This window comes from Monodelphis domestica, chromosome 3 (genome assembly GCF_027887165.1).
Source record: "Monodelphis domestica isolate mMonDom1 chromosome 3, mMonDom1.pri, whole genome shotgun sequence".
Lineage (NCBI taxonomy): Eukaryota > Metazoa > Chordata > Mammalia > Didelphimorphia > Didelphidae > Monodelphis > Monodelphis domestica.
The window spans coordinates 511,778,574-512,066,931 of NC_077229.1; the positions used below are offsets into that span (position 1 = coordinate 511,778,574).

At 39.5% G+C, this 288,358-nt stretch overlaps 3 protein-coding genes across 19 annotated transcripts; 1 reads left to right on the forward strand and 2 right to left on the reverse strand.

Annotated features, from left to right (window-relative positions):
* The first annotated feature begins 12,270 nt into the window (after nt 1-12,270).
* On the forward strand, nt 12,271-78,802 carry MIER3 (MIER family member 3). Of its 10 annotated transcripts, none has more exons than XM_056824888.1 (13): nt 47,270-47,363; nt 49,914-49,938; nt 53,041-53,186; nt 60,478-60,612; nt 62,286-62,406; nt 63,313-63,398; nt 63,599-63,671; nt 67,045-67,196; nt 68,114-68,195; nt 70,188-70,282; nt 74,660-74,787; nt 75,128-75,270; nt 75,365-78,802. In XM_056824888.1, exons 3-13 carry the CDS (start codon nt 53,088-53,090, stop codon nt 75,820-75,822), a joined length of 1,572 nt encoding a protein of 523 aa, XP_056680866.1. In that variant the 5' UTR covers nt 47,270-47,363; nt 49,914-49,938; nt 53,041-53,087; the 3' UTR covers nt 75,823-78,802. The 10 variants fall into 10 exon arrangements, with proteins under 10 accessions (XP_056680863.1, XP_007486407.1, XP_056680866.1 ...); XM_007486346.3 differs by lacking the exon at nt 47,270-47,363 and adding an exon at nt 47,442-47,844; XM_056824886.1 differs by lacking the exon at nt 47,270-47,363 and adding an exon at nt 47,998-48,118 and having other exon boundaries at nt 70,191-70,282.
* Nucleotides 70,726-109,845, reverse strand: SETD9 (SET domain containing 9). Of its 5 annotated transcripts, none has more exons than XM_007486351.3 (6): nt 109,420-109,771; nt 105,185-105,552; nt 102,784-102,907; nt 100,725-100,840; nt 91,233-91,338; nt 70,726-71,534 (listed from the first exon to the last, which is right to left on the reverse strand). In XM_007486351.3, the coding sequence occupies exons 1-6, from the start codon at nt 109,593-109,595 to the stop codon at nt 71,531-71,533; spliced, it is 894 nt and encodes a 297-aa protein (XP_007486413.3). In that variant the 5' UTR covers nt 109,596-109,771; the 3' UTR covers nt 70,726-71,530. The 5 variants fall into 5 exon arrangements, with proteins under 5 accessions (XP_007486413.3, XP_001381179.4, XP_007486411.3 ...); XM_001381142.5 differs by lacking the exon at nt 70,726-71,534 and adding an exon at nt 86,983-87,346 and having other exon boundaries at nt 109,420-109,845; XM_007486349.3 differs by lacking the exon at nt 70,726-71,534 and adding an exon at nt 86,983-87,346 and having other exon boundaries at nt 91,211-91,338; nt 109,420-109,772.
* A 22,735-nt stretch (nt 109,846-132,580) lies between these two features.
* On the reverse strand, nt 132,581-208,846 carry MAP3K1 (mitogen-activated protein kinase kinase kinase 1). Of its 4 annotated transcripts, XM_056824892.1 has the most exons (21): nt 207,156-208,251; nt 192,945-193,059; nt 168,620-168,770; nt 164,282-164,485; nt 161,051-161,251; nt 160,442-160,558; nt 159,094-159,242; nt 153,968-154,089; nt 153,382-153,463; nt 153,095-153,278; nt 151,302-151,583; nt 149,006-149,127; nt 147,179-147,270; nt 146,695-146,884; nt 145,107-146,367; nt 144,623-144,775; nt 143,394-143,556; nt 139,500-139,631; nt 137,729-137,871; nt 136,656-136,787; nt 132,581-135,373 (listed from the first exon to the last, which is right to left on the reverse strand). In XM_056824892.1, the coding sequence occupies exons 3-21, from the start codon at nt 168,761-168,763 to the stop codon at nt 135,224-135,226; spliced, it is 4,023 nt and encodes a 1,340-aa protein (XP_056680870.1). In that variant the 5' UTR covers nt 168,764-168,770; nt 192,945-193,059; nt 207,156-208,251; the 3' UTR covers nt 132,581-135,223. The 4 variants fall into 4 exon arrangements, with proteins under 4 accessions (XP_056680870.1, XP_001381167.1, XP_007486399.1 ...); XM_001381130.4 differs by lacking the exons at nt 192,945-193,059; nt 207,156-208,251 and adding an exon at nt 208,343-208,846; XM_007486337.3 differs by lacking the exon at nt 192,945-193,059.
* Between the last annotated feature and the right edge of the window lie 79,512 nt (nt 208,847-288,358).

Genomic DNA, 288,358 nt, shown 5'->3' on the forward strand with positions numbered 1-288,358 from the left:
ATCATCAAAGAGCAATCAATATGTTGATTGTGGTGACATGCAAAGTGGAAATAGATGTAAAATTATTAGTAATTACCTTACATTTGTGGTTCAGAGTGCTATAGAAAAAAGCTAGATGTGGTGGGGGCGCTTTTCTTGGAGCACACCACCATTTAAGGACCAGTTGCTGTGTTTTAGTATTGCCCTTATACTGATTGTAGTCTTTAAGGAAATTGAATAACACAGGTTGCTAGAAAACATGTGAATCATTCATGGAGCCAGAGCTTCTGAGGCCTAAAGAGAACCCAACCACTTGGGTTTTGAATATTCAGAACTATTAAAGTGTAAATTACTGAGCCAGCAGTCCTAGAGAAGGAAAAAGTCTCAGAAGCAAAGGGAAAATTCATTCCGCTTGCTGGTTCCCTCACTGGTAAACACATGGCTTGCTCCAAATGATTTGGGAGCGAGAGCCATCACAACAGGCTGGCCTATATAGGATGTGCAAGGAAGTGTTGGGGAGTCCCTTCTTTAAAAGAGAAAATTTCCTGATTCCAGGGATTGGACTTCTCTGGTCAGATTTCTAATGGTCCTTTTTTGCCCCTTACATTGGGCATTGTTCCTCTTATTTGGAGCTCTCTAGTAATTCAGCTTTGGTTTTATTTTTTAGTTCTATCTATGAGACATCAAAATTTAGATCACTGCATTCTTCTTCTTCTTTTTTTTTTTAATCTTTACTTTCTGTCTGAAGGGCAAATGGAGTTAAATGACTTGGCTAGAGTCACACAGCTAGGAAGCATTTGGGACCAGATTTGAAACCCAAGTCCTCTGGAACATTTCATTCTTAAGCTGTTATCTTAAAATGAAAGATGAGGTATGATCACAGATTTAGAGCTGGAAGGAAACCTAGAGGACAATAGCCTCTTTTCTCAAAAATTCTTTCTAAAGATGCCTGGTAACTGCTAGACAGCCTTTCTTTGCCTTTTCAGTTCCAGAAGTCCTTGGTTCTTAGAAATACTATCATCATCATCATAAATCACTGGAGTTGAGTAGAAAGATTGCCAAACTTGGAATCATGGGACTGTGGGTCAAATTTTGTTTCTTCAAATTTACCACCTCAGTGGCTTTTCAAAGGTTATTTAACTCTTCTGGGTCTTTTCTCTTCATCTGTAAAATGTTAGAGTTGGACTAGATGAACTTTAAAATATATTCCAAGTAAGCTCTAGGACCTCCTCATCTTTGTCATCTCATATTCATAAGTACTTAGAATTTTACAAGACACTTTTCTGAAAGCAGCCCTCTTCGGTGAATAGTTAATATTATCATCTTCATTTGATGAGGCTTGGAGAAGCGACTTGCTCAAGGATACATGGCTTGTAAATCGAAGAGCTAAGATTCAAACCTAGATCATGACTTTTCAAGTCTTTAGTTGTGACTTTAGCAGTAACCAAGTGGAAGTCTCCTCTTTTTGCTTGTTGGGAAGGAGGGATTATAGGGCCACTGGCAGAATATTTGACAAATACCCATTATGCTCTTCTAACAAAAGGATGAGGGCCCTGGGCCCTTTTTTTTCCTTTTAAATCCATACTGTCTGTCTTGGAATCAATACTGTGTGTTGATTCCAAGGCAGAAGACTGGTAAGGGCTAGGCAATGGGGGTTAAGGGACTTGCTCAAAGTTGAGCAGCTAGCAAGTGTATGGGTTCAGATTTGAACCTAGGACCTCCCGTCTCTAGGCCTGGCTCTCAATCCCCTAAGCCATCTAACTGCCCCCCACCACTTTCCTCTATATTGTGGAACCGTCTGGTCAGGACACACCAATAAGACCCAATTTGGTTCAGTCCTGTGGGGTTTAGAATCCTTTTCTCATCCTCTTTAGTTTATTAAGCATCCATCTCAGTACCATGGAGAAAAACTACCCAAAGCTTAGGTTTGTGTCCTCAAGACTAGGGTCTCCCAAAATTGGGGATTAGAAAAGTACTCAGTGAATGATAGGAATCAGGCAAGGAAGAGGTATTTATTTCCTATACCCCAAATAAATGCCAAACACAAAACATGCATAAATGCACATAACAGGACCCAAAATAGGATTCAGCAATTTAACTTGGAACTATTGTGATGTTCTCTCTTGAGGCTTCACCCTCATCTGACCATGAAGGAGTTGGCAGTACTGCTGAAGAAGCATTGTTAGAGCTCAACTCTGCTCTACACGGGGCCTCAAAGCCCATGATTCCTGGGCAGCCAGACCAGGGCTTGGGGTCTTCTTTTCATTTTCTCCAATGTAGAAATTCCCCTTGACACCAGTTAGCTCCAACTGAAGTATTCAGGACATCTGGATTTCTGAAGCTCACAAGTTCACCTCTAAGCCCAGACCTGTTTATCTTGAGGTAGATGTTTGTTTATTTATACTCAGGATAGAAACAAAACAGAACAGTCAGCTAGGGCTCTGGAATCCCGTGTCAAGCTCACCCAGGTAGGACATGTATTTTTTTTTAATCTTTACCTTCTGTTTTATTTTAGATACTAAGTAAGCTGTAAGGGCTAGGCATTGGGGATTCAAGGACTTGCCCAGGGTCACGCAGCCAGGAAGTGCCTGAGGCCAGATTTGGGCCCAGATTCCTCATCTCCAGGAGAGGCTGCTATAGCAGAGACACCTAACTGTCCCCGGGGCATGGACTTTTAGCCGCCAGGTACTCCTGGCTGCGGGGTGACTGGGGTGGAAGAAGGAAGAGTTACCTTTTCCTACAGCTCCCGGGAAGTCCACCTGAGGGGGTTCAAGGAAGAGTCTTGCACTGGATTCATCTCCTTTTCAAAGCTCCTCGTCACTAGCTCTTCTTACTTGGCGCCACTGTTTCATCATCCCCAAAGTGCCCAAGTGCTGAGTCATCCATGGCCAGCAGGGTCCAAGCTGTGAGCTAGCCTATGGGGTAGCCTGAATAGAGGCAGGGCCGCTCTGCTCTGCTCCACAGCCCCCTCCCTCCTTAGAGTCGGAAAAGAACAGGGAAGGCTCCTTTGGACTCACTGGTCTTAGAGCCACACAAATACCTGATCTCTTTCTAATCCAAAGAAAGGAGAGAGGGAAAACTTTCCATTTCAATTGTCATGGGGGGGTCACGGCAGGGGTGGGGGGGTGGGGGAGATAGTGGGGGGAGGCCAGAGAATTTCCATATGGTGACTCACCATCTCGCTTTACCTCAGCAATTTCTATTCATTGCTGAACCTCTTCACTTTGAATTATAAACTGATGTTCCCAATCAATTGATTCTTGTTGAAATTCAGACCATTGTGGGGAAAATAGAGCTGCTGTCATCCTTCTATGTTCGCCCGCACTTGGGCGCCAATGAGGTCAGTCCTCAGGGATGTGGCTGAATTAAGCTCTGACGTGTTTGTGCTCCTCCGCGTAAGTGTTCGGGGAAGAAAAAAAAAACTAACGCAGTTCTAGGGAAAGGGCGCTTTATTTTTAGATCTCCAGGCTTAATTGCTGAAGACAAATACCCCCAGTAATCCTCAAAGTGATTTACAAAGTCCTCAGTGCAAGAAAGGAGGAAGAAAACGTGATGGATGCTGCCCAGGGCTTCATTTAAAAGAACCTCGTTCCACACACAACCTTAGCACACCGTGCTCTCTGACGTCCTGTCACCTGAAAATAGAAAGCCTGGAAAATTGTTTGAGTTTATGAAAAGAAAACTAAAACGGCTCTCTCTGAGAAAGGAGCGAAACCCCATTCTGACCGTGAAAATGAGGAAGTTTTTGAAGTCACTTACTGGTATTACCAAAGGTTGCCCAACAGCAGTGCAAACCGCACTTAGTTAGAGAGACTCTTATCTTGCCATCTGCAATGGATAGTGTACCAGGCGGAACAGGACCAGGACCCACCCCCAAATGAAAATGTGAGCCTTTGTCAGACTATTTGGGGGATGAGCGGCACGGCCATTAGTGCTTTTTAACAGCTGGCTTTAGAGGAAGGGCAGTGCAAACGTTGGAAGCCACAGATGTCACAGGTTGTGCTCAATTGTTGGCATTTGTAGAAGATATTTCTGGAAATCCCGTTGCTAAAAACGTATGAGCCTAGAACACTGGGCAAAATCATACAATGGGAGAACAACTTTTTGTAATATTTCAAGATTTCAATATAAACTATTTGAAAGAATGGAGTCAAGAGCAAAGGTGGCCACGGAGCTCCGTGAGGACCGTGCTTCATAAAGTCCCCTTCTGGGCCAATGGAAGGATGCCAACAGGGCTGTTCTAGGCGCCTGATAAAATAGTGCAAAGGGTCTTCTCCATCAGAGCTGCTGTTCTGTATGCAGAGCCAAGATCTCTTTCTCAGCATCTTCTCCAGATTTGGCTTAAAGGGCAGAAGCAGAATGGATCCAATAACTACATAAATGAAAGTAGTCAGGAGATTGATCCTTATCATCTTCAAAAAGAAAACAAATTGCTGTCTATGCATCTTTAAAGAGTTGTGTAATGAAAAGAGCCTAACCTGGAAGCAAAGGCTGCTATTTTCATTCTGGTCCCAATCCAGAGGAGAAGTAAATGTGCCAATGAATGAATTGTTGGCAGAAAACATAGATAGGTTTTCCCCTGAGGCTTACAGCTGTCTTATTGCATTCTGCCTCTACTGTTGCTACTCATGAAAAGATATCTTGATAGGGCTCTTGGGGACCTTAGGGAACTTTGAGGGGGTCATCTTCTTTCAAATAGGACATTATCTAAATCAGTCTAGACAAATGAGATTGTTACCCATTAAGAACTCCCTAGAAAGAAGCCTATCCTCTCATAAACCCAGGAAATTGGTTGCCTGTTTCTGGATCTGGCTTCACAGGTTAAAGTTTATTTACTTCTTCCTAAGTGCCATAGACAGGTAGACAATTGCTGCACCATTGAAATCATAGATATGACCCCCCAAAGTATAATATATGTATAAAATTTATATATTATAAATATAATTATATTTATCTAAATAGAAATATAGTTTATATACATATATTAAATATATGTATATAATATATCTATATCTATATCTGTCGTTTAGATAAAATGTCTCTAGATATCTGGGAGGGGATACCTAGATTATGACCTTATGGTCCAAAAGGCCATCTTTCTCATCGATAGTATTAACTCACTTTTCCATTAAGTATGCATTAACTCAGAAAAACTTTATCTAAACAGATAGATATAATATTAACTAGTGGTATAACATTATATTTAGATCAATAATATTTTTAAAAGTAATAGCTTCAATTTGTATAATCCTGTGTGGTTTATAAAACACTACCTTAAAGCAACTGAATGAGACAGATGGTTCCAGTATTAGATTAAAGGTTAAATGACTTGCCCAAGGTTAGACAGCTAATGAATGTTGGAGTCAGGACTCAAAAATAGCTTTGATCAGAAGCAGATAATTTTCACTACTTGGGCCACCTCTTTTAGCTTTAACTTTTTGCTTACTGAAGGTAAAGTTCAAGTTTATTGGTTATTTCAGACTGTAAGGATCAGTGTTTCCATTGGTGAGATACTTCCTCCATTGCCTTAAGAGATGCTTTTCAAGAGTGGAGCAGATAGACAGACCGACAGACAGAGGTAGAAAAAGAGATAGGCGGATGGATAAATGGATAAATGAATGAATAGATGAATGGATAGATAAATAAATCAATGGAGAGATGATTGGATAGATGGATGAATAAGTAGATGAATGAATAAATGGACAAAAAGGTGAGTAAATAAATGCATGCATGCAAGCATGGATGAATAAACAAATAAATGACACGGTGACATGATAATTGTCAACATATAGCCAGGTTGGCAAGAATCTTCTCTGAACCTAATTAGGCTGAATGACAGATCCATCAAGTTTATACATAAAGGTTTTTCATTGAGTTAAGACCATTCAAAGCTTGTGTTCTGTTGGCACAGTCCTTGAAAACCTATGATCACATCTATGCTACCAGGAGATATTGGAAGAGAACATTGGAAGAGTCACTGACCTGGAGGCAGGAGGACTTGGCTTCAAATTTTGGTTTTAGAAACTAGCTATGTGACTGAGCAATTCACTTAAGTTTGGCTCAGTTTCTTTTTCTGTAAGATGTAAATAATAATAGATAGATAACAGTTCCTCCCAGGATTGTTGTGAGTATCAAATGAAATAATATTGGTAAAGTGCTTTGCAAACCTTAAAGCATTTAGTAAATGTTAAGTTATGTTATTAATAAAAGTATCTTCTAAATAATAATGCCCACCACTTCTATAGCACTTAAAGATTTTCAAGACAAATACATCTTCTTTGATTCTCAAAACAATCCTATGGAGTAGGTATTATTATTATCCCATTTTAGACTTAAGGAAACTGAAAACTGAGGCTGTGGTCACAATTTATATATATATATATATATATATATATATATATATATATATATATCAGAGGCAGGATTCAAACTTTGGGTAATTTCTTTCATTCCTCTGTATGATGCAGTAGACAGAGTGCCAGGGCTTGGAGTTAGGAAGACTTGAATTCAAATTTAGCCTCAGGTATTTATTAGCTGCTGTGTCAAGGCACTTAACTTTGATCAGCCTCAGTTTCCTCAACTGCAAAAGGAGGATGGCAATAGGATCTACATTAAAGGGTTGTGGATCAAATGAGATTATATTTGTGCTTAGCACAGTACCTGGCACCTAGTATGCACTTAATAAATGCTTTCTTCTTTCCCCTTCCCACATTTGGAAAACTAGTAAGTTGCAAAACTTGATCTTTGTGGTCCCTGCTAGCTTAAAAAGCTCTGATTCTATAAGTAGATTCTTTTGTAGAAATAAAAAATGATTTGTCCATAAACCCATTTTAATGTTTAATAAAAATGCCTTGCATTTATTTAAAGCACGTGGGATAGTGGGGTTTGAACTGAATGATCTTTGGAGTTCTTTCCAGTTCTAAATCCTATTATCCTATAAAAGCTTACACTCTATTCCAGGAAACGATGTCTTTCCTCATTCAGCCTAAGATCGCATTAACTTTTTTGGTTGCTACATGCACTAGTGACATACTGAACTTAGTCTGCTCCTTTTCAGAACAGCTGGGGATCTATCTATGCCTCCCCCATCTTATATTGGTGGAGTTGATTTTTTTGTACCCACTTAGTATAAGATTTTACATTTATCCCTATTGAATTTCATGCTGTAACCTGTCAAGATCTTTTTGAATACTGGCTCTATCCTTCCTGGCTTTGTATTGCAAACTCCTTGAGAATAGGAATCCCCATTTCTGCCTTTCTTGCTCAAATACCTAGTACATATAGTAAGCCTGAAAATAAATGATTGTCTCCGTTCTAGCTGTGTGACCCTGGGCAAGTCACTTAACCTCATTTGCCTAGCTCTTACCACTCTTCTGCCTTGGAACAGATTCTTAGTATCAATTCTAAGAGGGAAGCTAAGGGTTTAAAAAATAAATAAAAATAAATATATGCTTGTTAAGTGCCTGGATGATCAATCTGCTACTCATTTTCACTTTGTCATAACCTCAAATTCAGTGGAAGGAAGGCATGAGAAGCTGAGTTCTCAGACTTGCAGCAGGTAGAAAACCTCGGTGAGGTCCAGTTGCAAGGAGGACTAACAGGAGGGGACCTTTAGCTTGAAAGCATCAGGAGCTTGCCCCAGATGGCCATTCCAACATCCAGGCTGTGCACTTGGGAGTTACTTGAGTCAAACTGTTTATCCTTCTAGCAGATCACTGTGTGGTTCTTTAGGCTTTGAGTAAGTTATCTTTTGTTACAGCCCCTTGAGATGCTAATTAACTGGTTAATCATTTTGGAACAGCTTTTCAGCTCCTCTTTACCCTTAAACCTTTAGAGGCTCTGTTCTGGGTAGAATAGTCACAGAAGCTCACCAGCAGAATTTTTTTCTTCTAGGTTGGCCAGAGAACACTATCCCATGGCCAAGTGAAATGAGGCTGGGCCAGATCCAAAACCTGAGCCAGAATTTCCATCTAGGATGTGAATGAAGTGCTCCTTTTATTCAGAGCTTTTATTTAGCACTTAGCATAGTGTCTGGCACATAATAGGCACTTAATACATGCTAGTTGACTTGACTTCTTGCTTTATTGAAATACAAAATTGAATTCCAGTTGCCATTGGTTTTTATAAAGCAGAGCTTTGTTGAAATTTTCTGTTTGATTCTTTCTTTGGTGGTGCCAGGGTAGGGAAATAAAGTACAGGAATTGCAAGAGGCTTAGGGAACATGGAACACTCAATGGAGTTGACCAAATAGATGCACTTTTTTACATGATACCATTTTTCTTTGAACTTCCCAGATGCCCTGGAGAAGAAAAGATTAGATTCTGGCAGATATCAGTTGTGATAGCTTATTGGCTGGCATTCCAGGGGTGCAACAGCTCTGACTTTCCTTAATCAAGTACTTTGATAACTCTGCTTGTAAGCATTCATAGTCAGCTGTGTTTTGGCCCCTGTCTCTTCACAGGACACAGTGGTACCATGGAAATGACAGCATCTTATAAGAACACAAGTTATTCCCCATTTGGCAAATGATCAAAGGATATGAACAAGCAATTTTTAGATAAAGAAATAAAAGCTATCAATAATCACAAGAAAAATGTTCTAAATCACTTCTGATTAGAGAATACAAATTAAATTAGAGATTAGAGAATACAAATTAAAATAATTCTGAGGTACCACCCCATACCTTCAGCCTGGCTAATAAAGGGAAATGATAAATGTTGGAGGGGAGGCAAAATTGGGACCCAACTGTATTGGTGGAGTTGTGAAATGAGGGCATTGGACTTGGTGACCTTTAAGGTTCATCATTCTAGGCTCTAAATTTGTGATCCAATGACTGCAACTACATGTATGGTTAGGTTCCTCATATAGAATCCTCTATAAGTGACGTAAGACCTGTGTTCAAGTTTTGATTGTACCGATCACTAGGAATATAATTCAGGGAAAATTACTTGGTCTCTTAGCCTTGACTTTCTCTTCTATATAATAAGACTGTTGGATTATATAGGCTCAAAGTCAAATTAACTCTATGATTTCATCACTTGCTTCCTTCTCCAGGACCTGACTATATTGTTCACCTCCTCACTTTTTTATAATAATAATTTCTTCTACTCTACCAGCTTTTCCAATTTAACTAAAAACATGTTTGGTCCCCACTAATTTCTAGCCAATCTACTATTGCCCTGTATAATTCTCTTTTACTGAATGAATAAACGAATGAATAAAAGCAGATAACAAGTACTTTTGATGAGTTAAGATAAACCCTGACCGTACAAATAGAAAAAGACAGTTTCTGGTCTTCAAGAGCTCACATTCTAATGGAGAAGTCAAACACATATTGAAGGTTCTAGCACTGAATCAGATGGAAAGGTCTCCGAGTCTTTGGGGGTACATTCGATTATACCACAGTGTATCAGTCTCTGTGTACAATGTTCTCCTGGTTCTGCTCCTCTCACTCTGCATCACTTCCTGGAGGTTGTTCCAGTCTCCATGGAATTCCTCCAGTTCATTATTCCTTTGAGCACAATAGTATTCCATCACCAACAGATACCACAGTTTATTTAGCCATTCCCCAATTGAAGAGCATCCCCTCATTTTCCAATTTTTGGTCAAGGTGATAATGATGGTTTAAGTTGACTGGCACCCCCTATCACTTGTCTCATTCTCAAGGCTTCTTGCTGTTGTAGCTGGGCTGGTTTGACAGCCCTTGGACTGGCAGTTGATGGGGTTGGTTGGTCTTTCTCCCCAGGAATTGCTTCCTCAGATGATGGCTATGAGGGCTGATCTGGAAGCAGAACCTGGTGAATGTTGTTACTTTTTGGGCTGCTGTTCCTATCTCCTTGTTGATGGCAATTGGTCAGCAGTTGTTGCTGGCCCTAATGAAGAAGGTGGGTCTCCCTTTATAATTATTGCTTCCCTCGGTGATTGCTGCAAGGGGATGGGGAAAATGTCTAGTGCTTTGGGAGGACCTATTATTCCCAAGTTCACTCGGCTCAGGGTTCTGGACTGTTTCCAGTAGTGGAGATGTTGGTCAAGATGGTGGTGGAGGTTTGACTTACCTGGTACATGCTACCTCTTGTCTCTTCCTCAGGGTGCCTTGCTGCTTCAGTTAGACTGACTTGTCTTCTCCAGAACAGATAAACTTCTTTTAAGATTTAGAAAAGAGGCAAGAACTCAAAGTATTGACCAATCATGCCTTCAGAAGACAGAAAATGAACTGGGCTACGTGCTTCCTGACAGGGTATGTGCAGAATAAGACATACGTTTCTAAATATGGCAAATGGATGGATTTGTTTTGCTTGACAATATTTATTCATTGTTATAAGAGTTGTCTTTGAATCACAAATACCTAGGACAATGCCTGGCATGTTGTTGTTTTTGTTGTTATTCAGTTGATTTCATTGGTCTCAAACTGTAATCCCATTTGAGGATTTTTAGGCTAAGAAAATGGAATGGTTTGCCATTCTCTGTTCTTCTCTGACTCATTTTACAGATGACAAAACTGAGGCAAACAAGTTAAATGGCTTGCCCAAGGTCATACATTCTGAGGCCAAATTTGAACTCTGGGAGAAATGAGAAAGAGTGGTCATATAAATCAGGGTCACAACAAAAGTTATTACACCACCTCAGGGTGGTGTCCTCTTGGGGTATTAGCCTGCTCAGTCTAGGGGAACTAGTGGGAGATGGATTAGTGTTTCATTCCTGCAGACAGGTCAGTTCAGGAGACAGGCAGAGAGATCCAGAGGGAATGACAGGCATCTCTCTCTCCCTTGTAAGTAATCAGTCAGTCAGTCAATCAACATTTATTAAGCTCTGAATGTTTGCCAAACACTGAGGATACAAAGAATGGTAAAAAGACAATCTCTATTTTCAAGGAGTTCACAGATTAAATGAAGGAAATGAGAGGCAAACCACTATGTACAATTAATACATATACAGCACAAAGCAGGGGAATTCTCAGAGAGAAAATGCTTTTTTGTTTAAAATTTTATTTTTATTGTCATCCAAAACACAATTCCACATTGGTCACTATTGTAAGAACAAACTTATACATGACCAAAAATATACTGATGTGAAAGACGACTCTGACAGTCCTTGCTATGGAGGTGGATAGCATTCCCCAGTGTAAGTCCCAGATCATTGTATTGCTGAGAGAAGCCAAATTTTCACACATACTCATCATCCAATATGGCTGTTATTGTGTACAGTGTTCTCAGAGGGAAGGTCCTTTTCAATTATTATCTCATCTGATCTTCATGACAACCCTGGGACGGAGATGCTATTATTATCACCATTTTACTATGAGGAAACTGAGGCAAACAGAGGTTAAGTGATTTACCCAGGGTCAAACAACTAGAGAGCTGAAAGCTACCTTAAAGATTCACTCTACTATCATTATGTTATGCAGATAAGAAAGCAGACTTAGAAAAATGAGGTGAAATTGTTTCAAATTACACAAAATTAGGACTTGGGCTAGAAGTCTGACTCCTATTAGTAAAATGCTTTTCCACTACACTGACTATCCTCCTTTTGCTATATTCTTTTTTATTGATAAACAAAACAATGTTTTTAACCCAAGAACTCTTTTCAGTGATTTTGGGGAAGTCGCAAAAGTCCCTTCCCCCCCCCCCTTTTTCTTCTAATATTTAACTTGTGTCTTACAATTGGTCCTACAGTAGAAGAGTGGCAATTGAGATCAGGTGACTTGCCCAGGGTCACACAGTTAGGAAGTATCTGAGGTAAAATTTGAACTTAGGACCTCTTATTTCCAGGCTTGGTTCTCTATCCACTGAGTCATCTAGCTGCCACCCTATACTTAATTATATAATTGTATCTATCCATTGAGTCACCTAGCTGCCTCTAACTCCTTTTTTAAAACAGAGGGGACCTTCTTGGTTATCTGGAAGTAAGTTCTAGAGATGTTTACAAATGAAGAATCAGATGATGGGTTTATTACCAAATTTTGCAAGTAATATAAAATATCTTCATCAGTTCTTTGGGTCCTCTCTGAAGTTCTTTTTTTCAGGATTTCAATAATTTTATTGTATGGGTATGGGAGGAGAAAAACCTTCATTCAGTCACATAATGGTTATTAAATATCTCTTGTGCTCCAGGCACTATGCTAAGTGCTAAGAAGGGTCCTGGAGGAAGCCAGGAGTCAAAAATAAAGAGGGAGAATTCCTTGATTCCTTAATGTGAGGCTAGTTCTTCCTTAAAAGGCATTGAGACCACCCTCGAGTTCTGATTGGCTCAGAAGGACCAATCAGCGAGGCTGTTGATATCACTTCCTGGTCTCCTGGGTATAAAGAGCACCACTGATGCTTGAAGGTGCATCAGGATGTGTGTTTTGGGGGAATGAAACTCCATCAGCCAAATCAGCTCCTTGGGGCGTCCTTGAGCATCCTTCTCCTGTGTGGCTAAGTAAATCTTTTTTAAACTGTCGAATGACCTACAAATATCTCATTTTGTTTCAACTTTGAACCTTTTAACTACTAGGAGCTTAGAACAGTGGGGGAAACCGTGTATACCTTAGCTTTTTTTCTTGTTATTATCTCTAACGAAGCGTGTTGGGAAAGGACTGCTGAGCCTAGGGTACATAGGCTGAGGTAAAGGGCAGAAGCAGAGCCAGAAGCAGGTGAATCGGGACTGCTCAGCCTGAGGCACTGCAGATATTCAGAACCTCAGATTCAGAGCTGACAGAAGGTCGTCTATTTTCTCTCTCTCTTTAATTCTTACAAACAGGATTTCATGAGCATCCTGATCTTTCCAAGCTTTTGCCTTCGAACCCTAGCAAGGAATAGTTTTCAATTTTGCCTTCCTCTCTAAAAAACTCTCCCATTCAGTCTCCAAAAGGTCAGGATCCCTCTCCCACGCTTTGTAGCATCTTCCACTCGCGATGGACCAGTATGGGAAATCCCCAGTTCGGAAGGCAGCTATGAGGTACTCACTGATCACAGCTGCTAATATGGTTGTTTCTGAGGTTTGGATGTTTTCAAACCCAAACAAGGCATTAGCTTCCTGCTGCTTTATGAGCAGTCTTTAAGATTGCACTTCTGGTAATTAAGATCCGCATGCATACCTGATAGATCTGTTACCACCCCTGAGGCTGCATGGGGACTTGAGATATTTGTTGTGCTTCACATATAAGGGTGCTGTATATTTTTGAAGTGGTAAATTATTGGCTTCAACTATTGTGTATTTGGAGAGCTTTCCATACCAGGCAGGTTACTTGGTAAATTTTGTAATGTACTGGGTATTGCTTGATGTTCAAAAGCATTTGAAAATTAAATTAAGATAGCTCGTGATTTCATTGAATTTTTTGTTCTGTGCTGTTTTCTTTTAAAATGTGTTTAATATCTCTCTTTTACACCATGCAATATAGCTTTAATCTCTTCTCTAATCAGTCATCACCTGTCACAATGAACTTAAAAAAAAATGGTTCAGGAAAACTGATCTGATTAACTAAGCTGAACAGACTATATGTGCAATGTTCTACACCTACCTGTAGTTCCCCACTGCAAAAAATGGAGGGAGGTACATTTTTCTCATCTTTCTGCCAGAGTGAAACTTACTCATTATAATTACACAGTATTATTTCCTCTTTTTGGCTCTGTTCTTTTACATTGTGGTGGCTAGTATGCATATAATTTTCTTGGTTCTGCTTATTTCCCTCTTCATCTGTTCATATAAGTTTTCCCATGCATTTCTGGATTTTTCTGTCATCATTTCCAGGACAGACAGAGAGAAGAGAGTTAAATTTTCACTATGAGCATTTCTACCTTGGAAATTGGCAAAAGCTACAAATCAGCACTTCATTTTATTGTTTTGTTGATTTCTAGACCTAGAACAATAATGGAGATGATACTAATGAAGATTAACCTTTTATGCCCATATGTTCTCTGAGGTTTTGCTTGCAGATGAAAGCTTTTTATGTAGCATTTTTTGTTTGTTCATATTTATAATCTACTTTCTAACTTAAAACAATATAAAGTCAGGTTTTGTGAACTTCTGAAGAGAGGATCTGGCTTAGTCCTGTTGTTGCTTTCTCGGAACATTGTGTTGTTCCAGGATCTCAGGGGTAACTCAGAGTTGGGAACTATAAGCTTCAGGACTCCCCAAATGGTCTGTCTGATCTAGTTCAAAGTCTCATTGTTGCCTCTCTGGTGTGGGCTCTGCAAGTTCCAGATCTGAGCTTGTGTCTGAGAAACAATAGACTGTTGCTAGACTCAACCATTGTCAGCCCCCTGGGAGGTTCTGCTGGTTCAGTTATAAAATTGCCATCTCCCTTTTGGTCTGGAATTCCTGCCCTGGTTTTTCCTCTGCAGACTTCAGACAGGGATGGAGGCTGCAACTGATATCCCACAATGTTCCTGGAATCTAGGCAAGCTGAAATTTGCTTCTAAATTTGCTCTTCTCTAGATAAACAGTTTTGAGGCTGAGATTACTGGGAGATAGAGAAGAGGGGCAGGGACACAAGATAACAGATGCAGCTCCATCATCAGTCTGCTGGAATCTGTGACCCAGAATGGGGTAGTGGGTAATGGAGCTGCTAATTCACACCTGTCCCTACAGAGGTGTCCTATTACATATAGACCTTGGAGGTGTTCCTATAAATATATGGGACTCCTAACTCTGGTTCATAACCTCTCTCCTAGCAGGTCCCTTCCTCACTCTCTGCAGATGTCTCCATTTCTCTATACTGACTTGCTCTGAAAAAATAATTCAATATGACTTTTTCTTGGATTTCTCCATCAGATACATCTTTTTGGAGAAATTGGTTGGGAGCTGGGGAGGGAAAAGGGGGATGTTGGGGGAACTCCTCACTCTACTGCTGCTACTTTGCCATGTTGGTCCCCCAGTTTAGATGAAATTTAAAAGTGTGTGGTGGATGTATTTTTTTCTCTTCCAAGCACTTATAAACAGGGTTTTATGAGCATTCTTTTTTTTTTTGGGGGGGGGGAGGAATCTGCTTTGCTTTTATTTTATTTATTGAATCATAAATCTCAATTTAATTTAGTTAAAAATTTTATTTTAAAATATTTTTCTATGTTTACATGATTCATTTTCTTTCCCTCCATTCTTTCCTCCCCCCTCCCAGAACCAACAAGGAATTCCACTAGGTTGAACAAATGTTGTCACTTGATACCTATTTTCATATTATTCATTTTGGCTATAGAGCGGTTTTTTTTAAGGCCTAAACCATACATGTGATAAGTGATGTCATATGTTTTGCTTTTGCATTTCCACTCCCATAGTTCTTTCTCTCCATGTGGATCCTGTTGTTTTACACTAGTCCCTCAGGAGTGTCCTGGCTTGTTGCCTTGCTACTAGTAGCAAAGTCCATTACATTGGCTTGTTCCACAATGTTTCCCTTTCTGTGTACAATGTTCTTCTGGTTCTGCTCCTTTCACTCTGCATCAGTTCATTGAGGTTCTCCCAGTTCATATAGAAATCCTACAGATCATCATTTCTTGTAGCACAGATACCACAATTTGCTCAGCCATTCCCCAATGGAAGGGCATCCCCTCATTTTCCAGTTTTTTGCCACCACAAAGAGCGCAGCTATGAATATTCTTGTACAAGTCTTTTTCCTTATTATCTCTTTGGGGTACAAACCCAGTAGTGGTAATGCTGGGTCAAAGGCTATGCATTCTTTTAAAGCCCTTTGTGCATAATTCCAAATTGCCTTCCAGAATGGCTGGATTAATTCACAACTCCACCAGCAATGCATTAATGTCCCAATTTTGCCACAACAGCTTCAACATTTATTATTTTCCTTTGCTGTCATATTAGCCAATCTGCTAGGAGTGAGGTGATACCTCAGAGTTTTGATTTGTATTTCTCTAATTGTGAGAGATTTAGAACACTTTTTCACATGCTGATTGATAGTTTTGATTTCTTTATCTGAAAGCCGCTTATTTCATGCTCCTTGCCCACTTATCAATTGGGGAATGGCTTGATTTTTTTTTTGTACAATTAATTTAGCTCCTTATAAATTTGAGAAATTAGAACTTTGTCAGAAATTTCTATTACAAAGATTTTTTTCCCAATTTTTTGCTTCCCTTCTAATTTTGGTTGCATTGGTTTTGTTTGTACAAAACCGTTTTAATTTAAAATGTAATAAAATTATTCATTTTACATCTTCTAGTATTCTTTATCTCTTGCTTGGTCTTAAATTCCTTCCTCTCCCATAGATCTGACAGGTCTACTATTCTATGTTCACCTAATTTATTTATTTCACTCTTTATATTTAAGTCATTTACCCATTCTGAATTTATCTTTGTGTAGGGTATGAGATGTTGATCTAAACCTAATTTCTCCAATACTGTTTTCCAATTTTCCTAGCAGTTTTTGCCAAATAGTGGGTTCTTTTTCCAAAAGCTGGGATCTTTGGATTTATTGTACACTATCTTGCTACGGTAATTAACCCCAAGTCTATTCCATTGATCCTCCCTTCTGTCTCTTAGCCAGTACCATATTATTTTGATGATCCCTGCTTTATAGTATAATTTGAGATATATTTCTGCTGGGCCTCCATCCTTCACATTTTTTTCCATTAGTTCCCTTGATATTCTTGATCTTTTGTTCTTCCAGATGAACTTTGTTATAATTTTTTCTAATTCTATAAAAAAGATTTTTAGTGGTTTGATGGGTATAGCAACGAATAAGTAAATTAATTTAGGTAGGAATGTCATTTTTATTTTATTAGCTTGTCTTACTCATGAGCAATTAATGTTTTTCCAATTGTTTAGATCTAGTTTTAATTGTGTGAAAAGTGTTTTATAGTTGTGTTAATATAATTTCTGTTTGTCTTGGCATATAGATCCCTAAATACTTTATGTCATCTAGAATGATTTTAAATAGAGTTTCTCTTTCTAACTCCTGCTGCTGAATTTTGTTGGAAATATGTAGAAATGCTGATGACTTATGTGGGTTTATCTTGTATCCTGCAACTTTGCTAAAGTTGTTGATTATTTCCGCTAGCTTTTTAGTTGATTCTCTAGGATTCTTTAAGTAGACCATCATGTCATCTGCAAAGAGTGATAACTTGGTCTCCTCGTTGCCTACTTTAATCTCTTCAATTTCTTTTTCTTCTCTAATTGCTACGGCTAGTGTTTCTAGTATAATATTAAATAATAGAGGTGATAATGGGCATCCTTGTTTCACTCCTGATCTTATTGGGAAGGCTTCTAATTTGCCCCCATTGCAGATGATGTTTGCTGATGGTTTTAGATAGATACTGTTTATTATTTTGAGGAATGGCCGTTCTGTTCCTATACTTATTAGTGCTTTCAATAGGAATGAGTGTTGTCTATTGTCAAAGGCTTTTTCTGCATCTATTGAAATAATTATGTGATTTCTATTAGTTTGGCTGTTGATATGGTCAGTTATGTGGATGGTTTGCATTCCTGTATAAATCCCACTTGTGATAACTTGCTGGAGTCTTTTAGCTATTTAACGAGCATTCTGATCTTTCTAAGCTTCTACTTCCAACTTTTTTATTGAGATCTGGTTGTTAAACATTTACCAGCATACTCCTAATCATTTCACATAACATGGTAATAATCCAATGTATTTAATTATCATGATTTGTTGATTATTTTCAAATTGATGAGGATAAGATATGAGAAAGAAAGAGAATTAACATGGCTTAGTAATAGATTAGATATGGAAGGTGAAAGACCAAAGAATCAAAGATATCAACAAGCCTTTAAAAATAGGAGACTGAGTGAATGGTGGTGATAATGACCTAAACAATAAAGTCAAGAGGAGAAAGCAGATTTTAAGAGGAAAATAATGAGCTTGGGTAGGAATAAAAATGGGTTTAGAAGTATCACTGGGGCATTCAAATAGAGATTAGAAGATCAATCACATTACTCATGACATTCTCACATTATAAATGAAGCCAAAAGACAAAAGGAAGCTGTAGTCATAAATGGGAGGATTTTCCTTGGAAAGGTAAATAAAGGTGTTGGCAGAATTGATCTGGTCATGAATCTAAAGGCAACAAGTAAACACTCAATGCCTGAAACATTTGGATTTCTTATATTGAAATGGTGATGACAAGCATTTGCGCAAAGATCAGAACTGATGTGGCAACATCGATTGCAGGGGAAAAGAAGAAGAGTATGGGCATATAAAGAAATTTTATGAAGTCAAAACCATAAATCAACCCTGGCTTTAGCAATTTATCAATAATGCTGTCACTTCAATGCAAAAATGGGCCTAGGGGAGAATAGAGAAAAAACATGGTGGAAAATATCATTCAGAAGTTAGTTAAGAGAAAGAACATAGATTTCTGGACTATGTAGAATCTTTGCACCTATCATGAACACTTCTTCAAGAAGAGAGTTGATAGATGCTAAATGTAGTAAGCGCCAACTATTATTGCAAAAAAAAAAATTGCTTATATTTTAACAAAAGGCAGAAAATAACTATTTACTTATATGGAAGTCATTTTCTAGTTATCTATCTATTTACATCCAGAACACTGACTTGTTAGAGAAAACATTAAAACAAATACCAAATTAGAAGGAAGAATAAAAATGAGAATATAGGGCAAACAATTGAAGCAACTGACAACCTTACCTGTTTTTTAGAGCTGTTGATGCAGTAAAATGGAAAATAATTAAAAGAAGATACTGAGAAAGAACATCACTTCTCAGGCTCCTTGTTGTCTGCCACATATACAAATTAAGTCAGGAATGTGGTCCAGGAGCATTATATAATGACCTTGTCCTCCTGGATTAACTTCCGTGCTTGCCCAAGATTCCTTCTCATGGCCATGGCACATCCCAACCTCTCTGAGGGCAGGGACAGAATCTGACACATAGAAAATGCTTAGTAAATCTATTTTGACAACTTTGACTTGACTTGACTCTGTGGGACAGTGAAAAATCTGCTTCCTCAGAGTTAGAGTCCTTTATGGTTTGTTGAAAAATAGCCCCAGAAATGATCCGAGTGAGGTGCAAAAGTCAGCAGGAATTATAGGGGACTTTCTAACTCTAAGCTAGATAGGCATTTGGGACCGAGATGGTAGTCCTACTAGGAAGAAGTGAGTTCAAAGAAACATTAAGTTTAGAAGGACTCTTATTAGCTGGCTCTCTGCTCTTCGTTCAAAAAGAGTATGGCTTGGGGAGCTGAAAGCCATCACTCATTTACGGGAGAAAGACAGAGGCAGAGAAAGATGGATTGAAAGAATGAGGAAGGGCAAGGAATGGCAGACACTAAGATATGGTGGCAGTAGAGAGGATGCCACACAGCACAAAGCCCAGAAGGAAGAAGGTGTATTAAGAGTCGCCCAATGGTCTCTCCCAATGACGTCTTTCTGAAATGAGAGCTACAAGTTGCCCTTCTGAGTCTATCCCCCTGGCCACATATGTTCCTGCCCTCTATGAATATTTCCTAGGTGTATTCAGTCGTCCCTCTGATGATATATGTATATGTGAAAGAGTATGCCCCACGTTTATGGGCTATCAGTGATAACTTTCTTCTGGGAAGCCCACGTGCTGTACTAAGAATATTAAAGCAACGAAAATCAATTGCCACCAAGATAAGATGCAAAGAACCTAGAACTCTCCTAGGTCAACAAAGACTCAAGATCCAGGCTTGCCAAGAAGAGAGATAGGGCAGCCAAGCACAATAGTGATTTGGAATACAAACTCATTTTTAATATCTAACAGAGTGTGCTAGTGGAATATTATTAGGCTTGTAAAAATAGCAATAAGTAAAGGAAGGTTCAAAACAAGATTAAAGAAAGATTGGCTGCCAACTGCGAGACCCAAATGAGCCAGATCATCCTGAGGGCATTTTAGGGATAATGATAGCTTATGTTTACACTGCTCTTGGAGGTTTGCAAAATACTTCACATGCAATGCCTCCTTTGACCCTGGGAGATAGGTGCTAATATTATTGCACAAATATTACATTTTATAGATGGGAAGTCTACTCAAAGAGGTCAAATGACTCAGGAAGCCACGTCTTCCAAATTCCAAGTCCACATCTCTGGAAAGAGAAAAATGGAGACATAAAGAATGGGAAAAGTCTGACAAGATGACTATTACAACTTTTTTTCTACACTAATGAGCGGACCATAGTTGTTTTCCAATCTAAATTGCCCTCAAAGAGATGCATGAAGGAATGGAAATGGCACTGAAGAAAATGAAGATCAGAAAAGGAGTTGGGCTAGACTAAGGATCCATAAAAGAAATGAATGCAAGAGATACCCTAATTTGAAGGGTTTCTCCCATTATTCTGTAAGTTTCTTCAGAGCAAGAACTGTTTTTTGTCTTCCTTTGTATCTTTGGGTGCTAGGTACAGTACCTGGTACATGGTAACTACTAAATATTTGTTCAACTGACTGACTATTAAAAAAATCCTTACTTACCTTCTGTGTTAGAAGTGGTACAAATATTGTTTCCAAGGCAAAAAAAAAAGGCAGTAAGGGCTAGGCAATTGGGATTAAGTGACTCACCCAGAATCACATAGCTAGGAAATATCTGAGGCCAAGTTTGAACTCAGGACCTCCCGTCTCCAGACCTGACCCCTACCCACTGAGCCACCTAGCTGCCTCCTACTATTAAAGGAACGAATTTCAAAATATCCGAAAAATGTTTTTTAAATTTTTGAAAAAAATGAAGGGCTGTCTAATTTTCCCCTGAAGGAAACTGAGAAACGATCAGTTACGAGGGATTCCTTTCCCATCTCTACAAAATGTTTATGAGAAGAATCTACACCTGACAAGAATAACTAGCCATGATCCCAAGGAACTGAGGATGATGGATGCTGCCCACTCCCTGACAGAGAGGAGATGAATTGAAGATGCAGAATGAGAAATATATTTTTTGGACATGACATGTGAGAATTTGTTTCGCTTAACTCTTCATATTTATTACCAAGATGCTTTTTTCTTTCTTTTTCATTTGGGGAGGCAGTGGAAGGGAGAGTAAAGAAATAGTAAACAGTCTCATAGATTATACCAGGGCTTTGCATGAAGACTTTTGAAGCACTCTGTATTCAACAGGAGATTGCATCTTTACAATGACATGATTGGCTAAAAGGCATAGAAAACATAAGAACCTATTATTATTGTTTTCTAGCTACACAGAAGCATTTGACTCAATAGAGCTAAACCCAATTCTTTCCAAAAACTGTGTCTCTTACGTACATGTCGAAACCATACGAGAGTCCTTGAAAGATGTAACGACAGATAATTTTGTTCAATGACCTTCTGCTGTGTTCGTATGAATGAATAAACAGTCAAAAGAATCTGTGCCCTCTTCACAGCTGTGGCCACCATGGGCTCTATTGGCAATAGAGGTGAAGTATGGCAGAGGGAACCCAGAGGCTTGTCCCTGCTCTCACCACACCTGCATACTTCCTAGGGACTCCAGGTAGGCAAGAATGGAGTAGGAGCTTAAGCCTCTTCCACGTTCCCAAGCATCCTAGAGACCAGAACAGAAAGGACTCAGCCTGATGCTTCTGGGAAAGAAAATGAAAGAGTCTGACAGAACCAGGGTCCAAAATGTTCTGAATTGGCTAGAATAGGGCTGGATCTAGTCACATGAAATGCTATAGAAATCAATAAGATGTCTTATACTTGGATTTTTAAAATTTCAGTGCTAAATAGGGGAGGCATGGCCACCTGGTAGGTTGTCTGAAAAGATCCGGGCATTTTAGTGGACTTCAAGCTCCATATGTATGAATTGAATGCCTGACATTGCACCCCCCCAAAGTATAAGCACTCTTAGACTACATGCCAGGTGCTCAACTAAGCGCTGGAGGCAGAAAGACAACAATGAAACAGTTCCTGCCCTCAATGACCTTACATTCTATGGGAGTTAAAGATGGGGGAAGGAGAATGATGGGGAAGGAGAATGAGTCAGAAGGAAAGATGGTGATGGGATTAGGGGTTGGGTGTAAATAGAAAAAGTAACTCTAAAATATATACCAAGTAACCTCCAAGGAAAGAGTAGCGGCGTGGATGGGGTATAAGCAAGAGGGAAACAGGATATAGGTCAAACTTGAAGGGAGCTTCACTTTCCAGAAGGAAACTGGACTCAGGGAAGGAGTGCATTCCAGGAATGGGGGACAGCTTGGTAGATGTGAAGCTGGGAACTGGGATGCCATGGCTACGGAAGAGCAAGCACAATGATTTGTCTGTAAGGTGTAAAAGAAGAAAAATGTGCAGGAAGTCTAGAAATAAGCAATTGGTCTGGAGGCAGACTGTGAAGAGTTTGTAATTTATCCTAGAAGAAAGAGGAAGCCAACAGAGTGTCCTGTGCAGGGAAATGGCATTAGGAGACTTGCACTTTAGGAAGCAAACCAATTTGGCAACTATGTCTAGGACAGGCTAGAGAAGGGAAAGATGAGGCAGGAAGACCAAACAGGAAGCTTTGCCATAAGTTCAGGCAAGAGATGATGAAGGAGGCAGCTAGGTGGCACAGTGGATAGGGAGCCGGACCTGGAATTCAGATCGAGTCTCAAAAGTTTCCTAGCTGTGTGATGATGAGCAAGTCACACAATTTTATTTGCATCGCCTTTACCACTCTTCTGCCTTGGAAATATGTGTGTTGATTCTAAGACAGAAGGTAAGGATTAAAAAAAAAAGAGTGATGAGGACATGAATCAGGTTTATGTCACAGGTGAGTGAAGAGAGAGGACCAGATTTAAGATATTTTCTGGAAGCAGAATCTCCAAGAATTGGTATTTGATTTGAGGTTAGAGTTAAGGAAAAGCAGAAAGTCAAGGATGATGCTAATACTTCAGAGCTGGCGAACTGGAAGGAAAGTGCTGTCCTTATTGGAAAGAGGAGGAAAAGATAATAGCTGTTTTGAAAACACGGAATTTGAGAGATGTCTCGTAGGTTCTTAGGGATGCAGGGCTGGAGTTCAGGAGAGAGGCTGTGGTTGGGTATAGAGATCTGAAAGCCAACGGTGGGAAGATGATAGTGGAAGCTAGGGGAGTTGATGAGATCACTGAGAAAATGAAAAATGAGAAAGGGAGGTCCTAGGTGAGAGCCCTGGGTTACACCCATGTGTAGGGGGTAGGGTAAGGAAGATAATCCTGCGAGAAAACAGAAAAGGGACAGCTCCACCGTCCTCTATCTTTATCAGACCACAGCTGGAGCACTGTGTTTAGTTCTGGAATCACATTTTATTTTATTTATTTTATTTTTATTGTCATGCAAAGCACACTTCCATGTTGGTCATTGCTATAAAAGCAAATTAATACATCGCCCAAACCTCAAACTAAAAGCATAAATACATTATTGTGAAAGATGACTCCAACAGTTCTCTCTCTGGAGGTGGATAGCATGGAATCACATTTTAGGAAGAGCATTAGGAAGATCAGCTAGAGGTTTTCTGAAGAAAGGTAGCAGAATAGAAGGTCCGCAAAGGTCCATATTAGGATCTATGGAAAGAACTGGGAGCCAGCTAGGTGGCTCAGCAGATAAACAGGTCTGGAGATGTGAGGTCCTCGGTTCAAATGTGGCCTCAGATACTTCCTAACTGTGTGACCCTGGGCAAGTCACTTAACCCTAACTACCTAGCCCTTTCCACTCTTCTGCCTTGGAATAATATTTATATTGATTTTAAGATAGAACAACAGGGTTTGTGAAAGAAATTTATCGTGTGTCACTCTTCTCTTTCTCCCAGTTTTTTCTCTTGTCACATGCAAGAATGATTAGTCTTGTTCTGACTGACCCCAGTGGGCACATTAAGAACTACTGGGGGAAATTGCAAAGAAGCAAATTTATGCTTTTTTTTAACTCTTACTTTCTTACTTAGTGGTGTTTCTAAGAGAAAAGTGGCAAGTGCTAGCCCAGGCAGTGGGTGGATTTTGGGTACCCCTAACCCCATCTCTTGGGATTTTATTTGTCCCACAAGGAGCTTGCCAAGTGAGAGACGACGTGCAAACAATATGTAGAAAACAAGCTCTCTACAGGATAGTGGGTAAATTGAGGCAATCTCAGAGGGAAGGCAATAGCTTCAAGCAGGCCTGGGAAAGGCTTCTTGCAGAAGGTAGGATTTCAGCTGGGACTTGAAGGGACTTAGATGACAAAGATGAGGAGGGGGAGCATTCCAGGCATGAAGGACAAGGGAAGTTCACAAACTACGTCAACGTGTTCTGTGCACGAAACAGCAAGGAGGCTGTTTTTCCCCCCTAGCTCTTACTGTTAATCAGCCTTGGAAAAAATATGTGCAACAATTCTACGGATTTTTAAAAAGAAGAAGAAGAAAGTGCCATGTATAAGAAATATTTTGAAAGCAGAATTGCCAGAACTCAGCAACTGATTGAATGGGAAAGAGGACACAGGAGGGATGTAAATAAAAATTTGCTAATCATTATAACAGAATGGTCTGCCAGGTAGTAAGTTCCTTTTCAATGGAGAACTTCAAGCAACTGGATATTACTCATATGTTAGAGAGGGAATTCTCTTTCAAAGTATTATAGATTTAGAATTGAAAGGTAGCTCAGCTTCAAAATCATCTCATCCAATTCTTCTATTTTACCTGGGTTACTTGAGACCTACAGAGATGATTTGACTCACCCAACATTACACAGAGTGTAATAGCTGGTTGGCATTTATGTAGAAAAGAGACCGTAATGAATAGAGAGCTGACGTCAAAACCAGGAAGATCTAGGTTCAAATCCTGCTCCTGACTCATGTTGGTTGTGTGATCCTGGTTGTTGTTGCTGAGACGTTTTTCAATCATGGCTCACTCTTTGTCATCCCATTTGGAGTTTTCTTGGCAAAGATACATTCTTCAGATGAGGAAACTAAGACAAGCAGGGATAAGTGATTTGTCAGGGATCACAAAGCTAGTAGGTGTTTGAGTCTCCATTTGAACTCAGGAAGAGGAGTCTTCCTGACTCCAGGGCCAGCACCACCTGGCTGTGATCCTGGACAAGCCTCTGTGATCTAGGTACTACTTGTTCTAAGACTATAAGTTTCAGATAAGGTGCTGACCTGAATCTGTAAAAGAAGGTTTCCCTACTGGGGAAGGAATCACAAAATCACGTTGACTGGATCCACTAAAAATGGATGTAACATCATCTCAACACTTTAATGAAGCAAGACGATCCTTTCAAACTTCTTTAAGTAAGTCATTATTCCTCTAACTACTGAGGCTTTTAATACATCTCTAAAACTTTGATCTCAGCTGAGCATCTTGCTTCATATTTCACCAAAGAAATGGGGGTCATTCACCAAGAACTCCTTATTTCCTCCACATGTTGCATCACTAAATTGGCTTCTGCCACCATTTCCTCCTTTACCCGTTTCCCATAAGAAGTGTCCTTTCTCTTTGCCAAGGCAGACCCTGCTACATATAGGAGTGATCCCATGCCACTGTATCTTTTCCAGCAGATTGTTCCTGCTCTCATCTACACTCTCTCACTAATCTTCAATCTCCCTAACTACTAGCTGCTTTCCTGCTGACTACACACTCATGTGTCCTCCATCCTGAAAAAACCCTCACTTGAATGGTCCATCCCTGCCAGCTATTGTCCTGTATCTTTTGGTCTCTTGTGGATAAACTCCTTAAGAAAGCCAACCACGATCAGTGACTCTACTCCCTTTACTCACACTCTCTTCTTAACTCTGCGATTGCCTTCTGATCTCATTCAATGGAAACTGCTCTCCAAAGCTACCAGTATTCCCTTGACTGCTCAATCCAAGGGCCCTTTCTCATTCATCATCTTTATTATTATTATATTTTTATATTTTTTTGCAGCCTTTAATGCAATTGTTGATCTTCCTCTGGTCCTTGATCTTCTCATTTTTCTGGGTCTCCTCCATGCCTGGACATGATTTTTGGTGACAGCATTGTCTCTTCCTTCTCCTCCTACCTGTCTGACTGCTTTTTCGCAGTTGTTGCTAGATCTTCTTTTAGGTCACTCCTGCTAGTTGGGAGTGCCATCCAAGGCTCTCTTGTCCTCTTCTCTCTCATTTGGTGGCCTCATCAACTCATATGGATTTAAAAATGGACAGACAGGTTCAGAGAGACTCTATTACAAAAATGAATAAAATGGAAATAGGTTTTGAGTGATAATATATATATATATACAAGTCAGTGAAATTGCTTGTCAACTCTGGGAGGGGGGAGGGAAACAGGGAGGAAGACAAGAATCATATGACCATGGAAAATTTTAAGGAAGGAAGGAAGGAAGGAAGGAAGGAAGGAAGGAAGGAAGGAAGGAAGGAAGAAGGAAGGAAGGAAGGAAGGAAGGAAGGAAGGAAGGAAGGAAGGAAGGAAGGAAGGAAGGAAGGAAGGAAGGAAGGAAGGAAGGAAGGAAGGAAGGAAGAAGGAAGGAAGGAAGGAAGGAAGGAAGGAAGAAAGGAAGGAAGGAAGGAAAGAGAGAGAGAGAAAGAAAGAAAGGAAGGAAGGAAGAAAGAAAGAAGGAAAGAAGGAAGGAAGGAAAGAAAGAAAGAAGGAAAGAAAGAAAGAAAGAAAGAAAGAAAGAAAGGAAGGAAGGAAGGAAGGAAGGAAGGAAGGAAGGAAGGAAGGAAGGAAGGAAGGAAAGAAAGAAAGAAAGAAAGAAAGAAAGAAAGAAAGAAAGAAAGAAAGAAAGAAAGAAAGAAAGAAAGAAAGAAAGAAAGAGAGAGAGAGAGAGAGAGAGAGAGAGAGAGAGAGAGAGAGAGAGAGAGAGTGAGAGAAAATGGAAATGGAAGTGCAGGAGGTTGCAGTTAGGAGACTGGCCTTCAGAGTAAAGATGTCAGAGATGAAGTGATTTTGGGATGATGATGGTTAGGGGTCAGAGGTGTGCCTGGTGTCAGGGTGTAGCCGTATCTGAAATAGTTTGTTCTTTCGATGCTCACTAATATTCCCAAGCTGATTGCTTTCCCGGCCCCTCCGATGCATTATTGGATGACAATTAAAAGAGACTATTCTTCTTGCTTGTGTGCTATTTTAAAAAAGTTTCTGAATTCCTGGATAATAATCCCACTTTACTTGACTTCAGAATTTCCTGGAAAACTGAGTCATCCCATTATTTAAACCATCTGTGGAAGGCACTGACTTCTCTTAGTAACCTGCTCCAGAAGTAGTCATTGTCATATTTTTCTTTTCATTTATCCCACGTCTCTCTCTGTACATTAAGAACTCGGTTCTGATTATCTTTGATCAGGAAACAGATAGTCAATATCCTCCAGATCACATTCATTCTGCTCATTCGGTGTGGTAGAATAGAGGACCTGCCAGAAGGATCTCCAGAAGACTTACTAGAGTAAAACAGAAGTCATGCTAAAACCAGATGGAACATAATTTAATTTTTCCTCGATAGTAAATATTTTCCTTAGCTTCCTGCTAGTGGAATATAAATTCCTTGCATCCAAAGCACCTAGCCCTGTTCCATGAACCTTGTAGGTCCTTAATAAATGCTCATGAATTTTCATTAATGTCAATTATCTTGGTATAGAATTGTAGCCTTAGAAAGTATGGGGGGTTGGGGGGCAGCTGGGTGGCTCAGTAGATAGTGAGTCAGACCTGGAATCAGGAGGACTTGGGTCCAAATATGGCAAGTCACTTCACCCCAGGACCAACACCTAATATCAATTCTAAGGTAGAAGGTAAGGGTTTAAAAAACTAACCAAACATTTTTTTTTAAAAGAAAGAATGGGGGATTAGAGCAAGTCGAACTGTAACAGATTCTAAAATTGTCCCTGTTATCAGTTTTTATCTGTTTTTCTTATTTTTAATAAAAGCAACAGCATTGCAGTGGATAAAGTGACTTTAGATCTAGGCTGTCGGAGGTGCAATGGATAAAGCTCTGGGCCTGGAACTTGAGTTCAAATCCTGCATCAGGTACTTACTAGCTGAGTGATATTGGAGAAGTTCCTTAAGCTCTGTCTGCCTCAATTTCTTTGACTGTAAAATGAGGATAATAATAGCCCTTGTTTTCCAGGATTACTGTGAGGATCAAATGATACAATATTTATAAAACACTTAGTTCAGCACCTACTCTATAAATGCTGCTCTTAATATCTGGGACAATTCAGGTTCAAGACTTACCTCTGGCAAACGCTGTCTCTTTTTTCTTCAGGGCATTCTGCAGTTCTCCAAGTTCTAAAAGAAACTTGACTCTTTTTTCCCTTAAATAACCCTTCCTGTCTCAGTAACAACCCTAAAACAGAAAGGTAAGGGCTGGGCGATTGGGGTTAAGTGACTTGCCCAGGGTCACACATTTAGACCGTGTCTGAGCACAGACTGGAATCCAGGACCTCTAGTCTCCAGGCCTAGTCACCATCCACTGAGCTGCGTTGCGGCTTCTAGGTGTTGACTTGTTTTGGTAGTAGAAATTTGCTCCTTGGGGAATTCCTTTTATCAGTGAAATAACTCCAGGCCCAACTAAAGATCTAGAATGACAAAAGAAAATCTAGTAATGGGAACTTCCTTGTTTTGGGTTCTGGTTAAAGGGAAGATTACTATATGCACTCCCATATTTATGGAAGCTGTCAATCACTCTTTGGCCTTTTTTTTAGGAGAAGTAACTTTTTTTCCTTGCTTATTTCTTCCCAGATCCCATTTTCCATCTTATAAAAGATTCTTTGTATCTATTCCTCTTTCTTCAAAGCTTCCATAACTCTCTCTCTCCCTCTCTCTCTCCTCTCTCTACCCCCCCTCTCTGTCTCCCTCCCTCCCTTCCCCCTCTCTGTGTGTCTCCCTCTATGTGTCTGTCTGTCTCTCTTTGTCCCTCTCTCTTTGTCCCTCTCTCTCTCTCTCTCTCTCTCTCCCTCCCTCTCTCTCTCTCTCTCTCTCCCTCTGTCTCTCTCTTTGTCCCTCTCTCTCTCTCTCTCCCTCTCTCTCTCTCTCTCCCTCCCTCTCTCTCTCTCTCTCTCCCTCTGTCTCTCTCTTTGTCCCTCTCTCTCTCTCTCTCCCTCTCTCTCTCTCTCTCCTCTCTCTCTCTCTCTCTCTCCTCTCTCTCTCTCTCCCTCCCTCCCTCTCTCTCTCTCTCTCTCTCTCTCCCTCTGTCTCTCTCTTTGTCCCTCTCTCTCTCTCTCTCCCTCTCTCTCTCTCCCTCCCTCCCTCCCTCTTTCCCTCCCTCCCTCTCACCTCTCTCTCTCTCTCTCTCTCTCTCTCTCTCTCTCTCTCTCTCTCTCTCTCTCTCTCTCTCTCTCCTCTGTCTCTCTCTCTCTCTCTCCCTCCCTCCCTCCCTCTCCCTCTCTCTCTCTTCTCTCTCTCTCTCCTCTCTCCTCTCCCTCCCTCTCTCTCTCTCTCTCTCTCTCTCTCTCTCTCTCGTCTCTCTCTCTCTCTCCCTCCCTCTCTCTCTCTCTCTCTCCCTCTGTCTCTCTCTTTGTCCCTCTCTCTCTCTCTCTCTCTCCTCTCTCTCTCTCTCTCCCTCCCTCTCTCTCTCTCTCTCCCTCTGTCTCTCTCTCTCTCCCTCTCTCTCTCTCCCTCTCTCTCTCTCTCTCTCCCTCTCTCTCTCCCTCTGTCTCTCTCTCTCTATCTCTCTCTCTGTCTCTGTCTCTCTCCCTCTGTCTCTCTCTGTCTCTGTCTCTATCTCTCTCTCCCTCTGTCTCTCTCTCTGTCTCTCTCTCTCTGTCTCTGTCTCTGTCTCTGTCTCTCTCTCTCTCTCTCTCTCTCTATCTCTCTCTCTCTGTCTCTCTGTCTCTCTCTCTGTCTGTCTCTGTCTCTGTCTCTCTCTCTCGTTAAAACTCTTACCTTCCATCTTAGAATCAATACTCTGTATTGGTTCCAAGGCAAAGAGTGGTAAGGGCTGGACTCTGAGGATGAAGTGATTTGCCCAGGAAGCACATCATTCTCTTTTAAAACTATGGAATTGGGGGCAGCTGGGTAGCCCAGTGCCTTGAGAGCCAGGCCTAGAGAGGGGAGGTCCTGGGTTCAAATCTGGCCTCAGCCACTTCCCAGCTGGGTGACCCTGGGCAAGTCACTTGACCCCCATGGCCTAGCCCTTAGCACTCTTCTGCCTTGGAGCCAATATGCAGTATTGATCCCAAGATGGAAGGTCAGGGTTTAAAAATAAACAAGCAAACAAATAAATAAAAATATGGACCCCAGGATTGTGGCGGGTACATTGATAAAATGTACACTGAGATGCTTAATGCATCGCAAGTGTGGGGAATCGAAAGCTGACATTGCGCACATTGTACTGATGCCATGTCTGGCTGGTGCTCCCCTAGAATCTCAGGCCACACCTGCTATCTGCCAGATGCTGAGGACCCAGAGACAAAACCCACCCGCGGGTCCATACCTGCAGCCTACGGGGGGAGGAGGGGCCGCTGGGGGGTCAGGTGGCCAGTTCTGAGGCCGGCCTGGCATGGTATCAAGCGTTAGAAGTCTGAGTGGCAGCAACCACAAGTAATAAAATAAGGACAATCCCTGCCCCCGCCCGGGAGCTTCCATTCTAATGGGTGAAGGGAAGTGAAGGGGTGGGGGGGGGGGGCTGGCCATGAAAGTCCGGAGAGCGAGAAACCCTGCTGACCAGTAAGAGGCCCTCCTCACAGGAGAGTCAGAGAGGCACCAGCCAGTCCCAGGCAGAGGTGGAGGGCAGGCGTGAATTCCAGGCACGAAGTGGGCTTCTGGGAGGCAAAGGCTTCTGGGAAAGGCAGAGGGAGTCAGGCATGTCATCTGGAGCATGCACACGTCCATGGAAGCCGATGTAAACATGTAAAAAGAATGAATTAAACTCAATTTTTCAAATCACACAAAAAAAGAAATAAAAATAAATTTGGTAAAAGCGGTGGCGGGAGGCCACCGAGCAGCCAGGAGAATCGAGAAAGGCCTCCCGTTGAAGCCATTACTCAAGCTGAGCTTTGCTGGACTCCCTAAAGGGACTCTAACGGTGAATGTGAGGGAGAACAAGCCAAGGTCCAAGAGCGCGGATGATGGATTCTCTTCCGCGAGGAGCGTCCAGAAGGCCAGTTTGGCCACCTCGCTGGGTACCTGAAAGGGAAGAATGTCCATTAAGCCTAGAAATATGGCCAGAGTCTGGTGGTGGCGGAGTATAAATGCCAAATGAAGGAGCCTCTATTTGATCCTGGGGTTTGTGTTAGGTTCTCCTTTCCCAAGAACACAGCTGAGACCTTGACTCGGATTTCCCGTTCCTTCCATCTGCCGTGCTATCTTGAATGCTAATCCTTTCTTTCAAAGGGCTCTCTATCACTCTATGGAAAGAGCACCAAACCTGGAATCCAAATCTGGCCTCAGATATTTCCTAGCTGTATTACCCTGGGCAAGTCACTTAGTCCCTATTGCCTAGCTCTTACTGCTCCTCTGCCTTGGAAAAGAGGCTTAATATTGATTTTGACAGAAGGGAAAGAAAGAAAAGAAAGGAGAGGAGAGGAGAAGAGAGAAGAGGTCTGAGGAGTGAGCAGAGAAAAGAAGACACATAGACACCTATACACCCCCCCCCCCCATGTAATTAGAATTCTCTACCCAGGGCCTCTTTTCCCCAGTTTCCCATCTTTGTTCTCACAGCAGTTCCTTATGTCTTGGAGATAAAGTTTTGTGTAGCTCCGCCCCTGCTCTTTTCCCTGTATCTCAGCTGGATGTTGGGTGAGGGCCAGGCAGGAGAATTTTTCTCACATGTCTTTACTCAGGTTTTTACTTTTGTTCTTGCATTTTTTCTACTTCAAGTGATTATTAATAAATCTTATAAAATATAATACTTGGAGTTATGGGATATTAATTTTAATCTGACAACACCAATATATGAAAGGAGAAATGACAAGATTTGGCCACAGACCACCAATATGGTATAAATGAGAATCCAAGGATGGCATCAAGTTACATACTTAGGTCTTTGGGAAGATGGTGACACACTTAATTAGCAGGAATAGGAGAATTGAGAAGAGTTGGGCTAAAGACAAGGAGCTCTGCTTCAAGCATGTGCTGTTTGAAATGGCTTCAGAACATTCCGTTTGACATATTCAGAAGGCACTTGATGATGTGGGGCTGTAGCTTAAGGGAGAAAGTAGGACTAGATAGAAAGATCTGATAATTATTTGCATAGAGACGATCATTTACTCCAAAGGAATGAATGATATAGCATAGCAGGAAAAGGGAAGAGGGCCCATGACAGAGATCCTTAGTGGATAGCCACAGTGAACAGGTGTAAACTGGAAAAATAATGACACAGAACACTCTATGGTCTCCCTTCCTCCATCCCTTATTTTCCCTGACTTGTTCAAAACTCAGCTCAAATTCTGTCTTCAGCAAGAGACCTTTCCTAAATCCCCTCTTCTAATCCCCACTTTGGTAGTGCCTTCCCCTTTGAAATGATCTTCTATCTACTTTGTGGTCATTTTCATGTTTGTTTCTTCCATTGGCAAGCTCCCTGAGGGCAAGGACCATGTTTGCCTTTCTTTGCATATCCCTAGCATTGGGCTTGTTGTGTGATTTGCCCTCATTCATGGAGAGTTGCATGTTGTATCATTTATCATTTCTGTCAATGATATGGCCAGAGAGATTGAGAAGAAGCAATCAGACAGGTAGAAGGAGAACCTGGAGAGGGCATTAAAAAAAAAGAGAATGTCAAGGAAAAGAGCGTTACCAACAGAATCAAAGCTGAAGAGAAGTCAAGAAGCATAGGGTTTTAGAAAAGGTCATTAGATTTGGCAATTAAGACATCCTTGGTAACTTTGGAGAGAACGGTGTCAGTTGAATAATGAGGTCAGAAACCTGCTTACAGAGAATTAAGAGGGTGAGAGGAAAGGAAATTGAGGCACCAATAATAGATAGCTTTCTCAAGGTATTTAGCCACCAAAAAAAGAGGAGAGATATAGGATTAGAGCTAGCAGGCATGGGTGAATGGAGCAAGGGAAGATTTTAAAGATGGAAGAGTTGTGGGTATGTCTGTAGGCAACAAGAAGCAGCCAGGAGAGATTGAAGACTATGAGAGAGTAGAATTAATAAAAGTATCATTATATATATATATATAATATAATATATATATAATATATAATATAAAAGAAGTAATAAAAGAATCAATCTGCTGGATAAGGGAGGATGTGATGAGATCACTTGGGTAGTTAAAAGGGTTTGCTTTGAGAAAGAGTATGGCTACCTCTTACTTGAGATAGGGGTGAAAGAGGATAGTGGTAGAAGGGGAAAAAAAGAAAAGTCGTGATGAATAGCCTTCACTCAGCGAAATATAAGGCAAGATTCTAAACTGAGAGGGTGGGACCCTTTGATCCAGCCATAGCACTGCTGGGTTTGTACCCCAAAGAGATAATAAGGAAAAAGACTTGTACAAGAATATTCATAGCTGTGCTCTTTGTGGTGGCCAAAAATTGGAAAACGAGGGGATGCCCTTCAATTGGGGAAAGGCTGAACAAATTGTAGTATATGATGGTGATGGAATACTATTGTGCTAAAAGGAATAACAAAGTGGAGGAATTCCATGGGGACTAGAACAACCTCCAGGAAGTAATGCAGAGTGAAAGGAGCAGAACCAGGAAAACATTGTACACAGAGACTGAGACACTGTGGTACAGCCGAATGTAATGGATTTCTCTAGTAGTGGCAATGCAGTGATCCAAAACTCTTTGGAGGGACTTATGAGAAAGAATGCTATCTACAGTCAGAGTGGGAATAGAAACACAGAAGAAAAACAACTGCTTGATTACGTGGGTCAATGCGGATATGATTGGGGATGCAGACTCTAACTGATCACACTAGTGCAAATATTAATGGTATAGAAATGGGTCTTGATCAATATCACATGTAAAACCCAGTGGAATTGAGCATCGGCTATGGGAAGGGGGTTGAGGAAGGGCAAGGAAAGATCACAAATCTTGTAACCATGGAAAAATATTTGAAATTAATTAAATAAATTTTTCCAAAAAAATAAAATATAATAAATTGGGGGTTGGGGGGATGGAGTCAGTGCCATGGGGGTTTTGATGAGCAATAAAAAGCTGCTGTAGTCAGTGGGATAGTGACTCAATTAGGGAGAATACAAAAGAATTACCCTGCTGCCTTAAGGGGCCACTTGAGATTATATAATATAAATTTATTGTAGATTCCATCATAATGGTGGGTTGTTTTCATGATTTTTCTCTAGTGTTATTTAACAGCACATGAATAGGAACAGAGGCAGGAGCAAGCCAGGGCTAACACTTAGCAGGAAAGATTCAGTAATGGAATAAGGAAGTGAGAGACTCAAGAAGACAAGGATAGTGTAGAGCTGAACTGGTTCACCAAGGGGTCAAGATGAGGGAATGGAGAGATTCTAGCCAGTTCAGTTCCTGGAAAAAAATCAAGGGTTAGGAATATTGAAGGATAAAGAATGGAGTTAACAAATTTTAAGGCAGAGAGCAAGGTGAAATAACCAAAGGTTATGATCAGATAGAAGTATGAATATTGAAGTAGAACACTTGTAGGTGATAGAAAATCAAGGGTATGGCCATCCTTTGTGTATAGTTGAGGTGGGCTGAAGAAGTAGATCATGGTCAGTGAGTAAAATGAGGAACCAAGAAGTTAAGAATTTGGTCAGTGCCAATTCTTTCTTAGACTTTGAGCAAGGTAGAGGAGTTTCATTCTTCCCCTCCATCCTAGAAGCGATGGGAGCGAGGATGCTTGAGACATTCTCAAAGTGTATGATAGGTCTCCTAGTATAATAGCAGGAGTAGAGGGAAGAGAAAGGTGGAAAATTAGGCACTCTATTCATTGAAAACCTAAGGAGAGTATCTTGGAGGTAGGTAGCTACCAGCTAAAAGAATCTCAATAAGATTATAAATTAACTGAATGAACCTTAGAGGAAAGGTCATTGAGTGATGGCAGCAGAGGAAGAGTTTGGAAGTGGCAATGGGGAGCAAGACAACCAGTATGGAGTTGGATCAGGCCAGACAGTATTCTGGGAATATTAGTAATATGGCGGATCTAGCCAAGGACCTTCTTCCTAAGCATTGTCATGAAAAGACAGAGAAGAAGGATATTCAGAAGTGAATCAGCAATGTCACATACTGGAGAAAGGTCAGGTCCAAAAAAGATGAAAAATGAGAAAAGGCCATTTAATTTGATAATTAATGATTAAAACTTAATTAAAATTTTTTCATTTTAAAAATATTTTTCCATGTTTCCATGATTCATTTTCTTTCCCTCCCCTCCTCCTTCCCCCCACCCAGAGCTAACAAGCAATTCCACTGGGTCGTACAAATACCCATTTCCATATTATTCATTTTGGCAATAGAGCAGTTCACTTGAATAAAATAAGAAGCTGGGTTACAGAAGTTTACTAGCATGTTGAAAGGAAAGGAAGTGGAAGCCCCAAACCTCACTTAACTTTCTCAAGAAAAGGAGAAATATAAAAGGATGGTGAAGTCAAATGAAGTTGGTTGCATAAAGTTGAGAGTTTATTCTCTCGTTAGCTCCTTAAGTCATTTTTCCTAAAACTCCTTATTTCTCGGCACTATTTTTTGGTATGATTTTTTTTTACTAAATGTAAAAACGTGAAGAGTGTTCAATTTCATAAGAAGGTGATTATGATCTAGAGAAGTCGGAATAGGGGACTAGGTGGATCTGTGCTACAGTGTGAATAATGTTTATGTAAATGTAAATGGGGGGGTTGCCAGAAATTCCTCTTGGGGTACAGGGGTGTTTGGTGGATATCCGACTGGGGTTACTGGAAGGGTAAAAGGGCCTGTTTAGCTCTTGAGGAGGGACCTTTCATCTAGAATATTTGTGTAAGGGGAGAATGCCCAGGAGTGTTTGAGTTATGACAACAAAACAATCCTGGTGGAAGACCAAGGACAAACATAATGTGTCAGGAAAGATTACAGGGTGGTTCTAGAGAGAACCCATGAGAAAGCAAGGATGAAAGAGGAGTTAAGAGAAGAGATAGCAGAGTGACCAAGAGAATAAAAAATGTAAGATCTGAAACGATTCTTTGGAAAGAAATGGTCAAGGAAAGGAGAGAAGGGATGGGTAAGGTTAATCTGCCTATGGGAGTAAGGGTGAAAGTGGGGAGGGAGGCTGGAATCCAGAGTTGGGCCTGAAAAGGGAGAATCTCCTTCCCCAGCAGTTAAGCTGTAGCATTATTTTGACGACTAGAAATACACGTCTAACATAGATGTCACACAGAACATTTTTGCTAAGGCAGGAGTCACACCCTTTTTCAGAGACACATACACTACCACTCAGTTTATTAGTCAATTGAATTCAACACAAGTTTATTAACACTGGAAAAACAATGACAAAAACAAAAGTCTCTGCCCTCAAGGTGCTTATATTCTTTTTTGCTTTTACTTTCTGTCTTAGAATTAATACTGTATATTGGTTTCAAGGCAGAAGAGCAGTAAGGGCTATGCAATGGGGGTTAAGTGACTTGCTAGGAAGTGTTAGAGGTCAGATTTGAACCCAGGACTTTGCCATCTCTACATCTAGCTCCCAATCCTGAGCCACTTAGTTGCCCCCACAGTGCTTAGATTCTGAAAGGGGGATGTGTCAGATACAAAGAAGATAAGAAAGATAATATATCCAAATATACAAGGTCATTTGAGGAAGTTGAAAGCAATAAGAACAGGAAAAACTTCCATTCCAGGAGGTGGTTCTTAGGTTATCACTAACCTATGGCCATGGGGAGAAGGAAGTGTATTCCTGGCCCTGGGATGGAAGGAATATAGATTGGAAATTGGATGCTGAGTTTGGATGACAAGCATGCTGTATTTTCCATAATACAGAGTTCACGGAGAGAAATGTGAAATAGAAAGTAGGTGACATCTAGGTGGTGAAAAGGTCTTATTTGCCAGCAGGAGAAAGGATTATTTTATCCTACTGGCAATAGGGAGCCACAGGCTGAGAAAGAGTGAGAACACGGGTTTGAATAGAATGGGGATTTCATTCTTTTCTACTGTTTCTGTTTCTCTGTTATCTGGCTGTTGTAACCATAAACATGTTCAGCTGAAAATAGGGATAGTTTTGAAACTCCCAGGAGTAAAGGATTCCATTTGGTTTTCCTTAAGGTATGAGAATCAGGAATGAGGATGCAGTCTTCCAAGTGCCAAGGCAGCGCCATTTTACACAAGATTATAATAATGTTTTCTATTCCAGTTCTGCCTAGTTCCACTATTTCTCCAGTGCCTGTTATACTTCCGAATGCCCATTCACTGTGCCTATGGTGAGCAAATCTCATGTGTGTGGGGGATCCTCCTCCAACCTTCTTCTCATTACCCAAGTCATGAGATCATTGTTCTGCTCTCATCATTCAACATAGCATTTGCTTCTTGGATATCTGCTCTCCTGACCTCCAAGACAGGTTTTCATCTTTAGCACATGGTTGAGTCTTCCTCCTATTTGACAACCTGGCTTCATGGTTCCTTAATCTCCCTCACCCTGATGACCTTGGCCCCAAGTCGATGTCATTGTGGCACACAAGTGCTCCATATCTACTCTGGGATGCTAAATTTTGACCACAACCTCCTTACTACCACTTCTCCCGTTTCTACTGAACCTATTTTTGTCTTCACTATGATCTCTCCTTATTCTTCTAGTCCACCAGCCCTTTTCTGGATGTCCTTGCCTTCCTACCTAAATTAGATCCAGAAGTATGACTAGGAATAAGGAAGATAGGCAGTTACCATAGGCATACTACAAAGGCAGAAATCCTTAATATCACTTTTTATAAATGAATCATTTTAATGCCAGAAAATTCTCTCTATGACAAGTAAAGTTTGTTTGTTTTGTAATCTGTATATGCACTTCCTTACTATAGGGATTTTCAAGTGCATGAAAGGAAATTCCCTCTATTGATTCCTATCACTTACTCCTGTGTAACTTTGAGAGTTGTTTGAAGGCACTTAGAGGTTCACTGACTTGCCAGTGTTCACATAGCATGAATGTAGGAGAAACAGGATTTGAATCCAGGAGTTACCACTCCAAAGTCAGTTCCCATCCATTTTACCACATTGTCTCTTTGTAGGTACATATTTATTTTGTGATAGATCAAGATGCATGTGTAATAGAGTAAAGGTAGAACCTTCTAGAAGGTGGTTATACACAAAGAGAGCAATTTTCAAGCCTTTACCCTGACCTCCTAGTCTCCATGGTCAGTTATTTCAATGATGGTCCTACTCATTCTCTAGAACAGTGATGGCGAACCTTTCAGAAACCTTAGAGACTGAATGCCCAAACTGCAACCCTCACACAGCATGTGAGCCCCCACCGCTTACCCCAGACAGGGGAGAGAAGAAGTACTCCCATTGGGCTGCTAGGCAGAGGGGTGGGTGAAGTGCAAAAATATCTTCAGGCACGCATGGAAAGGGGGAAAGGATAAGGTCCTACTGGTACACTCTAGCACACATGCCATTTGGCTTGCTAGTACAGCTCTAGAATGTATTCCCCTCAACTGTCTGCAATGTTATCCATGCCAATCTCTAAACTTGGGTCACCCCATTCCCTTCTTTTACGCTTGGAGATCTGAGTCATTCTAAATCAAAGGATTGCAAATAGACATATGAAAGATAACTCCAAATCACTAATACTGGAAAAAATGCAAATTCAAACAACACCGAGGTTTCACCTCATTTCTAGAAAAGATGGAAATAGTCAGTATTGAAGAGGCTGTGAGAAAACAGTCAATACACTTTTGTTGTAATTATAAATGAGTCTACATCTGGAAAGTGATTTATTTGCTTTGGAAGGGAATTATTAATAACAACAATAATAGCTAGCATTTATAGAACTCCTTAAGGTTTTCAAAGTGTTTTATCAAAATCTCATTTTATCCCCACAGTCATGGGACATAGGTGATAAATGATCGCCCCAAAAGTTTCTAAAATCGCCCCTTGATTCCCATGGTAAGATATACCTCAGGGAGACAAAAGACAAAAGAAAAAAAAGGTGCCAAAAAGCACTTTTTCTGGTCTCAAAGAATGAGAAACAAAGTAAATATCCATCAATTAAGAAAGAACTAAACAAACTGTGATACATGAATGTAATGGAATATGACTGTACCATGGGAAGTGATGGATGCAAAGAATTCAGAGAAGCAGGGAAAGAGGTATCTGTACTCAGTAAAGTAAGCAGAACTGAGAAAACTACACACTACAAATGGAATAGGAAATATGATTAAGTATTGATAAGATAAGAACTTTAGGAAAGTGTCTCTGAAGCTGCAGACAAAACAGCCTACTATGAGCAACGTGAATGGGAAGAATGAGAACAGCAGCTACAAGAATGAAATTGAGTACTCTGCAATGATAAGACTAGCTTTGAGTAGAAGATGTAAAAAGGCAAATTTTGGTTTAGGTTAAAACTTCCCAACAAGAACCTTCCAAAACCTTCACTGGGAATCTTCACGCACAGGCTGGAGAACCGCTTCCTGAGGATGTGGCATATGGATGGGTCTCTAGTCCGGGGATGGGTTGGTCTAGATCGTCTGAGGTTCTGATTCTGCCCTGCCCAAACTAAAACTCAGAAAAATGAAAACGAAACCCATCATCCCCCCCCCTCCCCTCAAAACTGACTTCTCCTGATTGGGTGCCCTGGCTAGAAGTCTCTGTTATCTTTGACTCTTTCCTCTCTGGCTGCTTTCACACCTATTAGTCAATTTGTCTTATCATTTTTTCCTCCATATTAATCCTTTTCTTTTCATACCGAATGCTGCTACTTTTGTTCAGATCCCTATTTTATCTAGTTTGGACCAGCTCCTATCTCTTGCTTATTCAATCCTTCTTGCTTACCAAATACATTTTCCTAAAGCAAAGTTTAAATCCTATTATTCTTCTACTGAAAAGCTTTAATTGATTTCCCCCAAAACATAGTAAATAAAGCACAGACTCCTTATTCTGGCATTCAGAGTCCTTGATGATTTGAGCAGATGGCCCAGAACTATATTGCTGGCATTGTGCTTCACTAGTACTCTGTACTCCCCAATTACCTAGTTTTTGTTAGGGAGTATTAATAAAGCACCTACTAAGTGCCGGGTACTATGTCGGGAATACAAAGAAAAGCAAAAGATGGTTCCTGCTCTTAGTGAGTCTAATGGGGAAAATAAGATGAAAACAGCTCTGTACAGACAAACTACGCAGAATAAATTAGAGATAATTAATAGAGGACAGGCGCTCGCATTAAGAGGCATAAGGAGGGCTTCTTGTCCAAGGTGAGGTTTTAGCTGGGACTTGAAGGGAGCTAGAGAAGCCAGCAGGAAGAGATGAGGAGAGGCAGCTGGTGAGAATGCTCCAACGAGGGAAATGGAGTGTTTAAGACTAGAAAAGTAAGAGGGCCTCTGCGTGATTTCCCAATATAGGAGCACAGGTTCATAAATCATATATTTCCAACTTCAAGGGACTCTTTTATTTAGCAGATAAAGAATTTCAGCCCCAGAAATACTCAATAAATCGCCTAAAATCACACGGGGTGTATGTAGCCGAGGATTGGAATAGAGAGCACAAATTCGGTGCTACTGAACCATTAAAGTCGTCTGTTTGAGTGTTCTTTCCGTGTATCTTTCATGACGACAGAGACAGTAGTTTTTCTCGTCTTTATTACCCCTCCAATTTGCATAGTGCTTTGGGCACATTAAGTGCCCAGTGAATGTTTGTTGAAAGAACTGCGGATTATATGTGATGAATTTTCTCCTTTGTCTCAGAATCATAGTCTCAGAGTTGTGGTTTACTATTGCATTATTATCTTTTCCTTAAAATCTGTTCTCCTTATTCTCTTAATAATATCACCACTGAGCCAGCCACTGATGTGAATCTCAGAATCCTCTCTGCTTCCTTCCTTTCCCTTACCCCCCCTTGTCCCACGAGTTGCCCCTTCTAGCCTGTTCTACTTCTGGATTATCTCCTGACTCTGTCCCTTCTTTCCATTCCCACTGCAATCTCAATACCTCTGTCCTAGAGCCCGGAAATACCCTCCACACCATTCTGATGCTAGACTTTTCAGTTTGCTGGGTTCATAGATCATTTTCATGACAGAATTCAATGTAATTGAGCTTAATAGCTGTTAAATGCCTTCTCTGGGTAAGAAACTGGGCTAGAGTTTTGGAGATACAGATAACAAAAACCCTATCCTCAAAGAGTTTATATTCTACTGTAAGGATACAGCAGACATGCAGATAAGTAAGACGAGAGAACTGAAGAAATAAAAAGCATTAACAATGGGGGAGGGCAAAGAAATTGTGATTTATAAATGAAATGGAATACCATTGTTCCATAAGACATGATAAAAGATATGACTTTAGAGAAACCGAGGAAGACATATAAATGGAACCTAGAGTGAACTGAACCAAAAGAACAATTTACACAGTAACAATAATAATGCAGAGACAAGGTTTAAGAACTCTGATCAATGCATTGACCTATGGCTTTACCAAGATGAAACATGCTAATCCTATCCTGGCAGAAATGATGTATGTAGGATGCAAAGTAAGACATAAAAATAGAGTAGATGGACAGCTAGGTGATTCAGTGGATAGAGAGCCAAGCTTAGAGATGGAAGTTCCTGGGTTCAATTCTGGCTTCAGACATTTCGCAGCTGAGTGACCCTGGGCAAATCGTTTAACTCTAATTGCTTTTACTACTCTTCTGCCTTGGAACCAATACTTAATATTGGTTCTAAGATGGAAAGTGTCAGACAGACAGACAGATAGATAGACAGACAGACAGACAGACAGACAGACAGACAGATAGATAGAAGATAGATAGATAGATAGATAAACAGACAGACAGACAGATAGATAGATAGATAGATAGACAGACAGACAGACAGACAGATAGATAGATAGAAGATAGATAAATAGATAGATAGATAGATAGATAGATAAACAGACAGACAGACAGATAGATAGATAGACAGACAGACAGACAGACAGATAGATAGAAGATAGATAGATAGATAGATAGATAGATAGATAGATAGACAGACAGACAGACAAGGCCACTTTTGGAATTTGTTTTGACTGTGCATGTGCATTTGCATTAAAAGGGTTTTGTTTTTACTCCCCCTCCCATGGAAAAAAGGTAGAAGGGAAAGAAAATAGATTTTTGTTTATTGAAAATTTAAATTTAAATAAAAAATGTTTGGGGAGGATTGGGTAGGCTTAGCAGAGGAGAAACCATCTGAGCTGAGTTTCCATGGAAGGACAAGGATTATAAGAAGTGGAGATAAGGAAGGAGTACAGTACAGAAATAGGAGACAGCCTATACAAATGATTGGAAGTAAAAGAAAGAATATCAAGTTGAGGGAATAATTGGTAGTCCAGTTTTACTGAAAAGTATGTGCATAAAGAGAAATAGTGTGAGATAAGATAAGGACCTTAAACATTAGACTCAAGAGTTTATATTTTGCCTCAGGATTAATTTGGACTTAAAGCTTTTGAGCAAGATAGTGACATGGTCTGATCTATACCTTTCAAAAAAGTAGGAGGGATGACCAGTTTGAGAGGAGAAAGACTGAAAGCATTAAAACCAATTAGGAGGCTGTTACAATAATTTAAGTAAGAGAGGATGAACTAAGGTTGGTAAATTTTAATGAAGAAAGGGGGACAGATGTGAGAGGTGTCAGAGAGGTAAAATCAACAAGACTGGGAAATGAATGAATGTGGTGATTATAGGAAAATGAAAAGTCAAGAATGACTCAAAGATTTTGGGTAAAGCACTTGATAAAAAAAGAGCAGTTTGGAAGATTATGAAGAAATTTGATAAGATGTGTTTTTGTTGTTGTTGTTTTAACCTATTGATTCTCTGGGATTCTTTAAGTAGACCATCATATCATCTGCAAAGAGTGATCATTTAGTCTCCTCATTGCCCATTTTAATCCCTTCAATTTCTTTTTTTTCTCTAATTGCTCCCTCTAGCATTTCTAGAACAATGTTAAATAATAGATTTTTAAAAAACATATTGAGCTTAAAATGCTGTCAGGATATCCAAGTGGTGATAGTCACAGAGAAACTGATGATGTGGGAGTGGCATTCAGAAGAGAGATGAAGGTTTCATTTATAGGCATTACAGTTATTTTACAGAAAGGATCATTGAACCCACAGAGGAAGGAGATCACCACAGGACTGTACAAAGTGAGAAGAAAAGAAGGTCTACAACAGAGCTCTGAGGGATATTCATGCTGAAATATGGATAATAAAACAACAAAGGAGACTGAACAGGAATGACCCTAGCAGGAGAATCAAGAGAGACCAGTGATGTGGAAGCCAAAAGAGGAGTTTCCAGAAGAGCTAGTCAACAGGTTCAAAAACTGTAGAGCGTCAAAGAGGATAAGGACTGAGGAAAAAACCATTGGTTTTACTAGTTAAGAGATTTTTAGTAACTTTTGAGAATAATTTCAGAAAAGTATTTTGGGTGATGAGAAAGAAGAGAAAGTGAGTAAGTACATCAGGGGTTAGTTACAATGACTCTCCAGGAAAATCCAGCAGCATAAGAGTAAATCCCAGAAGACAAGTGTTGAGGGTGAGTCATGGTTGAAGATTGTCAAGGTGACAATGATGACAGGACAAAGCGATTCAAGGGGGGAAGACAATATATGGTTAAATTGGGCTAGCAAAGGATTGAGTCTGAAAAATGTAAAATGAAGCCAGAGCAGGAACTGGAGAGGAATGGAGGGTCTTGATCAAGATGGAAATTAGAGTCAAAAGGAGTAAGGTAAAAATAGATTTGGCAGGATGGGAAATGATGATCAGAAAAGAGAATCTCAGAGTCTAAAATTATAGGGGGAGACACAGTTATGGGCAGATGGTAAAATTTAAGGCATGATCACTCCTTTGAGTGACTGATAGAACAGAGATGTAGGCCATAAGAATTGAGGCTGATGATCATCGACATGTATGTTGAAGTAGAACTGTTTTGCATGGATATATATGTATAACGAGTATGCTATTTCTTGTCTTGTCAATGTGGGGTGGGGTGGAGGAAAGGAGAGAATGTGGAGCTAAAAATTAAAAGTTAATTTAAATTTTAAAGTGTATGGTCAAGTCCTCCAGTATGAGAGATGGAGGATAGAGGTGAAGAGGAAGGCTACTTTTAACCTGAAACTCTGACAAAGGAAGAAAAGTGTCCTGAAGACCAGTATATTACAAGGATGTGGACTTGGTGATAAAAATGGTGGGAGTGATCCTCAAAGGAAAAGAGATTGCTAGGTGAAGGTAGAAATCTGTAAGTAGCATCAAGGAAAAGAAGCACAACTACTTCTCTTGACCTAGTGTGTCAGCTTTCCTGGGAGAAAGAGCACACAGTAGTATTGGAGAGTGTAACTAGGGTTGGTGTGGTTTGTTTTTGTTTTTGTTTTTTTTTTTCCAGAGGGATTCAGGTTTCCATTAGCACCAAAAGATAGAAGGAATGTGAGGTGAAGAGCTCTAGGATAAATGGCAGTTTGTTTACAACAGCCGAAATTCCAAAGGGCACAATGGAATGAAAGGGAGGCCAAAGGAAGAATTTTGGAGGGCTGGAGCTGAGTTGGATAGGAATGAGAGTGCATCTGGGAGATGGGAGTGCAGATTTTTCACATCAGCAACGCATGTATTCTTCATATGAGGAAAATGAGACCTTCAGAGCTTAAGTCGATGGTCAGAAGACTAGTAAATAGCAGATTTAGAATTTACACCAAATATTTCTAAGTTCAGCTTTCTTTTCTCATAAATACTCCTGAATAAATTTAACTATCCCTTTCTATGAGGTGTATATTCTTTATTATAACTGATGTTCTATAGTGATTTTCTTTTCCATTGAGAAGTTCGTAATTTATCAGCAGCAATGTTCTTTTTGAAGCCATTTAGGAGGACTATTAGACTTTCTATCTCCACCTGACTCCAAGGAATCTTGCTCCTACGAAGAGATGTAAAACTCTTCTTTCTCCTTCTAGACTTTACTAAGTTTAATCAGAAAAGGAACCTGCCATGTAAGACTAGGTAGTAAAATGTCCCCGTCTTCAGTGATCCCATCTAAACTGCTTACGGCCATGTTGTCCTGATAAGTCACCTAATCTCTCAGGCCCTATTTCTCATCTATAAAATGAGAGGACTAAACAAGGCGACCTCAAAGACTCTTCTCAATCTCACTTATGATTCTGTGTTCGCTTCAGTGAACAAGAATTCAAAAATTATCTTTCTCTCCTCTTTAAACCAACTAATTTTGTTACCTTCCTGTGAACCTTTATGCAAAGTCCAGCAAATATATATCATTACATATAATATGGGGAACAAGGTAAGCAGTCAAAATCATAAATGTGTGTATGAATCCTTTTTACAACTAGTAAAAAGAATGAGCAGAGCTATACCAAGACATCTATTTTTATATTTAACCTTTCTAAGGCTTATCTGTAAAATGGGGCTAATAGTGCCTGCCTCATAGTTTTGTTGTAAAGATCCAATGATATCTTGTATGTAAAGCCTTTTCCAAACCTAACAGTGCTTTGCCAAGGTCAGCTGTTATTGATATAACCAAGATTTCATGTATTTCTCAAGCATGGCTAAGGTGAAGTAAATCTTGAGCATATTCAGATTCTGAGTTGACAAAGTTTTAGTAGGAAGGAAGGAACCATTTTTTTTTTTACCAGTGAAAATTACGTGCCAGATTGTGGAGGACATTTTCTTAACTCCCAACTCTGGAGCTGCAAAACTGTGATCCTGCTTTGAGCCTCAGGGTTCCCTCTGTGTTCATGCTTCCTGGTGCACTTTTAATGGCACTGTCCACGGTTTGTGCCCTCGGCCACATTTTCTAAAGCTAATCTCTTGCACTTAATTTCAAACTTTTTTTTTACTCTGAAAAGTCTGAATGCCTCATTGAGGATTGTACATGTAGTATGTGCCAAGCCTGGAGTTTCAAAGTTCAGCTGTTTTTGAGTTATTTGACTGGACAAAAGGTCGCAAGATATCTTTCACAGCAGGGAAAGTGTATTTTTCCACATGTTTATGGTGTTTTGAAATGGTTGGAGTAATTTTCCCTAAAATTTCCATAAATAAATAACTTTTATCCATGGTATGAGTTGTAAAGACTTCTAGCCACAGTGTTAACAGAGAGAATAGTGGAAAGTCAGAAGATCTGAATGAGTCCAGGCTCTGACATTTACTAGCTCTATGACTTTGGGCAAGTCACATGGCCTCCAAGTGTCAGTTTCCTTATTTGAATAAAAGAGTGCAACATATTGCATGAGGTAGTTGGGAGAAAAACATTTTGTAAATCTTAGAGTGCCAGAGAAGCCTGGGTTATAATTCCCAGCCCTGGGGCAAAACTTTTGTCCTTGTCAGAGACATCTTCAAGGCATATTCTGGGGTGAGAGGGTCCCCTTTGTGAGCCTGCTCGTGCTCTGGAGTTGTGCCTATAAATTTCACCTCTGAACTAATATAAAGTTTTCACCTCCATAGATTTACTTAGTGAGTATACTCTGAGTTTTGACATCTAGATGCTTGATCATTTTTCAAAAGTATTTAATGTAGGAGCGCTTCCTTAGTGCCAGGGAGTTGGTCTCTTGACTTCCCAGGTCTCCTCTCTTTAGGCTTCCAGAGCTGATCCTGTTTCACTCTTTCCTGACCACATGCCTCCTTTGTTGTATCCAGTCTGAGAATAATACTTTGTTTTCCCAATTCCCTTTTCAGTTTGATTTTGTCTACCAAAGTACAACTTTGGGCAAGTCCCTTAACTTTCCTAAACCTCAGTTTCCCCACAGTAAAAGCAAAAGGTTGTGCTAGAGCCTTTGAGGTTTGTTCCAGCTCTATATCCTTTGACACCACGGTGCTTTGGAGGCAGGATCTTCACCTTGCCAGAACGACTATTCCCAGGAGGAGAAGGGTGCTTGATAGAGGAGCAGGGAAATAAGTCTGTCTCACATAGACTTTGCCTACTTAGTATCTTTCCATTTGCTGCCTGATTCATCCACCATGGCTAGGGCTAGATTCTCCCCACAAAGGTCAGGCAGATTTCCATGGTATATAAGGAAGACTAGGCAGTTTTCTGGATCAACAGGTCATTGTTGCTTCTCTCTTCTCTTCCCCTTCTGTACAGGTTAAGATTTAAAACTACCAGGAAAATGTCACATTTGGACCACTGAGCCTCCCTCTGGGTTCCTACATATAGTTTCCTGCCCTTCTCAATAGGTCTTTTTAGTTCCTCTTGATTTTGACTTATACCCCACAGTTCTGGTTCCTGGCTATTACACTCACCCTCTTGTTGCTTCATTAAAAACAAAACAAAAGAAAAAAAAACTGATGTCCAGTTTTAACCAAATGACCAACTTCTCCCTCTCTCTTTTCCTGAAATTATGCCAGTATCATTTTCCCCAAACTTGCATAGTGGCATAGATCTGGTATTAGCATCCTTTCTCCAGTCACTCTGTTCATTCCCTTCCTTGGCAGTGCCCAGTGTCTGTCCTCTCTTTCCCCACCTGTCGGGCATCAGTTCGTGTCCACCCTGCCCTGCAACACCCAGTGGCCAGCACTTCTAGGACTCTTCAGTCCCCTGCCAGTCCCAACCAAAGGTACTTGCATCCAGCCCGGGTCTGTCTGTTCCTCCGTCCTTGCACCCTCGGGAGCCCTTGCTTTTCACCTCCCTCCATCCCGGCTTTGGGGTTTGGGGCATCCGTCAGTCTGAACCACCTCCCCGCCTAGGCTGGGTGTGGGGAGTCTGCCCCTTGGCGGTCCTCTCCCTCCGCCCCCAAGGCCGCGCAGTCTCAAGTCTCCTCCCCTGGAGCTGGAACTGTCCCGCCTGCTCAGAGCCCCGCGACCCCCGACACAGCCTGGAGGGGACCTGGTTGGTCGCCCCAGCTGCTCCCTGAACTGTCCCCGGCGCGGCCCTTCCAGCGCCCCGGGGGCTGCGGTGGTCTGGGCGTGCGTGTGAGCGCCCCGCGCTTCGACCCTCGGCTCCTGCGGCCCCGGGACCTCCCGGGACCTTCCGCCCGGGTACTCGAGTCCCCCCCAACGAGGCTGCGGGAACTTTGCCGAAGCCCGACACCCAGGCGGGTGAGTTGGGGGCGGGGAGCGGCCAGGGCCGGGGCAGGGCGGCTGGGGTCTCCGCGGGACGGGAGGGGGCGGCTGGGGCGGGGTGGGTGTGATCGGTCGGGCTGGGGGTGTCGCCCTGTCCCGCTCCCTGCCCTATGGGGGCCGAGCCGCCTCCGCCGCCGGGCGGGTGCGCCGGGCCGACCGCGGCGGCGGCGGCTGCGATTGGCTCAGCGGCCCCATCCGGGGACTGGGCGCAGCGCTGCTCGTTCGCCCTAAAGGTACCAATATGGCGGAGGTGAGCAGGGAAACCGGGCAGGAGCGGCGGGGCTGGACCGGGCGCCCGCCGGGCTCGGGAAGCTGCCAGGCCGGCCCAGGGGACCCCAGCCGCCTTCCGCGGCCCCCCCTTGGGCTGGTCAGGCGGCTCCGGGGCCCTTCGGGAGGCGGCCGGGCCGGTGGCGGGGCTGGCTGGGGGGGCGGGAGCGGGCTCGGGCTCCTCCGGGACTAGGCCGCGGCGACGGCGGCGGCAGCAGCCGCTCCGGCTCGGCGCCGGCCCCAGCCCGGCCGGGGGATGGAGAAAGGGACCGAGGTGCCCGGCCGGGGCCAAGCTTGGCCCAGGGATGGCCGCAGCGCCCGGCCTCGGGGATCCCTCCCGCTGGGGGTGACGCGGAGAACTGGCGGTACCCGTTCCCTGCTCGGGGCTGAAGATAGGTGGGTGGAAACCGGCCGAGCCTCCTCGGACTCCCCCCTCCCCCCCCAACCTCCCGGGCCGAATTGCAAAGCGGGCAGCAGGCTGCGCCAAAGCCACTGTTCCGGGGCTAGGGAGGCGGAGGGAGCCGCGGTTGCCCCCTCACCCCGCTGAGAGGGCGAGAGAGTGAGCGGGCGCGGGGGTGGGGGGGGTCTTCTGGCCCCGAGCTGGGGCTACGCAGCCCGGAGGTTTAGGACGGCACTTTCCTCGGAGCGGCGGGATGCGCCCCTTCATCTACGGGAACGCTGCAGGCGGAGCTGGGGGAGCCTCGGGTCGGAGGGCGCCCCAAGGGAGCAGGTCAGGACCCTCCCCATCTTGTCCCGCACCACGAACTGCTCCCCGGCCCACTTTGAAGCGTTTGGACGCTGGGCTAGTGTGGGGGGGCACCGCTCGGGTTCCCCCGGGATGATGGCCCGAGGCTAGGGGACGGAGCTGTCCTTGCGCGGAGTTGGCGCTGGAGAGGGTAGTTCCCTCCCTCACCCCCCGCCCGGGTCCGGAGCTCTTTCTTAGGTCCGGGAGGGGAAGAGGACTTGTGCGGGGATGGAGCAGGGGGAGCCGAGCGGGACGAGCGGACGGAGGGAGGGGCTGGTGGCGAGAAAGGGGGAGCTTGCAGGCTGGGGAGGGGTCGGGGTGGGAGCCGCGCACCCGCATGGGCAGCCCGAGGGAAGAAGCATCCCTGGGTCGGAGCTGGGGTAGAGAGCGGGAGCAGCTGCATCCCGGGATCCGGGACGAAGGCGTCCGCGCTTTGGGAGACTGTGAGGCTGCGCCCCGGGCCCGGCCTCCCGCGCCCGCCCGGGGGCCGGCCGGAGGGAGCCAGCAGCGGGGCCCGGCCGGGAGGGCAGAAGAGGTGTGGCGTTGTTACAATGGGGGGGTCGGGAGGATCCCGCGGCGGCGGGGTTGGAGGGAGGCGTCGATACCCAGGAGGGGACCGCGGGGAGCAGCAGCACCGCCACCAGCTCCTTGCGCCGGTTTCGCTTCTCCGAAGCTTGGTAACTTCCTGAGCGAAAAGGGCGGCTGGAAGTTGCCGGTTCGCGCCGGGCTCCTTTCCCCCACCCCCACCCCCAGGCCCACGGCGGGTCTGGGGCGCTGGGGACTTGGGGAGGAAGAGGAGGAGGCCAGGGAGTGGGGGTGGGGGAGCGGGCCGGGACGGTGGGGCCGGGCTGCGGCTGCAGCTGCGGCTCCAGCTCCGGTGCGGGCTGCGGCCGACGCCGGGCTGCATTGGGCCCCGCCTCCCCCTGCCCTGGAGCCCGCCGCGCGCCGCTCCTCTTGGGGCTGGCCGCCGTCAGCCCCCTGGCCGGTCCGCCCTAACCCCACATCTCTTTATTTCTTCTTGTCTCCTCTCCAGGCTTCCTTTGGAAGTTCGAGCCCAGGTTTGTCCCGTTTCCTTCCCCCTTCCGTGGTCCCGGCGGGCGGCGAGTGGTAACGGGGCTTGGAGAAGCTCTGGCCCGAGGCATTCCCCCCAACTGCAAACTCTAGATGCTCTCATCGGCCCTTCCGTTTTGTTTTGTGTCCTATGAGTTAATTATTCGAGGAACCAAACAGTCGTAGTCTTTTTCTTATGACTTTTTTTTTAACGGGACCAGTTGGGAAAATTCACCTTTAGTTCCACAGAAGTTAAGCGTATAGGTAACAAAAATGAATGTTTGCTTTTTAAATAGTATGTGTCTTGACTCTTAGCCAACAAATTTGGGGCAGGCCTAGTAAACATTCCTTTAGAAAGTTTGCTTGGAGTAGTAGTGTTCAGACTAGTGAAATCAGATTTTGCTTTGTGATTTTTAAAAAGATTGACTCAAAACTTAAATTTTGACAATTATTTCTTCTGGCTGGATTGTAGATGGCATAACACCGTCTGTCCCACTCCCCAAACCCCCCTTCATTTATTTTGATACTCACACAAATCGACATTTTTTGCCGGTTTTTTGTTGGAAACCTAGGTTGACTGTTCTGATTATCATCTAGAAAATGAAAAAGTTAGATTAGATGATCTCAGAATTCCCTTTCAGCTCTGTCTATGAATCTGATAATACAGGAAAAAATCTCATAAAAGAAATACCAGGGAATCAAAAAGGTGACACTTTAAAGTGATGTCAGTAGAATCAGAAACTATTGACATTTAATTGAGTACCAACCATCCTTTATCTAAACAGATATCTTTAAGTAACATTAAGTAATTTATTGCCAAATTACTTAATATTTGAGGTTAGTGGTGGAATAGATATTACACTTAAGTAAGCCAGTTTTAGTATGGTACAAGGGAATTTAAAGATAATAGTCAACTAGAATCTATTCTGGAAAATGTTTTTTAAAACTTAATCCAGCAGAGGGTAATTCTTAATTACTAAATCTTTTAGCATAAAGTGATAAAAAACAAAGCAACTCCAATTGGTATACATCCCATTTACTTGGAATTCTCACAATTCTAGATTAACTCTAAAAATTCAAAGAAAAGACATTTAACCAAAGATACCTCTTCATGAAGGTAGAAATGTTATTTATTAGTGAGCAGAATGCTTCAAGTTGACAAATTTTACTAAGTGGGTTTATAAGAATATTACAATTGTGAACAACAACATCTGAGTCTGTGCTTTATGCTTTTCTTGGTGATAATTTGTGTTTAGGAAAAGAAAGAAAAATTAAGACCAATTTCATGGTGCTGATTCCCCCTTCACCCAGATGATGATATTGCTTTTTTGCTTTAGGTTTTTTTTTAATTTAGCTATCTGCTATTGGGTAAATATACCTGGGTGAAAAGAAAAATGAAATTGATGATAAGACATTGTCTTCGTAGCTAAATAGAATACATCTTATTTTAAATCAATCAACTCCTATATATTGCAGGCACATTTTACCAGGTTATTGGTCTATCAGAGAACTTTAGGATCAGTGTCATATAATTTTGCAGTTGAAAGTGACATATAGAATCTATGCTCTGAAATTACTATGGAATAGGGTTGGAAGGACACAATGTAATTAAACCTTAGAGCTCTTAGAATATGGGAGAAGTTCCCAGGAGTTACTTAAAAATACAAAATTTAGTGGCATGTATTTTGATTTTGAGCCATTCAAATTCATACTTCTCTCAGGAAAAACAAAACTAATTACTTCATGATTCCCCAAAGCTTTAATGTTCTCATAGGTATAGCCATCTCATCAAGCATTTTAAAAAATGTTATCATTACAGAAATATACTTAAAAGAATTACATTCTCTAACAGTTGTTTTAACTTTTTGAAATGTTGGTTGAGGTTTTATGAAGTCAGAAGAAACAGTGAAATGATTCTGGGATTTTTAAATGGTGAAAAAGAATTATTCTAGTTGTATGAAATACCAGTGTGAAACAAATGGAGGGAAATTTTTAAAAAAAATTAATAACTGTGCTTTGAGGATTTTAGGTCACCAATTTTTTAAAACTTGTTGAGGAATTCTATTACTTCTGTTTAATTTTGATGTAAGAAGTATGAACAAATGGTGCAAGCTGTGAAAAAAGTTTTAATAATACACCTTTCCTCCAAATAATCCTTGAGAACTTTTAATTCTTTATCATTTAATTTTAACATATAATACAAAATAAGATTTATAACAACAGTTTTATTTTACTATAACAATGAGGCTTTACTCAAATGAAGAAGTGACAGTTTTCAAAGACCAAATTGTATTAGCAACAACTGTTTTAAAGAAAATATACACAGATAGTGTATCCTATAACAAGGTTTTAAGAAATTGTTTTGTTTTATGTTTGAGAAATGTTTTCTGCTTGTATGAACTAAATTATCTTTAAAACAGTGGATTTTAATGATGCTTATTGCTTCATCTATTAAACTCCTATTTTAAGTACAAAGAACTGTGGGAAGACAGAATTTTGCTCTTGTGAAATTTATAATCTCTATGCTGAACAGATTAAATATCTCTTTTGCCTGTAATCTTTGCTCTGATTTTTGCTTTTATGTGTTCAGACTTTTAAGTAAGTTTGACTTTATTTTCATTTATTCAGACTTTTAAGTAAATTTGATGTCATTTAAAAAAAAATCACCTATTGGGGCTTCCGAGATGCTACCCTAGACTGTCTATAAGGAGCCCTTAGAAGGCCTTAGTCCAACCTTCTCAAGGCACAGACGAGGAAACCAAGTTCCAAAAAGTTTAACTGACTTGTTTGAGGCCACACAAATGGTAAAGATCAGTGTCAGATGCAGGATTTGAACCTCTGTGTCCTCTGATGAATGTTGTTTCAGGCACATGTACCACCTTGCCTATGTCTAAACCAGCTTCTTTAAAGAAGCCCAAGAAGGCGTGTGCCATTTCTCTAGGGAGTGAGGTTAAAGTAACATTAAAGGGATCGTGTGCTAGTATGTGCTCAGTGCTTTCTTCTATTCTATAGGCTAATGAAACACATAGATCTATGGTTTAGAGAACGCATTTTTTACTTTGTAAGTGTTTTATGGTCATGTCAAGTGACTTGGATCATTTTTATTATAGTTGGGTCTTTGTCTTCTGAGGATCATGATTTTGACCCTACTGCTGAAATGTTGGTGCATGACTATGATGACGAAAGAACTCTTGAAGAAGAAGAAATGATGGACGAGGGCAAAAATTTCAGTTCTGAAATTGAAGATTTAGAAAAGGTAAGAAAGATTATTTTGTGGTACAATTCAACATAAAGAAGGTTAAAAATGTTAACGAAGCTCATGTGGAGAGATATAAAGAATTTTTCCCAGTCATATCAGACATTGTTTAATAATCTTATATTCTACTATAATATTTTACATTTTTAGAGCAGAGTTGACAATTCCTACACTGTTAATTTTTTCCTCACACTACCTCTGTGAGGTAAGTATGGTGACTTATTATATAGCTATTTTACAGCTGAGGAAACCCAAGTCACAGTTCCGTAGTGACTTGATTAAGATCTTAAGTTAGTTATTTGCAGGTCGAATTAGAATGTAGGTCTCCCAGTCTAGTATTCATTCTAGAAGATCATGCTACCTTACTGAGCTCTAGTCCTGATTTTTTGCCAGATGACACACTGTATTTCACTTTTAAATATTTGATCAGCACAATAATCCCAAAAATCATGTTTTAAAAAACAGACATAGTAAAGTGTCCTGTTTTTCATTTTTTTCAAAATCAGTATAATGTTTGCCATAAGAGCAACTTTTAAAAATATCAATGAAATGGTTGGATAGGGGAATTATTTCCCCAGGGTGCTAGCTCCTGGGAGGCTTATCCACATTACTGAAATTTTTTTTATCAAATATTACAAATGAATAAGAGGTTCCATAAAGAACTGAATGTTATGTCATGTATCAATTTCACCTATGTCTAAATTAATAAGAGAAAAATGTGTAAATGGATAGGGAATACATTCATTTTCTGGAAGGTAATTTTACCTTGGTTTAAGAGGATCCATATGCCAAGGGTATTTTCTTTTTGAAAATTCTTTTTCACTTCAGTTCTTTATTTAATTCATCTTAGTATATTTGAGGGTTTCTGTGCATATACATGTATGTATATATGAATGAGGGCAAGGAGGAGAGAAGGTAGGACTATTGTTTTCCCCTTTGTAAATAGCTAGTAGGCATGACACTTGAGCCTGTTTTGGTATTTCATTGTCAGGCTTAAATGTCTAATATTATTCAAACTTGGTTGCTACATTGAGCACATAAAGCTCCACCTACCTAAAACTAGCCTCTTTCGTGGTATATTTGCCCCTCATATCAGAGTGAAGGTTATTCTCTTAGTCACATCCCTTACTAATAGCACTGATCGTACTCAGGATTTATGTAGCACCCTTCTCCTAGAATTCAAAGGACTTCGTGTGTTTTCATCATTTATCTTCCAGATAGCCCTCTGGCCTGAGGAGGCAGGATTATTACCCTCTAGAAATTCAGAGGCCTCTGTCCGTCTGAGGTCAGCTCTGGGCAGGGCAGAGAACCTCAGGTTCTGTCTCCTGTCCCACTGCACAGATGTAGTTCGGTGTGTTTAGTTCCTATATTTTATTGACAAATCTGAAGTTTGAGCAGATGTTTGAAGATACATACTCATTACTCATTTCCCATGAAAGCAAAGTAAGCTGGAAATTTGGGGTTATAACTATTAAGAAATGCTCTGATAGGAGAAGAAGGAAATTCTCTTTTGTTTATTCCCTACTGGAAAGCTGGGTAGAATGCGACACAGTATTTGGTGATGGAGTTGATGAGAGCAAATACTCAACTACCTGTTGAACTTCTTTACTGCAAATCAGCTTTGGACCTTGGTCAGGCTAGCTGCTCACTGTGTTTCAAAAGTATTTAGGTGCTTCTAGAAGTGTTGGTGAGCCACGGGATTAAGTAGCTCTGGCCCATGGCAGCAGAGCCATAGCATAAAGTTGAGAATCAGGTGGCCAGGGTCGCAATTGAAGTCTCACACAGTTAGAAATCAGCATGCTCTGCTTGACCTAAGGAGCAGCAGTCGGAGGGGCAAGGGGGAAAATATAAGTGTCTTTCACATGGTATCGGGCAATAACCTCCCAAATTTGACAGTCTGACCCGTAATATGTTGATTTCTGTCTTAGATATACTTATATACCGTTGAGGACAATCCATTCCTCCCAGACAGAAAATAATGGAGGCAAATTTCTTATATTTAAGTTTCAAGTCTTGAAATAGTGTGAAATCATTGAAATTTTATCAGAACTCTTTTCTGTGACTGAGTGTTTTTTCACAATGGCTCATTCTCGTTTTTCAGTGTTGTGTTACATAGATTTATAATCATGCTCTTCCTGCAGCTTTTCTTTAGAAGATTACAGTGGAGTTGGGGGTTTTTTTGGTCCAAAAATTTACATGTATAAATTGATATTAAATCTTGGAATGCTTAAGATAGGAAGTTAATACCCTAAATGTCAAAGCTCACCATTTTTTAAAACCAGGTCAACGATCCTCCTGTAGATTACACGAGGTAGTGGATAAAGCATTAAACTTGGAATCGGGAAGCTTGAAGTTTAAATCACATCTCTGTCCATGAGCGAAGACATCATTGATGTCTTCTGTCTGGGATGTCTTATTTGTTCTGTGCTTATGTAGGGAGTTTCCACACTGTTAGTTTAGGTTCCTAGGTGGGAAGGCAGTCTTATTTCTGCAGGGTCCACTTCAACAACTGGTTTGACCTATGTTTTAATGAACCTTTTACAAAGTTAAAGGAAAAAGTATTCATTTAAAGAGTTAAAGGAGAAAACCATTTTGAATAACAGAGTTCCCAGTATGTGCTAGATCGGGGATCCAAAGCAGTATAGGACATAATCTCTTAGCTTACAGTGTTAACTGTTCTATTTCCATTTAGCCATTCACAGAGCAGAACATGATGCCACCTCCATGATTTTCATTTTATTTGGAAATTCCCACTAATAAGTTATCTACTCTGCGCTGATATGCACTGATATGTACCGTGAGGTTCGTAGATCAAAAAACCCCAAACTCCAAGCCCATGGAGATATTTATCTTTCTGTGCCCAGTTGATTTTGGTCTCTCCCTGCTGGAGATTGGGGATAGCAGAAAGCAGATAGAGAGCTTTATTGGTTGGAGCTAAGGCAGACACACAGTGCCAGATCAGTAGGACTTTCTCAAACTTGGATATTTTCAAAGGATATTTGATTATGAAGAATTAGTGGGTTTTTATCAATAATTTTAAATAAAGATAAACAGACTAGATAATTCAAGAATCTGTCATTTCACTGGTATGGATACTTCCTTCATTAATTCGGATTGAAACCCCTCTATAATTAAATAGATGGTCTTTTAGGGTTGATTTGGATTAAAAAAACATCTCCCTGCTGCCTGTCTACTGGAAAAGTTTTAAATTTAGCTGGACTAGTCCTTTGACAATAGATAATTAGCAGGCCTTTGGTTAATGCCTCCCCCTCACTCTCCCAACCCCCAGCCCCTGGACCTTCTAGAACTTCATTAGGCACTTCCAAGCCACCATGAGCCATTGCAGTAGGACTTTCATGGGAGAAATAGAATAGTAGAGGTAGAGGCATAAAAATGATAAGAAAGCACTGTTTATACTTTGTTCAGTAGCTTTATACACGTGACATTCTTATAAGTTTGTTTTTATATTTTAGCATCAACAGTTTTATAACAGTGACATGTTTAATACATTTTTGACTATTCATGACCAATTCATTACTATTTGTCACTCTTTTTGAGTTCAGCATCATTTTAAGTGTCTTCTGTAGATAACAAGAAGCAGAAAAGTGTTATCAGGAACATTAATAGTCGAACCTCTTTATGGCTCTTGTAAAGGTTTGGTCAGAGAGGAGTTAAACCAACTAAACGCATACGTATTGCTTCAATGTTGTTCCTGTCATTTGAATACTCTTTCATTTTAAAGCATGAATTTAAAATGTTCTTAATTCTGCCATTAAAGTCTTTACGGGAGGTTTTCATTTTTAAAAATCTATATAATTGTTGAATTCAGCAGACAGATTCATTGAAGAAAAATTCTTCAAGCCTTTTTAAGATCAGTGAAAACCAGTAAATTACATAATTAGGAAATGGAACATTTAAAATTAAATTGGAGTTAATAAAATGCCTTAAAAAAAGGCATGTGAGGCCCTGGAATAGAAAACTTTATTAAAAATCTTTGGTTCTGCTACTGATTCACTGTGGATAAACTCATTTAGTTTTAAGTACCAAACTGCTTCAGCTCTAGACTGGTAAAATTTCTGTATTGAGTAACTGCCCAATAGATTAAAACAACTTTTCTCTCTCTGACTCTGTAGTGCTTAGCGGGTTTTTTAAGAATACCAGATTGTGCTGCATTTTAACCGTACCCACTCTAGATGCCTTTGATATGTCTGCTAGTCAGAAATCAGAATCCTTTCAATCTGTATCATGATTAGTTCTCAAAATGGACAGTATTCTTTAGATCATACGTACAAAAATACATAAGCCAATAAACACACTTTTCAGAATCACATATAGATTCTGACGCACAAAGACATGTATATTATTAAATCAGGTGGGTGAAATTTGTTTGGAATTTAGTCATAAATGTTGCCATCAATTACACACAAGTTAGTTAAAAGAGAATCTTAGTTTGAGGACTGGAAGGGACCCGAGAAGTAATCTAGTCCACCTTCCTCAATCTGCAGATGAGAGAACGAAGGGTCACTGAGGAAGTAACTTACCCAAGGTCACTCAGGCATAAACAGCAGCAACAAGATTAAGAGCCAAGTCCTCTGACTCTAAAATGAGAGCTTTTCCACTGTACTTTTCCTAACCCCTGGACGATGCATCTCTTTCTATGTTTGAGTTAAAATAGTAACTAAGGAAACAGAGCAAATACAAGTTCGGTTTGATGTGCCTTTAAAACTATTTAATGAAGAAACAACTGTCTACAATTAGGTAATAGTTTCAAAATGATTTCTAGTTGCAATAAAATAGGACAGCTTCAAAATAATTTAGATGAGTGTGGCTCAGTGCCTGAAGGATAGCAGCGACTGAGAGTGACATTGTCAGAATCAACGCTGATTTTTGTGACTTCAGACAAGTGACTTCCCTTTGCTGTACGTCAGTGCCATCTTGTTTCAAGGATGATAGTAAATTTATTTCAGTTCACATATTTGCTAAGCAACTCTCAGCATAGGACTCTGTGCTAGACACTCAAGATACAAAGAAGAGAAAGGACTGTTTTAAAAAAACTCACAGTCTAGTAGGGAAGAGCGATCCAAAGAGCTGATACTAATCAGGGGACAGTGAATGCAGAGAGAGAGAGAGCTATGGGGAGGGGTGAGTCATTGCCTTTGGGGGTTCTCTTGGGAGCTTTCATGAGGGAAAGGTGGCATGTAAGTTGGGCCTTGGGACAGATGGGGCAGATGCACAAGAAGCCGTGCACAGGATGGAGTGGAGGAACAGTGAGGTTGAGGCCAGCACTTTACATTATGAACCTGGGAAGGAGAATGGTGTGATGCGAGTCTGGGAAATAGTTTGTGTACGGACAATGGGGGCCTTTGAATGGAAGGACAGGCCTATGTTTTAGTGTAGAGACATTGAGAAGCCACTTGTTGGATTTTGAGCCAAGAGGTCCATCTGTGATCAGACCCTTGTAGTAGTAAGATTATTTTGGAAGGGATGTGAGGTGGGGGAGGGTCCTTCACGGGCAAAGGAAGCATGTAGAATTATGGTAGAATTGTTTAGTTACAAGTCATGAGCCTGAAGATACTTGCAGGGCTAGAATTGACAGGACTTAGAAATGGATTCTATATAGGGCTTAGGGAGAGAAGAGGGATTATGGCTGAGGAGAAGGGCGGACCAAAAGGGATGGGCAGGAAGAAATTGATGACGTGGGAGAAGCCAGTGTGCAGAGTCCAGAGGGACGGGAGGCACTGCGTATTCCACGAGACTAGAGTTTGTAAGAGCTATGCACAGGATTCAGAAATGGACCCAAAGAAGCTCAGCAGATTGAATAGTCACCAGGGGCTTTTACTAACCGTGAATATTCCCAAAACCCTTGACATTCAATCCAGCATGACCACATCTAGTTCTGAACTCGAGCCTTTGTACCATGCCTATTAATGCCGCTTAAGAGAGATGTTTGCTTGCTGACTTTTCCACTGGAATCTCGATTGGTAGAAAAGATGTGGCTCTCTGGGGGCCCAGGGCTGAGCATCGCTTCTCGAGGGCCTCCAGCCTGCACCTGTCCATCTCTACCGTTTATAACAGAATGTATATACCAGCCCACAGCTCGGCTTCACGTCTTTTGCTCTCATGGTGGTAGGTTAGTGTCTGGCCCTGACTGAGGCCCCACAGCGACACGGATCAGTGTTCTCATCAGGCTTCCCAAGAGCGTCATTCTTCAAGTCTGGCCAACGAGGTTATTAGTGTCCCATCTTCCTTCCAGAGGCCATACATGAGAAGATGTCTTGGACAGTGTTCTCTGTCACAGACTTCTCTCCATAAGCACGTCTTTCCTCAAATAGTTGCACAAACGTCTGCAGCATCTCCTCCTCTCCAATCCATTCTTTCCCTGTTTCCATTTAAGGTTATGAGTCTGACTGGGAGGATGATGGGGCTTTCGGCAGAACTATGGAAGTTAGGAGAGGGAAGATATTTGGAGGAAGGTAGTAATAAGTTAAGTTTTGAACACGTTGAGTTTAAGGAATGATGATGCATACAAGTGGAGAGTCTAGTTGGAAATGGGGGCCAGAAACCCCGGAGAGACGTTAGGACTGATGTGCAAGTACGGGAGAGGACCACGAACGGAGTATTGAAAGACTCTTACACTACTGTGACAGGAGAGAATACGCAAAGAGGACAAACAGAGAGGTAGGAGGAGTATTAGGAAGAGAGACTCAAGGTGGAGGGTCGAGTCAGCTTCAGTAGGTGATCGGAGAGAACTCTGCATCAGACAACTGTAGTTTCACATCAGTAACATGAAAATGTTTTCGTTCATATAATAGCCGAGCAAGATTTGTTAGTAAACTTTCAGCAGCATTTTTCAGCTGGACATTTTCTAATCAGAGAAATTCATATAATGCCAGTGACAATTAGGAGAAAATCTGAAGCGCTCTAAGCCAGTGGCACCTTAAGCAACTGTTCAATGGGAACTAACAAGAGTCATCTTTGAAGTGAAATATAAAATGACAGGCCTCCATACCAAAAACCACTAGTTGAGGAATTTCTTTTATTGCATTCTTCTCTGCAATAGTATATTGAACTCGTCAACTAAAACCACTGTAGCTTTATTGAAATTATAATACTTTCACCTCAACTGTAGTGAATGATTTTGTTCTTTTGATGCCCTCTAAATCACATAGTTTGTTTCTGTGATTTTTATCATGTGCTAAATAAATAGTAAAGATATTTTGTTCATTTGTGATTCAGTAGTGGACTGTCTTTGCAGAATCCATATGTGTTGTTTTTATTTTTGCTTTACAAGGAGGGAAATATGCCTTTGGAAGATTTGCTGGCATTCTATGGCTATGAATCGGCAATTCCAGGAATAGCAGGTTCCAGTGCAAATAGCTCCCCAAGTGAACTTGCAGATGAACTACCAGATATGACACTGGACAAGGTACGCTGACACTAGGTCTAGGTAGCATCATTTAAATTTCTTTAAAAATTGATGATCTTTGTCTCTTGGCTGTTTTTCATTTATATGGATATGATCCGTTCAGCTTCATTTGACTAGGTACTGTGTTAAGACACTGAAGCTACAAACAAAAGTAAAATGGCCCTTGTCCTCAAGGAACTTACATTCTAGTGTTGCTTATTATATAGTTGTTCATCTTAAATAAGAATGCATGTTCCTTGAGGGCAACGACTATTTCACTTTTGTCTTTGTATCCCTTAGCACCTGGCACAATACCTGCAACATAGTTGGTACTTCCTACTTGTTGATCGATGAATTTTTTTTTGGGTCACAAATAATTTATAGACAGTAATTATTTATACAATTCAACTTGAGCTTGTGAATTCACTCATGGCTTGGGCTTCATTATGATAGGTACAATGTAGCTAAGCTTAGATACATCTGTAATTGATGGTCTTAAAGAAACCCAAGTATGGTGATAACCGAAATGAACATGCCCTCTGGGAATACAACTTTTAACCCAGGTGAAGGGGTTTGGGCAAGTTAAAGATCCAGCGCATTCAGCTTTGGATCAGTGACATTCTTGCCCCAAAGTAGGAGATGTTGGTGTTCGCTCAGATTCAAGTGCCTCTTAGTGTTTCCAACAGGACACAGCCCCCCCCCCCCCCATAATAGCCACTGGCCTAAAATGTTCTTGATTTAGTTGCTTAGAAATAGGGGAGATGCTGCCTAGATTACCTTAGTGCACAAAGGACATTCTAAAGAGAGGCAGAAATAGCATCCCTCTTCTCAGTGTATCAAAATACAAGAACTGTCATCTGTATACAGAGGAAGAAAGAGGAAAAAGAATTCACACCCCAAGTTTCCTGGGTTATTTTTACCTCATTAATGAAGCTTTTAGTAATATTTATCATTTGAATTTGTCCTGTCCATTAATAAGGCTATTACTTCATAATTCTGTGTTTTTAAAGGTACAGATTACTTGTGTTGTGTTTATAAAGAAGTTAAAGTCTTAAATGGTACCATTGAAGTATTGAATTAAATACAGTTAAAGGTAATTGATAGGAACTCATCAGGTTTTTAATATCCAAAGGGGATTACAGTTGGGCCTCAGATATATGGGGTTGGCTAGCTATTTTCTGTAGTCTGATAAATCTTCAAACTACAGTATAAGGTAGAAGTCATGTCATGTGAAGATAAGGAATAAGGGCAACTCTTTTATTTCATGGGTTTTTAAAACATCTACATAGGAGGACCCCCCCCCCGCCCCCCCTTTTCAGTTCATAATCTTTTGGTGATTTTTGGCAATTTTCATTTCCTGTTTGTGTGTTAGGTATTGTTTCTAATGGAAGTCCATCTTAAAAATCAGTTTACTGCTTCAGGCTTACTTTCTGCATTTTCACCGATTCAGCAGAGTAAGAATACTGCCGTTCAGTTTTCATATAGTAAGTTGGTGAAATATTCAGGCTTCAGTTGAGATCATAGGTACAGTTCTAGGACCAAGACTGCAGGAGAATTTGTAATCCTCTTTTTTCAAAGCCTAGTTAGTTTCAAGCAATTCTTAATTTGTACAGAAGATGATGTTTTAAGAGGTGATTTTGAAAATTCTAATGACATTTGCTCCCTTCTAACTCTAGTCTGCCTTTTTCATGTAGGAGGAAATAGCAAAAGACCTCTTGTCTGGTGATGATGAAGAAACGCAGTCTTCTGCTGATGATCTAACACCATCAGTGACTTCACACGAAGCTACGGATTTCTTCCCTCGGCCTTTAAGATGTAGGAAAATGAATAATTATTGGTTAATTATAACTTTATTGCTGTAGGTTAATGATATTTTCTTGGGTTTCATAGCTTTACATTCAGAATATTCTTAAATGACTACTCAAATTCCATCCAAATGCTAGTGGTATAATTCAAATCTTTTATTTTTTTGTCATGGCATAGGAAAAATATGATGCCTTTTAAAATAAATAAATTAACCTAGTCTCGCTGTATTAGCTTTATGTTTCTGTCCTCAGACTCATCTGTTGCTATGGTAACTAGTCTTAGTTCAACCATGAAATTTCACAGAAGTTTTTTGTTGGTGCAGAAAAGCCCTCTTGCTACGTTGATTTTGAAAACCCTTCGATGTTCAAAAAGATATTTTTATTATTGTTGGCATTACAAGTTGGAGAAAATCAAAGCTCAAAAGCATTGACTAAGCCTTAGAATGGAAATGGCGCCAATATCCCTTATGTCTTTCCTCAGATAGAGTGTAAAATTATCTGGCTTGCCTTATATCAAAGTGTAAAAAATTAACTTGAGTTATCCAGCTGTTTTTGTAAAGAGTTAGAGATAACATTATTCTGAGGGGCATAACGGTGTTTCTAATAGTAGGTGTCTTCGTTTCTGGGTTATAATAAGCAGAATTTAGAGTGCTCTAAATTTTAAATAAATATCATTATGCAGGCTTAATTTTAATTTTACAAAAATATATACATAGTTGCACAGCATTAGGTTTCTATTGTTATAAGAACATAATGCTTTTTCTTGGCATGTTTAATGTCCTGTGTTAGTTAATATATAAAGGCATACTTTTAATTTACTAGAGTCAGAACATTTTGTGCTTTTGTGTTATTGTCCATGAGCTCCTTCTAAACTGATGAATTAACTTTCTTTCTCGTTTTTCTGGTATATGTAAAGCTAACACAACTTACGATGGTGATAAAGAATCAGAGGGTGAAGATGTTGAAGCAGATGCTGGTAATTCATCTGAAGATTTAAGGAAGGTAAATGGAATGACCAGTAATCCCCTCAGACCACTTATTCTAGAGTGCTTTTTTTAGCTAGTTTCTTTAAAAAAATAGAAATTTCTCTTTTTTGAACTGTGTGAAATTGTATTTCTTAAGTTAGTGATATTTATTTGGTAGTGAATATTTATTTTTAGCATAACACTAATCTCTTTTTTTCCTCCTCCCCTGTCTTTTAGGAAATAATGGTGGGTTTACAATATCAAGCCGAAATTCCACCCTATCTTGGAAAGTACATCGGTCATGAGAAGGGTAAGGCTCTGCATTTTGAAGGGGTTTTCTTGATTCACCCCTCTGAAGCTTTCTAGAGAGAAAGCGGCCCAAGTGCCACAGAAGTAGAACAAGCGATGCTAGGTAATCCGGTCAGTGGTATGTGGCTGTGTCGAGGTAGTTACAGAATGGCACGGGGGGGGGCGGGACATCAGGGACCATCCTGTCTGACCTTGCTGCCAGGAATTCCCTCTACGCGATTTCCCCCAATGCTCTCAGGACCTCTTGGGACCGTCCCGTTTCACTCTTGGAAATTTCTCATTCTTGAGAAGCTTTTCTTTGAACCAAGACTAGATTTGTCTGGACATTATGGAAAGTGTCCACCACATGGACCTCACGAAACCCTCAAAACCTGATTACCCCATAGAGTGTTGCCTTTCTGCCCGGGTGGAGCCACAAACGTCATTAGTACCACAGAAGTTCTCCACAGTCGCTCTCTGTTAGAAAATGGCCGGTTCGAATCATCTTCAGGTCATGAGAATGTTGTGGCTGTGGCCTTTCCATTGGATTCTGAGTCCTTGTGAAGGAAGAGACCCTTGCAAAGGAAAGAACGGGCAAATCTACTTGCTGCCCCATAATGGAGCCGGGAGCGGGTCCAGAGCAGGACGTTCAGCATAGTCCAGGGTTTCAAGGCCAGGCCAGGCCAGAATCACTGGAAGGAATAGAGAACATTTTGCCGGGGGAAGAGAAGACTTTGGGAAATGGCGAGTGAAGCAAAGAGGAATTGAATCACTGCTTTCAATATCTGAAAAGTTGTCCTGTAGAAGAAGACTTAGACTTCCTTTCTTTGACCACAAGAGGTAGAACTAAGCACTGAAAATGCAAACGTTTTCTTAGAGGCAGATTTCCATTTAAAAGTAAGAAAAATCTTCCTAACCCGGAGAATTATTCAAAAATGTTTCCCAGCTGAGAGTGAGTGTGGCAGGAGAGATTCCTTTTTAGGCATGGGTTAGCTTCCATGGCCTTTGTTGCTTCTCGTCCTGAGGGGCTTTACTTCTCATGGGGGTGGTCAGATCTTCCATTTAGACTTGCCAACAGCAGTTGAGTGCTTTTTGCTGACTGCCATCCTGCTGCTCAAGCATAAATGCTATAGCTGTTCCTTTTTCCTTTCTCTTGGAAGCCCAGTAGAGCTACTCCCAGACCAGTGCTAGTGCTGATCAATATGGAAGTTTTAACCTCGGTTTTTCTGGCCTGGGTGGGTTGATCTCTGCTTGGGCAGCATGGTAGCCCTCCCTCCCATCAGGGAAATTCGCCAAATTATTATACATGACCCAGTTCATTTTAGCCCTCGCATAGTTCAGAACATTTGGCAGAGGCCGTTTTCATCTTTGGAAGCCCACCATCTAGCATAGCACCTGCTAGGTACCCATCAGAATATGTACAGACTGCAGACTTGTTTTAAAAGTGGCAATACAAAGGGCCAGCTAGAGGGCTCAGTGGATTGAGAGCCAGGTCTAGAGATGGGAGGTCCTGGGTTCAAATCTGGCCTCAGACACTTCCCAGCTGTGTGACCCTGGGCAAGTCACTTCACCCCCATGGCCTAGTCTTTACTACTTTTCTGCCTTGGAGCCAATACACAGTATTGACTCTAAGGTGGAAGGTGAGAGTTTTTTTAAAAAGTGGCAACACAATAAGGGATGAATGATTTTAATTTTGGAGTAAGATCATGGGAAATAAAGATATATTTCTGTATCTTATTTAGTGCTATTTCCATGAGCTTGATTTGTTTTTCCCCTTTGAACTCGGGAAATCAAAAATAACACACCACTGAGCACAGGAGTCCGGAGGATAGAGAAGGAGGAGGAAAATCTTCCTTTTTCACCCTCGCTTCCAGACCCTGCCTGCTAGCCAGGATTACATTTAGATCAGTGGAGCATGACTGTCTTAGAGTCAGGATCTTCATCATCAGCCACTGGTGACGTGCTTTTCTTCTCCTGCTCCAACGTGGTTGAGGAAAGCTGCCTTGACAGAAGCTGCAGGGTGGCTTTTGTGTCAGACTCTAGCTGTTCTCGAGGGTCACAGGAGACTGACTTTCTGTCCAAAAGTCAGAAGTGACATTCCCCCAGCTTTCTTTGATTTCCTTGTTTTACCTTCATTCTCCGGGAGGCTGGACTTGCACGGAAAGCCATGCAGTTCATTCTACAAGCTGCATGTGAAAATCCGTCAACCTACTTTACTACCTGCTCACTTTGAAGTACTCTTAAGGGCGGTGATGATATCCTTTACGGCTGTGGTCTGACAGTTGTGTCAGGTCATTGCACTGGCTTTTCTTAGGGAGCTCTAACAAGAGTGAGACTTCAGCACATCTGAATTTCAACGAAGTTTTTAAGACTGGGGAAAACCTCAGGGAAGGAGAAATCTACTTTCCTTGAGTATTTAAACCCTGGTAGATTTATTAGCATCTGTGGGGTCTCTCATTTTCCCAGTGATTTCACAAGACACAAATTTCTAGGGAATTCAGCTGAGAATTTTCAATTTATTTGTATTCTATTATTGTATATTATAAGGGTTCCTATTGAGATTTTCATGAAGTCTGAGAGGTATTCCCCTCACTCTTGTAAGAAGATGAGAAACCTTTTGTGGTGTGTGAACATTGATTTGCCTGAGGAAATGAAGGTTCATGTTTTGGAACATTTTGCCGTATTAAGTAAAGTATTCCAGTTGCCTAACTGATCTGGGCCAATCCTCCCCCCCTTCGATTTAGGACCCTGGATATGGGGAGGCAGACTTTTACACATTAAAGACAAATAAGGCCAGTTAATGAAAAGGAAACACTAGGTCATCTGATTTCTAATTGGAGGAAAGATTGGGGACTTTCAACGTTGTGAGGGGAAATTCAGAAAAAGGTATCCCACTCTCCCCCTGTGTCTCTGAACAGAAACAATAACTGCTTTCAGAAAAGATGTGGGTTGTTTGAGGTGTAAAGTTTTAAGGAGACTCCTTATAGCAGTCTGAGTCTGGGCTGTGTTTCTGCTTAGGTTATAGACCTCTTAAGGAATAGATAGTCCAGCTTCTCCGTTAGGCAGGGCTAGGGTCAGACAGTGAAATGGTTTCTCCCACTCTCCATTGTTGAAAAAGGTTTCTTCACAAGACAGAAGTTAGCCGAGTCCCATGAAATAGACAGGGACTCGGCCTAGCGCCAGGCGTCTTCCTGGCGTTTCTCCTACCTCGCCCTCAGAACTCTCCAGAGTAGCCATTGGCAGGCCTCGCCTGATGGTGGAGAAAGCCTTTCCAGTGTGAGAGGAACTAGGTGACAGCCACCTCTGGTTCCATTTCCTATAAAGTAAGCTAAGGAGTAGTTTGTTTGCCTGTTTCCTCAGTGAATTCATTCTTTACAAACCCACTTTCTTTACAGTGTATGAAAATGAAGATCAATTACTGTGGACTCCTGATGTGGTTCTGGAGAGCAAAGTGAAAGAGTACCTTGTGGAGACCTCTTTAAGGACTGGAAATGAAAAACCAGTGGACAAGCCTTCTGAGGGCGCGCACACGAGGGATAACGAGCAGGCACGTATTTGGCGCTTTTCTGTTGGAATGCATCATGTCCCCCTAGGAAAGCAGCTGCTTTTGAGTAGTGCCTGTGCCCTGACCTGTGCATGATAGAGCCTTGGTTTCTCTCGGATTGGCCTTCTCCGAGAAAATGCTGTCTGCACGTTCAACATGCGATAGCTTTAAATAACTAGGAAGCTCCCAGAGTGCGCTTCCGGCTTCTTCCTTTCAAGCCGCGTTCGCAGCCCTCCCCACCGCGTCTTTTTATTTCGTTGTCACCAGCTAGAGGCAACACAAAGAGAAACCTTTACTCAGATTCACATATAAATTCCAAGCAATAAACTGGAAAGTTCTCACAACTGGCATGTTTCACATTTTAAGTAAATAGTTGGTGTTCCGTGAGACCTCAGCTGGTTGTGTCTTTGGCAGCCATGCTGCTATTTAGTGCTGCTTGTTATTTCTTCCTCGATCTGGAATATAAATAAATATGGGGAGCTACAGTTTTCGCCTTCCCTCGGGATGCAGAGGCTGGCACCATTAGCGCTCCTACTTAGACCTGGCCTTCATCCTTGGGGGAGGGAGGGATCTCTGAAGGAGTCCGTCACCATCAGAGCCACTGAGAGGAGCAGCCGTGATGCTCTCCCTGAAAAGGGCGGGAAGGAGATTGGTTGCATTTGGAAGAGCAAGAGTCCAGCTAACTCCACTTGCTTTCTCAGTTGCCTAAATTTGTCTGTAAAGCCGACATAGAGATGAAAGGACGGGGCAGAATTTGACAGAATAACTGCTGTAAAGAGATAGAAAGTTCAAGCTCATTTTCTTCAGTCTAATTTCCTTTGAAGTTAGTTTGAGCAAATGCTCAAATTTTTCTTAATTGCAGAGTTAAATAGAAATTTCATGTGATTGACATTCAGGTTTTTTTTTCCTCACTGGTTTAGGCACTATATGAACTTCTCAAATGCAATCACAACGTAAAGGAAGCCATTGAAAGATACTGCAGCAATGGAAAAGCATCACAAGGTAAAAAAAAGCCCTGAGAAAGAGATGATGGGAGGAGCAGAGACCCTTCCTAAGAGTTCATCGCTTATTCTTGGTCTCCCTAAACAATGTAGCTTAGATCCACTGAAAATTGTTTAATGGTTGATTCTCATCATTGATTTTTTCCTTTTAATTTTCATCTGTTCTTCATTTTTATTCACATCAGAAATTTTCAAAATAAAATTTTAATGTCACTCTCACTGCTATTTCCTTGAAGAATTAGTTATAGAGTAAATCAGACATCAGAAACGAGTTTTCAAAAGTAACATTTTTTTCTGCCAGATTATGAACGCCAAAAAGCTAAAGCATGGCACTGTCATAAGGGCACTGGTTTCTAGTTTTGTTTTCTATGCCCCTTAGGAAGGCTTTACGTTGTATCTTTGAGAATCATTGCTTCCCTATTTGCTTCCATTTTACAAATGGAATGCATGTGCCTTAGGTGCTATGGAAACATGCAATCACAGTAATGCTAAGCAACATGTCACGTGGAGGGAAGATAGGAAAACCAGAAATGGTATGCTGGAACGAGCAGTTAGAGATGGTCCACTGAACTAGTTCAGCTGCCACAAGCTGCCTTTAAAAGAGCATCCAGTGATTTTTGACCCAGAAGCTAGTCTGTTGCTAGTTTAAATTCCTGCTCGTGTTCCGAGCCCAAGCGGAGCAGCACGTGCTGGCCCAGGGGTGGAAGCGAAACCCAAGGGAGCCAGGACGGACCTTTGGCCAGCGCCTTCCACAGAACAGTGTACTTAAGTAGGCACCTCACAAGTGCGGGTGTGCATCGAGTGGTGGGGTCCTTGCCACGCACTCACCGGAATTCAAGGGGCCAACGTGGGACAGTGGATAGGAAAGCGAGTCTGTTCTGTCTCGGACGGAACGGAGCATGTAACTTGGTCCGCATTCATCAAGAACCTTCAGCGTGCAGGCAAGGCGAGCCCCAGAGCCGGCCCTGCGCTGAAGAAGCTCAGTGTGAAACGGCCTCCGTGTGCCCCACTCGTGTTTTTTATTGCCATAAGGAGTCCCTGGAAAGCAGAACTTGGCTTAATGGGCATTTCTGCACGGTTGTTTATTGGTCTTCCTAATCTGTCACATCGGTGTGTGTGTGCGCGTGTGTGTGTGTGTGTGTGTGTGTGTGTGTGTGTGCGCGCGTGTGTGCGCACGTGCCTCTGTTGGGTGAGCTTTATGGGAGCGGCAGTCATCGCTCAGACCTCGTTCTTTCCTGCTTTGCTGTTTGCTTGTAGGTCTTGGCGCCGTGCACTTAGAAGGTGCTTAATAAGTGTTTATTGGCGGAAAAGATGACAAACCTGTGTGAAGGCGTACGTGCCCCGTCCCGTGGGGGGTCTCGATTCTGCGACGGCTTCTCTGTTTCAGCCCTTTCGTGGCCTCATACTGTCAAATTGGTGGCCACCCTGCATGCTATTGGGACTTTTGTTGAGTTCTGGTAAATGTGCTTCAGGAGCGCTAGCCCTCGAAGAGTGCCTCCCTCGTGGGCGATGTCCATCCCCTAGGTCGGCTCTCGAGTGCCATATGGTAGCCAGCCTCGACAAAAATGGCCCAGAACCCTCAGCAGAATCTTGCCGTCCGTATCAAACTAACAAGGCAGTCTGTTCCTCTTCCCTCCTCGCACACACTGGAGTTCCTGGAAGGGGTGTTTTTGATTGAAGTCTGTAATGCAGTGAGTTATAGAAAGAATGAAAGCAAAATTTGGCAAAATAATTTGGTTTACCGATTCTGTCCTTCCTTCAACTAACATTTCATAAGGAAATCATGGCACGTGTGTATGCCCAGAATTTAACATTAGCATATTTTATGACTTTGTTAGCAGTAAAGATCCTAAATTAAACTATGCTAAAAGATAGGATTTCTCTTTTGGGAACTTAGATTTTGTAACTTTTTATAGTAAAATCGTTTTGAGAGTCAATAATTCACATAAAATAATTTGTTACAAAAATTTTTTTTTTCTGCTTTGCTCTCCAGAAGAGATGACAGCATGGACAGAAGAAGAATGCAGAAATTTTGAGCACGCTCTTCTGATTTATGGGAAAGATTTTCATCTTATACAAAAGAATAAGGTAAATATGCAAATGGGACCACAGAGGGAGTTTAGTAATATACAATCTATGCAAGCAAGTCATTTATCAAGACAGTGCCAAGAACAGATAAAAGCATCAACTGATGATTGTTTCCTTATCATTCACATTCTGATTTTTCTTTAAACACCCCCAGAACTCACGTGTAGGTGTCACAACCTATCCACCCTTCATGCCATCAAAAGCATGGGTCTTGTTTTCACATAGCTTTCCATGTATGCATTTATAGTAACATATAAGCTTTAATATTCAGTAACTTGTTCTGTATTTCCAGGAGGGATGCCTGATTTTTAGTCTTTATTTCTGTAATCACCCAAGGACTTTTGGCCATGTACAAGTCTCAAATGATCTTCAACAATGAGCCCTTTATTTCCTGAAAGACTGATAATTAAACTTTCCTGAGTTTGGAGCTTTAAATTTTTTGTTTTAATTTTTATTTCAAAATTCTCTTCCTCTACTACCTCCCCCACCCACTAAGAAGTCAAGAAATAAGTTATCTTTTATACAAATGAAACCCTGTCAAACACATTTCTCCATTAGCCCTGTTCTGGGGGGGAACCAGAAAACTAAAGAAAAGGGGGGCGGTATGCTTCATTCTGCATGCATAATTCTTTAGTTCTCCCTCTGGATGTGGATAGCATTTTATATCACGGGTCCTTTGGAGTTTGGGTGGATCATTGTATTGATCAGAGTTCCTAAGTCTTTGTCAGTTGGTTTCAATGTAGGTTGTTCTCCTGCTAACTTCACTGCATTAGTTCATGCAAGTCTGCCCAGGTCTTTCTGAAGCCATCCCTTTCATCATTTCCTATAACACCATAATGTCCTGTGACATTCATATATTCTAACTTGTTCATTCATTCACCACTTGATGGGCACTGCCTCACATTCCACTTCTTTGCCACCACAAAAACAACTGCTATCAATACTTTTATATTTATTATCCTAGTCATTTGTGAAGAAAATGCCACATAAAGCAAAATCTAATTTACATTTGTCTTCCCCTCATAGTTAGTAGAATTACAGAAAAGACACTTGCTGCTAACCAGGTTGTAAAGGATTTAGTTGAACTGGATCTCTGTGTGCTTTCTGTAGGGAGGGCAGGCTTCTCAAATGCTTCGATGGGCAGATCAATGTATAGTTTTGTACTTGGTTGTTGGCTTGAAGAGTCTAATGCTGGATTTCTAGTAACATGGCTGTATGAAAAACTGTACCAAAGCCAGCTTCCCTGCATCATCTGAAAATAACAAAAGAATAAAACACAGGAGGAAAGAAGGAAGAATCCATCCAGGAAAGTTGTGACTGAAAAACCTGTAGAGAGACTGGAAAAATAGAAAGATCAGATCATCTATCAATACGTGTGTATAAGTGTAGATAGCTATATCTACATAGATATTGATACAAATAGAGAGAGACCCAATCTTGAGCACTGGAAATTGATGGTAAGCGGGGTCCAGAATAGGATGAACTCCCTTTGGGAAATTGTATCCCTCTCTTCAATTACTTTAATCTTCTCTGAAACAGGCCCATCTTTTAACACTAATATTGTTCCAGTGCTATTTAATGGCTAGTTGTGGAATACCATGGCTTTTGAAGAACTGAAGGTCAGGACTATCCAAAGGGCAGTGCATTACAAATGAAGAGTTGCGCAAAAGAAAGGACATATAAAGGAAATTATCAGAGAAATGGACAACCAGGGGGAAAATTAGTTGGTCACATAATAAGATTGAGGAATAAATAATAGATAACCTGAATGCCCCATTGATATCCACCTAATTCGAGAGAAAAGGTTGGATAATCGTTGGATGCATACCTTAAATCACATGTAGAGGAGATTTTGGACAAGGGTCCCATAGAATGGGCATGCCTGGATAGTTTGCAGTCTGCATTGTCGGAGAGAGTACCCCCATCTATGAGGTCTCAGATCTATTAACAAATAGGAAATCACCACAAAATTGACCAGGAATATCAGAGTATGTCAGGATCCATAAAACATCAAAGAAGAGAAACCAGATTTGTTTCAATCCATTTAATCTGTAGCCTCTTCAAACAAAGGAAATCTAAGAAGGACAAGTCAGTAAAAATAAAAAGAAAAGAGTTAGAAGTTAAATTAATGCTTATGTGCTTCTGGAATACAGACCCTTTCCCTTCCCATTCTCTGTATCCTCAAAGCTTAGCAATTGGCTGGCACAGAGCAGGTGCTTAACATTTGTTAAGCAAATGCTTGTTCCCTTGACTTTTTATGATTTACAGAAGGTTCTGATGTCCAAAGTGTAGAGGAAGGCTAAAACAGAAAGAATTATAGACCAATACCACAAATTAATATTGACAGTAAAATTTTAGCCAAAGGATTATAGCAGTGTGCCAAAAAAATTGTTATAATCAAGTTGGATTTATTTTAGGATTGAAAGGATGGTTCAACATGAGGAAATACTTAAAAGGCTGACATGGTGCAATGGAAAGAATGCTGGATTTGGAGGCAGAGGACCTGGGTTTGAATCCCAGCTCTGCTACTCATTGTGTTATGTAGGACAAATCCTTAAAACTATGGACTTCAGTTTTCCTAATCTATCAAATGAGAGTGCTGGGCCAAATGACTTCTAAGATCTCTTGTAGTTCTAACTCTGTAATCCTATGATTCAAATTAGCCTAATGGATCATATAAATAAAACCCACATAACGGTGCCAGTGGATTTAGAAAAAGCTTTCACCAAAATCCAGCACTCATTTATGGTTTTTTTTTTTTTGGAAACCTCTAAAAAGCATAAACATGAAAGTGCCTTTCATATACCAAAATCATTTACCTAAAGCCAAGAGCTAGCATTATTTGTAATGAAGAAACACTGGAAGCTTTCCCAGTAGGTTTATGGCAAAAGCAAGAATGTTCTTTTCTCCACTGTCATTTGAAGTAGTATTAGAAATGCTACCTTAACAAGATAAGATAAAGGAATAAACAGCAAGGAAAAGGAAATATTCTTTTCAGACAGTATGATGCCTTACTTGTGAAACAAACTAAAGAAATTGTCAAAACAACTAACAAATGATTAATAGCCCCCATACAATAGGATAAGAAATAAATCCACAAAAATCAATATCTTTTTGTAAAATACTAACAAAACCCAGAATCCCATTAAAAATAAATACAAAATGCATTGAACATCTGGAAATTAGGCTAGTCAAACATCTAGGACATATATAAGTGAACTACTTTAAAAATAAAGGAATCCCTAAATAATTGGAAACCATATTTAGTGTTCATGGCTAGGTTCTACCAACAAAATAAAAAATTATATCTAAATTAGTCCATGGACGTCATGTTATTCTAAGTGGATAGTTTCTAGAAATTAATAAAATTACAATAATGAGATCAGTAAATGAAAAGTTAAAGTCATGGTTGTGTGGAGGGAAGACAAGCATTAGTATTACCAAGTCTCAGACGATAGAATAGTAATTATCAAAACTATGCTACCGGTTAAAAAATAGAAAAGATGATCTTTGGAATCTTTGAGATAAGAAAGGCCTAGAAAGAGATTACATACAGTAGCCCAATGTATCATGAACCCAAGGGCACAAATTGTTTGGGGAGTCCAGGACAAGAAGTATTAGGACAGATAGCAGGATCAGATGGTCCCTTTTGCCATAGACCATAATAAACTCTATGTGATGTGATTTAAATCTAAAATTTTAAACTTAAGTTTTTTAAAAAGTTAGAAGAACGTGGAAGAAGATACCTGTCAGTGCTGGATTGAGGATAAACTCACAAGCACACACGTGAGGGGGTCATTGCGAAAGAGAACAGACAGGTTTGATTTTCCATGAGTGGAATCCACGTGGGCCGAGTGTGAGAGCTAGTGCAGGTCTGGTATCCGGAGCGTTTGGAGGATCGACGCGAATGCAACAGGCAGGAGGAAAAGCCATTTTCAAGGGAGGCATATAGACTGTGCGCAGCTGCGCAGGCCCCTCGCGGGCCTCTGGAGAGCCTGGCCTTGGGCCGAGCAGGGCAGGGCCAGTCCCCGACCTCGGGCTGCTCTGCAGCATCCTCAGCCTGCACGTGCCACCGAACGGACTAAGCGGGGCTCGGGAAGGGCCCCTGGGAGTGGCCTGTGTGCTGGACGTCCGGGTCTGCGGTCTCTCCAACGGGAGCGTGGCCAGAGCCCAGCCTGCTCCCAGGAGCCCCGCAGGGGAGTGCCTGGGCCGTGGAGGGCACACCGAGGCAGTGTCCGGGCGAGCCCAAGGGAAGCCGCAGCAGAGCTGCCCGAAGGCAGAACGCGCCGCTGCGTCACCGGTCGGGGGCCGTCCGTCAGGCGCGGCCTGTGGGGCAGCTTCCGCCCAGGGAGACTGACGCTTCCTCGCCCTCCTTAGGTGAGGACCAGGAGCGTGGCCGAGTGTGTGGCCTTCTACTACATGTGGAAGAAGTCGGAGCGCTACGATTACTTCGCTCAGCAAACGAGGTTTGGGAAGAAAAGATACAACCATCACCCCGGAGTCACGTAAGTAGAGCGCGCGGGGTGTGCTGGTGCACCCCCCCCCTACAAGTGTGTGCTGCCCCCCCCCCCCCGCTGTGAGCGCACACTGCGCCCCCCCCCAGCCACGAGTGTGTGCTGGGCCCCCATGAGTGCACGCTGGCCTCCCCCCCCCACGAGTGTGTGCTGGCCCCCCCCTGCTGTGAGCACGCGCTGCTCCCCCCCCCCCCCCCCCCCCCCCCCCCCCCGTGAGCATGCGCTGGGCCCCCTGCCATGAGCGTGCGCTGCCCCCCTCCCCCCCTCCCCCTGCGCCCTCTCCTCTTGCGCTTCCTTCCCCGGGTCACCGCGGCGTGCCTGTGCTTTCCAGGGACTACATGGACCGCTTGGTAGATGAGACGGAAGCCCTGGGCGGAGCCGTCAACTCTTCAGCCTTAACGTCGAGCCGCACCGACCCTCTTCCCGACCAGCCGCTGAGCATCCTCAACTCCTTCACTGCCAGCGACCTGACAGGTAAGGCCGGCCCGCACGGCCCGCGAGAGCGCCCTGGGGGAGCCCCTGTGGGAGCCGGACGAGCCGCCATCACCTCTTTGCGCTTCTCTTTCAGCCCTGACCAACAGCGTCGCCACCGTCTGCAACTCCAGCGACGTGAACTGCCTGGACGACGGCTTCCCTCCGCTGGGCGCGCTGCCGCGGGGACAAGTGAACCACGTGCCTGGGGTGACGGAAGAGCTGCTCACCCTGCCCAGCAACGGCGAGAGTGATTGTTTTAATTTATTCGAGACGGGATTTTACCACTCGGAGCTCAACCCCATGAACCTGTGCGGCGACGAGTCCGAGAGGCCGGCCAAGAGGTTAAAAATGGGCCTCGCGGTGCCCGACGCCTTCATCAACGACGTGTCCGTCAACAACCTGGGCGTGGACTTTGAGAGCCACACGCACCACCTCACCAGTGCCAAAATGGCCGTCTCGGTGGCCGACTTCAGCAGCCTGTCTGCGAGCGAGACCAACGGCTTCATGGGCTCCCACGCGCTCCACCCACACACCGCCCTGCACTCGGAGTGATCCGCCGGCGGCCTGCGCAGCAGCCAGCTTGGCGGGGCCGTCAGGTTTGCGTAGTCTTTCACTGGAAGTTTGAACCTCTTTCACTATGACATCAGTGATGTCTTTGTATGTACAGAACTATATCTTGATTTGTCAAGAGTAATTTCATTTTTCAATCCATAAATGTGGAAATGAACTAGGATGTTCGGCAGAGTTTGGGACTAAGATTGAACTCTGTGGCGCAGCTTTAAGCTCTGCTTTTCTCTCCTGTTTTCTCCCTTTCCCTGTTTCGTTGTGTGTTTTCTTTTGAAGCCTGTAGACGGGGCCGCCCCCGCGCCAGCGCGCGTTCTGAGCGGGGGCGGCTTCCCCACAGTCCATCCCTTTGCCGTCACGGGTGTCGCGAGTTACGATGTTTACAGGTGCCAGCCCGGACCCTGCGCGATGTAGCATGGGGGGTCGTTCCCTTTCTTCAGTAAACGCAGGGGCGGGCGTCCCTCCTTTAACTGCACACGCACGCCGGGATGGCTGGGGTGGGGGCTTCTCTCCTGGGGCCCGACTAGAGCACTTCGGTGTACAGAGCGGCGAGGCCATCCGTGCGGAAGGAGCCCTGCGGAGACGGTGACGTTGCAGGCCCGACTGCCTGCCCGCAGGCACAGGCCAGAGTGGGGAGCTCCACGACGACTTGTCGGGCGGCCTTTTGTCCGAGCCCCAGACGTGGACGGGTCGGGCGGCTTTGTGTCCCAGAGCCTGGGAGGGTCCTCGCGCGTTGTCGGGGGGGCCGCAATTCTGAATGTTGCATCAGGGGGGACTGTCTAGATTTTACCCATAATGCAGTAGAACCTTGAACCCCTCGCTCACATCGGGTATGCGGCCACCTGAATGTTCGGGAATGGCCCGCGGCCGGTGTCGCGTAGAGTCCGGACGCCCGTTTGCCTTTTCCACCTGCACGCCCCCGAGGCGCCTGGCCGGGCGAGGGGGGGCTCCGGGTAGGGCTCCTCCCCTTTTCTCCTCGCACTGTCTTAGTTACATCGGCTGGAGACCTTGAAAGTGTGGCCGTGCCAGGGAGGTGGGCAGGGGTGTGCTGAGCCAGGAGGAGGGGGGGCATCCCAACATCGGGAATCTGCCTGGAGCAGCCGGCCCTGCGCTCCGACAGCTCCGGGAGTGCCGTGGGCTTTGTGCCGCAGCGCGTTGACCACAACCGTAGCCTTAGTGTAGCCCAGCCCCCACTTCCCTCAGCCTCGGCGGGAAACACCTCGCGGCCGCCCGCGCGCGGCTCGACTCCGTTCCTCGTTTGTTTCTTTCGTTAACAATCAACACGTTGTCTGTGATTCCGTCCATGCTGGCCCTCATCTTCCATTGTTATGCATTTGAGTTTTGACTCTGGGTTTACAGCGGCTGGTCTGTACAAAATCACTTGACACAAAGATGACTGAATGCGAATACCAGTTGCACTTAAATGAACATGCCCATTCTCAGTAGCTGATGCAGTCCTCTATTCAGTTTATCTATGCATTGCTGGGATCTCGATGGAGATGGAGACGCTCTGGTTTCTCATCTCAAGTTTGGATTGTCAGCAAGTTGAATGGACACTTTAGTTATTTAATAAAGATTTTTGACCAAAATCCAGAAAATGGTATGAGAGAAAAATGAATTCCGGCTAGTTTGGTAGATTTTTAAATGCCAATCCTGATTTTTAGCCTCTTGGGGAGTGCTAGCTAGCTGGTAACGTTTACTTTTAATTCCTTGTTAAAATGAGGCAATAATTTGCAAGATTTTGTATATACATGTAAATTCTGCATATCTTTTTAGATATCTAATTCAATATTTTCTGACTACTTCTGCCATGTATAGTACCATTTTTGTGCATGCCTGATGTGACATTCATAAATTGTACCACTATGACTTTATCCATGTAAAATAGCTATTTATTGAATTTTCTTTTGAAAGCTGGACTTCTCTATTTTTCTCTCAGTTTAAGCTTCTTAATGGAGAATTTGTTGCTGTTTCTTAAAAGAATTGCGTTTGAGAGTTAGCAGGAAGAAAACGGAGCTGCAATCCTAGGAAGAAATCCTATTGCCTTTATTCTTACTTGTTAAAGCACAATTCTTCTAACAAACTGTGATGAATTCTTTCTTTCCTTTGCCACATTTTTTTTCATATGAACAAACCAAAAATCCATGATGAGCAATTGCAGTGTTGGTAGATCTTTGTGTACCGGGAAATCTGACAAGGACAGCGGATTCATTTAGAAGTGTAACTGGTGCTGTGACGATAGCAATACTTTTCTTTCGTTCGTCATACTTCATCTTGTCCATGCTAGCCTTTTGAATGTTGGGTTTTCCTCTTGTCACGGTCAACTGCTGAATTTACTTGAAGGATGTACAATACTGTTTGCTGAAGAATACAGAAGTGTGTACAATTAGGTCAAAGAATTGTGCAATTGTTTCCTTTTCTTTTTTTAATTTTTAAAATTGAGGGTCATAAATGTGTGAGAACTTCAGATCTAGTAGAGCATAGTGATACTATTTAATTTAACCAAAGTCTAGTAAATATTTCAACTTTGAATGTAAACTAATGAACAAGCCTGACCAACAAGGAGATTGTTTGCCCAGAGTTACAAGCACATTGTCTACAAATGGGAATTGAAAATAATTTATAAAAATATTGACACGGTTACTATGTTTTTTAAAAAGTTCCTAATTTTTCACTAAAAGGAGGAAACTCTTAGCAGTTATATTGTTAAAATATGGTAGGTATTACTATTCCTTTTAGACGACCAGTGATTCCAATTGTCCCAGTTTGAAATAAGTCCCCTGTGAGTATGAGATAAATTAGTGACAATCAGAACAAGTTTTAGTATCAGATGTTCAAGAGGAAGTCGCTATTGTTGCATTGATTTTAATATTTGTACATAAACACTGATTTTTTTGAGCATTATTTTGTATTTGTTGTACTTTAATACCTGGTGTACAGTTCCAGAAATAAAAGTCTGGAAATCTTTTTCCCCTTGGCTCGTCTGTGTGTTTGCAGTGGGTGACTCGTCGGGTAGAGGGGCCAAACATCCCACACAGGCCAGGGTGCCAAGGGAATGCTCTTGGGATTTCCTATCAGCCTCACAAATGCCCATTTCCTTGTTTCTTAAAACGGTTAGAGGGACTTTTTTAAGTGGGGAGAAACAAGCTACGACGTCATTGGTGTGACGCGTTCCCAGAGCGGCTCTTGGAGAAGGACCCGAGTCGTGGAGCTGAACTCGCCTGCCCGTGCTCACGCAGCCAGGCACGGCCAGGACGCCTCGCTGCCACAAGCTTTTTTAATAGTTTTAAAGCACTTTAGACCCCCCGAACGATTGTTTGCGTCTAAAAACGGTGTCCGTGCAAGTGGCACCCAGGACAGACTGTCCAAGAAAACCTTTGGAACAAGCAAGTCCGCTTTTTCGAGAACATTTACGGTTTTACTCATGAAGTAAAACGAAATATTCTTGCAAATGTTCTCTTTTTTTCTCGGTGCTTTTTCTGGTTTGAGTTGTAGGAAGTAGAACCAACGAGCACCTCCTCCGCCTTCCCCGTTCTCTCCGCTGGCTCCTTCCCGACCACCTGCACATCCCATCGCTTGATGCGACCATCCCCAGCCATCAGCCTCCGGCTCTCCTCCCTGTCTCTGCTACCCTTCAGCGGGTCTCCCCGCAGCGCCTCCTCCTTCCTCCCTTCTTCAGCCTCCTCCACCTGCAGTCGGCCTGGCCGCCTTGTCCTTCTCTTCTCGGTCTGTTCTTCGTCCATCGGCAGCCTCGGACCGTGGGCATTGCTCTCCTCCTGGGTGTGTTCTGCCAACATCTTCCCCTTGAGGTCCCTGCCCTGGCGTGTCCCCGGAGCATCTTTCCCAGGCCCTTCCCCTGGGTGCTCCCCCGGGATGCTCCCAGCCATCCCGACCTCGGCATGTCCAAGATGGGTCTCCGTTCCCCCTCGAGCCCGCCTCTCCCCCGTGCCTTCCCCATCCCCCTCTCGCCCAGGCTTAGGAGCTTCCCATCATCCTCTCCTCACACCCCGTACAGCCGCCCATCTCTGTTGGGCAGCCAACAGGAGCTCCGTGTGATGAAAGGGGGACCACCAGGGGAGGCAGGACATCCGCAGAGGCTACGAGGGATAGAAGAACCTTGTAGCGACTGGGGTTGTGGTTGGAGCGTGAAGGAGAGCTGGAGGATGGCCGGAGGAAGGAGATGCCCTTCTCGAGGCCAGGGGCGGGCAAGGGGCGGAGACGGGGGTAACGGAGGACGTTGAGCCACAGAGGACCTCGCTACACTCGGAGCCCCTGGAGTTCTCGTCCTGCGGGTCCCCTCACCCCCTTTTTGTTGTTGCACTTCTTACCATCCCGAGGCTTGATTCTAAGGCAGGAGGTAACGTATTTTTAAAGGATATCTCTAAAATTGGAAGGGGCAACGGGAGTGCAGTGACTCGTCCAGGGTCCCGCAGCTACGAAGTGGCTGAGGCGATTTGAGCCAGGATCTCCTGGCTCTCGACCCACCAGTTAGTTGCCTTCTCTTAACTCACAGCCACCAGCCCGACAGACCCCTCATCACCTCCCATCTAGACTGTTACGATACTCTTCTGGTTGCTTTCTCTACCTCTAATCTCTCTTCCTGCCCAACTGCCAAAGGGATCTTCCTACTGCAAAGGTCTGACTGTCACCTTCATTATTCAGTGGACTCCAGGGGGCTCCATACTGCTTCCAGCACGAAATAGAAAACGTTCTCTTTGACACTGAAGACCCTTCAGAGGCAGCTGGTAGCCCAGTGGATAGGAGGCTGGGCTCGGAGTCAGGAAGATCTGGGTTCAGATTTTGTCCTTTGTAAAAAAAAGGGATTGGAGGCAGCTGGGTGGCTCAGTGGATGGAGAGTCAGGCCTAGACAGTAGAGGTCCTGGGTTCAAATCTAGCCGCAGACACTTCCTAGCTGTGTGACCCTGGGCAAATCACAACCCCCATTGCCTAGCCCTTACTGCTCTTCTGCCTTGGAACCAATACATAGTATTGATTTTAAGGTGGAGGGTGAGGGTTTTTATAAAAAAAATTTTAATGGGGTTCATAATAGCACCTACCTCCCAGGGTTATAGTGATGGTCAAATGAAATAATATTTACAAAGGACTTAGCACAGTGCCTGGCACGTAGTAAGTAATTAATAAATGCTGCTACTTCTCCCTTTTTCTTCCTTCCTTCCTTCCTTCCTTCCTTCCTTCCTTCCTTCCTTCCTTCCTTCCTTCCTTCCTTCCTTCCTTCCTTCCTTCCTTCCTTCCTTCCTTCCTTCCTTCCTTCCTTCCTTCCTTCCTTCCTTCCTTCCTTCCTTTCTTCCTTCCTTCCTTCCTTCCCTCCCTCCCTCTCTTTCTTCCATAGTTCCTTTCTACTCTTCAAATCTTTATACTTGACTTCCCTTCATGTACACTAGGATCCAACCTCGTTGGCCTGCTTGCTGTTCCTGACACATACTACTCGATTGACAAATTCCTTGCCATTTTTTCACTTGGGGGGTAGGGGGTGGGCAGTGCAGCAAGGTGACTCAGTAGATAGAAAGCCAGACCTGGGGACAGGTCACTTGACTAGCTCTCACTGGTTTCTGTCTTGGAACCAATACTTGGCACCAATTCTAAGAGAAAAGGTGAGGATTTTGAAAAGAAAAGAAAAAAACTTTTTTTTTCAATCAATCAGCAAAAATGCCTTCTCTCCCTCTATACACTTCACTACTACTAACCACAACTACTAACTACTAACTACTAACTACTAACCACTACTACTAACCACTACTACTAACCACTACTACTAACTACTAACTAACTAACTACTACTAACCAGTCTCTACTGGGAATAAAAGAAAAGCAAAACCCTTATTACAAGTGTGTATAATCAAGCAAAACATTTCCATATTGGTCATTCCAAAAAATAAAACATTATAGAACTCTTGAGTGTGTCACCTCTCTATTTCATTGAGTCTTCTACAACTGTGGTTGGTCAGTGCACTGGCTAGAGCTCCTCAGCCTTTCAAAATTGTCTCCATCATATTGTTGCCATTGTATATCCTGGTTCTGCTCTCTTTACTCTGCATCAGTTCAAACAAGTCTTCCCAGGTTTCTCTGAAACCATCCCCTTCATCCCTTCTTACAGCACAATAGAATTCCATCACATTTATATACCGTGGCACGTTCAGACTCGGGTACCATCCCAGTTTCCAAGTATCTGCTATCCCCAAAAGAGCTGTAAATATTTTCATACAGCCTCAGACTTTGTCTTACTTGGGATTAATCCGTTGCTTTATCTATCTTCCCTTTACTTCTCCTTTCTTCCTTCTTCTCTTTCCATTCAAATTCCCTGTTGAGTGAAACATTTCTGTGCCTAATTGTGAGTGAATTCTTCCCTCGTTTGATCAGTGTCGATTCAAGTGAGGTCCATGTTTGCCTCTCAACCTTTGCACCTTCCTTGTTTGTAAGGCTTCAACTTGTGCACCTCAATTATTAGATCATTTCCCCCAGTCTTCCTTGCCCTCCTCAGTGCATGCTCCTCTTTCCTTGCTTTTCCGTTCTTCTTTGAAGACTATCAAGAGAGTAGAGAGCCATGCTCAGTCTTTCTAAGTTGCTTTCCTGTAGGACTTCTTCCTGCTACTCTGCTCTCTTGGATGTGCCAACTCTGCCCTTTTAATAGTTGTCACCCATTGCTAGAACGCTTCCTCTCCCTGCCACTGCCTCCTTCAAGACTCAGCTCAAATCTTGCTTTCTCCAGGAAGCTTTTGTAGGCTCTTTCTTGCCTCAGAGCTAGTGCCTTCCCTCTGAAACGGTCTTGACTTACAAAGTATATATCTTGTACGTACATTTACATTGTCTCCTTTTTTTCCTCATTAGAATGTGAGGTTTCTGGGGATACGGACCATATTTTAGCTTTTCTTTGTATTAGCAGAACTTGAAACAATTCCCAAGACGGTAAAATGCTTGTTGAATCAAAATCCAAAGCCCAACATTCCCAAGTTCATAGATCTGGAGCTAGAAGAGACTTTGAGATCATCCATCCCTACCCCTTTATTTTTCTAATGAGGAAAGTGATGCCCAGAAAATTTGTGACTTGACTAAGGTCACACAGGCAAACCAGGACCAGGATTCCTAGCCAGCACTATATTTCTCTCTATATATTAACCTTATACATTAAACCTCATATGCCATTTTTCTGCCCATTCCCATACTTTCATAAATTATTCTTTTTTAAAAAAATCCTTACCTTCTCTCTTCATATAATTTTAAGAAGCGCAACAAAAACTAGGCAATGAGGTTAAGTGACTTACCCAGGGTCACACAGCTAGGATGTGTCTGAGGTCACATTTGAACCCAGGTCCTCCTGATTCTGTACACTGTGCTCCCTAGGTGTCCCTCATATATTCTTATAGGCTTTTTTTTTTTGGTGGTGGTTGTTGACTTGGCTTTTCAGTCCTATCTAGCACGGATCCCTGGGGAACCCGATCGTATATCTTTCTCAACTCTGAGAAGGACCTACCCTTTAGGACTCCATTTGTGACAAAAGTCTTCTGTCTCCAATCTCATGGTAACTGAATTTTGAGAATAGCCTTTGGTGTACAATTTTGCTAATGACTTTCTGCCTATCTAAATGGATTATTTTTCCTGATTCTCCTTTAACCCACAGAGTCCTCTGGGAAAAACTAACAAATTAGTCAGGCATGTTTCCCCCTCCTAGAAACAACGCTCTCATTCCCTCCGTGGCTTACATGTCAAGCGATCCTGCCCATTATTGATTCCCCCAGCCTGCCTGGCGAGAGGGGGAAGATGCCACCGTGGATCCCCAGCATCCCCTCGGGAGTCCGTTTCTGTGAATGGAGGCTACGTACAGCAGCTGCGGAGAGAAGGACCAACAACAACCACCACAGGCTGGGCGTCTGGGCGAAAGCTTCGCTCTGCATTCTTGTTCCCACGCAGTCTCCAGGGGGATTTGCTTCTTTGGTACACCAGCATCTCTTATGGACCAGAAGTAGAGCAAGCCGTAGCTGGCATCATTTGAGCTCGTATTGACTCGCCGTAAAGGAGTTTGGACAGAATCTGGTCCGATTCCATCACTTGGTAGAGAAACTGAGGCTCGAGGAGTGGCTGCTTTGCCCGTGACCGTGGAACTCTTTAGCAAGAGCAGAGCAGGCTTCCCCCACTGGACAGACTATGTTAGTTATGCTTCAACATGTCTGATGAAAAGTTCAACATAGATATGGCCATCTCCTTTCCTAATTTAATTCAGCAAATAGTTATTAAATTTAGCCTATTCTGTATTAGACACTTTCTTAGGTCTTGAGGATACATATATGTATATATTGTATATGTAATACATCCCATATATTACACATGTATATATTATGTATATAGAATGTCTATATTTTATACATTTTATATGTATATATTTGTGTGTATATTCTATATATGTATATATTTTATCTATATATCATGTACTTTGTATGTTATATATGCTTATAACATACATATATATTCTTACTTTTAAAGAGTTTGCGCTCTGGGGGCAGCTGGGTGGCTCAGTGGATAGAGATCAGACACTTCGAGTTGTGGGACCCTGAGCGAGTTACTTAACCCCCAACTGCCCCGTCTTTCCTGCTCTTGTGCCTTGGAACCAATACTTAGTATCCATTCTAAAGCAGAAGGTAACAGTTAAAAAATAAAGTTTACATTCTACTTGGAGAATAATACAACACGTTAAAAGTGAGTTTAAGAATTTGGAGACAAAGCACTCTGTTTAGTTTGTATTTTTTCCTCAATGACATCAAGAAGCCACGCTTACCATTTCTTTTCTGACATTTTGCGACCCAGATTCCCTCCCTGCTTCCCGCCTCCCTCTTCTGCCGTAGGTAATGCAGGTGTTGTCATGCAGTGCGCATTTCCATATCCATCACGTGGTGAAAGGAGGCTCCTAGTGCACGTGCAAGAAAAAACTCACGAAGGAAGTAAAGCGGCAGTTGGTCGGCTCCAATGATAAAGCACTTTAAAGGCATCAGGAAATGTAACACACAAGAAGTGGCATTTGAAGCTAGCCTCGAAGGAAAATACACACTCCATGACGTCACAAGAATGAGGAAGCGTGGCACGAGCACAAAGACCGCTGAAGATAGTGTCACTTTAGGGAAATGCAAGGACAACTGTGGTGGCATTTGAGAAAGCCAGCAAAGGGGAGAGAGAGGGAGAGGTGAAATAAAGCTGATAAAAAGTGGGCTGTAAAAAGGCTTTTAAAGTACTATTGGAGTTTTTTTTCTATTTTATCCAATAGGCAATGGAAAATTGCCAAAGGTTTAGGAGCAGAGGAGTGCCGCGATTAGGTCCATGCTTGAAAAGGATGATTTTGGTAGATAAATAGAGAATGAATTAGAGCAAATAGGAATCGAAGATGAAGAGAAAAATTAGAAGACTATTCCGGTAGCCCAAGTGAATTGCCAGGAAGAAACTAGGGTGCTGACAGTACGAGAGGAGAGAAAGGAACAATTGAAGTAGTAAATATTTATTACATTTATACAGAACCTATTCTGTGCTGAGCTTTGGGCTAAGCAAGCTCTTTACACTTGTCTCATTTGAGCTCCACTACAACCCTGTGAGGTAGGGGGTGGTGTTATTCCCATTGTAAACCTTAAAATTCCTTAGACTTATAAATGTATGAAATTTCCGAAATTTCCAACATTTATAAGTCTAAGGAATTTTAAGGTTTACACCATCTCACAGTTGGGAAACTGAGGCAGACAAAGGTTAAGCGACACATAAAGCTGCTAGAGTCCAGAGTCCATTTATTTTACAATTATGTGCCTTATCAAGAAGACAGTAGAGAAGACAATATTATTTAGAGCTCTCGGACCCTCAGGGAGATTGAGGAAAGGCAGGATTTCTCTGAAAAATTAGAGATGATGTAGGGGAAGCATTATGTTATCGTTTTAATATTTATTTTCAGTTCCAAATGCTCTCCCTCCAACCTGTCTTCCTCCCATTGAGACATAAAGCATTCTGTAAACCTTCAAACACTAATACTGTCATTTTCTGCTCCCTTTAAATAAGAAGTCAATAGTCCAGGACTTTGCAGTAACTCTTCTTGGCTTCTAGGCATCAAGACAAGAAGGCTCAGGCAATAGAGCACCAACCACGCCTGGAATTGGAATCTAGCCTCAGATTCCTACTAGCTGGATGACTCTGGGCAAGTCACTTAACCTTGATTTGCCTTAGTTCCTCAACTGTTAAATAGGGATAACAGCACCTCCTTCTTCTTCCAGACCTGTTGCAAGGGTCAGATGGGAAAATATTTGCCAAGCATTTAGCATGGTGCCTGGCACAAAGTAGTTGTTTAATAAATAATTCCCTTCTCCTAGGCTCCTACGAGCTGTGCAATTAGAATCTGTTACCCTAAAAACTACGATCCCCAGCAAAACTACGATTCCCAGCACTCCACTCACTTCCTGTCCTTATGTGCTGACATAGATAGGATATAAATTCAGTGGAGTTCCGTGTCTCTCTCTTTACTTCCTGTTGCAGCTTTGGTGGAGCGGGGATTTTTGAGTAGGTAGAAAAACTTAGTCACAGGGTTCTGTTTTGTCAGATAATAAACTTTATAAGATAATACTTGAAGTATTGGACATCAATTTAAATCTTACAGAGCCAAGTGAGAAGAAATCTTTCAATTTCACACTCTATGTGTATAGCTAGAACTTGCTCTCCAGGACTCTAAATCCCAGCGTCTCATGTTCCTTCTTACATTATGTGCTAACATAGGGAGGATATAAGTTTTGTGTAGCCCCACCTCTCACTTTTTCCCCTGATTGCAACTGGGAAAGCAGGTTTTACTCAGGCTTTTACTTTTGTCCTTTTTCTTCTACTTCAAGTGATTATTAATAAATAAAATATGATACTTGGAGCTATTGGATATTAATTTAAATTTTACACATGTGACTCAATGGCAGGCAAAGCAATTCCATTCCCAATCCCATCTTCCCCTAAAAGGGAAGACAAACTTCCTGATAAGACTGGATCAAGTCAAAGCTACCAAAATGGTGAACAATATCATTCCAGGCACCAAATAAGGTCTATCAAGTCTCTGCCTGGTAATGCTTAAAAATTAGAATTCCATCATGTAGAAACCAAGTAAACAAAAGAGACTATGAAAGGATCTATTTAGAAAGCTGATTTTAATTTAATAAGTTATCGTGCATTTAGGTGAAAAGCAATTTAACTCGAAAGAGCATGACAAATTTAAAAAGTCACTGGAGCAAACAGCTTCTATCACTGCATCAAAATATAAAAGCAATATTTAGATGAACACGAAAATCCCCAGTCTAATGAGATCTCAAAGGGCAGATCTCCACCACACGCAACCCGCAGAAATTCACTGAGAAAAGCTCTCTTGAGCCAGATGAATAGTTAAATAGAAAAACCAATTCCATCAAGTTAGTTGACGATCGTGTAGTAGTTGGAAAAAAGCTCTTCTCCTTGCTGGATGTCCCTGAGTGCCACGAGAACCACACATCGCAACAGGCTGTGAGAAACCAAGGTGGAGAGCCGAGATGTGATTAAGTATCTGATCAATGTGGTACATCAGTTAAAAGTAGCCTAGCTTTGCATCTTTCAATACAAATGTAGCTGAGATAAACATGTTCCTTCCTTCTGATTCCCTGTTAACATTTAATTTTTAAATTTAATTTTATAATCAACTCAGAAGAGAGCAGAAGCTTTTCCCCCCTTTTTCACTGATACATAATAGAGCAACAAGACAAACATCAATCTGAAGAACATCATTGGCCTCCCAGAATCCTTTGCTTTTCTCAGGACTTAGCACAGAACCACTTTTTTTTTGAACCCTTATTTTCTCTTAGAATCAATACAAGGTATTGGCTCAAAGGCCAGGGTTAGGCAACTGGGGCTAGCTGTGTGACCATGGTTAAGTCCCTTAATCCTGTTGGCCTCAGTTTCCTCATCTGTAAAATGAATTGGAGAAGGAAACAGAAAACCACTCCAATATCTCTGCCAAGAAAACCCCAAATGGAAATGGTGTCATGAAGAGTCAGACATGACTGAAATAACTGGCCAACAAAAGCATGTATCAAGAACTTAATAAATGCCTGCTCAGTGATAGGCAAAGGAAAAATGTCAATCTCACAGCTTGCATATATTTTGTTTTTTTACTCCTGTATTCGTTTTGCGAAGTTATTTTAAGATTGGTTGGAGAGGATTCTCAGAGTGGTTTGAGCTACCCTGCTTCTACTCCGCCATCTTGGCTCAAGAACTGGACGTCTCCATATATTTTGTATATAGCAGAATGGCAAGGGACCTATGAGGCAATCTAGTCCAATAGCCTCATTTTACAGATGAGGAAACTGAGATCCAAGGAGGTTGGGCAACTCATCCAAAGTCAAACAGCTACTAAATAAATAACAGTCACAATTGGAACCCAGCTCCTTGGACCCCAGAGCTAGAGCTCTCTCCACTACACCACGCTACCTCCCCAACCAACAAGTTAGAAAACACAGTCAGTAACCTCAGAACCCACCAGGTAGCAGCTCCCTCCACTCTGTGGAGAGCTTCACAAGTCTTTCTGGTAATCTAAGATCTCCTCTGAGAAGGCTGGATTTCGTCTTTTGGCCCCCAAAACTAATTTTAAGGAACATAAGTTTTCACAATTGTGAATTGTTCTCTGGATGTTATATTTTAAATGTCTTTATTGGTATGTTCTCCAACGTGTGCATGTGTTCTCTTCCTTCACAAAGGCCCCCAGTTAAAAGACCAACCATTTAAAGCTCACTTCAATAAAGACAAAAGCTATTTTTGGACACAATTCAAGCACCTATTCTATACCAACACTGTGCGTAGAGTTGGGATAACTCAAGTTCAAATCCAGCCTTAGACATTTACTTAGCTGGGTATCCCTGGGCTTCTGCCTCAGTTTCCTCAACTGTAAAATAGGGACATTAACAGTACCTATCTCCCAGGGTAATTGTGAAGATGAAATGAGATAAAACTTTGCAAATTAAATGAAATGAATTAATTAAAAATAAAAATTAAATGAGAAAAATTTTTAATTAAATGAGATAAAATAAAATTAAATGATATAAGTTTGTAAATTAAGTAAGAAAATTAATTAAAAATAAAAATTAAATTATATTTAAAAGTTTAAATTAAATGATATAAATTAAAAATAAAATTAATTAATATAAAAATTATAAATTAAATGGGAAAATTAATTGAAAATAAAAATGAAATGATAAAAAAATTAAATTAAATGGTAAAATTAATTAAAAATTAAAATTAAATAATAAAACATTTTAAATTAAATGAGATAAAATTTATGAATTGAATTAGTACACTGCCTGGTATATAATAGGTACTATAGAAATGCATTTCCAAACCCTTCCTTCCCAAAGCCAGTTCTAAGGAAATTGATTCTCTGTAGACATGCTCACTCTATCGGCCTTCAAAATGTTACTTCTGTAGACTCAGCATGGTTGGAAAATGGTTGCTTGATTTCAAGATAGAGCATGTCTTCTGGTTTTCATTCTTTCCTCTATACTGCATTTTTAATAGCTACTTAAATGGGCAAAAAGAAACTCTTCATAATTAGTGTTAAGTCGGTCCCTTTCCTCAATTCAGAGTTCCCAAGTGTGGGTTTATGAACCCAAGGGAAACGGGGAGCAAGATACTTTAAATTGATTACAGTAAAACCTCATTTGAAGAAGTTGAAGGGTGAGAGAATTAGAGAATACTTGGAAAGAAATGTCTTTTTTTTTTTAAAGGATGTCTATTTTATCAACGAGTACCAACCAAAGGGCAAAAATGAAGTTAATTTAAAAATTACAATTCCCAAAGGCCTACGTTGTGTAATAATGCACCATAAGAACCCCAATTTATGTGAAATTCTTTTATTCAAAAGAATCACATCTTTCATAAATTAGACCTTAGAAATTCTTTTATTCAAAAAGAAGCTCTTCTTTGTTTGACACAGAAATTACTGTGAATTTCCAAACAGGGGCAGCTGACCTGAAAGAAGTATCCCCATCTGAGTGGCACAAATTTTTTTTGGCTCGCTGCTTATGCATTTTATCTTACCCCCCCCAAAAATGGATCTGAGGTCGAAATCTACACACTAGACACATAAATATACTCAGAACCACCATTCTGATTTGCAGCCTTTTCTAACCCTCCAGCACTTCATTAGATGCTCATTTTGCCTCTCCGGTGGTGCTCCTTCACCATGCCCACTTTTCAACATGTTTTGGAGGCTACAATAGAAGGGACGGAGAAACTCTGGCCACAGAGATGATTGTTTTCGGGGAGCGTTTTTCATTTCAAACAGTCGTATGTTTTACACAACAACTGGGGAAACAATAGGGGACAGCATAATTATCTGTAACCATTATCTACCTGCCTTCACAGGAATTTGTATTTAGACAAATAAGGCCAGTCTATGTCATCTGGGTCATGTCTGACTCTTCATGACTCCACCTGGGGTTTTATGGGCAACGATCCTGGAGTGGTTTTCCATTTCCTTCTCCAGCTTTACAGATGAGAAAACTGAGGCAAACAGAGTTAAGTGACTCGCCCTGGGTCACCCAGCTGGTAAGGTCTTTCTGCCTCCAAGCCCAGAATTCTATCCACTGAACCCTGGAGGGTTAAGTAATGACCTAATTCTGACCCCCGTTATCATCTGATGCTAATGTGTTCCAGAAGATGAAAGTCTTCTTCTTGCTCCGGCTCTACTAGTCTATCTTGGGCCAAAAGCTCCACGTCTTTCCCAAAGTATGCCCTACAGAATCCTGGTGTTTGATTCAGTAGGGAGAATGAAATGGTCAGAACCTGTGATTTCTCTGGCACAGGGAACTCCCTGGGGAAAAAACCCCTGACCAATGCAGGCTGGCACTTTCTCTGCAATTTATTATCTTAAGAGAGCTGCCCAGAACAGAGACGTTAAGTAGCTGGCCCTGTATGGACCAGAAGCAGGTCTTGAATCCATGCTTTCCTGTCTCCCAGTTCTCTATTACGAGAAAAAGGCCATCTCCTTTTCTGTTCAGTTGAAAGAAAATTCCAAGGTAAAATGTCAGAGTTAGCATTGTGTTCTGCTAAAAACACTATGAACTCTTGTATGAATTATCGTGCAACAATTTGGGGAGTATGAGAATAGGTTTAATTTCCTCTGTTTATTCAAAGTTCCCTCCAACTTCCCCCAGTAGTTAATCCCCATGTTTATCTCTCCTTTCCTACCTTCCCACACCAAGCCAGCATTTGTGGATTTTATTTCAGACCCTGAGAAAGTTGGGGGGCCAAATTAATTTGGGAAATGCTGGGCTACACAGCTTTTTTTTTTCCTCTCAGAAAAATGGCTAACATGAGGCAAGAGATAGATACAAACCACTCTTCTGAGAGATGCTGACCTTCGTGTGTCACGGCTGAACATGATGTTTGGAAGATACTGCTTCAATTCCATGGGGAAAAGTTCAGGCACATCGAATTCCTGATAACACACATTAGCTGCCTTGTCTAGAGAGAAAGGGGTCAGGGGAGGGGGAGGGATGGGGGGGTAGGGAAGAGACAGAGAGAAAAAGAGGGGGGAGAGAGAAAGAGAGGAGTAGAGACAGAGAGAGGGAGGGAGACAGAGAGGGAAAGGGAGAGACAGAGAGAGACGGAAACAGGAAGGAAGAGAGAATGAGAGACAATCAGAGAGACGGAGGGGAGAGATAGAAAGGGAAAGAGAAAGACAGAGACAGAGAAACAGAGAGAGGAGGGAGGTGGGAGGGAGGGAGGGAAGAAGAGCAGGAGAGAGACAGAGACAGATAAAAACAGAAATATAGAGACAGACACAGAGAGGGGGGAAGAGAGAGATGGGGAGGAAGGAAAAGAGGGAGGGAGATACATAGACAGAGTCAGACAGAGACAAAGAGAGGGAGAGGGAAAGGGGAAGGAAGGAAAAGAGAAAGAAAGAGGCCAAGAGAGGGAAAGGGAGGAGAAAAAGATAAGAAAGGGAGGGAGAGAGGGGAAAAAGAGAAGGAGAAAGAAAGGAAGGTAGGGGAAGAGAGAGGGAAAGAGAAAGAACAAGAGGAGAGGGATGAAGGGAGAGAGAGAAAGAGAGGGAAACAGGAGGGGTAAAGAAAGAGAAGGAAAGGGGGAAAGAGAGGTAAAAAAGAGAGGAAGGGGAAGAAGGAGAGGGGGAGGAGAAAGATTTTGTGAGTTGGTAATTTTTTTTTCCTGAACTTAACCAAATAAGATGAGCATTTCCTCATACAAAGCACAAAGCAAGAAGGGGATTGCCAACAAACCCATAAGGCAGTACCATGCTTCTCCCTCCAAGGTTACAAGAAATTCAGCAGGTTATTTTCAACCTGGCATACTTGCCTGTGTTGTCTACTGAACCTGAATGAGGCTTTTAAAAAAACCTAACAAAGAGATCGAGCATTTCTTATAACCACTGTAGTATTTTGTATAGTAAAAATCATCTCATAAATAAATGGCTAAACCAATTTGGCCTCTTCTTTCCCCGTGGTCTGAAGGTCCCGGAGAGGGTAAATTACTAGATCAAAGCCACATGGGAAGCTAACGCCCAGTTTAACAAGGCTGCCGAGATCTAATTCTAGTGTGACATGTTCAATATACCATGTAAAGTCAGGAAAAAAATAACCAGCAGATTATTCTGAAGAAAGGGGAAATGTCAAAACATCCTGGTCAATAAGGACAAGGGGGGGGGGGGGGCGTTCACTTCCCAATAATAAAACCAAAATGATAAAAATAGGGTTTCTGGGTAGGTGACCTTAATATGACTGCTGAAAAGAGCACCCAAATGTCACACTCTTAACAGAGTCATCAGTGCATTTACTAGTCTAACCACATAACAATCCTGCCTTAAAGGAAAAGCTGCTACATGGTTTTCCCACTCGCAGGACTTGCCTCCTGCATGGCTGCAAAAGCTTCCTGTCAGAGCAACTGGCCCATTTTACGCCTGTGGTCCTAAGCAAGACTCTTTCCGCTATTTTCAAATTCTTGAAACAAAAATTAGCTGCAAGAGTTCTGTGCATGAGGATGCTTATGGACAGGGGCCAACCTGGCAGTTGAGAACCAAGGAAAGCTTCCTATTTCCAGCCTTGTGTTTTAAAATTCCACTACTTCATCACCTCAACAAATGGTGATTAAGTACCTACCGAGACACTAGGGATGCAAAGGGGAAATAACACAGGGACCTGCCTTCAAAGAGCTGACAATCCAAGAGGGAGGGGATGAACATGACCACAGAACAGGAGCTGGAAGGAACCTTTGAAATCTTCTTGCCTAATCCCCATTTCTTCATTGCTGACACGGGGAACTATGGATATGTACCATTAAAAAAAATCATCATAAGCTCATCTAAGTGGACTGAGAGCCAGGCCTAGGGCACAAAGTCCTGGGTTTAAATCTGGCCTCAGACATGGGTTAGCTGTGTGACCCTGGCCCCAATGCCTAGCCCTTACATTCTGCCTTAGAACCAATACACAGTACTGACTCTAAGACAGATAGTAAGAATTTGAAAGAAAAAAAAAGGAGAGAGGAGAGAAAGAAACGAAGAAAGACAAAGGAGAAAGAGAGAAAGGGAGAAAGGGAGAAAGAGAGAAAGGAAGAAAGAAAGAAAGAAAGAAAGGAAGGAAGGAAGGAAGGAAGGAAGGAAGGAAGAAAGGAAGGATGGAAGGAAGGAAGGAAGGAAGGAAGGAAGGAAGGAAGGAAGGAAGGAAGGAAGGAAGGAGGAAGGAAGGAAGGAAGGAAGAAAGAAAGGAAGAAAGAAAGGAAGAAAGAAAGAAAGAAAGAAAGAAAGAAAGAAAGAAAGAAAGAAAGAAAGAAAGAAAGAAAGAAAGAAAGAAAGAAAGAAAGAAAGAAAGAAAGAAAGAAAGAAAGAAAGAAAGAAAGAAAGAAAGAAAGAAAGAAAGAAAGAAAGAAAGAAAGAAAGAAAGAAAGAAAGAAAGAAAGAAAGAAAGAAAGAAAGAAAGAAAGAAAGAAAGAAAGAAAGAAAGAAAGAAAGAAAGAAAGAAAGAAAGAAAGAAAGAAAGAAAGAAAGAAAGAAAGAAAGAAAGAAAGAAAGAAAGAAAGAAAGGAAGGAAGGAAGGAAGGAAGGAAGAAAGAAAGAAAGAAAGAAAGAGAGAGAGAGAGAGAGAGAGAGAGAGAGGGAGGGAGGGAGGGAGGAAGGAAGGAAGGAAGGGAGGGAGGGAGGGAGGGAGGGAGGAAAGTAGGGAGGGAGGGAAGGAGGAAGGGAGGGAGGAAAGAAGGGAGGGAGGAAGGAAGGAAGGAAGGAAGGAAGGAAGGAAGGAAGGAAGGAAGGAAGGAAGGAAGGAAGGAAGGAAGGAAGGAAGGAAGGAAGGAAGGAAGGAAGGAAGGAAAGAAGGAACTTTTTTGATATATTGTCTTGTTTTCTGAAAAATTCTCCCCTCTTTTTTTTATATCTGGAAAATGTAGGTGATATAAAAACAAAATTAAACAAATCCTGCCTTAGACAGTTACTAGCTATGTGACCGTGTACACGTCATTTGACCTTTCTTGGACTCAGTTTCCTTATCTGTAAAATGCTGATAGTAGCATGTCAATGGGAGAGTGATATTTGTAAGGCATCTTTGCGTACCTTAAAGTAGGAGATGGGATAGGATAGGTGAGAGCCAAGTAGCAGAGAGCTAGTGAGTTTCTCTCTATAAACGTCTCCTAATAGATCTAGAAAATGCAGCAGATTCAATCTTGATGAAGTCCAGAAAAGGTCACAGGGAGCCCTTTGTCCAGTTCAGCTCAGCAGAGGGAGAGGGACAGAGCAGTCTGTGGATGGGCACGGGGTTGCTCAGGAACCTGCACACCAAGGAGCCTGGCAGCACTCCGTTAGAGGCCACGTGCCAGGAGAAGAGGACTTTTGCCAGAGTAACCACAGACTCACTAGAGCATTGGTATAAAGACAGTGCCAACTGCCAGCTACCTAGACCCAGGACAGAGTGAGGAGGGCACCCCTACATGGCAATGGTGCTCCTGCATAGGGAAGCCCAGAGCTGAGTACGGAGAAAGGAGGACATTTAGAGGCAGACAGCAGCCGGGGCAACAATGGTGGGACCCTAAGTAACAAGGTCTGGAATCCAAGAACAAAGAGGAGTCCACTCTTCTGCTGCTTTGGACCAACAGAACTTTCCACCCAGCCAGGGAGGACTGAGTCCATCAGTATCTCTTCTTCTCAGATCCAAACCTAGGTCAGGAACGTGCAGAGTTCAGACCAGGGAGTAGCAGTCAAACTGCTGCCTTGAATCAGACTATTTTGGGAGTACTGAAATTTTGCAGGTTCCCAGCCTGTGCTTGAGAGATCCTGGAATAACACAGCACTCAGAACCCCAAGAAAGCAGCAACAGAACCATCCCAGAACATCCCTCCGGAAGTATTGAAGCCCAGCCCTAACATCAAGTCCAAAGTCAGGAAGTAGGCTGGAAAAAGGAAAAAGAAGACCATCATATGGAGCTATCATGGTGGCAGAGGACCCCCAAGACACAAATATAGAAGAAGAAACTGTTCCCCAAACATTTATAAACACGGCTTCAGAGAAAAACCAAAGCTTGGGCACAAATTTAGCTAGAATTCCTGAGTTTAAAAATATTTTTATAAATGGTATGAGCGTGCTTGAGATAAAAATTGAAAAAGAAATTAAAGTTATGGAAGAAAGAATTAGAAAGGGAATTAACAGCTTGACTCATGAAGCACGAAATCTTGTCCAGTAAGAAACTCTAAATATCTGAATGAACTTAATAGAAACCAATGTTACCTCTATGAGGTAACAAGAAATGCTAAAGCAAAGTCAGAAGACTGAAAAAAAAATTGGAAGAAAATGTAAGCTATTTATTTCGTAGCAAAAATAACTGACCTAGAAAACAGGTCAAGATAGAAAAATTAAGTCATTGGTCTATGTAAAAGCCATAATTTCTGCCTGCTTCAGTTTCTTCATCTATAAAATGAGAATAATAATAGCATCTACCTTACAGGGCGGTCATGAGGAGCAAATGAGATAACCATCGTAGCACAATGCCTGATACCTAGTAGGTGCTATATAGTAGTAGTGGTAGTCTCTCGGTGACCGAGAATGATAATTGTCTTTGTGCATTATCATCTATTGATGTACCCTCATGTGGCTTTGAAGCTATATAAATGTTAATTATTGTTATTGTGTACAGGAAATAGCAAGTAGGCAAGTTTAGAACGTCAGTTCTCTCAGAAGGAGAAATGGAAAATCAGACTGGAAAAGTAGGTTCAAGATAGACTACAAAGATTCTAAGTGACAAACAGGTGTTTGTATTTTGAGAGTGAGGGATGACCTGGGCAGACTTGTCTGCCAGCTGTGCAGAAGCTATATCAGAGATCAAAAAGACAGGGAAATTAGTGCCAGGTAAGAGGCGGTGTGGTCCGATAGTAGAAGGAGCAACCCCGTGCCCATCCACAGACTGCTCTGTCCCTCTCCCTCTGCTGAGCTGAACTGGACAAAGGGCTCCCTGTGACCTTTTCTGGACTTCATCAAAATTGAATCTGCTGCGTTTTCTAGATCTATTAGGAGACGTTTATAGAGAGAAACTCACTAGCTCTCTGCTACTTGGCTCTCACCTATCCTGTCCCATCTCCTACTTTAAGGTACGCAAAGATACTTTACAAATATCACTCTCCCATTGACATGCTACTATCAGCATTTTACAGATAAGGAAACTGAGTCCAAGAAAGGTCAAATGACGTGTACACGGTCACATAGCTAGTAACTGTCTAAGGCAGGATTTGAATTTAGGTCTGATTCCAAATCCAGTGTTCTATCCACTGAGCCACCCAGCTGCCAAATAATAGCCAGCATTCACAAGGTGTTTTGTTCCCAAAGCACTTGATCAATAGCAGCTCACTTTATCCTCACCACATAAATAAAAATTAATCTTGGCGGCTTTCTACTAAATTTATAGCCCTGCTTCCAGCTTGCCAGAGATGGCTTACACAGATAAGTGCCAGAACCGCTCGCCAGGAGAGAGCTTCTTCCACAAGGCCAAAAAATGGCCAAGAGAGAGTGAGCTGCCCCGCTTTACTTGCTGACTTTTTCAGCTTAGTCTAAATCTTTCCCCTGAGATTTTCTGGTTGGCCAGAGTTTCACTTCAGTCCCTTCACATGACAACCCTTGACTGCCATTGGCCAGGAATCTCGCCTGCCACTGCCACAATGGTGTACACAAACCATGTAAGTGAATGGAGAAAAGGGGATTGAGATGAGAGATGCTGTGAAGGTAAAATTAAAACAACTTGAAAACTTATTGAATGAGGAAAGAGGGAGCAGGGGAGGGAAATAAGGGAGAGGGAGAACTGGATACTATAAAATTGGGAGATCAGAAAAATGGCAGAGCCCTTGACAAAAATAGGGGACTTAGGAAGAGGTGTGGATTTAGAAAGAGCGATGTTAAATTTTGAGTGTGTTAAGTTTGAGATGTCTATGGGATATGCAGGTAGAAATAAGCCTAAGATACTTGATGTTGGGACGGGAGCTCAGGAGAGAGTGGAAGGCTGTTTATATTGTCATCTGCACAAATGAGATCTCCAAGGAGAAAAGAGGCTTTGTATCAGATCCCTGGGATGAAGTCCCACATAGTTACCAGGATCTTGATGATAACCTAGTAAAGTCAAGGAGGTCAAAAGAATGAGAAAAGGGGATTCGATTTGGCAATTAAGAAACCACCAGTTCTTTGGAGAGAGCTGCCAAATGATGAGATTGGAAACCACATTGTAGAGGGTTTAGAAAAGAATTAGAGGAGATAGAAGGTGGCCCTTGAGTGTAGAAAACCTTCTCAAGGAGCTTAACCAAGAAGAGAGAGAGATAAGATGGTGGATAAGGAGCCAAAGGACAATGGAAATTTCAAAAGGGGAAGAGCAAAAGCTCAAACACTGGAGAGGACACAATGAGAACAGGAGGCTTACTCAGGAGTATGAATGATCAGAGCTAAGAGGTAACACGGGGTTACCTCTGAACTAGGGTGGTTGCAATGGGAGCAGAAAAGAGAGAGAAAAATTGCAACATCTGAATTAACAGAACTTGGAAATGTACCAAATATAGAGGATAAAGAGAGAGAGAAATCAAGAAAGATGCAGAAACCTGTGACTGAGAGCTCATAGTGGCATCGATTATGGTAGTGATGCTGGAGAAAAGAACAGACTGAGGGGGGAACAGATAATAGAGAAAATAAAGAGATGAATGATAAAGATAAAGCAGATATATAGAGAAATGACAGATCGAGGAAAAGAGATATTGCTAGAGATAGATGATTGGTAGATAATTGCTAGAGATAGATAATAGATTAAACAAATAGAAATAGATGGTAGAGATAAAAGAGAGATAGATGATTGATCAAGAAAAAGATATAGGTAAATATAGATGACAGAGATACAGAGAAAGACATAGATACTGACAGTAAGCAATAGCAGTAGGAAGAGATTAATGATTAGTTAATAGACAATAGCTAGATAAAGGACAGACAAAAGAGATAGAAAGGAATAAAAATAAAAAAGTGAGATGGAGACAGGTAGATATAGGAGATATTGATAAATGATAGATTAGAGACCTACAAAGAGAGAGATGAGCGTGAGAGGAAGAGTTAGATATTGATAGAAAGAGATAGATCATACTTCCAGGCTTTGTCTACTTAGACCCACTCTATATAATCCCTGATGATGAGAGCATTCAGAGGGGACCCATGTTATCTCTTCTTATAACGTTATCAGTTTACCCTTGTTTAGTTCCTTATTCATTCATGTTTACCTTTTTATACATCTTTTTATTCCTGTGTTTGTACTTCAACTTTCTGTAGTTCTCCTTTTCATGAAGAATATTTGGAAGTCCTCTATTTAATTAAAGATACATTTCTTCCCCTGAAACATTACACTTAGTTTTGCTGGGAAAGTGATTCTTGGCTGTAGCCTTTGGCTTCTGAATATTGTATTCCAAGTTCTTTGTTGCTTTATAGAGGTGGCTGCTAAATCAGTGTGATCTTAACTGACTCCTCAGGATTTGAATTTCTTCTTTCTAGCTGCCTGCAGTATTTTTCCTTTGACCTAGAAACACTGGATTATGGCTATGATATTCCTAGGAGCATTCCTACGTCTGTGCATTTAAAAAAAATAGTTGATGATAAAGGAGTGGACGGCATAGAGTAGAATTCTGTCACGCTTTTCCCAAAAGAATTTGGCCACAGAATACTTTCAGTTAATGAAAAATATGGACAGAACCCCAAAACATTGGGACAGAAGTATGCGATACCCATGAACTCTGGGCTGTTGGAGAAGATGCTGGACATTGTCATAAGAAGGGAAATAAGCCTATTTTTCATTAAAAATGTTTAAAGAACGGTAGGTTGAGTCTGCTCCTCTCATTTCAGAGGACTCCTGAGAGTCACTAGTTTGCCCAAAGTGACTTTGGACTGGACTAGCCTGGGGAGGAGAAGGCAGGGCTAGACAGATGTTCATTTAGAGCAGCTCCAGGGGAGCTTGTAGGCTGACCCAAGCCTTCAAAAAAAGCCCACTGTCCTTAGATTCCAGTAAGAAACGGGAGAGCTAACAGTCTGGTCAGACTTATATCTCCAGAGTATTGAGTCTGGCTCTTGGCGCCATATTTAAAGGGGAACCTTAATAAAGCTCAAGGTCTAGGAACTAGTCTAATTCCTGCATTTTACAGGCTGATGGTTGATGATGATGAAGATGATACCTGCCATTTAGACAGCATTTTAAGGTTGGCAAAGCGCTTTAACAAGTATTATCTCATTTGATCCACACAACAAACTTGGAATGTAGGTCCTATCATGATCCTCATGTTATAGATGAGGAAACTGAGGCTGACAAAGGTCAACTGACTTGCCCAGGCTACAGATAGTATCTGAGTGAACTCTGGTCTTGCTGGCTTCTACCTGGTACCATGGCAGCGATGCCCAGGGAAATTCAAATTCAGGGACTCAAGCACAAGCAACAAAGCAACATTTGAGTCCAGATCCTCTAACTCCAGAGCTAGTGCTGATACCACTAGACCTTGCTGGATCCTACAGAAGGGCAACCAGGATGCTCAAGAAGACCTCAAAGATCATGTTGAATAAAGATCAAAGGAAGCAACTAGAGATTTTGTTGTTCAGTCCTTTTCCAGTCACGTTCCACTCTTTGGGACCCATTTGGGGATTTTCTTGGCAAAGAACCTGGAGTAGTTTCCATATGCTTTTTTCAGATGAGGAAACTGAGGCAAGCAGGGTGAAGTGACTGACTTAGGGTCACACGGCTAGTAATGCTTCGACTATAAAATCCACCTGGATGGTGGATGCATGATTGCTGTCCTCAAGTAGCTGATGGGCTTTTAGATTTTCTTGGTTTCACTGCAAAGGCAGGAACAAGAGGCAGAGACAAACTTGGGTCTCATCTAGGAAATCAGAACTGTCTCAAGGTGGTACAGCCTGCCCCCCTCACTCACAAGAGATCCTCTTCTTCCAACTCTTACCTTTGATCTTAAAATTCCAAGGCAGAAGAGCGGCAGAGGCTGGCAATAGGGATGAGGGACTCACCCAGGCTCACAGAGCCAGGAAGTATCTAAGGCAGATCTGAACCCAAAGTCTTCCTGACTCCAGACCTGGCTCGGCATCCACTGAGCCGCCCACATCTCCCAAGAGTTTTCCAAGAAGGGCTAGACTAAGACCCCTTTGGTTCGCAGAAGGCGACCTGCTCCCTCTGCAAGCCAAACTCCGGGGCTTTGAGATCCCTCCTAATTCTAAGACTTTGTCAAGCTTCAAGAGCACTTGAGAAGGTGCAAGAAAAACATACGCCGCCATGGCAAAGGCATTCCGCCATTCTCCAGAAACCCAGCACAAGTCAGACACGCCCCCAAAGTGCATGCCGGCTTACCATTGGAGCAATTGTTCACATACTGCCCCACGGCCAGGGGGTTTTGGACCTCCGAGGTCAGCCATGTGCAGTCACTCATTTTAAAAGGGCCCAGTTGGTCCCTCCCATTGCATGACCTAAAACAGGGAAACATATGAAGTCAAAGACTGGTCTCCTCTAACTTGAAGAAACAGAATGTGAAAAGGTGTTATTAAGCATTATTAAATTAATATTATTAAACATTCAAAACAGAATTCTAATTAAAATATGTTCTACCACTCAAAAAATCAGACTCCACGCCCCAATGCCAATCACTAAATATTACTAATCTAGTCCTTTTTCTTTTCTTTTTTAAACCCTTACCTTCTTTCTTAGAGTCAATACTGTGTATTGGTTCCAAGGCAGAAGAGAGGTAAGGGCTAGGCAATGGGGGTCAAGTGACTTGCCCAGGGTCACACAGCTGGGAAGTGTCTGAGGCCAGATTTGAACCTAAGACCTCCCATCTCTACGCCTGGCTCTCCATTCACTGAGCCACCTGGCTGCCCCCTACTAATCTATTTCTTAAGGCAGGTGATATAGAGAAGCTCTTTACCTGAATTTTTTTTTAAACCCAACTTTCTGTCTTAGTGACAACTCTAACACAGAAAGGCAAGGACTAGGGGGAAATGAGGTTAAGTGATTTGCCCAGGGTCACATAGCTAGGAAGTGTCTGAGGACACATTTGGGATTTCTTGTCTCAAGGTCTCTCTATCCATTGAGCCACCTTCCTGCCCCTTTATCTGGATTTTTAATTCAAGTATAATGTGTAGGGGAAAGAGAATTAAATGTGGGGCCAGAAGATATGTGTTCAAATCCTGGATCTATTATTTATTAGCTAGGTCATCTTGCATTGGGAATTTAACCTTTTTTTCAAACTCCGTTTTTTTTTTGCAATAAAAATGAGCTTTTACTAGATGATTCCTAAGGTCCTTTACAGTTCAAAATCGATGTCAGGAAACAAGTATTTATTTGCATTTATTTTGTGCCAGGAATCCCTACAGTCAAGGAACTCACATTCTAATTGGGGAGACTACCAGTGAACAATGTTCAAAACAAAACATTTTCCATGTGCATAGAAGATGTGGAAAGAATAAATGGGAAGTAGTCTAAGTAGTTGTCGTATTTAGTAGTTCAACTGTGGTATTGTACAAGCATTAAGAAAAGTATTATTTGGTTTATATCTAAGTGAACAGTAACTGGAGAGAATGGAGGAAAAAAATGTGCCTGACTTAGAAGTTTAATTTATTCCATTGAATAGGTGCCTGCATGAATGTTAACATTTTAATATTTTTTAATCACTGCTTAACTTGTGACTAATTGCTTCAAATACTGGTCAATACATCCTACGAAGGGAAAAAAATTTGACAGGAACTCAGCATCTGCTCTTACTTTTTAAAAAAGTATTAGTGGCAAGACATCCTGTTTTCCTTCATATGTTCCACTTAATAAAAACCAAAAATAGTGGAATCCCACACCCCAAATAAATGACTGCCTAAAATACAATCTAAGTAGTAATAGGAGAAACTGAGGAAGGGGCTTTTGAAGAAGGTAGGATTCGAGATGAGTTCTGAAGGAAGCTGGGGAGGGAAAGAATATGATCCTCGTAACCAAATAAAAATGTTCTAGATTGATGAAATAAAATTAAAATTAAAAAAAAAAACCTGGGAAGATTTCTATGCAAACTGATGCAAAGAGAAGTGAGCAAAACTAGGACAACATTAAACATGGCAACAGCAATATTGCATGACAATCCATTGTGAAAGACAGCTATTCTGTTCTATACAATGATCCAAGGCAATTCCAAAGACCTAAGAAAAAAACATAAAAATAGATCAACTCTAGTATTATTTTTATTACTTCCTGTTATGTTATATTATTCTATTTAAATAGAAAGTGCTGGAGCAGATTTGATGGAATGGGACTGTGAGTCTGCCTTGGCGAGGAGGACTACCTCTATCTATGGCATGTGACAAAAGGAAAGAAATGTCTGGATTTCTGCTGTGAAATCTAAATGTTTTCTTGTTTCTTGTTGTCAACTTACCTGTACACAACTTTTGATATTCCTTTATCATTTCCATCAATAAGCATCCCATCTAGGCATCTAAAAATGAATGGATTTCCAATGGACTGGAAGAAAATTGGCTCATGCTGCTGATACACCGTACCTATTAACACAAGACAGGAACACGGACATATTACATCCACAAACATCTGGGCAGCTTTGTTTTGAGGGAAAACTCAAGGCTCTTCCTTTTCCCTAATATATTCTGGCCTTTTATAAGAGACTTGAAAGAGCTCAGAATGCCTGGTGGGTAAGAATCTAATTTTTGTTGGTAGATTTCACTCTAACTCTCTACCTCTTAAATAAAAAAAAAACATACAGAAACTGCTAGAACATTAAACTTTGCTCTCTCTGACTTCTCAATCGACTTTTGGGAGATGTTAAACTGTCTCATCACACAGATTCAATTCAATAACACAAAACAATTATCTTGGCAACTGACAATTTAAGGTTCATTATTATTATTATTATTAAAAGGTGAGCATTTAGTTTGTATTATGAAACCTTTGAGAAATGAGTTTTGTTCATTTGAAGTAAAAAAGGAAAGCGCTGTTTACTCATGTCTGACTCTTCCTGACCCCATTTGGGGTTTTCCTGGCAAAGACACTGGAGTGGTTCTCCATTTCTTTTTCCAGCTCATTTTACAGATGGGGAAACTGAGGGTAAAGTGACTTGGTCAGGGTTACAAAGCTAGTCTGTGTCTGGGATCACATTTGAACCCAGGTTTTCCTGACTCCAGGCCTGGTGCTCTATCCACTATGCTACTTAGCTGCTTCAAGGGAAGCAGGATGGTGCATCTAAAAAAATAAAAAGAGGAAGAGGAGGAGGAGGAAGAAGAGAAGGAGACAGAGACACAGCAGCAGCAGCCTTACTTCTGGAGTCAGCAGTAGATGTAAGTTCAATTCTACCTCTGACAATTGCTAACTAAAATCATAAGCCAGTCACTAAGAACCCTCTAAGCCTTGGTTTTGTCGTCTTCTCAAAAATGCAGAGAAAACCTGTAGTATAGACTTTAAAGCTTCTGTGAGAATGAAAAGAGATGTTTATAGAACTTTACAAACTTCAAAAACCCTATGTCAGAGGGCAGCTGGGTGGCACAGTGGATAGAGAGCCAAGCCTAGAGACAAGAGGTCCTGAGTTCAAATATGACCTCAGATACTTCCTAGCTATGGGATGTTGGGCAGAACATTAAACCCCAGTTGCTTAGCCCTTACCACTCTTCTGCCTTGGAAACCAGTATTTAGCATTGATTCGAAGAGAGAGAAGGTAAGGTTTGTTTGTTTTTTTAAAGGACTATATAGCAGGCATTATTTTTAATAAAGCAATTTAAACAAAAATCACAATGGAGATTTTCTGACCATTCTAACTCTGGGAAAGTTTATTATTTGCAAAAACACTCAAGAAAAAAAAATTTAATAATCAAAAAGGCTGAAAATACTGTAAGTCTTTTCTGAAGAATGTATTCTGTAATCACTAATCACTGTAGTGTGGAAACTCCTTCCAGTGATGAAGATAATTTGTAATTTCGAGTCTCAAGAGACTAGTTCGGGGTAATTGTTTGGAGGAATTGAGCTACTTGCCCTGGGTCACCTCTAATAGGTGAGAAGGTCTCCCTGGCTTAAAGGTTAGCCCTCTATTCTCTCTAGCCACCGTTTTTCATTGAAATCTATAACGATAAAAAATAAAATGCTTCATTTCCCAAATACAAAAAGAATTGAAAAGTTCTCTGAACTGACTCATGAGGTACTATCTCTGTTTTCTATATTGTTATCTACACCCTCGCGTTAAAGTCGGTACATTTCTGTGGCTTTTTCTCCTGTTTGCCAAATACTTACATAAATGTGTCAGTGTAAAAATCAGAACGCTCTCTGAGTTTATGCACAATTTAGGTGCAATAAAAATATTTATTATAATAAACACACCAAAATATTATCTCAGATATTAACTCAGCTGATAACCTACGGACAACAGAGGGACAGGCGCTTGCCACTTTACTGGATCTATTTGCATTTCATTCAATCAATAAGCATTTATCAAACACCTACTATGTATCAAGAATGTCTTGGTAGGGCTAGTGGCTGGGTGGATAAAGTGCCTCCATGTCTTCAGTCCTGGTCTCAGACACTTCCTAGCTGTGTGACCCTGAGGAAGTCATTGAACCCCCATTGCCAGCCCTTCCTGCTCTTCTGCAATCACATTTTTATAAATAAAATAATTTGACCATAGATCTAGGGCTGGAAGGGAACTCAGAGACCTGCAATATTTTTTTGTAATCATAAGATACTCTTGAGTCCATTGGATTTGAAGCTGGAAGAGAGCGATAATTAGTATCGGTTTAAAAGAAAAGAATGTGTTAGTAAACAAGTGAATATGTCAGTACCAGGATACATAGACACAACTGTTCCTTTTGGCACAAATCCTCTGGTAACAAAAACACCTTTTCCAGCAGAAATCAATGAACTAGTTTCTCGGGAAATACTGAAGCCCAGTGTATTAAAGAGAACTTCTCCAGGCTGGCAGAGCTTTTGTTGCTGAATTCTGTTTACAGGCTTTTCCGTCCTTGGATGATGAGAAACCAGCGAGTGCTGATACTCCGATTTAATGGCTTCTGGAAGCAAGACAAGGATGTCCGTTTGTCTACTGAAATCATTTATGAACAGAGCCCGAAAGACTTTGAGTATTGCTCCTAAGACATCTTCATCTGGAATAATTTTGTCTTTGGAGTTGTCTGGAACGTATCTCAAGGTCCTGAAAATGGGAAAAAGTCATCATTCACTATTCTCTGCCAGAAACCAAAGGAAAATGCTACCTTTAGAAAAGCCTGGTGGATCTCCACTGGGAAATGGATGGCGATGCTCAAGCCTGCGAAGGGCAGAATGTCCAGCACTGCTTAGACTAGCCTGAAGTTGCCCTCACTCTGCAGTTCATCTGAGCAGCATCCCCTGGTCTGAAAAGGAGCTTTCATGCTTTCAGTCTGGGATCCTCATCTCCCAGGACGTCTTTCTGCAAACGTGTTGTAAGTGTCCCACAGAGGAGAGAAGTCACATTTGTGAATAAAATCATGCAATCAGAGATCTAGGGCTGGAAGGAAACTCAGGGACCTACAATATCTCCTTGTCACAATAAGATGACCCTGAGTGCACTGGATTTGAAGCTCTAAGAGAGCTTAGGGATCTGGTTATACAGATTAGGCAGTTTGGCAAAGGACCGTTCGGCATCTATCTCCTGAGGACCAGCTTAGCTGAGGATGGAGATGCTCATGACCAGAAAGTTGGTCCCAGAGTCAGGAATTTTTCCACCACAAACTGGGAAGTCTTGAACCTTTCACATTGGGTATTAGTAGAGTGAGAACCCAATGGAATCACGGATTCTTTCAAAGCACTGAAAGAGGCCAGTTAAGTTATTTCAGTTCATTCTTCCTCAGTTCTATCTGCTTGACTTTGGGGAGATTAAATTAGTTTTTTTAGATTTTTGTCTTTCCTTTTTAAAAGGCACGTAAATAATTTCTGCCTAAAACATCAACTGCATCAATGCCCCAAACTCATTATTCGATTTCTGAAGCAAGTTATCTTTGCAAAACTCTACTGGGGGCATCTGGTTTGTAAAAGCCTAAAGTTAAATATTGTGTACAGGTTACTGGACCATAGACATCTTTAAGGCAGAGGCCCTGCCTTACTAACAGATCTCACAAACTCTGGTTGTTTAATCGACATCAGCTGATTGATTTCATTGTTCAGTTCTGTGGGATTCTTCATGACCCCATTTGGTTTTTTCTTGGCAAAAACACTGGCGTAGTTTTCTATTTCCTTCATTTTACAGATGAGGAAACTGATACAGTTAGGAAATGCCCGAGGTCAGATTTGAACCCAGGAAGATGAGTTTTTCTGACTCCAGGCCAAGTGCTCTAGCTATTGTACCACCTAGCTGCCCAATTTGATTATCCCTCAGTTTGCTTCTTCTTCTTGACTTGAGAAAATTATTTAATAAAATCTATCATAGCATTAACCCAATTCTTTATCATTATTTAGAAATGATTGTACTTCTCCGATTATCTTATCTAATTTGCTTTCATGACTTTATATCTACAGTATAAGAATTATACAATTGCAATGCTGATTTTAGGGGGCTGTGGGTCTGTGACTTTCTTTATAATTCATTAATCTCTCCAGATCTCAGTTTTGTCACGTGTAAAATGGGGGAAAGGGGTTGGAGCAAGTTAACAAGCTTTACAAGTCCACTATAGCTCTAAATCTTATGATTATATTTTAAAGTGTTTTTTTCACAGATCTGAGCTCATGTGTAAATCTTGCCTCCTTTTGTGTTGTCTCCCTCTAGCCTCTACCCCATTAGATAGTAAGTTCTCTGAGTATAGGCATTGTCATTCTTTTTTATTAATTGCATCCCTGTTGCTTAGTAGATGCTTAATAAATGTTTATTGGATTGGATTTTTAAAACAGAGCCTTGATTCTATAAAAATGCCAACTTTATTATTTAAGCTATTATATATTATTTAAGAGAGCAATGTCTTTTTTTGGGGAGGAAATCCTAAAACTATGATCTTGATTTTGATTGTAAGTGGCAGGGGCTAAAAATCCTCAGATTTGGTTTCCTTTTCAATGAAATGCAATTTTCTCTGCCCTACTTGGAAGCTCTTTTGAAGATAGGGAAAGCTGCTGGTGGGGACAAAGAAGGGTTAGAAGATATATAACTAGAGCACAGCCTAGGGGCAGCTAAGTGGCTCAATAATTTGAGAGCCAGGCACAGGGACAAGAAGTCCTGGATTTGAATTTAGCCTCAGACACATCCTAGCGGTGTGACCCTGGCCAAGTCACTTAACCCCTATCCCCTAGCCCTTGCCACTCTTCTGCCTTAGAACCAATCAATACACAGTATTGATTCTAAGACAGAAGGTAAGGGTCTTTAAAAATAAACAAACAAACAAATAAATAAAATGGAAGGTAAGGGTTTTAAAAAAGGCAACAGCAATAAAATACGTCCCCCTCCCAAAAAAGAGACATATTGGTGCCAGAAGAGATTAGCTCTGACTCCAAACCTATTTGCTGTATGATTGACAAGTTACTTAAGCTTAAGCTCTCAATATAAAGTTCCCTTAATAAGTGCACTGCCTGCCTGCCTACCTCACAGGGTTCCTGTCAGCTCAAATGAGATAGCACTTTAATTAACAGCCTCCTTGTTGATTAGCACAGTGCTTGGCACATAGAGGTGCTGTATAAATATTATTTCTTCCATTTGATTAGCAAATTATTCAATAAAATCACAGCACTAATCCCACATTACAAAATGTTAAGGTATTAGTGAGTTGTATTCTCTAATTCACTAATATGTGTATATTAGTGAGTTATATATTATTAACTAGTGACATTGAGGAAATAATTCCAGCTTCCTGAACTTCTCTCCCTCTCCATTTGTAACAGGGACAGTCCTTCCTTAGGTGGTTTTGAGAAAATGCTCTGCAAATCTAGATATAAACTTAGTTTCTTTATGCTATCATTCATTATCTTTCCAAAACAAGACCAAAAGGGATTGGATTACAATCTTCTAACTGGAAGCTCACTCCTGTTAAAACCTTTCCTGTAACCTATCTGGCCGGGGCTAACAGAGGCATGGGGCTAGAAAAACACAGAACTATGATTGAGTTCTAATCCAGATTGCCATTTTATTTGCCAGTCCTCCTGGCAGGTCACTTTAGTGTCCAGGTAGGTGAGGTTCCTCATCTGTAAAATGACCACATTGGTTTTAGAGGTCTCTTTCAACTCCAAATCTTTTTTTTTTTAATAAATTTTCATTTAGAAAAAAAAATTAAAATTTGTGTTTAAAAAATTTTACAACAAAATTTAAAAATAAATTTCATTTTTTAAATCAATCTTTAAAATAAATTTCATTTTTAAACTCTTTAAAATATGTTTTATTTAAAAAATTTTAAATGAAAGTTTAAAATATATCTCTATTTTTAAAATCTTTTAGAATACATTTTAATTTTATTTAATCTTTAAATATATTTTTATTTAATTGATTTTTGCATCAACTTACACTTTCCATTGTCTCCTTCCCCTTTATCTTTCCCAAAAAAGCATTTATACTAAATGAAAAAAAAACAACAACTGGGGGGCAGCTGGGTAGCTCAGTGGATTGAAAGCTAGGCCTAGAGACGGGAAGTCCTGGGTTCAAATGTGACCTCAAGACACTTCCTAGATGTGTGACCCTGCCCAAGTCACTTAACCCCCATTGCCCAGCCCTCACTACCCTTCTGCCCCGGAACCAATACACAGTATTGACTCTAAGGCGGAATATAGGGTTTAAAAACAAACAACCAAAAACCCAGCTCTTAATCTGAGATCTTAAGAGAAAGGACAGTCAGGAAGTGGGGGCTCCGGGAGCCTGCAGGGAGAGCCGGCCCCGTCCCCAGCGCCGGCCCTGCCCATCCTCCCTCTCCCCGGGTTCCTGCTTTCAGAGCAGCTGCAGCCCAGAGCCTCCGGCCCGCTCGGCAGCCCAAGGAGGCCAGAGTAGAGAGCGGAGCCCGGCAGACGCGAGGCAGGCTAGGCTCTGCCACGGGCCAAGGGCAGGGCGCCCTGCCCGGAGGAGCATGGTCCTCACCTCTGATTCTGGCTCAAGTTGAGGGCGATCCAGGGCACGAATCGGTACTTGTAGCGGTGCCACCGCTGCCGCAAGACCCGGAGCAGCGAGTGCCACAACATGGAGCACCCACTGAGTGCCCTCTTGCCTCCGCCTCTCTGACTCCTCCTCCTCCTTTTCCCCCGCCCCAGGACCATCCCAGGCTCCTCCTCTTTCTCCAAAATCTACCCCTTCGCTTCCTCCTCTCTACCGGACTATTCCTGACTCCTCCCGCTCCTCTAGGACAACTCTTGAGTACTCCCCGCCAGTCCCAACCGCGTCCAAACTACCCCTGCCTCCTCTCTTGCCCCAGGACCATCCTCAGATCGTCCTTCCCCTTCTCTAGGACACTCCCCCCAACCCAATCCCAGTCCAACCATCACTGACTCCTTACTTCCTTCTCCTCCCTCCTCCAGGACTATTCCTGCCTCCTCCCCCTTTCCTTGGGACCACCCTCTGCCCCTCCTCCTCCCCTATGAGAACCTAGACTCCCTCCCTCCCAATCCCCTCAACCCTCTCTGGCGTCTCCCTTTACTTAAGGAACATCCTCAAATCCTCCTTTAACACCTCCTCCCTTCATCTACCTCAGCTCCTGATCCTCATCTACCTGGCTCCTCCCCGTCCCCAGAACCATCCTCACTTCCTCCCTCTACTCGCCATCCGCTCCTTACCTGCTGTCCGGTAACTTCTTTTTTACCCCTCCCGTCCTTCTCTTCCCGACTTCGGTTCGTCCTCAGCCAAACCACTTCCGCAACCTTACTTAATGTTGTTCTCCTTCCCACTCTCTTCCGTCCTAGCGAAAAAGCCTGCTAGCTCTTATTATCAACCCCCTCAGCCACGCAGCCGTCCCCCGCTCTGCACAAGGGACATACGTGTACTCGAACAGCCTCCGTCCGCTCCTTTGCCTCCTAAAACTTGCAACATCTTTCAGAGCATCATTTTTCTATTTGTATCTTCTCCAGCAGCTGCCAGAGAGCCTTGCTTGGCATAAAGAGCATGGGATTTGGAGTTTAAAAGATCTGAATTCCGCTCCTAACGCTACTACCTCGTAGAGAAAATGTCTTCCTCCTTCTTTCATGTAGAGCATTTTATAGCACAATGCATATAGTTTATATTTATTTGTGAACACGTTTTTGTATCTCGGCGTAAGCAGGGTTTGTTTTGGTTTGGTTTTACATATAAATTCACTGCCTTTCCTTTACCTCTCTGTATTTCTTCATCTTCTTTTTCATTAAAAAAATTTTTTTTTTGTATTCAGTCCCTCCTCCTCACCACACCATAGAAAGCATTATCCAACAAAATATATAGATTATTTCTTTCGTGTTTCCATTTCTCAACTCATTCCCTGGAGGTGAAACATTCACCAGTTATTTTTCAAATATTAAATCCGTAGCTGTAAATAATGTTTTCTTGGTCCTACTGGCTTCATTTTTTATCTTGTGTTCTTCCCAAGCTTACAAAAAAAATGTATCCACTGCTAGTTTCTTTTTTAAAAAATATTTTATTATCATACAAAACACTTCTATATTGGTCAGTGTAAGAGCACACACACAAAACCAACCACTCTTCATTTCTTACCACAGTAATATTCCATCATAACCGTATACCACAATTTGTTTAGCCATTCCCCAGTTGATGGGCAACCCCTCATTTTCCAGTTTTTTGTCACCACAAAGAGCGCTGCTATTTTTTTTTTGAACTTATAGGTTCTTTTCCTTTTCCCTTCATCTCTTTGCAAAGGTGTTACTCTCTGGGCTTAATTACAAATTAATCTCCAAAATGGTTCAATTAGTTTACCTTTCCACCAACAGTATATTAGTGTCCCCCCATTTCCATATCCCAGACAACATTCATCATTTTAGCCAATCTGATGCCTGTGAGTTGGTGCCTCAGCATTGTTTTGGTTTGCATTTCCCTAATCAGTAGTGACCTGGGTCATTTTTTTCTGTATACTTATTTGATTTTGATTTCTTCATCTAAAAACATTCATATCTTTTGCCTATTTATCAATTAGGGGATAGCTCTTATTTTCATAAATTTGACAATGTTCTCTATATATTTTTGGTATGAGATCTTATCTGAGAGACAATGAAAATCCCCCCCCCCCCATTTTACTGCTTTCTTTCTAATCTCAGCAACATTTATTTTATTTGTGTGAAAACTTTTCAGTTTCATGTACTCAGAATTACCCATTTTACATCTCACAATGCTAGCCATCTCTTGTTTACTCATAATTTCCTTTCCTATCCATAAATCTGATTGGTAATATTTTCCCTTTTCTAATTTGCTCCTTTTATGTCCATATCATGTGTCCATTTTGATCTTCTCTTAGTCACTGTGTAAGATGTCATTTTATACTTAGTTTCTGCCAAACTAACTTCTAGTAGTTCCAGCAATTTTTACCAGATTTCTTCTCCCAATAGCCCGGATCTATATTTTTGTCAAATACAAGATTTCTATAATCTTTTACTACTGTTGTTTTATGACTATTTTGTTCTACTGATCTATCTTTCTATTTCTTAGCCAGAACTGAATAGTTTTGATATTGACTATTTTATAATACAGTTTAAAATCTGGTACTGCTAGACTTTCTTCTGTTATATTCCCCCCCCACACATTCATTCTTTTATTAGATAAGTATTTATTCAGGACCCAGTATGCACAGGAGTTTTGATTTAGAGCTGAAAAGGATCTTAGGAATCTTCTCATACAATTTACTCCTTTCTTCATTTTATAGTCTCAAAGACAGGAAATGACCTGCTCAAATCACTATGGGAGGGACAGCTTAGTGGATAGAGAACCAGCCCTGGAAATTGGAGGTCCTGGGTTCAAATATGATGTCACACTTCCTAGCTGTGTGACTTTAAACAAGTCACTTAACCTCCTTTGCCTAGCCCTTACTGCTCTTCTGCCTTAGAACTAATATCCAGTTTTGATTCTAAGATGAAAGGTAAGAATTTAGAAAATAAAAATCATAACTATAGATAGCAAGTAGCATTTGGGCCTGGAACTCAGCTCTTCCAAAATCCAAGTCCCAGGCTCTTTCTACAAAGCAAGACTGTCTGCCAGCTGCTGGAGGAGATACAAATATAAGCTCTAATTCAACAGATAGCATTTAAATCCATTTCAACCCCCAAGCCATTATGTGTAATATAAGTATTAGAATAGGAAGGGGCCTTAGAGACCATTTGGTACATGCCTCTTCTTTTACAGATGAAGAAAATGAAGCCCAGAAAGGTCAAAGACTTCCACAAGACAGGACAGCTCATTTCTGGCAAAGTCCATCAACCTCTCTAAACTTGTTTTCTCAAGTAAAAAAGAGAGAACTGAACTAAACGATCCCTAACATCCTCCTAAGCAGCTCTAAAATTCCAGGACTTGTCTTTAGACCACTGTTATTTAATAACAGCTGTGACTTTATTGCTAAGATTTCCTGTTTGCACAGTGCAAAGCACTTAACATTAAAATATAATTAAGGGGGGGGGGAGTGCATAATTTCTGAATTGAAACTGTCATAACCTTTCAAAGGAATGCTCCTTGGATTGAGTGAAATGATTAGAAGGGTAAGGATTCTGTGATAAACCCTTGGGCTATCTGTTAAGCTGATCTTCCTTTCTCCCTTATTATCCTTTTCTTCCATCTCTTCTCCTTGGTCCTGAATCTCCTTCCACCATAATAGAAGCGGTAAGAATTTCATTTCCTAGACTGACAGTCTTCAGTCTTTTATTTTGACATAAATAAGTACAAGGAGCCTAGTATATGCCAGAAATTATGCTAAGTACTGTAGGTTATTGAGACAAAAATGAAAACAAATTTCTGACTTCAGGAAACTAACATTCTGCTAGGGAGATATGGAAAGCAAAGGTGTATAGATTTAAAAATTTTAATAAATTTCCCCATGCGTTTTCCAAAGTTATATAATCCAAATAGTCTCCCTCTCTTCTTTCCTCACCCCTCTCAGAGCTGGCACCCAAGCATAGATTAATGCAAGCTAATGAGATGATACAGTGAGCACTAAGTGAAGTGGTGGTGGGGGAAGGAGAATTAGAAAAGAGTTGGGTAAGGAGTTGGCACCTGGGCTCAGCACTGAAGGAAGATTAAGAATTCTGAAAGACAAAGTTGAGAAGGGAATGGAGTCCAATCATGAGGGTCCCCTTGATTGAGTCTAGCAGTTGATATTTCTAAAGCATAAACCTGACCTTGTCAATGAAGAACTTTCTTTTTCTTTTTTTAAATCCTTGCCTTCTGCTTACACATATTAAGTATCTATTCTTTTTTCTCTTCCCCCACCATGGTTACATGACTCTTGTTGTCTCTTTCCCCTCCTCCCTCCCCCTCCTAGAGCTGACAAGCAATTCCACTGTGTTATACATATATTATCACTCAAAACCTATTTCCATATTATTCATTTTTGTAATAGAATAATTAGTACCCCAATTTTGCCACATCCCAGCATTTATTATTTTCCTTTACTATCATATTAGCCAATCTGCTAGGTGTAAAGGGGTTCCTCAGAGTTGCTTTAATTTGCATTTCTCTAATCCAGAGGTATTTAGAACATTTTTTCATATGATTATTGATAGTTTTGATTTCTTCATCTGAAAGCTGCCTATTCATATCCCTTGACCATTTGTCAATTGGGGAATGACTCGGTTTCTTATGAATTTGACTTAGTTCTTCATATAGTTGAGAAATTAGACCTTTATCAGAGAAATTTGTTATAAATTTTTTCCCAGTTTGTTGATTCCCTTCTAATCTTGGTTGCATTGATTTTGTTTGTACAAAACCTTTTAAATTTCCTGTGATCAAAACTACTCATTTTATATCTTGTCATGTTCTCTATCTCTTGTTTGGTCTTAAATTCTTCCCTTCTCACTTTTACAAATGTGTCAGAGTGTAGACTAGACTTCAGAGAGCCTGGCTGGCAACCAGGAAACAAATCCCACCCCACTACTTACTGCTTTTTTATTTTTTGGCAAAACCACTCAGGGCTCTAAGGAAGGTGCCCTTTGTCAAGGAGCAAGATGTACTTTTACTAGTGATTGACAATTCCTTGTTGAAATGGATAACTATGGGAGGGCGAAAAGTAAAGTAGAATAGGAGACAGTGTAGGAGAAATTTATAGTCCTTTCATCTTGAATAGAATAAAGAATACAGAATAAGATTTAGAGCTGGAAGGGACCTCAGAGGTATTAAGTTGGATCTTCCCATTTGGAAAAGGAGAAAAATCAGGCCCAAAGAAAATAAAGGAACACATTCTGGAGAAGCGAGATGGTGGCAGAAGTAAGAGAGAATGTTATCTGCAATGGGATTAGTCCATCTGTGTAGACTCTCTAGGATCTTTAAAATATTCTTCAAACTAAAATTTGCCCTGAGAATTTTTCCTTCTTGTTTGGTCATTCCAGTCTGCCTCTTCATGACCCTATTTGGGATTTTCTTAGCAAAGTTGCTGGAATGGCTTGCCATTTCCTTTTCCAGATGAGAAAACAGAGTCAAACAGGGTTAAGTGATGACAGGTAGTAAATATCTGAGGCAGGATTTTAACTCAGTTCTTCTGGATTCCAGCTCTGGGGCGCCATTCATTGTACCACTTATTGGCCCCTGTGATGACTAGCAACCCCAAACCATCTGCTTATAGAGGCAGAGAAATGCCAGGCTTTCAAAGCTGGGTACTAGAAAAAGACAATTCGAAACTGTAGACTCTGGTCTTTCATCCTAACCAGGTCACTCCCCAAGTACCACAGCCTATGGGTTCTTTGGATAGGTGTGGCATCTGGACTTTGGCATTGGCATAGATGTGATTGACATTCAACTCCAGTATTTATTACATGTGTACTCTGTGTAAAACCATGACCCGGGGTTTGTAGTTCCAGTTCGACTACTTAGGACCCATGTTACCACCGTAGGTGAGTGAGTCCTTTGTGAAGTGAAGGAAGCAGATTTTTATAGTCCCTTTCTGCCTCTCCAAAGTCTATGATCCTAGGATCCAAGAAACTTATCTATTAGGGAAGAAAAAAAATCAGGATTAAAAATGAGAAAAGGCAAAAAAAATTCTGGTTTGACATCAGAGGATCTGTCTTCAAATCCTGGAGGTGTTATGTTATTTCTTTGGCTCAGTTTCCTCATCTGTAAAATAAAGGAGTAATAAAATAAATGAAGATATATATTCTTTAGAGTTCTGAGTTGTTTTTCCAAAAGGGGGGAGGTGGATTTGTCTCCAGGGTTGACTCCAGCTTCTCTGAATTCCATTCTTTGCTCTGACACATCTGCCAAAGTGATTTCCTTAAACTCACATCTGATGACCGCAGCACTCCCCTCATCAATTCCAGTGGCTCCCTCATTATTGTCTCTAAGAAAAAAATGATGAACTCTTCTGTTTGTCTTTTCTAGTTGTTCATGAACTGGCCCCAACCTATTTTTCCAGGCTCATCATACATTATTCTCCTTCTTGGATTCCTCCTTCCAGTCAAACTGGCCGTCCTCTCTGTTCCTCACATAGAACACTCTTTCTATCACCATGCCTTGGCACTACCTTTCAGAACTGGAATTCATCCCCTTACCCTAAGGAATCCCTCTTTTCCTTCAAGAAGCTACTCAGGCATTTTTGTTTAATCCCATCTGACTCTTTGTGACCCCTTTTGGGGTTTTCTTGGCAGAGATACTGGAGTGGTTTGCCATTTTCTTCTCCAACTCATTTTACAGATGAGGAAACTGAGGCAAAAAGGGTTAAGTGACCTGTCCTGGGTCACACAGCTAGATGAAACACAGGAAGATGAATTTTCCTAACACTAAACCCAGCATTCTAACCAATTGACACACATTGTCATCCACCTCAAGCATTACCATTTTTTAAAACTCTTACCTTCTGATTTAGAATCAACACTGTGTATTGGTTCCAAGGCAGAAAGCAGTAAGGGTTAGGCAATGGGGGTTAAGTGACTTGCCCAGGGTCACACAGCTAGGTGTGTGACCTCAAATCTGAGGTCAGATTTGAACCCAAGACCTGCCTGGCTCTCAATTCACGAGCCACCCAGCTGCCCCCAAGCATTGCCATCTTTAAAAATCATATTCCTGTCTATGCCATGCCCCCTGAATTTTTATAGAACTACTTTATACAGAACATAAACTCCTTGAGAACGGGGATTACTTTTATTTTTGTCTTTGTTTCCCCTGTACAGGACCCAGCACATCCCAGATGCTTAGTAAATGCTGATTGATTGATTGACAGATTTCATTTGGAGTCAGGGATGCTGGGTTTGAATCCAGGTTCTTCTCCCTACTATCCTTGTTATCCCAGACAAACCACTGGCTCCCTCTGGATCTCAGTTTCTCTATCTATTAAAAAAGGCCCAGAGGAGGGCAGGAGAGATGGCGGTGGTTGGGTGGGCTAAATAATCTTTAGCTCTTCCAGCCCCAAATCTAGCCACGTGTTGAGATTTAATGTACACCGGTGGGATTGCAGAAACAGTTTACTCTGCTGCCATCTGCTGGACATCCCTTTATTTACACAAGGACCACAAGAAGCACAAGATGAACAAGCGACCCAAAGGAAGTCATCCCGCCCAAACCCAAAGGAAGCAGACCCTAACCTGGAGGCCAGCTGACCAGGAGGCAGGGGCTAGTGGACAAGAGAGCAGCTTGGGGAAAGCAGCGCACCCCAGGCACTCCAGAGCGTTATTGCTCCCGACCATTATCCACGCTCCTCTGGGAGGGATGTGTGTGATGTGGATGCATCAGTGGAGAGGGACTAGCACTTCCTTGCCCAGGAAACAGATACAGACAGGAAAGAAGCCATCATTTGGGGGATGGGTGCAGGAGCACCTGATTCGACCTTGTTAAAAACACTTTGCTTCTCTGTTTTATTTTTATTTATTTTTTAAACCCTTCCCTTCTGTCTTAGAATTAATACTGTGTATTGGATCCAAGGCAGAAGAGTGGTCAGGGCTAGGCAGTAGGGGTCAAGTGACTTGCCCAGGGTCACACAGCTGGGTTATTTTGTCTTTAATAACTAGTCTCTGCTTTGGGAGGATACAAGAAGTAGGGTTGTAGGAATTTTTAAAACAGAAAGTGCCTCTCACGCTCATTATTAAACCTTTTTTCAGGCCAGTGTGACTCTTTGTTGAACATCACTGCCAGGTGGTACCAGGTGAGAAGAGGGCTGAGGGGTAGAAGGCATCCTGACAGCTCCTTACCTGAAAGCTCTGCAGCTGACATCGCCGCCTGCTTGGGCAACCTTCTCCCGGAGGAACCACCTGAAACATTTCACATTTCTTTAATGTTGCCCTTTGGATGATTGCTTCTCATTTCTTTCTCGTAGATGTGGCCCATCAAAGTGAATAGAACCTTGAGAACAATTTCTACAGTGACCAAAATATGCTAAAGACAACTTTGAAAGCATTAGGAACTCTGTGGAGTGTAATCACCGACAGTGATTCCATGATAAAATATGTTTCCCACCTTACTCCTGAGAGAGGTAAGGGCTTCAGAGTGCAGAAATAAGACAAATCTTTTTTGGATCCACCCAATGGGGAAATTTATTTTGCTTGACTGGTACATATTTAGAGCAAGAGTTTAGTTTTTCTTCCATTTGCAGGGAGAGGGTTGGACTGGGAGAGAAAGAAGGCATATTCTTGCTGATCTAAAAAAAAAAAGAACAAGAAATGTAGCTTATCTCCTGATTAGACAAAACAGAATTCTCATCAGTTATAAAGACGGCTGCTCACCCATTACCTGGAAAGAAGGTGGGGATGTTGGGAGTGTCCAATGAGACAATATTTGCAAAGTGTTTGCATAGCGTGTGGTCCATATGAGGCACTTAATAAATGCTGTTCCTTTCTCTTCCCCCCTCTCATGTTGATATATGCATGATCCCTTCAACGGTTTAGTAAACATGGAGATGGTTGTTACCAGTAGGCCAACTAGTCAGTCTGCAGTAAATTCTTTGTGTATGTGTGTTTTGCTTTAACTTAAAAATATTTTGATTTTAACTAAAAAAATCAACTGACACAAACATTTCAATATAAAAAGAGGAACAAAAAAATTCTGTGAACTTTTGAACATGCTGTTTGGTTTTATAAAAAGTTGGGGTTTATATGCAATTTGGGTTCAGTTATACACAATTTGGGTTTATTAAGAGTGGATGTTGAGTTTAATCAGGCAGTAACAAACTACCCTGCTCATCTGTGTCCCCTTCTGACCACCTTCCTCTCCTCTGCATATAAAAACAAAAACAAAAGCAAAACCTTAACTTCCATCTTAGAATCAAAACTGAATATTAGTTCTAAGGCAGAATAATGGGAAGGGCTAGGCAATGGGGGTTAAGTGACTTGCCCAGGGTCACACAGCTAGGAAGTGTCTGAGGCCGCATTTGAACCCAGGACCTATCATCTCTGGGCCTGGCTCTCAATCTCTTCCTCTATGTATTTTTATTTTATTTTTCTTTAAACCCTTAACCTTTTCTCTTAAAATTATGACTGTGAATTGTTTTTCCAAGGCAGAGGAGCAGTAAGCAGTAGGCAATGGGGTCACATAGTTAGGAAGTATCTGAGGCTAGATTTGAACCCAGGACCTTTCATCTCTAGGCCTGGCTCTCAATCCACTGAGCCATCCAGTAGCCCTCCTCAATGTAATGTTTTATTGAAGCTCTTTTCTCCTTTTAAAAATATCTATCGGGACATGAATAGGCAATTTTCAGATAAAGAAATCAAAACTATTAATAAGCACATGAAGAAGTGTTCTACATCTCTTATAATCAGAGAGACGCAAATCAAAACAACTCTGAGGTATCGCCTCACACCTAGCAGATTGGCTAACATGACAGCAAAGGAAAGTAATGAATGCTGGAGGGGATGTGGCAAAGTCGGGCATTAATGCATTGCTGGTGGAGTTGTGAACTGATCCAACCATTCTGGAGGGTAATTTGGAACTATGCCCAAAGGGCGCTAAAAGACTGTCTGCGCTTTGATCCAGCCAAAGCACTGCTGGGTCTGTACCCCAAAGAGATAATAAGGAAAAAGACCTGTACAAGAATATTCATAGCTGCACTCTTTGTGGTGGCCAAAAATTGGAAAATGAGGGGATGCCCTTCAATTGGGAAATGGCTGAACAAATTGTGGTATCTGTTGGTGATGGAATACTATTGTGCTCAAAGGAATAATAAAGTGGAGGAATTCCAGGGAGACTGGAACAACCTCCAGGAAGTGATGCAGAGTGAGAGGAGCAGAACCAGGAGAACACTGTACACAGAGGCTGATACACTGTGGCACAATCAAATGTAATGGTCTTCTCCATTAGTGGCAATGCAGTGATCCCGAACAACTTAGAGGGATTCACGAGGAAAAAAAAAACAACTATCCACATTCAGAGGAAAAACTATGGGAGTAAAAACACCTAAGAAAAACAACTGCTTGATCACATGTGTCGAGGGGATTTGGCTGGGGATGTAGACCCTAAATGAACATCCTAATGCAAACATCAACAACATGGAAATGGGTTCTGATCAAGGACACAAGTAATACCCAGTGGAATTGTGCATGGGTTGTGGGAAGGGTGGAGGGAAGGGAGGGAGGGAAACAATGTGATTACTGTAACCGAGGAATAATGTTCTAAATTGACTAAATTAATTTAAATTAAAAACATAAAGTAGAATTCTATCCTTTCAAAAAAAAATCTGTCACTACTCAACAGTTCTTCCTCCTAAACAGAGTCCTCCCTTGATAAATATAGTCTTGCAAAACAAATCAGCCCATTCGCTGTCTCTAAGAACTCAGGTCCCAATCTATGCCTCTAGCCCAGCAATCTCTGCTAAGGTAGGTTCTTTCCATGTTTTAGGTCGTTGCTGGTCTCGGTAATGGTCCCATTGGCTGTGGCATCCGTGCCACCAAAGATGAACCCAAAGCAGCCCTCAGTCCTTCGGCATCACATCAAGTACAAGTAGAGCCAGCACACTCGGACCCAAACATCCCTGACCCGGATGTGGATCTGGATGGGGCAGAAATGGGACTAAAGAGGACCAAGGCGGGAAAAGCAGAGCGATTGGACCAAACATCCACGAAGGAGAGCTTTGCTGAAGGGCCATGATGGTGTGCTGAGAGAATGACTCACAAGGCATGGGAAGGGGGGGATGACACCCAAGGAGCGGGCGGTGGCTCCTGCCTGGAACGTCCTCCTACTCTACTAGAAGGGGCTGGTTCACTTTTGCTGTTGAATGGCCCCCCCTTAACACTCTGCCTGGCACACAGGAAGTGATGAAAAATGCTTGCTGGCTGGTTGGTAGGCAGGCAGGTAGAGGGGACTGGGAGCTCCGGATGCCCGTGAAGTCGCAGATCGAGGAAAGAAGGGTGTGTGCACCCGGGCTCTTCTCATCAGTATGAGGTCACCGCTTGGAGGGAAGCCACGTTTCACTTTTGTGTGTGAAACCTCACCGCCCCGCACGGTACCGCAACACAAAGCATAAACGGAAATCCTTGTGGATTGCACGAAGAGGAGTCAGATTGGGCTGAAGGCTGGAGCTAGCGCTGACCCAAAGGAGAAGCTCCCTCGGAATCTCTGGGTCCTGGGAGAGCGGTGAATCTGCCTCTGGACACCAGCAAGCATGATGCTGTGGCTTTACATAGACGGCCCTATGGCTTCTTCAAAGAGGGGGACGGGGCGGCTCTGGAACTTCGTTGTCACCAAAACAATACAAAGAAACGCCGAGCCCCTCCTTCCATGAGGAAGACAATGCCCAGCCGTGTGCGTGCTGGAGGGGTGAGCGGGCCGGCGAGGCTGGTTTTGACCCCCCAATCTCATAGTCAGTCCTTTCCCCCAATGGAGTAATAGTGTTCCTTCAAAGCAGAACAGCCACAAGCTTGATCAACTGTTTTTTGCTCTCTTTTGCTTGGATGCCCAATGCATGCGGCCCCTACTCAGGGCCACCCTTGTGACAGAGCCTCCAAAGAAAGGTCAGAAAACCAGTTCTTCAAAAGGAACCTAAAAACGGAGTCTAATGTGCATGTTTCACACCCCTGAGCCCTCCATGGCTTAACTGAAGGGAAGCGAATCTTCTCATCTCTCATCCAGAACTCAGCTTGATCATTAAAAAGAAGCAGCACAGGGGATGGGGATGGGGCAGCTGGGCATCTCAGTGGATTGAGAGCCAGACTTAGAGACAGGGAAGTCCTGGGTTCAAATTTGACCTCTGACACTCCCCAGCTGTGTGACCCTGGGCAAGTCACTTAATCCCCATTGCCTAGCCCTTACCAGTCTTCTACCTTGGAACCAATACATAGTATTGATTCTAAATCAAAATATAAGGGTTTAAAAAAAATAAAGCAACTGCCCTCAGTTTTTCTTTGACGGTTCTCCCCTACATTTCCATTGTTGTATTCCTTTTGTCTTTTTCCTTTTTATTATTTTTCCTATTTATTTTTCTTTTCTTATTTATTATAATTCATTATATATAATTATTGATTGATTGATTATTAAATATTGCATTATTTATCATTTCTTGTCTTCCCATATTTCTGTATTCACCATATTCATTCATCCTTAGGCTCCACAATTTATCTAACAATTCTCCTGTGGATGGTATCTACTTTGTTTCCAGTTCCACGCACACGCGCACACACAGGATCACGTGCACCCGAGGGAAGTGGGTGCTCCTATGAATATTTTGGTCCCTTTCTTTCTTTTGGTCAATTCCTTATTTACAGCGAGAGCAGCAGCAGGGGGCGCTAGCTCCCCGCTGGGGAATCTGAGCGGAGGGCTGTGAGAGCCAAGCCACGTTTAAAGTTTCTGTTGTTGCTTCTGAACCTCTCACTTCGCTGCTCCTCGACTTCCTTCTAATAAAACTATCCCCTTGCTTTCAGCCTGACCGCTGACTTGTCCACTCCTCTTCCCCCTCCTCTTCTCTCCCCCTCCCCACTCCTCTTCCTCCTCTTCCTCCTCTTCCTCCTCCTCCTCCTCCTCCTCTTCCTCCTCCTCCTCCTCCTCCCCCTCCTCACTCCTCTTCCTCCTCTTCCCCCTCCTCCTCCTCCTCCTCCTCCTCCTCCTCCCCATCTCCTCCCCCTCCTTCTCGCCTCCTCCTGTCCCCCCCCCCCCCCCTTGTAAAGCAATAAAAAAAGAAGCTGGCTGAAGGAAACGGGCATCCTAGCGGGCTACCTCACGGGTCTGGTCCAACACCTCGCGGAGCTGTCAATCACCCCAGTGAGAGAGCATCCTATTCGGAGCTGCGGTGCAGCGGATAGAGGCATAGAATTTGGATGACCCGAATTCAAATCTCCCCTCAGACAAGAACTAGCTATGTGACCCTGAGCGTGCCACTGAACCTACCTCTGTTTCCCTCAGTTTTCCAACTGTAAAAAAGATGATAAACTGCATTTACTTCACAGGATTATTGTGAGGATTCTGAATGAAATATTTGTAAGGCACTTAGCACAGTGTCTGGCACACAGTGAATGCTTAATAAAGGAGTTCTCTCCCCCTCCCCCCATTCTTTGCCCCCTTCTCCTTATTTTAAGCTCCCCTTCCCTTCCGTTTCTTCACTAATTTATCTTGTGGCAAATATTTGTAGATTTATGGCAAAGTTTTAATTCCGTGAAAGCAGGAATTACACTAGGCAGGGAAGGAAAATGGAACTTATAGTCAGAAATCTTGGGTTTGAATTCTGTCACCTAGGGGACCTCGCAAGTCACTTCTTACCAGATCTCTATTTGCTGCGGCAAACCCAGCCCCTTTCCAGAAAAAGCCTGGATTAGCAGGGTTGCTAGAGCTGTGATAGCTCCTGAGATCTATGGACAAATGGAGGTTGGCTAAGTTAATCCTTTCTTAGAACTCCCTAGACTAGGAATTCACAGCCTTTTGTGTGTGTCATGGACCCTTATGGCAGTCTGGTGAAATCTGTGGATTGTTTCTTAAAATAATGTTTTTAAATGCCTAAAATAAAATGCTTAGAATGATAAATAAGCATATTAATTATGTATTATTGTGTTAATATTCATTATGAATAGAATTCCATTCTATTGAAATAGCTATCAGAATAGTTTTTTAAACTCTGTAAGATAAGAGATGAGAGATTTTTACATGAACAAGAGATCTTCTCTTGAAAAGGACCTGCTGAAGGAAGAGCAGGGGAAGGGAAAGAAGAAGCTGAGAGTTCTAAGGAAGGAACAGAGGCTTGGCGATCCAACTGACCAGTCACTTCTGGCTTGGGGAAGGAGAGAAGAGAGGTGGATTCCTCCAAACTCAGGAGAACCCTATTCCCTTGGAGATCAACTGTCCTTCCTGAACCCCTGAATACCTCCAACCAAGCCCTTCATGACAGCATTTTAAAGTCCTCAGTGGGGCTGGGGATTGGGACTTTTTGAAGAGAGCCATCCACAGATCCTTTCCCTCTCTGTCTCTCACTCCCTTACTTGTCCCAGGACTCCCATATTCAAGTTTAGTCGGCTTAAGAGTAGGGACTAACAGGCAGTTGGTAAAAGAGGGATCAAGACTGAGAAACCTTGAACCCCTAGACTTTGGAGGGACAATTTTGCCAGAAGAGGTAATTGTAAGGTTTCCCTAATTTTCCACTTTCCCATTTGATACCTGTGACACCTCTTCCCTGCCTGAACCCCAATAAAACAACTATTGTTCAAGATTTAGGTCTGGGCCAGTCATTAGTCAACATTGTTTAGGGGACTGAAGATTTGGGGGAGGGTCACACCTCTCCCCAAAGGGGGATTGACTTCTAGGTCTCAAGAATTCAAGATTGCCAGACCCAAGGAATTGATATCTCTCCCTGACAGTTGAGTAGCTCTAAGATCCTGAAAAAGGGCTGATAGTTGATGTCCCTGGTGGAAGTAGAGGCATAAGAAAATCACCTTGCCTCTCAAGGCTCCTCAGAGGGGGGCATCTTGTCCACTCACTAAGGCCTCTCTCTTTAGTCTTCTGTCATCCATCTCCCAGAAACCATTCTCTGGGGAGTCATACTTCCCTTTCAAGGAGACAGGATTTGGCTATCTCCCCTCAGAAAGGAAGGGAGGAGAAGAAGAATCTCTTCACTCTCACTACCCCTTTCCCTCTTTCTCTCCATTATCCTTATCCCTTCTCCTAATACCTACATTACAGTTTATATACCCCACATTAAGTATTCTTCCCCAAAGAGCAGTCTAGCAACTTATTCTAGATATGCCCTTCAAATAGAAGACAAAATCCTACAGGGATAATTAATCTTTTGATATAGATTGAGGCTAAGGATTTACTCCAATAATTAGTTGCCCCATGGCAAACCTTCTGGGGAAGGTAGGTGGTCCAGTGAATAGAGTGCCAGGATTAGAGTCAGGAAGACTCATCCTCTTGAATTCAAATCTGTCCTCAGACTCTTACTAGCTGTGTGACCCTGGGCAAGTCACTTCACCTTGTTTATCTCTGTAAAATGATCCGGAAAAGGGAATGGCAAGGCACTCCAGTATATTTGCCAAGAAAACCTCAAATGGGGTCCCAAAGAGTCTGAAATGACTGAAAAAGACTGAACCACATGACAGCGGACCTTCTGGGGATAACTAGCTAGTGAGAAGTCTCTCTAGAATGAGAATACTTCTCAGAGCTTGAGCTTTCTCAAGTGAGATGATTTATGTGAAGCAGTTTGAGACTCTTGCTATGTGAGCTGCCTCGATTCACTGGCACATACATAGCCTTCCGTAGCCCGGGTTACTTCGGGCACCTTGAGGCTTTGGGAATAGGGCTTCTGAGCTGGTTTGGTATCCAAAATAAGGAAGCCCCAGACCCATCCAGGTTTTAAAAATAGGATATTTATATTGATAGAGGTCGGTGGTATCACTACCACATCCCTTGGTCAAATTCCTTTTTGGTGAAGTAGAGTTATGGTTTATTTAAGGCATTTGAAGGATTGTAGCCACATAGGTTGAAAACTGAAAAGAAACAATAATTTTCACTATAAAGAAATTCTTCAATGAACAATTCTGAAAACTCAGAACTAAGTCCTGATGAAATGATGGACCACAATTCCAGAGATGAAGATTGTCACCCATGTCCTGAGAGGGAGATGATGGACCAAATTTGCAATATGAAGCATACATTTTTGGACATGACCAATATGGAAATTTGGTTTGTCTGATAATGCTTATTTTTTCCAAGGATTTTATTTTTCTTTTTACTTTTTTGGGTGGTGAGGGAGTGAAAATGGAAACAATAAATGATTATTCATTGAAAACAATTTAAATTAAGACTAGAAAGGGACCACTAAGGCCATCTATTCCAGGGCATTGAATTTGAAGTCATGAAAGCTTGGCTTCAATTCCCACATCAAATATTTCTTAGCTGTGTGACCCTGAAGTAAGTCAATTAACCTCATTCTGCCTCGGTTTCCTCATTGATAAGAGGAGGGAACTGGTTCCTTTTAGCCCTAAATAAAATCCTATGGTCCTCATTTGCCGTTGTGGAAATGGAATCCAAGGGAGAAGTAACTTCCCATAATTACACAGGTAGTAACAAATTAGGGATCTGAATTCAGTCCATTGGATTACAAAGCCAGGTCTCTCCCAGTACACCATACCAGGCTGTCTCTCCATTTCATTCCTTTCAAAAATCTGCCCTTAACGGCAGCTGGAGGGAAAATGAACACAGGCATTTTTTTTTTACTTTGAAGAAACCTAGCAATTTCTATAATTGAGAATGTGAAATACAGCTAATTTAGAAAAAAGATCAAATGGAAAAAACCATACCTATCTGGAAGGGAGACAGGGACCTACACTGGCTCCTCTGTCCATCGTTTTGCCAGAGACTTTTCCAGATTCATTTGCCTTTTCTTGTTTCCCAACTTGAAATCATATTTGTGTTTCCAAGCTTTGCCCTACTTGATTTCTTCCTAGGTTGGAAGCTGAGTGCCAGTTTAGTTCTCTTGCAATGATGGCTGACGCCTTGGGTTATTGAACTGTTCTGTGGTTCTATAAATGGATCGATGGATTTCTGAAGCTCCTGATGTAAAATGAGAATGTTTTTGCTCCTGCTGACTCTGCCAATGAGGTTGGAGGGACGAGAGCCAAAGGACACGAGGTTCAGAGCAAGCCTCTAGTCCCAGTCTGGGTAGCAGTTCATCCACACACATTGGTTCAAGTGCCTGCTCCGTGCCAGGTACTGTGCTGAATGCTAGTAATGGAGACATGGAAAATCGATCTCTTTGGAACATGGGGTTCTGCTCCCAGACCTTGTCCAAGAGGAATTTTGGGAGGTAAGTGTATGGGGGAGGTTAGACCCATTCCTGGCAATGGCGGATAGTCCTGGGGCACCCAAGGGACTTCAGAGGGTGGCAGGCCTTTGGAACTCTGATTATATATCAAGAAGATCCCGGAGTGTGGGCATGAGGTCAGAGTCCATGGGGCTCCCTCCAGAGCTAAGCCCTTGCTGAGGGTGGAAGGGGTTGGGGGAGTATCACTTCTGCTCTGCTCAGTGGTCCATGGCTAGTACAGTTCCTGATGCAGAATAGGCTCTGCTAGGGGTAAGATGAATTCCTGTGGGGAGCTTGGGATGGACCGCAAAGGCAAGACAGTGAAAACAAGAAATGGACTTTATTCAGCACATGTTCCCAGTCAAGAGGGGTTCTTTGAAGCAAGGAAGCAGAGGTAAAAAGGGGTGAAGAAGAGGCACCAGGCGGAAAGCAGTTCTGAAGGAATTTATTGGGAGCTTTCCCTGCTTTACGTTGGCCACGCCATGGCTTACCAGGAAAGAGAGCTCCTGGGATCTTGGGGGTGATTGATGAGGAGAGGTTGGCATGCTAACTGGGCAACTGGAAAGTGGCAAGGGAGATTCTGACAGCCACCTGTGGCTATGAGGGTAAGCAGACCAGAGGGCACTCTAGACAAGTGCACAGTCTAGGATAGGCAGACAAAATCTCTAACTTTTGGGGACCTATAAATTTAAAAAGAAAAATGGAAGATCTGTGTCAACAGAGGGAGTTCCCGTGTTTGGAGTTTGTTAGACCAATGAATGCACCAGTCCTCACTAAAAAAAAAAAAAGAATCCTCTAAGATGTCTACAATCAGCATTTATGGCTCATGTGGCTTGGGCATCTCCTGATTGGCCAATGCTCTGACGACATTTGTGTGGTTGTATTTTGTGTGTCCTAGACTTTAGGGACCCTGGAGCCTTGGGGTGACTGTGTAGAAGATTCAGCAAGGGTTTCCACAGGTATCCTTTGCCAAGATAAACACTCTGAAGTGATTGATGGTGGAGGGGGACAATCTAGTTCTTGGCTCTCCTTTGATCCCTCAGGACACAGCGCCATCTCTCCTACACCCCACTATCCTACTGTATTCAAAAGAAATTTCAAAATTCAGAGGTAATTGTGTGAAAATAAGAACTTCTCAACTATCATATTGTTGGGAAAATGGGCCAGAAGATGTTTTCCTCCTTTTTCTCCAGAAATGAAGATGAAAAAAAATCATTATTTTTTGAAGCATCGCTACTTTATTTTGAAAAAGATAAAAGAAAAAAAAGAAAATCATGACAATATAGATATATTTGCCATAGAGAAACACACATTTAGAAAAGGGTTTTTTGACTGGAGATTCGTGAATTTGTTTTGGCTTTTAAAAGAAAATGTTGATAACTACATGCCAGTAATAAGTTCTCTTTGTAATCCTGAATACTTTTATTTTATACGTTTAAGAAACATTATTCTAGGAAGGGGTCGATGTAGGTTTTACCAGACTGTCCAAGGGGTTGATGATGCCAAAAGAACCCCCGATTTAGAGCTAGAAGGGGTTAGAGGTTGTCCGTAGTCATTTTACAGAAGGGAAAATGGAGCTCAGTGAGGTCATGGGATCATAGAATTAGAATTGGAAAGATTAAGAGACTTGGCCAAAGCCACACAGATCGTGGATGGATAGAATGCCAAGCCTGAAATCAGGAGAAATCTTCCCAAGCTCAAATCCAGCCTCAGACATAGTGTGAGCCTAGGCAAATCATTCTGAATGCTATTTGCCTCAGTTTCTTCATCTGTAAAATGAACTGGAGAAGGAAATGGCCAGCCATTTCGGTATCTTCACGGACAGTATTGTATAGGAGGAAAAATATTTATAGTAGTAGTTGCTAATGGCAAATTAATGGAAGCAAAGGGTGTCTGTAAACTGAGGAATTAATGAATAAAGTATGGTGGATGAGTAATAGACACAAGAAAAGGGGGATCTTTTTAAAAATTATTTTTATTTTTAAATATTTTCCCATGTTTTCATGATTCGTTTTCTTTCCCTTCCCTCTTCCCTCCAGCTGATAAGCAATGCCACTGGGTTGTACAAATGTTGTCACTTGATACCTATTTCCATATTATTCATTTTGGCTATAGAACAATTTTTTTCAAGACCTAAACCCCAAATCACATACCCATATATACATGCGATGTGATGTCATCTGTTTTGCTTTTCTACTCCTGTAGTTCTAAGAAAAGAGGGAGCTAGAGCAATCGATGAAACTTGGTAAGGGTTGTGAGAATTGATGCAGAGGGGGTAGTTCAGTGGCTCAGGGGATGGAGCACCAGAAGTCGGTGGTCCTGGATTCAACCCAGGCACAGAGATTTCCTAGCTGTGGGCAAGGCTCTTGATGTCTCTTCTCTCCAACCCCATTACCCAGCCCTTACCACTCTTTTGCCTTGGAATCAATATATAGAATCTATTCTAAGACAGAAGGGTTAATAAAAAGTTGGTAAAAAAGGGAAAGTTCACAGGGAAGGTGGGGGTGGGAGGTATCTCCAGAAATGGCTGTTTAATGCCAAAAAGACATTAAAACAAAACAACAACACAAACTCTTACCAACCATCTCAAAGTCAACACTGTGTATTGATTCCAAGGTAGAAGAGTAGTATGGGCTAGGCAATGGAGTTAAATGACTTGCCCAGGGTCACACAGCTAGGAAGTGCCATTTTGAGCATGGTTTTCAATCCAAAACTTTTTTTCAATCAGCAAACATCTTTCTTCATTCTCCTCATCCTCAGTCCCACTGGGAGGGAGGGAGAGAGGGAAGGAAGGAAGAAAGGAAGGAAGGAAGGAAGAAATGAAGGAAGGAAGGAAGGAAGGAAGGAAGGAAGGAAGGAAGGAAGGAAGGAAGGAAGGAAGGAAGGAAGGAAAGAAGGAAGGAAGGAAGGAAGGAAGGAAGGAAGGAAGGAAGGAAGGAAGGAAGGAAGGAAGGAAGGAAGGAAGGAAGGAAGGAAAGGAGGGAGGGAGGAAGGAAGGAAGGAAGGAAGGAAGGAAGGAAGGAAGGAAGGAAGGTTCTGATCAAGGACACAAGTAATACCCAATGAAATTGTGCATGGGTTGTGGGAAGGGTGGAGGGAAGGGAGGGAAACAATGTGATTATTGTAACGGAGGAATAATGTTCTAAATTGACTAAATTAATTTAAATTAAAAACATAAAGTAGAATTCTATCCTTTCAAAAAAAAATCTGTCACTACTCAACAGTTCTTCCTCCTAAACAGAGTCCTCCCTTGATAAATATAGTCTTGCAAAACAAATCAGCCCATTCGCTGTCTCTAAGAACTCAGGTCCCAATCTATGCCTCTAGCCCAGCAATCTCTGCTAAGGTAGGTTCTTTCCATGTTTTAGGTCGTCGCTGGTCTCGGTAATGGCCCCATTGGCTGTGGCATCCGTGCCACCAAAGATGAACCCAAAGCAGCCCTCAGTCCTTCGGCATCACATCAAGTACAAGGAGAGCCAGCACACTCGGACCCAAACATCCCTGACCCGGATGTGGATCTGGATGGGGCAGAAATGGGACTAAAGAGGACCAAGGCGGGAAAAGCAGAGCGATTGGACCAAACATCCACGAAGGAGAGCTTTGCTGAAGGGCCATGATGGTGTGCTGAGAGAATGACTCACAAGGCATGGGAAGGGGGGGATGACACCCAAGGAGCGGGCGGTGGCTCCTGCCTGGAACGTCCTCCTACTCTACTAGAAGGGGCTGGTTCACTTTTGCTGTTGAATGGCCCCCCCTTAACCCTCTGCCTGGCACACAGGAAGTGATGAAAATGCTTGTTGGCTGGCTGGTAGGCAGGCAGGTAGAGGGGACTGGGAGCTCCGGATGCCCGTGAAGTCGCAGATCGAGGAAAGAAGGGTGTGTGCACCCGGGCTCTTCTCATCAGTCACCGCTTGGAGGGAAGCCACGTTTCACTTTTGTGTGTGAAACCTCACCGCCCCGCACGGTACCGCAACACAAAGCATAAACGGAAATCCTTGTGGATTGCACGAAGAGGAGTCAGATTGGGCTGAAGGCTGGAGCTAGCGCTGACCCAAAGGAGAAGCTCCCTCGGAATCTCTGGGTCCTGGGAGAGCGGTGAATCTGCCTCTGGACACCAGCAAGCATGATGCTGTGGCTTTACATAGACGGCCCTATGGCTTCTTCAAAGAGGGGGACGGGCGGCTCTGGAACTTCGTCGTCACCAAAACAATACAAAGAAACGCCCAGCCGTGTGCGTGCTGGAGGGGTGAGCGGGCCGGCGAGGCTGGTTGTGACCCCCAATCTCATAGTCAGTCCTTTCCCCAATGGAGTAATAGTGTTCCTTCAAAGCAGAACAGCCACAAGCTTGATCAACTGTTTTTTGCTCTCTTTTGCTGGGATGCCCAATGCATGCGGCCCCTACTCAGGGCCACCCTTGTGACAGAGCCTCCAAAGAAAGGTCAGAAAACCAGTTCTTCAAAAGGAACCTAAAAACGGAGTCTAATGTGCATGTTTCACACCCTGAGCCCTCCATGGCCTAACTGAAGGGAAGCGAATCTTCTCATCTCTCATCCAGAACTCCAGGAATTCTGGTCAAACTTGTGCCCACGATCTTTGATGCTCTGCTTGTCATTGTTTCGGAGCTATTCTCTTCTTCTCGTTTGGCTTGAACGTGTGCCGCCATCATGACAGCTTTAAATAGTGGGATTTTTGTTTGTTTGCTTCTCCTTTCGGCCTTCCTCCCGACTCTGGACTTTTTTTTGCAGGGCTGGCCAGCCTCCAGACACTTCTGGAGCAAGGGCATCTTCTTACTACTTTCTTGGGATTGAGGACTGTGAGTTTTACGGTTTCAAGCACAGCTTTGGCTTGTGAACTGCAGGCTTTCGCTGCTTCCACATTGGTCTGACCCAGGGCAGCATGCAAAGGTCTGAGCTGCAGGTCTGCAGGCTTGCTCCCTCTGGAGGTCTGATAGTGTCTGCTGGTTACGCTCTGAATCCAAGGTGACACAACGGAAGACTTCGCTTTGGTCTGGACTTCCTGCCTTTGAAGATGGCGCTGATAGAGTCTGAGCCGCACGGCTGGCTCCGCACGTCCCCACACCCTCTTCCCACTCCTTCCTGGGTCCCAAATGTATGAGTGACTGAGAACCAAGTAGAATGACAAAGCTGCCCGCTAGCCTAGGTCAGCATGAGCGAACCTTTTCAAGATGACGTGCCCAAACGGTAACCCTCACACAGCATGCGAGTCCCTGCATTGCCCCAGACAACAGAGGGAGGAAGTGCTTGCACTGGGTGGCTGGACAGAGGGGCGGGGCATGCAAAAAATATCCTCAGGCATGGTGGAGAGGGGGAATGGAGCAGCCCCCCTGTGCTGCGTCTCCACCGACATGGGCCTAGATGACCGTTGAGGATTCTTACCATTGTGAATTTGAGACATGAGAATATATGCAAAATATTCTGGAGGACAAGATGAAAAGATGTGAACCAGATAACTGTATAATTTGATAAGTTTAGAACTTTGTTAAAAGCTGGCCTAAAAGGTGCTGTCATTAATATTTCATTTAATAATCATGTTGCAATTCCCTGGCAGGAGCTTCAGTTGTGATGCTGCATAGAGAACCTTGAATTCAGGTTTAAGTTTGATTAAATGACCTTTCAATTCCTTCCAATTCTTAAAAAAGTCTCTAATTCTCATTCTGAGTTATAAGATTTCATTATGACCTACCACCCATGGATTTGTTAGCTTTTGGAATTCACCATTTGAATTAAAAAACAAAAAACCCTGTATATGTTCAAGTCACAAATGGATTGGCAAAAATAATCTATGTCATCTGTCAAAAGGAATAGCTTCAAGCAAAGACTTATAACATTTATTAATATCTAAGTAGGATGTATTTTAAGAAGTGGTATTTATTGACTATTAAGATAAAACAACTTATTTTAAAAACAAGCAACCTTTGTTCAAAAACTTTTATTTACTATAAAGACAAAACACCAAAATAGGTACAAATACTATAAAATTGGTTCAATGGGGTAAAAACTTTTAATTAAAATATCTTGATATATTTAAAATAACAAAAGGATACATTTAAGCCAAATTTTCTTAACCCAGAGATTTTTGTAACATTTGCTTGCACAGTAAGGTGCTAATAGAAGTTAGCCCTTAAGCCCTGGAAGTCTTAGGAATCATAGTCACACAGCAAATATAATTTCATTGTGAAAGTGAACTTTGGTAGAAGAAAATCTATAGGACACCTGAGGTAGTAGAAACTGGAATAAACAGCAGTAGACGCTATTTACAACTTAAGTACCACAAAACATTAAGAACACACAATAATTACACAATACAATTTTCAGTCCAGCTTTGATCCAAAGAAAATAAGAATATTACATCACATCTGCATTTAAACACCCACCCACATGCGTGCACACACACAGATGTACATGCGTACGCAGGCATGCACACGCGTGCGCGCACACACACACACACACACACACACGCACACACACACACACACACCAAACACCACAATTACCAGCAAGCTGAGGGAAATGCAAACAAACTCAAACAAAATGCATCTTGACATCTAGAGGCAGTCTGAGTTTGAAATGTGGTAGGCATGGTGATCTACAAAGTAATACTGATTAGCTGAGGTTCATCAGTTTATACAGTTTACATTTGCCAGAAAATCATGATCTGACAACTGATCTTCCAGTATATAATGGCAAGAGTGCATCCTTTAAAGCTTGCACATGAGAGACTTGGAAACAATCTTATTAGAATTGTGAAAATTCTAAGTAGTCAAAAAAAGAAAAAAAGAAAGTCAAGTACATTACAGTCAAAGCTACCAAACTTCACATTTCAGTACTGTTGTTGGTTTTTTCCTTTTAACTCTTCAAAGACTGCCAATCTTCCAAAACAAAGGAATGTAAAATTTCCCTAAGAAATACAGTCACATAATTTTTTAAAAAACAATTGTACATATCCCTGTAAACTTGTAACCTCTTTTGCTTCCAATTAGTATTGTACATTTTTAATGTACTGAATAGCTTATTTAGTTTGTCCTGAGTCTTTGAGAATAACCAATTCCGTTTCACTCTGACAGTTTAACTGGCTTCTGAAGAGTTAAAATTACATTAAAAATTATATTAAATATTTAAATCAGTACTTGATTGAAAAGACTCACCCATAAAAGCCCAAGAACAGCTGCCATGTTCCTTCAGGATCACCAGATTCAAAATCCTGCCTCTAAATTATTAGGAGATTGTGCAAAACCCAAGGAAATAGTATAAGTGATATTCTTCACTCTTATATTTGAACATATTTTCAAGTTCAAGATAAATTTCTTTAAAACACCTTTACTTATAAAAAGGCGAAAATAAGGATAATTTCCATTTAATTATCCATTAGCCAGATTAATTGTGAATAGATGATGTATGGCAGAAGGAAAACAGCAGTTAAAATGTTATTATCAGTGGTGAGAGGGAATGATTTTTATTATACTTAGAGCACGACTTAATTTGGTGTGAAATTTTCTAGTTTGCCGGAGGAAATTGGTAAAACCGAAAAGGCTCAACAGATATCCCAAATAACCTGGATCTTGACTATAAGCCAAGTAAAAGAGTTGATTTTTATTTTCTTTTTGTATAACCTGCACTAGGCAAAACCTAGATCACTGACTCAATGAATGAAGTGTAGTAGCATTATTCTATTCCAATTTAAAAAGAAAACCTGATAGCAAGATATTCAATAAGATCTGCTTTATAATCATTCCTAAAATTTTTGTATTATTATTTTGTGGTTTGAAAAGATCACCTGTCCCTGAATGTCAAATAAAAAATAAAGACAAAATGAAAATACAGAACCATAACTTAAAAAAAAAAACAACGAAATGGATGGGCCAACAGTAAAAATGCACAATGACCCACAGTTGCCCACTTTAAAAAAATGAAGGCTAAATGTGAGTTCACAATGGAAGCATCAATTCTTAAAAATGTTTTTGTTTTCTTTTTCTTTTTTCTTAAAAAAAACAAAACAACAAAACAAAACCAAAAAAACCATACACTACTCCAGTAGTGCCTACTCAGGTTTAAAAGAGGAAGATAGTGATTTTCTTTATAGCCAGTGATCAAAGCAAAAATAAAAACAAGACAAAACAAAAAACCTGAACGGAATTGCAGAATCCCCTGCTCATGATCACAATGTGAAATGGAAGAGTAATTGCAATATTAAAATAGAACCTGAGCCCCTCAGCTGCTAATATTGCTGAAAAAGTGCTCCAAAAAAATTATTTATCTGCTACTAGTTATATGCAGACTTAATTGCTTTCCTGTTCACCTAGGGCCAGTTCTTTGAAAGGCACAGTTTACAGTTTCTGCACAAGTTGGGGAAGTTTGCATACTGAGCTTAGGTAAAGATCTTGATTTGTCAATCACATACTTCGGTAAGGGTCCTCCCCCACTGGCCTCAGTTTATTGTTGTTTGGTGGATTAAAGGCCAGCGGAATGATAAAACGTGATTGTGCTTAGAAGCACGGTCCAGAATTTTTTCTTCTATTATTTATTTCATCAGTTTAAAAAATTTTCTTTTTGTAACTGGCTACCAGGTAGTACGGAAGACTGGATGCTTCAGTAGCTCCCTCGAAGGAGGTCTGTCCTGAGGTTGAAGTTCTAAACATCGAAGAGTCACATCTCGTAAGCCAGGAGACAGATGTGAGGGGATTGAAGGAGCAGTAGTCGCACTAGCAATCTGAAAAAGGAAGGCCATATTCTTAAAGGCTATCACAAATGCATCTTCTGCTATTACGCGTTATTTAATAACATCAATATATGCAAAAGCTACACAATCAAGCAGAGGTGACAGGCCTTGATAGGGACCCCCTGACAAAAGGACACTTGCTTAGATGGGAGGGGAAGCGTAGCTTTAGAGGTGGAAGAAACCTGGGAGGTCCCAACCTAGCATTTCACAAACATATACACAAAATTGAGAAATTAAAATGTAGGTTTTTTCCTGCTTCTCTCTTGTCAGATACGGTTTATCTTCTTTCACACTTTGTTGTCCTTGAACAAATCTCTTTTGGGTTTACATGGGAGAGGAAAATACTAAAGACCAATCTAGCATGTCATAATGATGACTTACTGCTTTACTTAGTGTTTTGAAGTGGATATGAAATTGATGCTATTCTAAAGATCAAAAAATGCTCACTCAGATTTAAGAAATACGAATCCGTACGAACTCGTTTCAGTTTATAACTAAATTACTGAAATGAAGGATCAGTCTTGAATGATCTACTCTAAATTCTGAAAGGAAGTTATTTTCTTGTCAAGCTCTCTCCTTTTCTAAGGCCTATCACAGTTCCAAGTGGTGTTCTGGGACTGCAGGGCTCATGCCAGGATCATTATCGTTTCTAGACATTCTAACCAGAGACCAATTTCATAGATATCTATTTAAAATGACAAGACGTGCTGATTTGCAGCTTATCGGTGGTCATTTCTTTCAGGCTTTCCGTTGATCTGAGGCAAGCCGTCTTCCCGAGAAGTTGGGGAGCCAACAAATCAGAAAAAGGAGAGCAACAAAAGCGACCCCACAGAGTCTGGGAAGTCTGTGAAGCAGCAGAAGAAAGAGACTACAGGGGAAGCCTATCACGGCAAAAGCTGCTGAAAAGCCGGGGAGAGCGAGAAGATCACGGGATCTGACAAGGACGATGTCACGTGACGGGGCAGCCGCCAAGGGCAAATGGCGCAGTGGGCAGATCCAGCTGCAGTGGGAAGGAGCCAGGGGACAGGGAAAGAACGAAGATCCGTGACACCAGGGAGCAGAAAGGTCAAAGAGGCAAGCCGGGTGTGCTGGGCCTCAGAAGGCAGGCACAGTGACCAAGGACCTCTCTGGAGCCTCTTGGCCACCCTTACTTTCAGCACCTCCGAGGCCAATAGTAGTGCACAGCATACAACACAGCTGTGGCCCCGAAGGGTCTTTTCCTTCGGAGGTAAAGCACAGCTTAGCAAAGTGCCACGAAGTCCTTTCAATTTACCTTGAATATCAGCGCGAGATGATTCGAGTGTTTCTCGGCATTCCACGGGGGCTTGGCACAAGTCATTTCTATGATAGCGCAGCCGACACTCCACACGTCACAGCTCCTCCCATACTGCTGCCCTCTTAGTACCTAGAATGCCCCAAACACAACAGAGCGAGTTAAAGCCGCTTTGCCAAGTCTTGTCCATAAGACCCGGACGGCACTCTTCTGTGCTACCCTGTGGAGAGGAAGGAGCAGGCCCGGCCCGGGAAGATGTGGTCGGACCTCCCGGCCTCTCTGCACCCCAGAAAAAGAAGGGCTGGGCCAGCTATCCGGAGGAGGCCTCCCATTCAAACCGTGTGACTTTGGCATGTACTTAGAGATTTCGACCTCCCACAACGGCCGCTTCACCTAAAACTGGACGTGTTTGGGCATTTCAAAGCACGAAGAACTAACATTTTGCTGCAGGGCTGTGGAGAGAGGACAAGCCAAGTTTTGCAAGTTCTCTGGTGGCTTCCTCTTTCATCTCCTCCTAGACCTCCTTCTCTTATGAGGCAAGTCACTATTTCTTCTACTGCAGATATCAATTTGCCTTAGACTTTCTACAATATAACCGTAAATAATGAGCATTTTATAGCACTTTGAGGTGTATAAAATCTATTACACAACATTTCTCTATATGAAGATATCAAGCCATAACTCCCTTTAAATGTCAGGGACAAGACCCCCGGGGAAGGCCAAAATTTAAGGGTTTCATAAAATCAGAGGACTATTATTAATTTTTTAACCCTACCTTCCATCTTGGAGTCAATACTGCGTATTGGTTCCAAGGCAGAAGAGTGGTAAGGGCTAGGCAATGGGGTCAAGTGACTTGCCCAGGGTCACACAGCTGGGAAGTGGCTGAGGCCAGATTTGAACCCTGGACCTCCCATCTCTAGGCCTGGCTCTCAGTCCTCCGAGCCACATAGCCAGACTATGATTTTGAGGAAGGTCTTGTTCTTTTAACTAATGAAGACCTAGGTTACATGCCTATGAGATGAACTGATGGCTTCTTATTATACAGAAAAACCAAATCAGAGGCCGACTCTCACCTCTGGTGCCATAAATGCAATTGTTCCCAACAACTGTCCTTGAAATTCTCCAGCGCCGGTTCCTTTTGATGCCAATCTAGCAGCAGCTCCAAAGTCAGCAATTCTCAGTCTCTGTCCTGTGCTGTCAATTAGCAAATTGGCACCTGTCAATGGCAAAGCAAAAATGGTAAGCGATTCTCTGCTAAAAGTAAAAATACAAATAGATTCAAAAATCAAAACGAGGGCCTCAAATGATCACAGAGATATTTCTGGGTAATCTACTCCACTATCAATCTGTTCCAAATAAAGTCCGCAGCCCCAGAGAAGAAAAGGAGAGGAAGAATAGCTGTAGTGCAGCAGAAAGAATATTGGAGTCAAAAAAGCCCTGGATATAGACATTGACTCTAATACTTATTGTCTGTGCAATCTTGGGAAACAAAGTCCCTTGACTACTTCTCCTTGGCTTTCAGTTTTCTCATCTTTGAAATGACAGTTAAGTGAGATGCTCTCTCTCAAGTCCCTTCTACCAATAAATCTATATTCTAGAGAATTAAGTAGTGTGATAGAGCATAGAAAAAAATATAAGTATTCAAGGAAACATAAGAGGAAAATTCTGCTTAGAAATCACATTTAGAATTTTAATAAAACCTCCAAGAAATCCAGATTTGGGATCAGTCTGTATCTGAGAAGGTTCTATTGAAGTTCATTTTTATCCAGACTAGCGTATGCATTTCAAATCAAAATGAATGTTATCACTTTAAAACTACAGTATAGTATAGTAGTAGTCTCTCGGTAACCGAGGATGACGATTGTCTTTGTGCATTTTCATCTATGGTGTATAGTAGCTGAATCTAAAATGACCCAAAGACATTTATTTGGCTTTTTAAAAATTCTTCTACTAATGTACTTTATGTATGAAACTGTTGAAATGATTAAAATGAACTCAATGGAAAATGATTTTATCAGATTTATTTTAAGAAAGTGTAGTGGATGGAATGTCTGACGTGGAGCTGGGAGGACCTGGATTCAAATCTGGCCTTAGACACTTCCTAGTTATGTGAATCTGGGCAAGTCACTTACCTCCCATTGCCGACCCCTTGCCACTCTTCTTAGAATTGAAATTTAAACAGAAGGTAAGGGTTTAAAAAAAGTTTAACATATACTAATTGCAGATTAACATGGTAATATTGGCTTAAAAATAATTTCTAGAAATATATTCCCCCAATCTCAGTGTATAAGTCAGTAGTAGAGGAGATCTACTTTAGAAAATGCATCTATATGATGTAGAGGATAATTTAAGAAAAGAACTGGAAAGACAAGTGAACTGATGCAGAGTGAAATTAGGAGAACCAAGAGAACATTACACAGGGTAATTGCAATATTGTGGAACTATCAAATGTGACAGACTTTGCTATTAACAGCAATACAATAATCAATGACCAATTCTGAGGGACTTATAATGGGGAATGCTATCCAGCTCCAGGAAAGAACTTTTAGGAGTAGAAATGCAGATGAAAATATTTTGTCACTAGTTTATTTGGGTATATGTTTTTGGGTTTTGATTTTATCAGATTGTTCACTTTACAGGAATGAACAATATTGAGATAAAAATGAATTAAAATACCAAAAAAAGAAGGGGGTAGGAAGGTAGAGAAAAAGAAAGTTGTAATATGGTTGAGAGATGTAATATGCTTGAATCTGTGTAATATAATACAGGCAGATGAACCAGGAAAAAATGCATTTATTTGCACTTTAAAATCTTCTAACAAGATATATTAAAAAAAAATCCTACCTTTGACATCTCTGTGAATAATCTGATTTTCATGGAGGTAAGAAAGACCACGAAGCAATTGCTCTGTGTAGTTAATTACCACCGATTCCTTGAAAGCTCCATATTTACTTAGCAAATGAGCAACGGACCCTCCTGTAAGACAAATGTATCCAGGCCAAAACAATTATAAATCTGGCTTTTTAATAAAAAACGTATTAACATTTAAAATAGCAAAGTCATATATATTTATATATATCCTCTATCAGAAATGAAAATGGTTAAAAATCTAAAGTACTGCTTTCATCTTTCATATCAGAATCAGTTAAGTAGGTAATGTAAAACCTCATCTGCCACCGAGTTTCCCAAATAGCTTAATCTTTATCCCTTTAAAAATATACATTAATTCTTAACCATTTTAGATGGAAATCTAATGCATTATTTCCTTGCTTTCTAAACCAGACCTCATTGATTACTTAATCCTTTCTTGATGATTCAGGGGTTTTGCCCTAACTATTGTCTAATGTTATTCAGTAGCTCATAGGATCAGAAGTGGAAGGGACAGCAGAGCCCGAATTTGGATCTGGCATGTTATATATGGAATTGATGATAATAGTAACTCACTTAACCTAGAGTTTTAAGATTGAAGAAATGCTTTACATGCATTATCTAACCTGATTCTTCCGAGTAGGCACTATTATTATTATCATTTTAAAGATGAGAAAACTCAGGCTCAAAGGGGCTGTGTAATTTCCTGTCCCACAGCTTGTAAGCCTCAGGTGAGCCAGGGCACAGGCCTCCCTCTCCACGTCCAGCACTCTATGCACCGCACCCCAAGGGGTTAAATAAGTTGTCTAATGCTGCGCATCTAGTAAATGGTCGGTTCTAACCTGGATTCTCTGATTCTAAGCAGCAGTTTTCCCTACATCATGCTGTTTCCATGAAGTATCCAGATCTATTTGTGCCTGTGCTAAGCCCTCCTCTGTGGTGTTTTTTGTTTGTGTACCCTTTTTATAATTTTTCTGTCCTTTTCTTTAGGGTCTGATGGGCCATTTCTTATGGCTGTCGGTGTACTTTCCTGAAGCTTCAGGACTTAAGTCTCGGAGGTCTCTTGTTGCTCTGGGACATAGTCATTTTTCTAGAGTCAGGAGCTCAGATTTCAAATCCCACCTCTGACCTTTGATCCTTGTGTGACTCTAGGAAAGTAGCTTAAGCTTCCAGGGCTTTAATATAATATGAAGGGATTAGACAAGATTAGGAGTTGGCAAACTATAACCCAGGGGTCAAATCTAGCTTGCCGACCAATAAGAATCTAGTCTGCAGCCGATTGGAGCAATTGTTTCTAAAAATTTTAAAGTTCAAATAACTAAATGAAGTTATTAAAACAACAACAACATTCTCAGCTCTCGGGGCATACCAAAAAAGGAGGGGGAGGGGCAGGAAATGGAGAGGCAGAGGCCATAGTTTGCGGCCTCAGACTGGAGGATTGTTTTCAGCTCTAGATAAATGGTCCTGCACAGTAATGTCTAGCATCCTGTAATCTTCTCTTCCCTGTTAAATTTGCCGCAGGAGTTTGGAAGTCAGAAAAATTAAGCTTGTTAGAATCATATATAAACAAGAATAAATATCAGACTGAATACCTGAATTTTCCTAAAAAGTAAAATAAAGAGAATGTTGACCTTTGATTTTGGTGTGTACTTCCTAGTTCTTATTTAAGGTTTGCAAAAGACCTGATGTACATTATTTGATTTGAATCTTTGATTACCTTGAGCACTTATTAATATTATTATTTCTTTTGATATGATTGATGTAACGAATTCAGAAAACTTAAATGACTTAAGAGCACAGTGCTCACTCATCCTCAAGGCCCTCAGAAGTGGCGTGGATTTCCCTTCCAGGGGGTATACTTGATATAATTCAGCGAGTTCCCCTCAGTGTGTCCTCTTTAGTGTTGGTTTCTTTTTCTATAGAACAGAAGTGTCAAACATATGATCTGTGGCCCCTAAACTAAATGCACCCAGAACTATTAGTATGCAATTGTGAAATATTGAACAAAATATAATACAATGCAGATGACACGACATTTTAAAACTAAGTCACTATGTGGCCCACAGGAACTTGGAATAATGGCCCTGTTTCTATTTGAATTTGAGATTGCTGCTCCAGAAATACTTTCTAGAACAGTGATTTAAAATCCATATTCAGTTTCCAACTCCACTGTCCTGGATGGTAAATATTTTTTGAAATAAACATCTTCCCAATTTCACCTGTTTGCTGGTCTTTTTTCAATCATTTTGCTAAATGTCTTAGATAATCAGGCTAGCCTACTCTTTCAAATGGTTTTCCCCCTTCATTGCATCTCATTGTCTTATAAGAATATTAATCTTCAAAATCCCTTTCCATAACATTTTACAAATGAGATTGTTGTCTAAATTTGATACTGTTTTTCTTGGCTGTCATCTATCCCTCTTTGCTTAAAAGGTAGGTCAAAGGATAGTAGATCAAATGTTTATCAAAGCAGTTTTCAGGATCATTTTATTTATTTATGAAAGGCAACTGACACTGAATGAAACGGATATAATCAGGATTTAATATCCTTTCCTCTATCCATTTTTTTCAGCTACAATAATGTGTTTAAATAAGTCAGGCTGAATTTATTTTAATTACACAAAGAATCTATTTTGTATTTTTATTTTTCTTCTAGATTTGTATTAATTTTGATCTTTGTTTTAACAAGTCAGTGATCTAATTATACAAAGACAGATAGTTCAGAAACAAATCCTGCATCAATTGTGTCATACATACTGTAATGAGACACAATTTAGTTCACTTCATATTTTAGGGGGTGATGTTAGAGTATTTGTCAAATCTAGGATTTTAAAATTTTTTCTCAAAGTAATTGTGACTTGCAGGCATGAGGATTCAGCGAGTCTGGCTTTTCTGCCTTTTCAACCATATTTTCTAATAATTTTTTATATTCTCATCTATGTCTACTTTTGTACTAAAGTTACTGAATATCACAGTCTCAAGAATTTTTTGTAGAATTTATCTAACTTATCCCCTGCAACACATGCTAATACATAAATTGAAATTATCTTCATGGTGGTCTCTTCCAACTATTTTTCATGAGGGCTACTACATTAAATGACCCAATATCCCATGAAATGCTTCTTGTTGGCCATGAGGATTCAACTAATTTCATCAACACCTTTTATTTGCCTCTTCAAAGACCCCTTCCATTTAGATATATCTTCCTTTTGGTCTCAGTTATAGAAGAAATGTCAGGATTGATATAATTTAGCAACATGCCTTGATGTGTGGTCAATGGATATCAATTTCACATTCAGAGTATCAATGATGAAGCTAATGTTTGGAGATGGCCTTGAAATTATAATTCTTTGCATCTTTTTGTGAATTTTGTGAAATTATAATTCTTCGCATTTTTTTGACACCATTACTGCAGAAGTGGAAAGAGGCCACAGAGAACTTAGGCCTATTTTGTATATTTTTTTTGTTGTAGAGATTGCCATGGTCAAAGAATATCTCATCAACTGTCTAGCTTGCTAGGGACAAGCCTCCTGACTTTAAGAGGCTAGTCCTTGGCACATAGTAGCTGGGAATGGGGATAATACTTAAATCTTTTTCTAGCAGGGCAGAAGTAGACTGAACTTATACTCCACTGGCTTAACCTCTCCGAATTAAGTGTTGCTGCCACTCCATAATGAGGCATGCATGTAAAACAGTAAAATTTTAATAACCATCATTTATTTTTAATAATTTAATTTAAAATTTTTTAAATAACCACCATAAAATTTTAGGAAAAAAGGTCACATTAAACAATCTAATACATTTAAAATATTTAAGTTATGAAACAAAAATGAAGTTCCAGGTAGCTCTTAACTTGTAGCATAAAATTACCTGCCATCCATTCTATGAAAAGATTGTAATTGCTCTTCTCACATGTGGCACCCAACATTCTGATGATATTAGGATGGTTTAGGTGACTCATCATCCTTATCTCTTCTCTCAGTGCTTCAACTACCTCCTCTTGCTCAGAAGATGTGTTTCTGACATAAGTCACCTGTTTAACACAACATTCAGTTTGAGAAAACATCTGAAAACACTCCAATGTACACATTCTTACTGAAAAGATTTTAAAATGAAATCTGAATGAACATATACCCACATAGCCATAGTAAGCTCCAGTGCTTAATAAATGTTGAATGAAAAATGATCTTTGACACAGCTAGATAGCAGAGTGGCTATAGCACCAAACCTGGAGTCAGAAGGACCCAGGTTCAAATTTGGCTTTTGACACTTCCTAGTTGTGTGACCCTGGGCAAATCACTTAATCCCCATTGCCTAGCTCTTACCATTCTACTGCCTTAGAACTTATACTAAGATAGAGGGAAGAGCTTAAAAAGGCAAAAAATATATATATATATATATATATTTTTTTTTTAGGCTACACATACCAAGACAAGTAGGTATCTTTTTTCAGGCTTGTAAGCAATAAGAAACTGGATTAGCTGCTGGAGGCAGCTAAGATATTAATAACAAAGTAAAGGCTATAAAATAAGATTATAAATGAAGCATGTAACAGACAGCAAATTGCAAAGAAATATGCCTTTGGTTATGTAAACCAATATTAGGTATTCCAATTTTGGCACTGGTGCCTTGATTTGCTCTCTACTGTTCTATGAAAGTGAAGTCCTACTATTACTTGATTTCTATGCCAATTAAAAAAGTCAAGTTTAAGTTACATAATGACCACACAAATTTGTTAATCAAAGCAACAGTTTAAAAATTACCTATATTCTGTGCCACATAAAATAATGCCGTTTTATAGATCATTTATAGTACTTGTGGGTAACATGAACTATTTGTTACATAGTATGCTATTATTATATAGATTAGGATGATCTCATATTATTAGATTATTTAAAAAAAACCCTTTCAAATATTAGGAATAATATTTTTAGATGACTGGCTCTCGTCTACTTTTAAGACTGCTGTTATTGACTTGTCTTTACATCATGCCATCTACTTTTGTAGTTTAAAAGAGAAAAAACCGAAGTACATTCAAACAGAATGGATTTCTTGTACTTTGTCATGAACTCCATTTATATCTTTTGGTTGGTATTTACCTGTTTCACAGCCATTAAAGTTCCAGTTCCTACATCTTGAGCTTGATAGCAAGAAGAAAATGCCCCAAGGCCTATCTGTTGACCTTTGAGCCACTCGGCATCTTCTCTATAATGGTGTTTTGCTTTGGTATGTCCTGGCAGAGTCTCTGGTGTCTGAAAATGAAAGTTTCAGTGTCCAGGTAAATATTTTAATTTTTAACAATAATGCTGGCATGACAGCATTGCTTACTAACTTTCTAACTCACATAAGTTTCTAATCCAAGATTTATAAACTTAAAAAGTATGAGATTGCTAATGTCAGGTATTACCTTCAAAACATGTACAAGATAAAAAAATTTCTAGGGTCAAATGAACTCTTCAGTGTTATTTTGACATTAATAGTTGTCTAAGAAATCATCATTTGCTAATGGGTTAAAGTTGGTTTTTCGAACTTTAAATGTGATACAACACAGTCATCACTGAAGCCTGTCTTAAAGATACTCACATCTTGCTGAATAATGATTATGTCTTCTCCATTTTCAACTTGTAGTTGAGGAACTATTGGCAGGGCATCCTGTGATGCAGACATTGCCATGGCAATGGACAATGCTTCCTCTTCTTCGGCTTCCATCTTTTCTTTGCACTTCTGATTATGATTTACGTCATCTTTATAGGTGTCATCATTTTCAGCCCTTTCAGGAGAAAGGACTGCAACTTCGGACTTAAAAGTTACCGTCGTGTCACTAGTCGGCATAGCCTCAAGCAAGTCCTCGATGCTGGAGTTGAGTTCGGTATTGACATCTAATCGGCATTTCTCATCTACTGGTGTGAAGACCGTCTCTTCACTTGGGATGACAGCGCTGCCGCCGCCGCTGCCGCCATCACCCTGTGAGATGGCATTCAGATCGAGCGTCATACTATTTTTTGAGACTTCTTGCTTGTTCAAATCTCCTGGACTGGGTCGAGATGGCTTTGGCCTGTGTATGTGACTGGAAGGCAGAGGCCTTGCCTGTGTAAAAACTGGGGAAAGTTTATCGGATTCTTTGATTTCAGAACAGTTTCTAAGTATCTGTAGAGAAAATTTCCGTTGCATTTGTGGAGAAGGTGTGGGTACTTTGCAGGGAACAAAACCCTGAGTTTTGTGTTTAGAGACATCTGTTACAGAGCCAGCTGGCACAGATGGGGTAGAAGAGGGAGGAGAGGGCAAAGTTGGGAACAATAACTGGGAATGATTGGATGAAGAAGAGTTCAAACACTGACTATGGGGTCTGCCTTTTGTCTGCAGGGCTGGCTTTGGTTGCTCTGTTGTTACTGAATTAGGAAGTCCTACAGACATGTCAGCCAACGTATCAGAAACATCTTCTGGACTGGCATTTGATTTTGCATCACATAAAGGCTTTCCAGTTTTCTCTAACTGGACTGTGTGTTCAGGAGAATTATTTTCAGTTGTTTCTGGGGTGTTATCTGGGGCAGATGGCTGCAAAAAGTTATCCTGTCTGCAATCCAAACAGTCTTCTAGGCCCAGCTGGATGGCTTCGGCAATTTCCATTTCATCGGCAATAGCCATCAAACGACGACGCATCCTTGTATAATGAGTGGAGCTTGTAACACTCAACATTTCCAAAAGTTTCAAAAACACATGGGGTACTCTGGCAACCATTCTTGCAGCACTCAAAAACACCCTTCGGGACAATTTACCAACCATTGAGTGGGAATTATCAATGAATTGCAAAGCAAAGTTCAAGAGGGACAGCAGCTTCTTATACCTAAACATAAGAAAAAGAAAAAAATTGCATTTAAAGTTTATATGTGAATATTTAGAAAGACTTGGTTTAGTTTTCCTTTCCACAAAGTTCTGACTTTAGAAGCATTGAAAATATTTTAAAATTATGGTTTTTTAAAAATAAAATTATACAATTAACTAATAAGTGGGAGTTTTCACTTTGAAAAAAAACTTCAAATCACAAGGGGTCTACATTTTAAACACAAATAGCCTATGTCATACTTACCTATATCTCCTGAACCTTCTTGGACAAACCTAAAATATCTGTTTTCAAGGAAGAAAAGTAATAACATCTTTAAACAAAGAGTACCTGTCTACTACAGCATCAGCTTGCAAAACTTCTCCACTGACAATATGGGGATAAAATTCTGCAGGAAATTCCAACAACATTCTGTCAATAAGACAAAGGCGCCCCAACAGAGCCTGCCAGTTACTTGATTCCATTTGGCTTCCAAGAATGCAATTTAAAACATAATCAATACCACCAATACCAATAGATCCTATAAGCAAGAGGAATAGAAAATATAGTGTTATTAAAATCTACACCAAAAGCTAGTTTGTATCTAATATACATGCAAAATATGCTGACTAAATATCCATTTTAACAATTTTTACAGATTAACTTAGACATCGAATTAATACCACTGACTGAATAAAACATATCTCCAAATATTCATTAGGGCCCACTCCACTATTTGACAGATTAAACTGAGAGACTATTAAAATAGCACTATGAGTGAATTAATGGACAAAAACATAATATAAAAAGTTAATTTTAAGTAGAAGGTTTTTACCAGATTTAAGTATTTCTCTGCCAACTGCCAGTTCTCCTGCTTGGCCCTTGCACAATTCTAAAAGTGTTGAAACTGAAAGCTGACTTGTACGGCTAAAAAAGGAAGGGAAAACCAAGTCAAGACTAATGGTAAAGCTTATGTCAATGAGAATTTTAAACTGTTTGGGGAGAACGAAAAACATTTCATTTGTCTATTTAGTTTTTATATCTAAAGTCATAATAAATAATCACAAACAAAATGCTATATACACAGCCTCACAGTATAGAGGGAAAATTCAATCCAAATACATTTCTTCAATTAAAAAAACATGCATCTAACAAGTCTAAGGTTTATGCACCTAAGACAATGTCTCAAGTTTCTGTCTTTCATACTTTTAAGTCAACAGATAAACAATCATTCAAAAGAGTGGAACCATCATTACAAGAACCAGGTCTCTACTGAATATAGAGTCAGAGGTACATTCAGAATCTGTATGTGACTGAAAATTTTGATTCGATTTCTTCATCTGCAAAATGGAGATCCTCACGCTTGTACTAGGTTTATTTAGTGGTAAATTGGCCCTTTCTGGGGGCCCTCCACTTCTGCCAACTGGGATATATTCGGATATCATCAAAAGGGAGATGTTAAAGCACTTGAACTCTGGATCATTGCTTTATTTTAGTGAAATATCCAAAATAAACTGTCCTCTGGGAAGGGGAAAAAAAATCCACTGTTTTCTACTGTACAGACTACTTTGGACCCAGCTACTAGCAATCTTTCCTACAGTAGAGATAATGATATTTCCCTCTAATGTAGCTTGCAGACATATAAAGATAAATAATGAAATGTTTTGGACTTTTTGTAAAATGCTATACATTTATGGTTGTTGCCAGTTGTCATTTCCAATAAAATCTCCTGACAAGGATTTTAGAGCACAAAGTATTTTTTAAAAATCTGGTTACAAGGAATAATGATGTATATTACTGCTTTTTCTGATCCCTGTCCAGTCAGTCTCTTTAAGGAACATCAGTTATACTCTCTTTTTAAAAGCATGCCATTGTTGAAGTAGTTTTATTAGTTTATATTTAACCCAGGGGTGGGAGGGACTTGAATTGGGCTTTTTTTCATCCTATCGACATACAAAAAATTTCATTGAATTCCTATACTTTTCATTACAGCAGGCACTGTACTGATATGGTACTCTGCTGACTTTGGTGTTAGGACCTTAGTTCAAATCCTACCTCTGAAGTTTGCTGCCTGTGGGTCCATGGGCAAGTCACTGAACCTCCCTGGATCTCAGTTTGTTCATTTATAGAATGAGGAAACTGGATTAGAGAGAATGTCCTGAGTTCCTTTCCAGTTCAAGCTTTCTAACAACCTAAACAAAATCCATCTAATTTCCATACCACCCAGAACAAATAAAATATACACTGCATGATCTAAGAGTATGAAGAAAAGGGTGACATGATTTTTCCTTCCCTAATTCCAAACCAAAAAAAAAAAAATCCTTTCCCTAATTTAGGAAAGGAAGAAATAAGGAGTGTCCATATATACAGGAAATGAAGAGATGGTGAATTGTTTCATCATTACATATTTAGGCTAGAAATGTGATTTCAGAAATGTATTTTTTAAAATGACAGATAGTAATAGAATTTTATGTAAACCAAATTACTTCTCTATAACACCAGCATTAATTTAGTGATATTTTAAAAATTAGGAAACTCAATATTTAAAGATTCATTCATTTGATAAACACTTAAGTGTCTATTATGTGCAAATCATTGATGACAATAGTAAGAAAATGTTTGGAAGATATAAGCAATTCATTGAAAAACCTCATGACCATACCTATTGGCATCTGCACATTTGACTAATATAGTTTCTACTACTGGCCTCAGAAGTTTTTGCAGTTTTATTCTTTCGGCCAAACTATGGCAAGGAGTATACACCAACATGGCTCTTAATGTTTTCTAGGAGAAAGAAGAAATACAAATGAAAAGTCAATTAAATTCTCTATAAAGTCCATTTTAATTCTCTAAAATCCGCATGCTTTTGTAAGAAAATCTAAAATAATACCTATAGAGGAAACACTGTGAAACAAATCTATGAAATAACTGTTAAATTTAATGGTGCAAATAAAAACCAAAAGGGGATGGCCTACAAGCATCCTGTCTGCTTCTAAATCTATGATTCTTAAGACTCTCTAACTTCCATATTGATATGTGCTGACTGAATACATCTACTTCTGCCTCTAGGCAATGACTAGATTTGCAGATAAATTCTTGCTCTCAACTCTTCAATTAAGATTATGTCAGTAATGTCAATCTTAGCCATTTTATAAAAGTTCTAGCTTTGATTATGAGGTTCATTATTTGCTACTTCCATGAAGTTAGGCAAGGCACAAACTCTCCAAATCTCAGTTTCTACATTTGTAAAATGTGGATAATGATAGCACACTACCTATCTCACAAAGAGATACGGCACCCACAATTTGGTCAATGCCTTACCATTTCAATTTCTGACACTATGTTTCTCTACTTGTACTAAAATTCCAAACAAAATGGATAGTTTACTCTCTCCCAAATACATTCTATACTGTCCTACCTCTATGCTTTCAGGTATACCGTTCTTTTTAAAAAAATTAACAGAATTTATTTCCAGTGTCTTAGCCCTTCCCCTTCCCACATCAGAGAAAGCATCATCCAGGAGATGGATATGTATATATAGATCATGTCTTTAATGTTTCCATTTTCAGTTCATTCTCTGAAGGTGCTATTCACAAGTTATTATTTTTTTTAAATCCTTACTTTCTGTCTAAGAATACAACTTACTGGTTCTAAGGCAGAAGAGCAGTGCGGGCTGAGCATGGGAATTACGTGACTTGCTCAAGAGTCATATAGCTGAGAAGTGTCTGAGATTCGATTCTGAACCTATGACTTCCCATTTCTAGGTCTGGCTCTCAATCCACTGAGCCATCCAGCTGTCCCCTCTCCCCCATAAGTTATTTTTAGAATATGAGATCTGTAGCTGTATATCATTTTCTCTTGGTTCTACACATTTCACCATTCGTTATCCCATGTAGTTTTTTCCAAGTTTTTTAAATTAGTCTGCTCATTGTTTCTTATAGTACATTAGTATCCCATCACAATTATGTATCACAATTTGTTTAGTCATTCCCCAACTGGTGGACAGCCCTTCAATTTCCAGTCTTTTGCTACCACAAAGAGAGCTGCTCTAGACATTGTGGAACATGTAGGTTCATTTCCTTTGGAAAAAGATCCAGCAATGGCATTGCAGAGCCTAAGGGCATATCCAGTTTTATAATACTGGGTATCATTCCCAATTGCTCTACAAAATGGTTGGATCAGTTCACAGTTCCACCCATAGTGGATCAATGTCCTCACATCCCCTCCAACATTTGGTATTTTGCCCTTTTATCACATTAGCCAATTTGATGGATGTGGGATGATACCTCAGAATTGTCAGCAGTGATTTAGGGCATTTTTAAAAATATACATATATATAGCTTTGATTTTTTCATCTGAAAATTGTTCATTTCTAAATTGAAAGCTCTTAATTTTATAAATTTGACAAAGTTCTCTTTACAGTTTCAATATGAGACTTCTATCCAAGAGGATGTCTACAAAAATTAAATCATATTTTTCTTAATACCTGGAATGTGTCAAGCCTTGTTGTTCCATTTAAATACTACCCACATTATGAGATCCAGCCCCATGGTGTTCTCTTCCCTCATTCCAAGATACCTTCTCCCCATTACATTCTCTTAGGTACTTGTGCACCCTGTGCCCACATCCCTCAGACTGTAAGCTTTCCTAGAGGCAGTGTGGCGTGGCTGATAGAATGATGAAAGGGAGTATGGAAGACCCGATCTCAAATCTCATCTCAAGACACTTAATTGCTACCTGACTTCGGACAAGTTAAAATTGTTGTTTGCAGGAATACCCACTTAGGTTTTGTTCCTTGACCAAAATGTTCATTCTAAAGCATACTTTGCCTCGCCCTTGATATGGTGGCTGCAGATACATTATTAAAATATGTATATACTTAAATAGAGTTAAACATGGCACTGTCTATTAAAAAAGTAACAATGAGCATTGAAGTGATAAGGAATAAAAGTACTTACTAAAGCAGCAACATAGACTTTGTAGACAGGGTCAGCACAAACCATTGACAGAACGCTGCAGCAAGCTTCAACAACAATGTCTCCTGAGATACCAGGCTGAGATGACCCACTAGCTGCTCCAGCGCTTGGGTTGTTTCCATTGTTGCTCCCAGAATTTCCAGTGCTTTCCCCATTAGCCAACAGCAGAGCACCACTAACATCATGGGAAAGACGCCTGAGGGCCATCTCTCTTATATTCCAGTTTCGAGAAAATAAGCAGCCCACCAGCTCCATTCCAAATACCTACATAAAATTGAGAGAAACACACCCACCATCAATTCAATTTGATTATGAAGAAATGTGAAACAAAAGGCCTTTTAGTTGAATTATTATTTATTATGTCATCAAGTACATGAGAATTCAATTGCCACTGCCATATTATCTATTTGTAGACATTTCTACTTATCTGTCTCACCTATCGCATGCCCACATCTTTCCTTTCAGGCTGCAATCCACAATAATGCCTACTTAAGAGTTAGGGATCATCTTAAATAATACGTATTTCCAAGTAGTCACAAAGGACATTAATATTTTAGTAACCAAAGGATATTTATACATAAAAATTTCCATCTAATTAGTATTCCTTTGCTTTTGAAAAAATAAGTTCAAAACTAATAACAAAAATTAGCAGAGACATAATTATATCAGAACAAGATATGGAAAAGTGAAGACAGGAATGGAATTAAAGCTTTTGAAAATTCAAACCGTTTCATTTTCTTTTAGCTATAAAATGTTAGAGAAGCAGGGAGACTATCTCACTGAATATAGAGGCCTTCAGTTTTTATACTTTTACCAAAAAGGTCAACAATCCTCAGAAAACCAGAACAAACAGCACCTTCAACAATATGGTATTAAACTAGACTGTTGACATGCATTCACAAAATATTTTGAGTTATTGCTGTTGCTAGTTATGAAGCTGAGAATTTAAGAAAAGCTAAATACCTAAAATACTTTAATTGTGTTCAAGTACTTGAAGGAGAGACCATCATGTGAGAGAGGAATTAAACCCTTCTGTTTGGCCCAAGAAAACAGAACTAGTGCAAGTTGGAAAGAGGCAAAGTTAAGCAAACTTCTCAAAAATTAGATGTATCTAAAAGTGGAAAGGACTGCCTCTAGAAATAGTAGTTTTACCTTAATGAAGGTCTTTGAACAGAGGCCATATAAAAACTAGTTTATATAGTGTGGTAGGGTCTACACTGGATTAGGTGATCCTTCTACCACTCAATTTTGGGATCCTGTTAGTTCAGGATTAAGAAAACCTCTAGAATGTAATGTCAAGCACTTTCATAAGTTATCAAGGGAAGTTGTATAGTTTTTATTCTTGGAGAAGGACATGGAAATAGGCTCATCTAGACATGAGGATTAGACTAGATAACCTCTTGAGGCCCTCTCTAGTCTTTTGTTAAGAGAACATTATTCTCTAGTTAGTTACATGAGTAAATAGCAATGATTCGCAAAACAATTTTCAATGAGACAATATTTATTCTGGTAAGTACAATTCAAGTCAAACAATGACACGTGGGGGTTGAGGTGAGAATGGCAGGTTTGAAATTTAAAATCTTAGAAATGACTATTTCCTAGATTAACTTACAAATATATTTTTTTAATGTTAAATTTGTAGTAGAATGTAAGTTCCATGAACACAGAAGCTGATATTTTTCTTCTTTGTATCACTAACAACTAGCACAAGGGAGGTATTTAACAAATGTTTACTAAATCAAACTGAATAGAGAATTTTATAAGAGACTAATTACCTGAATCCATGGCTCAGCTAAGTCTTTATAGGCAGGAGGGATCTGCTGAACTCCATAATGAGTCAGGTTAAAATTACTATCCTGATTTCTTCTTTGTGATCCAATAGAAGACTGCTGCTGTACAGTTTGCTGCTGTGTAGCTCGGAGCACAGAAGAGGAATCCACGGGACTTGGCAATTCGTGGCTAAAATTAAGACATTAAGAGAGTTTGCCAAAAAATATAGGCTTAATTGAAAAATATTTTTATTTTTGAATAAATACCCAGAAGCCATTCATTAGAATCTGACCTGTAAAAATCATGGGATCTCCACTTAGATCTACAAAGAGGGCATATCAGAGGCTCTCTGTTTCTTCTACATTCTTCTGCCCCTGAAAAATAAAAATAGAACTTATCCAAAGAATATTCCCTAAATAAGAGCTTATGAAAATGTAAATAAAAAAGGTTTAAATGAAGCATCTAATGTAGTATATCCTTTATAAAATTTATTTTGAAGACATCACAGGAACTAATCAGAGGCAGTGCCCAGCCTCATTGAGTGGAATACTGACAGGGGTCTTTCCTATTTTAAAAGACCTGGTGCAAATGAAGCAGGAAAATAATGAAGCTAAACTATTCTGATACTAGTGCCTTTCTTAAATGTTATTTTGTTAGTTACATTAACCAGCTCTTTACTTGTTCATTTGCAAATTTCAAGAAATTCAGATTAGTGTTAAACACCAAAGCAGCTCAAGTTTAAGGCTTTTCTATAGACTAAATTAACTAGCACACACATTCATACAGAGTTGAATCTTGTTAAAATCTAAATTAGTTGGGATAGGTCATGGAATAATTTAATTACATTCATGATGAGCATGAATAAAACAGCAACATACAAATTGACATGCAGTGGTGGTGCAACTTGTTCCTACAGCCATCTTCACATACTGTAAGACTCTCTTCATCAAGCATTCCTAACAAACAAATGGGGCACATCTGCTCCTCTTCATCCTTCATACTATAGAAAAAGGAAGCGGAGGAGAAAAGACTGGCATTAATAACAAGAACATCACTTTAATTTAAATGTTTGATAGAATATTAACTCAAATTTCCACTTTTTTAGACTATGCATGACTTTATTAATGAAAAATATAAGATAATTATATGAATACTTTTGTTATTTCAATAGGAAGTCATGGGGAAAAATCTAATGATTTTAAGGTTTCTTGTGGTATCTTATAAATATTACACAAATTTTCAGTGTGACACTAATATGAGTAAAGTTTTTGGTCTGCAGCTGTGATTTCAACATGTGGAGAACTCCTAATGTGTGAATTTCCTTCTCTGGATGACAACCATATCTGCAGCTCATATCTTAAAGAATTGCCTGGTGCTCTGAATACCTGAGTAACCTGTCCATGAACTTTTCCATCAATTACTTTCATTACCAGTCTATAGTCCATTTTATTGTAATTAATGTAATTATTGGGATAAATTCTGCTAGAAAACATTGATCAGGAATCAAGTCATGAAAACAAATTATTTCCCCCATTTTTTAACATAGCATCTTTCGAAAAATAATGTTCATTTATACATAGACAATATGGTAATAATTAATTTTAAGTTAATAGAATATAAAATCAGTTTTGGAGCTATTAGGGGCCTTAATGGTCACACAGATCAAATCCAGGTCTGTTAAATTTGATTGGGAGGTACCAAGGAGGTGTTTCTTGGTTCAAGAGTACAGTTGTCATTATTGAAAGGGTATGAGGAAAGACTTTACGTAATGGTATTTGACTTGGCCTTTAAAAACAGGGTAGAATTTCAATAGGCATTAAATGTAAGAATAGTCTAAGTGGACTGAACTAGGGTAGAACAATTTGATTTTAGCTGAAGTACAGAGTATTTTAAGGCAGCCTCTGAGGTAAAGCTGGTGAAAGACTATGAAGGGAACACCAGGGAAAGAAGTTTTAATTTGACTCAGTGGACAGGAGGGAATTATTGAAGAAAAATAGAGGAATGACATGTCTATTATATTTCTTCATAAGAAAAATTAGTATGAAACCCAGAGATGTTAAGTTAACCAATATAACACTGAATTTGTGGAAGTACTGGGACTAGAACTGAAACGCCGGCAGATTTTAAGATCTAAAGAGAAATGCAAAAATCTGGTCCTACAAATTAGAGATTTTTTGATCCAGTCAGATTTTTACTCAGAGGCACCTATTCCTGCCTCGTATTCTATGCCTGCTGTTTTAAGTTGCTCTATCAAGTGTTGAAGTGGATGTATGCATGAGTGTGCAGGTGCACACAGACACACACGCATGCCTACGAAGGTCAGCAGAGTTACATTAAGGACTACAAAATGAAAATATCTATCAGGTTCTTTCCTATTCTACTATCCTGTAACCACTCTCACCTCCTTCCTGGCCCCCACCTCAACTGTATATCTGTACACACATGCTGGAAAACTAAATAAGAAATATCAATATAATGTGTAATTAGTATTTAAAGGAAAACAAGTAGTGATGCAAAGCCAGAATTTTAGACAGGATTAATGTAATGTTAGTCTATGATTGATAGGACTAAACTAAACTAAACTAAACTAAACTAAACTAAACTAAACTAAACTAACATCTTTTTAAACGCACACAATATGATGGCAAAGAAGAAATTATGACCAGCAAAGATATAAATTTAATCATCCAATCTAGCCAAATTACAGGTGTAATCGATAAGTAAATGTGTGAGTATGGGTGAAAAATACCTATCCATATAGAACTTGTCCATTTGGAGTGTGGAAAGGGGTGGGTGATGGGTAAGGGGAGGAATATGCAGAATAGAGTTCCACCAATATATTATCTCTCCTGCATATAGCCTTAAAAAAACCCTTTCGATGGTTCCCTTTCCTTTCCTGAGGGCACACTTCCTGTTTCAGTTTGGCCATTTTAGATCGACATAATACTAACCTTGTATTTATGTAGCACAATGAAATTTGTCTTTTATATACCATATCTCTATCTCACAACAACCTTGTGAGGTAGGTGATGCACAGGTAGGATCAGCCTCATTTGAAAACTCATCTGAGTTTTCTACCTGTCTACCATCATAGAGCTAGTATAAGAAGGAAAGGCTGGCTCCCCGACTTCCTTACTTACAAGCCCTATATACAATCCACCATGCCACAGCCCACTATTTCTCCCCTCAAATAAATTAAAAAGGTTTAGTAAGATTACAGCCAATGAACATCAGACATGAAGCTGTGTGGTATGTGAATGAAGTCTAAGTTTTAGTAGTAAGAAACAACATTCAATAGTAAGTCAGAAGATCTGTGTTCAAATTTTGATTCTGCCCCTTTGATCTTAAGAAAAGCACTTTATCTCCCTGGGCCCATTTCTGCATTTGCAAAGTGAGAGGATTAAGCCAGAATATTTCTAATTCTAAAGCTGTGATGCTTATTTTGCAAGTTATTAATTGTGCAACTTTGGGCAACTCATGACCCCCCCCCCCCAAATGGGCCTATTTCTTCAGCTTTTCAGAAATCATAAAACCCCTACATAAATGGAAGCTAATATGAATACTCCTGTTTACAATGACAAGGCTATTTCTTGACTATAATCTTACTTTACATCACCATTGTCTTAAATCTCCCGTGTTTTAAGTCTTTTAGAGAACAAAAGAATCAGAGTTAATAAACACCTACTATGTGTTAGGGACTGTGCCAAGTACAGGGAGTCAAAGAAAAATACAAAACAATTTCTGCCCTCACAAAGTTTATGATCTAATGAACTGATTGCTTTGATGGTGACCGATCACCATCTTTATTTATTTATCACAACTTTATTAATAGTTGCTTTCCCTATTGTCTTAGGGAAAAAAAATAAAAACTGTATTTGTCCCCATTAGTAAAATATGATATGAAAAGTGGAAGATATTTATAACATGTTAATTGGTACCAAAATGGTTTTAGAGAATTGCTTTTCTATCCATTGGGTTTAGAAAAATATTTCCTTACTTGCCACAAAATGAACTCTTTATTCTAAAACTTAAGTAAGCCTGCTTGTTGGACACACAGGACATCCTACCCCTTGTCCCTGTGCTTGTATAAAGTTAGGCTGTCACCCACCTGGTTTTCCTCAAGGCTCAGCTAACATTCCACCTCCTTTTAGAGGACCTACTGTTATGTCCTCTTAGCCCCTAGTTGCTAGCACTTTCCCACTCAGAATGAACTTTGTATCTATTCTGCATTTAATTTTCTGTGTACATGCTGTTTCCCCAAAATAGGGAAAAAAAGTTCCTTGAGGGCAAGTACTATTTTGGTTTTTAACTTTGTACAAACTTGGTATATTTGGCATATAGTAGGCACTTATTGAATAAACACTAAGTATTATCTTGGGGAATTCACAATTCTGAGACTCACATTCTTCTTTGATGACAGAGGTTCTTTCCCCCTTTTCATTTAACTCTTCCCTTTTGTCTAAGTATCAATTCTAAAACAGAAGAATACAAGGGCTAGGCAAAGGGGGTTAAGTAACTTGCCCAGGGTCACATATCTAGAATGTATCTGAGGTCAAATATGAACCCAGGACCTCCTGACTCTAGGTCTGACTCACTATCCTCTGAGCCACCATTCTGCCTCTGATTAAAGGGGTTCTTCACCTGGAGACCATTGTGAGAGGGAAAGAGAAAGAGATGAGTGAAATGCAAGCAAGGAAAGAGTTTTGCAAGGGAAGAACTAGCCACCTGCTAGGAACCAAATGACAACGGATTCTGGAACCAGAGAGAGTATATGAGAGGACACTAATTGCTCCTCAGGGTTCTTGACTTCCTGTCTCTTGAGCAAACTGGAGGTTTTGACTTCTTGTCCCCTGGAGCTGAGGAGAATCAAGATACCTTTTCTCTGTCTGTTCCTGCTTGAAGAAAACCTACTTTGAACTAAACTTAAAGTGTTCCTGTATGCTGTGAAGTCCTGTCTGCTAAGAAGATTATCCTGAAAGAGATCTGTGAACATCTAGCCTGTCTCTAATCACGAGTGTTGTTGGTGAAGGCCTGACTCAACTCAGACCAGGCCCAGCTGGGCTGAACTCAACCACTGAGAGTTCAATCCTGACTTTATCTTGAATGCTCGTTTGATCCTATAAACCAACCCGGGAGGATTAATTAGTCAGGTGCAGCTAGTGAGGTTTGAGGAATCTTAGTCAGAGATAGGCCAGGGCCTAGGGAACATCGAGCAAACAGAAGAAACTCCCATGAGGGAGTGTAGAAGTGGGGAGGCTAGTGAGAATTTCATTAGAGCTAGGGAATCCTTTTCCTTAATCCTCCTGTTTTTGACAACCTGTCTTGGAGACTTAAAGCACATTGGTCCCAGTGAGAGAGACTCTCAGGCTTACATCACTGAGGGGTACTAAGGAATCAAATAACATCAGTCTCTCAACATCAGCATCAACACCATCCTTATTAGGATCAATTATTTCACCATGGACACAAAAAATTGGATGGGGAAAAAAATCAAATCTTTATTTCAATTCCACTGGTTTCTTTTGTAATCCATTGTATGTTAATTCACTTAAAAACAAAACATTATTCTGAAGGATTCTAATGCAAAAAAAAAAAAGATTAAGAACCTCTGATCTATAAAATAGGGATATCATCTTTCCTACCTACTTTAGGAGACTGTGAGGTTCAAATGATATGAGGGTATGTGAAATGACACCTTATATCTTATAACTTATACTATATAATGCAGTATATGAAAGCATTTGTGAACTCTGAAGTGTTATACAGGGTTTATATTCATATATCAATTTGGTCATGTTCCAATAATCTAATCTAAGGGGGAAATCTCCATATTTAAATAGTACAATTGTTAATATGCTTTATTCTTGATTTTAATTTTCTCACTCCAAAAATGCAGTGATTCCAAACAGGAATAATTTTCAAGTAAACTAACACTGATATACATACCCTTAAAATCACAAAGTAACCAGAGAATAAAGCTTTTAATCCCTTAAAAAGTACTGACCTGTTTTCTGAACTAGATGTAGAAGTACTAGATGATGACAATGTATGAGAATTTGACATGCGTGATACAAACTTCTGGATGGTGCTACGAGATGGAGCTTTGATCCTTGAGCTACGCCTACTGTGATATTTCTGGAACAAACTCTCAACCTAACATTGGAAAAAGACAGTAACAATGATATTGATACTACATTCTTATATACAAAGATGCTGATTCTAAGAGACTCAAAATTGATAAGCCTCATTTTCTTTAAAAGTTGTTCAATAAACTGATGCAAGAAATTAAGAAATATAGGAATATAGATAAATATATTCACTGACCTTCAAAAATGAATGGCAATTGTTTAGGCAAAGAGCAAAACAATCATTAAATGGCTTATAAAAATGTAATTAAAGGAATACAACTATCTAAATCTCTAACTAAATGATATATACTTTTGCATCCTTAAAATGATTATAAACTAATTTACAATTATATTCAAGATATTAATTTTATGATTTTACCATCTAAATAGTTTTTTAAAATGCTTCTATTTGCTTTTTAACCTCCTGCCATCTAACTTCTGTTGATAGCACTCTCATTTTCCTTGACTTCAGCGAGATATACATTATCACATTAGTGACCATATTCTTAATACTCTTTTCTCCTGGCCTCTAGACCACCTCTAGCTGCTCCACTCTGCCCTCTGGGATCATTAACATAGGCCAGTTATGGTGAACCTTTTAGAAACGGAGTGCTGAGCCCTGCCTCCTCCCCAGACTTAGTGTTGTGTCCCTCCCTCTTACTTCACACATGGGAGGAAGCACTTCCACTGGGCTGCTAGGCAGAGGGGCGGGTCATGTGACAAATGTCCTTTTTACAGGTAAAGAGGCAGAGGAGTGGCCTATGTACGCTGCTCTCCTCCAGTTCTGCTGCCTGTGAGCCGCCCACCTTACCCCCTGTGTGCTCCCATTGGGTTGCTGGGCAGAAGTGAAGGGCATGTGAAAAAATGTCATCAGGTATGGTGTGTGTGTGGGGGGGGAGGGAAGGGGGGAGGGAGCAGCTTTACCCAAGACCCTCTGCTTTTCTAATAATGAACTGGGGATGGGTTGAGGGGGAGGGAGGGTGACCGAGTACCCACAGAGAATACTCTGAGTGCCATAGGTTCGCCATCACTGACTTAGGCCTTACCTGAAATTCTGTCTTCAGCCTTCTCTTGTGCTCTCTTTCCTTACTATCTCTTCCACTTTTCTAGTTATAAGCATTGGATCTATCTGGATAACTCAAATCTTGAAATCCTGTTTTCATCATCTAAGTAAGTTTTTTTTTTAAATCACTAACAAATGAGAATAAAAACACCATAAAATACCTCAAAATTTTTCAAAGTTTTCCTCCATAACATTGGATCTGAGGGTTCTAGTTGAAATACTCGGAGCATAACAAATAACAGATGGATACAAAATGTTCCACGGCCACAGCTGCAGGTCTAAATATTAAGGAAAATACAAAGGTAAAGTTTGTGTTTCTAATGGAATTTCCAAATATAGCTTTTAACACGTTGAAATGTTATTGCAGGTATTTTAATTCTTATTTCCAAATTTACTACATTAATGTTATTTATTTTTAAATTATTGCATTCGTGTGGTTGTGAAACCTAAGCATTTTCATTGAAAACAGTAAGGCAAGAAAAGTTATCTACAATTTTAGTAACTATATTAACAAAATTTACTTTAATTTTTCATGCAAAAACCCTTTATAACATTTGCTTTATCATTTATTAAGCAAGACTTTTGGAATGTATTTAGTTATGACATGGAATTATTTCATTTTTAAGAAGGTTAACTTTAAGCTAGTTCACATACTAAAAAACTTAGTATTCTCATTTTGTTTTGTATTCCCCAATGCATGACAGGGTTACTTACACATAATACATTACTAAATGTCTGTTGATCTGAATTAAGAAGAAAATTCATCCTACCTGAGGTCCAATAAACACCCTGTATTTATTGTCTGGGCTGTCTCCTCCAATTAGGAAAGAGTTCGGTCCTATCTGCTGTAGTAAGTATAACCTGGCTCGCATGACTTTGTTGACGCGGCGATTTGTTTCCTCAGGGCTATACGGGGAGAAGCCATCAGGGGATGGAGCTCTTCGGGGTGGTGTGATTCTCCCACTCTGAAACTTTAGAACATCAATTTCTACTTAGTTTCTCAATTTTCAAGAAAGAAGCTTTTACAGAAGAGGGGTTAAAAATAATAGTATTACCATAGCTACTCTCCCACTAATAGACAGCAAATGTGAAAAAAACAAAAACAAGGTTTATGTTACGAGAAGCAATGACCAATGTAAAATTCCCAATTTATTTTTTGTGAGACTCCAAATGAAAGAGTATAAAGCTCCTCTTAACTCCAGTCATCCAAACTTAAAAAAAACAAAACAAAAAACCCAACTCTACCACTCTGCAAAAATCATCTACAACCTCTAACTTTCTCCTATACGATAGTAACATTAAGAAACCCATTTTAACAAGCACATTTGCTAAAAAACTCACTATTACTTGCCTTAGAAAGGAGTGAGAGAAGAACAGAACTATTCCTTAAATATGAAAGCTTCCCATTTGGGATGTTTCTTCTAATAATGACTGAGTAATAATGAATAGGGGGACTAAGTGGGACTGGAGATAGAAGAAGAAAGCTGGTGGTGGTGCTTTTATATGTGAAGGTCCTTCCAAACCACCTCTTTGGCAATAATGAGTGGAGTCAGAATAAAGTTGAGGGTATGGCAAACAGAACGGATAGATCCTTTTTCTTCTCTTTTACACTTCCTTCCCAACTTAAAGTTATCTTTATGACCATCTTAGGCTAAATTTCATCTAAGATGATGGGACAGATGGTATCATACACCATACATTCTGACCCTGGCTGGACCCACCCTTCTACAGTTTGCCCTGCACAAGGCTCAATATTTATGATTTTGGGTAACCCATTGGTAACTGGGTCAGCCATGTAATCAATCATCTGTCACTCAACTTCACTGTAACAGAAAGTACAGTTTTTTTAAATTATGGCCTCAGAATTCTCTAGATCAGCATTGGTGAACCATATTGAGATCACGTGACCAAACCGCACCTTCAAGCAGTCTGTGAGTCTCAGCATTACCCTAGACAGTAGAAGGAGGAAGTGCTTGTATTGGGCGGCTGGGTGGGGCATGTGAAAAATGTCCTCAGGCTAGGTGGAGAGGGGAAACACAGCAGCACAGGTGCCATGCCTTCCCCAACATGGCTCTACTATATTCTATTGAGATAATTATTTTTAAGCAGGCTTGCATTAGAAATTGGAATTGTTGACATAGCAGATGAAGTATGACCTACTAAAGATCCAGGAATAGAGTTGTAAAAATTCCTGGTTACACAGTCACCTGTCTTTCCTTTGGGAAATATTTCTTCTTACCTGGCACTTCTTATAACCTTAATAAGGTAATTAATAACAATAATAAATAAGCAATACTTCCACTATTTCCAATTTATCACAGTTCAAAAGTCATCTTTAACACAGAAGAAACACAACTGCTTGATCACATGGGTCGATGGGGATATGACTAGGGATGTAGACTCTAAAAGATCAACCCAGTGCAAATATCAATAATATGAAAATAGGTCTTGATCAATGATACATTAAACCAGATATGGGAGGGGGTTGAGGGGAAGGGAGGGAAAGAACATGAGTCTTATAACTATGGACAAATATTTTAAACCATCTAATTAAATAAAATTTTCCAAAAATAAAAAGTCATCTTTGATTTCCTATGCTTAATCAGTTGTTAAGTCTTGGTAATTCTATCTCTTATTTCTATTTCTTCAGCTTCCACTGTAAGCTCCAAGTTCAGGCCTTCATTATATTTCTTCTATACTGTTATAACCACCTTTAAGAGGTCTTCTGGTTTCTAGTCTCTTCTCTTTCCAAACTATTTTTTCTCCACTGCTGCTCACATCTTCCTATGGTACTCCTCTCTCCACTTCATCACTTTCCTTGGAAGCCTTTAGTGGTACTCCAAATAAAGTAAGTTTTATCCTGCTGGTTTTCTTTCTTTGAAAACAACAAAAAACAAAAATCTCCTCAAAACTCTTACCTTGTGACCTTGTATGAATTCTACGTTAGAAGAGTGACAAGGGCCAGGCAATTAGGGTTAATTCCTCAGTGTTACACAGTTGGAAGTGTCTGAAGTCATATTTGAAGCCAGGTCCATCTGACTTGAGACCTGGTCCCCTGTCTACTGTGCTACCTAGCTGCCCTATCCTGGTAGCTTTCAAGATGCCCTCTCTGCCTTGTCAGACTCATCTCATGGTGTTCTTCTCTTCATATACAGGTAATGAGGTAAGGCAATGAATACAGTACTGGATTCAAGAGTCAGAAGACATGAGTTTGAATCCTGCCTCTGACACTATTTCTGTGATCCTGGGTAAATCACTTAACTCAGTTATCTCATCTGTAAAATGAAGATAATAACAGCACCAATCTTGTAACGCTGCTTATAAGGACAAAACAAGAGTTTGCTATAGCTTGTTCTATAAGCCTAAAGTCTAGCTTTTATTATACTATTATTCCAAAACATAGAAGTACTCATTCCAATCCTGCATAGTTCCATCTCTGTGTCTTTATTTAGACCATCTCATATGACTAGAATCAACTCTTTCCTATCTCTGTAAGCTGCAAATGATCTTTCCTCTAGCATTACTGACATGGTCATGTATTACATGTATTTGTATGTTTACCCCCTCCCTCATTAGACTGCACACTCTTGGGTATAGAGTCTGTAACTCCATCTGTGTTAGCACTCAGTTGCACAAAATAATGTCTCAAATGTTATGTATATATAAACCTATGTTCCCCTCCTGTGCAGTAGTTCATCTAGTTCCATAGTACACAATAGCTTTGTCTTTTTAAAACTTCAAGTATATATAGATGTATGTACACATGTACATCTGTATATATGTACGTATGTATGTATGTATAGCGCAACTCAGAACAAAGAGTTCTTAGTGAAAGAACCTTCCAACATGTTAATAAACTTTTAAATTTTAACTTCTCAATATGTTGTAATTTTGAAAGAATGATTTTTGTATTTTTTTAAGTACTTTTGCAAAGAATTTTTCCCATATGGATTTTAAATAAACATTTAAATAAGTTAATGTTTAGTGAAATATTTACTTACAGGCACTGGAGACACTCTTTTTCTTCTTACTCCAGGAGATTCTGATTTAACAGCACGATTTGAAGATGAAGAGCTACTAGGAGAAGGACTTCGTCTTCCTTTTGGAGTAGGGGAAGAAGTATTGTTATGTCCTTCAGTTTGAGATTCTGGTGTTAATTTGCTGATTTCAGATCCATCTCCTTTGACAGGAATTGGTTTAACCACCTAAATAGAAAGTATTTAATGCATTTTGATTACCAAGAAAAAAGAAATTGAGAAGGAAAAATTGGAAGTTACAGGGTTAATGACAGAATTCTATATAAAGAGGAATTTTGCATAAACTTCTGTGTTTACGATGTTCAGTCATGCCTGACTCTTCATAACTCCGTTTGGGGTTTTCTTGGCAGAGATACTGGAGTAGTTTGCCACCTTCTTCTCTACTTCATTTTAAAGATGAGGAAGCTGAGGCAAACAGGGTTAAATGACTTTTCCAAGGGTAACATATCTAGTAAGTGCTGGAGACTAGATTTGAACTCAGGAAGAGGAGTCTTCTTGACTTCAGGCCCAGAAATTTATCCACTGAGTCACCTAGCTGCCCAATAAACTTCTATATTATAAAGCATTTTAATGCTTTCTGGCAGTTATATATATATTATTGCTTATTTTGAATTATCCTAAGTGTCTTTTTCCTCCAAAATGAAGATTAAGATGTAATACAAAAAAATGCTAGGCAATTAGTACTAACAACTTTGCTTAGTTAAATCTTGCTGAATTAATTACTATAAAGTCAAGATGAGTTAGATGGAATATTATAAAATCAAGAGTCTGTTTCTTATCACATTAACATTTTTTCTCTTTAAAAAAAATTTAATCCAAGGATATTTTATTATTTTTGCTTTCTTTGTATCCCCAAGTACTTAGTACACTGTCTGGCACATAGATGCTTAATAAATACTTACTGCTACTAAAATTCTTTTTCTAGATGGACAGCTATTAACAACATTCTTTGGATAGGATTGATCAAATAGTCTCTCTCTCTCTCTCTCTCTCTCTCTCTCACACACACACACACACACAAAACTATATATATGTATATATCCCTAGACTGTCATTTAAGTCAGGGGTTCTTAACCCAAAAGGTCTAGAACCAATGGATTTGATGACTCAAGTCAATAAGCATTTGTTTAGTGAGATCATTCTTCCTACTGGTTTTCAAATTTTCTGTCTCGGGACTGCTCTTAAATATTCAAGACTCATTAAAAAGTTGTTGTTTTTTTAAAACGTGGATTATATCTATTATTGCCATATAGAAATTAAAAATATTAGTCTTAAATAGTTCTGACCATAAGGATCCCCTTAAACAGTCGCCAGGATTCCCGCAAAGATCCTGTATCTCAAGAAATACTCATCTACTCCAATCCTTTCATTTTTCAGACAAGAAAACTTATGCCTGGAAAAGTTGTATGTTCAAGGTCATAAAATCAGTAGCAGAACTGGGATTCTAACCCCGGACCCTCTGACTTAACATTTAATATTCCTTCTAGTACAAGCTTGTCAAACACCTTAATAAATCAAATCTAAATAAAAAGAAAAGAAAGATAATTTGACAAACTTTCTATTAAGCTCTGCCTGCCACCCCCAATTCCTTTCCTTGGATTGGACTTGGGATTTCATTATTTTAGGACTCTGTCTGGTTAAAGAACCTTTCCCTAACAATTCAAAATGGCACCTGATCTTCAACCTATAATCAGGATAGGTTGATAAGAGATTAAGTGTTCAAGGCTGGATGGAACCAGTTTTCCAATTTTGAGGTCAACTCTATCCACTGTTTTATACTGCCTCAATACTTGAGAGATCTCAATGTTCCCTTTTCTATGTACTTACAAACTATATCTTTCTAAAAATTATGACTATGTTAAGAGGCTGAAATCTCCAAATGATTTTGCTTAAATTAGGTAAGTTAATGTAAACATTTATTTTAATATGGAAGGTGGTAGAAGAGTTAAGATGGGAATTAGTTCTACTTTTTTGAAATAGAAGGAAAGAGTTTATTAGAAAGGGAATATAGAAAAGATCTGCAGATTAGGGGAGAAGTATAGCAAGAACATTTACAAGGATTTCTGTTTTTAACACTAATGAGATATTTAAAAACTCAATTTGTGAGCTGAAGTACTACATTCAAAATTTGAATATTATTAAATCAATGATTGTCTATCTACCAGGGGTTCTTAAGCTGGGGTCATGAACTTTTTTTAACATATATTTTTATAACTTTTAAAATATAATTGGTTTATTTCTTAATACTATGTTTTATTTTATGCATTTAAAAACAACAAAAGGGGTTCATGACAAAAAAGGTCAGGAGCCCCTGGCCTGTATCTAGGGATGTACTTGACTTGCCTATTATCTAATTTTTAGTATGAGCATGTACACTTTGGAAATTGGCAAATGCTACAAATCTGGGTTCGGTTTCTGTCACCAATTTGTTATAAAGGGATAGAGAAAATGTTAATGATGTAGATTAAACTTAAAAAGTGTATTCTCCGACCTTTTTTTGGTCTGGAGTAGTTAAATTTTTACCAGCATGCCACTGTCTACCTCACATCCATATTTTAAAAAGATTAATGAGGTAGCTAGTGGTTAAATATAAGAAGTTTGAGCATAGTAAGATAAATTTCAATAGTCTCTAGCTTGTGTTGAAATTTTTTAAAATGGAATTAGAAAAATATGTAGAAATTCTGTTTTCTCTTCATTAATAAACAATATCCACATAACTTTTAAGGAAGAACAAATATGGCTAAGAAAAGACTAAATTTAATTCTTGCTCTTTCAGCAAGCATTAGTTAAATAACACCATTAAGTTGTTTTTCAAGAACCTATGGGTCTTGGGGGTGGCTGGGTGACTCAGTGGATTGTGAGTCAGGTCCAGAGGCGGGAAGTCCAAGGTTCAAATCTGGCCTCAGACACTTCCTAGTTGTGTGACCCTGGGCAAGTCACTTAACCCCCATTGCCTAGCCCTTACCACTCTTCTGCCTTGGAACCGTAAGGATGATATTAGAAAATAAGTATTATTTTATTAGTTTAGGGATAAGAAGTAAAGTGGCTACTTGAGAAAAGAACTAGAGTTTGAAGCAGAGCTGAGAGTGTTTTGATTTCAGATGTGACAGTTATAACCATTTTTCTATGTCAATTACTCTCTCTGGCAGTTGGCAGAGACACACTCTCAGAGACTCTCTCTCAGGGCTGGAGGCGGTAACATCTTTGCCTCTCTCTCTGTCTGAGGGAAAGACCTGAAGGAGCTCAGTATTTTCCTTTCCCAACTAGGGAAACACTATTGACTATCTACTGTGGTTTTTTATAGATTGGTTTATATCTGAGAAGACCAAAGAAAAAGCTGGTTTTTGGTTGGGACTCTGAGTCTGTTAAGGCTAAGAGTCCTGACTTAATTCTTGCTGAGATTCAACCAGCTAGCCTTTGCTATTTTATAATTTGAAGGTGAAATTAAGACTTATAAGGATATTAGCAGTAGTTTTTTTTTAGATAGTATAAATTTAGGTTAGTCAGATCAGGGAGGAGTAGTATAGTCTGCAAAACATAGGAGAAGCAGTTCCTTGTGGAACCTGGGGGTTTATTTGGGTGGATTTAGAATTCCTTAGAATTAGAAATCTTTTATTTATCCATATATATATTTCAAGAAATATTTTATGTTTATAATAAGAGTCTCTTTAGCACCCTTGGGCCTGGCCCTGAAGGGAAGTTCACATTTGAGCTTCACTTCATCATTGAGGATACTTTTGATTACCTCTATCAAAAGTATCTGAACAGTACTGAATCTATATTGAACAGTTTTTCTATTTATATTTTTTTAGCTTGCCATCATTATAATTATATATTTATTTTTTGTTTTTGAAGAACCAATTCACAGTATTAATTCTAAGATGGAAGGTAAGGGTTATTAAAAAAACAAACAAACCTATAGGTCTTAAAAAAAAAAGAACTAATAAGTCTCAGCACCTACATGGATATTTCTGGGATTTAAGATTAAAGGGCTCCATTATAATTTGGGAGAAAAAAAAAGATAATACAAAACAATTTCATATTAGGAAAAGAATGAGAAATGAGATTCTAATGAACAAAAGTATTGCAAAGCCTGACATTAGAGGGCAGTGTTGTTGCTCATTTAAAGTCAGAAAGTTACTACTTGATCAACACCAACAAACCATTTTGGTTAAAATGTCCTAAATAGTTGCTTTATTTTGTATACAATTATCACATTATCTAACTACAATGGAGGAAAAAAGGCCTATAAAGCTGCTTTATTTTCCAACTGCTCACAGGCAGCTAACTTTTTCTCCTTACCACAGGGCCTCTCCTGCTTCTCCTCTCTAGCCATTCATGTTTCCAGGCTGGCATACATGTTGCCTTGAGCTTCTCCCTGATCATTCGTTCTTCTGGGCGGTCATCCATTTTCTGCAATCCTTTGAGAGTTTCTTTATTCTCCATATCTCGACTAAAATAGAAAAAAAATCAACAAAAAACAGGTTTTTAGATGATACTTTCCAGGCATAAAATGCATGGGTTTGACTTCCCACTTATTCAGAGCTATGAAGTGAAATAATCTTGAAAACTGTTACTACTTAAGTAGATTCTGTGCTCAAAATGGAATAATAAAAGAATTCTATTTATTTAATATGTTTATTAGCACTATGCTAAACTCTGGCGTTACAAAGAAAGTCCTCTGCTCTGAAGGAACTCACAATCTAAGAGAACAAATAACTTTGAACATTCAAAATATATACTGTATAAATGAGAGGTAACTTTAGAGTGAATATGAGTCACTTGTAGTAGGAGAAAATGGTAAAGGTCTCCTTTATGTCGAAAGTGGGAAATGAGCTGAGTCTTAAAGGAAGCCAGAAAAACATTTCAGGCATGGGGTGAAGAGACAGATACTGAAAAATGTTTGGGGATAGAAGTTGATTACAAAATTAATCATAGTACATCTAGCATTATGTTTATCAATTCATTTATAAAGATTGTATAGTCTCTTCTTTCATCAGGAAGTTAGGCTGTAATGAACCTAAAGATTCTCTTTCAGTTCCAAATCTTATTAACCTATGTTGCTAGCATTGTAAAGCAGAAAAAAATTTAAATGAACTATGATCACAATGATAATAGCTGGCATTTAAATCATATTCTCAGACCCTCACACACCTCATTTAATCATCATTACTCATGAAAAAGGTACCATGTTCTCTATTTTACAAGAGAAAATTGTCCAAAGAGGCTGTGATATGTTCATGGTCATAACAGTTAATATCTGTCAGAGGTAAATTTACATGCAAATCTTCTGACTTTTACATCTAATATTAACCTTATACTAATGGTTCAAACTACTTATCTGATTAAGGAAAGTTAAGTTTTAAGTCAAACAGAAACAATTCTTTAACTGAGTTTTGTTAAACAGGCAATGTAGTAGAGCCGAAAGACTAGGAGACTTGGAATCAGGATACTTATCAGTTGAGTTACTATGAAATATGTCCCAACCTTTTTATGTTGCTCCCTAAAAGGGACAACACACTCACTACTGGCCTCAAAAGGTAGTCAGTGAGGAAATCAGTTGTAAAGCATTGTTATGAGTGTGAACTATTAGTAGTAAAACAGAAGCAGAACACTTAACCAGAACGTGCAATTTCATATTTTTCCGTTTGAATGATTAAAAATATCTTGTCAGCATTTCAAATAACAAACCACTTATAAGCCCTCTTGTGGAGAAAATAAGCCAATTCTTCTAGTCAAATGTTCTGACCTTATTTCATGTTTTTTTAAAGTTACAGCTTACTTTCTAATACACTCCACAATTTTCCTACCTTACTTAGTATTTTTAAAGTAATTATAATTCCAAAATAAACCCACCATAACTTCAAATTCTTTGAAGAAGCCTTTTGTTGTATTTAAAAAACCAAACCAAATACCTTACCTTCCATCTTAGAATCAATACTGTATATTGGTTCCAAGGCAGAAGAGTGGTAAGAGCTTAGGCTCAAGGTCACACAGTTAGGAAGTGTCTTCAGGTTAGTTTTGAAACTAGGACCTCCCATTTCTAGGCTTGGCTCTCAATTCATGGAGCCACTTAACTGTCCCCTTGGTATATTTTGATTACATTTTAAGGTCATTTTAGTTCAGGAGGTAACAGATTCTGACACTTGTCTACGTGTATAAAATTAACATAAATGAAAATTACTAGAACAATCATTTGTAAAAGTCTAAATCACTGCAAGAAAAAGTAACAATGTAGTAGTATGAAATAGTGAATTGGTGGTAAAAATGAAATGCATAAAGAGATTACAACTCTCCATGAAAATGCTGTCAAATTAAGTATCCTAAAATTTTTTTCCAACTGATCACAACCTTTATTGAGAAGGAAGCACAATCTGTTAGTTTTCTTTCCAGCCCTAAATCCCTATGATTTTAATCAAGAACATCTATCTTGATAAAAGATTTTGTTTACCAATAGTTTAAACAGAAATACTGTTTCACAAAACTTGCAAAATCAAGTCATGGTATGTTGCATTCTTTGGAATTTTTAGGTGGGCTCTAGAGTATATGTGATATATTTTAGCAGTCTAAACCTGCATTTCCTTAAAAGTATTTACTTGATAGGCAATAAGGGATGAGATAAGCTCAGTGATGGAGATTCTTTCTCCTACAGAGTATTAAATGAAATGTAGAATGCAATCTTAGTTTCCTATCTTGGCTCAAAATTTGCGATTCTTTTTATTCTTGAAATAGTTCATAATACTGCATCAATATTTACAAATTCAAACGTGTCACTGATGATTTTAGGTCTATAGCAAGGGTTCTTAACAATGTCCATAGACCCCCAAAAGCTGTGTGGATAAACCTTGGATGAAAAAAAGTTACTTGTATTTTCACCAACCTCTAATGAATGCAGACAACACAATGCAGACAACAAACCAATGCAATCTCAACATATTATAGTTGTTGTCTCTCAAAACATAATTTATTCCTTTCCCTACATCAAAATTACTAGAATTATTAGATCCAGGATAGCACACATTAAGACTTCCTGGTAGCAGACTTGATTTCAATATAATTATTTCCTTTTGTAATCTTATACATTTGAAATATCCTGAAAAGAAGTCCACAGACTCTACCATGCTGTCAAGAGATCTATAACCCACAAAAAAGGTTAAGATCCCTACTCCCCTTCTCCCCCACCAGGGTCTATAGGGTTTGAATAACTGGCATGGATAGGTGTGTGTTCTAGTCATTGATAGAAAAGGTTATTTAAAAAAACAAACACCATACACTGGTAACTGATGATGGAGATAAAAACGGAAGTTTCTGGACACTTCCTGGCATGCTATTCATTTGACAGTGATATGGTGGAAAGAACCCAACTCTAGGAATCAGAACACTAAGATTCTAGTCCCAACTAACCCCAACTGATCTATCCCATTCAAAAGGCATTTTCCTAAACACTTTCTATGTGTAAGAGACACCAAGGGAAGAAAATAGACCTTGTCCACGAGGAGTTTCTATTTTTTGAGGGGTAAGTAGGAGGAGACAAAAATTACACAAGCACATATGCATTCAGTATAGGAAAGAGAGAACAAGAACACTAAAAACCAGAGGTTTCAGGAAAGGCTTCCCATAGGATACAGCATAACTCTTTAGCCTAAAATGAAGCCGGGGATTATAAATGACAGAGATGACCAGATAGTAATATATACATTTTCAGTCATTGGGAACAATCTCCACAGAAGCGTGGAAGTCTGAATATCAAGTGGGGAGAACAGAAAATAGAAGACTTATTTCTAGGATATACAGGTGACCGAGTCAAATTTATAAGAAGAGCCATTTCTCAATTAATAAGTGGCTTGAGAATAGATATAAATTGTTTTCAGAAGAAATCACAGTAGATAGCCAGTCAGGCCCGGTGACAGGAGATCCTGGGTTCAAATCTGGCCACAGACACTATCTGGTTGTATGACTCAGGGTAAGTCACTTAACCCTGAATACCTAGCCCATGCCATTCTTATGTTTTAGAATACCAACCCAGAAGGTAAGGGTTTAGAAAAAATAATGTGCTGCTGAGGAACTTTTAAGTGGACTCTGGATCACTCTGGAAAAATCACTCTGGAAAGAAATTTGCAACTATGTCCAAAAAGCAATTAAACTGTTCATACATACCCAGAGATACTGCTACCAGGTCTATATCCCAAAAAGATCAAAGAAAGAAGAAAAGAACCCATATTATTTAAATCTATAGCAGCTCTTTTTGTGTTGTTAGAATTAGAAACTAAAGAGGTACCTATTCATTGAGGAAGGTATAAACAAGTTATCATATATGAATGTGATGAAGTATTTCTGTATTATTAAAACTGATGAAAGGAATGGTCTCAGAAATATCCAGGAAGATTTGTATGAACTGATGCAAAATGAAGTGTAGAACCAGAAGTATAGAACCAGAACAATGTTCTACACAGTAATATCAATATTGTAAAAATAATCAACTTTGAAAGATTCAGTACAATGACCAACAACAATTCCAAAGGATTCATGATGAAATAAGCTACCTCCCTCCAAATAGGGAACTGATAGACTCAGAATACAGACTAAAGCAATATTTCTTTTCTTTCTTTCTTGACAATGCTAAAGCAGGAATTTGTTTTGCATGAATACACATACAAACATATGCAATGGGTTTTATTCTTGGCTTCTCTTTGGGTAGGAGAGAAAGAGAAAATTTGAAACAAACTAAAATTGAATTTAAAAAATTTTTAAATAAAAATTTATTAAATAAAAATCTATTAAAATAAATGAATTTTATTTAAAAAATCTCCACAGGAAGGAACAAAAGGAAATATACAGAGCTTTTAACCATTTGTCTACAAAGTTATGGAAGATGCACTTAACAATTTTGGGACTTCATAGAAAGAATCATAATACCTGGGCTTCCATTTATTTGCCATGGAACATAAACAAGTCATAGCCCTTCAGTCTCAGTTGTCTCTGTTCCTCAGACAAATTATTCCATTTCCTAACTTAATGTATCCTCCCCCATCTCCTGACTTTCTTCAGGTTCCCTGCCCCTGTCCTTAGCGAACTGAAAACTAGCCAGGAAATCAAGACAAACTTGAAATTTTAATATGTTATTTTTAAAAGATTTTTTTTGGGTCCAGACCTATATAATTCAGGTCAGGGAACTCTCTTTACTACATTTCATGTTCAACTTATGGCTTTAGAGTTCTCTGGTTAAATATAACTTGTTTCTGGTACATAGCTCCTATGCTTCATACGTAGAACGTTCAAATCTTGACTTCAAAGGTCAAGCTTCTGTCAAACATGGGTGAAGATATACTACTACATCTCATTAAAATATGAGTTAAATAACAACAAAGATAGTAGTAATGGGAATATCACAAAATAATGTATGATTAATCATTAATAGATAGAATATAAGTGCTATGTATGAGTTCAGTAATTCTTTCCTAATACTAATTCCAGCTCTTGTGTTTCTAAACTCACTAGTCCCCTTCTGCCTTCCCAGTTTTTTTTTTGTTTGTTTCAAATAAACTCCAATGAGTATTCTGAGCCAGTGAAATTGGCTTCCTGGTTGTTCCACCAACAAGACACTTCACCTCTCAGCTCTAAACATTTTTTTCTCTGGCTGTCCACCATTTTCCTCTGTTCTGACTACTGATCTCTTTGGCTTTCTTTTAGTCCTAGCTAAACTCTTATCTGCTATAGGAAGCCTTCCCCAACCCCAGCTCCTCTTAATTTCAATGTCTCTCTGTTAATTCTTTCCTATTGTCCTGTATGTAGCTTAGTTTGTATATACAATTGCATATCATGGCCCCCATTGGATTTTAACCTTCCTGGGGGCAGGGACTATCTTTTGCCCTTCTTGTTTCCATACTTAGCACAGTGCCTGGTACATAGGGGATACTATATAAAGCTTTCAAATAAAGAATACAGCAGTTACTTTAGTAGATGCTTGTAAACAAATCACTGGCAAAATCCATGTGGCATAAATTTCATTATATCCAATTTACTAAGCATTAAGCTTTTTTGGATAATTCTGCAAAGTTACTTTCTTGTACTCTTAATTCTGTAATATTCCCCTTCCCATGAACTGAGCACAAGGCACTCACAAAAAGCTCAGAATACAAAGTAAAAAAACAAAACACATTTCTCTCCTCAAAGAGCTTATCAATCTTACTAAAGAGACACTAAATGAATAAACACATACACAATAATCTTAGAAAGGAAAAAATTAAAGTAAGGATATTAGGAAAAGCTTCTCATAGGAGATGGCAAACTAATTGGACTGGACAGGAAACGAGGTATTCTAAGAGGTAGGTAAGGAAAGAGTTAATTAAGTATGGACTTGCAAATAGGCCAGTTTGTCTGGAATGTGGAATGCATGTGCATGAGGGCTCCAAAGGTGGGATAGAATCAAACTGTGAAGGACTTTAAAAACCAGGCTGAGGAGTTTTTATCTTATTTTAAAAGTATCCTGAAGGTTATTAGTGAGGGGGTTAATATAATCAGATCACTTTACACATAGTTGGATACTATGGATCAACAATGAGCTGAGAGTGGGTGGTTAAGGGAGTGGCGAATTAGAGAGTAAGACATAGAAATTGATTAGGTCTTATAATACCAAACTTCAAAATATCATCTTTCAACATCAATATTCACCATTATGTGATTGTGAATCATAGACAATCTCAAATTCAAGACAGAAGGACACATAAAAAACGATGCATGGCATGTGAAGTAAGCAGAATATAGTATATGCTCAATGAAAAGATAGGTGGGACTAAAAAAGGAGGTGGAACCTGTCATCAAATGAAAAATGGGGGATTACAGACAACTTGAATATATACTAGGATTCACAAAATAAGACCTACAATTAGGACTCCAGCATACTGGATCCTCTATTGAGGTTTTATGGACAACAATCACATAGGACACATGGCCGGGCTGTGATCTGAACTGGTGAGGAGCAATAGCCACATGTAGGAGAACATGGATCCCTTGAATTATACACACCCACTAGACTACATAATAGAAGTTACAATTTTAAAAAAGGGAAATATATAAAGATATGTGATCATTTGGGGGAAAAGCTGGAAAAATCCACCCACTCTTTTCAAACACAAAGGAGAAATGTGATACATTTGTCCTTCAAAAAAAAATTAAAATAAATGTGATAGTTACCAAATGTAACAAAGGTAAACAAGAATAAAACTGATTGCTATTTTGAAGATGAGATGGATTTGGAGATGAAAACGTAATAACATTAGGAGTGGAAAATAGATCCTAAATGTGCTGTTGACTGGATTCTTATATACAGTAATGATAGAAACATATACAATATAAAAACCAAGGCCTGAGGTTAACTAAGAATTGCAGTTTGGGTAAATCTCAAAGAAGGAAGCTCTCAACTGAACTACTCAAGAATCTGCAGGAAAGAAAGAACTAATGCAATGGCTATGTTATAAAGGCAAACAATTTTAATAGATTTTCTAAAAGTTTGATTGATGCAAAAGACCAATCATTAAAGACATTCTTGTGACAGGGAAGAGGAAAAAGAGAAGAACTTAAAAGAAGAGTTCAGGTGGCAGGGAAGTATGATATACACCAAGTGAGATTTAACATATACTTAAAAAAGATGTACATAATAGATTTACAGTTTCATATACAATCTAGTTTTCTTTTTTTTTTATATATGGGAATGTTTTGTTGGTGTTTGTGAAAGTCATGATAAAAACAAAAACTTTGGGAAACTACTGCATCAGAAAGATTCTAAAAAAGTGCCCAAATACAAAAATGTTAGAATTAATTAGTCAAAAAGATTCTAAAAGGGGAAGGAATCAAATGTGACAATTAGTAAGGAAATAAAAATCCTGGAGGATTATAGCTATTTGGGGGGAGGGGAGAAGATAAAGAAGTCAAGGAGAAAAAGGAGTGAAGGTAAGAACAGAAACATTTTAGTCAATACCTGTAGCACTTGGAGACAAAAATAGAAAGAGATAAGCACACCAAAGATAGAACATTTATGTCAGCAGTTCTATAATGACTTGTTTGTTTCCCAAGACCAAGTAACGAATCTGACACTACTGACAGAAGATATGATGATAGAAGCTTAGTTTACTGAGCAGAAAGTAAAAAATGGCAACTAGCATAAATTGGGATAATTTTATGGTTGGAAGCACTCAAAGACAGGAGGAGACTAGACTTGAGATTATACTAAATATACCAATGGATTAGTAATTTTAGAAATTGGGGAGGGTATTCATCCAAAGAACCTAGAATTCAAAGATCTAATGATTGTTTATATATATATATATATATATATATATATATATATACACACACATAGATATATATATATAAAGTTAAAAATATCGCAGAATATATAAAATTTGGGAAACAAGCAGAAAATTATAAAACATTCAAAACTTTCTTGCTATCAAAAATATTACAAAAGAGAGAAGTTATTGAACAAACTACCTGCCATTAGAAATAAATTTATTAAATTGTATTCAAGAAAAAATTAGACTAGGTGGCAGTCACCTGCAAATGATTTTCAATAAGATTTATGTTTAATATACAATAATTTACATGACAATACTTGAGCAGAGTAATTTATGGAATGATATGATTCTCTCAGCCTTGTAACATGTATAATGTACATATTAAGGACCTCAATTTATTAAAAAACATAATTATTAGAAAGGATAAGACCTTCAAATGAGTAATTTTCCAGAATTCTGAAAATTTTGTGGAGGAAAATATATAGTGAAATCTTAACATGGAAAACATGTGAAGAGCCTTTTAAAAAAATGTTGAAGCTATGTTGTCACCAAAAAAGAGAAAATAACTCAAATCCAAAAGGAACTTAAGTATACCTGGAAATCTACCCTCAGTACACCATCTCTTCCTAGTCTGAGGTATTTGGGAAACCAAATTACAAGAATAGTGCTTAAGATCTAATCAAAGGCAAGAGAACTAGATTATCTCCAAGAAGAAAGATTTTATTTTGGTTGTGATAGAAACTAATGAAAATTTCTTATTCTAGAGCACCTCTTCTCTTTGCCAAATTAGCATTTAGCTCCAAGTCAGAATATTTCTACTGCATATTCAGTGCCTGAGCTGATACTGCATGATGAACTTCCTCTGCAGGAATACGTTTTCAGAGTTCCAGGGAGGGCAGACTATTTTTGTTAATTTTTACTATCACTAGTTCTGTCCTCAGCTTTTTATTATTTTCTCTTTGCACCCTCTACCCCAAGTAAATACATCCAATTCTTCAATTTAAATTATTACAACTAAAACAAATTTTGGTACATTAATATAATGGAATGTTATTGTATAACATAGAACAAATATAAAGAAGCATGCAAAGACTAACATGAACTGATGCAAACTGAAGAGAAAGGGAATCAGTATTTATATAGGGGACTATAAGTTAAAGCACCCCAGTTTCCAAATATCTTATTTGACCCTGAAAACAACCCTAAAGGGGTAGGTGCTATTATTATTATCCCCATTTTCCAGTTGAGCAAATTGAGGCAGTCACACAGCTAAGTTAATGTCCAAGGCCAAATTTGAACTCAGGTCTTCCTGACTCCAGACCTAATGTACTATCTACTGATCTTCTAAAACGAATTGAGCAAAGTTAAAAAAAAAAGGCACACATATATACAATGACATAAACAAAAGAGCTATGAAACAACAGAAAACAAATGGTGCAAAATTACAGGTCAGGCTTGATTCCAAAGAGGAGAGTAGAAAACACCTCTACTCCTCTGTAGAGGTAGGAAGTGTTAAAGTGTGAAACACTGCAGATATTCTTAATGTTGCTGTGAGATCGGTTTTCCTATTCTTTCCCCTCTCCTTTCCTTTGAAAAATTCTTTCTTATATGAGAGGTATAAGAAAAAGGAATATAGTGGGAAATTTAGGCAATGTGAAACAAAGATTAGGAAAAAAATTGATTAAAAAAGCTATCATAGTTATTTAGGTTTCAAAAAAACACTAATGCCACCTTTCAACTCTTTTTCACTTCATAGTTACTATGTTCTGCAATTAAAAAAAAATTTAGCACCTCCTCTTTTATTTCCATTGCTATAATCTTAGGTCTGTGAGTGACCACAGGCACTTTTCTGCCCAGGAAATGTAAACGTGGCCCTCTGTTCCCTGGGCCTCAAGGACTAGTGAGCTAGTGCTTCTCCTCAGCTGGGACCAGGGACTAGGCCCCAGGAGTTGGGCCTGGATCTGTACACGGGTGATGCAACAGAGTCCTACACCCAGAGCCAGTAAAGGTACCCCAGGAATCTCTTTCTGACCAGCTGTCTGGCCACCCCCTTACCCTCTGTGTCTGAGAGCTCTGGGGATGGCTGCCACTGATTCAGTTGCCCCCAAGGCCTGCCAGGCCTGCCATGGTGGGCTCTGCCTTGGTGCACTGGTCTGTGTTTCATGCCTACCCTGGTGCAACAGACCTTTCATGCCAACCTTTTAAGTTGTGTTGGGTGGAAAATTTTTCATTCCATCTTTTTGTTTTTGAGGCATTATATCAAAGTTGTTTGGAGAGTAAATTCTGAGGAAGAAGGTCCCTACTCCTCCTCTGTCATCTTGGCCACCACCCACTAATCCTTTATTAATTTCCGCTAATGACTAACCTTTGAATTGTAGCTTGTAACTCTCTTTGCTTGGAAGTCAGGAAACTCATGGCCGGCATGGAGAAGAGATTGTTGTCTCACTTCTTCATACCCAGGTGACAAAACAGAACAAATCCAAGAATTCCAACAAGTCCACGTTTAGGTCTCCCCAGTTATAGGATCATAGATTTAGAGATGAAAAAGGCCTTAAAAGTCAACCTGTTCAATCTTTTCATTTTATAGAAGAGGAAAGTGAAGTCCACAAAACTTAAGTGATTTGCCCAGAGACCTTCAGAAAATAAGTAGTGAAGTCAGAACCTGAATATCAATCCTAAACTCTGAAGAAGCATAGACCCTAAAACAAGGGGAGCTGGTTTTAGGGTAAACCTAAAGGACCTTCAGTTTGCAACTCTAAGAAATATATTTTGGGGGCAGCTGGGTAGCTCAGTGGATGGAGAGCCAGGCCTAGAGACAGGAGGTCCTAGGTTCAAATCTGTCCTCAGACACTTCCCAGCTGTGTGACCCTGGGCAAGTCACTTGACCCCCATTGCCTAGCCCTTACCACTCTTCTGCCTTGGAGCCAATACAAAGTATTGACTCCAAGAAGGAAGGTAAGGGTTTAAAAAAATTTTTAATTAAAAAAAAATATATATATATATATGTTTTATCTGCCACTTATCTTGGGAAAGTCACTTAACCTCTTTGGACCTCAGCAGCCTCATCATAAAATAGATAATACTTATGTATATCACAGGGCTATTGTAAGAAAAGCACTTTATACTTTGTACATTGAAAAGTATAACAAGTGAGCTATTATTTTTCCTTTGCTGAAAAGAGAATTCTAATTGTTATGCAGTGTTAAGAGATATCATTCTACTAGTAGAACCAGAATGCCACATAAGCAGTCTAGACAGATAAGACAGTAAGCTGAATGTTATGGAAATACCTTTATGATAGAAAACACTAGCTTCTTTGGTCTAGTAGCACCAAAAGGAAGAGATAGAACAATAAAGAGATTTGGAAATTGGTTATCTTTTTTTTTTAAACCCTTACCTTCCTTCTTGGAGTCAATACTGTGTATTGGCTACAAGGCAGAAGAGTGGTAAGGGCTAGGCAATGGGGGTCAAGTGACTTGCCCAGGGTCACACAGCTAGGAAATGGCTGAGGTCAGATTTGAACCTAGGACCTCCCGTCTCTAGGCCTGGTTCTCAATCTACTGAGCTACCCAGATGCCCCCATTAAATTGGTTATCTTAAAACCAGTATGTAGCTTAAGGAAGGGGAAGAGGTAAAAAAAAAAAACAGTAGGAATATAGGATATATCCAAATGTAGCTCTTCTACTTTAAAAAGTTTTTGCTTTCCAGCCATAGTGAAAAAACAAAATTTGGTCATAAAATATTCACTTCTTCTAGTTATAAATTCATCTGCTCTTATTCTCCTAAATTTTCTAAATGGTTTTTACACAAACAAAACCAATGCAACCAAAATTCAAAGGAAAGCAGAATACTGGGAAAAATATTTTTTGCTGTAAGTTTATTTGATAAAGTCTCATTTCTAAATATATATATGGAAGTGAGCCAAATTTATAAAAATAAGAGCCATCCCCCACTTGATAAATTGTCAAAGGCTATGAATAGGCAGTTTTCAGGAGAAGTATCAAAGCTATTAATAGTCACATAAAAAATGCTCCAAATCACTACTGATTAGACAAATGCAAATTAAAACAACTCTGAGGTACCACCACCTCACACCTATCAGATTGGCTAAAATGGAAAGAAAAGGAAAAGGGAAAATGTTAGAGATGTAGAAAAATAGGAATTGCTGGTAAAGTTATGAACTGGCAAAACCATTCTGGATAACAATTTGGAACTATGCCCAATGGGCTATAAAACTGCTTATCCTTTGATCCAGCAATACCAACTATTAGATCTGTATCCCAGAGAACAAAGAAAAGGGAAAAGGACCTAATTTATACAAAAATATTTACAGCATCTCTTTTAATGGTGGCAAAGTACTGGAAATTGAGAGGATGTCCATTAATTGGGGAATGACTACAGAAGTTGTAGCATGACTGTGATAGAATACTACTGAGCTATGAGAAATGATGAGCAGGGTGGTTTTAGGGGGGAAAACCCCCAAAAACAATTGGGAACACTTAAATTAACTGATGCAAAGTGAAGGGAACAGACCCAGGAAAATAATCTATATAGTAATAACAATATTGTAAGAATGATCACCTGTGCAAGACTACTACTCTGATCAAGACAATGATTCAAGACAATTCCAAATGACCCATGATGAAAAATACCATCCATCTCCAGAGGGAGAGAATTGAAGAACTCTGAGTGTAAACTGAAGCATAATTTAATTCTATTTTTCTTACTTTGTGTATGTGTGTCTGTGCAACATGGCTAATATGGAGTTATATTTTATATGACTGGAAATGTATAAATGCTAAATATATAAATGCTTGCCTTTTCAACAAGTAGGAGAGAGGGGTAAGAGAGAGGGAAAGAATCTGTAACTCAAAAAAATTTTTTAAATGAATGTTAAAAATAAAACATGCAAGTAGGAAATATTTAATGAAATAAAAATATAATTTTAAAAAACAAAAATGAGTTTCCTAAATGCCTCTTCAGATATGAACACTCTAAAGCAACTGCTAAACTTCTTCTAAGATTTATATATATAAAATGAAAATTTAAGGTCACAACTCAACTGGAGAAGGATGCAATTAAAAAAAAAGTTTACTGGAGACTCAATATAATGCTATCGTCTGGTTCCAAACTGTTGGACTATCTTCTATATGAAACTTCTTCCTAAAAAGGTCCCATTGATGTTTTATCAATTTAACATCCTTACATAAGACCCAAACTTCAGCTTATATTGAATTTTACTCTTAAACAGTGACTCCTGTAATAAGTTCTAATGTATTTCGTCCATTGCAATGAAAACTCCTTTCACCATTTGGTAAAAACTAGGATAATTTAACTCCACAATGTAGGACCAGCTAGGACAGGAAGAACATCACTTAAAGGAAATACACATTTAGCAGAGGACTGAAAAAATTAGTGTCCTTTTCCTTGTTTACCTGTTTGTTTCCAACAATTAAGGATCTATAACAATAAAGGAAGAGGACGAGAACAAAGTTCCATTTGTTTTCAAATATTTCTAAGAGGTTCTTCTTGAGCTATCAAGGACATGGTGAATGAATAAACAATGAATACTTTTAGCTTTCTATCATCAGAATGACAGCCCTGGGATTAAAAAAAAACCTAATGTTTCCACAAATATTTAGAATAAAGAATAAAACAAAACTCATAAACCACTTTTCCCCCCAGTTTCTTCATCTGTAAAATTTAGGAGTTGGACTGGATGAAATCAAAGGACCTTTCTAGCTCTCTGAATCTAGCTCTCTGTGTCTAAATAGACTTAGAAAAGGAAGTATAAAGTTACATTAATTACTTGGTTCTTCATGAATCATTAAAGTCTTAAATTTAAATTTTAAATATTTTATGGTAAAGATTTTAAAAATATCTCTAGAACTAGGTTTTAAATTAAAAAAAAAAACACATGTATTAAGTTTTTCAGAAGTAAAGTACTAGTTATAATTTTATAAATGATTATTAGTATTATTTTAAATATTTCTTCTTTTCCTTGGTAAATATATAAGCTATTATTGAAATATAAATACAAATACCAACCTATTGGCCCAAGTAACACACATAGAAGGCACAACTTGTAGGCAATACGACATCATAATCCCAGTTACAAATTCTACCCTCAACAAGGTTTTTGCAGCCTTCCTTAATCTTAGTCTCTTTCTTCTGTGGATTATTTCCAATTTACTCCATTTGTAACCAGTTGGTTTCCCCCTCCTGAATTTGAGCTCCTTGAGAACAAGGTTTCTGTTGCTGTTATTATTATTTACAGTACTTAGCACAGTACCTGGCACACAGCAGGCCTGACTCAATGAAAGGGTGCAGAACATGGAGTCTGCTAAGACTTGGGTTCGATTGTTGGCTCTGACACATAGGATCACTGGGTTTGGGGTTACAAGGGTCCATCAAGATGGTCTAATGCAACCTTCTCATTTTACAATGAGGACCTGGGGCTAAGGGAGGCTAAATGACTGATTCAGGGTTAAAGAGTGAGCCTCTGAAGCAGGATCCTGTGTGAATTAAATATGTAGGAGACCATGAGATCTCAGAAGTCTTAAGCCACAGGAGTCACAGAATCACATGTCTTGATCTGCCAGAATGGTAGGTGGGATTCCAGATGGTGGAAGTGAAGGGATGTGACATACAGGTACTAAAGTGAAATGCTGGTCAATTGGAGGATCTTGGGGGAGGATTTAGACTGAGCTTGAAAAGCCAGCATGTGAAACGCCCACAGTCTGCCATTTTGGGGGCGTCATCCTTGTCAAAGGAGCTCTCTTTCAGTCATCCCAGTGCTTATCTATGTAAGCTGTTTCTGGCAAGTGGTGGCCAGCCAGGACCAAATCAGGCTGGGAATCTAGGAACTTGGACTCTTAAAGGGCTCTGGATTCTCTTCCTGGACTCAAGCTTGCTCCTTGGTAGATCTTAAATTTGTCTGGCCTGACCATATGTGTAGCTAGGCTCATGAGGAATCTAGGACTTAATGGAGCTGAAATAATTTGGCTGGGGACTTAGTTAGAAAGGCTGGAAACCCTATATCTTTCTTTCTCTTTCCTAATAAATACTTATAAATTTAGTATAAAGTTTCTAAGATTAATTTTTATCTATTCCAATTCCAATCTAGGCTTTCTGGCTCCAAATTCAGGACTGAGTCTTGATGTTTGTGTAGTAGATAACAGTGCCCAGCCTGGAATTAGGAAGACTCAAGTTCAAATTCAGTCTCAGACACGTAAGTGATGCTGGGTAAGTCACTTAACCCCAATTGCCTCAGTTTCTTCATCTGTAAAATAAATTGGAGATTAAAATGGAAAGCTACTGGCCAAGGAAACCCCAAATAAAGCCAAGAAAGCTTGGACACAACTGAAAAGCCACTCAAAAACATCAACACACTAATATAATCTTATGTAGCCATAAGAATTTCTTAACTTCAAGCTTTCCTTCACCTGAAAAATGAGAATATCTGTAGCACCAATCTCAGAGGATAGTTTTAAGAATCAACTGAGATATTTGTACTTGAAAAATCTTAAAATATTATGTGTTGGGCAGTTAAATAGCACAGTAGATAGAGAGCCAGGGCTAAAGGCAAGAGGACCCGAGTTCAAATGTGAAATTAGACACTTCGTATATGACCTGGGCAAGTCACTTATCCTCCAGCTGCCTAGCCCCAGCCCTTTTCTCCTAAAGTTGTTACTAGGACAGAAAGTAAGGATTTTAAAAGCGTAATCGTGTTGGCCTTGGAGTCAAGGCATTATCTTCAGTTGACATCCTACCTGACTACTTTTTAAAAAAAGAAAAGTAGATATGTATTAATATATCTGTTTTTACATCAACTAGATATCCCTATGATCCTTGCTGCCTAAAGAATCATTGCTTATAGCAAGTTATTTAAAAAAGAAAAATGGAAGAAAAAACATTTAGCAAAATTAATCAATACTTCACAAAAATCTGACATATGCAATCCACATCGATGGACAACCCTTTCTCTGGAGAGGGGGAGGGGAAGGGGGAGGGGGGAGAGAGAAGAGAAGGGGGGAGGAGAGAGAGAGACAGAGAGACAGAGAGACAGAGAGGGAGAGACAGAGAGACAGAGAGAGAGAGAGAGAGAGAGAGAGAAAGAGAGAGAGAGAGAGAGAGGGAGAGGTCTTTTTATATCATGTCTTTAGGGCCATGGCTATTTTCTTAGTTATTTCATCACTTGTAAAATGAGGATAATATCTTCAGCACCCACCTCCCAGGCTGCTGCTGGGATCTGGGCATATAAAGTCCTTTGTACAACTTGAAACAGTGTGTATTTATCAGGTGCTTTTACTGTTGTTACTACTAAAATATACTTTACCAATATGCCTTTTTCAAGCAAACTGACAGACTAAAACCATAGAGAGTTTTAGTCAACAGTCATTTTGTCTTGAAAAAGGTGGTAAAAGAGGAATAGAAAGGATGAATAATCAAGTCATTTCTACTTTCTAAATGAAAAAAACTTGGTTGAAAATAACATCTAAAGAATTCAAAATATAATCACTTCTTACAGATTTTCGATGAAAATTAAGGATAAGTGTAGATAATTCAAGAATTTAGAAGCAATATAAGTTTTTAAGCATGAAACTAGGAACTACTACTTTCACTTGCCATTAAAAAGACATGAATTAGAACATCAGAAATGAAGAATTAGTGCAAAAACCCAGAATTTGGGAGAAAAAATGTCTTTCTATTTTCTAGAACTAATTAGCCAGCTGACCTTAGATAATACAATACTTCTGGATCTCCATTTCTCATTCTGTAAAATAAGGAAGATGGAAGAGACAATTTATGAATTCTTTTCTGGCACCAAACGTCTATGCACCTATCATTTTGCCATGAAATATATATTATTCCTACTAGGTAATTATGTGGAAAATATTCAGAATATAATTTTAATATAATCCAAATTTCCCCCATTATTATTAAGTCTATGGAAGAACTGACTGTTAGATTTGTTGTGTTATTTTAAAAATCTTATTAACTTTTAATTTAATTCAGGTGCAAAATACAATTAAGCTTACTGTGCAATCAGTAAGGAAACCCAGTAGGAAAAAGTATTCAATTTTCTACTTCAAGCTCAATTAGAATGCTTCATGTTCTAATTTAATGAAATGTTTGAGTAGTATAGAGAAGAATATTTATTTTTATATTGTATTCAATGATAAATAATAATAATCATGGATTTTCTAATTTCTTAAAGAGTACTTGATCATAAGACTTATCTTTTAAAGAGAAATTATAATTTTACACATGGCACTAAAAGTGGAAAAGATACCAAAATCAGATAGTAAACTAAGAATTTTTAGTTCTTTTAAATTATGGAATGCTCTAAAGTGAAAACATTTTGGAAATTATCATCTCTAGCCCTATTTTTATAGAACTACACCAAAGCAACTCTGTTCTTTTAGAGGGCTTTGTCAAACTCATTTCGATCATAGCACATATCAGCAATCAAATGAATCATTACTTCTATATACTCAACCTGGACACAATACAAATAATTACAGATACAAATTAGTCTTTATTCTTATGTTTTAAAAATATGTTCAGAGTAACAAAAAATTAACTATTAAAATATATGCACTAAAGTGTCCCCCCCCCCCCCCAAGCATCTACAATTTTCCATCTCTCCTAATACTTCTATCTCACTCCCATGAACCCTTCTCTGATTCTGCCACTACCCTGGCAAGGCCTCAAGCCAGGCCTACTATACTATACTAGTATACTGGTTTGTCTTCTTGCCTCTCATGTTATTTCCCAACTCCAGACCCTCTTCCATTCAGAAACCTAAGTGACCTTCCTAAAAGGCAAATCTGACCAGGTAACTGCCCTGTTTGATAAATGTAAGTGGTGCCTAAAGGAGAGATCCCTACAGGTAGCATATTGACTTAGAAATCACAAACTAAAATAATCTATATTTTATTTTTATTTCATTAAGCATTTCCCAATTATATTTTAATCAAGTTTGGCCTGTACCTGTGAGCTTTGCAGGCTAGGATTTTGACATCATTGACCTACAGTTTCAAATGTAAAATCCTTTGGCATTCAAAGCCTTTCATAATCTTGCCCTTTCCCAGCATTCCATTCTTCTTTTATCTTACTGTCCTCTATGTACTCTGCAATCCTGTCACTTTAGCCTCTTGACACTACATCATCTGATTGCAGGCACTTTCAAAGCCTATCCCCTATGCCTGGAATTTTCTCCCTCCTCATATCTGCCTCGAAATCTCAGCTAAAGTTCTATCTTTTGCAAGAAGCCATTCCTGGTTCTCCTTAATGTTAGTGCCTTCCCTCTGAGATTGTATCCAATTTATCCTATATATATATATGTTGTTTGTACTGTTATTATTTGCACTTTGTCTCCCCTGTCAGACTGTGAGCTTTTTGGGAATAGGAACTGTTTTTGCATTTATCTCTAGCACTTAGCACAGTGACACAGGAGCTTAATAAATACTTGTTTAAACTTGACCTGGGGCATTTAAGTCCTACTCCAAAGATGGTTAAAGAGAATTTAAAAATTGTTAATTTAGAATAACAAAATATGCCAAAAATGAATGTGAAGATGTATCATATTTTTATTCACAGAATCTCATAATGTGAGAACTAGAAAAAGGCCATCTAGTATAACCTATACTGGACAAGTAGTCATTCAGTCTCTGCTGGAAGATTTCAAGGAGACAAACCCCATGACTTCTCAAGGCAATCCACTGTATGAATAGCCATTAACAAATTACTCTGAGTTTAGCCATTCAAAGAGTTTCCAATCAATCTGACTGTATCATCACTTATAATCCATATTTCTCAGTTTTCTAGCCAAGAATAAGATACTTTACCAAAAGCTTTGCTAAAATCCAGATGAGCTATGTCCACAGTATTCCCCTAGCTAATTTAAGTAACCAGTTCAAAAATGAAATGTTAGTCCAGCATGATTTATTTTTGATGAGCCATGTTGGCTCTTAGTTATTGCCACTTCCCTATGTAAATATTTTCCAACTATCTCTTTAGTGATCTTTTTCTAGAATTTCTCCAGGAATCAAAAGTCAAGCTCCCTGGACTACAGTTTGAAGTCTCAGTTCTCTTCCCTTAAACAAGCGGGCCATGGAGAAGGGATGTAAAGAAGATAGCTAGCTAGGTGGCTCAGTGCAAAGAGAGTTAGGTCCTAACAGGAGGTTCTAGATTCAAATCTGGTCTCAGTCACTGCTTAGTTGTGTGTCCCTGGGCAAGTTACTTAACCCCAATTACTAGATTTTTTCCAGTCTTGGGGTACCATATCCATTTTTTATTATATTTCAAACATCACGAACAATAGCCTAATAATATTTGTCAGTTCTTTCCATCTGGGCCAGGTGACTAAAATTCATGGAGAGAAACTAGATATTCTTTATCTCCTTATTTATCTAGTCTTTTTTTGGAGGGGGATACTTCCAAAGTAAAGATCATTCTCTTTTATAGGGGGAAAAAAACATTAAGAATTAAGAAGCTGGGCCTTTATCAGGAGTCAGTTACCACTGTCCCATCCACCCTAAGCAGAGGTTCTGTCCATTAAAATTTTTTTTCCATCCCTATCATTCTCATTCTTTCCCTCATTCAGATTTTCTAAAGTTCAATCAGAATCCAGCCATTTTTAAAAATTAGAACTTACATTTTTAATGATTTAGAATTTTTTATCAGCTAATTTTATAAATAAAAATCAACCTGGTATAAAGTATTATGACAATTCCAGACAAAGTTGTATCTTTAAGAACATTTTTATTTCCTTAGTTTTATTTCAAAAAATGATTTTTAAATGACCTAAAAAACCACTACCTATTTACAGGGTTTTTGAATGACTGAAAAATGTGAAGAATTTGAATGAATTTATTCTAATGAGAAGCATCCATGTCTCAGTGGATTGAAAACTAGGCCTAGAATTAGGAGGTCCTGGGTTCAATTTTGGCCTCTGACATGTCCTAGCTGTGTAACCTTGGGCTAATCACTTACCCCCCATTGCCAAACCTTTACAGATCTTCTGCCTTTGAACACACTGTATTAATTCCAAGATAGAAGGTAAGGTTTAAAAAAAATGGTATATGTATTCTATCTGTGACTCTAATTTGCACTTTAAATAATGTCCATGACTAATGACAGAAATTTACATCATTAGAAAGCTTGGTATTTGAAAAAATAAGTTTGGTCAATAAAAAAGAATTATACCATCCTCTTCAAATTCTTATGATTTTCATCTTTTCGCTGAATCCCTTTCTCATCTATCTCAATATCTTTAGCAGATTCTATTTTGATACTTCTGAGTATAATGCCTCATGATTTTACATTATTTGAAGCATAATGCCCCTTAGAACTCTTCACATATCTAATAAAGCGTTGAATTTATTTTTAAAGTAAATTCTACCTCAATCTTCCCCCATTCCAACTCTTGCCACCATTTTAGGAAATCTCATTCATACTGATGACCCTAATACCCTAGTTTCATTACTGACTAATGCTGATTCTTAGGACTTCCATACCTCTATAAGGCAAATACAAGAGCTTTCACCTAGAACTGCTCCCACCTCTCAAATACTAAGCTCTGATGTCCTTTTGACTAGTCATAATCACTTTTAATCCTCATTCTAAGTTCTTTATTCTCAGTAAGACCCTTTGGTCCCTCATGTTATATTACAATTTGATCTCACCCATAGTCACCTCTGTTCAGATGATCCCCAGATTCCACCAAAGATGTCTGCCTAGCATATCCAAATGCCTGCCCAATTTCTCTACTTGGATATCCCAATGTAGCTGTGGGACCATTCAAGGTGTACTTATGCTTTAACCATTGTCAACTCTGTGTGTGTGTGTGTGTGTGTATGTGTGTGTGTGTGTGTGTGTGTGTGAAATGCAGAAATAAAAATATGTATACATATAATAAAAAAACCAGAAAAATAAAAATATCACACTAATGACCAATGAAGGTCTCTGAATTTCCAACCTGATTTCAAAGAATATCCTATGAACTTCCTTGGAATTGCTTAACATTAAGCTGTAAAGCCTGTATCAGGTCTTGGTGACTTGTTGGTCCTTTGTTTTCCCAATGACATCAGATGAATAATGCCTTGATTTGTGTGTGAATTGGGATTTTAGTAAGGCAGAGTTGCACAAAATCATTAAACTTGGTGATAATGCATTCCCAGTGACAGCTAAGGTCTAGATCTTGACCCAAGTTTTCAGTTTCCCAATCATCTCCCCATAATCCTTGTAATTGTCAAAACAGGGATAATCTCCATAAATCTGTTATTAAATATTAATACAAACTCAATGAGGGAAAATAAAGATTTAGTTCAACAAGCAGCACCCTATCCTTAAAAGATATAATTTGGAAAGGTTCTGTGTTACCAGAAGATAATAACTTTTTTATTTCTACCCATGCAGATGAAATTTACAACTGCTAGCTCCTCCCACCCCCCACAGATGACAAATGGTCAAAGCATATGAACAAGCAGTTCTCAAGAAAATAAACCCAGGCTATCATTAGCCATAAGGAAAATAACTGTTTCAGATCACTAACAATTACAGAAATACAAATTAAAGCAACCCTGAGGTTCATCCATCAGAAAATGAAAAACATTGGAGGGACTGTGGGAAAAGAGACACACTGGTACACTCAATGTTGGTGAAGTGGTAAATTGGTCTGGCCATTCTAGAAGGCAACTTGAAACTATGCTTCCATATTTACTAAGTTGTACAAACCCTTTGAAGAAACTACTTCTTCCACTACTAGGCCTATATCACAAAAAAGAACATAGAAATAGGCAAAGGTCCTATATGTAACAAAAATATTTATAATACCTCCCTTTAGTGGCAATAAAACAAAACCGGAAACTAAGGGAGTACTCATTAATTGAGGAATAATAGCTCAACAAATTATAAATGTAATGGATTCCTCTTGTGCTGTATATAAAAAAATATTAGACAGTTTCAGAGAAACCTGGGTAGAGTTGTATGAATTGATCCAAACTGAAATGAGCAGGACCAATTAATTTCTAGTATAATGTAGAAAATGAACAATTTTGAGACTTAACTAGGATCAACATAATAATCAAGATAACACATGAAGGATGTTACTCAACTCTTAGTTGAAAGGTAATAGACTTGATAACATGTTCATTTCCCACAGAACTTTTATTTTTAAATACTCCAGTAGACAATTCCTTAATAAATATATGCTAAATTTCAAATTTGTCTCTAGATATGACTTTCCTATGTACTACCAATGCAGCTGATTTTTTGAATCTGTATAGAATTTTGTGTTTAACCATATTAAATTTACTGCTATTTTATTTGACTCATTATTCTAGCCTACTAAGCTCTTTCTGAATTCTGATTTGGTTTTCTGTAGTATATTACCTATATCTCATTCCTAGTCCTACTCAAAGTTTTATAAGACTTCACTAATACCTTTATTTTTTTCATTTACTTGATGTCACTCTAGTTGAGTCCTTCAATACTCTTCTCTTGAACTATTTACTTTAAGTTTTCTTATTCCTGTCTCTTTTTCCATTCATGCCTTGTATCACTGCTGCCCACATCATCTTTCTGATGCATTGCTAACACAAGTCAAAAACATTCTATCAAAAACCTTTAGTGCCTCCCACTGTCTAATGGGGGAAAAAAATTAACTCCTGATCCTGGCAATTCAGACATTCTACAATGTAGAGCCAATGTAATCTTCTAAGCTTATTTTGTACTATTTCCCTTCATGTCCAGTCAAATCAGACTACTCTCTAAACTCCATTGTTAACCTGCCCTCCCCCTTGCTTATTGTCTTTATTCCCAATCCTGGCAGTCAGAGAATGTACTTTCCTTGCTAGCTTCTTCTGACAACCAATCTGAATTGCAGAAGTTCCTTCCTCCCACCCTTCAAAGCCTCCCACCCCTACTCCAAAAGCTTTCCTTGGTTCTCCCTCTCTCCAATCCTCAGCTAAAGTTGATAATTCCCTCTCTACATTTCTCAAGTTCTCTGCTTGGAACTCTTCCTTGCATTTATTGCACATCCCTTCCATCACAGTCATAATGTAGGTGTCTTCACTTTCCACGTTAACTATCTAAAATCATGATCCTTTGAAATGAATTGTAATTCTAAATACTATGAGGACAAGAATAATTTTTTATCTTGGTATCACCATTACCCCCTGAATGGTTAATGGTATTCAATTTAATCCTTCCAAGACAATACTGATTTCTAGTTATGGAATACTAGAGTAGTAAAATGGATAAAAAAGACATAAATGATTACAATATACAACATTAAATGATAGTATATGGATGTTACAAAAGAGAGAGAAAAGAAAATTAGGTCTAGATCACAGATGTCATGGTCACTTATAGGTTTACATATTTAGGAAGCCAAATTATTAAAAATCACAACACATTTCAAAGTTCAATACAAATTATTTTAAAATTGTTCATCATTGTCCATCCATGAGTTTGGATTAGTTGCTCATAGAGTAGACCTTTGCTATTTGTAGAGATGTTACAAGGTACTGTGAATTGAGAAATCTAATGAAAAATAAAGGAATAATTATCACAACTTGGGGGTTTTAATCTAACTAAAATAATTCATTCAGACTTAACTTTTCCTTAAGAACATTTGCATTTTAGAAGAAAAAATTTATTAACCCAAATTACTTTTTAACTAGTGAAACCAGCATCATGTTAGGGGAGGAGGGTTTAGAACCAGGAAACTTGCTCCGCACCCCAACATCACACCTTACTTAATAATAAAAATATACAGTCTCCAAGCAAGTCTATGAAGACTCCATGCATCCAAAGAAATATTATTAATTAATGAGGGTTAAGTTCCCCAGTCTACCCCCCAAAAGCTATTATCCCATAAGACATATGAAGTATTGTTTTTATAAAAATGAAATCATATATCAAGAAATGTATTCTAAGGTCCAATTCAGAACTTCTTTTCATCTAACGATTCCCAAAGGCTGCATAGAAGTTGAGGCTCCCTAACCCTGGTCACAGAAAGTCTTTATGTCAGGATAAGAAATATAATCTGTCTATATTCATAAGAGAAAACCAGGCTCTAAACTTTACTTTTTTTTTCCTGCTGAACTATAAAACACGGATGCTTGAAATTTCCCAGGTGATATCAAGTGTGGCCCAGTGACTTTTACCACCTTAAGGAGGCTCTCAGAAATGGTTGTGGGGTAAGTCCTAATGTCAGATCTTCAGTGCTAAGGAGGCCAGGACCTCTGGATAACCCTTACCTATCTAATGCTGATGTCAGGAGTCAGAGGACCTTTGTTCAAATCCCACCTCTGCTGTTTTACCTTTGTGACTTGGACAAACCACTTAATCTTCCTGGGCCTCAGATTCTTCATCTATTACTTGAGGGGGTTTGATTAAATGGCCTTTGAGTCTTCTTCCAGCTCTAAATCTATGCTCCTATATGACCAAAATAAAAAAATAAAAAAGAGTAAACCTTGGGCCAAAGGTTCCTGTGACGCAAAAAAAGATCAGATTAACTTCTTTATCACACTTCTCTTAACTCAAAAGAATTTTCCTACCCACAACTTAAGTCACCAATTAACTTCTGTCTCATTTGCAGCAGTCAGCTGGGAATCCATCCCTCTCTGGAGTTTCCCTTCTCTGATCCCCAAGGACTCAAAGCCTAAATCAGATTCTGTTAGTAGGCCTTTCTGGTATAGAATCCATTACTTTGCTGTGACTTGTGAATACTCATAATCTATACTACTCACCTGACTCAAGATACAATTTTATAGCTGTCCCTGTGACTACTACCTTCTTATCAGATGGTTTTAATCTCTAGAATTCACTGTTGCTCATAGCTAACACATTGCTAAATCTATTTTAAGTAGTTAATAAATGATAAATTGATTGATCCTTTCTTCTCTTAAATAGGAAGGGTTGTTACTGAATAGCAGACTAGCAAAAAGCAGTGCTTTAAAATGTGGGAAGCACAGGTTCAGAAAAATTGTAAAAGGAACATTACTAAAATAGCATGGGTAAAAATGAAGCACTGCAAGACCATTATAAGTGAAAGGCCAAATATTTAGAGCTCAAAGAGACTTCCAAAGTCATCTGCTACAACCACCTCATTTTATAATTAAGGCCTCAATTATCAGAATGCCTTAATTGAAATCTTACTACAAATGTTTTTGCTTTTTAAAATTCTTACTTTCCATCTTAGAATCAATACTGGGTATTAGTTCCAAGGCAGAAGAGCGGTAAGGGCTAGACAATGGGGGTTAAGTGACTTGCCCAGGGTCACATAGCTAGCCTGGCTCTCAATCCACTGAGCTACTCAGCTGCCCCCTACAAATGATTTTTTAAGTGAATTTTTGCCTAATGATATTTTCAATACAGAAAAGTTCAAAGAATAAGATACAACATCTTCCTTCCCCTAAAATATACTGATCAATGGGGTGGAGAGGAAAGGAAACCCACTAGTATAATATGTAACAGTCAAGTTTGAGGTTTTGTTTGCCATAATAACAGTAATAAATGATAAGCAGACAGATTTGAATATATTACCTATTATAAGACATTTAAAAAATCAAATATTAAGGAAATCTGAAAAATTACACAGACACCTTCCATAATACTCTGTTAAAGGATAGAATTTTATATGCAGCAGATCATCCAAGGAGCTTTACTACTACAAATTTTAGAAAGATTTTATGATGACACTTTAGTCTATAACTTAGTCCTATTTTAAAAAGGAAAAGCAGCCTAATAGTAAATGAAACAGAGAATTGGACAGATGAGTAACTTTGGCTTAGAGTGGGAAGTATTCTTGGAAACTACTTTTATTGTATTGATATTTAATAATTATAGTGTAAGTCATACAAATACTTAATATTCGTTAGCTTTTATCAATTGATGTGACATTAAATTTCATCACATTATACTATGTAATTCTGATAACATTACAAAGCAAGGTTACTGAATTCAATGATAATATTATTTTGGACATTAACTTTTATTTCTTATCAGAGAATTTTGGCCCAGGAAGTAGCTGAGAGAAAAGAAAGTAAGCTGTCCTTGAAATATAAACTTTTCCTCTATAATGACAAAATTTCCTTGCTGGCCCTGAGCCCAGCATTTGAGAGTTTTGTTTTTCATGCCTTTCTCACTATTTAAACCCTCCAGAAAATCCTCTTCTGGTAGTGGGAATGGGTAGGAAAATTTTAAGTCTGTACTGCTCTCACATACACAAGACACCTCTATTGTGAACTAAATACAGAAGACTAAGCCAAGATGATAGATTTGGTTCTTGTATGGTCCAATTCCCTTTGCTCTGTTCCCCTACTATTTATTCCAAATTTGATCACATTTCTAGAAGATATATACTTCTGATCATAGTATAAATGGATCAGGTTAAACCCATCAAAAAATTTAAAAAAAAATTTACTAAATATCTACTATTGCATCTAGCATTGCATCATCATTTTCCTATAGGAAGCATGGCATGTTTGGCAGCATGCTTTCAATTGGTCATCTGACATTTTAAAATGTGTTAAATTGAAAAATAATGCCTAACTCCATGCCCACTGTTTACTAAATATATTATATTATTAATAAATACTTATGATAGGAAACATATTTCACTTACAAATATAGAACAATTATATTCAAAGGAACATTAAGTGTTTATTAAGTGGGAACTTATAAGGAAGCAAGGAGTAAATTAGGCTTGCCTTATTTGTCCTAATCTAAGAGTCAATTATATTATCAATTGATTACTTTACTCTTTCATTCCCTCAGAAGGAATTTGGTAAACTGACAACCAGAAATCAGACTTTCACAAGAGAACTTCAGGATTAAGTATTCATTTCATAGACAAGATGTTTTTATTATCTTTGGTAAGGAGTGGGCCGACTCACATGACATCAGTAAAGTCTGTTCCATATAGATATGTGGTACCTAGCATACTATAATTTATCATTTCTCTGTATGCAGTATACATATTTTCCAAACCATATAAGTAGCTATAGTTATTGAAAGGTAGCAGAGTTGATAAAAGCATTGGATGTGTAGAGCTGGGAAGATCTGAGTTCAAATCCAGCCTCAGATACCTGCTAAGCTATATGACACTAGGCAAGTCACTTAACCTCTCTTGGCCTCAGTTTCCTCAGCTGAACAATGGGGTATATAATAATAGCATCTCCTTTGCAGGGTGGTTATAATAATCAAAGGAGATAATATTTTTTTAAAAATACACAGCACAATGTCTGGCATATAGCAGGCACTATATAAATGCTTATTCCCTCCCCCTCCCATACATTCATTAAGTGATTACTATGTACAAATTATGATAGAAGCTAAAAACACAAGGACAAAAACAGTTCTTGCCCTTTTAACACTTGGGAAATATGGCAGTATCAATTGGGAGTATCTGGGAAGTCTTCAAAGAGGAGGTAGCACCTGGACTGAACCTTAAAGGAGGACAAATTCTTGCAAAGGGTAGATAGGAGGAAGGAATAGATCCTGTATATGGGTGATAGCTTGTCCAAGTGTGTGGAAGTAGTGAATGGAGAGTCAAGTTCAAGCAATAGCCATTAGGTCAGTTCACGGAGGAGGAAAGTGGAATGAGTGAGAGTAGAAGATAAGTGGCAGCTAACCTCTGGTGAGAAAGTTAAATTATAGTTTGTAGAAGATAAACTTAAGAGCCAAGGGAAAGCCAATGAAAACACATGAGAAACAGATTATGGCCTGTTTGATTATCTGGGGAGCTGAATGGAGGAGAGTTGGAAGAAAAACCAGGAGCAAGACCAATTAGAAAGTTATTGTAGAGAATATTCCAAGACTCAGTTTGCTTAACGTAGCACTATGGTTTTTGAGATACTCTGTATAAATCCAGGTGATACTTGATGAATGCTGGAATTAATGTGCAGCTGTGAGAGCAGAAATGGAGGAATGAGAGAGATGCTGTAAAGGTAGAATCTACTGGGCAACTGACTGAACATGATGGAAGAAGAAGAAAGTTAAAAAGTACTCAAAGGTTAGGAATCTTGACAACCAAGAAGATGTTGGTGGTCTCAACAGCAAGTATCCAGCAGGCAGATGACAGTATGGGTTTGAACATCAGGAGATCAGGGTATTTTTACATATATGACTTAAAGGAAGATCTGTGTTTAGATTCTGTTTCACATAATTTGCTGGCCATGTGACTATGGGCAAGTTATTTCATCTCTGTGAGCATTAGCTCCCTCATTTATAAAATGGGGATAACAACACCTACTTCTTAGAGTTCTTCTGAGGACCAAATGCGGTAATATATGTATTTCTTTGCAAAGTTCAAGAGCTGTATAATTGCAAGCTGTTCTTGACAAGGAGGCAAAAGATGGAACATAGAGCAAAGAATGAAAGAAAAGTCAGAAGTTGAATGAGGTGGACATTCAAATGTGCCAGGAAGAAGTCATCCATTTGTTGACCAGTTGACATCAATATAAAATACAGTCTTCAGTCATAATCAAAGCTTGCTGATGTTAAAAGCAAGAGATCTTACCTTTCTGTTCCCCTAGCTGCCCTCAATATTCCCCATCAGTTTCATTTCAACTGGAAGATTACCATTTAAATCAAACCTATGTGAGAACTATGGAAGCAAAAATTATTTTATCTTCTTCAATCTAGTGGTAAATCATCTCAATTAAAAACTAGAGTAATATGAAAACAATATATATCCAGAAAAATATGCTGGCTTCAAAATTTCACACATGAACCTAAAAAAACCAAACAAAAAAACACCAAGGGAAATAATCAGTAAAAGTAATATCATCTCAAAAGAAACAAGGATTAAGATCAATGTTAAGTAATCTTTGAGGTAAAAGGAACTGTACATAAATATAAACATTATTACAATGGATTCTACTTCCTTTGGTTCAATACCAAAGCTGCTGCCAGGATAGTCTGGAGACTATTACATAGACAGGTAATGACCAGAATAAAGAGAAAGAAGGCTATTGAGAAATTTTCTTTCTCAAGTCCATTTATCGTGTTCATAATTGTGTCCTGCATAGAATTTCTATTACCAATGTTTCTGAAACTCTTTCCAGAGACACTGTCATCAACTTCTGAAAGTTAACTGGAAAAGGAAATAAAATTGGTACTAGCAAAATTTCTCCAAGAAACTATTATAAAATGGTGAAAAAGAAAAAAAGCTAAGTTCAGAGAATCCACCACATAATTTTCATCCTAAGTAAAGGTATCGGGATTTTATACAAACAACTTCAGATAGGAAAGATGATGGATGTGGATACATAAAGAATATTAATATGTCCAAATGAAAGGAATGTATATTATATGTACACACATACACCTGAGCAAGTAGAATTAATGGGTCATTATTTAGTATGCTAATGAAAAAAATCGAGAATAAAGTAACAATATTCGCCCCCCACCTCAATACCTTCCCTAAAACAGCATGATAATACAGGAGAACCAGGAGGGAGCAGTATCATTTATGGAAGCCAAGAGAAAAGAGTATACCAGGGAAAGGAGAGGTCAGCAGTATCAAGAGCTTCAAAGAGGCCCAAGATGAGGGCTGAGTAAAGCTTATTAACTGAATTTAGTAATTAAAAGATCATCAGAAATCCTGGAGAGCACAGTTTTTTGGATAAGATCATAGATTCAGCACAGAAAAAGAGGCTCAGAGGCAATATAATCTAACCCTTTTATTTTATAAGTGAGGCTTAAGAGGTTAGATGACTTGATTTATGTTCACACAGGTAGTGCTGGAGATAGAATTTGAATGCAGTCCTTTCTGATTCCAGGTCTGGCACTTTATCCATTACACAGAGGATAAACGACTGTCAAAATCAAATAAAGATCTTGAGGATGAAGGAGACCTGAATATATTTGTAGAGCAGAGAAAGAGCCAGGACAAAAGGGGGGGGGGGGGAGGAGGTCAGAGGATATTGAAGAGGAGAGTGAAGAGAGAAATGGAAAATGAAGGGAGAAACCTATAAAAACAAGGAAGCTCCTGTGGAAGACAGGGAGAGGGCACAGGTGGAAGGTTTGGCCTAGAAAAGAAGAGCTGAAGCTTCCTCATATCAACAAAAGTAAAGAGAGGGATAGAATAGGCAAAAATGTAGGGGAGTTTCAAGGTGTGAAGTAGGAGAGATTGGGGAGTTCACAAGAAATGGCCTCAATTTCTCAGGAATATACATGCTAACATCAATCAATATTTATTTGGTGCCAAAATTATTTTCTCTGTGAATTTATCTCTGAAATAAAGCTCTGATCTGCTTTACAAAAGAAAAATTTACAGAACTTGGGATTCCATTCAACTTTTTAGATTTCCCAAAACCTAATGTCTGACTTCCTCATTAGAGCTTTTCCAATTATGTTTTTATTAGTACTTACACATTACTGAACAAAAACATTCCTAAAAGACCTATTCCAATGTCATCTCCAGGCATGATGGTAACCCTAGGCTTTTAAAAGGCTATGCAAAGAGAAAATCTTGGTGCAGCCCTAGCCCAACCAAGAAAACATAGATTCAAAAACACTATCTTTATACACAGTTAAGTTCAAAGATAATCACCACCACAAAGTTGGCCACCTGATGAGGTTTTTCAGCCATAAAAATTCACGAAAAGAAGAAAAACAGAAAAACAAAATGGGTGCAGAGTTGCATACAATTACTTAGGTATATACTAAGATACAGGAAAGTTACATTCTTTATTAGTGAAACACCCACATAGAAGCATAGAAGTACTGTGCATTGTGGAGAGTTAGAAAACAATTCAATATCACAGATTACAAATTTAACAAATACTGTTTAATGTGCTGGGAAATATATACATTCCTAGTGACTGAAAGTATCATTTTACTGTGGAATATCTCCTTTCTGTCCTTTTGCTCCCTTCAAAAAAGTAGTTTTAGGTTTAGGAGGGGAATGGAGGGAGATAGGTATGTCAATTCATAACAAAATAATACATGTTTTAAGGAAAACTTTGAAATGTTTAAGCAGTCTCCAGATTGCAAATTGAGTTCCCTAACTAGAATACTGTAATTACACTCGGTTTGACACACTGCATTTTAAATTATGAGACTGATTTATTATATACAAACGTAGCAAATCCAGTTGTACTGTGATTCAATTGCTTTGTGAAATGAACAAAAAATACTATCAGTAAAAGAGGAAGACTTGGCCCCAGACAGTTCCCTCCCCAAATAGCCAAACCTATATAGAATTGTCACTGGAGTCAAGATGTCTCTGGCCAATGTTTCAAATAAAAAGAGACAAAGAAGGCATTTTTATCAAAACAGTAAAGGCTCTAAAACACTGCACTCTAAATGGATTATTTTACTGGTATTTTTGTCTTTAACAAGGTGTGCAGAAGCATATTAGAGGCTTTAAACTGAGTAGATTTCCAAAGGGCTGCCAATATAGTTTGAGTAACACAAGTAAGAGCTACGGTATTTCTGCATACAACAGACTCATTAAAATACCAGCTACCAAAGGGCAAAATTCAATACAACATGATCTTAGATGCCACAAAAGGGAATTACTGAGAGTATCAGAAGAATCTTCTACTTAACCTAGATTTATCTGGTCCAGCTTTGCTTTTTTAAGGATTTGAGTTTCAGTGAAAGGAATGTCAGATTTAGTATAATTTTTAAAACTTCAGCACTGAGATAACATTTTTCTATGTGTTTAGAATATGAATGGAAATCCAGTATCTACTCAAAGGTGAACAAATATGACCCAAAATGCCACCTTTTTTGAGGACAGAAGAGCAGGGACAATTGTTTTAATCAAAATGGAGGAAACCTGTGTCTTCAGTAATGTTTGGTCTATTTAGAATAGATGCCACGTTACTGTAAAAATTTCAAGTGATTTTAGGAGCCATTAGATGACTTAGTGGTTTAAGAGCCAGACTTAAAGAACAGAGGTCCTGGGTTCAAATGTGACCTCAGACATGTCCTAACTGTGACCCTGGTCAAGTTACCCAATTGTCTGGCCCTTACTCTTCTTCTGACTTGGAATTAATACTTAACATTGATTCTAAAACAGAAGGCAAAAGTTTTTTAAAAAGTGATTTCACATACATATTTCATTAGATCCTGTATAACTACCATTTGTCAGATAAGAAAACTGAAACTGGAGAAATGATTTCCCAATGACACTGCTATTTTGAAGATGAGTTAGAAAAAATAAGTCTGATTCCAAATTCAGGACTTTCTACTTAATTTAACCTAAAAGAGAAAGACTAGAGTAAATTGGCGAAAACTTGAGCTATGAAATGCTTTTTATAAAAATTTGATGTTTTTGTTCAGAGGAATGTGGTATAGAGGTGACACTGTATTCCTGAAGGCTCTGCCATCAGAGTGAGAGCAAACTCAGATTGGTTCTGCGAAGATGGAAAGGGTTGTATATAGGTTATGGGATGGACTGCATGTCTCACATTCGGAGAGACTTTTAAAAAGTTGGTGGTGAATTTTTCAGGCATGGTAATTTTCAAAGATAACTAAATTATTAAGTGGACTCAGCTGATTGGTAGAAGGAGCATCCATACCAATGAAACTGTATCTCCTGAAAGTATTGAAATATTTAAATTCAAAGATCTTATTTTTATTGATTTTTTAAAAAGTTTTGATGTTAGTTTGATGTTAGTCTCTTCTTTAATCTGAAAGATAAAATGAGCTTCTCAAACTTTATCTTATTACCAGGATCATAGGATTTCAAATTTCAAAGGGTCTTAAATATCAGATTATCTATTCTGACCCTTTAAAAAGATGAAATCCAAGATACAAAAGAGGCTAAATGACTTGCCCAAAGTAACAAAGGGTAGTAAATGAAAGTAGAATTTTTTCAATTTCTAACTCCAAGTCTTTCTAATAAAATAGGTAACATTTATATATCGCTTTAACATTTTAAAAGTGCTTTTTACATGTTTTATCTCATTTGCTCTTCAGAACAACTCTGTGAAATAGTAATTATCACCCCCACTTTACAGATGGCACTCAGAGGTTAAGTAACCTGCATAGCTAGTAGGTGATTGAGGCTGAATCTATAAATTCAGGTTTTGCCAAATCTTAAATTCAGCACTCTTTCCATCACCCCTTATAAAAAGGGGTCAAGAATTACAGATGATAAGGAATTTGACATCAAGATAGCACCCATATCAGTGAGCTCAGTATACACTATCTTAATGTGTCTATATGCACATAAACACTAGCATCTATTATCAATGATTGTGTAAATTTTAACACTTATCAACATTTGGAGACACAGTGTTACATCTATATAAAAACAATGCATGAAAATATAAAAAAAAGATACTGTATTTCCCTGCAATAAGCTCAATCTTAATCAGTTCATATCCAAACATATAACAATAAAATTTTAAGGGCATTCATGTAAACAAATTCAAATTAACATACATTATTTTAATGTTTATCTGGCAAGGTATAAAAATTATGCTGGTAACAAAGAAAATTTTAATGGTAGTCTCTTTTGCAAGAGTCAACCTCAGTCTTCTGTAGCTTCTCTTGACAATAAAGTATACCATTATGCTCACATACAAATGGATACAGCTAAATTACTGAAAAGGGGGAAGGAAAGGAAGGTTGTCAAGAACAGAATGGGGCCTGATCTTAAGATTTTCTAATAGTCTCACTTCCAAATTCAGAGACATTCAAATGAAATGGGCATTCAGAAATACCTAAGTGGACCATAACCAAAAGAACTTAGTTTGTACTTCTCTCTGATCGAAAATTAAGTTACTTTGATATACTCAATTACACCATTTCACTTGATACTCCAAGGGATGTAAACCTAACAATGAGTTCTTACTATATCATAAAATACTAAGTCAACTATTTTTATGTTATACAGTATTAATAATTTCAAGTATTTCTTCCTTATTTTATATCAACCAGAGCATATTGTAGATTTTCTTATATTGCTTACAGAATTGCTTTTAGTAATAAAAATTGTATTTAAAAGCCAATGTTAACAAAAATTTAATTTCATCCCATTTCTTGCTCTCCACACCTCCATTTTAATTTTCTATTGCAAGAGAAAATCATGCCTGAACTTGAAGCCCTGTCTATACTACTCAAAGTGTGTAGATCAGGGCAATTTGAAATTAACCAGTATCTTCACTCTTTTGCCAACACTATAAACTGGAAATGGAGCACACATTCCAGCAATGGTTAAGAGAAATTACTTCTCCCCTTCCCCCACCAATGGGAGCACTAATATAAAAAAAAAAATAAAGTGGAATAAACTTCACAACAATGTACCTTGTGTCATGCTAACCTTGAAGGCTACATGTAATCTTCCCAAATAACAAATGCAACATCTCAGTTATATTGTGCCCCAGTGGTTTTACACACCTACTCAGTTGTAAATATAATTTTGAGTGTTGACTTTCATCTAAAAAAACAGCTATGGCTGGAGATCTCATTAAGATTCTCCATCAATAACAATATGTATCATCTTAACAACTTTGTAATTTTGCTTTCCTTATAGAATGATATTATATCTATACAAAACAATCCATTTTTTTATCCTTATGATTTTTGCTTAAACATTAGGATATCACTAAAGAAGCACATTTTATATGGCTTGCTAGCAAGTCCTATAGTTTACTAGGAGGGAACTATATTTTTATGGGCAAAACAATCTACTAATTAGTCCATAGAAAATCATATCAAATATCACTAACTTAATGGTTTCTTTTAAGGAAGAAAGGTATTTCGGCACATCAAAAATTAAATATATTTACCATTCTGTAAAAATATTTTACATACAGCAGTTTAATTCTACAGGCCATTTCTGGCCAACAATCTCTATAACTGACTTTTTTTTTGCCAGGGCAAAGAAACTTTGGTCCTATTTTTAATATTTAATTTCTCTTCAAAGAGATTCTATTATATTAAGAGTTAAAATTTGATCACTATAAATCAGTCATTAAGAAAAGGAAAACACCCAAGTTTAAGAAACACGTATCTTAAATATAAGACGTGTTTCTTAAATATAAGCAAGTAAGCATAGCAATAGTACAGATGCAGTAGCTCAACTTTGATCAAGCTATTTTAGAATTTTACTCTAAGTCAACTTCTTCCCTCTTCCTGCAAAAAATGGTACATCATTTAGCAGTTATTTTTTTCTCCTTCAGAGCACCATCACTTATTTTTCTTCTAGCAAACCATTTATCGTTACTACATTAGCACCTCTATCCATTTCCGATTTTGGAATGAACAACTAAATGTTGCAGACTGATCAGCAGGCCTGGCAAGCTGCAACTAGTTTTACTGCTCTAGATATAATCATAGGAGCACTCCTTTCTAACCCTATTTTACCATTCTCTATTACTCAACAAAAAGTTATACTGAGAAAACTTAACACCCCCCCCCCCAAGATATGGTTGTGGGTGGTAATGAAGCCTTGAAAGAATATCAATGAACAGTACTACTTCCTGCTTTTTGTATCTAACAAAATGGAGTTATTATAGTGTATTAGAAATCATACATTAAGGAATGCTGGTTAACCAGTCACTCTTGCCAAAATCAGATATGAAAAGAAAACAAAAGCTGGCAACAATTTCTGCCTGATTTTTTCTTTCAACATTATATTAAACTGTCTTTAATAAATACATTTATTATCTTAATTTAAAATAGAAGCTAAAATATTTCACAATTATACATCTTTTTGGTTAATTTAATTCTAACTTCTATAAAAAAATCTGCTTTTACTAAGCTACTTTATAAATGCATCTACAAAAAATTAGTTAAATAATGATTTCAATACTTCTTTGTGCAATTTCCTAATAAAATGATGTGCCTATAAGTAAAAAGTCATGTTGACAATCGCCCTGATGTTTAGTGACCTTGCTAATAAAAGCAGAGAAATGAAAGATGTAAATTGCTAAAGAATACAACAGTTATGAAAGCAGCCTATTAAATATCTTTAGATTAGACAAAAACTAAAAGGTACAGCATATCTTGTTCTTTCATGGGGTTACCAAATTGATAGTTTTGGGAGGGGTTAAGTTGTAAGAATAAGATAAAATCACTAAATTTATTAAACTCACAATTGCTTGTTCAATGAAAAGTAGTAACATTGTAATTTTTCTTTAAAGGCAGTAAGTAAATTCAAAGCAACAGCTTTAATTCTGTGACCTGAACAATTCCCCAATTCCTTAGGCAAATTTTACAGGCACAGAACTTTAACTGACATTTCAGAAGCATAAAGGACAAGCAATATAAAAAGTTCCACATGCATCTGTATACAACCCCACTGCAAATATACTTATTACACTTTCTACATTAAAATGCTAGCTGTGGGCAAAATAGGGAATTCAAGAAGTTCAGATATATTCAGAAATAATACTAAAATCAGGAAAACACTTGAAATCAGCTTTAATATCCTCATTGCTCTAGCAAGGTCTTGTAGATTTGCTCTCAGTAGTTTTAGTTTTCATATTCTTAATGTTTTAGCAGATCTTTTTTACCCAAGACTTCAAGTGACTTAAATTATTACTGGAAAGTAAAGGGCAAGTTTTCATTAAAAGTAAGCTTTTACTGCTTACATTCATAAAGGTGAAAAACTAAGACATCAAAACTAAAGGGAAATGAAGACATTATTTTGACAATCTTAGTTAAGTCACAATGCCAAAATAATTATAAAATATTTGAACATACCAAACAAACAGGGAAATGTGAAATATTTATACATAGCTCTTCAGATATAGTTTTGATCGTGAAAAAGCCCTTATAATCTATTCTAATGAAAGTGACTGAATTTCCCTACCAAATATATAATTGTCCTGATTATTTTTCCTTTCATTTTGATATACCATATATTTTCCATCATGCTGACAGAGTACATATAAACCATGCCTCATTGGCAATTCAATGAATTTCTCAAAAAAGTATCTTGACATGCACTATTATATACTGTACAATGTTCAGTTTACAACCAGAAGGAAATATCCAGGTTACAAAACAAGAGAAAGAATAAATTGTTCAGTGTCTGCATTCTGAAAACGGTTCAAGCCCTGGGTAGGCTACTTACTAACAGTGTGACTTTAGGAAAGTCAATACTTTCCTAGTCTATAGTTTCCTCATTTGTAAAATAAGAGAGTAGGCCTAAATGATCTCTAAAATCCCTAAAAATCTCTAAAGCTATGATCTGAGTAAAGTTTAGTCTTGGCTAGCCAACATTTTTGCAGTAGGTTTTTTTCTACTTTATTTCCTCTTATCTACTTCCAAACATCTGACAAGTATTAATACACTAACTGTAGCCCAACTAGTTAAGGCATTACTTAATCTATCTCAAATATTTGACAAACATATAAAGTTATGTCTTTATTACTATAAACCCTTATCAGAACAGAAAACAAAATTTGTAGACTTATGAAATTCAAAATTCTAATCTATAATACGATTCACTTTAATAAAAAAAGCATTATTCCCAGTTAATAATTTAATCCAGTCTCCATTGGAAACTACACAAGGAGACTGAATATTAAGAATAACAATCCTCTTCTTTGCAGAAGTTGTTATATATTTACACAATGCTTAGTTAAAGGCTTCTCTATTTTAATTATTCCAGGTAATAGTATTGTCATGTGTTGAGGGACTTATCACTTTTATTTTTTACATTGCTGACCTTTCTGAGTATATTTTAAACTGATCATTAAAGATTTAAGTTACACTAGATTTAAATTAATGAAATCAATCAAGTCCACAGCAAAATTATGTCAAATCAGTTTTAGCCAAAAATCATAACTAGGAAAATTTCTTGGAGAAATGATTTTTATTTAAAAGGCTTAAATACACAAATCTAAATTATATGTGTGGATGTTTAAATAGGCATCAGGATAGCCTACCAGAGAATCTGTGCAATACCACAAAAAAATGTTTAAAAAAAAATTCAAAAGACTCAAAGCACAGTAACTTCTCAATGCGTGTTCTTTACTCAGTGCTGTTTTTCTTTGTTAAGTACAACTGTCACATTTAATGATTTCCTTTAACAGAGTATTTTAGAGTTGTCACTAAATAAAAGTCAAGGAAAATGTAATCATTTTTCTTAGTCATTACAACCGCTCTTCATTGAGCGGAAGTGAAAAGAACTTGAGATTTTAAATAGCATATCATGCTGTTGCTACTGAAATTTCGTAAGGTGGCAGCGTTTGCAGCTGGGGTGAGCTGAAGCTTTGCAGAGTGCGCCCCACTCTCGCCCAGAGGTGAGAGGGCTGTGGTGGCAGTTAACGGGTTGGACGGCTTGGAAACTGAATGGCTGACACATCCGGTCTAGGCTCTTTAGCCACCCAAGGAAATTCAAACTTCAAAGGCGTCTCCAGCAGAAGACATATAAACTCTCAGCTCCAGTTCAAAGCACTTTAGGCCCAATGAGTTCCTAGGCAGGAACCTTCCGAAGTTTGGCAAAGCTTTGGGCACCCTGAATTTGCAGCTTATCCGCCTCCACGAGCTCTGACTTGGACTCGACACTCCCCAACAGAAAAGATATCTAACCAGACCCCAACCCGCCCAGTTACCTGCCAACGCTCTAGCTCTCCTCCCGGCAAGCTGAAGCCAGGCGGCGTGGAAGATCCGGCCTCCAAGACAGCAGGTTCTGTCTGTCACGTACAAGCACAGCCTGACCAGGGCCGCCCGGGAGCTCGCTTCCTCCTCCACCATACAAACAGCCGCTGGCCCCGGCCCTCCCTCTTGACCACTAGGTTCCAGAGCCACCGCACCAGGACCCCCGCGCCCTCTCTTCCGCCACACTCCGGCTCCGGCTCCCACTCCCAGGAGCAGCCTAGATAACTCAGTGCGGGTCCAAGCTCCCTCCAGCACGACACCCAAGAGCCAATCACCCTGGGGCATCCACAGCCTCCGCATCTAGCCCACTAGTTCCCGGGACACCCAGTCCCTGGGGCATCTTCTCCTTCGCAGCTGCTTCCCCGCCCACTCGGCAAACACTGGGCGCTCCAGTCCAGTACCCCCACCCCCATCCCCTCGCAGTTGCCTCCGGGGCAAATACAGATTTTCAGGCTCGGTCTCCCAGAAATCCAAGTCGTGCTAGACAGTCGACACAGGGCAACCTCCAGGGCTTGGTCAACCTCCCAGTCTACACTGGTCACTCTCTCACTCAGACTGGTCAACGTCCCAGGCTTACACCGGGCAAACTCCCAGATTGGTCAATCTCTCGAGCTAGTGAACTTTCCCCGTCTACACGGGGCAACCTCCCAGTCTATACAAGGCAATCTTCTAGTTTACACTCTCCTCCCCAACTATTTCCGCAACCAGATCCAAGCAATACAGACCTGGTGTCTCACAAGTTTCCAAACAATAACAATGCCCCCCTTCTCCCCCATCCAGGGTGCATACCCGTCTCTGGCCTTTCCGCCCAACTCTCACCCTCAATCACTGCAAAGGTGGGTATCGGGACCGGGAGGCAGAAGAAAGGTGGAGGGGGGTGGGGAGGAAGCCACTCTGAGAAGACCCTGGTCCCTAGCAGTCTACCCTGCAGCCTCCCCGCACCTCCCTCTTTGCCCAGTAGCGGCTCCGGCCACTCTCCTCCACCTACTGCCCCAAGAAGTTTCATTCATTGGGGAGCGCCGGGAGCCGGGCTGGGGTCCGGCGGTTTCCGGGCTGGGGTCGAGGGGCGGAGCAGGCAGGGGGCTCCCCTCCGCATGGGTGCTCAGTGCGGCGTGCGCGCCCAGCCCGGGCAGCTCCTTACCTCGCAGGGGCACCGGCGCCTGCAGGCTGCGGCTCGCTCGGGGCCGCCCTCCGGTCTCCGGGCTCGGCTCCCGCCGGGCAGCTAGAGGCGCCGCTGTCCGGCGGTGGCGGCGGCTCCGGAGGCTGGCAGGCACCGCGGGCCAGGGGAACGGGGGGCGGCGGGGGCGAGGGAGCTGAGGGCTGGAAGCCGCCCCCCGCGGTGACCGGCGGCACAGGCTCTCCGGGCTCCGGGGAGGGGGACGCCGAGGAGGGTGGCGGGGAGGCGGGGAAGAGCGGCGGCTCCAGCTCCACGCTCCGCACTTGGCGCAGCTGCCTCCGCCGCCAGTCTGCCCGCTCGCGGCTCCCGCCGCCCCCCTCCCGCAGGAGCCCGCCGCCGGCTTCAGGGCTGGCCGCCGCGGAGCCCGGTAATCCTGACGACGAGGTGCGATTCCCCGCCGCCGCCGCCATTTTCTCTCGCGGGCTACATTCGCTCTGTCCTCGCGGAGGGGAGGGGAGGGACGAGAGGAGGGAGGAGGGAGGAGGGAGGAGGGGTCAGGAGCTCACTGGGGGCGGGAGGTGTGCGAAGGGAGGGCAGCCGAACGCCGAGAGCGTAGCGCAGTCTACGCCAACGACGTGAGAGCCGACGCAAAAAGGGACTCCGTAGGGAGAAAGGGGTGAGCTGGGGGCGGGGGCGGAGAGCTGCGGTTGGTCAATTGAAGTAGCGTTAGAAGCCGGGAAAGGAAGGGGGCGGGGGCAGGGTGGGGGAGTTGCGGAGCGCTCAGGGGGAGGAGGAGGAGGAGAGAACGTGCGGAGCTACGCCCCTAGCGGTAGGAGGCGGGAGAGGTGGGAGTGCATTCGCCCGCAGGTTAGTGGGAGGAGACTGTGGGAACCCGGGTGGAGAGCGAGAAGCCGTAGGTAGCTGGGTCCGCTGCGCTCCTGCTCCCTGCTGAGAGGAGTTGTGTAGTGGCCATTCTCTTGCCCGGCCTCCAGCCCGCTGCAGGTAGTCCATCCGTGCAGCACCCGCGGGAGGAACTCAATCCCTGCTTCCTCTCCCCCGCAGTCTAGGCATTGCTAGATTGGAACTTGCCCAGAGCAAGTCTCCAGTGTCCCAAAATCATTAGAACCGTGAGGACGAGGCTACCGATAGGGCAAGATTGTAATAAAGAGCTGATTAAAAAAACAACAAGCCTTGCTGTTCCCCAGCGAGGTTTCCCGGGTGCGCGTGGGGGTGTCTCCCATTAGGAGTTCTCCTTCCAGATCTAGGAGCAGGTAAAACCTGCGCAGGTATGATGGATTCTCACCACCTCTCCAAGTCCAGCAGGAAAGCTGCTGTATCCTCTTTTACAGGATTTAAAAGACAAAAATAAAAGTTCACAAAGTAATCTGGTCGTTATCCGCTACATTCTGGAGTCTCTGATTTGAGATTTCCTTGCCTAGCTGAAGGTAAGCCGTGAAACATAAAGGAGGAGACGGTGTTGTGGATTATGTTTCCTGGTGGTATATTCCAGTGTTTGAAAAATACTGGAGAAGGAAATGGGCTAAGCGAGAAGCGGGTTGTCCAGGGCTCAGAGCACTTGGCCCCATCTAACCCTAGAATTTATGCCCCTCCCCCAACGGCCATTATCCCTTAGAGGTAAACAAACAAACAAACAATCCTAATGAATAATTAGGAACTCTCCCGGAAGAAAGCAAGAGTGAGAAATCTCTTGCCTTTCCTCGCTGCTGTATAGGTGGTTCTGCGCTAGTTTGGCCACATAGGCAGCGGCTGGTATTTCCCCAAGGATGTATTTCAAATGGCTCCATTCCCTGAGATCCTCTTCGATAAGGTGCTTTGGGCTGAAAAGCTCTATTTAAATGTTAAATTATCCTCAACCTTTCCAGCGCCACAAAGGGATTCTCGGTGGCTAGTTTGTTTCTACTGTCTTCTTTCTGTATGTGTCTTGCCCTATAGATGATAACCCTCCCCGAGGGCAAGAACTGACTTCCCTGAGTTTATTTTGCAAAGCAGCGAGTAAAGTTTTCAACACAGAAAGGGTGATGCATCACATGGGAAGAGAAGAGAAGTAATAGACTCAGCCTTACCTTATTACAATTTTAGTCAGGAGCCGGAGCCGTCTGCATAATAACTCCTCTGTTTTTTGTTTGTTTGTTTTTATTCTCGCAAATATGTTACACTCTTGACTTGATGAATTATGAAGAAAGACCTCTTTCTTGCTTTATTACAAAGAGGAGGATAATTACTACTGTTTCTGAAAAGAGCATGCAAAATATATTTTGATTTTACATCATCTCGGTGCTTTGACTACTACAATATTTTGAATTTTTGAAGTACAAATTTTGAAAGTATTGGAGAGTTCAGGCGCTAAAATCTGTTAAAAGTGTGTCGTCTTAAATTTAATTAACACCCCCGCCCCCGCCCCCAGTTCCTTTCCTGTGATGCCTCAGGTCTATATTTGGACTATAATTGTGCAGTTCTGTTCATTATCTGTCAAATGTAACCTCGAGGCCACACACCGGGAGTTTGCTTAGTCCTCCCTAATGGAGCGGCTCCTTACCTTTTTAAGTTTAGGGTTAAAAATTTTCACTAAGTTTTTTAGGTTTTGCAACTTTTAAATTTACCCATTTGAGATGCGCATAATTGCAAAAATAAGTGAAGTATCTTTTAAAAGATACTGTAAGTTTTGTAGTTTTACCGGAGTAGCATAAGTGAAAGAGATTTCAAAGCAAAACAGCCCCCGGTAGCCTATCTATGCATCCGCCCAAGCTGAAACTTGGGGACAGAGCAAGTCAAAGCACCAATCAGCTGCATTCTCCTTCGTCACCCCTCCCTCTCCCTTCCCTTGCTGGTCTTTTATTAAAACGAAAGACAGCTGAAATTACTAAACACTGCTCAAGGTTTTCGTCATTTTTCTCCTTAACCTCTTATGCAAATATCCTCTTCTTCATTATGCATCCACACACCGAGAATCAGATAAAAATAAAAGAAAGAAATGCTTGGCTGAAAAGACTGTTCCCATCTGCCATATGTTAAATTCATCCTGCTCTTTTGAAAAGAGTTTCGTTTGATTTAAACTATATGGAATTGTTACAGTAGTTACCCAGACCTTAAAGTGTCTAGGACTGAAGCTACTATTTTAATCCTATTGTGCTCTCCCTCATATTACTAGAAGGGCATATATCCAATTTCAAAGTACTCTATTGTAATAGCTACCTCAATTTGGTTTTTAATGTAGTAGGGAAAACACCACTCTTTTCAGTTGCTTCTATCAGGGAAAGAAGGCAGGACAAGAAAAATTGAAACATAATTACCATTTCCACTATTTTTTAAAAGTTCATTTTGATGTACATTGGGATACCAGCCTTATTGTTATTTTATTTCCACTATGGCAACATCTTTAACTAGCATGCTTATGCATTAGGTATCAGTACTTCCACATAATCCTTCTGGGAATCATTTTAATCACACTTAATTTTATGCTTTCATTTGTAGAGCTAATTTAGTACAGGTACATTTTCTTGATATGCATTTGTATTAATGCCTTTGGAATGGATAGGCTTGTTATTCATTGGTAAATTATTTCTCAGTACATAGAGATGGAATCTTTTCCTCCCATTCTGAGGCTACTGGTAGTTGCCTTACACACTTATAAAACATTCCACGTTCCAGTGTTTTCTTATTGCTGAGATGATTTTTTAAAATTTCTTGTGAAGTCTACCGATAGACCTTTCAAGTATAAAAGTAACCACCAAAAGCAGTATTGTCCTTGGGAATAGAGTGTGGGATGGGAAGGAAAGAAAGAAAACATTTTGTCAATCTGTGTCCTGCTTTAGTTATCAGCCACTTCTGTTACTACCCTTGGCTTAAAAAAAAAAGGCACTTTAAGTTGGTATAGAAAGAAGAGAAATATGGTATAGTAGATAATCAGTAAGAAATTATTATGCATCTATTTTGTGCTAGGCACTATTTTAGTCATTGGGAATATAAAGATAAAAAAACGAGGTACCTTCAAGGAGTTTATGTTTCATCTGGGAAAACAACAAATATAATATCTATATATCCTGTTATGGGTGTATATATGTATGTAAATATCAAAAAATATGATGAAAATTTGAGGAAATTTATGGAGGATAGAACTAGTTGAGGAGTTCAATAAAGAGTTAGTTCAAAATACAGGAGTTAGTGATCCAAATGGGCTTTGAAAGAAGCCAAAGATTAAGATGCTGAGGTGAGGAAAGTACATTCCAGGCATGGGAGACACCCTGTGCAAAAAGCAAAGGGATGGAAGATGGAATGTCATGAATGAGGTACAGCCAGTGGGCTAATTTAACTGGACCATAGCATATGTGAAGGGGAGTAATGTGTATTAATTCTGGAAAGATTAAGTAGAATGAAAGAGCTTTAAATATCAAATAGAGGAGCGAGATATGCCCCTACTCCCAAGCATTAAAGGCTGATATAAAAAAGAAATTTGAGTTGAATGATTTTCCATTTTCCCATCCCTGGTTTCCTTTTAGTCTCAACTAAAAAATACCATCTTCTACAGGAATCTTTCTCCATTCTCTCTTAATTCCAGGGTCAACACTGTTAATATTTACTACTTATCCTGTATATAACATATTTATATATATATATATATGTAAATATGTAAATACATACACACACACATATGTATATATACACACATTATCATTCCTCCCAATTTGGTTGAAAGTTTCTTTAGAGCAGGGACTGTCTTTTGTCTCTTTTTTAATCCCTAGAGTTTAGCACATTTGGGCATTTATTTGGCTTCTTTGGTGTTGTTTCCTCATCATCTCCCCAGGTAAAAGGTGTTTTTTCCCCCTCCTCAAATTTTCCTGGCACATAGTAGGTACTTAATACATATTTGTTGAATAAATTAATTACCTTAATTAATCCATAATATTAAGAGATTGTAAAAAATCTTTTTAGATCCAGGATTCTATGTGCATATTTCATATATTTGAATTAAAAATTTTTAGACTGATACTATTTTAAATTAATATTCCCCTTGGATACATGACAAGTATTGGTTCCAAAGCAGGAGAGGGATAAGGACTAGGCAATTGGGATTAAGCGACTTGCCCAGGATTTAGAGAGGCAGAATCTGAGGCCATCTTTGAATCCATGACCTCCCTTCTCTAGGCCTGACTCTCTACCCACTGAGCCACTTTGCTGTGCCAGTATATATATATTTTAAAATAAAAAGGTACATATTGTAGCAATACATAAAAAGAGAATATAAAATAATTATATATTAGATGGCAGCTTTATGTAGAGAGAAGAAAGGACATTATATGCATTAAATGAAAAATTTTCAAAATTAGTAAAGAGATATAGAATACTATACCATGGTTTCAATCTATGTTGTATTATTTTCTAAAGAGAGTAATCAAATATATTAAAATTCCTTGGGATTTGCCTATTTTATAACTAAAATGCAAAATTATTCTAGTATTTGCTATGTGGGAATCATACTGTGTATTATAGGCATGAAAATCCAACCTTAAATCTATTGATTGACTAAACAAAAGTTCTCTTAAAGAAATGAAAGGCAATCATTTAAGATAAATACCTTGATCCTTAATAAAGGATCAAGGATATGTACTTCCTTCTATAAATACTACAACAGAATGTAGGGGAACAAAATTACAACCGAGCAATCATACATCAAATAAACAAAAAAGGGCCTTGGGATTATGCCTTAAACATCAGTAGTTTTGAATATATGGACTGACCTCCAATATATACTGGCTTCTTACCAGGAAAAAAGAGACATATATAGACATTTTGCTTAGAGCTATAATTTTATCACAAATTTCTGCAGATTAGTATTGATTTTCTTAAAGTATTTTTAAGAGCACATTAATATCAACTGTTTTTACTTGGGCTAACTAAGCATTAGTAAAATGCTAAAAATTTTTTTAATTAAATGAAATATTTGGGTGATCTTCCTCCATACCACCATCTCAAGCAGGAATTGATAATTCAGTCCTACATAAATGTCAGAATGCCATGCTCTTGTTCATTGAGAGGGTTAGTTAACTATGATATTATGGCCACATAAAACTTCGACATTCTGCTTTGTTTGTTTCATCTGAATTCCAGAGGTCACCTAAATTGAATAGGAAATGGAAGTCATCATCTTTCATTCTTAAATGGATATAATATTCAGGATCATGCTCTTCTTATTCACAGAGGAAATTAATATGAATGATAAATATTAATTCATCTTAAAACATGTCTTATTTATATATGGAACTGGGTCCTCCTTTACACATGGGTCTCCCAAAAGGAATCCCAAATTTGAGATACCTTGCTGGTCAACACACATTCAAACCTATAGGTTACAAACCTCTACTAATTTATTTACTTTTTAATAGCCAGCAGACACATTAGTTAAAGATAAAAGACATTGAATAAAACAGCATAACAAGAAAAATCACCTCTTGGATACATGGGGTACACTATCTCCTAAGTTACCATACCACCCATCTAATAGGGCACACCCACACCCACAAACAGAGAGCATACATGCCTAAGGAACAGGCATAGAGGCAAAATATGGTCAAGAAATATGTCTGAAATGGCACTTGCCAAGAGCTGAGGTGTTCAAGACATGGCTCATGCCTTCAGAGCTACTGATATCATCTAGTGGTGTTATAGTATTCTCTGCAGAAATCTTCAAATTATGAAAAATACAACTATTAAAACAAGAGGCAGCTAACAACAACAAGTAGGATAACAGGAACACCTTATCTGAGTCATAGCTCAGATTTTGCCCCGGCTTCTCTGCTTGGCATCTTTGCTGATTACCCAGTTGCTTGCCTCTTGTTGGGCTTTAGTTCTTTGGGATTCTCTGCTGTTTTCTGTTTCAGTTTCCTTAAGTGCTATGGCTAGGAAGCCTCTCCTGGACACTGAAGCTCTTTAAGTGCCAGAAGCAACTATGTCCATTCAGTGATCCACAAAGCCAGAAGAATCCCTAAGCTAAGATCATCTATTCTTTGAATTATGCTTGGAACTGAAAAACAATTTGACTTGAAATGACAAAAAAAAAATCACTTTTAAATATCATTATACCCTTAAGTAAACCTGAGGCCCCCAAATGCACTTTGAAGATTGTTTCCCTTTCCTCACACCCACCTCCCAAGACCTGTTCAAGTCACTGGAATTACAGACCCATTTCTCCAACTCACTTTTAAGAGCCTCCCTAATTGGCTTGTAGATAATGTTAGGAGTAAGGACAAAAGCTAGGTTAAACCAGCAGGATTTACATTCCAGTCTTTAATGTGCGCATCTATTAGCAATAAAATTACTAATTTAGGTGTGTGTCTTCATGTACCAAAAACTCCTAGTTTTCATACTCAGAGGATGCCCCCACTCCCCAAAAAAACCATCATAATTTTCAGGACATCAGATTAACTGTTTTGCTCATGTTAGAATAACAAAGAACAAAGAAAGAGTCCATTCTGTTTATAAAAAAAGAAGGTTGATTGCAACTTTTGGAGCTACTTAAATTCAGATTTGCTGTTCTGTTAGTTGTAAGAAAGAAATGTCACTGTCTTCAGTTTCTGACTAAATGCAACAGAGAAGTAATTTCTATAGAATTAAATAAATACTGTGAAAGCATAATTTTGAAAAGTACCACAAAAAACAAGACATTGCTGTAATATGCAAACATGTTTAATGGCAATAGTACAAAAAGCAATGGCCAAATTTGATAAGGCAGTGTTCTGAGCCAAGTTAACAAAATATGGTCATGTAGAGAGGCTTAGACTGAATTACTCACCCCTTTTTACTTTCTGTGCTGCAAAGCAGATAAATAAGTTTGTTACTATTAAAAAATGGCATAGGCTGATTCAAAGAAATATTCAGTACAAGTATTCTTGCCCTAAAACTAATTAGAAGATGACTTTAGTTTTGCCAGTCACTGTAGAAATGCTCAAAACGATGCTGAAATACACCAAGGCTATTGTGTTACATAGAATTTTGAATAAAGTAGTTAATGTACAAAGAATTTGACATATAACATTATAAAGTGATTTATAGATGTTTAGGTTCTTTATTCCTCAACATATTAATGTGATATGGGAGAGTATTATTGTTCAGCTTTGTCCAAGTCTTCATGACCCCATCGGAGGTTTTCTTGGAAAAGATACTAGAGTGGTTTGCCATTTCCTTGTTCAACTCATTTTACATATAAGGAAACTGAGACAAACAGGGTTAAGTGATTTGCCCAGGGTCATACTGGCAGTGTCTGAGGCCAGATTTGAACTCAGGTTTTCCTGATTCTAGCCATGGTAGCTCTATCTACTATGCTACCTAGCTACCTTAACACAGTTGAGTACTTTTGTACATCTCATTATTATACAGTGGTACCTTGACACACCAGTTTAATTCGTTCCATGTCCAAGCTTGTAACTCAATTTGCTCATGTGTCAAATCCGAATTTCCCCATTTAAAAGAATGGAAATGCAATTAATCTGTTCTGGCCCCCAAAAACCACATGCATTTTTTGTTTTATAAGCTTACAAATATGAAAATGTACTTTATAAATAACAAATAAATATATTTATAGATAATAAGAAAGAATGTAAAGAAATTAACTTGCTTGTGAAATGTATTTACCTTCAAGGTCAGGTGAAGATGCTGGAGTAGGTTTTCATTTCATGTGCTATCGTTTAACATAACTTATTCTCTACACATGTAATGCTATATTTAAATGCCAAATTGACCTTATACCTTATGATATATAACTTTATTGCTAAACTTGACTATTTTTTTACTTTACTTAATTACCATCGTTTTCTTCATGGAATTTTAGCTGTTTTGCCACACTTTCCTTGATTTCATTTAGAGGTTGTTTCAACAAAAACCTTTCCATGGAAGTTTGTTTCTTCCTCCCTTTCAGAACATTTCAATAATTTGTGAAAGAAGTGTCATTACACATCTCCAAAGCACTACTGATTGCAACATTTTCTGGATGTGTCTTTTCAATAAACTGTTTAATTTTTTCTCCAATCCTCAACATTTCCTTAATCTCCAGTGTACTGATTACCTCATCCACCTCAAGCTCCTCCCACGGACAGAAGCTCATGATTCAAATATCCACTTGTGACTTAAAGCAAAAATTCCTGATCTTGACTGCTCGTGTCTCAAATTGCTTGTGACTTAAGGTGCTCTTGTGTCAAGGTACCACTGTATATGAGGGAACTGGTTGGATCAAGTGGTAAAGGTGTAGTTCAATGTCCAGAACATTGGCAGTGGAGTTCGGTTTCTCATGATTGCAATAACTGTTTTTTTATCCTACCTGAATCAAATGAGACCTCAGACACTTTTAGATTTATTAGTTCTTTACAATATTCATGGCCAATCGCCTCATTCCTACCATTTCTGGAGGAAACTCAGAACCTTCTCTCCACTCTATCCTTAAAGGGTCCACTATGGGAATGAAACATGTAGTGGAAAAAGTAAAGAATTTTTAAAAAAAAGCATTTGATAATATAAACAAAAAATGCCCACGTTTGTGTATGAGGCAATTGTGACTAGTATAAAATTGTCACCCTACTTTTTTTTACAGGAAATATTCTTCTTCCCATACTTTCCCCCCCTAAACAAAAAAGAAAAGTGTATTGAAAAGCAATTACTCAAGACACTTCTTAGACTTTGCATGAGACAGAAGACCTAAGAGGCTTAGAGCCTTCCTTTCTCTGGTCTCAGTCCTGCCATTTATGGACCTAATGCATCTCACTTATATTTCAGACATATGTGCAACTCAGTTTTTCTATTCATGATAGTCACTAATCATCAGATGGTCTGGCTGAAGAGAAGGGCACCACAGCCGTCTCCCTATGACGGGTCCGTTCTGTCACCTAATAGAGCTGTCAGTCATGCCAGTGATAGAGCATCTGTTCAGAGTCACAACTTCCCTTTTCTCCTTCCTTTAAGCCCTCTTCCTTCTCCTTTTCTGCACTAACTTATCTTGTGGGAAACATGTGGGGATCAATAACTAATTTTTTAATCAGTGAAAACTGGAATTACAGTAGTCTGTAAAGTACAGTAGAAAAAGCATGGAATTTGTAGTCAGAGATGGTTGTTGTTCAGTCATTTCAGTCCTCTCTGACTCTTCATGACCCCTTTTGGAGTTTTCTTGGCAGAGTAACTAGCGTGATTTGCCATTTCCTTCTCTAGCTCAGTTGATAGATGAGGAAACTGAGGCAAATAGGATTAAGTGGTGTCCCCAGAGTCACCCATCTAGTATGTGTCAGAGGCCAGATTTGAACAAAGAAAGAGGAGTCTTTCTGACTCCAGTCCCAGTGCTGTCCTGTAGTCAGAGAACTTTGGCTCAAATCTTGGCACTTGGGTCACCTGGCAAGTCACTTTTTATAAAACTTCAATTGCTTAATTTATGAAATGAGCAGAATGAATTAGACAATTCTCTCCCAACCTTAAGATCCTTATGTCTATTTATCTATCTCTATTTATATCTACTTATCTATCCCCAATCTATTTATTTTTAGACATTTCCTAGCTTTGTGACCCTGAGCAAGTCACTTCATCCAATTTGCCTCAGTTTCTTAATCTGTAAAATGGCTGTAGAAGGAAATGGCAAACCACTCCAGTTTCTATGCCAAGAAAACTTCAATGGAGTTATGAAGAATCAGGCAGGATGAAAAAAAGACTAAACACCAATCTGAAAGTTTACAGTTAGCACAATACCTTATGCACAACAACCCAGTACAGGTAGGTGTTATAAGCATCATTATTTCTTCCCCCCCTCCCCACGCCCTTGGCCTTATTAATAGGGTTATGCTTGAACCAACTAATCAATTCAAATGAAGCAAAAAATGACTAGGAGCCCCTAAGCAGATATTGATGTATTTTCACTAAAACTGAAAGTACAACCAATATCCATTTTCCTAAAGGGTATGTGATGTGTTCAGATCTGATAAAATTTCCAGTTTCAGGTCTTTCTTTCTTTCTTTCTTTCTTTCTTTCTTTCTTTCTTTCTTTCTTTCTTTCTTTCTTTCTTTCTTTCTTTCTTTCTTTCTTTCTTTCTTTCTTTCTTTCTTTCTTTCTTTCTTTCTTTCTTTCTTTCTTTCTTTCTTTCTTTCTTTCTTTCTTTCTTTCTTTCTTTCTTTCTTTCTTTCTTTCTTTCTTTCTTTCTTTCTTTCTTTCTCCACCCCTTTTCCCAGTTTTATAAAGAATATCACACATCCAGGTTCGGTTCATGCTAAACTTAAAATTTTAAATTCCAGCTTCTTTTTCGGATGACTACAAAGATGTGAGAAACAAAGAACTTAGCTTGAGGGCTAGCTCCATCTGGAAGCCTCTCTTGACACCCTGTTCCCCCTTCCCCCTTCCTATTCTGAGTTGGCTTTGCCTGGAAATTACTTTACATGTATTTTCTATTTTGTGTGTGTGTGTACATGTCCCCCCTTTCTTTCCAAAGGAGTGTAAACTCCTTGATATCAAAGGTTTTTTTCATTTTTGCCTTTGTGCTTAACACAATGCCTGCCACTGTGTTGTTATTGTTCAGTTGTGCCCAACTCTTTGTGACCCATTTGGTGTCTTCTTGACAAAGATACTGGAGTGGTTTTCAATTTCTTTTTCCAGCTCATTTTATAGATTAGAATGAAGTAAATAGGGTGAAGTGACTTGCCCAGGAGCACACTGCTAAGTGTCTGAGGGCAGATTTGAACTCATGAAGAGAAGTCTTCCTTGACCCCAGGCCTGATGCAATATTTACTATGCTACCTAGCTGTCCTACCTGCCACCTAGCACAATTTGAATGAATAAATGAAATCAAAAGGGCCAGCACTTTTTAGAATTACAAAAAAAAACCAAAACAAAACATACTATAAAAAATGAAAATCCTTTATTTAATTAATTAATTTAGAATATTTTTCCATGGTTCCATGATTCACGTTTTTTCCCTCTCCCTCTTCCCTCTCCTCTCCCAGAGCCAAGGAGCAATTCCACTGGGTTTTACATGTGTCATTGAAAAATATACTTTTAAAAAGCCTCTACAGTATTTGCAACTCAAAAACAGCTAGAGGAATGCTAATCATCCTTTACCCCCTCCTCAAAATAAATATTGGACTAATTCCAATAAAGAAAATTCCAACCCAAAAGGAATAGTTCTCAGAAAATTTGAATGCCTAAAAAAAGTATTGCATGAGTCCCTGTTCTATATCCTTTAAGATAATCTCTATCATGGTCATGGTGTCAGGGCTACCCCACCTTTGGACATCAATAGAGTGAGGTATAGTCAAGAGAGGTGATACCTCAAAACAACTGAACAGAATTTTTTAGTTAAAACTTTTTATAATAAATGAAAATTTACCTTTTCTTTCTCTTTCTCTCCTCTGAGAAAGAAAGACAAAACCTCCATTACAAATACATATGTAGTCAAGTTAAACAAATCTCTCCATTGGTCATGGCCAAAGGATATCTGACTATACTGTGACTTTATGATCTCTTTTTCAAGAAGTAGGTAGAATGCTTCATCGTGAGTTATGCAGAATATTGCAATGATCAGTTCTAAAATCATTCGAAGTTGTCTTCACAATAATGCTGTATAAACTATTCTCCTGGTTTTGTTCACTTTATTCTGCATTGAGTCATCAAGGTTTCCTAGCTTTCTCTGAAACTATTCCCTTCATCTTTTCTTATAGCACAGCAGAAGTCTACTATAGTCATAATGATTAGTTGTTCAGCTGAGGTAGCGTGTTCTCAGGCAGTTCATGGTACGGTGAATATCAAGGGAAACCTGGAATCAGAAGGATTTGAGTTCCAGTCTTTCCTGAGTCACTTACTATGTGGCTCTGTGCAAGTCCTCAGCAAACAAATAAAAACTATTTGGTAGACATCATTAATAGCAGACCCCAAACTTATTATTCCTTAATTCCTCACTTTGGAAAACTCCATCAGTGAAATAGAGTTTCTTATGATTGGATACTCACTTCTTATTAAACTTTTGTCCTTGAGATTTAATTGTCAACATTCAAAGGAAGAGGATGAGTCCAGTTTCATTTTGACATCTGAAATATAATTAGTACTTATCATGTTTGAGCCAGAAGGAAAATGAAGAAATAGATTATATTAGATAACCACATTGTTTTCTTTCTCTAATCTCTATCATTTATAAATCTGGATGTACTTTCTTTCTCTTATAAAATTAAATTATCATGTTGTTTCACTTTTCTTTTACCCGCTTTGATAAAAAGAAAACCATGTCCTTTGGATCAACTGAATCAATAGTTTTCTTGTGATTGTCAACACAAGCAATGCTTGATTTTCTTTTCAAATTTCCCACAGGTATACAGTCTAATAAATGGTACATATCTCAAGTTGATCAGGACAGAAATCAGAAAAGGGGAGGGGGGACACTTAAGTGTATGACAGCCTCCTGTCCAGGGGTTAATTTCAGCAGGGGTGGGGGGGCTCTATGAACTTGAATGGGGAGAAAATTACACCTTTATCTCGTTATATTGTAATTGATTTCCTTTGTGATCTTATATATTTTGTTTTATGTGCTCAAAAACATTCTGAGAAGAGGTCCATAGGTTTTTAACAGATTATCAAAGAGCTCCCTGACATTCACAAAAAAAGCTAAGATTCCCTCATCTTGTGCTGTTGTTGTGTCTGACTCTTGATGATCCCATTTGGGGTCTTCTTGGTAAATATATTGCAGTGGTTTGTCATTTCCTTCTCCAGTCCATTTCCTTCTCTAGTCCAGATGAAGAAATTAAGGCCAGCAAGGTACAGTGACTTCCCCAGGATCACACAGCTAGTAAGTATCTGAGGATGGATTTGAACTTGGGTCTTCCTGACTCCAGGCCTGGCACTCTTTATATTGGGCCACTCCTTCCACTTTCCGATTGTCCCAAACCTAGCACAAAGGCAAAAAATGTCAATAACTATCAGTAACTGTACTTGCAAAAACCCACAGAGGATGTTTTTCTCCATATCACCTATTCACATTCTTCCCATTCTAGTTCAAGATTTATGTCTTCCTTGAAGTCTTTGTTGATGACTTCAGCCTTTGATCTCTTTTCTAAATCCTCTGGCATTTTTTTGGTATCTCATATTTAACGTCTTTTTTATATCCCTTTCTATTCTGTACTTGTCGGTGCCACGCTGCTTTATTACTATGTGATATGGAGATATTTGGATATGCATTACTGTTTTGGTCACTAATTTTCTGATGTCCTTAATTAGACTGAAAATTCCAGTGATCAAGGTCCTTGTCTTATACTTTTATGCCTCAGAGTATCTTGGCACTTTGGAAATGCTTTTAAAATACTTATCTCAGAATCATAGCTTGAGAACTTAGAAGTTCATCCTTAGTCCTTAGTAGGAGGAAACAGAGCCAGAAGTAATTTGCCCAAGGTCTCATCACTAATAAAAGTAAAAGCCAGAATCTGAACACTGAACTTTTGATTAAAAAGCTTATATGTTCTCCTTGGACTCTACCATGCATCTAGACAAGATTGGTGCCCAATAAGTACTATTTAGCTCTACAAGCACTTTTATACATTTAGGTTCAATAATAGAGTAACTAAAATACAGGATGAAGGATTTGATTTCTTTATGGTTATCCTGATACCAATGTGAAGTTAATTTCTCTTTGCTTAATAAGTCAATTACAAATATCTCTGGTCTAAAATAAAATCAGACCACAATTCCTCTATAGGATCCTTTTCCATTATTATCAATTCATTTTATTTCACCAAACCATGCATAAGGCACTTTCCAAACATCTCAACATCTGCCCCGCCTCTCACACCATAAACTCATACACCAAACACGGGCTTCTAATCTTCACTCACTTTTGCAAGTTAGTTTGAGTACCTGCAGCTCAGCTACTACTCCTTCCCTTAGGGTTCTAGAGCTAGCCGTTAGGTGTTTGCGAGTGGCAGTCTAATACTGTGGCTCATGTAAACTGACCAATTTATTTCCCTTCAAGATTATCAGCTTATACAGTAAAGGAAAACAATAAATGCTGGAGGGGATGTGGCAAAATTGGGACATTAATGCATTGCTGGTGAAGTTGTGAATTGATCCGTTGTGAAGGGCAATTTGGAACTATGCCCAAAGGGCTGTAAAAGTCTGCCTGTCCTTTGATCCAGCCATGCCACTGCTGGGTTTGTATGCCAGAGAGATATGCCAGAGAGATAATAAGGAAAAATGTTTGTACAAAAATATCCATAGCTATACTTTTTGTGGTGGCAAAAATATTGGAAAAAAAGGGGATGCCTCTCCATTGGGGAATAACTGAACAAATGTGGTATATGATGGTAATGGAATACTATTGTGCTATAAGGAAAAATGAACTGGAGGATTTCTGTATGAACAGAAAAGCCTTCCATGAACTGATGCAGAGCAAAATGAGCAGAACCAGGAGAACATTGTGTGCAGAAAGTGAAATAATGATCAAATGTAATTAACTTTGCTACTAATAGCAATGCAACAATACAGGATAGTCCCAAGAGACTTAGGAGAAAGAATGCTATCCACATCAAGAGAAGAACTGCGGGAGTAGAAACCCAGAAGAAAAACATATAATTTATCACTTGCTTTTATGAATGTAGGATGTAGGGTTTTGGTTTTTAAAATATTGCTCTATTACAAAAATGAATAATATGGAAATAGGCATTGGGTGATAATATATGTATAACTCATATACAAAAGAGGAAAAAAGGGAAAAGAGGAGAAAAAAGATCAGTTTATATCAATCAGCTAGGCTGAATTAGATTTTCAAAATAAATATGCACTACAGTAGTAAAGGTTGGTACTAGACATCCCCTCAAAAGCCTGTGACACACTCTTCCACCTACATATGAAGTGTAAGGGGAAAGTTTAATTCCTTTTGCATATATTGAATCTGAGATGTGTGGAATACCCAGGTGAAGATGTTCAGTAGCCAGTGGAAATATAGGAACAGAGCTCATGGGAGCAGTCAGTTCTGCATGCAGAAATGGAGAAATTTCTGCTTAGAGGTGATAAGTGAAGACATGATATTTGATGGTTTTCCAGGGAGAAAGGGAGAAAACATGGGATATTCAAGGAAAAAACCTGGGAGTATACCAGACCTAAACTGAAGGAGGGGAATTGAGAAGGATCACTCAGATAGGAGAAGAACCAAGCAAGAAAACTGTCATGGAAACCAAGTGACCAGACAGCATCAAGAAGGGTGATGTAGTAAATAAAGTCAGACTCCAGAGTGGTCAAGGAGTTTGAGCACTTCAAAGGAAGGAGAGAGACAGGATTTATTAAGTATCTATGATGTGTGAGGTACGGTGCTAAGAGTTTTATAGACATCTCATTTGATCTTCACAACACCCCCGCAAGGTGGGTACTATTATTATCTCCATTTTATAGCTGAGGAAACTAGACAGAAAGGAGATGACTTGACCAGAGTCACACAGCTAAGAACCAGCTGAGGATGGATTGAACCTCAGCTCTTCCTGGCACCTCTAGTTATTGGAGTAGTAGGAAGACCCAAAGGATAAAGCCAATGAAAGAGAGGGTGAAGTTGAGAGAGGGAATGATCAAGTGGATTGAGGTTCCTTCCAGGAAACAGGGAATGGGATGGAGTAAATGTGGAGAGATGGACATAGTCAAAGAGAAGAGTTTTCTTTTCCTCTGAGTCCAGGGGAAACCAGGGAGATTTTGAGATAAGAAGGTGAATGAGGAAACCCAAAACAAATGGTCTCAGTCTTCTCAGTCAAGGTCATCTCCATAGAAAAAGGTAAATTGTGAAGACAGAGTTCAGACCTTAGGAGAGATGTTTGTTTAGTTGTTTTCCAACCCTGTCCAATTCTTTGTGATTTCATTTGGCATTTTCTTGGCAAAGATACTGGAATGGTTTTATACTTCTCCAGCTTATTTTATAGATGAGGAAAATGAGGCACCAGAGTTAAGTGACTTCCTCAGGGTCACACAGCTGGCAAATATTTGAGACCAGATTCAAATTTAGGTCTTCCTGACTCCAGGCCTGGCACTCTATCCACTGTCCTACCCAGCTGCCTCTTTAGGAGAGAAGATCGTTGTTAGATCAGGCACTTATAACGTTAAGTGTTGACTTTGGAAGAGCAGCTTTAGTAGCATGGTGGGAATAGAAACCAGATTATGGGATGTGAGGAATGAAAGGAATTAATATAGTGCATCGTCCTCATGTTCCAAAGTCCAGGTTCGTGACCAGTTTAACATCGATACCCTAAGGAGCAAGAAGAGATGTTTGGGAAAGATCTTTAGGACCCCAAGCCCATGGCCTCTAAGACTTGACGAGTGGCATGGAGGAAAACTTTTGTGCCAACCCCAACTAAGGTAGTGTCATAGTGGGTATGTCCCTGAGGTGTGGGACGGGGGAGAAGTGTTTGGGTGTTTGCTTTGCTCCTGTCTTGGAAGTAAATATCCTTTTGTAAAACTTAAGAGGTAAAATGGTACTGGGGTCCTAGTCACTGGCCCCTTAACCTAGGTCTTCAGCCAATGGCAATAAATCAAAAACACCCCAAGCCTCTCCAGGGTACCCTGGAACCTTGGGGAAAGATGCAGGCCACCTGAAGCTTTGAGAGTCAGACAGAATAAATATGCCACCCCCAAGCCCTTGGCAAGAAAGGGCTCAAGTCCCAAGACCTTTCTCTACCGGGAGGCCATGGCAATTCATTTTACTTGGCCAAACTCCGGCCAGGCAGAAAGGAGAAAACTCCCTGGCTGGAAAGTGCATGCCCAATTCTTGGTTTAGCTGGTGATCAATATACGCCTTTTTTTTTTAACCTGATAATTAGACTGGAAACTACTTGTATATGTCCACCTCCCAGTTGGGATTACATGAAGAAGAGAAGGCTGGACTTGCTTATAAAGTTCTCATTGGTCAATCCCTGCTCCTTGTTAAATCTAGCACAATGCCTTGTGCATAGTAGGTATTCAATGATTCAATGAACGTTAGTCATTGTTCTAAGCATTAGAAAGAGGCCATGGGGCAGCTAGGTGGCTCAGTGGACAGAGCCAGACCTGGAGATGGTAAGTCTTGGATTCAAATTTGACTTCAGACACCAATCTAGCTGTGTGACCTGGGGCAAGTCACTTAATCCAGTTGTTTGGCCCTTATTTGCAATTCTGCCTTGGAACTGATAGTATAGATCCCATGACAGAAGGTAAGATTTTTTGAAAAAGAGAACATCAAGAAGTTTGCATTTAAAAATGAAAAAGCAACATTTTGAAGGTATAAAAGACTACAATCCAAATGCACTTAAATTAATTGATGTAAAGCCATCATCAGATGCATAGGCTTAACCTTATTTTTTGTCACTCCATGTTCATGAGCTGTTTGTGGGGATGTAGCCAAGGCTGAGGAAGGCATCTGAACAATCTTATTTTAGTAGTTGCATCATACCAAACAAAACAAAAGCAGTCCTGAAGTTAAAGAGTGCAGCTCTTTCAGATAGGGCTCATCTTGCATATTCAGGAGGTCGGGGGCCTAAAGTCCACTGATGTCTTGCATTCTAGACTTGTTGCAGAGGATGGGAAAGTGTAAATGAAAATGAATGTTAGGTTGGAGCCTTCGATTACTATTTAATGAATTGCCCGGACAGTTGCTGTTTCATATTTGGATTGGGGTTCAAAAACCATTTCAGAAACTTAAACTATGAAAATCATCTTTTTCCCCCGATTATGCATTCTAGATTTAAAAAATTCTAGATTATTGTAACCTTATTTTTTGGTTCTATTATTAGACCATTGAAAAACCACATCCCTTGATTTACAATCATATACACACACACACACACACACACACACACACACACACACACATATATATATATATATATATATATATATATATAATTTACAAGTATAAAATTCCAGCATTCTTGTTTTATATTCTTATGAATTCCATCTTATGAAATTTAAATTAAGGATGAGCTGACCAGAACTGGATTGTCTTTGATGGTCACTCCCAAGAATGGTTTGTCTTATCTGAAGGGGTTTGATTCTGAAATAGGACATACATGACTGAAAGTTAGCCATTCTGTTTTATATCATAGAAGACAGCAAGGTCATCCACCATATTGGTTTTTGTCTGGCCACTGGACTTGGATGACTCTAAAAGAGAGATTGAAGCTGATGACTTTGTGCAACTCTGCCTCACTTCAATCCAATTCTGCACAAGTCAAGACATCACTCCATGATGCCATTGGTCCTCTTTGAAAATAGACAAACAACAAGGTCACAGGATTAAAGAATTCAGAACTAGAAGAAAAGTAGAAATAATTTAATTCAATATCTTCATTTAACAGATTAGGAAACCAAGATCCAAAAAAGGGAAGGAGAATTGAAGTGAATTTAATTATGTCCCAAAGATCGTCAAGATTGAACTTAATTTCTGACTCCAAATTCAAGGATATTTGGAGTCTAAGAGGGTCTTAGAAGGAAACTCAGAAGACTCCTATTCTCAGCCCTTTGTTTTATAGCCAGGGATGAACAAGTCCTTACAACTTTTTGAGAAAAGACTATAACCTCTTCTTAACTCTTATTTCTGCTATCTAGAAGGTATGTGAAGATTTGTGATGGAACTCAGTGAGGCCCCATCTTCCACTCTTAATTTTTCCCTATGTCTTTGGATCACATTTCTGCAGCTAAAAGAGAGACTTCTGGAAAGAGTGTTTAGTCCTTAAACAAGTTATGGTTTATGATTGTACTGGAATCCTATTGCACCATAAGAAATAATGAACACAATGATCACAAAGAAACCTGGAAAGATTTATATGAAGTGATGCAAAGTGAAGTGCGCAGAACCAGGAGAACATTGTACACAGTAATAACAATATTGTGTAAGGAACTATTGTGAATTATTTTACAATTCTTGTAATACAATAATCCAAGATAATCCCTAAGTGCTCATGAGGAAAAATGCCATCTGCCTCCAGAGAAAGAACTGACAAAGTTTGAATGCACATACTGTTTTTCACTTTCTTTCTTCATTTTTTGGGTTTAAGTTGTCTTTGACAAAATGACTAAAGTGGAAAAATATTTTACATTATTACACATGTAAATCTATATCAGATTGCTTGCTGTCTTGGGGAGGGGAAGTAAAGTGAGAGGGGGCAAAATTTGGCTTACAATTAAAAAAATGGAAATTTTTTTTAACATGTAAGTGAGGAAAAGTTATACGTATATAGTAAAAATATAGATTTAACACCCCAAAAGAGTATTAATCTCTACCCAATTCCTAACTCATCTAATATGATTTTTTAGTATTGACTGGGATTGGCTTCTTAATTTTTTCATATCACTTTCTAGGTATGGCTCCTAGCAATGACTGAGATAAAATTTGATATGCTTTTACTACTACTCTAAATTTAAAAGAGCTTTGGTATACCAACATGCATATATATATATATATATATATATATATATATATGTATATATATAAACAGGCTAGAGTGTGGGGCCTGGAGTAAAGAAGACTCACCTTCTTGAGGTCAAATCCAATCTCAGACACTTATTAGCCACAAAATCAAACCATCCTAAGGAAGTTGATTAAATTATTCTTTTCAATAACATTCAGATCTCTTTATATAGTTGATAGACATTCTGTGTGCATGATTCCATGCATGCATGTTTCCATACATATATACATATCTAAACATATATGTACTCTTTAAGAAATGGTACATCTGGTTCCTGAAGAGTGTGAATAAGGAATCCCTTGAAGTGGTCAGATGATTTGGATTCACATTGCATATTTCCATTGGCTAAGACCAATGATCGTATCTTACACAATTAAGACTGAATAGTTCAGATTCCTGTGATCACTTCAGGGGGGTCACTCATTATTCACACTAATCAGGGTCTAACTGTACAATGGCAAATGATGACGTAAGCTGAAAAAATGAAGAAATGCATATTTAATGTTAAGTGCATTTTTATGACTTGACCTATCCAGGTTTGTTTCTTTTGTCCCTTGTAAGTTAAAGGCCTGGATTAGGGATGATCCCTAAGAATCTGTAGTGAAAGTGCCCAAGATTAGATTCAACTGAATCCACGTTCACTACGGTCAGCGCAATGAGGATTACAAATTTTTGAGCTGGGAGGGATTTTACAAGCCATCTCGCCCAACCTGCCCATTTTACAGATGAGGACACCAAGGCTCAGGTAGATTAAGTAACTTGCTCAGGGTCACATAGGCACTAAGAGGCTGAGTCAAAATTTGAACATGGGATCTGCGATTCCAAGTTCAGTTTTTCAAATTCAGTGTCCTTTTCCTACTGCACCTTGCTTCCTCCCATGTGAACAAAAGGCAGTCTTTGCCTTCAAGTCATTTACATTTTACTAGAGGAATATAACATTTAAACAGATCTGTTATTACAAAATAATTTGCGTAGAAAGAGGACTAACAACACACAGGATCAGGGAAAGGTGCCCTGCAGAAGGTGGCAACTGAGCTGAGCCTTGGAGGAAAACAAGAAAATTCTAAGAAGCAGGAAGAAGGAGAGAGTGTATTCTAGGTCCAGGGGACATGAAATTCTAAGTACATGAAGGGAAAAAATGTGAAAAAAGGCTAGAAATGTAATATGGACTTGGCTTAGGGGACCAGGCAGGGGACACTCTGAACTTGGAGAAAGTAATAATATTTAGACTTTTCCTCCCCAAAAAAGGTCTGAGCTGTGGATCCGTCGCATACTCATGCTTCAGGTAGGCTTGGAATTGAGGTCCCTGACAAAGAAGTGATTGACACAGGCTTGGGAATCTCTGGGGTATCTCCCTAGTCAAACGAGTTGGTCCTACAATACTCCACTGACCTGGATACATTGCTTGAGACCTTGACTTCCACCATCTTTCAAGGCACTAAAGCCAGTTCACTCACCGGGCTTTGGTTCCTGATAATGTTGGGGCGTTACTATATAGAGACAGATTTTGTCTCCAGCCAGACCAACGTCCACCTTTTTCACCTGGACGCCGGTACTCCTGGGCACAGTGTCTGTTCTTATATCTATTCCTCCTCCAATGCAGCCCTCCTGAACAGCAACAGTGACTATCTTGAGAGCCTCTTCCAGATCTGCTTTACCCCTGGTAGGGGGTGATCAAATTACATAAATTCCAAGGGATCTGGGCTGTGTCCTCCTAATGGCGACCAGGAATAGGTCTCTAGTTTTATCCATGAGGTCGATATCAGAGGGGATAGTCCCTGAGAGCAACATAATCTGGCAGTGGGCATCCCGAGAGATGTTGAGCCTATCTCCACACCTATCTCCAGAAAGCCTTGTTCATGGCCTGCCTCTTTTTTGGTCTTCTCAGCTGTACATGGAGGACATGATGCTTACCTTCTGTTGCCTTGAGAGACTCATAACCCTGTTTCCTCACAGGAATGCTAATTTGAGGAATTCTTGGCATGAAAGATGGGGTCAAATAGAAGCTTTCAGCACTTTTGCTTTGAATAAGTTCACTATATAACCTTGCCAAAAATCCCCCCCAAACCCAACCCCCCAAAACCTTACCTTGCTAATTTACAGCTGAACAGTTAGAGTAGTGTCTTCTGCTTTTCACATTTATCTTTTTCAGAGGTGGGGACTGGTGGCTAATTTGTGCAACAAGAGCATCCGGAGCCCCCTGGAAATCTGTGCTCTGGACACTAGAAAGAGAACAAGGAAAGTTTGAAGAGGAGAAGGTCAAGGGGGAAGGATACGCTCAGTTTTGTATTTCTGTCTGGAGCCATCACCCTTCACTAGCCACCCTCTCCTCGTTTCCCCATTTGGTGAACCAGTTCAACTCTATACTTCTCTTGAGTCCCCTCATCATATTGCTGGTTGCTCACTATCATGCCTTGGAGCACGCCCACCATCTACTATATTTATCATTGCACCAACCCCTATGCTGCTACGTGGCACATGGAAGATGCTTAAAGAGGTTTGGTGAATGAATAAATAAAATGATGTAATGAGTGTGCAAGTATTTTTAAAATCAAAGGGACATACAAATGCAAAGTATTACATGGCATTATCTACTCATGTACTCAAATGGAGGGAAGAGAGATTTGGGTGAAATAGTCAAGTAGTTCCCTAGCCGATTGCTTCTCTTTCTGAAATGTCAATGTGTGGCTAGAAAAAAATTAACAACACCTTCCACAATTATTTATAAAGGAGCCACCTCTCAAGTCTGTCTCTCTTCTACTTACAGCAGTTGGTGGCATGTGCAGGCAACATGTTGGTATTTAAAAAAGCCCTCAAAATAATCACTACAATCCTTCCATAAAGCATAAAAAGTCATGTAATTTTGAGAAAGTTCTCTGAAGTAGCTTGCACCCTGCTGTATCATGGTTAAAGCCAGTGCCAAAGTTTTCAAGCATTAGGGGATTTTGTGGTACATTTGGCCAATTTTTTTTGTAAAATGCACAAAATGTTGCAGATGTTTCAACAGAAGGTATTATAATGGCAATGCACGAAGCCATAAGGCTTTGCAAAGTGAGTCAGTGATAATTTTGCTCAGCCTTATGTGACAGAGAAATTCTTAACGCATAATCTTTTCTTTTTTGGCATTAACTTTATTGAAACTTTCTAAGTTGTGTGAATCATACAAAAAATATTTACTATAAGAAGCCGTCCTGAAGTGGCCTTGCATTGTTTGCGTGATTCATTTTTAGATATTCTTGTAAGTGTAAAAAGCTGAAGACATCACCATAACAGCAACTGTTCTTTTGCAATATTATTTAGAGCAAAATCGCTCAAAGATCTTATTTCGCATATACACATTACAGTACTCTAGCAACTAGCATGAAACAGTAATAAGAGCAATAGCTTGGGAGCCTTGGGACCTTGGTTCAGATCTCGCCTCTGACACCTACCCCTGTGGTTCTTTTGTGAAATCACTTAACCTCCCTGGGATTGATTTACCTCTTTGTAAAAAGGAAGAGGTTGAATTGTACTCGGTCTTCGAGATATCTTCCAGCTTTTTGCTTCTGATCTAATTCTAGATTTGGAATCAGGTTAGTTGTACTGAATTCCTGTTGCTTATGATTAATTGTTCTATGACCACGAATACATCCTTGACTTCTCCAACCACCAGCGTTGTCATTGTCCTAGACTTCAGAGCAACTTTCTTAAATCCTCTTCGCTCTGTTGAGTAGATCCCTAGAAAGCAGGGCTCTAGAATGGTGTTGGTGAACCCATGGCCCACCTGCCGGAGGAGGCTGCTCTCATGTCATATTTCGCATACGCCCCACCCTTTGCCCTCCAGCCCAATGGGAGCACTTCTTCCCTCCCTTGTCAGGGGTAAGGCATGGGGCTTGCATGTGGGATGAGGATGCAGTTCAGGCTCTTGGTCTCTCAAAGGCTCCCAATCCCTGCTCTAGAGTCTCTGGAGGGCTGCGGGTTGGACTGGAGGGGTTGAGGACTTGTATGATTTTTTAAAAAATACAATAGCATCTCCTTTCCTGCTGGTTTGTTTTCCCTTTGGAATCCATTAACATGAATTAGCTAGACTTACTTAGCTTTTAGAAGGGGATATTTACTAAGATGGCAGAGTAAGAACAATTAGAACCAATTCCTCTCTTCCCCCAAAGTTTGTACTTACAGAATTTAGGGGGTACAGGCTTAAGTGTAGAGAGAATGTTTGACAGAGGTGGGTAACATAGTCTCTAGTCACCAGAAGTCCTTATTTTCTGCACTGTGGGGAAAACCAGGCGAGAGTAGCTTATCTGCTGAGCTCTTTGTAGAGTCGCCAAGTCGCTTTTGGCTCCTGATGACCACACTTGGCTAGCTGCTCATGTCTCAGGTAGTCTTCTATAAAGTCCAAATCCTTCAACCCAGGGGGATGTGGGGATGGGGAGGGGGCCTCGGCTGCAGCTCAGTTCTCTCTCCCTGTCCCCTTCCACCAAGAGATTCCTTCTCAACGGCTTGGTCAGAATATAGGAACGTTGGCTGATTCTGACTCAACATTTGCCCCCAAAGGGTGCTGGCAGATGCTCCAATCTGATCCCAACGAGCCTCAGAAGGCAAGACCCAATCCCTCAGTCAATCTGAATTGACTTCCTAGGGAGGTGTCTAGACCTTACCTAGGACACTTGAGATGTAGTCTTACCTGACAGACATATCATGACATATCATGACATGACATATCATGAGGAGAGTTTTGTAGATTGGGACCACACATGTGAAAGGAGAGAAAGGGTGGTCTACACTTCCTTTTGTTGGGGCTGTTGAGGCAATTGCAACGAAAGCCTGTTTACAGAAACGTGAGTCATCATTTGCTGTTGTTGTTGTTGTTGATGATGATGATGATGATGATGAAATCCTTTGGAGGTCTAAGAATTGGAGGGAAGCTCCAGGCATGGAACCACTTAGCTTCATTATCCCCCCTCTCTTCACCTGATAAACTATGGCAAGTAAAAGGGGAGACCCTATTTATTAGAAGGCTCATAGGTTCACCCCCCCCCCCCCAGTTTCAGTTGAGCGTCTACAATCATGAGCTTATTGAAGAACAAAGAGTAAAAGATACCAGGAAGTTATGATGCATCCTCATGAGCTAGAAAGGTCATTTCCCTGGGGTGGGGGGAGAGGGAGGCAGTCATTTGTGGGAGCCTCAGGAGGCCAGGTGAAAAGAAAACAGAACCTCAGTGCAGAGAAATTCTGAACACAGCTTGAAATGAGCATTTTTTCCAGTTCCAAGCTCAAGTAGAGTGGACTTTCTTTCTTTCTTTCTTTTTTTTTTTTGGAAGTCACCTTGGGCCCTTTTCTCTCCTTGTTTAGCCTTAGAATTCATGATTTATGAGAAACAAACCAGAAGCAATTGCTTTGACACACAGACCTGGTCTCATCAAAGAACAAGAAGGTGTGCTAGGCAAGGAGACCTGACTCCTAATGTGAGGTCTGAGTGAACTCATGTCCAGAACTCCTACAAGTTGCTACAGCTCTCTTCCTCAGTTTCCCCATCTGTTAAATTAGGATAATGAAAAGAATTGGATTTGGGATTTCAATGGTATCCAGAACTCTATGGTAAGGAAACTTATATTTAGTTATTAGTGGACATCTTTGCAGCTTAAGACTCCTAGAGAGTTGCCTAGAGGGCTTAGAGGTCAAATGACTTGCTCAGGGTAACAGAGCCAGTAGGCAGTAGGTGGTGGACCTGAATTTATGTCTTCTTAGCCTTGGGTCTCACTGTTTATCTACTATAATAAGCAGCTCCTCATAAGGTTAATAAAGCCTAAAAAATTTGTTGTTAATATTTAGAAAACATTTCTAAAGATGGGATGTATTGATTATTTTTGACATACTTATTTGCTTAAGTTTTGGACAAATGCTTTTTAAAAAAAAATTATTTTTTTAAAAGCCTTACCCTCCATCTTAAAATTAATACTATGTATTGGTTTCAAGGCAGAAGAGTGGTAAGGGCTAAATAATGGGGATTAAGTGACTTGCTCAGGGTCACCCAGTTAGGAAATGTTTGAGGTCAGATTTGAACCCAGGATCTCCTGACTCTATACCTGGCTCTCAATCCACTGGGCCACTCAGCTGCTCCCTAGATTCATTTGTAAATGAAACATTCTTTATATTCTGTTTTATTGGTTAGCTATACTTGCATACATAATAAGCTTAAAAATGTTTACTTTTTTTCAATTACATATAGAAACAATTTTTGATCATCATTTTTTGACATTTAATGATTCAGATTCTCTTCCTCCCTCCTTCCCTCTTCAATCCTCCATAAATAGTCTGATATAATTTATACTAATGCTTTCTGGAATATATACATAAATATGTATATATATATATCTGTATATAAAATGTACTTATAATAGTTCCTGTCCTATGGTAACATGTGAGAACTGTGTTAATTTCTCTTGTATTTCCTGGTTCTTTGCTTTTGATGACCTAAAATATTTCTCTCCCTCAGACAAAACAAAAGCATGTTGAAAGCCTGAACCCTAAACTCTGGTAATTTTCCTTATATGGACATTCCGTTTGGTAACTTCCTGACTCAGGAAGTTTCCTGGACTGGATTTTACTCTTTTATCTTGTGACTTTTTTTCAAGAATTCCGAAGATAGGCTGCATTTCAAGAATGTAGAGCTCTGAAGCACTTCAAATCAATCAATTTGTCGGCAAGGACTTATTGAATTTAATTCCACTTATTGGAGGTATCAAAAACAGGCTAAGACGGGGCAGATGTCACTTATCCTCTCTATCCCCTCATTTAGCCTCTCATTTTGATCTGACATTCTTTCCATAGTCACCTTTCAAATGAATGGGCTTGCATTCCATTCTATAGTGTATATTAATTAATTGCTTATGTATTTGAGGTTTAACAATCAGGAATTTTCAGATTTCAATGAGAAAGTCTTTTTTTAAAGCCCAAAGAAGGAAAAATGATTTCCTTACTATTCTAGATTATTAATCAGGTTCTTGAACTTTTTGGGTTCAAGACCTTTTTATACTCATGAATAATTGATGTTATATTTATATATATATGCATATATATAATAATTTCTCCTCAACCCTACCAAGGAGCAAGTTTATTGTGTTAAAATTATTGATATTTACACTATTAGAAATGAAAACTTAGTATTATATGAAAAATACTTTTGATCGTGAAGAGTTCTTGAAAAAAACCTTCATTTGAAGAACTAGAGAAATATAATATATTGTTCTTAACTTTCAGTTATGTAGAAAACTGAGATGTCCACAGGATCTGAGATCATCTAATTCAATACACTAATTATTAAAATGAGTTAAGGCAGGACCAATGAAGTTAAATTACCTACCCAGGATCACATAGCATAAGGCAGAACCAAGATTTAAACCCAGAACCTAGATATAAAACCCAACTCCTATTCCAGAGCAATAGATACCAGGTTGGGGAACTTTATATTGGGAGGGTAGGAAGTATGAAAAAAGAAATTCATGGAAAAGGGGGAAGAATTATTGCAAAGGGACAGAGAATTAATATGTTTAACAAACATTTTCATGTTGTGGTATTTTTGCCTACCATAAAGCAGGCAAATATGTATCATTATTTTTAAATAAATAGAGGTTGATTAATAAAATACAAATTGATTTAAAAGCATTACTGAATTCCTGATGCTTTTTATCACTGCATTTTTCTCAATCAGCAGATACTGAAAGTGTAATTACTTTGTGAGGTACTAATTAAAACACCAAACAGACAAACCCTTACCTTCCATCTTAGAATCAGTATTATGAATTGGTTCCAACATAGAAGAGTGATAAGGGCTGGGCAATAGAGATTAAGTGACTTGCTCAAGGTCACACAGCTAGAAAATATCTAAGACCAGATTTGAATTTAGGACCTCCTGTCTCTAAGGCTGACTCTCAATCCATTAAGCCATAGAGCTGCTCCAGTATTAATTTTTTTTTTTTTAGTGTCAAAGGAAGAATTCATCCTCAAAAAACATTGAGACCTTTTGCCCTAGAGACCAAATTCAGTGCTCCCCAGGAATCCTGAAATGTGCTTTTGTTTGACCAAGCAAGTCTCTTAGAATGGGAAAAGTAGTTTGATGGTCTTTTAAAAAAAATGCAAAGTGATTTTGGGATGTGGTAATAATTTCACATAGCTCCACCTCTTTCTTTTCAGGATCTCAGGTTTTATATTAGGACTGGAATCTTTACTTTGAAGCAGTTCCTTTCTCAGCGGATCCCTTGTTGTAATTGTGGATCAGTGCCCATCAGCCCAGGTATTACTCACAGTGCTGTGGAGTTTAAGGATCCTTGATGGGATCAGGAATTATTCTCTCTGGGTTCTTTCCATGTTTTTTTTCCCTTCTGGAAAAAAGAAAGGAAAAGAAAAGAAAAGAAAAACAAAGAAGAGAAGAGAAAAGAAAAGGAGAGAAGGAAGAAAGAAAAGGAGAGAAAAAAAAGAAAAGGAAAAGAAAGAAAAATTCTACCTTTGAGGTAGAATTAGACATCACCTGTGTCCTATCTTACCAGATGCAGAAGGGGAGGATCCCAAGTTCTAGGGGGAGAAGTAGCTTCCCAGACTAAAGCTATTAATAATAACAGTTTCAGAGTGTGTAAGACCCGAGGCCAAGGAGACACAACGTTTCCCCCAACTCAACTTTCTGTAGACTCTGTGGCTCAAGAAGAAAGTTCTCTTTCTAAGGGAGAGCAAGTGAAAAAGGATGTCCGGCCATTGGCCAAGGCAACAGCACATGAACTCTTGTGAATGATGTGGAAGAGGCATGAAGGAAGAGAGATGATCATCTTCTATTTCAATGGATGGATCTTGATGGTAAACCTCTGAATGCCAGATGCAATTATAATAACCTAAATCCTCACTACCTCCTAGTGCCAGAAAACATACCCAGCCTGGGACAGTTGTGTGGTATTCAGCCACAAACTGATAAAGGTAGGCACTATGTAAGGTGGAAGCTCTTGACTTCCAAGCTTTCAGAAAGGGATGAAAGTATCCCCTGTAAAAATAATAAGTAGGAAAACACAGAAGATGGAATAGATTTATGGAACAGTTATCTTCAAATTTTGGTTTTCAGTCCTGGCTCAGTTGTGACCAACTTTGAGCCCGAGGAAGTATCTTATCTGAGGCTCAGTTTCTCTACCTGAATATGGTCAGGGATATGGAACTTTAGTTAAGCACCACTGATTCACAATCTCAATTAAATTCCTTATCATATACCTAATATGCAGTGTGAGGGAGTGGACAGAGCCTTCCAAGTTGAGAAGACCTGGATTCAAATCCTGTCCCTGAAAAATACTGGCCCCACGTCCCTGGACAAGCTCACTGAGCCTCTCAGGGCTCTTAGGCAATTTTCTGCAATTTAAATTTCAGGGTGGATATCATCAACCTGTTTCAGTAGAGAGAGTTTCCTCATTGGGAATGTATTTAATGTTATTAAATATTATTTATTTATTAGTTATTTAATAATGTTATTAAATGTGATTTAAAAATTATTCATTTTGATAAACATTTCCCAATTACATGTAAACATGTTTCACTCATTTTTTAAAAATTCTGAGCTCCAAATGTTCTCCCTTCCTCCTCTTTGAGAGGGCAAACAATTTGATATTAATTGTACATGTGAAGTCAAAGAATTTAGGAATGAATGAATGACAAAACATTCATTAAGCCCCTTCTATATGCCAGGACTTATGTCAAGCTCTGGGAATACAAATACAAAGATTAAAAAAAAAAAGGATAGTCCCTACCTACTAGAAACCAGCACATAGAAAGTATCTAATAGAGGAGTGGTGGCTGTGGGAAGTCATAGGAGTAGTGAGTACATTTATGGAGCAATTAGTTGACATATCCTTCCGGAGAATTGGAAATGTGGATTGGATTGGATGACTGCTCTCAGCAGGAAGTGGAGATGGTCACAGCTCTACCCTCTTAGGCAATCTTCTCTTGTGCACTTGGCTCTTCAAGAAAGCCCTCCTCTTGCAAAGGGAACATTGGTGCCCAGCCATTGGTCAACCCAACAGCAGATGCGGACTAACCTCTCCTCTTGGAGATGAAGCCCTGTGAATGGGTGGACCTGGTGGTGAACCTCCACAGGGCCTTCTGGAGAAAGTGTGATTATAACACTAAATCTTCTCAGTCCATTAGTGCCAAGGAACATGCCCAGGCTTAGCCGGTGACAACTGTGCTGTATCCATCAACAAATGGATAAAGCAGTATGGCGGGCAAATGACTGGGAGTGCAGTCTGGTAGTCTGGGGTCTGCTGGCCAGGGTGAATTATCTCACCAGTTGGGAGCACCAAGCCCAGACCAGGAGCTTAGCGTCCCATACCTAATCCCCCTGGCACACACATGCATGTTTATATTATATAATACAGATGTGTTTCACACATGGCTCCTAACTAATCTGCTACTCAATTAAAAAAAGATTGCTCAGACTGGGCTAGTCTCAAAGTCCCTGCCCTAACTGTCTCTAGGACTGAAAGCCTTGCCCTTTGCCCCTAGGGGATAGGGCAGTCTTCCTTCTGCTCTTTCTCCTGCTAAAGAAAGTCAATGATACTGGGGTAGGGACTCTGAAGCAAGACTAGGCTAAAGGTCCCTATAGATGCATGAGACTGCCCTGTTCTAGGAGTGAGTCTCTTCCTCCTTTGCTTTTGTATTGGCTACTCTTAAGAATCTCTTTCCTTTCCTTTCTTTTTCTTTTCTTTTCTCATTTCTCCTTTTCTTTTCTTTTCTTTTCTTTTCTCTTTTTTCTTTTCTTTTCTTTTCTTTTCTTTTTTTTTGTTTCTGTTTCTTTTCTTTTCTCTTCTTTTTTTGACTTCTTAGATGGCACAGTGAATAGAACTTGGGACCTGGAATCAGAAACACTCATCTTTGTGAGTTCAAATCTAGCCTCACACACTTACAAGTTGTATGACCCTGGACAAAATCATTTAACCCTGTTTGCCTCAGTTCTTCTTCTAGAAAATGAGCTGGAGAATGAAATGGAAAACTATTCTAGTGTCTCTGCCAAGAAAACCTCCAAAATGGAATTGTGAAGAATCAGACCTGACTGAAAGATGATGGAATGACGCTTACTGCGCCATACCCACTTCTGGCTTCCTAACTTTCCTTTTTCCTCTTGCCCTTCTGTCAGAGGAGTGGGAGCCTCCTTACTCCAAGAAATCTCACTCCTGTGCTGCTTCCAAGTTTAGTTCTCTTTTCTTAATGATCTTGGATGGCACCACAGCATTGGCATCCACCTGCTCATTAACATGGTGGTAGAAGATTGTGGCTGCCTCTGAACTGTTCTGGAGGCCACCAGCTCTCAGAATCAGCTCGTTAGCCTCTGGAAGTGGTTTGACTTGATCGCTTTTCGATATAGGACTGAGGAGGTTCCCCCCCTCCCTTTTGTTTCCTGAGGACACAGTGGGCAGAATACTGAATATTATATTTGGGGTGGGGAAGCAGTTGGCAGAAGACGGGGACCTTAAAGTAGCCTCAGAGGAAAAGGGTTTCTAGGATAATAGCATCATTTTCCCATAAGAGGTCTGAGCCAGTTAGATTGATCTGCAGATCTGTGGCTTCTCCATGTGTACCCTCTGGCTGGAGTCAAGCTTACCATGTCTGAACGTAGAGCTTATTTAAACACTTTGTACCTAGCCCTGTCCTTCAGTTCTGTTTTCAGAGCACAAATAGGAGTTACCTGGTAGATGATTAGGTGTGGAGGACGGGTCTGTCTAGGGGTCCTTGTCTCAACTAAGTCAAGGAAATCTGGGTCCAAATCATTTGGCACCTATTGGCCGTGTAACCCCGGGCAAGCCCCTTGGGGCTCCCTCCTATGTCGCTTATACCTTGCTCCCACTTGGGCCCTGGGCTCCTCATTAAAACTGCTGCTTCTTTCCACCAAGACTCCCCGAGGCCCTCTTTCGTCTCTCATTGGGATCATAAAGGACTCTCTATGTACAGGGAGCACTTATGGTGAGTCAATTGGTGCATGGCCTTCGGCTGTTTCATAAACAGTGACTGTCTTCACCCACGAGGAGCAGATGCCATTGGAGAGGACCTGGCTTTACAGGAAGCAGGAAGAGATTTCTTCCTTTTTTTGGGGGGGGGGGGGGAGAAGGGGAACAGGGTAAGGAACTGGGAATCAAGTACTCTCCAATGTGAGATAGAAGAGCTGGCCACTTTAAGCCTTGCAAGACTCAAGCTTTCAGAAGAAAATCCTAAAAAAACTAGAGTTTTTCTACATTTTAAATACTTGTTTTCATAAGTAAAGTGATGACTGTGTGAACTCAATTCTTACTTAGACAAGGAGTTTATGGGATTGGTTTTAATTAATAGGCACTTAATGACATCTACAATGCCAGGAAGAATGAAACAAACAAACAAACCAGAAAAGGATTTGTTTGCTTTTGAAGCTTTAAAAAATGGATTGAAAATAAACAGGATATTTTAACTTTTTGTAGACAATATCACTCCTTCATAAAGATTGGACTAAATAAAAGTGGACTCTCAAACTTCCAATGTCTGGAGGATAATGAGGACAATGGTCTTCTAAGTCCTGTACTGGGGACCAGGGCATCCAAAAAAACCAAAATTAGCCCTTGCCCTCAAGGAGCTTACATTTTAATGATGGAGGCCTATGTAGAAGAGCGAGAGCTAATTTATATTAACCCATGGTGTTGACAAGGCCAAGCATGATACACTGTTCCTGAAATCAGAGGACCTAGGTTCAAATCCCTTCTGTTATTATCTGCATGATCACCTTCCCTAAACCAAAGTTTAGGGGCAGCTTGGTGGTTCAGTGGATAGAGTATAGTTGGGAAGACCTGAATTCAAATTTGACATCAGACACTTACTAGCTGTGTGATCCTCAGCAAATCACTTAACTCTGCTTGCCTCAGTTTCCTTATTTGTAAAATGAACTGGAGAAGTAAATGACAAACCACTCCAGTATTTTTGCCAAAAAAAAAAATGGGATCAGGGTTATGAATCAGATATGACTGGAACAACAAAACAACAATAAACTCTTAAATACTCTGATCTGTAAGGCCACACACTAGTGGCCTTTTCCCCTCTAGATTTGTGGTCTTATGAATTCTCATGTACACTAATTGCTTTTCTTCTGCTCTTAATTCTGCCCTCTTAAATTTATATGCACTTTAAATGTGTGTAGTTGAGCCAAAGATTAGGCAAGTGTGTGGTACACAGGTCCTACCGATTGTAGATCATCTTAAAGATAGTAAAGATGCTATTTGTGTATTTGTACAATTATTGATCTGGTCAGCTTACAAATTGAAGAAATAGAAGGCTTATAGTGTCATGAAAGGACCTCAGAGACCTTGTAGTTCACCATCTTTTAAAAAATGTTTGTTGTTGAGTTATTTCTGTCATATCCAACTCTTCATGACTCTATTGGGAGTTATCTTGGCAAAGGTATTACAGTGGTTTGCTATTTCCTTCTCCAGCTCATTTTCCAGATGAGGAAACTGAGACAAACAGGGTTAAGTGATTTAACTAGAGACACACTTAGAGTTCTGAGGCCTCAGTTTGAGGTCAGCGAGTCTTCCTGACTCCATGGCCCACTCTCTATCCTCTTTGTTAAAGGGAATTTTAAGTGACTTGTCTGAAGTTATAGATAAAAGTATCAGAGGTTGTAGTTGAACCCAAGTCATCAAAAGACCCTACTAGATTTAGAGCTGGCAAGGACCTCAGAATACATTTAATTCAACCTCTTCATTCCCCCCCCCCCCCAAGGAATGAACAATAGCACCTGGAAAGAATGAGTTCCTCAGTTCCATTTTCATGGCTCATATAGGAAAACTTACTCCATATATAATTAGGACAGAGAGAGAATTCTCTGTTGCTAAGAAAAAGGACATCTATAGTTTTTACTTTAATGTTGATGACCTCTAACTTTCCAGTCTTTGGATGAATGACATTTCGACTCCTCTTGCATCTTTCTGCTTCATCTGTGATTAGTATCTTCAACAGAGAAGTGGGATAAATCACAGATCTATGTATTCCTCTATCAAATAGTATAGCACATTAAAAACTAATAAACTCCTAAATCTGCAAGGCTCTAAGCAAATCAAAAAGAGAACAAAAAGGAAAAAACTGAATGATGAGTCTTTTTTTCAGAGGCAACAAACAGGCTTGGAATGCTACCCAGGTGCTTGCCAGGCAACTAGGCTTTATCCAACCCTATACAATTGCAAAGCTGCACCTTCGGTATGCATGGATACCATTACTACCTAATCATTTCCTTCCTTTTCTCCTTAAATGGGCTTTTCAGTAAGGCACTGAAAAATGTGACTAGCCACAAGCAAACTGCTGCTGACCAGAGTGGTGGCAAACAGAACTGGTCTATGTTTCATCTGGGCTGTTTAAATATTCTACATTGCCAGGTAAAAGGAATAAAAGACAGCAAATCAGAAAAGTATCTGTTCGCTTTCAGAGCTCTAAAAATTTGATGAAAAAAACAGGATATTTTAACTTTCTGCAAGTAATAGCTTTCATAAAGGTTGGATTAATAGTAGACTCTTTAGCCTTTAATGGCTGGAGACTAATGAAGATCATAATAAATTTTATTTAAACCCTTACCTTCCATCTTAGAATTAATACTGTGTATTAGTTCCAAGGCAAAAGAGTGGTATGGGCTAGGCGATGGGGGTTAGGTGACTTACTCAGGGTGACACAGCTAGGAAATGTCTGAGGTCAGTTTTGAATTCATGAAGATAAGTCTTCTTGATTCCAATTCCAATGCTGTATCCATGTAGTCACCCAGCTATCTCTGGAATCAGGAAAATCTGAGTTCAAATCTGACCTTGGATGCTTACTAGCTGTATGGTCCTGGGCAAGTCACTTTACCTCTATCTTAATCCCCTGGAGAAGGAAATGTCCAACTAATTCAGAGTCTTTATCAAGAAAACTCCATGGGCAGTATTGGTGTGCTATGGTGTAATAAAATGGATACTGAGGTTTCTATTGTAATTAAGGGGATACTGGTGTGACTAGAGAGATACTAGGGGAAATCTGAGGCTGTCTACCAATTCCCTAGATGACTAATTGATTAATATTTTTCCTTCCCTCCTCCTCCCTCAATACCTCTTTTTACCTCCCACTTCTGAAGCCTTTAGCTTTGCCCCCCCCCCCCCCCCGCCCCTCCTTCCCAGAGTGGACTATGAGGTTTAGAGAAAATACTCTTTCTTTCTTTCTCAAGTAAGGGGGTTTATTGGGAAAAACAGGACAAGGATGGAAGATGAGGTGAGAGAGATGGGGTTATCCCTAGTCTATAAGGAGGGTTGGAAATGTCAGTCCTGTCACAGCTGTGACACAAAAGTCTGTCAGGGAGATGGAAGGATAACTGTTTAATTTTCTTCCTTCTTCCTTCAAACTCAAGTCTCAGAGACACCAATATCTTCTTCACCACACTCAGCCACCAGCCAAAAGTTAGTTCACAAATTTCTTCCTTAGCTCCTCAAACCACACTGGTCCCTCAGCCTAGGACAGAAGCTAACAGGGGTCCTGTTCAGAACTTCTTCCCCATTCAGCCTGACTTGGCTTTCCAACTATCTTTCCTGGGAACATTCTATTTGGAATGTTCTTTTTTGATTGACAGCTGAGGTCCTTTACTTTGTGTTGCATGCTTGACTTGTCCTGCAGATTCTCTCTTTTACAATGGTCCCCAGGGTCAGGAATAGTGAGACATGACTGAACAACAACTCTCATAGTGTTAGAAAAAGCACCGGAAGATAGTGAGGGCTAGATATAGCCTTAACAAAAAAAGAAATATCAATAATACTGTGGATTTGAAATAGAGAAGGAGAGTCAGAGGACTTGAATTTGAATCTTTGCTACCTGGCAAGCTATTTTCCTTTCTGGATGGGCCTCCATGTCCCTAATAACTAGCATTTAATATAGGGCTTTCAGGATTTCAAAGTGTCTTTTGTGCATTCATATTTGAACCACACAATCACACTCTTAGGCAAGCACCATGTGGGTAATCTTCATTTTACAGAGGAGGAAAGTGAAGCTCAGAGAAATTAAATGACCTATTTGTCACCATATATAGCTCATCTGAATCCAGATCTCGCTGCTTCCAAGTCCAGCACTGCATCCACTGTTGTTGTTCAGTTCCTGTTCAGTCATGTCTGACTCTTTGTGACTGTTTTGGGTTTTCTTGTCAATGATGCTAGAATGGTTTGCCATTTCCTTCTCCAGCTCATCTTACAGACGAAGAAACTGAGGCAAACAGGGTGAAACGATTTGTCCAGGTCCCATTGCTAATAATTGTCTGAGGCTGGATTTTAATCCAGCAAGAGGAGTCTTCCTGACTCCAGGCACAGCGCTCTATCTGCCAAACCACTTAGCTGCCCCAACTCTATTTACTACACCATGGGTAAAATGAAAGGGGTGACACTGTGTGACCTGAGGGTCTCTTCCACTTTTAAATTATTCTGTTCATTTGTTGCTCCAATTGCTTTGACTCCTTGTCATCATTTTGATGCTCTTCTAGAATCTTAAGCATGTCAGTACTCTGGGGAAAGTGGTGTGTGAGAAAGCTTGGTCTGACAGCCAGTGAGTGGGTTGGTTTGGGTGAGGGTGTGTGACTACAGATAGGTAGACCATGTAGGAGGCTGTTGCAATAATTCAGGTGTGAAGTGATGAGGGCTTGGAGGAGAGTGAGAGAAGTGGGAATAGAAAGTGAGAGACAAATTCCGGAGACATTTCAAAGGGTGAATGGCAAACCTGGAAGACAGATTAGTCATGCCAAGTACCTCATTAAAAACTGCCAAAAAATAACTGAAGAGTTACATCTCTTTGCCTTTCCTCCCTCCCCCACATAGGCAAACTACCTGACTAGACTACTGGCAACACCAGTTGGGTTGCTGCCATTGGACCCTTCCTTCTTTCTCAAAGTAAATTTAGTCTTCAAATTTGCTCTGAGACACTTTCTAGTTGTGTGACCCTGAGCAAGTCGCTTAACCTGGTTTGCCTCAATTCCTCGTCTGTAAACTGAGATGGAGAAGGAAATGGAAAACCACTCCAGTATCTTTGCTAGGAAAATCCCCAATGGGGTCATGAAGAATCAGACACAACTGAAATGACTGAATGACAACCAAAGGCCTTAGTCACTGTACTGCATTCTCAGAACTTGTGACACAATGTAAAGATTTCTGGTTTTAGCATCAGAGAAGACCAAATTTCAAATTCTGGTCTTGCCACTTATTAGCTAAGCAAGTCATGCCATCTCAGCCTCAGTTTCCTCACCTGTGACAAGAAGGGCAGCTAGGTGCGCTCTTTGTGGTGGCCAAAAATTGGAAAATGAGGGGATGCCCATCAATTGGGGAATGGCTGAACAAGTTGTGGTATATGTTGGTGATGGAATACTATTGTGCTCAAAGGAATAATAAAGTGGAGGATTTCTATGTGAACTGGAACAACCTCCAGGAAGTGATGCAGAGCGAGAGGAGCAGAACCAGGAGAACATTGTACACAGAGACAAACACACTGTGGTATCATCGAACGTAATGGACTTCTCCATTAGTGGTGGTGTAATGTCCCTGCACAATCTGCAGGGATCAAGGAGAAAAAAAACACTATCCAAAAGCAGAGGACAAACTGAGGGAATAGAAACACCAAGGAAAAGCAACTGCCTGACTACAGTGGCTGAGGGGACATGACAGAGGAAAGACTCGGAGCAAACACTCTGATGCAAATACTAACAACATGGCAATGGGTTCAAGTCAAGAACACATGTGATACCAGTGGAATCACACGTTGGCCACGGGGGGTGGGAGGGAGGAAAAGAAAATGATCTTTTTCTTTAATGAAAAATGCATGGAAATGATCAAATAAAATACTATAAAATTAAAAAAAAAAAAGAAGGGCAGCTAGGTGACCCACTGGAGAGTGTTGAACTTGGAGTCTCAAAGACCTAAGTCAGACATTTATTAATTGCTTGACACTTGGTCATGTACCTTAATCTTTTTTACCTTCAATTTCCTCATCTGTAAAATCAGGTTGTTTAGTTGTTTCTGACTCTTTGCATTTGGGGTTTTCTTTATCATTTCCTTTTCCAGCTCATTTTATAGATGAGGAACTGGGCAAACAGGGTTAAATGACTTGCCCAGGATCACACGAATAGGACGTATCTCCAACTCAATTTGGACCCCCATCTTCTTAACTTCAGGTCCAGCACCTACCTCCCCCTAATAAGAAGGGACCAACTAAGTTCTGAGGTCTCTTTGAACTATAAATCTGTATGATTATATGACTAAGTGATTTCCAAGTTCCCTTCCAGATCTAAATCCATGATTCTTGATTAATTCCTCAGAAGCTTTCCAATGAAACTTAGCTTTCTCTTGAAGACATCACATTTCTTAGAATCCTCTCCAATGATGATTATTCATCTCACCACTTCTTCACTTCTCCCTCCCTGTCTACAAAAAAGGAGGGGAGAATGGCATAATTGCAGACCTAGTCATTAAAATTTAGCTTCTGTTTCTTTTTGTTTAAAGTTCTCTCTATCTTGTTTATATCCTTGTCGCTGTTGTCTATGAATCACTCTCCTTTCCAATAAGTTCAGTTCATGGCTAGAAGTCTTCTCTGATGTAATTGGAAAACTCTTTCATACTCTGGTCTCCTAGTTACTTATTCAACAAGCATGATATTTTTCTTCAATTTATCCCATATCTGCAAGAAGTACCTTAGGTGAGATCCTCCACATGTGCCCTCCCAGTTCAACTGAATTTATCCAATGATTCATTTCCTAGTTTCTACTCAAGAAGGAAGAGATTAAGACTGTGGTCCTAATGCTAATTCTTCAGCTGCCTGATCATTCTAATGCTACCTTTACTTTTAGAATGATAGGGTTTATTCTCAATAGAACTGAGAATACTTAGAGAAAAAAATTGGCTAGAATTCTTAGGAAAATGTGGCATTATCTAAAGGTTATTCAGAAAATACTTTTTGTTTTAATCTTTGTTGAAAAATCTTCCTAAAATGTCAGGCTATTTTCTTGCCTTTAGTGGGTATAGTATACAGAATTTGAGATTTTGTTTGTTTGTTTGGATTTTGCAGTGTATTTTGAGGTTTGATTCATAATTCTGGCCATCAGATATAATTGCATTAGGACTAAGTATAGATGATGGCAGAAATAGCTTGAGAGTGCTCTTTTGAAACATATTCTTGTAATAATATTTTCTTATCTTTTTGTTAGTGTGTAGTGTCGGAAAAACAGGTTCTTGTTATCTAAAGATTTTATGTAGGTTCTAGTTAATCAAGGTATGTGAGTATATATATTTTGTTGTTTTGACCAAGTATCTCTTCACTGTAGAGTACTCACAGAGGAAACTCCATTCACTGGTGCAAATAATTGACTCATTCCTAACTTAGTTGAAGTGGATTTCCTGGGGTTGAGATGAAGTGACTTGACTTAAAGTGACTTGTACCTCAGGCCTTCCTAGTTCTAAGGTTGATCTATATAGAGTAAGCTTCCCTCCATCCTTCTTTTCCTCTTTGTATAGTGATGCTAATAATTCTTCTTATCATCTGAGAATTTCTGGGACATCCTGGTCAAGTTTTTTTAGTCTTGTCATTTGATTTGATTTTTTAATTGAAAATTTTTATGGATTTGTTTTCACTTCCCCTTCATTTCTAAATAGACCTTTCCCTCTTCTTTTCCCAAGAGAGCTGCTCCCTATAATAAAGAATAAAAAGGGGGGGAAGCAATTCAGCAAAACTATACAATATATCAATGGAACCTAATAGCATATACAATGTTCTATACCCATGGTCCTCCACTTTGCAAAGAAGGGAGAGAAGTGGATTTTCTTATGTCTACTTTTTGATCAACCTCAGTCATAATTGCATAGCATTCAGTTTTGTATCTTTTATTCTTTCCACTGAAGTAGTTGTAGTCATCAGATGTATTGTTTTCTCAGTTCTCCTAGATTTATTCTGCATTAATTAATGTTTTCCCATTTTATGGTGCAATAATATTCCATTTCAATCAATGTTTTTTTTTTTTTAATGGATAGATACATAGGTAGAGAGTAGAGCCTAAGGAACTTAAGGTCAAGGGAAACAATCTAGGCTGAAAAGGATGAGTTTCCAATTTGTCCCAGATAAGAACTCTCTTTTGGAAATCTATAAAAACAGGAGACTTGCTTATAAGAGAAGTGTTAGGAAACTATCTTCAGCTTCACAATCTTGTAAAGATCCCCAAAAGAGAATTCAACAAACATTTATTGTCTACTATTTTCAAGACAAATTAATAGTCTGAGGAATTGATTGAAATATCAATAAACAATAACCTCTGGTAGTGTCCTACCCACAGTTCTGGAATGAAGAATATTTGCTAATTACTTTAGCTAAACAACTCTTGGAAATTAGGGCACCAGTGGCTGAGAGTTGACCTGACCCCTGAACACATATGAAATAGGAGTCTTACTCCACGGGTCCTTGGGTGTGTAAATTGAAGGCCATTGGAGCTTGGCGCTAATTGACATTCCTGTTATACTGCGGGATGCAAAAAAATTAATCTCTTTCCATTTGATTGCACTAGGAGTAATAGCTGAAAACGAGGACATTTGCACATCTGAGGATTTTTTTTAATTTTTCAAAATAAACCTCATGGTGTTTATATTAGTTTAGAAGAATCTCTTAGTCTAAAAGGAGACAATGAATTGTCTGAATTAAAGACAATCGTTACATTTCTCAAAAGCAAGTAAGATGAAGGCGAATTTAGATTTCTGGGTGATTTTACAACCCAAGGTGCATTGTTCGATGCTACTGTGAAAGTTACAAGCCTGCTTTTCTTCCCTCCTGAGTGAAAATAGAAAAGAATAATGATACTCTGGGCCAATTCAACTTTAGGAAAGCCATCTTGGTAATCTTATTAGCATCCTGAGGGGGAGAAAGACCACAGTTTGATTACAAGTCATGGAGTGCTATTTTTAGTTAATGCAGTCTAGGATTTGCAGCACACCTTCTTTATTTCTTAGGGGCTCAAAGCAGTTCTACATACCGACGTCCTTGCAACATCCCTACTGAGTAGGTAAAACTAGATATTTTCTCCCCTTCACAAGGAAGATTGAATACAGAATGGCAATGTTGATACTTGGAAAGGTCCACAATCTTATTGCCATATACATGCTTGTCTCAGTGAAGACCGTTTTGTCTGACAACCATATTTTCCTATAAATCCTCCATGAAATATCCCAGAGGCTTGTGGGTACCACAATAGCCTACTCAGGTCATTGTTCTCTCTCTGTCTCTTTGTCTGTCTCTGTCTCTGTCTCTCTCTCTGTTTCTCTGTCTTTCTGTCTCTGTCTCTGTCTCTGTCTCTCCTCTCTTTGTCTCTGTCTCCGTCTCTCCTCTCTTTGTCTATCTGTCTTTCTGTCTCTCTCTCTGTCTTTCTGTCTCTGTCTCTCCTCTCTCTGTCTCTCTGTCTCTCTTTCTCTCTCTCTGGTTGCACAATTAACTTGCTTGCTTTTCTGGTTATAGTTTCAATGCTATTATGTACTTTTTGCATGTAAGGTATATTTGGGAATATGCTGAATGTGCTTATGTCCATTATTTATCTTTCTATTTTTTTTAAACCCTCACCTTCCGTCTTGGAGTCAATACTGTGTATTGGCTCCAAGACAGAAGAGTGGTGAGGGCTAGGCAATGGGGGTCAAATGACTTGCCCAGGGTCACACAGCTGGGAAGTGTCTGAGACCAGATTTGAACCTAGGACCTCCCATCTCTAAGTCTGGCTCTCAGTCCACTAGCTGCCCCCTTTCTATTGCTTTTTGAGAGATTTTTCATTTTAATTCTCTCATGCTTTGAAATTTAGGGTTAGGGTTAGACTTGCCAATAGTTGGCATCACTAGAAGCATGGAATGTAAGAAAACTGGGCTCTCTGGCTTCTTGTGTTCTGGGGTTTCATAGTATGAAAGGGATACTGAGCAAGGCTACAATCCAGATTTAGGTAGTATAGAAATACATCTAACATGTAGAGTCTGTTGGATATGGTGATTGAGATATGGCAGTGCCAAGTCTGAAGGGCACTGCCTTTGTGGCCTGGCTCCTTTTATTTCCTCAGGTTACCAGGAAGCAAGTCTGGAGGAGAAAAAAATTAGACTGTCTTACAGAGTGGGGACCAGAGTAGATATTGTTTCTGCTCTATATGGTATAGGAATAATCTCTGGAAATGTATTAAAAGAAAAAACAAAACCCTGGCTTTGCCTCTAGTTTCCTGACTTAACCTCTCCAAGCCTCAGGACCCTCATCTAGAAAATGAAAATTAGACTAGATCATGTCTAAGGATCAAAATTAGATTAGATTAAAATGTAAGGATCATACCACAGAGCCATCAATTTAGAGCCTGAAGGGACCTTGGAAATCATCTAGTCTAAACTTCTCTTTTGTTCTCTTTGTTCTCATCTCTAGCATTCTGAGATTCCTCCTGTTGCCACTGTTGCTGTACTCTTGTCTGACTCTTCAGGACACCATTTTTTTTTTTGGCAAAGATACTGGAGTGGTTAACCATTTCCTTCCCCAGCTCATTTTATAGAAGAGGAAACAGAGGCAAACAGGGTAAGGTGACTTGTCCAGGATCTAGTAAGTATCTGAGGTCAGATTTGAATTCAGAAAGAATTATAATAGGTCTATTCTTTGTGATGGATTCTCAATGCTAATTGTAATAATTTTTATGCCTATTTAGTATTTTGAAAGGGTTTGTCCTTAGTTGTTCTAAAGCACTTTTATGATGGCTGAGATACATAGTCTTCTAAATGTCACACTAAATGACCTTTTCTCAAATCTCACTCTTCTAGATCTCTCCATAGATTGTTGTTGGCTACCTTCTCCTTGATATTTTTCTAGTCACTCAGGTTGGCAACCCCAGTATTCTCCTCATCACCTCATACTCAGACATACCTTATTGCCAGCTCTTGCAATTAATTCCTCCACAATTTCTAATACATGTTCGCTTTTCTCCACTTAAACAGTCACCACCATAGTGCAGGCTCTTATCACCTCTTACCTAAACTATTACAATAGCTTTTCGATTGGACCTTCTTCCCTAAGTCTCTCCCCACTTCAATTCTATCTTTTAGACAGCTGCCAAAGTCATTTTCCTAAAGTGTTGGTTTTCCCATATCACACCTTACTCAGTTAACTCCAATGAATCTCTGCTACCTAGAGGAAGGGTCAGCTAGGTGGTGAACTGGATAGAATGCCAGGCCTAGAGTCAGGAAGACTTATTTTTGTGAGTTCAAATCTGCTCTCAGACGCTTACTATCTGTGTGACCCTGGGCAAGTAATCGAACCCTGTTTGCCTCAGTTTCCTCATCTGTCAAGTGAGCTAGAGAGGAAATGGCAAACCACTTCATTATCTTTGCCAAGAAAACCCCAATTGGGGTCACAAAGTATCTGACACAACTGAAAAACAACTGCACAGCAACCTTGAGTATCAAATAAGTCCTCTGTTTTGCATTTTAAATTCTTTACAACCTAGACTCTTCTAGTGTTTCTATTCTTATTACACTGACTCTACAGTCTCCTGTATTGGTCTATTTGTTGTTCAGGAATTTGCATTCAGGTAAGATGAGAACCTCTAGTGTGAGGACTCATCAAGCTCTTTTCAGGGCTGTTCATTCATCTTTGGTGTCCACCTTTCAAACCTAGCTCTCACTTTTAGCTTCAAGAAGCTATAGTATGTGCAATGATCACACCCTAATAAAACTGTCTCAATATGCACCTAAGCCATGTTGATAGTAACCAACAAACCTTAGTCCTATCAGTGAGGTAGAGGGATGTCTACCTCAAGCATGTGAAGACTTCCCCCAGCAGGATGGATGGATGAGAATAATTTGTTCCAACCACCTTGAAGGCAGCTGAAGCAAGAACTATGGAGTGCCTAGAGCTTGGTCAGACATTAAAGACACTGATCAATCACTGCATCCTGGACCATCATGGCCCTGACTTCGGTCCTGCCACTGGACTTGGATAACTCTGAAAGAGAGAGTAAGGCTTATGACTTTGAGTAACTCTGCCAATCCAATTCAATTGCAAGAAACTGGAGGTGAAAATTTAGGCCTTTTCATACTCCATTGTTTTATGAAAGTCTTTGTATTTCATTGTATTTTGCTGGTTGTTTTATTTACGATTTAATTTGGTTGGTTTTAAGTTCATATATTAATCTGATCAATACTATTTGGTTACACTGAATCATTTTAATCTACTGTGTTTTAACTATTAGATACATTTTGTCACTTTTCCCTCATAACTACTGAACAAAATATTGTGTGGCGGTAGTAGTCTCTCGGTAACCGAGGATGATGATTGTCTTTGTGCATTTTTGTGCACAAAGACACTTGTGCATGAAGATTTAAGTGGAAAAGTTGATGCACAGAGACAGTCCCACTCTCTTGGCATTGGAAGCCTGGGTCCATTGGCACAAAAAATCGTTACACTTGGAGATTTCCTCAGCTGCATTGAATGGCCGGGTTGTCTTTTGTGCTCCAACACGCCCTAAGCACTCCACAGTGCTTTGCTGCATCGCCATCTCAGCTGTTGAACCTTCTTGTTGGTTTCTTCTGCCTGTTCTGCTGAAAACAGTCTTCACATGCTGGGTGACCAAAGGGGTCACCAGGGGTCGATGACCCGATGGCTACCGTCACAAGGTTTAGCCGGCCTGTCGAAGCCATTGCCTGGGGTGTGGCTGCTGCCACATGCTAGAAGCTACTGGAAGCCACAAGTGAGAGCTGGGTGTCAGGTGAGGGTCAGAGGCTGGAGAGCTGCCCTAGGAGGGCACGACAAACCCTCCATACCAAAGATATTACTCTTCCCTGAGCACCCCATACACCCCAAATATTGTAAAATATTGTAAAAGCCCATAACCAACTTTTTCTTCCATTTTGGCTTTGTTAAATTGTCCCATAGGTGATGATGGACTCTGTCAACCTGGTTAACAACCTTTAGAGAATTTAAAGATCTAAACATCTCAATTTGATTTTAAGGAGTCTTTAGACATGAATTTTAGATTTTTCCCCCAACAACTCTGATGGATCATTTTGCTTGCCTCTGAGTTATTTGTGACAAGAGGTAAAAGGATCCATTTTAGTAGCACTATTAAAATCCCCCCCGTCACATTTGTAAAAATGTGAATGGTTGGGTTATAACAGTCACATGCCAAAGGAGCTGGGAAGTTGATCCCAGAGCATGGTACCCCTGGATGGCTCCCAAGAGGGAGCATCTCTCATTTGTAACTCTTCTGCTTATTCTACCCTTCCACCAGAATGATCTAGATTCTTGGTGACATTTTTAGACCCAGTATCAACAGTATAGAGGTTTGGTCTTTTCTAGACTCCTCTGCCACATTTTTGTAATGATGGCAGTAATAGATTAAAAAAAATATCTCAGTCAAGATTGAACGATTGCTACACTTGAAAAACTTGTGACAAGTATCCATTAACTTTTAATGTCATATAGCAGATTCATGTAAAATATGAGGGTGGGTTTGTTTGCTATTGTCATTAAATGGGCTATTATAACTTTGGGGATTTTGATACTTCATGAATGTGCATTACATTCTGTACTCCTGTTCTTTATAAAAAAACTGTTAGTGGATCATGGCCAGTTTTGAAAAGGAAATGGATCTCCTTTTTGGGGGTGAGAAACCTTTGTATTATACCTTTACTTAGCTGACACAGTGTGTCAATGATTGTAAGCTATATATTTTTTATTTTAAAAACTTTTTATTATTGTTTTTGCTTGCATGTGCAATATACTATTTCAGTTTTATTTTTTCTCTCCTTTTTGTATTTGAAGCACATGTCTACAGCATTGAGAAGATTTTTCTTAAGCTTTTTTGATATTTCAGTAATATAATTTTAAAATACATTTGCTCTAATGTCCACGCATACCCCAAAAACTTTAGATTATAAAAATGATGCCATTGATTATTTGAAAAAATTATGGGACTTTGCTTAATGATTCTGTCTGATTCCAGGAAAAGGGAATACAAAAAAGAGCCATTTCACAGTGCTAAAGAAGTACAAACCTAATTGCATAGTGCCAATTGAACACAAGGTCAAAAAAGACCAAACCAATCCAGGTAGGATTGATGAACTTCTAAGCCAACACGAAAGGACTTGTACCTGGTGTGAGACTCGAGGTTGAGTTGCTTGACATATGTTAAGATGCAGGATGCCTTGTATCCACATTCTTTGTGAAATACTCACAGACAAGTATTGAAATTTGGCTATCATCTTGGCTCCCCTTATCCCTGAGATTGAAGGCAAAATCATACCAGGGAATGACACTTCCCTATCACACAAAATTCTAGTCCTTTTTTCTCTCTTATAGTATGGCAACTTCCTGTAGTCTTGGCTGCAAAGGGGTAAGTGAAATATTACTGCATTTGTCCTACAGACTTGTGGGATAGAAATTACTTTAATTGGGCCCTGATTCAAGGACCTGTTATAGGTTTATTTTCCTTTACTTAGAACTTTTTCACATAAGACTTTGATAGTCTATATTTCATCCAGCAGTTATCTTTTCTCTTTTATTTGGATTTATTTTGATGTTTTTGGTGTCTCTTGCCAATTGATTCATATACCTCACAACTCAGCCATGCATCCCTAAGTGATCCCTATATTTTTCAAACCCTCTTCAGGGGGAAATGTATTATTGTTATTCTAAAAAGCAAAGTTTAAATTCTTTTGAGAGTAATTTTAAGATAAGAAACATGCTACCTCTCCAAATCCAGAAAGTGAACTCTTTGGAGAAGGCATCATGAAGATGCCTCCACAGACCACACACTATACCAGAAGATCCAGAGTGAACTTTGGGATGAGGTGATTTGAACTGTGTGGGGTTGAATGCATTTGTTTTTGTATGTATACTCTTATGCTGAAAGGGACTGCCCCCTAACTGGCTTTTTGTCAATGTGCCTAGCAATCATTGGTTTTGTTCTCTTTTCCTCTTATCCTCAAATTATTGTAATTTCAAAGTTGGTTATGTTTACAAGATCCATTGGAGAGACTAGTCCTCCATGGATCTCAGGGGGGAATGTATAATTGAAAATATGCTACACTAAAAAAGAACTACATTTCCTGGGAGCCCACTGACTTCCTGTCCTTATGTACTTCCTGTAGACAGGGGATATTAGGTGGAGATGTGGAGGGTCCCACCCTCTCTTTGGCCCTGTTGTTGAGCATGGCAGTGGTGAGTGGGGATTTTGAAATGGCTAATCAGCCATGGGCACATGATCTTTATTTTGCATCCTCTTTATTCCTTGATTTCTAATGATCATTAATAAATCTCCTAAATATGTTATTTTTATTATTGAGATTTAATTTTAACTTTTATAGCACTTAAATATATAATGGATGGATGGATAGATGGATAGGAAGCTGGTTACTTTTTCTTTACTCTCTAGACCTTGCAGTTTTACTCACTTATAGGCATCCTTTCTCCTTAAGTCGTCTCAACCAAAATAATTCAATTACTCTTCTGTGACACAAGCCAGTTTTCTTTAAGTAAAATTTTAATTAAATTAAATTTTTGTTATCATACAAAACACATTTCCATTTTGGCCATTGTTGGAAGAGCACACTCATGCAAAACTGAACCCTCCAAGTAAATCATATATACACGGATGTGAAAGGCAGTATGCTTTAATCTGCATCCATCCAATTCCAACAATTCTTTCTCTGGAGGTGGATAGCATTCCCCATTATAAATCTTTCAGAATGGCCAAGTTGTCACAGATAATCATCATTCAAATTTGCTGTCATTGGGTACAATGTTCTCCTAGTTCTTTTTATTTCACTCTGCATCAGTTCAACCAATTTTTTTCACCTTTTCTTGAAATCATCTTGCTTATCCTTTCTTATAGCCAGGCCATTATTTTCAAGTCTGTTTTGTAATCTGATCATTCAGAGAAAGAACGCCAGAGCAGAAGTCAGAAGAACTAGATTCCAATCTTGTCTTTCCCACTTATTGCCTGTGCAATCTTGGATAAATTACTTTTCCTCTGGGGTCTTAGTTTTTTGTTGTTGTTGTTGTTGTAAAATGAGGAGGTTGGCTATATACCCTCTAAGTTCTCTTTTGGGTCTCAATCTATGACAGAGAGTTTTCAGTCTTTATATAACTTCACATCTTTTGGATAAGAAATGAATTCCTGTGGCCAGAATCTATACTCAATATTTTCAGAAAGGTGTTGTTAAAAAGTCATTTGACTACATATTCACCTTTTGGAATTATTTTGCATACATACCACCCCTTCCCAAAGCACAATTTGCCCTGGAGAGGAATGTTCTTTAAAAATAATTTTAAATCACAAATGAATTTTTAAAATTACTCCTTGATGCCCTGCCTTTCTCTTTGTCTCATTTCCACCCTTTAATGAATACTTTTAATTTAATTGGGACATGGTTGGGGAACCACACAGTCTGTAGGGATCCGGAGTATATGCATACTCCCTTCAGATCCCTTTGGCTCCTGTTTTCATGTTTCCCTTTACTTGGCCCTCCTGTATTCAACTTTACTGATGGCCATGAAAGGCTCTAAGTGCTCTTTGAGCTGGCAGACCCAAGGAATCTGCAGCCATATTGGCTATTTGTTTGCTCAGGGCCAGAGAGGACACAGAGCTTCTCTGTGATGGAGACTTTGTATTGTGTCACACCCAATCAGATGTTTCAGACACTCACAGCCTTGCCTTGGGGCTTCCAGCTGTGGTAATGTAAGCTTCCAGAAGTCAGGGAAGGCTTTCAGAGAGTCCAAAGCAATCAGAAGGGACAGAAGAGAATGGGAGACAGAGGCAATTTGGAAAGAGATAATGGAGACCAGAGCAGGAAATGGAAAAAAGAAGATACAGGGGAGAAGAAACTAGCCCAGTTCTTATCACCGGTTAAAATGCATGGCATTTGAGGAGATGTCAGAGAGTTCAGTGTTGACTGGTGTTATGTGAGATTGAAATCTGACTGCAAGAAGGTAGAAACAGGATAGAAAGCAAAACTGTTCGTTCACCACCCACGGCGTGAACACAAATATTCACGGCCAGCACATATTCTTGGATGCCCCTTTGGCTCGGGCATCTTATCTATGTGAATGTCCCTTCCCGCAATGCAGCACCCGTGTCAATTGCAGCACCCGTGTCAATTGCCCATGTCCTCCCATAATTTTGCCACACTTGACACTGGAGGTCTTCCTTACTTCTCACGCCAAAAGTCCCCTGACTGGCCACTTGTTCTCCTACACCCCAAATCTTGGTTCAGGTTAGAACAAAGGTACAAATCCCTTGAAGTATCATCTAGCACTTAGATAGCATTTTCTATTTGAACTTCGTAGCCGCTCTGCTAATCAGGTGCTCTTATTATTATCCCCCATTTTATAGATGAGCAAACTGAGGCTGAGAGACATGAAGGGACTTTTCCAGGATTACGCTATTGCTGAGGGAGGTTTTGAGCTCAGATTTTCTGAAGCTCTAGGCCAGCAAGTTATCTACCAGAGTAGTGGTATCAAACTCAGATAGAAATGGTGCAAATATTCAATCAGATGACCACAAGCAAATCTCTCTTTTATTGTATTTTTATTTATTTTATTTAAGTTTTTAAAAATGAAAAATATATTAAGATATATTTTTTAAAATCCCAGTTACATTTTAATGTGATTCTGGCTATAGTAGAGAATGTTACAAACAGTGAGTTTGATATGTGTGCTTTACACCCGTGTTAAAAGACATTCTATGAAAAGGCAATCCTGAACTAACTGAATTCTAAATTCCCTGTGATCAGGGACCTGCCTTTCTTTTATTTGTTTCTTTATCTTTCCCCTTTCCCCTTCAAATGCCTTGTACAGTATGTATAGGGATTGGAACTGGACTTGTGATTTTATTGCTGTAGGGAAATCCTGAGTGAGGAAACTCCCTCTTGTCAACGCAGGTCAGCCTCTTCTCTGCAACGTATGGTCTGAGAGCTTTGCCTAAAACACCAAGTGGTTACGTTTTTTTTTGTCCAGGGACAGACAGCCAGAAAATGTCAATGGCTGTACTTCTGGCTCTCTCCATTCATCACATCAGGCTTCCTCCCAGAGTATATTTGGTGGGATTTGATGAAAGTTAAAGTGTTTTGAATGAGATGTTTATTTTTTTATTTTTATTTTTTTTTAACCCTTAGCTTCCATCTTGCAATTAATACTGTGTATTGGTTCCAAGGCAGAAGAGTGGTTAGGGCTAGGCAATGGGGGTCAAGTGACTTGCCCAGGGTCACCCAGCTGGGAAGTGTCTGAGGCCAGATTCGAACCCAGGACCTCCCATCTCTAGGCCTGGCTCTCAATCCACTGAGCTACCCACCTGCCCCCTTGAATGAGACATTTAAATCCATGTAAATAAGTCGTATGTCATCCATTGAAAATGTCCATATGTGGGAGTAGCTGGGTGGGTCAGTGGATTGAGAGTCAGGCCTAGAGATGGGAGGTCCAGGGTTCAAGTCTGGCCTCAGACACTTCCTACCTATATGACCTTGGACACATCACTTAATCCCAATTGCCTAGCCCTTACCGCTCTCTGCCTTGGAACCAATACACAGTATTGATTCTAAGATGGAAGGTAAGGGAAGAAGAAGAAGAAGGAGGAGAAGAAGAAGAAGGAGGAGAAGAAGGAGAAGGAGGAGGAGGAGGAGAAGAAGAAGAAGAAGAAGAAGAAGAAGAAGAAGAAGAAGAAGAAGAAGAAGAAGAAGAAGAAGAAGAAGAAGAAGAAGAAGAAGAAGAAGAAGAAGAAGAAGAAGAAGAAGAAGAAGAAGAAGAAGAAGAAGAAGAAGAAGAAGAAGAAGAAGAAGAAGAAGAAGAAGAAGAAGAAGAAGAAGAAGAAGAAGAAGAAGAAGAAGAAGAAGAAGAAGGAAGAGGAGGAGAAGGAGGAGGAGGAGGAGAAGGAGGAGGAGGAGAAGGAGGAGGAGGAGGAGAAGGAGGAGAAGGAGAAGGAGTAAAAGAAGAAAAAAGAAAGAAAGAAGTTATAGTCTTATTCCATTTTATCTTGAATCATGTTACAATGAAAATTATGCTGAGAGACTGATTTTTGGGGACAAGAACATACATTTATTGATTATACTGGTTAAGCCAATATCACAACTGATAAAGTGATTTTGGTCTCCATAGCTCTCAGGGGACCAGGGATGAACTGAGCCAGGTCAGGTAGCTTAATAACTAAATTTTAGGAGCTCATTATTCAGTTCCTTCTTTGAACATGCCAAGACATCTCTAACAGGTAGCTAATTAAGAAGTGGTCCATCACCCTATCTGCCACTTTTCATCCCCACAGGTGGACCACTCATGTATGCAGGAAAAGAACTTTTCTCCCCTTCATCTATTAACCAAATTCTGTTAAAAAGGAAGACTTTCCCTGGGATTCCCAAAGACAAAGAAAATGCAAAAAGCAGCAGACCAGATGGTATCTCTGATCCAGATCTGAAACACAGGAATATACAGTCATTTTCCTTTCCAATATACAGGTTTAATACCGTATGTGAAAAATAAATTCTCACAACCAGAAGTATTGCCCAAGTAATGAAAAGGAGGGATCTCTGTGCACTGCCCTTTATTGTGGGCAGCCTTACACACATTGCTTGTCAGGATAGGGTGCTGTGGAGCCTCTTTGCTCCATTTCCCTTCTCTACTGTGCCTTTGGTCAGCTATGTTATAAACTCTTTCAGGCAGCTGGTTGTGTATTAAAGTCTATTTATAACAGTCAATGGACAACTGATTGTTTTATGGGTCATCGTGGCAATTTTTACCCTGAAGGGACAATTGGAGCATTTCTTCACAAGCAGAGAAGGCTGAGCTACCAGACTCGACAAACATTGCCCCATTTGTATTCCTAGGCATTCATGCCTGGGACAACCCTGGTTGGTTAGACAGAATTCCAACGCAGCTCAGACTGGGGGGGGGGTTCTTAAATCAAGATCCTCAATGGTCAGACAATGAACAGAATAAAACAATTATGCTGTGTGACTAATGAGAAAGTGTTTTTTAAAAAAATCACTGTATGCTCTTGGGTATGAACATCAGGAATATTATAGCAGAGCACCTAAAAACAAATGCCTTGATGATATAAAATAAATGGAGTCTTTTTTCTGTAGCCACATAGGAAATATGAACACACAACCGAAAGGTTAACAAAAAACATTCTTTTAAAGCACATCCAGAGTGGTAGGGGCTTGCTTGGTTTTCCACCCCAGAGAATTCTCTTGATCTCAAATGACGAAAACAAAACAAAACAAAGCAGCAGCAATGAAACTTGTATTATGCATGTGGTCACTCAAATCTGCTAGCCAGGAAAGAATAGGGAAGAGGATACTAAGGGAAATGTCTGCCTAGATCCCTGTGGAATGTCTTGCATGGCATTTTCCCCCCTTGTTGAGAAGGGTTTTAAATCTTGACAGCCTCATTCACAGTGACGGTGTCTACCCACTCGCTTGCTGATTCTGTTTTCGCCTCCTGACGTCTATCTCATCTTTGAAAATCGAGGCTCGATACACTTTGAAATTTTTATTCCATTGAAACATTTCTCTACACCCTTCTCAACTACCCTAATAGATGGAGGATTTTATGTTTTAAGAGCCTGAGCCTTTTGTAGCTTGGGACTTGAATACTTTTATAGTATTCCCCACCCCCTCCTTTCTCCTTTCCAGGCGGTAAATCATCCCTGCCTAAAGTGACTCGGGATCCAGCTTTTCACAGACCACATAACTTGGTGAGAGGGGATTGTGGCTTAGTGGTTAGTAGATTGGCTATAGTGTCAGGAAGATTGGGGTCCAAGTTCTCCTTCTGACACATCCTGGCTCTGAGGACCATTGTCAGGTGACTTAACTCTTTAGCCTCCCAGACTCTTCTAATTCTGGACAATTCATTTTGTTAATTACATAATAGCTTGGAATTACTTTTTTTTTTTAACCCTTACCTTCCATCTTGGAGTCAATACTGTGTATTGGTTCCAAGGCAGAAGAGTGGTCAGGGCTAGGCAATGGGGGTCAAGTGACTTGCCCAGGGACACACAGCCAGTTAATATTTGATTTTTTAAAACCCTTACCTTCCATCTTGGAGTCAAGACTGTGTATTGGTTCCAAGGCAGAAGAGTGGTCAGGGCTAGGCAATGGGGGTCAAGTGACTTGCCCAGGATCACACAGCTAGTTAATATTTGATTTTTTAAAATCCTTACTTTCCATCTTGGAGTTAATACTGTGTATTGGTTCCAAGGCAGAAGAGTGGTCAGGGCTAGGCAATGGGGGTCAAGTGATTTGCTCAGGCTCACACTTATAGGAAGTATCTGACAGTTTTGAACCCAGAACCAACTGTCTCCAGGAGCTGCTTTTTCATAAATGGCAAAACAAATTCTCTTCTTCTCAATAATAGATATTTTGGGTCTTCTGTATTTCAATTTGTGTCCTCTGCAGAGCTGAAAGTCTGAAGGGAAACGGAAAGTAAACAATAAGAAGACCCAAATGCTACCCCTTCAGAATAGACCGCACATGCAATATCTTATTTTTAACTCTTCTGTTTAAAAGCATGAAAACTCCCCCAACCGTTTTGCAATGCAAATATGCAAAGAACATTTCAGGAGGGACTGGGGGGGGGGGTTTCTCTTTCAAGACAAGACCCATCATTCATGTTTACTGTCCCAGCAGAGACAGATGTTCAAGGTTGTCCTATTTAAAGCTTTCCCTTGTGGCCATGTACATTTTAAACTGTCAAAGCTGCACTAGGAAATAGTTGATTCATCTCACATAAAAGCTCCTTTCTATAGGTTTATCAAGGCAAAGTCCTACAAGTCTTTTCCAAAGAGTAAGTGTATATGGACATAAACAAAATTACCCAGGAAGACAGATCTTTATCCAGGTCAAAAAACGGATCATTTTCAGAATTCTTCTGGACAAATAAAGGAGATACACAAAGGAAGCTCGTTAAGGAACACAGAAGTCGCATCTAGTATCAGTTAAAGGTTCAGACAAACTAGTTTGGAGCCTATTTTAATATAGTCCATCGTTGTGATCCGACCGTGAGTCAATATTGCTTTTCCTTTCAGAATTGAGACCGGCCGTGACTTTTAAGCACTGAAATGGCAGTGAGTAATGAAATCCAAGCATTTAAAAGAAAGTTTCCCATTGGCATGAGGCAAGATAACCTAGCTCTTCAAGGCCAGCCAATGTAGCACCCTCCCTTTCCCCACCAGGGTGGAACCTCCTCTGTGTCACGACACTAGACGGCTTTCCCGGCATCAGACAGCAATGCTACTTTCCCCCCCAAAGACTACCTAGAAAAGAGCAAGGTCCTCTCTGGCAACATAACCTCGTGAGGAAGGGAATAAAGAGTTCTTGTGATATGGCCTTCATGAAATGATTGAACCTCCCACCTATTCCTGGAATAAGACTCCATCTCTGGGCTCCTGGCACGCTTTCTGGCTCCCTCCTGCACTCTGACTCCTGACCTCCTTAGCTTCCTTCAAATCCCAATGAAAATTCCTCCCCCTTCTCCATTAAACCTTTCCCAACCTCTCAAGTCCAGGGCCTTTCTCTGTTAATATTCACCTTTTTCCTGGTTATAATATTTCCCCCCTCTTCCTTTTCTTTTCCACTCCCCTCCCTGAGATGGTAAGCAAGCTGACATAGATTTTATACATACAATCATACAAACATACATATGGCGTTCTCCTTGTTGGAATAGAAATTCCTTGAAGGCAGGGACTATTTGACTTTTGCTCTGTACCTCTAGAATTTGGCAGCGCTTGGTACATAATACATATTTAAATACTTACAGATTCATTGGTATTTCTGAATAGATATACATCCTCAAGAGTAATAGAGATAGGGACTAGACCTTTGGTTCCATTGCTATATGGAACTCCCAAGGGAGGAAGCTCCCTCTCCGCCATTTTGTTTTAGAGAATTGTTTAGAGCTGAGGGAGATTAAGTGGGCTGTCTAGGGTCATAGAGCTGGTATGACTCAGAAGGAAGATTTGAACCTGGGTTCGAAGCTAGGTGTTACCACCATACATTTATATACTTTGAAGAAGGAACTCTGATTAAAATGAGAGGCTCACAAGGTAAGCAACTTCTTTCTACATGTACGGTTATATCAGAACTTATAATTATTCTGAGTTGGATGTTCCATGGATCAAATTATGTGTCCCGAACCCCTGTGTTCAGAAAAAGCACTTTAAAACAGTCCTGTTTGGCTTGTTTTTCAACACTCACATTATAAAGGGACTCCACTGTAATAAAGGAACCAGTTACAAATCCTAGTGTGTTTTCTTTTTTATTATCAGAGAAAATATGTCTAAAAGAGGGGTACAGCTATTCTATGCTATTGAAAAAGGAGACTTCTATGCCTTAGAGGGGAAATACTTTGAGTTGAAGATTTAAGTCAAAGGGACCTCAGCCCAAAGGGAGCTAGAAGCTTTATAGACTGTTCCACTCTCATTTGTAAAATACTACACATGCTTGACAGAAAGTGGACAGCTTCTGCTAATGCTTCTAGAAGGATGCTTGGGGTGATTCAGAACTAGTTGGGAAGCATATCTGTTACACTCCAGGCTGCCTGTCCTGTGTAGACCTGGGGTAGAATGATGGAATGATGGTTCCATTACATTTATTTAAATCTGCGTTATTTTGCCATTCCTCGAACATTTAATGTTTCTCTACTTGTGTTACCATACTTTTTCCTCTTGCCTCCCTCCTTTTCAAATCAATCTCAGATGTCAAAATAATCATTTCAGACAATTTCTCCTTTGATTATTCCAGCTAGAAATCATCACGTCCTTTGTACTCTCAGAGTATTTAGTGCACAATATTCATGTGACCTTGACCACATCCAGCTTCGTATTAGAGCTATTTATGGATCTTCTGTTCCATATTAAATTCGAGAACCACAGTGGTTTCCTTCTCTGTAAAATGGGAATCACAATACTTTTACTACCTAACTCTTAGGTTGTGCAGAATATCCTCCTTTCCTTTAAATCCACAGGTCTTTTTCCTGGTTTCTTTTTTAGATTTTGTAGTTTTTTAAAATATAGAATTGCTAAATTTAACTACTAAATGTTTTAGAATTTTGGTCTCTAATTTTTTCTAGAGGAAATCTATGGATTCTTTAGATCAGAATTTTATTTTCTGTGTTCAGAAATGCTGGATATTTTTCATATGTCATTTCTTGATTATGATGTTTGGGTTTTCTGACTTGCTGTGTTTTTTTTTTTCTGGGAAACCCATACTTCTTAAGTTGTCTCGATGCCACCTGTCTTTGAGGTTATTATATTTTGCTTGTGTGAGAGCATTTTTTTTCCAATCTCAGATTCAAATCTGTTCTTTAATATTGGATACTTGGTCCTTTTTGGCATATCAAATGATGTTCACGAAGGAGAGTTACAACTGCAAAAATTGTCTAAAATTAGGAATAAAATCCCTCCTCTGAAGTGTCTTAATTTCTCAGGGGTATTTTCATTTCTGTTCTCATTTGAATCCCTTGAGCAGGACATAAGCAGCAGGCACTATAGAAATGCCACCATTACCTGCTTTTTTCACATCAACATTTTTTTTCTGTTGTTGTTGTTTTATTAATACATCTCATTATTTCTATGAAAAGTGCTAACAATCCCACTAGGGAAAAATACTACTTTGTTATCCAGGCTGGTAGCTACTCTAATTATTAATATCTTTTGTTTTAACATCACCTAAATTTCCTTCTGTATTTCTAGTATTTCTTGCTATCTAGGAGTTTCTTTTCTTTACCACATACTGAAAGTGATGTGTTTGATGATATCTTGCCTCCGCAGAGTCTGACAAATCTGGGCCATGTTCTCTTTTGTTACTGCTTTTTGCTTCTCCCGAATTGTCTTCCACTTCCATGTACTTACAGTCCTAATCAGTTATCCTGTCTTTTCTTTCTTTGAGGAGACTTGCTAGCATGGATCCAAGTCTTTCCATTCTGCCACTTATTTCTGTTTGCAGGTCACAAATTCTGTTCTCACAATTCTTTTTTTTTTTTTAAACTCTTATCTTCCATCTTAGAATCCAAACTGTGTACTGATTCCAATGCAGAAGAGCAATAAGGGATAGGTAATGGGGGTTAAATGATTTTCCCAAGGTCACATAGCTAGGAAGTGTCTGAGATCACATTGGAATCCAGGATCTCCCATCTCTAGGCATAGCTTTCAATCCACTGAGCCACCCAGCTGCCCCCTGTTTTCACAACTCTTATTTCTCTATTAAACTATTTAGGACCAGCCTGCTGTGTGGTTTCATACTCAGCATCCATAGGGTACTCTCACATCCAGGGTTAAATTATTTACTTTACAGTATTCATTCTTGAATGCCTGAGTTCTTCTTCTAGATCAGTATGCCATATTTCCTGTTGCTGTTAGTGCATTCTTTGTTGGTTTATTTGCTTGAGCTTAAAGTCTTTTTCCTGGGATCTTTGGTAATTTCAGCTTTTTTCTCCCTTATTGCTCACTTTCTGAGGCTCTCCCCTCTAGTGGCATTTCCCCGGGAGCTGTAGCTCAGATTGGCCAAGCCTCTTCTCTTGCTGAGTAATTCATGGTTCATCCATCAAGGTCTCTGCTCCAAATGACTTCTGGCAGGACAGAACTGGCCTTATCTGGAGGCTGACCTCTTTGTCTCAAGCTTAGGAGAGTGCCCACAGTGCCCTATTTTCTCAGTTCCTCAGTTCTTCAGCATAGACGGCTACCATGATGCTATCGAAACATGAGTCAATTTCTGATGGTTGGACTTCAGATTTCCGTGGCACTGGAGAGTGGCAGGAGTCACCGCATAGAATCGAGGTCTATTACAAGCCTGGACATGGTTCTTGCCTTATTCTCCTCTTCTTTCATGCTGTTAGAGCTAGAAAGATGACAAAACTGTTTTTTCAACTTGAGTAATTTTCTATTGCTTGGAGTTTGGATCGTGTCAACACTGAGATGTGGAGGTGAAGTCTAGACATGGGGTTTAATTCTTTTGCAAGGCGTTGGGTTGGACTGTGTAGCCACTGTTTGAAACATGGTAGGAGGTTGGGGGTGGGGGAGTGTTGATTGAGTGATCCTTAAAAGTTAGGAAATCTTGGTCTTCTTTAGTATTCATTTGTTAGTTTAAAAAAATGTTGATTTGGGTTCTTGGTGTCATAGATATGGAGACAGCTGAAACGCCTTTAACTCTGGAACAGGATTTCTATTTTGAAAGTTTTGAGAGGTCAGAAGGCTCAGAGAAAATGTCTAGTCCTCCATCTTGTTGGTCATGTGATCTAGAAGTCTCCATAAAGGACACTGGGAATGTTAAAGTGAAAAATGTTGAGAAACAGGGTGGTGTAATATAATACTGGTCTTGAATTCAGGAAACCTGGGTTCAAATTCCTCTATGTGACCTTGGGCAATGAACAAATATTATCAAATGAAATTGTATTTGTAGTGTGCTCTTGGCACAATGACGGGCACATAGTATATGCTTAATAAATGCTAATGCCCTTCCTTTCCCCTTTTTCAATATTAAAGCAACTCTAGAGAAGATGTTGTTCTTCATTGGTAAGGGAGTTTCCTCACTGGGCAATATAATCAATATACATAATAATGTTATCTTGTATTTCTGGAAATTTTAACAACAATGTTTTACAATTCTGGAAATTAGCTTTCTAACCTTACACAATCCATATAAACCATACTCTCACTTGCCTTGCCTTGCCTTCACACAATTCAACACACATTTATTAAGAATTTTACTATATAGAGGTCATGGATGGTAGGTACTTAATTTAAAAAATTGATAAATGAATCAATCAGTCTTTTTTTTTTTTAAATTCACCTTCCATCTTGGAATTAATACTGTGTACTGGTTCCAAGGCAGGTGAGTGGTAAGGGCTAGGCAATGGGGGTTAAGTGACTTGCCCAGGGTCACACAGCTTGGAAGTGTCTGAGGTCAGATTTGAACCTCGGACCTTCTGTCTCTAGGCCTGGCTCTCAATCCACTGAGCTACCCAGCTGCCCCCCCCCCTTTTTTAAATCATTCAGTCTTAATGATTATTCAATTTAGATTTCAAAAGTAAATTTTATTGATAACATTTATTTTTTAAATTTATTTTCCCCAATTACATATAAAGATAGTTTCCAACATTTGTCAAAGAATATTGAATCTTAAGTTATTTCCCTCCCTCCCTCACCTTGTTGAAATGGTAAGAAATCTCATATAGATTTCACATGTCCAATCATGTAAAATTTTTTTCATATTCATCCTTTTGTGAAAGTAAACTCAAATAAAAAAATTAAGAAAGCAAGTGAAAAAAGTTTGCTTTGTCCTGGATTCAGAATTTATCAGTTATTTTTCTCTGGAAGCAGATGGCATTTTTTTATCATGAGTCCTTTTGGATAATTTTGTATCATTGTATTGCCAAAAACAGCTAAGCTAGTCACAGTTGTTCATTGTATAGTATTCCTGTGATTATTTAGTGTTCTGCTTATTTCACTCTGCTTCAGTTCATGGAAGTCTTTCCACATTTTTCTGAATTCCTACTACTCATCATTTCTTATGCCACAGTGGTATTCCATTGCAATCATATATTATAATTTATGGAGCCATTCCTCAGTTGATGAGTATCCTGTCACTTTCCAATTCTTTGCTCCTACAAAAAGAGCTGCTTTAGATATTTTTGTACATATAGAGCCTTCCCTTAAAAAAAAAAAACAACTCATTGGAATACAAACCTAGTAATAGTATTGCTGTGTCAAAGGATATATACTATTATTTAGTCATAGGTCCAAAGTGCTTTCTAGAATGACTAAATCAATTTCTCTGAGGGGGTATGCTATAAGGGGGGGTGTGTGTTTCATACTGTCCCAGCCTCTGCTCTGGTCTGTGAGTAAGCCCAAGAACTATTTTACCACTTGGAACTATGATCAGAGTCCTCTGCTCTACTGTGCTTGCAAGAGTTGGTATTTCACAGTACTCTTCCTCACCCTGAGACTGCACTCCAGAACTGCAACCTGGTTCTGCTAATGGGCCCTGTGACAAGAGCCTTGCGTCCAGAGCCTGCAAAGGGACCCCTATAATCTCGTCTGAGCAGTTGTTTGAGTACTTTATTATTCATTATTATATGTATTAATTATTATAATTAATTATTATAATTATAAATTATTATTATTCCGTATTTATTATTCATTACCATCTGTGGCCGAGAGCTTTGAAAGCTTGTACTGCTGCTTTAGCTGGGCCCAGGGCCCATTCATGCTGTGGGGCCTGCCTTGATGCACTGCTTTGCATTCCACCTCCACTCTGATGCACTAGATCCCATGTACTGGCCTTCTTTGTTGTTTTGGACTGAAAAATCGCTTCACTTTGTCTTTTTTGTGGGTTTTGCTGCTCCAAAATTAGTTCTGAGGCATTATATTATAGTTTTTTGGAGAACAGTTTGGTAGAGATCAGAGGGGTCTATGTACCCTTCTTCACCATCTTGGCTCTGCCAATGATAACATTTATTTTTACATCACCAACTTTATTTCTATGTTTTTCCTCAGCCCACTCTTAGAAATCCACTCCATATAATAAAAATTTTATCTTAAAAATAAAAAGAGAAAAAATCAGCAAAATCAATTAATATCTCAAAAAAAAACCCCTGACAATATAAGCAATATTGTATATCCATGGTCTCCCCCTCTTCTCTACCCCATCCTCCTATCTCTACAAAAGACTAAGGGCAAGAATATTCTTATATCCCTTCTTTGGGGACAAGCTTGTTCTTTGTAGTTTTGCAATATATATTTTTTATTGTTTAGGGGCAGTTCTTTCCATTTACATTATTGTAGACTTTTTTTTTGGTTTTCTTTGACTGATTTCTTCACTTTGCTTCAGTTCATTTAAGTTTATTTACATGCTTCTCAGTACTCATCATATTCATTATTCCTTACAGTACAGCAGTATTATATTATATTAATGTACTATAATTTGTTTAACTGTTCTCCATATCATTGACATTTTTCCCCAAATCTTTGCTACCAAAAATAAAGTGCTTCTATAAATATTTTTCTGTATATAGAATCTTTCTTTTTATCAATGACCACTTGAAATGGGATATCTGGGTCCAAGGATATGATAACTATAGCCATTATTTATTTATTATATTATATATATTATTGATTAATTTTGTTTAGAATAGTTGTAGCAGACCAGAGTCAAACCAACCCCTAGCCTATCTTTCCACAACCCCTCCAACACTATTTCTATATTTTTCCATTTCCCCCCATTTACTGGGTATGAGGGAAACATTCAGGGCTGCTTTGATTTTCATTTCTATTCTCATCAGTCATCTGGAACAATCTCTGATGTCGTTAATCATTTGCAATTTACCTTTTGAGAACTTTTTATTCATAATCTTTTTACCACTTATCTATTGGAGAAGAGTATATATTTCTATTAGTTGCCTATGTATCTTGGATAATAAGCCCTTATCTGAGAAGTTTGATAGAAAGGTATTCATCCCACTTCTGTTCTTATCTCTAGTATATTGATTTTGTTTGACCAGAAGCCAGCAAATTATGGTTTAAAGAAAATTAAATCTTGAGCAGCTCTCCTTTTATCTGTTTAAGCCACAGGTATATTTGAAGGTAGTGAGTTGTAATTTTAATTTTTTTCAATTCAGGGTCTTTGTTTTTAGTCCTTTAGATTTTGTTTTTAATTCATAACATTATTAGGAAGGTTTAGCCATAAACGTTAAGAATAAAAGACTCAAAAATAGAATTTTCTCATTTGGAAAGGTATTACTTCATACATAATGCAAAGAGAATGTAAGCCAGTTCAGACAGAGCTTGATTCCCAAGTGGAATGAATATAGTCCTAGAGGATGCTTTTGCTGCTCTGGTTGTCACTTGTAATAACCCTTTGAGGGCAAGGGTAGAGTGAAACACTTTCTCCCTTCCAGGCTGGGTTCTGGGTTTGCCCCCATTGCATCAGCACCTTGTCTAGCCAATTAAGAGCAACCAATAGCTAGATAACAGCACTTGAAGAGGTTGGGTATAAGGAGGAATGGGTTTAGGGAAGTCTTATATGCTTGGCACTAGGTATAAGATTGTCTCGGAGGGGGGGACTCGACCTCTAGCCAAGTGAGAACTCACTAGTTCTTTCATTCCTGTGAAACTGTAAAACCATCAGGACTTCTTTCCAAACAAAGTTAAGCCTAAACCAAGCACAGCTCCAAAAGCCTTTAGTTAATAGTGTATTCCTCGCCGAAGGTATGCCAAATTAGCCAGAAATTTCCTTAATCTGAATGTGGCAGCTCCCATTGATAGGAAGGGGCTGGTGCGATTCTGTAGGTAGCAAGATATGAGTCCATAGTATTCAGGTTTACTGGGAATGTGCTGCCCTTTATGAAAGAGAAAACGAAGATACTAACCTGCAATATGATTAGCCAATTCCACTGGGACAGACTTAATTAGTTTCATCATGGAAGAGTGGTGGCTTTCTGTTTCTCATCCCCTTTCCTTCTCTCCAATTCCTTCTTTGCTCTTTTGGTTCCTCTCTCCTTACCATAGGAAATATAAAAGGACACCATTTTATGAATATTAATATTTCAAATGAGAGGCAGCTGTCATTCATTGGGCAGCCTTGTAGTCCTGCCTCTGCTACATGTTGACTATGGGATTCTGGGCAAAAAATCTTAACAGCTCAGTACCTTAGGTAACTCTCATAGAAAGACAAACTATAGAAGAGTTGTTCACCTACTTTGTTATGGATTGTTTCCTAAATGAAAACTTCCCTCCACCACCAAAATCTCAGGGCTAGATGTCCTTTCCCTCTCCCCCAGTATTTAAAATGATTCAATATTTGAAAAGATTAAAGTTTTCATTTGTGTAGCTATCCCCTCCCATCATGGGATTATAATTTCTCCACAGACTTTAGTAGATATTTCTAGGACTTCCTGTGCCCAAAGTCCATTTCTTTCCTGTCTTTTTGCCTGTCTGAACTGAGTAAGGCTGGTCCTCAAACAACAAACAGTGCATTGCCAGGCAGGTATTCCTGGCCTTTCCAGCTTGATAGGACCTGCCAGAGCTTGTGCCCTGCTGGCATAGCCTTATAGGACCCAGGGTCACCTCCAGGCCAAAAGAAGACATTGGAGTTATCCTTAGATGCAACTGCAAATAAAGAAATACTCAATATTTGTAGGACACGTAGACTGATGATCAGAAGGGACTTCTTCCAGGAGTCCTTCCTTCTAATCAATAGATAATTAATGCTTGGCATGAATGAAGAATATTCTGATAGTCCATATTCTTCTCATTTCTTTTTCTCTTTGTCACTATACATTAAATACAGCCCAGTTTATGAATCAGAAAATATGGAAACTGTGAAATCCCTATTGTTATCTTCAGGAGAAAACTTGGAAAAATGATATGACCTAAAGGTATGGCATCATATGAATTAAAGCACGACTATGGTCATTCTTTGATAATACATATACATTTCATTTCTCATTACTCTGCCTCTCAGAGGATAAAAGGATTTTCTGAAATAGATGACCTTTAAACTCAGATCTGATTCAATTACCTGGAAAAAACAGTCACCACATCCCTGATTTTATATTCATCCGGTTTATCTCCCTGCCTAGAAAAAAAGCATCCAATTATATTTCTTGCTATAAGAAGTTTTTCCTTTGTGAACCCATACAACAACTGGGAGCTTCCAGAGAGAAACTCTCTACCTCTAGTTTGTATATCATTGATAGCAGCCAAACAGACTCATGACTCATAATGGGATTCCTTGGGATGGTCCATCAGAGTCTTTGACATTCCTGCCTTCCTCTTCTTTCCCCACTACAGAATGGAAAGAATTTCAAAACTCTGTACTTTAGATGACTATAAACAGTCGAGGAGCTACTGATGAAGCCATTTACAAAACTGGTCAAGAAATTTTATTTTCACATGGAAGGAAAGAGAGATGTTTTCATTGGAATTTATTTATGTTTTGTTTCAGTGGATATTTCATAGACCCAAAGAAGTTGGAACTTTCCAGACCCTCTACTAATCTTGTAGATGAGTTAATTGACACTCAAAGAGGCTAGATATTTAGAGGCAGTTAGGTAGTGTAGTAGATATACTGTAGCACTTAGAATCAGGAAGTTCTAAGTTCAAATACTTACTATGTGTGTGATTATAGCCAAGTCATGTAATCAGTGTTTGCCTCAGTTTCCTCTTCAGTAAAATAGGGATAATAATAGCACTTACCTTCCAGGGTTTCCATGAGGACAAAGGGCTTTGTGAATCTTAAAGTGCTATTTAAACATTAGTTATATTTTTCCCAGGGTTGCAGAGACAAGATAATGGTAGGGTTTGGTCTACTGAGGTAGCAGGACTCTTCATACTATATCATTGTGCTTGTCTGTAGAGTTTATATTTTCCCCATTGTAAAAAGGAATTCTTTATTCCTTTTTAAATTTAACAGGGAACCTAGAGGTCCTTTTACCACAGAGAAGTGTAGGGATTAACAAGCCCCTGGTGACAGGAGGTAGGAACCAGGGAGTCCCCTACTGGGCCAGCATCAGTTGGTCAGGGCTGTCAGTTACTGACAGTTATGGCTGGCAATTGTGGGGAAGTTGGCTGCTGGGCATGAATTGGTCATTGGGGGTTGGTTGCTGGTGGTGTGCATTGGTGATTGGCATTTAGTTGCTGGAATACAAAGGCAGGCCTGAGCTTACTGAGAGGGTTATTGGCTTTAGCCTTTAGAGGGCTTTTTGCTTTTTGGGTTTTTGGTTTTTGGTTTCAGCTGTTAGGTTTTTTCTCTTCCTTGAATTTTTTGGAAGGTGGCTGGTCTTCGTTGACAGACCTAATTGGATTAAACACTGATTGGGTTGGTTTTGATTTGGTGGATTGGGTTGGAACTTTGTGAGGGAGTTGTTATTAGTAGTAGTTATAGACAGTTATAGGTAGATATAGGCAGTTTTAGGTAGTAATTATAAGTAGTTAACTAGTATAGACATAAGGAAATTTTCTTTCTCTACCTGTTTCCTATATTTCCTATATTATTTTACTATCTCTATTTTAATTAAACTAAATTGTTAATTGTTAAAAGCTGCCAGAAATTTTCTCTGGCTTAAAGGGATAACACTAATTTACAACTCTATTATATTCTCATTAAAACCCAAATTAATAAAAGCTGCTCTCTTATTTTGTCAAAACCCCTATTTTAACCCTTACCCCATCTTAATTTCCTATTTTATTTTCATAATTTTTCTTAGATATATTACTACATCCACTACAACTACCACATTTGTATTATTTATTTGACCCTCATGACAAACTAAGATGATGATCTCATCATTTTATAGATGTAGAAACAAAGGAAGAATGGGAAAAAATGGTTCACAAGCTAAGTTGATGACCAAGTTGAGACAAGAATGCCTGACATTGGAATTCTTTATGTTACCCCATTGTTATCACATTATTGCAAACTTTTTTAAAAGTTTCTTATTTCAGAGTGACAGGGAGTTTGAGTGAGGGAGCAACTGAAAATTACATTTCTCATTATTTACTTAATTATTTCTACACTGGAGTAAATGCCATGGACTGATGTTTCTTCATGAGAGTTCTGACCACATTGTGTTTGGCACTGATTAGCAACTATTTATGGAAATGGCTAAAAGCAATTCAGAGAATCTGTTTCAGTTTAGTTGTCTACAGTGACTTTAATTTCATTATCAAGGAGAAAAAAGAAGATTAATGCTTATTTTTAGGGGTTTTCTGGAGCATGGAAGATGTTTTGAGTAGGGAGAAAAGAGTGAAACAGGGATGATAATGGGAAAGTCAGTCACTGTAGGACTTGGTGACAGAGGCTTATCTAATTAGGATGTGTAGCAATCCATTATCAAGCACCCTTCTTATCCTCATGGAACCAAGGCTCTTCTTGCTGACTTGTCTCCTAGATTAACTTTAGATCTTTCCATTTCTATTTGACCCCAACAGGAACGTCTTCCAGTCCTCAGGACATGATCATAATCATAGAATTGGACTTTGAAGGAACTTTCAAGGCCAACTTTATAAACCATAGGATCACAGATCTAGAACTAGAAAGGACCTCAGAGATCATTGAGCTCAACTCCTTCATTTACAGATGTGAAAACCAAGACCTGGGAGGGTTAAGTTACATATCCAATGAGACATAGCTAGTAAGAAGCAAAATTTGGATTTGAATCCAGGTTATCAGATTTTAAAATCAGTCTCTATTAGTATATACATGTAAAAATGAAGGAATATGCATGGTACAGAGAGAAGAGATGATATGTGTCTGGCCCCTGTGGTCATCAATGAGAACCATGATCCTACAATCCTTGGGACCACTTATATCAACCACTGGCCAACTTCTATGATAGGCAGGTCAGCCAAGAGCCTTAGATATATCAACTTACCCTACTCCAGATAGATTCCAACTACCATTATTCAGGAGGTCAGTCATGGTCAAGAAGAAGCCAGTGATCCATTCCTGACAACAGCTTAGACACTTTGATCATGAACCTAAATATGCCTCCTTTATCATTCCTAGTTCTTCCCTCTGGGATCAAACAGAATAAACCTAACCCTTCCTCCACTTGACAGCCATCGAAGACTTGAGGACAAAACATCCTTCAGCCTTGTGACTCAAGACCCTTTACCATCCCAGTTGCCCTTCTCTGGACCCTCTCCAGCTTGTTCTTCTTAAAAACATGCTGCTAAGAATGAAACATAGTCCTTCAGATGAGCTCTGATGAGCTCAGAGCATAGTAGAACAATTACTTCCCTATTCCTGGAAACTAAGCCCCTCTTAATGCAGCCCAAGCTCCATAGCTTTTTGGCTCCCATACCACACTGATGGCTCATATTGGGCTAGCCGTCTTCTAAAATCTCAAGATCTTTTTCAGAACAATAGCCATCTATCCAGGCTTCTCCCATCTTGTACTTGTGAAGTTGGTTTTTTGTACCAAAGTATGCTCTACATTTATCCCTTTTGAATTTCTTCTTATTAGATTCAGCTGAATGATTTGGTTCTGTCCTCCTGGATCCTGACAATCAACCAATCAGCATTCATTAAGTACTTACTATGTGCCAGACACCATGCTAAGTGCTGGGGATACAAAAAGAGGCAAAAGACAATGACTTTCTTTGAGGAGCTTACAATCTAAAGGGGGACATAATATATTAACAAATATGTACAAAGTAATTAAGATAAATAGGAAATAATTAGCAGAGGGAAGGCATTAGAATGAAGATGGGTTGGGAAAAGCTTCCTGGAGAAGATGTGATTAGAAAGCCAGGGGAGTCAGTATGTGGAATTGAGGAGGGAGAATATTCCATGCATGGGAATCAGTCAGAGAAAATACCCAGAGCCCCAAAATGGAGTATCTAGTTATCATTTTCCCCAATTTCTTTGAGTAAACTATTTATGACTTCATCCGAGGCATTAATAAAATGTTCAAAAGCAGAGGCCCAGGGACAGATCCCTGGGATAATCTAATGTATAGGATATATTGAAACTATGGTCCATACAGTGGACATGTGATCAGGTGACCCTGGCTTCATTTGTACGTTTTGCTAATATCTGACAAATTAAATTAATGACTCATTAATCAGTCTTACCAAATCATAGAATTTTAGAGCTGAAAGGAGCCTTAGCCAGTATCCAGTCCAAACCACTCATTTTATGGGAGAGAACATTAAGACCAAGGTTAGATAATTTGCAAAGTCAGATTAGCTGGTGCTAGGTTCCTACTCTTTTGCTTTCTAAAACATCTTGTCTTTGAGCCTCAAATGCTTTGCAGAGCTTTTAAGAGCTCCTTAATAACTGGGACTAAAAAAAGATCCAATAATCATAATTAAATCAATTTATGCTTTTTTTAGTCAGGAATGAGTTTTTGAAGAAAATGTCAACCATTTAAATTACATCATTGAGCATGAATTTTCTCTACAAAGCAAGAAGCTTCTTAGTTTTATTCTCTACTCTTATCCAGATTACATTTTGTTTATATTTCCTATATAGCTCTGTGGAAAAAATTCTGGGCAATAAATCAAGAGAAGATCTTCTTATAGAACAAACATTGCCGGAGCAAAGAAAAGAAAGCCAATGTCACAGTTTAATTCAAAGTATAATTTTTTTTTAGTATTGCATTAGAAAAACAAATTTTAAACCTTCTGTCTTAGTGATTCTAAGACAGAAGAGTGGCAAGGGCTAGGTAATCAGGGTTAAGTGCCTTACCCAGGGTCACACAGCTAGGAAGTATCTGAGGTCAGATTTGAACACAGGTCCTTCTGACTCTGGCATTTTATCCACTCTGCTACCTAGCTGCCCCTTCATTTATTTATTTATTTGTTTATTTATCTATTTGTTTATTTATTTTTAAGCTGCCCCTTAATTTTAAAAATTTATTTATTTATTAATTTATTTTATTTTTAGTTTTTATTTTTTAAATTTTAATTAATTTTAATTAATTTTAATTATTTTTATTTTTATTGTTTTATTTTACTTTTACTTTTTTATTATTTTATTTTATTATTTAATTTTTAGTTTTTTTAATTTATTTTTTATTTTTTTATTTTAAGCTGCCCCTTTAGTATTGCATTTTAGAGCACTTTCCACTTTCCATAAAACTAGGCCTAATATCACTGATTTCAGAGAAAGTATACAAGAACTGTACTTCTAAGTATTAACTCCCAATTCCTATGGCTAGTGAATGGTCAAAATGGAGACATTTTGTATAAATAATAGATATTTACCATAGTTTAAAAAATACTTTTAACAAGTAAAAAAGAGAAAGCTTCATCATTATTCTCCTGTCACCTGTAGAACCATCATATAAAGCAGCTCATGACTATTAATTAAATATTCCAGACTGTAATAGAGGGTTAGTCTGGTGGTAGAGAGAGAGGGAAAAAGAGTAGAGACCTCCCCCTCTCAAAGCAGGGTTCAGGGGAGACAGCTGCTGTTGAACTTGGCCAAGGAAGAGGAGAGGGGGAGTGAGTACTTCCCTCCTTCAGCCTCCCCTCAGCTATGGCTGCTCAACCCCAAACTGCCTCTTGACTTCCCTCTATTGCTAAAGTCTTTCCTCAGAGAGAGAGTTACCCCCTCCCCCCCCCCCTTCAAGCTGGAACTGGCTTCCACTCACACTAGAGTCAGTTGGGGAAAAGATGACAAACTTTATTCTAACTGATTAATTTGGGAATAACACAGGGAAATGGCTGCGGGATAGGTTTTTGTGAGGAAGGAGGGAAAAAAGGCATCCCTATTCTAGCTACCCTTACCTCCCTCCTCAAGTTGGGGAACCCAGGCCTTGGCAGCCTTGGGCGGGGGAGAGATTCAGGCCTGGATGGCCCTGGTCTTGGCTCCTCTGGGCAAGGCACCAGCTGCTGTGAGGTGATTTTTGTCAGCTCCTTCCTGTCTCCTTCACTGGCCACTTCAGTTGGGGAAGGGTTTCCAATCACCAGGAGAAAGAGGCAAGTCTTTCCTCAGGAGTAAAGTCTTGACTATACCTTTCCTTAGGCTGTCTCAGGATTGAGAGGGCTAACTGCCTCTCTCTGACAGAAATTCCCAAGACTCCAGAACATCTCCTGGAGACCTTCCCCCGCTGTGGTTGAGGCTCTAGCCATTTCCCAGACTGTAACTCCAGATCTAGGGTTTGAAACCTCTATCAAAAGACTCCTGATGAGATTTTTGTATCTCCTTTGGTAGTTTATAGCTTAGTTCCTTCGCTTTTAAAAACTCAAAAATATTACAGAATCCCTGTCATTTTATCTTTAGATTATTAACCCAGTGAAGCATCCTGAGCCAATCAGAAAAGGACTTTCCTTCACTAGGACTCAGAACATACTTTGTACCTTTCTTAGGCATTTATCCTTTTTCTGTATGTGCCACGTTTGATGTGTGCGTGTGTATGCTTAAAAATTGTGCCAGATCTTCCCAAAGGAAGAAGGCATGGGCCATGTTTAGCTCAGTGTTCCATGCATAGTGGGTACCTATGAAATGTACATTGAATTTGGTTTAATTGAAGGAGAGAAGAACGGGCATTATTGCTTGAAGAGTCTTGGTTTAGAAGCTAAGCCAAACAAGGTGAGAAATTTTTGAGAGGATTCCTGAAATTCTGACTCATACTTTTCCTCTATTTTCCAAAAGAAAATTATGTAAAAAATACTTATTGATGCTGTTGCTAACATTAATTCATTGATTCCTTGAACATTTATGGAAACCCTACCATATGTAAGCTAGGTTATGATGATGAAATTTTAAACATGGCAGCCTCTACCCTCAATGAGCATTCGCTCCACTTGGGAGAATCAGTTGAAGGGTTAGTTTTATTGAACTGCTTTCTTTTTGGTCTGTTAAAAGATAGAACCCTACTCTAGTCTCTCCTTCTTTCTATTTACAAAGGAATCTTCCATGCCATACATCTATTCAATAAGCTTCGGTGACTCCCTATCACCTACAGGATCAAGTATAAAATCCTCTGGTATTTAAAGTCTTTCACAAGGTGGCCCCTTCCTATCTTTCCAGGCTCCCCCCCCCCCTTATATCTTACTCTTATTGTACTCTGTGGTCCACTGAACAGACCCATTTGTTATTCTTTTAATATGACACTCAATCTTCAGATTCCTCCTTCTTCTTTGCCTCTTGGTTTTCTGGCTTCCTTCAAGTCCTAGCTAAAATCTCATCTTCTACGAGTGCCTTTCTTGATTCCCCTAAATTCTGGTGCCTTCCCTCTGTTGTTTTTCTTCTATTTATTTTTTACATATCTTGTTCCTAGGTAGTTTTTTGCATGTTGTCACCCTCATTAGATTGTGAACTCTTTGAGAGTACAGGTGATCTTTCGCTTTCTTTGTGTTCCCAGGGCTTAGCACGGTGCCTGGCCCATAGTTGGCACCTAATAAGTGCTATTTGGAATAGAAAAAAATATTTAGAAATGAAAGTGATGCAAAACAAAATCAATCAATCATTTTTTAAAATCATGTGTTTCAGGCCTGGAAACAAAAGGATCTGGATTCAAATCTGGCCTCAGACACTTCCTAGCTATGTGACCCTGGGCAAGTTACTTACCCCCAATTGCCTAGCCATTACCACTCTTCTGTCTGGTATTTAGTATTGATTCAAAGATGGAAAGTAAGTTTTTTTTTAAGGGATATTCACATTGCATTGGTTTCCCAGTGCCATGAGAGAAGTTTTTCATCTCCATTCTTGTTTTGTTTTGGTATCTTTTTGAACTTTTTATAAATGTTTTTGGGATTCAAACATTTGACATCAGAAACCTAAATAAAAGTTGACAACTGAGACATGTTGAAAGCTAAATTTCAAGGGAGTGATAATTGTTTATTTCAGTGCTTGAATGGGCACAGAGAATAGCCAAAAAAAGTTGGAAAATGTGTCAGTATCAATACATGAAAGAGAACAAAGTTTTTCAACTTACTCACGATTCTGCGGTCTGTGTGTAATGACTACTTTCTTCAGCAATAGAGCCGCCAGAAGACTATGGAGCAATTATTGATGATATCACAACCAATAAAAAATGACTTTTTTTTTAACCAAAATTATAATTGGTTATTTAAATGATAGTAAATTGAGTCAACTATCCAGGTTCATTCACATCATTGATTGATCTATTTTATCAGTCTCTTTAGTGCTCATGACTATCCTGTCATGACATTACTATTAAGGGGTGACATACATTTACATGAAGATGATGCAGAAGAAAATAAATAATTAAAAAAATTATGTATTATTTTTATCATACTGCTATTAGTTTTCTAGTGTCATTTGAGAAGTTTTTCATCTCCACTCTTGTTATGTTGCCATGATCTTATGAAAAAGCCAGTGTGAGTAAATCTAATTTCAAAAAAAAAATCTCATACAAAGAGTTCTTTGATGTTTCAGTGCTTTTGTGAGCTCATTAATGTACATATTCCTTCCCTTGAACAAACTCCTGTCCTACCACATTTAGGAGTAGATTAAAATTCTCTATTTGGCATTGAAAGCCCTTCAGAATTTGTACCTTCTCCTTCTACAGTCTACCCTGCTGCTATCCAGTGACACTGATCTCCTTGCTATTTCTCAGATGAGAATGTATTTCCCAGCCATGGGTACTGTCACTGGCTATTCCCTCTGCCCCGGATTCTCTTCTTTCTTCATCTCCATCTCTTGGCTTCTCTGTCTTTCTTCAAGTCCCAGGTAAGATCCCATCTTCTTCAGGGAAGTTTCTTGATTCCTCCTGATTCTTGGACCTTCCGTCTATTGATTAACTTATTTTGGGATTTGTCTTGTTTGAACATACAGTAGTTGTTTGCATGCTGTCTCACCCATTAGATTCTAAGCTCCTATGGTGGGAATGGAGGGTGATGAAAAGTGGGAGAGATTTTCTTTGTATACCTAGACCTTAGTTCAGTGCCTAGCATAAATGGGGTATTTAATAAATTTGTTTTATAAATAAATGTGCGTAATAAAAAATGACTGACAGATCCCAGTCCATCTTATTCCCATACATCTTATGTGATGTTTCTTTACATTAAGCACATTGAAAATACCTAGGAATCTATCTGCTGAGACAAACAGAGGAACTTTATGAACACAACTACAAAACTCTCCACATAATTTAAACTAGATCTAACCAATTGGAAAAACATCATTTGCTCAAGGATAACATAATAAAACCAACATAATAAAAATGACAATCCTACCCAAATTAATTTACTTATTTAGTGCCATACCCATTGAACTACCAAATTTTTTTTTACTGAACTAGGAAAAAACCATAACAAAGTTCATTTGGAAGAATAAAAGATCAAGGATCTCAGGGAAATAATGAAAAAAAATGCGAAGGAAGATGGCCTTGCAGTCTCAGATCTCAAACTATACTATAAAGCAGTGGTCATCAAACAATTTGGTACTGGCTAAGAGACAGAAAGGAGAATCAGTGGAATAGACTCCGGGTAAGTGACCTCAGCGAGACAGTCTATGATAAGCTCAAAGATCCCAGCTTTTGGGACCCAAATCCACTATTTGATAAAAACTGCTGGGAAAATTGAAAGACAGTATGTGAGAGATTAGATTTGGATCAACATCTCACACCCTACACCAAGATAAACTCAGAATGGGTGAATTACTTGAATATAAAGAAGGAAACTATAAGTAAGTTAGGTGAACATGTTAGTAGTTAGGAAATTCTAGTCTTGAGAAAATGGATAGAGAATTCCCCAGAGACTGTTCCATAAAAGTCTGGTCATTCTCTGCTGCCAGATTGTGATGGGGACATGTCTTTGGGTTCACAAAAGCTCTACCAGTGGAGTGCCAATTCTGGATTTTTTTTAACCTGTCTAGGAAGGCTACAACAAGTGACAGCGAACCAGTATTATAACACTCATTGCGAGGAGGTTATCTAAAGAGTGCTTTGACCATGGTGATTCATGCCACAAAGAAAAATACAAAATAGTCCTAAATCTTGTGCAGTCTCTTTCTGCTTTTGCGGTAATGTTGTTAGAATGATGGAAAATGGGGCAGAGGGTATTGTCCTACAGTATTTAGACTATTATATTATAATATTTTGATGCATTTGTATCACTTTTATCACTCTATATAATGATCTATCCATCTTTGTCTTATCCATCTCTCTCTCTCTCTCTCTCTCTCTCTCTCTCTCTCCCTATCTATCCATCCACCCCCCTACCCTCCCTCCCTTCAGTGTTATAGACTGCAACTCATCCACATCTTTTTATCTGTGCTGGTGTCCTCCCTAACTCTTCCATGTAGTACTTCTCTAATTTACTAGAGGCCTTCCTCTCAGTGTTTTGACATTGCATAGCTACTATTATAGCACTTGGACTGTCCATTTGTTTCCTTCAATTCCTTGTTCTAGTTGAATGACTTGCTCACCTCCTTTTCCAATCATCCATTTCCTGGAGTATATCTTTTATTCCATTTCTTTACTCAAGTCATTGTCAATAACATGTTGTGATCTACTTATACCTTCTATGTGTATTTCTATTTTCATTTGTAATACCCATAATTTTGTTGATTTGTGGTCATAGTGGTGTTTCATGTAACAGTTGGAAGACCTACTTTCTCTTTTTTCAGTTCCTTTTATGAATTATTTTCCTCCATTAGAATGTAATTTTATGGAGAGCAGGGACCGTCTTTCTGATTATATTTGTATTCCCAGTGACAGTGTCAGTCACATAGTAAATGCTTAATAAGTGCTTGTTGACTTTCATATTAACTTGAATTTTTAATTGTATAGGAGCATCATAGGATCATATCTGTCCTAATGAGAAATCTCTTAAATTTGAAAGGTTGTTTGGACTTTGGAGGAAAGATAAAAAGTTTAATTTTAGACTTGTTGAATTTGAAATTCTCTGAAGCATCCATTTTGAAATGTCCAATAGATATGATGTCTTGTCAATAATTCTAGGTACATAATTATAAACTGACATTTATGTAGTCCTTTAAAGTTCTTCAGACTCAGGGGAGAGACTGAGTTGGATAGATAGATCTGTGATTCATCTGTGTAAACATGACAGTTGAACCTATGGGAGCTGATGAAGTTACTAGGAGACAATGTAGAGGAAAAATAGAAAAGGACTAAGAACAGAACCTTGAGGAACACCCACAGTTATGAGGCATGAAATGAATGATGAACTAACAAAGGAGATTGAGAAAGAACAGTTGGACAGGTAGGAAGAGAATGAAGAGTTCTGTCAAAAACAAACAACAACCCGAAATCCAAGGAAGAGTTAAGTGCCCAGCAGTAAAGTGGTCAAAAGTATCAAATTCAATAGAAAGATTGAGAAAGAAGAGGACTGAAGAAAGACCATTAAAGCTGGCAATTAAGAGATTATTTTGGAGAGAGCAGTTATTTAGTTCAGTAACTGTCAGAAGTCAGATTGCCAAGGATTGAAGTGAATTTAACGAATAGGGGCAAAGTGAAAGTAATGAATGTAAATGGCTTTATTTTGTAGGAGTTTGGCTGAGAGAGGAAAAATATAAGACAGTAGTGTGAGGGGACAATAAAAGTTAAAAAAGAATGAACTAGCTACATGTCTCAGTGAATAGAATTCTGGGATTATATTTAGTGTGTAAATGGGATTATCTTCCTTTGTTTATTTTAACTTAATCAATCAAGAACTTGGAGTGTCCCTCCTTCCATACTTAGTTAGTCAAACACTTTAAGAACCTTTTTCTAGAAAAGGAAGTTCACACCCTCAAAGACTAGAAGTGGATCCCACAAGCACTGCCCTCCCCTCTTCCCGTGCAGTGCCAGGCAAATTAAGAAACTATGATTGGTTCCTGAGACATGATAGACTAGCCCATAGTAAAAGGAAGTAGAAACCAGAGAGACAGGAAGTGACTTGGGAAAAAGGCTATAAAAGGCAAGACCAGAGAACTGAACAGGGACTTCTACTTCTACTTCTACATTGGAGGGGTTCTGCTGTGTTGGTGTCTCTGAATTGGATTTCATTTTGTGTTGGAGTTTCTGTGTTGATGGCTTGAGGAGTTCTGCTTTGGTGACTCACTTGGGTTGAGAAGATCCTGACCAGAGACACTTTCACTTTGCCCCTATTAGTTAAATTCACTTCAATCCTTGGCAATCTGACTTCTGACAGTTACTGAACTAAATAACTACTCTCTCCAAAATAATCTCTTAATTGCCAGCTTTAATGGTCTTTCTTCAGTCCTCTTCTTTCTCAATCTTTCTACCAAATTTGATACTTTTGACCACTTTACTGCTGGGCACTTAACTCTTCCTTGGATTTTGGGTTGTTGTTTGTTTTTGACAGAACTCTTCATTCTCTTCCTACCTGTCCAACTGTTCTTTCAGCTCTTCTCCTGTCTTTGGTGGGACTCTCTCTTTGGTGAGGCACTTGGATCTGGACTTAGGGAATTTAGTTAGGCAATATTTTCTACATTCTTCTTACATTTTCCTATTCACTATCTCTACCTTGCTGTAATAAAGCTACTAAAGCTACTAATAGCCTCATGACTTAAGAGTTAATTTTTATAAATGGCAACCACAACTTTTTATAACACTGAATTTGACAGAAACCAAATTTAACTCTTTAACTCTAACTTAATAGGTCCTAAGAAGGCCTGAATTCAAATCCAGTTTCAGACACTTACCAGCTGTGTGATTTTGGACAAATAACCATTTCAGTATCCTTACCAAGAAAACCTCACTGACAGCTGTGGTCCATGGGATCACAAACAGTCAGACATGACTGAACAACAACCAAAGGGCTAAAAAAGGTAATGGGTTTTTTTAAAGCATGGAGAAGACTTGGGCATGTTTGAAGGTAGTAAGGAATGAACCAAGCGGTCATGAGATATTACAGATTTTTGAGAGTGAGAGTGAATTATTGAAGATGTAATCTGCAGAAAAAGGAAGGGGATGAAATCAAGTGTACTTATAGAAGGGCTGGCCTTAACAAGGAGGAAGGCTACCTCGCTGCCTCTTAAATGAAATACAATGATAACACACAAATAAGTGCTGTCTTCAATTAAGACAGGTAATGTGAACCAAATATCCACTATATTTATAGATGAGAGAATTGAGACTTAGAGAGGTTATGACTTCCTTATACTCACACCACTAATATGAGGTGAGAGAATTGAAGTGTTCTGGGAAGTGGGCACTTAATAAATACTGATTGACTGATTCACATTTACCTTTTAAAAATTAATATGGCTCTGGTAATTCACAAGAAATTATTTCCAACTTCTTTTTTAAAGAGTTCTGTTTAGAGCTTGATTTTTACGATGCTGATGATTGCTTTTATAATTCTGTGCATTTGATTGAATCTTTTTAACTGAGTTTCTGTACACCTGGGGGGAGATTACAACAGAGCTTTCAGTTTCTATAAATTGAAATCATTAATAAGCAAGGTAAACATACAAAAGATTTAACAGGTTAGTTGAATAAATCATTCTCATTCTCACTGCTGGCCAAAATTGCCAAATGCTTGTCAGCCCCTGCAGCTGCAGATCAACTGAGCTAACCTGTAAAATGATTTGGGAAGGATGACTCACTTTGAACTAGTGAAGCGTGTAGCTTCTGAAGGAGCTGAGTTACAATGTCAGGTCCTGCAAAGGATGACTCTGGTGGGTGGATAACTCTAGGTGTGTAATAAAAGCTGGCATTTATTTATTTACTTAAAATCCATAAAGCTCTTTACATACATTAGCTTATTTAATCCTCCCAACAACCCTTTGAGGTGAGCATTATGGGTATTATTACCTCTATTTTACAGATGGGGAAACTGAGACTCGGAGACATCCGTGGTTGTCCAGTTTGTAAGTATCAGAGGAGGACTTTGAACCCAGGTCTATTTGATTACAAATTAGGTACTTCTCCACAGTGGGGAAAAAAGAACCTCAGTTTAGCTGACAAATTGCTCTTTGTAGCTGTACCTATCCACATGGGATGATGTGTGTGCCTTATAACTGGGATTCTTGGACTGAAAAATATGTGGCTTTCCTTTTCAAGGAAGATACTTGAGAACATGGGGGGGGGGAAGGCCCCTAAGAAAAGCCCTTTGTAACAGAGGACATTGTTAATGTGTTAATCATGCATCAGCATTCCTAGCTGGAGCTCTGGCTAGATCTTTAGCCAGTTGCTATCTAGTCTGCCAAAGCTCATCATTAAGATTTTCCCTGGGTTCTGATCAGATGTCCTGGACACATTGTGACTAGTCAGACTAAATTCATTTAGGCACAGAACTTGATTTTGAATGTACTGTAAGATATACCAGAGTCTGGCTGAATCCCCAACTTTAGGGTTTTGCTTTAGCTAATCAGGTACCAGATCATTTCTCAGCAAATGGCTTGTGCAGAGCCACATTCCTGACTTGGATCTTTTCTCCTCCCCAGACGTGATTTTCTTTAGGTTACCAGGATGTCCACAGTGTAAAATGACTTTTTTATGTTTTGATTTCCGTGGTTGCCAATTTCCTTCTATGTCTCTTTATCTCCACTCTTTCTCCTCAACACTCATACCTTTCTCTGAGATGTCTGTTGCCCTTCCTGCTCCATCCTCAATGCATTCTGAGATCTCATCTGACAACTACATCAGAAGTTCTGCTGCCTGTCGCTCTTCTCCAAAGATTGCTCTTGCTCTTGTCCCCTCCAGATTCCTTTGGGATATGCCTATCCATCTTCCATCACATTGCTCTGCCCTCTCCCAAACCAAACCAACCTTTGAAATGACATGACTTCTAGATGATATTTCCAAACTCACTTACATTTATGCAGAATCTTTGTGCTTATGCTTTCATCCAGGAAGACACATTTCATGATGGGCCAGTGATTTTTCTAGAAATCAAAGGGTAAAGAATGCATAGAAAACATATGAGTTGAAAAGGTAAAAATAATTAAAAGTGAAAAATTCTTATGTGTGAACAGCTAATAATAATAGCGGAGGTAAATATCAATTTAAGATTTGCAAAGTGCTTTTGCAAGTCTTATAACTCCAGTAGCCCTGTGACAGAGGTACCAGTACTATCACACCCATTTGACAGATGAGACTGATCATTCTGTCCATTAAGGGACTTGCCTTCTGTTATATAGCTATTAAATATCTGAAGTGGGCTTTTTAATCCAAGCCTTCCTGACTCTAAGTCCACCAATCTATCATATTATACCATAATAGCTCTATCTTATGATGTCATTCCCAATAAAATATGAAAAGCTCTTTCTAAGTTTTCTCATTTGACCCTCCCAAGATTTTGTGCAGCAGATAAAATATCCCCATTTTTTTAAGAATCAAGAGACATTATGAGAATTGCTTTATTAAACCTAAGGTGATATAAAATGTTTTTTAAATTATAATTATTGTTAGGAATTAGCTATCCACATTCAAACCAAATTGGAATGATCATTGCTTGGGGAAAAAAAACCCCACACCTCAGTTTCAATTGCTCTGGAGAGATATAGCCACTGAATGACTGCAGGAATACCAGGAGTGAAGGCAGGACTTGGCCATGTTGAAGGGAAGGCAGGTTTTTGAAAGCTATCTTTTTGACAGGATGAATGTGAAGTACTACTGGGGGAAAGACTTCAGCGTGGCTTCCTGTCCATGTGGCTCCAGTTCTCTTACTGACATCTATTCTTAGCCCTTCTTTGGCTTCAAAGGTTTCCTCTTGTCTATTTTCGGTGGCAGAATATGGATTTAGATCTGTATAATTCCCCTTGATCACTAGCCCATATCCCAGAGAAGACACTGAGGCTCTTGTCTTGGCTGGCTATTAAGTAAAGTATTTTTTTACGTACCTACAAATGATTTTTAGCACTATCATCAGAGATCAATGAGTTTTCACTTTGATTTCCAGTCATTCTCTCTTTGGTAGCAGCGCAGATGAGAATGTAGACTAATCTTCCTTGGGAATGATGCAAAGAACCGAAGAATCCAGGCTCATAAAATCCCTTCCTGCTACAACTAAAAAGTAAGCAAAGATGATTTTCACTGGATTAGGATGTAATTTTTGTGTCTGTTATCCGAGCTTAGTTTGGTCTGCATGAAATGTAACAAAAGGCCACATGCTATCCCAAAGTGAATTCTTTCCACAAATGTTTATTAAGTAAGCATCTGCAGAGCATTGGCTGAA

Coding starts and splice junctions, on each gene's coding strand:
- SETD9 (XM_007486348.3), bottom strand. CDS start 109,595: ATGGTCCTGGGGCGGGGGAAAAGGAGGAGGAGGAGTCAGAGAGGCGGA. Junction 102,908..105,184: donor AGTTGTGTCTATGTATCCTG/GTACTGACATAT, acceptor TTGTGTTAATAG/GTACGGTGTATCAGCAGCAT. Junction 91,339..100,724: donor TGTGAACAATTGCTCCAATG/GTAAGCCGGCAT, acceptor CTTTCTCTCTAG/ACAAGGCAGCTAATGTGTGT.
- MIER3 (XM_007486340.3), top strand. CDS start 49,432: ATGGGGGGGTCGGGAGGATCCCGCGGCGGCGGGGTTGGAGGGAGGCGT. Junction 63,672..67,044: donor GTACATCGGTCATGAGAAGG/GTAAGGCTCTGC, acceptor CTTTCTTTACAG/TGTATGAAAATGAAGATCAA. Junction 68,196..70,187: donor CAATGGAAAAGCATCACAAG/GTAAAAAAAAGC, acceptor TTTGCTCTCCAG/AAGAGATGACAGCATGGACA.
- MAP3K1 (XM_001381130.4), bottom strand. CDS start 208,788: ATGGCGGCGGCGGCGGGGAATCGCACCTCGTCGTCAGGATTACCGGGC. Junction 147,271..149,005: donor AAATGTGCAGATGCCAATAG/GTATGGTCATGA, acceptor TTCCTTTTTTAG/CCGTACAAGTCAGCTTTCAG. Junction 139,632..143,393: donor TTTCATAGAATGGATGGCAG/GTAATTTTATGC, acceptor TTTGTCTTACAG/GAGGGTCCGTTGCTCATTTG.